The 220,956-nt window shown below is 44.2% G+C and overlaps 24 protein-coding genes, 1 long non-coding RNA gene and 8 other non-coding genes across 55 annotated transcripts; 14 read left to right on the forward strand and 19 right to left on the reverse strand.

The window, feature by feature from the left end:
• Positions 1 to 317: 317 nt before the first annotated feature.
• LOC120458728 lies at positions 318 to 2,472 on the reverse strand. Its single transcript, XM_039646477.1, has one exon. The coding sequence runs from the start codon at positions 2,375 to 2,377 to the stop codon at positions 359 to 361; it is 2,019 nt and encodes a 672-aa protein (XP_039502411.1). The 5' UTR covers positions 2,378 to 2,472; the 3' UTR covers positions 318 to 358.
• Positions 2,473 to 3,534: 1,062 nt separating this feature from the next.
• On the reverse strand, positions 3,535 to 8,127 carry LOC120451041. Of its 3 annotated transcripts, none has more exons than XM_039634400.1 (7): positions 7,929 to 8,127; positions 7,643 to 7,835; positions 5,495 to 7,592; positions 5,156 to 5,440; positions 4,373 to 5,082; positions 3,943 to 4,317; positions 3,535 to 3,877 (listed from the first exon to the last, which is right to left on the reverse strand). In XM_039634400.1, exons 3-7 carry the CDS (start codon positions 5,651 to 5,653, stop codon positions 3,562 to 3,564), a joined length of 1,845 nt encoding a protein of 614 aa, XP_039490334.1. In that variant the 5' UTR covers positions 5,654 to 7,592; positions 7,643 to 7,835; positions 7,929 to 8,127; the 3' UTR covers positions 3,535 to 3,561. The 3 variants fall into 3 exon arrangements, with proteins under 3 accessions (XP_039490334.1, XP_039490325.1, XP_039490314.1); XM_039634391.1 differs by having other exon boundaries at positions 7,643 to 7,847; XM_039634380.1 differs by having other exon boundaries at positions 7,643 to 8,127.
• A 2,759-nt stretch (positions 8,128 to 10,886) lies between these two features.
• Positions 10,887 to 11,839, reverse strand: LOC120453242 (neudesin). Its single transcript, XM_039637849.2, has 2 exons — positions 11,681 to 11,839; positions 10,887 to 11,624 (listed from the first exon to the last, which is right to left on the reverse strand). Exons 1-2 carry the CDS (start codon positions 11,715 to 11,717, stop codon positions 11,053 to 11,055), a joined length of 609 nt encoding a protein of 202 aa, XP_039493783.1. The 5' UTR covers positions 11,718 to 11,839; the 3' UTR covers positions 10,887 to 11,052.
• Positions 11,840 to 15,962: 4,123 nt separating this feature from the next.
• On the forward strand, positions 15,963 to 38,485 carry LOC120453586 (protein HEG). 4 transcript variants are annotated; one of them, XM_039638350.1, is made up of 13 exons: positions 15,963 to 16,091; positions 16,614 to 16,828; positions 22,390 to 24,270; positions 27,674 to 27,822; positions 30,810 to 30,973; positions 31,418 to 31,690; positions 31,796 to 31,892; positions 32,399 to 32,526; positions 33,204 to 33,346; positions 33,957 to 34,079; positions 35,243 to 35,354; positions 35,512 to 35,693; positions 36,354 to 38,485. In XM_039638350.1, the coding sequence occupies exons 3-13, from the start codon at positions 22,489 to 22,491 to the stop codon at positions 36,732 to 36,734; spliced, it is 3,534 nt and encodes a 1,177-aa protein (XP_039494284.1). In that variant the 5' UTR covers positions 15,963 to 16,091; positions 16,614 to 16,828; positions 22,390 to 22,488; the 3' UTR covers positions 36,735 to 38,485. The 4 variants fall into 4 exon arrangements, with proteins under 4 accessions (XP_039494284.1, XP_039494300.1, XP_039494292.1 ...); XM_039638366.1 differs by having other exon boundaries at positions 35,252 to 35,354; XM_039638358.2 differs by lacking the exon at positions 16,614 to 16,828.
• A 69-nt stretch (positions 38,486 to 38,554) lies between these two features.
• On the reverse strand, positions 38,555 to 60,866 carry LOC120452171. 2 transcript variants are annotated; one of them, XM_039636280.2, is made up of 12 exons: positions 60,160 to 60,866; positions 56,680 to 56,802; positions 55,251 to 55,414; positions 49,073 to 49,517; positions 46,983 to 47,385; positions 46,486 to 46,916; positions 46,270 to 46,414; positions 46,049 to 46,200; positions 45,554 to 45,870; positions 45,012 to 45,296; positions 42,835 to 42,942; positions 38,555 to 38,947 (listed from the first exon to the last, which is right to left on the reverse strand). In XM_039636280.2, the coding sequence occupies exons 1-12, from the start codon at positions 60,305 to 60,307 to the stop codon at positions 38,771 to 38,773; spliced, it is 2,898 nt and encodes a 965-aa protein (XP_039492214.1). In that variant the 5' UTR covers positions 60,308 to 60,866; the 3' UTR covers positions 38,555 to 38,770. The 2 variants fall into 2 exon arrangements, with proteins under 2 accessions (XP_039492214.1, XP_039492222.1); XM_039636288.2 differs by lacking the exon at positions 42,835 to 42,942.
• LOC120452185 lies at positions 49,833 to 51,117 on the forward strand. Its single transcript, XM_039636299.1, has one exon. It carries the CDS (start codon positions 49,911 to 49,913, stop codon positions 50,835 to 50,837), a length of 927 nt encoding a protein of 308 aa, XP_039492233.1. The 5' UTR covers positions 49,833 to 49,910; the 3' UTR covers positions 50,838 to 51,117.
• A 1,686-nt stretch (positions 60,867 to 62,552) lies between the features above and the next one.
• On the reverse strand, positions 62,553 to 63,378 carry LOC120458799 (accessory gland protein Acp29AB-like). The gene has a single exon (XM_039646592.1). It carries the CDS (start codon positions 63,366 to 63,368, stop codon positions 62,610 to 62,612), a length of 759 nt encoding a protein of 252 aa, XP_039502526.1. The 5' UTR covers positions 63,369 to 63,378; the 3' UTR covers positions 62,553 to 62,609.
• Positions 63,379 to 63,385: 7 nt separating this feature from the next.
• Positions 63,386 to 64,450, reverse strand: LOC120458800 (snaclec subunit A-like). Its single transcript, XM_039646593.1, has one exon. It carries the CDS (start codon positions 64,352 to 64,354, stop codon positions 63,629 to 63,631), a length of 726 nt encoding a protein of 241 aa, XP_039502527.1. The 5' UTR covers positions 64,355 to 64,450; the 3' UTR covers positions 63,386 to 63,628.
• A 595-nt stretch (positions 64,451 to 65,045) lies between these two features.
• Positions 65,046 to 123,888, forward strand: LOC120443874 (mitogen-activated protein kinase-binding protein 1). 10 transcript variants are annotated; one of them, XM_039623251.2, is made up of 20 exons: positions 65,046 to 65,731; positions 87,444 to 87,764; positions 87,834 to 87,916; positions 110,480 to 110,571; positions 113,201 to 113,444; positions 113,513 to 113,722; positions 113,918 to 114,337; positions 114,396 to 115,118; positions 115,174 to 116,426; positions 116,488 to 116,807; positions 116,876 to 117,018; positions 117,320 to 117,364; positions 118,079 to 118,190; positions 121,169 to 121,264; positions 121,341 to 121,489; positions 121,553 to 121,628; positions 121,688 to 121,762; positions 121,823 to 122,023; positions 122,082 to 122,235; positions 122,357 to 123,888. In XM_039623251.2, the coding sequence occupies exons 3-20, from the start codon at positions 87,839 to 87,841 to the stop codon at positions 122,544 to 122,546; spliced, it is 4,581 nt and encodes a 1,526-aa protein (XP_039479185.1). In that variant the 5' UTR covers positions 65,046 to 65,731; positions 87,444 to 87,764; positions 87,834 to 87,838; the 3' UTR covers positions 122,547 to 123,888. The 10 variants fall into 10 exon arrangements, with proteins under 10 accessions (XP_039479185.1, XP_039479187.1, XP_039479191.1 ...); XM_039623257.2 differs by lacking the exons at positions 65,046 to 65,731; positions 87,444 to 87,764; positions 87,834 to 87,916 and adding exons at positions 89,560 to 89,661; positions 91,042 to 91,509; positions 118,442 to 120,976; XM_039623253.2 differs by lacking the exon at positions 117,320 to 117,364.
• Positions 117,619 to 117,689, reverse strand: Trnag-gcc. The gene has a single exon. It is a non-coding gene; the product is annotated as a tRNA-Gly (tRNA).
• A 919-nt stretch (positions 123,889 to 124,807) lies between the features above and the next one.
• Positions 124,808 to 125,315, reverse strand: LOC120456603. The gene has a single exon (XM_039643517.1). It carries the CDS (start codon positions 125,256 to 125,258, stop codon positions 124,911 to 124,913), a length of 348 nt encoding a protein of 115 aa, XP_039499451.1. The 5' UTR covers positions 125,259 to 125,315; the 3' UTR covers positions 124,808 to 124,910.
• Positions 125,316 to 125,530: 215 nt separating this feature from the next.
• LOC120443961 (protein lifeguard 1) lies at positions 125,531 to 127,731 on the reverse strand. The gene is made up of 3 exons (XM_039623423.2): positions 126,268 to 127,731; positions 125,955 to 126,203; positions 125,531 to 125,890 (listed from the first exon to the last, which is right to left on the reverse strand). Exons 1-3 carry the CDS (start codon positions 126,358 to 126,360, stop codon positions 125,531 to 125,533), a joined length of 702 nt encoding a protein of 233 aa, XP_039479357.1. The 5' UTR covers positions 126,361 to 127,731.
• A 4,127-nt stretch (positions 127,732 to 131,858) lies between these two features.
• Positions 131,859 to 152,282, reverse strand: LOC120458821 (fez family zinc finger protein erm). Of its 2 annotated transcripts, none has more exons than XM_039646630.1 (2): positions 151,922 to 152,282; positions 131,859 to 134,485 (listed from the first exon to the last, which is right to left on the reverse strand). In XM_039646630.1, the coding sequence occupies exon 2, from the start codon at positions 134,471 to 134,473 to the stop codon at positions 132,632 to 132,634; it is 1,842 nt and encodes a 613-aa protein (XP_039502564.1). In that variant the 5' UTR covers positions 134,474 to 134,485; positions 151,922 to 152,282; the 3' UTR covers positions 131,859 to 132,631. The 2 variants fall into 2 exon arrangements, with proteins under 2 accessions (XP_039502564.1, XP_039502563.1); XM_039646629.1 differs by lacking the exon at positions 151,922 to 152,282 and adding an exon at positions 135,909 to 136,163.
• Trnar-ucu lies at positions 147,274 to 147,346 on the forward strand. Its single transcript has one exon. It is a non-coding gene; the product is annotated as a tRNA-Arg (tRNA).
• A 3,843-nt stretch (positions 152,283 to 156,125) lies between the features above and the next one.
• LOC120449698 (derlin-1) lies at positions 156,126 to 157,411 on the forward strand. The gene is made up of 4 exons (XM_039632317.1): positions 156,126 to 156,487; positions 156,553 to 156,807; positions 156,866 to 156,976; positions 157,035 to 157,411. The coding sequence occupies exons 1-4, from the start codon at positions 156,243 to 156,245 to the stop codon at positions 157,159 to 157,161; spliced, it is 738 nt and encodes a 245-aa protein (XP_039488251.1). The 5' UTR covers positions 156,126 to 156,242; the 3' UTR covers positions 157,162 to 157,411.
• Positions 157,412 to 157,537: 126 nt separating this feature from the next.
• LOC120449689 (BRCA2-interacting transcriptional repressor EMSY) lies at positions 157,538 to 162,791 on the reverse strand. The gene is made up of 5 exons (XM_039632308.1): positions 162,582 to 162,791; positions 162,283 to 162,457; positions 161,940 to 162,210; positions 158,900 to 161,210; positions 157,538 to 158,825 (listed from the first exon to the last, which is right to left on the reverse strand). Exons 1-5 carry the CDS (start codon positions 162,640 to 162,642, stop codon positions 158,590 to 158,592), a joined length of 3,054 nt encoding a protein of 1,017 aa, XP_039488242.1. The 5' UTR covers positions 162,643 to 162,791; the 3' UTR covers positions 157,538 to 158,589.
• Positions 162,792 to 163,222: 431 nt separating this feature from the next.
• On the forward strand, positions 163,223 to 164,114 carry LOC120446969 (histidine triad nucleotide-binding protein 3). The gene is made up of 3 exons (XM_039628242.1): positions 163,223 to 163,620; positions 163,680 to 163,870; positions 163,924 to 164,114. Exons 1-3 carry the CDS (start codon positions 163,281 to 163,283, stop codon positions 163,963 to 163,965), a joined length of 573 nt encoding a protein of 190 aa, XP_039484176.1. The 5' UTR covers positions 163,223 to 163,280; the 3' UTR covers positions 163,966 to 164,114.
• A 59-nt stretch (positions 164,115 to 164,173) lies between these two features.
• LOC120446951 (uncharacterized protein KIAA2013 homolog) lies at positions 164,174 to 166,521 on the forward strand. The gene is made up of 5 exons (XM_039628207.2): positions 164,174 to 164,513; positions 164,563 to 165,043; positions 165,103 to 166,035; positions 166,097 to 166,221; positions 166,278 to 166,521. The coding sequence occupies exons 1-5, from the start codon at positions 164,327 to 164,329 to the stop codon at positions 166,463 to 166,465; spliced, it is 1,914 nt and encodes a 637-aa protein (XP_039484141.1). The 5' UTR covers positions 164,174 to 164,326; the 3' UTR covers positions 166,466 to 166,521.
• An 88-nt stretch (positions 166,522 to 166,609) lies between these two features.
• LOC120446959 (aspartate aminotransferase, mitochondrial) lies at positions 166,610 to 169,861 on the reverse strand. Of its 2 annotated transcripts, none has more exons than XM_039628229.2 (5): positions 169,690 to 169,861; positions 168,048 to 168,207; positions 167,884 to 167,985; positions 167,572 to 167,820; positions 166,610 to 167,502 (listed from the first exon to the last, which is right to left on the reverse strand). In XM_039628229.2, exons 1-5 carry the CDS (start codon positions 169,755 to 169,757, stop codon positions 166,807 to 166,809), a joined length of 1,275 nt encoding a protein of 424 aa, XP_039484163.1. In that variant the 5' UTR covers positions 169,758 to 169,861; the 3' UTR covers positions 166,610 to 166,806. The 2 variants fall into 2 exon arrangements, with proteins under 2 accessions (XP_039484163.1, XP_039484152.1); XM_039628218.2 differs by lacking the exon at positions 169,690 to 169,861 and adding an exon at positions 168,874 to 168,993.
• Positions 169,862 to 171,884: 2,023 nt separating this feature from the next.
• Positions 171,885 to 172,602, forward strand: LOC120458483 (NPC intracellular cholesterol transporter 2 homolog a). Its single transcript, XM_039646144.2, has one exon. The coding sequence runs from the start codon at positions 172,043 to 172,045 to the stop codon at positions 172,487 to 172,489; it is 447 nt and encodes a 148-aa protein (XP_039502078.1). The 5' UTR covers positions 171,885 to 172,042; the 3' UTR covers positions 172,490 to 172,602.
• Positions 172,603 to 175,506: 2,904 nt separating this feature from the next.
• LOC120458484 lies at positions 175,507 to 175,992 on the reverse strand. Its single transcript, XM_039646145.1, has 2 exons — positions 175,893 to 175,992; positions 175,507 to 175,832 (listed from the first exon to the last, which is right to left on the reverse strand). Exons 1-2 carry the CDS (start codon positions 175,950 to 175,952, stop codon positions 175,539 to 175,541), a joined length of 354 nt encoding a protein of 117 aa, XP_039502079.1. The 5' UTR covers positions 175,953 to 175,992; the 3' UTR covers positions 175,507 to 175,538.
• A 5,079-nt stretch (positions 175,993 to 181,071) lies between these two features.
• Positions 181,072 to 190,365, reverse strand: LOC120458354 (hemicentin-2). Its single transcript, XM_039645970.1, has 7 exons — positions 189,607 to 190,365; positions 186,836 to 187,081; positions 186,351 to 186,491; positions 185,559 to 185,690; positions 185,008 to 185,160; positions 182,202 to 182,690; positions 181,072 to 181,920 (listed from the first exon to the last, which is right to left on the reverse strand). The coding sequence occupies exons 1-7, from the start codon at positions 189,659 to 189,661 to the stop codon at positions 181,736 to 181,738; spliced, it is 1,401 nt and encodes a 466-aa protein (XP_039501904.1). The 5' UTR covers positions 189,662 to 190,365; the 3' UTR covers positions 181,072 to 181,735.
• Positions 182,697 to 184,956, forward strand: LOC120458355. 3 transcript variants are annotated; one of them, XR_005617182.2, is made up of 3 exons: positions 182,728 to 184,319; positions 184,379 to 184,624; positions 184,672 to 184,956. It is a non-coding gene; the product is annotated as an uncharacterized LOC120458355 (long non-coding RNA). The 3 variants fall into 3 exon arrangements; XR_005617183.2 differs by having other exon boundaries at positions 184,379 to 184,619; XR_005617181.2 differs by having other exon boundaries at positions 182,697 to 184,319; positions 184,379 to 184,956.
• Positions 190,366 to 190,889: 524 nt separating the features above from the next.
• LOC120456711 (neuropeptide-like 4) lies at positions 190,890 to 191,390 on the reverse strand. Its single transcript, XM_039643690.1, has 2 exons — positions 191,259 to 191,390; positions 190,890 to 191,169 (listed from the first exon to the last, which is right to left on the reverse strand). The coding sequence occupies exons 1-2, from the start codon at positions 191,268 to 191,270 to the stop codon at positions 191,020 to 191,022; spliced, it is 162 nt and encodes a 53-aa protein (XP_039499624.1). The 5' UTR covers positions 191,271 to 191,390; the 3' UTR covers positions 190,890 to 191,019.
• Positions 191,391 to 192,539: 1,149 nt separating this feature from the next.
• LOC120458113 (neuropeptide-like 4) lies at positions 192,540 to 193,162 on the forward strand. Its single transcript, XM_039645644.1, has 2 exons — positions 192,540 to 192,688; positions 192,825 to 193,162. The coding sequence occupies exons 1-2, from the start codon at positions 192,677 to 192,679 to the stop codon at positions 193,005 to 193,007; spliced, it is 195 nt and encodes a 64-aa protein (XP_039501578.1). The 5' UTR covers positions 192,540 to 192,676; the 3' UTR covers positions 193,008 to 193,162.
• Positions 193,163 to 193,295: 133 nt separating this feature from the next.
• Positions 193,296 to 193,367, forward strand: Trnaq-cug. The gene has a single exon. It is a non-coding gene; the product is annotated as a tRNA-Gln (tRNA).
• Positions 193,368 to 193,696: 329 nt separating this feature from the next.
• On the forward strand, positions 193,697 to 193,768 carry Trnaq-cug. The gene has a single exon. It is a non-coding gene; the product is annotated as a tRNA-Gln (tRNA).
• A 247-nt stretch (positions 193,769 to 194,015) lies between these two features.
• On the forward strand, positions 194,016 to 215,512 carry LOC120452266 (apoptosis-resistant E3 ubiquitin protein ligase 1). 4 transcript variants are annotated; one of them, XM_039636414.1, is made up of 10 exons: positions 195,937 to 195,996; positions 202,006 to 202,334; positions 211,496 to 211,938; positions 212,002 to 212,514; positions 212,578 to 212,776; positions 212,833 to 212,969; positions 213,023 to 213,748; positions 213,819 to 214,145; positions 214,241 to 214,503; positions 214,582 to 215,512. In XM_039636414.1, the coding sequence occupies exons 2-10, from the start codon at positions 202,259 to 202,261 to the stop codon at positions 214,682 to 214,684; spliced, it is 2,787 nt and encodes a 928-aa protein (XP_039492348.1). In that variant the 5' UTR covers positions 195,937 to 195,996; positions 202,006 to 202,258; the 3' UTR covers positions 214,685 to 215,512. The 4 variants fall into 4 exon arrangements, with proteins under 4 accessions (XP_039492333.1, XP_039492340.1, XP_039492348.1 ...); XM_039636399.2 differs by lacking the exons at positions 195,937 to 195,996; positions 202,006 to 202,334 and adding an exon at positions 194,016 to 194,474; XM_039636406.2 differs by lacking the exons at positions 195,937 to 195,996; positions 202,006 to 202,334 and adding an exon at positions 194,016 to 194,474 and having other exon boundaries at positions 213,041 to 213,748.
• Trnaq-cug lies at positions 194,798 to 194,869 on the reverse strand. The gene has a single exon. It is a non-coding gene; the product is annotated as a tRNA-Gln (tRNA).
• Positions 195,028 to 195,099, reverse strand: Trnaq-cug. Its single transcript has one exon. It is a non-coding gene; the product is annotated as a tRNA-Gln (tRNA).
• Positions 197,456 to 197,527, reverse strand: Trnaq-cug. The gene has a single exon. It is a non-coding gene; the product is annotated as a tRNA-Gln (tRNA).
• Positions 215,513 to 216,443: 931 nt separating the features above from the next.
• Positions 216,444 to 216,514, forward strand: Trnag-gcc. The gene has a single exon. It is a non-coding gene; the product is annotated as a tRNA-Gly (tRNA).
• An 821-nt stretch (positions 216,515 to 217,335) lies between these two features.
• Positions 217,336 to 220,662, reverse strand: LOC120451175. The gene is made up of 2 exons (XM_039634615.2): positions 220,562 to 220,662; positions 217,336 to 220,377 (listed from the first exon to the last, which is right to left on the reverse strand). Exons 1-2 carry the CDS (start codon positions 220,614 to 220,616, stop codon positions 217,421 to 217,423), a joined length of 3,012 nt encoding a protein of 1,003 aa, XP_039490549.1. The 5' UTR covers positions 220,617 to 220,662; the 3' UTR covers positions 217,336 to 217,420.
• Between the last annotated feature and the right edge of the window lie 294 nt (positions 220,663 to 220,956).

The following is a 220,956-nucleotide window of genomic DNA, read 5'->3' on the forward strand; positions in this document are numbered from 1 at the left end:
CGCCCGCAGGTGGTCCACTCCATTGGCATCTGCCAAGTCATGCGGCAAACTTTTAAAGACTCGCCCGGCGGCAGTGGCCACTAATTGGCACAACTTCGACGTGCAAAATCAAAAGTTATAACTCACAGATAATTGGTGGGGCTGCTGTCACATCCAGAACTTATTGACGGCACTTCTGCGCTTAGGATGAGTCCAGAGGGATCGGCTTGGAGTTAGTTTGGGTGCAGCTGAAAGGTAACTGCCAAGCTTCTTAAAGTTGTATGTTTAAGCACTAGGAATAGCAGCCAATATTCTGAGTAAAGAGTTCCGAGTTTTTAATGTTGGATAATATTTATATATTTTTGGTGAATTCAAGAACCTATAGTGCACAATGACAGAATGGCTCCAGCAGGGGATTATCGATGCAGTCGTTGTTCCTGTTGCCATCGCCCCCAACGCGGACCACTTCGCCGACGACGGAGAGTTTGCTGCCCTGTCTGCGGGTCATGCCCTCGAAGTAGGCGTTGCCCGGCTTGGCTTTCAAACGCACCACGATGTCCTTGTCGTTGTACGTTCGCTTCTCCCAGAAGGGTCCTTGCTCGGGATACGCGTTCCTGTGCCCCCTCTCGATGTAGAAGTCATTGTCCCTCTGGGGAACCGCGAAGTAGGCACTCTCGATCGAATCCAGCTGAAGGGGCATGCAAACGGGATACTCCACCATCAACTGGTTTACGTAGTCGATGATAATGCTGGCCGATTTCCTCACCACTCGGCTACTCTCGGGAATGGGAACCTGCTTGTGGCACAGACAGAACTTACTCGGGATGTGGGAAGTGTTGCAGTTCCTCCACGGCGGAATGGGTAAGAAGAGGCTAATGGCACGGGGGGTTTTTGAACCCTTCAGCTTCCAAAGTTCTTCCGTCTTCTGTGTGATGGACGTATCTTCCAGGGAACTCGGATCCAAGATATGCTTTAAGGTCTCGTGAAGGTCGTAGGTGGTCACCAGACTGTGGGCATTGCCAGCTAGGCTTTTGATGGCCATGGGGTACTTCTCCCTCATCCACGCAGGATACAAAACGGACAGAAACGGCTGGCTGTCCTCGATCATACCCTGGAAACTGCTGCGAAAGCGACCCCATCTCAAGCCGTGGTCCGACATGAAGAGTATTATGGTGTTGTTGGTTATGCCCGCGTCGTCGAGGCTCCGCAGCAATCGCTCAAATCTTCCATCCGCCAGGCGGGGCGAGTTGAAGAACTCGTGGAAGCCATTGGCCCACCAGTAGAAGGAGAAGTAGGGATAGCGCTGCGTGTGGGGCAGCAGCCTGTCCATCTCCAGGAGGATGTCTATGAAGGTCCTTTCGCCCCTGCAATGAGTATCTGCCACCGAACTGGCCTGCCTGTTCGCATACAGATCCACCATGTAATCGTGCAAATTGTTATCCGTAGTCGGACGCTTGAAGCCGGGCTTGTTGAAGTAGAACAGGGAAAAGATGGCCATGTCCTCGGCGAAACTGGTATTGTAACCGGCCTTCTTGAACTCCTTCCAAATCAGTGGCAAGTTATCCATGCATTTCTGCCGCACCCAATAAGCCTCAGCCTCAGTTGCACTGAGACCCGTCAGCATAGCTATCAAATTTGGATAGGTATTGGTCCCGATCTTGTTGAAGCCCCAAAACTCCACATGCGACATGTTCTGCCGCATATATCGCACAGTGCTCGGCATCTGGCGAAGCAAATTGAGATGCGAAACGGAGTCCAGACCCAAGATCATCACAGAAATGGGTGGCGTTCCGCCACTCGAGTGTTTCTCCCCATCCCAGTACTTCAAGGTCTTCGGAGCTTTCTTCAGCAACTTTTCAGGTGGTGGTTGGATAAAGAAATGGGCATCCTCGTGCAAGGTTTTGTTTGTGAAAGTGTTCATGCACATGACTCGCAAGGTCCTCACACCCTTGGGTACTTTCAGGGCATACGGGAACTCCAGAGGGAACTGGGTGCGACCGTAACTACTGGGCCTCCAACGTCTCTTGATTCTTACACGAAACCAATAGCACTTTATCTGCCAGTCGTGGGTCAGATCGCTCTCCTGCAGGATTCTGTCGATGTCGCGAGTCAACTTTAGGTACCAATCCCCGTTGGCCACCTCCGTTCGGAACCAGGTCTGATGGGGGCACTTCAGGTAGAACCTCTTGTTCTTCCACTCCCAATCGGTGTACTTGGCAATGGTCGGGTTCATCACATCCATGGCTATGATGCGGCATCCGTCGGTGTTCACAAAGAATGCATTGTGTATCTTTCCGCCCGTCTCGTAGAACTGCGTGTCCAGAAACAGCAGGGCGTAGAGGATGAGGGTCGTCACGATCACACCCAAGCCCAGTTTGCGAAAGCTCCTTTCGCCCATATTCTGGAAGTATAGGACTTTAAGGGATAACCGATTTTTAATTTTAGATAATAAAATAAAGGTGTTGTGAATAGCAAGGCTCACTACGATTGAAGGGAACTTTCTTCGGAAGTGAGAGCTATTATGATGAGTGATTAAACTTCTACTAGCGCAAAGGTTTCTAGTTTTGACAGTTGGGGAAAAATGTTAACACAAGTGTCAGTTATAAAAGTCGTTCATGTGTGTACATACTGTTTCATTTTCAGGAACAAATTTCTTTATGAAATACTGCGAGTTTCGGGAAGTGGGCGATGGAAACTTCCCACGAGGTGCCGCAATGTTTGCCGTCAAATAAAATGCCATTTCTCGCATCCACATCCTCATCCTCATCCACATCCACCTGGTGGCTAACCAGGTGCCAACAGCCGTTGCGTTTGGTTCCACTGCAGTTGCCAAAGTCTGAAAAGAAATGCGACAGCTGCAAGTCATCAACTCGACAGCGCCAAGAGAATTCGCAACAAAGTGCCAAACGAGCTTTGGAGGGAAAGTGGCTGCAAAGGACGAGGATCCTGCGCTCCTGTCTCATATTTTTGTCATTTTCCCAGGCGCCATTTTGTTGGCTAGCAATTTAATTCCATATTTTATGCAGTCGAAATGCGCGCGGAGCATGCGACAAAAAAGTTTCTTCTGCTCTTCGTCCTTTGGTCCAGACCCTGCGTTTTGCCACTGCTTTCTGGCCAACTGCTGCTGTCTCAAGGGGTTAAGAGAATGAGGCCGACAGAGGGTTAAGGCTCACGGAGCTGACTTCCCAGGGGTCAGAATAAAGTCAGACACGAAGGCGGCATAGCCATCATTTTTTGGCGAACGATAGTCAAGTGAATAATGAGGTGCACTCAACAACATCCCCTTTTCAATAACTTTAAACTTGGAATATGATTATGTTGTAGTAATCATGCAAGTATCTAAGCACCAAAGAATGTCGAGTTATCCTCTACATCTCTCAGCGCGAATGCTTTGAAAACATTGCTATTATTCAACTTTATATCGCTACGAATAATAAGTGAAATAAATGTTTTTCACGTTTTTCCATAGGGAATAAAATACAATGCGATGATTTATTTATTTTTTTATACAATTGTTAAAACAGTTTACTAGCAAATGCTTCAAATGTTGTGCACACGTACTTTTAAGACTCACAGACGAAATTATATCGTATCCTTGGAGTGCATTGATTCCCATGTGGGCACCTGAACATATTGGGTGAAGTCGTAGGTGGTGAGTCGGGGCGCCAAGAAACCACCGTAGCCATCCCGACCTTTGTAGTATATTCCGATTCCGGAAAGTGGAACCGCCGGTTCCGTCACGACGTCCTGAATATCGATGAACGGCACCGTAGATTGGGCCGCATCCTGAACGAAGCCCGTGTTGGTAAATTCGATGTACTGGTTGTCACTTGGGTAAGGTATAGAAGGCACCGAGGATTTACTGGACACTTGGGCGTCCCTAAGCGGCAGTTTCTCCCTAAAAAAAAGAGAGGAATAAAACCTGTTAATCACATATAATTCCTAATATTTGTAGATACTTACCTTTTCTGATCGGTGCCTAAGGATGTCCAGTGACTCGTCTTCGTCGGATCGATGAGCTTTCCACTTTCAAACTCAACTGCGCTGAACTGAACCTGCAGTTGAAGATGACCTCCCATCACTTGGAACCGCAGGCCGGTGACCACTGCTGAATTGTTTTCCGCCTTCACATCACCCAGATCAAGGGATCGACTTTCGTAGCTCAGCTTATGGTAGTCAACGGTATCAGTCACATTCTTGTCGAATATGGAGTACGAATCCACGGGCTTCCACTGAAGAGTGGGCTTGTTGATGACTCCAAGTGGCAGAAGCTCACCTTCCTGAACTTGCAGGTGAAAAATGCGATTCTTCTTCACAAACCGGAGGCCGGTCACAACCCTGTGATGTGCAAATTGGATATAGCCCGTATACAAGTAAAAAGCAGGGCACTAACCTGTTGTTTTTCACATCGGCGACCACAGGGCGCAGGTTGAAGTACCGATCCGATTGAGCACTCTGATCATCGCACAAGCATAGGCAGTAGCTGCACTCCATGAAAAGCCAGCGATTCCAACTCTTTGCACTGTTCGACCAAGTGTCACAATGTTCTTGAGTGCCATGAACTAGGCCACTTTTATACTCTATGAACTCGTACCGCCTGCTAGAGGTCTTTTCCGCCTGACAAATCTTCATAGACGACTCCACAAAGCGGCAATCGTGCACTCCGCCCGAACATTTTGGCTGCTCGGAACAGAACTTACTATCGAAACAGCCCTCATTTCTGGCGGACTTGTAGTAGCCGCAATCTCGACTGCACACTCCATCGCTGTTCAGGTCCACCTCGTTCTCCACGTAACCCTGCAGGAGACGGGTGACCTCCTCGTAGGTGACCCCGGACTTGTGTTCCCAGGGATCACAGCGCCACACGGAGCGATCTGCTCGGCTCATCAGGTCCTTTATTTTCTCTAGAGTGCCTTCCGTGCGCTTGTAGGCTGACCTGTCCTCCTCCTCGATGGATACATCTTGTCCAAATTTCCTCAGCAACAGCCAGGACCACTCTACCAAGGCGTGAGCCTTCAGTTCGTGAACAATGTAGAACAATACATAAAAGAAGTAAAGAAATTGCTGCGGCGATTGGGGCGTCTTGCACGTTTGGGGCTCAAACTGTGTTTAAAAATAGTGAGCGGATAGAACATAAAGGTATTCCATAAAGAAAGTCACAATAATATTTTATTACCTGGTTGAACTTGGCCATTTGACTGATAAAATCATCCTTCCCAAAGAGTTTCAAGTGATATTTCTCCATATTCATAATGTTCCCATCTCCTGTAAATACCTGCGCCCTAGCCAAGCTGAGTTGTGTGTCATTTTCCCACTCAGCTGACTCGAATTTTCTCATTTTTTTGTAATGCATCGAAATCCGACTAAATTTATTCGACATTTCTATTATATCAGAAGAATCTTTGAGACTTTCGTTTACATAGCCATTTGATCCAATTATATAGGCAGGAACATGCATGGGCTGCGATTGGTGAAATATCAATACCACGAACAGAAAAAAATTAGGTTGACTTACCTCATCTTTATTCAACTGATTCAACTTATCGATTTCCTTAAAAATTGGGTCCAAATGCATCCTGTCTTCTTCCCCCATTAGATAATAAGTTTTGTAACCATGTGCGGATTTTCCAAGTGCCCAAACCGTGGCCAAAGTAAATATAATTGTACTCCTCATATCTATTACTTCGATTTTTAGAATGGCACTGTATAAATCATAGACTTTTTATAAGCTGCTCGGAGTTTCTCGATCCGATGCTTTCAGGCAACTAAACAGTTTTGGGTTTGCATCTGTATTATAGGAAGTGAGTCTCTTATCTGCCAGATTCGGCAACTGCCCTTTTGGGTTATCACTTGTTTCATTAAAACGATGAAATTACGTTCAGAAACGAAAAAGTGAAAAATTCTATTCAATTCTGAAGCACTGCCAATCGGAACGGGCACTTGTTACTCATGGTGTGCATATTGCTGAAGTCGCACTAAAATTTGTATTTGAACGCAGTCAGAGTCGGTTATTTCTGCAAAATTCATTGTTAGCCGGAGGGTCAAAAACAGTTTAAGCCATTTGTTTGCATATTTTAGCTTTGGTCTGTTGCTGTTATTGTTCGCCGCACTGCGGCAAAACATTTTGGTTAAAGTGTAGAGTCAAACATCTGGTCTTGGCTTTTGCTCTCGGGTAAGTAAATTATGAACTAAGTGAAGGGATCCAGATGGACTGGCTGTCGACTGTCTGACTGGACCGAACTTTGAGATGAAACCAATTTATCAGCTGTTGGGCAAGGGTTAAGACTTCAACCCCATTCGGGGATATTTTGAAATGAACTCTTCTGTGTGTGCAAATGTATGATACTGCTACACATAATTTGGCCAGCGGCCATAAATGTTATTAAACTTTCAGTTGGTTTTGTGGCTGGGCGTTGTAATAACCTGCTGCCGTCAGACGAATCACTCTATTAAGTCGATTACAATTTATTAAGGGTAGTGTGAGAACTTTGTCGATTTATTTAAATTAGGTACCCGAGCTGCTGCTGTTGCTGCGGCTTGTGCTGGGCACCACTGCGTATGAGCAATATTTGTCGAAATTATACTCCTCGTTTTTTGCACTTTCTTAGCCCAAATTGCTTGCAGTCAATTTGCTCAAACGCTTGGCTGCTTCTCGGCCATCACGATAATGTTGATGATGATGGATTTATGTCTGCCATTTGTTTTAGCTTTTAGCCGTATTTTTTTGCCATATCCCTTACGTTTTTCCACCGGGCTGACTTCGATTTTTTTTTTGTTTTTTGCGTCGGCTGTCATCGGCAGCAGAGTGAAAAGTGAAGAGTGAAATGTGAGATGCCTGTGCAAAAATGCCATAAATCAATTTTCGCAATTCACAAATTGCCCCGGCACAAAAAACTCGTCTGACTTTGTAAGCCGAGAATGTTTTTTTTCCCCAAGGATTAATTGAAACAACGCCAACTTTGAAGTCTCCGTGGCAGCTCAATGGTTGAAAGTGGCTTTAAGGTGGAATCAACTTGAGCAGCGGGAAATTGAAGTAAATTGCCAAGTTAAGTACGGGATAAGCCGTATTCGTAAATAATCTGTCGGTGTAAAAGGTCATGGGTCTGAATATCAGCTATCAAAAGGTATGCGTTCGAAGGTGAAATACGCTTTCATTTTGGTTCTTTTAAGTCCATTGTGTCATGATATTGTCAACCCTTCATGTCATATTAAGCATATTTTACATACTCATAATTGAAATCAAGGCCGGGTAAAAATGTCACCAGCATTAATGCGGCTTTAAAAAAACCACAAGGCGGTGCAAAAACAACAGCAATCAGGACCGAGTTAGGGGAAGTGAGCAGCGCCGACAAGAACATAAAAAGCCAAATTAGCAATGTTTCACATCAAAGTGCGCATTAAATCCGAGACGATAATCACACACACACACACACACACACCCATACGCACACATAGGCACATAGGAGAAGCGTCGTCCTTTGCCTCTCGCTATGCGTAAGGACATACAAAAAACATAATTAACCGCGACCTGACGACAGCAGCAACAACACCAGAAACAACAAGTGAGCTGGCGACCTACAAAATGCCGTCAGCCTAAGAACCTAGAAAGTACACTGAGAAAAATGGTAAACCATGTCATAAAGTTATTCAAATCATAACTTACTTCATAGCTTCCCAAACAGTAATTCTTAGGGCATTTTGTGCGCCATGGCTGTTGATTGTGCAACTTAGGGTCTGCTGAATTGTTTTCAGTGTAATCCGTTGCGCACTTGGCGAGCATTTTCCGCCCTTTTCTCTTTTCCCTTCTCTCTTTTCCCGCTGGCATCAGGTTAATGTGACGAGCACAGCTGCTGGTGCTGTGGGAGTCGCTGGGGGCGATGCCGGTGGAGTTCCGGCCGACATTTTTGCAAATTACACACTTTTGAATATAAAGTACTCGCATAACGCACCCGAGACAGCCAGTCTGTGGCCACTTTTAATGGCTGGCCGGGGCGAGGCCGGAGTTTCGCCTGCAAACTTATTTGCAACAACGAAATGCGAGCCTAGAGTCTAGACATCGCCAGCGAAATGGCTTTGGGTCAACTGAAAAGCTCGCAAATTGCGAGGCCCACTCCTTCTGGCCCTGAATTGCAATTAAGCCTGATATATGGGGCAAAACTGGTTCGGCTTTCGTTTCGTTTCGTTTCGTTTGCTTTGTTTCGTGTCATTCCGGGCAACATGGATTTATGATTTCAAAATGTCATTGGGCCTGGGGCGGCAATTCTGGGCCAACCCAGTGCCATTTGTAAATCAAATTCTGCCCTGCGAAACATCAAAATGTTTCGAGAGCGCCCTCAAAAAACGAAAATTATTACCAAAGCATTTGACTTGTCGCATAGTGCGTTCCCAAATTTAAGCCTCTTTCTACGAAAAATATAAGAATAGGTTGGAAAACATATGTAGTCTTCATAAAAACAGCATTGCTTGAGTTTTTAACCTATGTTTTTTTCATTAAATGGCAATGCAACTAGATGGCAAGCCACTGAGGATGTGGTAATTGGAAAACAAGTATAAAACAATTGGTTTTCCTAACTGAAGCACTTGAATGTCTGATATACTCGTAAAGAAGCATTCGTACCCATTTTCATGTTTTTATCTAACAAAAACTTTTTGTAAAATGAGTTAAAAGCAAACTCGGGAATTCAGTTAAGCCCCAAGTAAGCCCTTCACAATTCAGTTGCAATTTTCTTGCTGGATGTTCCACTTTTGCGCTTACCCATAATTGTTCATGAATGGCAAATCACTCTCGAATGCAATCAAATTAAGGAGCCAAGTGCAGCTTAATCCCTTCACAAACACATTGAAATGTAGCCAGCAGCTGTTGGGCCAGCCATTGTTGCAAAGGAAAAAAAGGAAAAAGGATAAAAGCGCCGAGATTGGGAGGTGGTGGTTGAGGAAATGGCTGAAGAATTAAAAGAAAAGCGAACCATTTAATGATAATTACAGCGACCATTAGCAATTGTCTGCCGGCAATAATAACAAAGTGAACATAAAAACCAGACTGCGAAATGAGGGGCGGACTCAGAAGTGCAAGGTCTGGGAAAATGCGGGAAAATGGAGGCGTTGGAAAATCTGGGGGCTAGAGCGTGACGCGCTTTTCAATTACCACGAAGCCGGGCTCAATCTAATGAATTGTTAAATTATGTAATGAAGCGTGTACTTTAGATAAATGAAAACTAATTAAATTAACTCCCGCAAGCAGCGAATGGCAAAGAGCAAAGTAAACTTTGGCCAGAAAGAAAGAGAGAATCCTTTCCCTTCCATCGCAAAGTCGGAATGCAACTCAGGCGAATTTAATTTGTGTTGTTTGCCAACATTTTAGTTGCCAAATTGGAAAACTAATTGTTTGCCGCACTCACACAGTCATTTGAATTTCCCTGGGCAAACATCGTAAGCCAGATTCGGCTAGTGTTTTCTAGCAATTAGGCACGTTCCACGACATAAGCTCTCATGGTTAATTGCCTTTCACCTAGAACACATCTCCTATGGCCACCTTCCCCCCTTTTTTCGCCCCACCACCTGTTTTGGCCCGTTCTGCATTTAATGAGTCATTCGATTCGATTTCGAATGGGTCACGTAAAACATTAAAATGAACGAATGACACTGGAGGGAGGTCTCCAGCTCCAAATGCCCTGCGAAATATGGGGTTAGAGCATCGTTTGCACATGACAACCAGATGGTAATAAATTCAGAGGCTGGCCCAAAATTATATTGGATGGCATAACTGGGAAAGTTTGTAGGCGTGGCTAAGTGGAAATTTATTTTAAGGAGCTACATATAATGAATTACCAAAATGATAAAGAATCCATTCACTTAATTCATTTCAAAAGGGTCATTTATTAACTAAATGAATAATTACCTCTATCCGCATTATTGATGATAACAATAAAGCAGCATGTTAAATGAAAATGTTTAAAACTTTAAGTGCTTAGTACTAGTAAAATTGATTCTTTTTTATGGTGCTGGGTAATCGCAATCGGATTTCAGTAAGTCCAAATAAAAAGCTGGAAAGGAGCGAGTACAATTTATGCAAATGGGCCACTCCAGGACATTGTCCTTTCCATCTTGGCTCACTCTTGATTTCCGCCAACTCCCGGGCTTTTAAGGACCATTTGCACTTGTTATTGTTGGCCCTAGTTGTTGTTAACTTTTGAGCCCTTTTGTCACCTTTGCGCTTGATCAAATTCGACACTTCAAATAACACTTTGCCAAATGTTGTTCTTGCTACTTGCGAGCGAGTGTGTGTTTGTGTGTGTTGTCCTTTTGCACATTCGACTGAATTTGAAGTGTGTGCTTAACAATTTTTGGACAACTTTTTTAAATTCCTTAAGCACGTCGACTGACTGCCGAAACTTTGCGCTGGCGAAAAGTAATTTTGATTTTATTAGCTGTGTAGCACCTGACGGCATTCCTTTGGCTCTTCTTGCCTTTCAGCTTTCAGCATTCAGCTTTCAATTCAATTTAAGTCAATTGCGTGTTTGGCGCAAAGTTTTTCCACACACACATACCAACACAATGGAAAACCTGAATCACCCGAAGCCCTGAAAATTCGGCGACAACTTGACAAAGTCAACAGCTTGATGGGCAAAAAGTGCCAAGTAAAAAAGGAAAACACGACAAACAATTTGTTGTTATCGACATTTGCCGTTGTCGATATTTTCCTGTCGAACCGCTGCGGAAAAAAGCGCAAGACAAAGCCGGAAAAACTTTCCGGCTTTCCAAATGCCAAGAGCTCGGTCAAATGGCAAAAAAAAGAAGGGGAGAATTCATTTAATCTCAGCCAGGAGGAGATTCTAAAAGAAATAGTCGGCCATTTGTTAAGCAACCTGAAACCAGTGGAAAGTATTTGCTCATGAAGCCAAAAGAAGTTTTCATTAATTTTGTTTATTCTACAGTTTATAGCTTAAGTTACAAGTAATTTTTTTAAACCCACTTGTTGTAGAATTTCCCCTTCAGTTAGCTTGGAAGTAAATTACTAGTTTCAATCAATAATATTTTATTGCCAAGCTAACAAAATGGGATATTCACAGCATCCTAAACGACATCAGTTTGCTCCGTTTGATCCTCCGTGGCCGAAACTTCATGATTCTCCAGACTGTCACCATCAAAATACATATCCGCATCGACTAGGTAACCCACGATTTTAAATTCGGCTTTCAGGCTCTGCTCCCAGCGACTTATTACATTCGCGGCGCAGACGTCCATGGAATTGCAGGCAATGTTCAGGACCTTGTTGGCATTACAGCCGGCCAAGAGGGAGTAGGGCCCATGACTACTGAAACTTTCGCGGCCCGGACTCAGATCGTATATGAGGCCATTCAGGGCGGTGTAAATGGGTAGACTGGGGCTCGAGCCATCGAAGGCAGTTAGCTCCTCCGTGGTGAGTAGGACAATGTCGTGTCCTTTGTTCGCTGGCTCACTCTCCTCCCTGGGCGGTATGTCCAAGTCCTCCAGCGATTCCTCGCATTTCTCAGAGTCCCTCTTGAACTTGCCATAAAATTGCGACAACTTTGTGGTGACAAAGTAGCCCACCAAAAAGGACACTAACGCCTGACTTAACGGACTTCTAAGCACTCTAGAGGCTGTCACCAAATTGGGACCCAGTTCTAAAAGAAACAGTGAGTTCTTAAGTAATTAAGTAGTATCAAATATGTTTACTTACTTGCAGGAAACATTTCACCAAGTATCGGCATATTCATGACTTTTCTAAAAACTTTAACTGTGCGCTGTTTTTGTTGTTTTCGTGCTCAGCATTTCATGAATTTTGAAAGTTCAGTCGAAATATATTCGAGTGCAAACTCAGCGGCCATTTGATCATACTCAATTAAGCCAAGTTAACAACAATTTACCGCAGTGCGGAGCGAATAAAAATGTTAAGCCACCTGCTGCCAAGCTCATTTACATCAGTCATATAAATTACGTGCACCTAAAGAAATGGCTTAGTACTCATTCCCTTCAAACTCTTGTAAAGAAAATAATTTTTCTATTTCTTCTAAATCTTTGTATACCTGCATGTTGAAAACACAAATCAACACTGCTGTTGTTCACTCATTAAAATATTGTTTTTCTTCGAGTGTAACGCACATAGCTACCGCGTGTGTCTACGCCATTTGCTATTAACATTAATGCCAAATGCTATCGTAAAAAATGTCGCATGAAAACATTGCCAGTCTGCTGTCAGTTGCTGTTTTTATCAAATTGGCTGTACTTGGACTTTAATATGACTTAATAAGCTCATTACAATTTTTTTGCCCCACCATGTGTGCATGTGTGCGTGTGTGCATGTGAGCATGTGAGTGTTTGAGTGTGTGTCTCGCCAACAAAGTGTAATTTTGCGCCAGGCGAGTGCTCTGGGAGCCATACATACGGACGCTTATGTAAATACAAGTACAACTGCAGGGCGACTGGCATGCCATGGCAGGACGAAGGAGTCCTGCGCTGATTTGCGTCGGATTTAAGCGATACCCTCGGATTGCTCAATTGCTCGGAAAGCCGAAATTGGTTTGTTGTGGCTCCTTCGGTGATTGAGCTCCCACAATAGTAGTTCGCATAAAATATGACATTTAATCCTTATGACTTACGCCTTTCCCCCAAATGTTGGCAATATTTCATGTAAGTTCTTTATTTTATTACCATGTTTATAGTTGCACACTTAACAGATATCTTATTTCATTCACTTTTTCATGTGGTTTGTTTAGACTTCCTGTGTATGGGCCCATCATGCCCAGGCGATACCCTGGCGATTCTCGCAACAGGATTCAGGAGAAAACTGGCAAGCGTAGCGCCGTTTCGTTTCCGCCTTATGCTCGCATTAAAATTTGCATAACGTTGATTTTGTTGCGAGCACATTACGCATACGCCGCGTGTGACGTTGGTTGGTTCAAATTGCTTTGGGCACTCGGTTTGCGGCTGGTTGCTTCCTTTGCCTGTTGTTTTGCTGCTGTTGTTCTTGTTATTTTTCCTTCATTCCGCTTCTTTTTCGCTTATTTTAATTTAATAAATTAAAACATATTTCGCATGCTGTTCAAATGTAATTACATTTCCCTCAGACCGCACTCACTACCGCTCAGCCTTGCCTTCTTTTAATTAAAAATAAAAATCATACAAATAAAAACCAAAAAAAAAATTAAGAGAGCAGCAGTCTCTTTAAAGTTCGTATGGCTGCCACTGCCGTTCTGCGGGTTATTAATAAACTTTTCAATTGCCCACCAACCGCGAGGGCAGCTGTGTCGTATTAACTTTGTCTGTCAGCCGCGCCCTTTTTCCATCCGCGCCCCTTTCCATTCACTGTCTCTTGTTTGGCTTATTAGTCCCGCTCCGCTGAAATTTGCTTTGGCAAATGTCGGAAATCCGAATGCCACAGAAAAAATCACAAAATTTCAACCACAAAGTGCCAAAGCTCATAAGCCCACGAACAGCATAAAAAGGCTCCGACAGAAGGAGCAGTACAAAGTGTGCGGATGCTGCTTATTATTCGAGTTAATTAAAGCAAATTTCAAAAGGATTAGAGTGCCAGCAGATTTGCTTAGTTTACTTTGCTGCAGGCTAACGAAAGTTTTGGGATAGGCTTGGAAAAAGAGGGTATCGTTAAGGGGTTCAGACATTGACAACTTAAATGGGGTTTTCCCCAAAGCTCTTAGAAATGTTAATTTGGATCCGGTACAATTAAAATCTTAGGTTTCAAAAATCTATTTTAAACGTTTTAAGCTGATTTAAGCAGATTGCTTAATTGCTTACTTTCCGGTTTGTCCGACTCTCGACGCACTTATGCAAAACCAAAACGAGTACAATCATTTCTATTTCCATAAAATATTATCAAACATTACCAGAGAAGTCTCACTCCATTTTGGCAAGCCCCAACCAATCCCCTCGGTGCCCAATGATTTATTCATTGAACTGAGGAGGCAAGGCAAAGCCATAAAAAATCACCCACATAGTTTTTGGCCCGATGCCGCCCTCACACTCGGCACTTTGGTTGTCCGCCTGATGCTGAAATATTTTGCTGCACTAACCATAAATAAAAAGTACAGCAGAAGTACAGAAAAAGTACAGAAAAAATACAGAAAAAGCAGAGAAAAATAGTGGAATAACGAGAATAAAAATCAACAAAACCTGGCCCAAACAATGGGGGCACACAAAAACAAATTGAGCAAGAATAACAACGGATGAAAAAATATTCCCATGCGACAATTGCAAAAGTGTCAAGGTGCAGGAGGCGCCAGCCACAAACAAAAATAACAAAAAAAAACTGAAAATAGATAAAAAGGGCTGGGAAAACTAGGGCAATAAAGCCTGGTGCCAATCTTTTATAACCGCCCATCCATGGCCCACACAAAAATCGAAAGTTTTCCCACTTTGGGTGCTAAATTCACAGAATGGGAGAACACTTTTTATGCCTGGCATATTTTTAATGCATTTCGTGCGGTGTGTTTGGCTGCTGATAGCGAAATATCGGATGTATGCCAGCATTTAGCAGACAAAGTTGCCTGGGGAACGACTGTCATTTAGTTGGTTTTAAGTGGAATTGTAGCGGTTACACAGGCAAAAATGCACAGGCAAAAATGCACCTTAGTTTCAAACCAAATGAAACATGCTAAATTTTATGTAATCGTTGCACTTTTTGGTTTCAGAAGCGTTGGCCAAAGTGCACTGCACCAACTAGTATTTTCCCCTTTGTAGACTGACATTTTATGCCAAAACTTTTGGCAGATTTCACCGCTCACGCGGGCAAATAACAAATAAATCAGAAACACACAGAACTCCGACGAGTTCCTGGCACTGCATCAAATCAATATCTCACTGTCAATCCGTTGGCTTGGCTGTCGAACTGGCGGCGAAAAGTTGCCTTGTATAATTGCAAACGAAGAGCGCTGGCGAAAAATTAATGAACCTCCCAGGAAAAAGCGGGGGGAAAACCCCAAATCCGAAGCATAAATATCATGCACGCCTGCGAGATTCTGCTCTTAGTTTCGAATTGATGAGAAGGAAAGTTTTGCGTGCTTTTGCTGGGTGCTTTTCCGCAATCATTTTCCACCCACCGCCCACGCGCTGCTGGAAAAGTTGCTCATTAAGGTGCCGATGAGAATTTGCCTTAAGTTCCCCAAACGATGCCAGGATTATTAATAACTGTGCGAGAGTGTGGGTGCGTGTAAATATTTGCGCACTCCTCATTAAAGTTTTGCGTATACATCACGCATACGCCGCGTTGTGAACAATTAGTTGCAATTTATACGCCCTTACACAACAGCCGAGCACTCGGCTTAATGATACTTAATGTGTAAATCATTATAATAAATTACATGCACAAGCGATGATAAAAATAATCCACAGCCCAGAAAAGTACAAATAAACCGGCCCAATCCGCATAATGTGTGCCCCAACATGCCTCCGTATTTATGTATATACATATATGTATATATGCCGCAGTGCAAACAGGGCCAAGTCGGGATTTAAGAGTGGGTCCTTATGCACGCATTAGACATAAAGGCCATAGACATTAGTGCGCATAATGAAAAGCATTTCGCAGCCAAGAGTGCGTCACTGCTGCTGACGATAATGATGATAATAAAGGAGAAACCAAAGCAACCGCAACATCAAACAGACGCAGAAGCCGGCGAAAAGGAAAATAAATACAGATAACACGTATAGCGATGAACGCGCCACAAGTTATGAAAGCTTTGCCTTGGCTCCTTACCATTCTCCTCAAGCCTCAAGTCTCGTCCTCAATCAGCTGTTGCCCAGCTGTTGTGGCATCCAATGTTTTGGGTAATTTTCAGACCGACCTCTCCACACGCAGCCGAAACTTCCCTTCGAATAAAACCCAAAACATTCCTCTCGGATGCTGAGTGCGCATGTAGAGTGCAGCGAGTCCTGCGGAGAGCAGGCCACTCTCCCACGGACTTTATGGCAAAGCTCCAGGACGTTTATCTGAACATGGCCAGCATCCTGGCGACCAGTAGCGGAGTAACTTTGAAGCGTTACGGTTCGTCGCGATTTGGAGTCGGAGTATCGCACAGGACCTCAAAGGTTCCCCGGTCGAAGTGTCAGTGTGTTTACATTGTTTGCAAGCCAAAGTGAGTTTACAGCGGTCTCATCCAATCGTCAGGATTTTTCTCAGGCGCTCAGGAGCTCCTGTCGCTTGTGGGACTAAGCTGAGTTGGTCAAGTGCTTGCGAAATTTGGAACTCAACTCGACCAATAAGTGCTCAGAACAAACTTAGTTACTCAGAATAAACACAATTATTGAAAAGAATATTCAGCCAACAAAATTACTTATAGCATATTAAGCGTTTTTGAAAAAGCAATTGCAATAGTTGAAAAGCGAAGGATTATATATTTCTATCAAATCTAAAATTTTTTGCCATATAACAGCATACCTTTTTAATAATCTGCTAGAGTTTCCCATTTAACTTTACCCCATTCTGCATTTCTAAATTTTAAACAAAAAAAGTTAAGCCAAAGTTTTTTTTAGATTATTATAGCCTTTTCTGGCTTAGAAAAACTTTGCGGAACTGTTGGTCAAGTTTAGCAGCAGTTGGGGTATTTATGCCCACAAAGATAACATTCTATAAAAGTCAGCCACAAAATTCCTTGCAGTACAAACACAGTAAAATTCATGAAAAACAAACAAAAAGCGACAAAGTGAAATTAACAAAAAAAATAAACACAAAACCGAAAAGTGCAAACACAGAGCCACGAGCCAAGGCCGAGGTAAAAGCGGTGAACCCAAACAAATAATTTGAAATTAAAACTAACACGAAAAGCAGACTCAACGGATCGGATCGACGGACAAGGGATTTTAGCCGGAGTTTGTACGTGATTTTGCTTTTAAGAACTACATTGAATAATATTTACCGCCAGATGTGCAATGTCCTCGCCTCTTTCGCCAGCTATTTCCCCCGTTTTCCTTCGCTCAGCACTTGAAGTTTACCTAGCTTCTTGTGGCTTCCCTTTTCTGCGGCTTTTCCCGCGCCTCCAAGTCCTCGTTTTTCCAGCTTAGCTTAGCGCTTCAAGTGGCGTACAAGAGCTTCGATTTTCCCGCTGAAGGCATGGCACTGCACGTGTGTGTGTGTGTGTGTGTGTGAGTGTGCGTGAGTGTGCGGTTGGCTGATGTTGTCACCGACTAGAAAGAGAGGCCTTAAGCGCCTCACTTTACATAGCAAAAACTAGAAGATTGAAGAGATTAGGCCCACACCCCACCACACCCACCCACCCACTGCCCCCGTCGAACCGAAAGCCTTCTGGCCAGCCTCATTCGTACACTAAAAAAAATTAAAAGAGCACTGCGTACAAGTTATTGCAACTGAAGAAAATTAATCGTAAACTTCATCTAAGTTTCTTACCATACAAAAGCGAATTTACAGTAGATTTACTAGGAGGACTTACCTTGTTAAATTTGTTATTTAATCTTAATAAATTGACTTGAATCATATATTTTTTCGAGTGTCCTTTTCGCACACGCACCTTCTTGTCTCTGTGATTTGTATGCGTTCGCCGCCTTCAACGTGGCCCCAGCTAATGTTGGCTTTCAGTTTGCCCCCGGGAAGGGGGGCGCTTTTGGTTGGAGTGGATGGAGTGGGTGCAAAGGGGGCGGGGCAGAGGGCTAAGGGTGCGAAAGTTAACTCCGCCATAACCCCTGCGTATCGCACTAAAAACCTCGCCATGTCGCCCTCTCTTTCGCTTTGAGCAAGACGGCGTGTTTGTGGCATAAAAATAAAGATAAATGCGAGTTCTTTACAACGCAGCGCCGAGCACTTCGAGTTGGGCGTCACGAAACCCCTAAAAAACCCCCTTTCACTACGGCCCTTTTCCCCACCCCCCCGCTTGAAACCGAGCACTGTGGGCGCTGCGTGAAAAAGTTCACTAAAGTCGTGACTACAGCTATTACACAGATTCCGCGGCTTGCAAGCGATTTAACGCAATAATTTAACGTATTTTAAACATAACTAAAGCCACAAAAGTTTGAATTATAACATGAATTAAGTAAAGAAATAAAGAAATAACTATTTGGGCAACTGCTTAGTTGGCAAAACTATTTCCTGTCAGTAAGTTTTAAAGTCAATTAAACAACTTTGCAGTTTGTCGTCGAATGAGGCAGCACTTCAATCAGTCAAACAGGTTTCCCAATTGTTTGCCCACCACTGTGCAAGGACACACCTTGTTTTAAGGTCCTGGTTAAAGGGCATAAACAGGGGGGGTGGGGCTTGTTTTGGGTGGCTCTGTGGCTGCTATCAAAAAAGCGTCACCAGCAGGCCAAAAACTTGTGGATGGAGTTGGTCTAGGAGCGCAGGGGAGTAGAGTGGTTTTTGCGGTTGCGAGTTTTAGATTTCTTCTTCTCCCAGCCTTTTTTCTCGGTCCGTGGCGGTATGTGTGTGTGTTACCCCAAAAATGCGACCAAAGGAAGCTCACCAAAAAAAAAGAAAAGCACACACATTTCTAAATACAAACGGGGGCAAATGAAGGAGGAAAGTTGTTTTGCATAGAGCGAAAAATGTTTTTCGCAATGTTTATCTGCAGCGGCCCGTCTCCATTGCCTTTTTTCTATTTTGCTGTTGATATTAGCGCTTGTTTATGGCCCAGTGTATATGTACTTTGTATACCCAGTAATGGGAGAGTTTGCCAGTGTGGGGAAAATGTAATAATATAGAAAAGATACAATACAAAAAGATTTCTGCCCACTTATCAATTTTAATTTTCCCTTGATAAATATTTGCGCTGCCCAAAAAAGTATGCTACACATTTTGCACGCTGCCGAGTACAAAATATTCGAGGCATTTTCCGTATTTTTTCTGTACGTGTGTGTCTGTTTGTGTGTGTGTGTGTGTGCCACGCTTCGTCGCATTTTAAATTAAGCTTCATTTTTATTTCTATTTACATTCTGCTCTTTCACATCGCTTTTCCTCGGCTGCTGCAACTGTTTGCCAAGAAGAAGCAGCGGAAAAGTTTTTCCAGACATAGAGGACCACGCCCCCTGCCAGCGTTTTTATTTGTTTTTCATTTTCACTTTTATTATTCCAGCATTTCTACAATATTTTTGTTGATGCCCTGCTGTTGTTGCTGTTTTATTTATTTTTGGGCCGCGCCAAGTGAAATGTTTGATTTATTTTTTATTTGCCATTGAACGTGTTTATTTATGTGTGTTTGCTACTTTGCTTTTTACAGGCTAACTTCACTCCATTTCTGTATTTTTTTCTTTACTCTGCTCTTCCGCTTACTCGCCGTTTTCGCGTGCCTCTTACTGTAAGCTGCAGAAAATTGGGAAATTTTTAAGTGTTTTATTTTTACTCTTCGTAAGCCGGCATAAGATATGTTTCATTTTGGGAATTAGCTTTGTGAGCATGATTTATGACAGGAAACAGTCGGGCGATCTCGTTCTGGATTACGGAAATGAGTTTTTCTATTTGAATATACAATTTTCGCAGAGAGATATGTTGGGGATAAAGCTTGAATAAGCTTTGTCAAAGGGAATATTAGGTTCCATGGCACATTTTTGTTGGCAAAAAACAGTGACTTTTAGTTGAAAATAGAAGACAACGCATTCGCAAACCCCTTTGCTGTTTTTCAGATTTGTGTTTAGAATAAAATAGATGTATTAGTATATTTTTTAATCAAATTTTGTTTGGCAATGTATGCTTATACAGTATTGACACACAGAATATCTGTGTACAATAAACTATGCCGAAATACCTAGCCATTATTGCATTTTTCTATTTGAACATTTTTTTTCACCTATTGATGCTGTATCCTTTTTTGGAATTCCATTCGTAAATGAAACGAAAGGCAGAGCTTCACTTCTAATTGAAGTCATCGTCCTCGATGAAACACAGTTGTACAAAAAGTTGTTTGAAGTACGGGGTGGTCAGCAAAAAGCCGGCCAATTGCGGAGCATAAATTCATTTCTCAAAGGAAATATGAAAATTCCCGCAGTTATCCTTCTTACGACTGTTTTTTTTTCAGACTTTTTGTGTGTGCAGCTCAGCCGCAAAAAGTTGATGAAAAATCCGGGAATATTGGGGCTGAAGATGCGAAAAGTTGGGCTCAGTTATCGGGACTTACCACAGCGCTGACTTTAAGGAGACTTACACAAAAAAATGAAGAGTGGCCCGGGGATGCGGAACTAAGCGGATTTTGATTTGTTTTCGCTTGCTGCTCCAGGACAAACAAAGAAATGTGCTTAAGTTGTTTGTGCCGGAAAGTCCCCGATGCTCTTAACTTTCCCCCAGCCACTCACTACTCACTCCCCGATCACTCACTCACTCACTTGCCATTTCCCCGTTGTACACCGATTTGACATCCGTTTGAGGGCACTCAGTTTGCCTACCTGACAGACCGCAGAACATAAATATACTTTTCAATATGGCCCAGCCGCAGCCTCAAATTGGATGAGTTTTAATTAATTTCGTCATTACAATAATTAATTGAATGCCTGCCGGGGGGCGCTCAAGGACATGCGGAACTTGTGGGTGGCTGACTGTTCGAGCTGCGCAGCTGCAACAAATTGCAATATATTTTACAGCTACTTAGTCGGCATTACACATGCACCACGGGAGCCAACTTTTCGACGCCACTGTGTGCGCCCAGGTTTGATTTATCGCCAGCCATCGGAGCTCGTAAATATAGAACGGGATTACATACTGCCCTTGGGACTGGTTGCGAAGCCAACTAATGATTTCCCATCTGATATTGCATTTAGTATTGGCAGACCCTGCAAGCATTTCATTACAATATACGCGTGTTGATTTTACACAGAATTACTTAGTTTATTCATTGCTGAATGCTGTACAAATTCATATTATTTCAACTTCGATTTCTGTGCTCGTGGGTTGTTAGAGTAACTTACTTTAAACTTCTGTAATTGACATTTGCACAGATTTAAGTCAATGCAAAATGTCTTGAAATTTATCCAAATTAAATGGATTTTCCCCACCCAACTGAACCACCCAATCAGCCGGTGGTTTTGGCCGGGCCAATTTGGTTTAAGCAGCAGTAGCAGTTCGCTTCAAACAGAATATCTGAGATGGCCCATCGCATTGGACTGGTCATATGAACCATTTCACAGAGGGAGCACAGAGCGGCTTAATCTGGGAAAATGTGCCTATAAATAGCTCAAGATACCTCCCCCGCCGCCCCTTCGCCCTACGCTCTGCAGGATTATGGCTTTCCAGATAAATATGTCGCACATAAAGTACCACAACGAACGACTGTTGAACTAGATTCAGCACACATGCTTATCCATATAACTGAACAGGGAGAAAATCATGTTTGCTGAAGAAAAGTTAAGAAAATAAGTTATGAGTTTATATAATTAAGCCCTCTTTCAATGAGGTTTAATTAACTTCAAAGTCATATAAATAACAGCGGATTGTTAGGTGAAGCATTGTTGAATTTCTTTGTCCGCTTCAGATAGTTTCTCTCAGTGCACTCGAGAAATTCATGGGGCGACTCTGCGTCTTCAGCTGCGTTGACAAACTGCAGAGATAAGCGTGCGAAAGGGAGGACGTGGAGCCAGTACAGAGCCAGCCATGAATGTATGTCCAGCTGGAGTTCCACTTAAGTTGGCTCAATGGCTGTCCCGTCCAGTCCACTGGGCGCAATCAACTGTAAGTTGTCAGCTGCCAGAGGCAGTGGCCAGAAGGAGGGGCAACAGTGGGTTAAGCTCGGCGAGCCGCAAATCAATCGGGTCCCCTTGAAATTCTCAACTGAATTTGGGGGCTTCAGTGCCCGTTGAAATGCTTTGTCAATTATGTAATTCCAGTCTTCCTTTTATCGGGCCATCAAATTCAATTGCATGTGCAAGTTATTTTACTTGGTCATGTATTCAATTTGCCCAATGAATTATGAGTGGCCCGACCCGCATGAGGGAAATCATTCGATTAGCTGACAAAAACATTCGACCTGCATTTAGCAAAAATGTTCAAGTGTTGAGTGCACAAATTTGTTGCATACTTTCGAACAACTCATCGAGCGAAAACTCTTTTTTGAAGGGACAGAAATTCGCTGAACAAGTGTATTTACCAGTTTATTGTTGTATTCGGAAAATTTCAAGTGAGCGTGGCATTTCTGCAAACAATGTGCTTGGGTGGAGGGAATTTTAATTAATATGTTGCCCTGGCATTATGAATTCTATTTGTGCCGTCAGATTTTGAAATAGCCAAACAAATACTGTAAAGCGAAACGCGATGGAAAATAAATACGATTAAATGCAAATATATTTGCCAGAAAAGCCAAACAACACAAAGTCAGCATTCAGCCGGCCATGGATTTATAAATAATATACGAGCATTTTTTGTTTAGCAAATATATGAGTGTGGTTGCGAAAAATGGGAAACCAAAAATTGTTTTGCACTAATATAATCTATTTTTCTATTTACAGATTTGCAGTCGCCATGAGCGGATATTTATAAAAACTGAAATAGTGTAACAATTTTTCCAACGAGCCAAAATCCCCAAAGGGAAATTCAAAGCCAGAAAAATGTGGAAAATCTACATTTATACATTGGTAATTGCGGTGGTGGCTGCAACAACTAGCGAAACCATAACAAATGACTTGACTGCGAAAAGCAACAGAACGCTTTTGAAAATTTCCACGGACGAATCGAGGGAAATTTCAGCTGTGGGCGGTTCAACCTCAACGGCCACGCCCACCACGACGGCCACAACCAGCACAACAACAACCCGGGCAACAACGGTGGCGGATGAGGAGATGGGGGAAACATCCACACCAACAACAGTCAGGCTAATGACAACCACCCAGAAGATGGTTTCGGCCGATTTGGGTGAAATAGGCAGCATCAAGGATGCACTGCATCGGATTAAACTGAGCGAAAAGCCAGTGGATGGAGCGACAACCACCACCGAGCAACCAGAAGCCATGGATCAGGATGAGCAGGATGAGGAGGATGTTACCCCCACAATTTCCCCGCTGCAAATTCAGATGCAGGCTGCTGCCTCATATCAAGTAGCCGAAACGTTGGCCGACTTGAACGAGGAGGAACGCGCCAGATACGACGCCATGTTGGCCCAGCAGCCCACGGCCAGCAAGCTGAATATAGTGGATCTATATCCACTGAAAATCGAGGACTTTCAGCCAATTATACAGAACGATAACGATGAGTTGATTAAGCAGCGAACCGTGTTCACCCAGCCGGAAAATGCCGAGGAGTACAAGCAGAATCTGATGCCCAACGAAGTGGAGATGCTGGTCGACAGGGAGGTGATTGAGGTGAGGGACAAGATTCAAATCAATCAGGAAAAGTTCGGCAGCGCGACCACAGTGAAGCCCACAACAATTAGACCGCAGCAGGGAACCACAGCCGATTTCACGGGCAAACTGCTGGCCGATCAGGATGATTTGATTACCGAAATCGAGAGCAAGTTCCAGCTACACGAAACGACAACTTTGAGGCCCAAAGCCACGACACAGCAGCATCCGGGAAATACCTTCATTGATCGCCGGGTTAAGAAAAGCTTCGAGTTTCCCATGCAGCATCGGGCCAGCGATGTGATGGCCATGCCGCACATTGACTTTGCCAACACCAAGTTCCAAACGGATGCCGACGCGCCCAATCCGCCAGCCTCGCATCCCGAATTCTCCACCACAAAGTTCTACAACAGCAAGGAGCTGTACAACGAAATGCTGCTCCACAATAAGCGCAAGTTAATGAAGGCAGCCAAGGCTGAAGGCAGTCCGATAAAGTCAGCGGAGGATACAACTCGAGCCAGCAGCTCGAACGTGACGCCAGAAGGGAAAACTTTTGGCCCAACCGCAACTACAACTACAACTACAACTACGACGGCAGGAAGCACCACAACAACAACTGCTGAGTCAACTAGCGCGGCAGCAACAACAACGAGACTGCCGGCAACAACCACTGGAAAATATCAGAAGCAACTTAAGCGTGCCAAATTATTGCTCAAGGCCCTGACACCGCCAAAGTCGGATGACAAGTCGACGGCATCCCCAGCACCATCGACCACCAGCACCAGCACTGGCACCAGCTCCAGCAGCAGCCCCACCAGCACCACAATCACCAGCAGCACCACCACAACGATGGCCACTCTGCTGGCCAGCGTCAGGACTCGTCCTGCCGCAGCTAATCCCACTAAGACCGCTTCAAAGCCAATCGCCAGGCCGCGCATCCTGAGTCGCCTGCAGGAGAAAATCAATTCGCTCGAGTGCGAGATTTCCAATGTGCCGCAGGACTCGCATCTGTGGCGCGGCAACGAGACCCACGAGCTGCTGCTGCCCATTGTGGTGAGTCCACTCATAAAACGATTCATGCGGGATCACAAGTCATTCAGTAGTAGTTTATTTAATATCAAACAATTTCGTTGGGAGTTTTTCGGATTATTATATAGATAAAATGTAATATAGATATTATGGAAAATTCTTTATTTTATATATATTCTAGTTCAACTTCTCCCTGTGCACCGCGTTTAGGGCTTTATCAGAACAATTGCGGCCTTATTAAGTTCTTATCATTAGCGAGACAAAGGACACACAGGCAGCGAACGAAAATACAGCTTAACGGTTGAATGGAATGGGAACACAGGGCGTATGCGTGTTATTCGAGTAAGCGGGTTAAGCAATTAGCTGGTGGTTAGGGAAACGGGAAAATGGTAAGGGTAAGGAAAAGTGAGAGCTGGCGACTGACTAACGGACTCCATTTACATAATACGCCTGCTGACGGCTAATTAGTATGGAGAAAGCTTAGTTTTCGGGTTCTGCGAACCTACGGATTAGCCAAACGGAAACGTGAATCCTAATGAAGCTGCTGAAGTTGTTAGAAAAGATTGATTAGGGACCGAGTTCAGCGAAGGCAACCCAAATACACTTCATACCCAAATACTCTCTACAAATACAGCTCTACCAATGACAGCCGACATTCGATATCCAATTTCCCTTCGAACAGCCGAAACTTGTTAAAACTGTTTGCTCGGCTAATTGAAAACCTTTCAGGGCTGAGACAATTTGGCAACCGAAGGAAATCAATGGCGACCGGAGCCACATAAATAAATGACAAGCACATTTGAAGTTAACATGGACGGGAACAGTTGAGTGGACAAGAAAAGGGCATCGGCACACAAAAAAGGATTCGTCCTGCAAATTTAATCCCCCAATAAGTTGGCCAACAAAGAAAATTATTGATCGTCATTTTATTTGGCCATTTCCCAGCAGCATGTGAACGTTGGCTATCGAGGGGACGACCCTAAACAAGTTGACCGGAAACATTAGGTTCTTCCCCAGTCCTTATGCAAAAAAGGACGAAACCTGGGGTGTGCTTACAGTCCAGTTCGCTTGTTTAGCATCCGAACATCACCTAAGGCAGGTGTAAATTTGAGCTATAAATAAGTCGGTTGTTTTTCGTTTGAACTTCTCAAGCTGTATATGAGCTTAATATTTTGTTTAAAGCTTAATTTGATTAATAAAAAATAACAGGAGTTGTAAAGCGCTTAAATTATTTGTGGTCTTTTGATAACCGCGAAAGTGGTAATTAATTTAAGTTTAGAAAAAAAATCATAAGCTGATTATAGCCTAATGCCCATTATTTGCGGTTATTTAAATGTGGTTTATTAATTGATGACCACAAATTACCAATTATATTCAATTTAATATCTGCAAAAGGTGGCTATTATTTTAAAGCCAGGCCATTTAGGCTCGAAACGCACTGTCCGCTCGGCTGAGAAAAGGGTTCTTCATTTCTTTATTAAATCGCTTTTGTTGTTAAATCACGAATAAACTAGACGAATAAAGGGACTCCGGCCGGAGCTCATCTGGCGAATTCCATTCGGGTCCGGGCTTCAGTTTGGAGTCAGTTGTCCATTCTGCACATATCCCTTTCGTGTCCTGTTTATATTGACGTAAATCAAGCCATTTGCCTGGCCAAATCACAGCTGCTGTGCTGTGCTGCTCCTTGGCAAATATTTAAATTCATTTCGTAGGAAATGAACACACCCTTTTCATCGGCATCGACATCAGAAGTTATGTGAGTGTGCTTTGCGAGCCAAAACCTTTGACTAGCTGACTGTGGACCGAATGTTTAATTAACATCGAGCGGAGTGTCTATTCAAACGGCTTGCTGTGTGTTTCCAAGCGAAATGCCATTAAGTTTGATGGCCATTTGAAGGATGTTTTGGGCGAGATTTCGTTTCTTTTGTGGGCGGCCAAAATGGAGCAGCAAAGAAGGCAGCGAAATTGATTTCCTGTTTACTTTTTGGCCAGCAAATGGCCAATGGCAGTTCGGCCATGAATTTAATTAAAACGCACTGCAGCAATATGCAAACTCCGGGCCACCTGAGAGGAAAATACATATACATTAAGCATTGGCATAATGTGTACCTTGCATACAATTAATGCCGACTTCCTTGGCGCCTCAAGGTCCTTTTTCCAGCTGCCGAGAAAAAGAAAACAATTAAGGAAAACAATTTTTGCATAAAAGGTGGGCGCTTCTCATCAAGTTTTGTGCTCTCGGAGGTCAGCGAAAACATTTCTCAACTGAATTTGTTTACTTTGCTGTATGTTGTTTCGTGTCCTTTTGATGGAATTTTATTCTCTCTGTATACTTCTTAAGTCATTTAAGCCCAAATGCATTTTTTTTACTTTTTTTCTGAGCTTATGCTAATGATTGAGTGGAAAATGTCTTGGTGGCACTCAAAAGATTGAAATGTATTTATTTGCCTTAGTTTATAGAATAATACCAGTCTGTTTAAAATTCAGATAACTTTAAATTAGAAATTTGTAATGCACATTTCGTTATTCTTTTGGTTCATTTGTTTCAATGGTTCGCAGAACAATGGACATAAATTCCCAAATATTTGTGGTTTTAGTTTCGACAAATTGTATGTTTCCAAGAAGCGCGGTCAACAACGAAAACTTGTAACATATACAACAAATAAAAATGGAAATGTATGCCATTACCTATTGCGGTGTTCATAAAAAAGAGCCGACCACAAAATACGCATGAAATTCTATGTTACCCAAAAACTTGGCCACTGCCCAGTGGGTCAACATTCCCCTTTTGGATGTAAATATGCAGCTTTTTTCGGTCTGACCGGCATACAATGTGGACTTTTATGTGCGTAGAGACAGGCCATTAAAATGCCATAAATTTTGAGCTCCTACAAATCCGGCCGGAACAGTACAAATGCGGCATAAAAAGCGACAGGCAAACTAAACCGCTTCAAATTGTGCAAAAATATGCTAAAATTGCCGGACACAGAGGACAGAGCACATAAAAAAGGATAGAACAGGGATAACCGCAAAGTCGACTTTTGGGATGTGGATTTCTATTATTTGTATACCGATTTTTTGATGTGCCCCACTGGCGGCGTATGTCTGGCTTAACCCGAATTAATAAAAATTTGGCAACTTCGAGTGGATCCGTGCATATGCCACAAACTTTGCTAATATCCCGCCGGAAAGAACCTTTTAGCTGTAGGTTTATTAGGTTGGGGCTGCTACTACTTATTTGAATGTGTGCTTTTTGGGGGCAGAACTAAGTCGGTCTAAAAGGGACAGCAGCGTGTTGTAAAAGTGAAACTAGAAAACTTGCTAAATTATTCAGTTTCAGTCGACTGTCTGACCCTTACAACTCTTACAACTCTTACTGAATAACCAATTTTTTTGCGTTTTTCTGCCCCAATCTGCTCTTCTCCAGACCACGGAGCACTGCCAGCCGGACGAGCACTGCGTTCCGAATGTCCTGACTTGGCGAGGAGAGGCTGAGATCCAGTCCGGCGACATTCTGATTGTGGAAATCAATGATGCCATGTTGAATCCTTCGCACGAGCCCAACAACACGAGCAGGTGAGTGTTAATTGATTAGTTGTTAGTTTAAATTGCTGTGTATGGGAAATTACTTTTTAGTGCTACGGGTTAAATTAATTCCGCAAACAAAGGGATGCAATCTATAATGGAATTGTATCGCAGCTGTGCACTCCAAACTTTCATTTTAATCCTGTTGGCACTGACATGTTGTAAAAGCGGAAAAAATACTTTTTCCCATTGCCACGATGGATCATCGATTTATTCTTTCGTGGTAAAGATACAGGGCTGTAATGCAAAATGTAAATTGTAATACAGTTGATGGCTTCGCCCTTAGACGCACAGATACATTTTCCTAAATAATCTGAGACAATCACTACTTCTTTTGGTCCTGTACACAGATCAAGAGTATCAATTTACGGCAGATAAGGAATCCAATTACATAATCCCCACTTTTTGCCATCGCTACTTGTTGAAAGCGAACTTAACCTGACTGCTGGCAGTGATGTATGTAGTTGATCAAAGCCGGTGACTTGGGTCCCGGGAAAAACTGTCATTAAGTGCCATCAGCAAAATCATCAACAACAGCAGAAGCAGCAGCAGCAGCAGCAACATCAGCAACAGCAGCAACACTTCGTACAACAACTGCTGCCTCATCATGGAGCTCATCATGGAGCGACCCTTTCGCCAGACACCTGAGTTCCCTAGAAAAGGGGGAAAAGTGGAAATGGGGAAAAGGGGAAAAGGGGAAAGGGGAAAGGGGGAGTAACCCTAGGTCCGTGGCACATGGAAGAAATTAAATCACTCCCTTATTTTACACCTAGTTGGCAGGTTGTGGGGGATTTGGCTATTTTTACTCTTGTTTTTATTTTCAGTTAAACGCTTTAATGCGCACTGAAACGTGTTTGTTCGGGGGCTTATTATATAATAACGTCCATTAAGGACCTTTATTGATTTTTCTGCAGCACGTCTGCTCGAGTCGAAAGATAGGGGATAGTTACAGGTCCCAGACACGTTCGCCCATTATCTTGGCCTTTTTGCAGTTTATTAAATAGTTTACTCTTAGCCAACAGTCGCAGTCCAACTCTCCTTTCTGGCCATAGCCTTTATTTCAGTTCGCAAATTTTTATTTCTCCTCTCCTCGCCTATTTTTTAAAACCTGACAAAGATGCCCCAACAAACTGCGCATATAAATGCGATATCACCCAGGCACTGGAAACAATCTTGTGCGTATTTAAATACATTATAAAGTGTGCTGCAGGGAAGTCAATTTTTTAAAGAAGGCGTGATATCAAAAAACCTTTTAAAATCCCTTTGTAGCAGTGGTAGTCTTGAATTATTTTTTACCGAATTACTGCCATTTTGATCTCGATTTTCTCTGAGTGCAGTCCTAGTTGTTGACCATTAGTCATGGGCCAGGACGTACACACACCACAGCTGGCTGACCCTTTTTGCCATGGCAATTATCACGTTTCTCTCGGCTTTGCTATCATTTTTAGCTGGACGACTGGACGGCCCCACTTTTTGCCCTTTTTTAATTTAGCTCGGTGTGGTGGGAGGTGGCTGGTTCTTATCTTATCACTTGATAGATGCCGCAGCCGCCAGCCATCAGAAAGTTTTTCACCCCGAAGAGAAGCGCAAGAAAAATTAAAATTCATTTGTCGAACTTTGGGCCAGACATCAAACGCGACCGCGCTGGAAATTTTCCGCTTTTCCTTATACATATTTCCGCATTTCTTTTTTTTCGTTTTCCTATCCGGCCCGCGGCAACTCGAAATGCCTGGCATAAGTTCCGATTTTGTAACTTTCCTGGGGCAAAATAAGACCGCAAACAATCGAGTTAGTTGAGGAGTGAAAGTGATGCGAGGTATAGCGAACAATTGAGCGTGGGGCAACGCAGAGAAAACTTCCCGCCAACTATGAAAATGAGATGTCAAAAAAGTTTTTATTATCGATTTAATGTGTGTATGTGTGTGTGCGCCTGCCAAGTTAACAAATGCAATAGCAACAAATAATAATGCTGCTGCAAACCCATGGAAAAGCGAGTGGGTAGCAAATAGATTGGCGATGCTGGAGGGGGAGCCACTAACTTTCTGGGGTCGCAGTTTTCCAACAACTTTTCCCTTTTTTTCTCTCGACTACGTGTTGTTGAAAAACTGCTAACTTGAATACTATACAAGGTGTCTCCCCCCATTTGTGTCTATGTTTTGTAGGAAAGTAGTGGAAGTACGGAAAGGCTTCACAGAAGAGCTGCAAAGTCGAGCAAGATGGCTTCAAATGAACATAGGTGCAGTACTTTCATAAAGCAGAAAACTTAAAGGTTTCAAGTGTTTGTAGTGAATCAAAGGCAGGGAGCTCATGTTTCTTTATCAATATCAAGAAACATAAATTGCAACCAATAATTCAGTAGCAGAAACCATTAAGCAGGAGCATTTACTGCATAGCTTTATATTTTGATGTTAGTGTAGCATAACAGACTAGATAATGAAAAAGTTGAAGCCTGTCTACACATATAAGCCTAGAACTCAGCAGTTCGCACTCCATTAATATCTGCTTATAAGCTGAAGGCTGCCGCAAAAAGTAACCGCAATAACAGCCTGGCAACAGGGAAATTGGAAGGAAACCCTGCGGCCCGAGAATCCTCGAAATAAACCCTTCTTTCCGAGGCAGCCGCCCTGCCTCGACTAATTTCATTTCCGCTTTTGTGCTATTTAATTTCCGCAGGAGCAGGAGAAGCAGTGGGGGTAGCGGGGGTAGCGGGGAAGCAACTGCTTATAAATAAATTTCAATTAATTAAGCACATACACAGGGAAGACAGCAGCAATAGGGACTGCGATGTCTTCGCTCATATTTATAACTTAAGCAAGCAAACATAAGCCATTTAGCTTGGCTGCCACCTTTGAGCCACACTCATTGCATGTCTGTGTCTATTTTCCGCACCGCACTCCCACCTGAATTCTGGATCCTGGATCCTGGACTGTGAACTATGAACTCCGTTTTCTGTACCAATAAACGTCATCCACGAGCAGCGCCGTTCACGCCACACAGGTGTACCAGGTAACTCGTTCCGGCCACGAACACTGCGATGTGACCGAGGGCGTCCTGCTGGATATCACGCCACTGGTGGTCGACGGCAGGAAGCTGGTTACCCTGTACGACAAGGACCTCACCGAGGGAGTTAACCTGCTAATTGGTGAGTACTCACTTCTGCGTGGTGCGCCAAATTCGTGGCTTCAAATTCGGTTACCCTGTCTTAACTTGCAAATAAAAGTTAACAACAGAAAGCCGCCCATCTACGTAATATAAGATGAAGTACGTTGAAGAATTCAGTTTTCCTGTGCCCTACCATTTTCTGAACCTGTCTAGTTGCATATTTAACTGAAATGTTCCCCAAAGAGCCATCAACACCTCGAAATAGGCCTCCCAGTTGGCCAGCTAGGGTATTCCATCTTCATCTATGCGGTGTCATTTCCAACTCGTGCCAGAAGCCAGAAGGAAGCTGCCTTTGGGGAGCCATTTTTTTACCCTGTTTGTGGCCTATTATATGGTTTTATTTTTTTTTTTGTCCTCCGCTCGGAGCCTTCGTATCGCCTTAATTAATATGAAACCCTTTCCGGCTTCTCCTCCTGCCCTCCAGTGGTGTCCGAGTTGTGGGGCGCGCAGTGTGTGCGCCTGAAGGTGACCACCAAAACCGACAATTGCGGCGAGAACGCCGATTGTTCCGGCAAGGGAGTGTGCTACTCGAACGCCGGAATGGAGGAGTACGAGTGCCAGTGCTGCAGCGGATTCGCAGGACCGCACTGCGAGGAGATAGACGCCTGCAATCCGAGTCCTTGCACCAACAACGGCATCTGCGTGGACCTCTCGCAGGGCCACGAGGGCAACTCGTACCAGTGCCTGTGCCCGTACGGTAGGTCATTAGCCGGGAGCCTTGGTGCTCATTAGTGGCTGGTCGGTGTCCTGTGATAATGCTATTAATATCCATCCCAATTCCATCCCCACTTTGTCTCCGCAGGATACGCGGGCAAGAACTGTCAATACGAGTCGGATCCCTGCAATCCCGCCGAGTGCATGAATGGCGGCAGCTGTGTGGGCAACTCGACGCACTTTCGGTGAGTCCAAGGCAAACAATAGATAGAAGGCATAGAAGGCAGAAATGGCTGAAAGATGAGTTGCCATTGCCAGGCTGCACTCGGAAAAATAAACACCAGCCCTGCACTCAGATATTCCCAAGCACATCACATGAGTGTGGCACTTATCAATGATTTTGAAACAACTTGCACTAATTTGCTCAAATTTATTCGGCCGTAGAATAAGTTGTTTTAAAGTCAGTAAAGAATAGTAAACATCCATAGTAAAGCCATCACATTTGCGCCGAGTGCAGTGTACTACAGCAGCCACAGCAGCAGGAGCAGGAGCAGCCTTCATTCAATTATCCTGGCCATTGTTTTGCGGTTCTGTCTAGCCGCCGCCGTCTGTGTTTGCTCATAAATGTTGACTTTTGTCGCATGTTCAAAAATCCCCAGTTGCTCCGCCATCTCTCGTCAGTTTTTGTTTTCTGTGACTTCTGCGACCACCCCACTGTACTGTATTAACCCCTCTTTGTGCCGCCCCGCAGCTGCGACTGTGCTCCCGGGTTCACAGGACCTCTTTGCCAGCACAGCCTGAATGAGTGCGAGTCCTCGCCGTGTGTTCACGGCATCTGCGTCGACCAGGAGGACGGGTTCCGCTGCTTCTGCCAGCCAGGTGAGTAAATGGGGCCAACAGTTTCAGCCAAATAAACGCAAATTGCCTTCATTCTTTTGTTGATTCGCTGGCGAAATCGCTCCCATAATGCCAATATTTTGTGAGTTATCATCGTCGAAATTTCACACAACGATTGTTGGCTTTGGCTGGCTCTATTATATATTGGATTGGCACTAGCTTTGTCATGAATGATATTTGTTTTGCACAGAAAGAAGAAACTAACTTTCATATATAGTACTTTACCCTTGTGCGAATATTTGAGCACAGAAAAGGTTCGGGGCACATTTGCTCGGAAAATCCACGTACTTTAAGGCAATCAAATTTCGCTTTTGCAATTGAATTGAAATCAGCGCAAATCAAAAAATCTACATCGAAGCTCATAAATTATTTCATTGGCACAAACACAATTTGCATAAATCGCACTCAATCACAATGAAAGTAAATGTATAAAAAATCACTGAGACAGAGACGAGGGCAATTCCGGCAAGTCGAGACAGTTGTCTGTAGTCTGTAGTCGGTTGTCTGTCGCCCAGCCAGAGCATTTCCCATTTTACCATTTCCATTTCCCATTGAAATTTCCATTTCATTTACTTTGCACATTTACAAGCTTCTCAACTGAACCCTTCCCCCAATTGCTTTGCACCTTTTATTTCATTTCTTGGAATCCTGTCTCGCAGGATTCGCCGGCGAACTGTGCAACTTCGAGTACAATGAATGCGAATCGAATCCGTGTCAGAATGGCGGCGAGTGCATCGATCACATTGGCAGCTACGAGTGCCGCTGCACGAAGGGATTCAGCGGCAACCGCTGCCAAATTAAGGTGAGTGAACAATGTCAAATGAGTTTAAGAAGCGCGAAGGTGGCGAGACACTTCTCTTTCCCAGCCAGACGTCTGAATACCAGCACTCAGTATCTGAGTCTTGAAATTCATTCCATCTAAATTGCAGGAATTAGAACAACTGAAAACACTGTGCAGCAGATATATTGTTTGTAATTTATCTTAAGCTTCAGTTTAGGAGCACTTGTACGATTTACGAAGCAATCCGAGATGCGCGAAAACATGACTTGTGAATCGGCGATGAAAATTGAGCCCCAAGAGTGCCCATCAGTTGGTTCTAGCTCCCCGGGATAATCAATATTTTGTATTGAAAACAAATCCCGCGACAATTCCCCGATGGGAAAGTGGAAGGACTCCAGCCAGCTGGCAGTTGTCTGCGAGTCCTGCTCCTGAATGGGTATTGATTTAATTTGCTCCGACCGAGAATCGCGTACAGGCATAGCAAATGGCATTGGATGGGTGGCAGTAGGAGTGTATCCTTCAGATACGAATGCTGGGCAAATACATTTTTGAATACGTAATGAAGCTTCAGATCTCTGCGCGCCACAATATGCTCTGATTTGTGCCCGTTTTTCTCTGTTGTGTTTTCTAGGTTGATTTCTGCGCCAACAAGCCCTGCCCCGAAGGACATCGCTGTATTGATCATGGAAATGATTTCAGCTGCGAATGCCCAGGAGGTCGCAACGGACCGGATTGTAATCAAATGCCACGAACGGTAAGTCATGATTTATGCAGTTTCGCTTGGGCTTCGCATTTTCGGGTGCTTCCTTTTGACAGTGCTCCCAAGTTTGGCCTGTACTTCCTGGACTCCAGCCACACAAATTGTTGGCAGTGGCATAATTGTAGCCAATTTTGCTGGCCCAATTGCATGCAGAATTGTTTGTGCGGCTGCTGTGCATTTTTAAACTGATTTACGACTTCGGTTTGCACTGGTCGCTCATAGAAATGGATATTCCGTGTAGAAGTTTCCCGCGCCTGCTTGGACTTGCAAATCGATTTCCATTTACGCCAACTTGGTTCATAAATTGAGTTAGCCCCCCAAAATGAGGGGTGAACCTAACCGAAACGAACTAGTAGAATTTAATAAACGCTCAATGGACTTGATAATTTGTGGTGCTAAGAAAAAACTTAACAAAATGTACATAAATTAAGCGTCAAGGCGCCATAATTAAAGCTTTGTGAAAATGATGGACACGCTGACTAACCGCGACTGCTCCGAGGACCCAAGGATCCGCAGAACACTGTCATTATCCTGGCGGCAAGGGGCGTGGCAGGAGCAGGAGAAGGGGAAGAGACATGGGCAGACCGCGGCTCGAAGTTGCGGCTGTTGGTGGCTCGTGGCTCCTGTTGGGGAAGGCAGCTAAATTAATTACATTCTACATGCCAGGCACACACAGAAAGTGGAAGAATGGCGGTGGCGCCTCCATTCTAATTGCTAGTGGGCGTGACTGCAGGATACGAGCGCCGTGAGGCCAAGGATATAATACGAAAATTGTTGTTCTCACTTTTGGGAGCTCGAAAAGTGTGCTGGAAAAACAGTACAGGCGAACTTATAATGCGAAACCGTTGTTTATTTTTTGAGAACATAGAGCACACCAAATAGAATCCATTGAATGCCACAATATTGGCTATATTTAATATCTAACAAGCGTTTTCACACTTCTTAAATTAGCTTAACCAAAATACGTTTATTCTATGTCAATAAATTGGCTTTAGTTTTCATACGTGTGTTCTATGTCAATAAATTAGCTTTTGTTTTTATACGTGTGTTCTATGTCAATAAATTAGCTTTAGTTTTCATAGAGTGCATTGGTTGCGGGGGAGTGGCCGATGCACTGCACCTCGCAATCCACCTCCAATCGCATTGATAACTCTCAGTACTTCCAGCAATGCAACGTGAATCCGTGCACCCATGGCGGCACTTGTTGGTCCAGCGGCGATAGCTTCTACTGCGCCTGTCGTCCCGGCTACACAGGAACCATGTGCGAAGGTGAGTTGTGGTGCCCGGAGTGTTCCGGTGCCGGTGCCGGTGCCAGTGCCCAAAAGTCATTAACTTGATTAGGGCCATCAGCGTGGCCCGCAGAAAATATGTCTCCCCCGGCGGCTATCTAACTTTTTCCGCCGATTTCTTTCCGGCCTTTCCGCAGATGAGTTCGTGGTGGAGACGGTCGTTAGTTCCAGCGAATTTATTGTGGACGATGCGAACGCCAGAAATTTTAATGACAAAACTTTCGGTTCATCGGTTGTGCTTAAGAGTCCCATTGAATTGCATAATGCATATTTTGCGGCCGGAGTCCTGGCAGCCGCCATTTTCATCGTTGCCGTTGTGGTAAGTTCCTCCCATACCCCCATATCCTCGTCCCTTCCCGGGAATCCCGGACTACTCCCATGACCGACCAGGGGAAATTGTACTCTGCGGTTATGCAAAGTGCGCGAAATGGCATTGCATATTCATTTCGATGTCGGCAAAATGGTTCGAGCTGCATTCGAGGCTTTAACCAAAAGTTGCTCAATCGCCTGGACGCCGGACTTAAAGTAGATGCAAATTTATACCATTGGTGTCCGTTCACAATGTGTGCTCCTTCAAGTGGAGAGTCGAGTCCATGCCAATTTATTGGTAGCCGGCAGCGATTTAGTATGGGTCCCTTGCTGAATTAATGCATACTTAAAAAGTCCTGTATAGGACAGGTTAATGTCGAAACTTTAAGTTGGATTATTTAGCGGGCAAACTTTGTCTATTTCTTGGGGGTAAAAGGCAAAGAGGTATCATAGTTTTCATGAATTTTGTATATGCAATCAGATCTATTTGCAATGGGGAGCTACCTTAGGTGATTTTAATTTAACAATTTACTTTGGCTGGGCCAAAAGCTACTGGCTTTAGTAAATAGCTTTTTTGGCAACTACCACTCTGTGGTCCACTTCCATTACCATTAAGCGGCAATCCATAACCATTTACCTAACCCCTCGTGCACATTTCTCAACGTTGCAGGTCACCATTTGTCACTGCAAGGTCAATCAGACGTATCGGAAATTCTCAACACGTTCCACCTCGTTTATACCCATTCTGGGCTTCAGTCGCCGCCCGAAAGTGCAGGGCAAACTGAACAAACACTGGCTGAGTGGCAAGGGGGCCACCGCGACCAGCAGCACCAATAATGTGGCGCCCCCGGGTGGACCGAGGGCCGGCGGAGCAGCAGGGCCGCAGCAGGGAACCCGGCATCTGCCAGGACAGCCTCAGACGCAGACCACGCTGGGTGGCCAGCTGCAGGAGCGACCTTTTCAGCGGCACCTGGCCATGAATCTGGAGAACGACATGTACTACACGGTGGACTTTAGCGAGAACTCACAGCACTCGCCGTTGATACAGTGAGACTTGGACGGGAACGGCGGATGGCTGGTCAAATTCACGCCACGCAAAGAGGAGTGAGTGGTCTGAGAGTATTGGGTTGGGTTCGGGTGATTGTGTAATTATCTTTGATGCTACTCGTTGAATATTCCAAATATTGAACAGTATTCGATAATAATAAACTAAAGAGGCGTGTGAATTAATTTAATGATTACGATTCTGGCTAATGCAAACACAAATATATATGTATGAGTAATACATGAATCTCTGGCATACATAGGCTTAGCAAACTTGTTTATCAAGGTTTATTTTGGCTAAGCACACACAAGCACACTGACACCGAAAGGATAATGTTTGATTATAAAATACCACGTTGGAAGGGAGATCATCTAGCATTATGTAAATGTTTAATATGCTTGCATTCAACCTTCTTCTGTTACCCAGACTGCCTAGACTGCCCAGGCTTATTTGTGCGAGGAAACATAAATTTATGTTGTTTTCTCATGTGGAATCGTATTAGGGCTGGCCCAAAGGAGCATACACAGCAGATACAGCAGACCATCTCGGCTAATTGTGGCCATAAAATCTTCATAAATTTGCTATGCAAATGCCCAGGCCCAAATTAAACTTTATAGGTGCGCATTTGCATATGGACATTTCAAAGAGATTAAATGATTTTCCTGGCCAAGGGCGCAAAGATATCTTCGTCATTGTAATTAGTGTGAGATGTGCTTGGGAAACTCAAGGCCTTTCCCGAAACATAAAAGAGAGTCAAACTAATCCGAAAATATGACACTTTAATGAGGAACAGACATAGAATTTGATAGCTTTTAATAAAGCATGGTTTTCACCGCATTTTCATTTGCAAATGTTTGCAATTAGTTAAATAATAATAAAGCGAAAGCATATTCGATTGTGTTGCGTTTTGGTTGCGATGAAATCAATTTCCCGCGAATGCGTTGCAAATACTTGAATTATATCGACTAATTTCAGGAAATTCTGTTTAGTTTAGTTTTAATTAATTTCGCCCCAGCAATAAATTGCGGCATTTGGAGGGAGGGTGGTTTAAATTGAATTCGGTCAAGGCAGATATCATAGATTATTGCTGCTGCTGGGCACCGAATGTTCGACCGCAGTCGAAAGTTGTTAGTGAAAAATAATTAGCATAAATTAAAATCGTTGCCACAAAAGTTAATATGTTTTTTGTGCATAAATAATATTTATTTTGAAATTATTTCCATAAATGAATGTGTGGTGTGTGTGTCCAGGTGCTGGCCACATTTAGCATATTGCTGTTGATATGTAAACATTAATACTGATCGAATTGCAAAAGAGGTCGGCACAAAGTGGAGTTCACTGCGTTTTAAATCAAATAAAGTGGAAAAAAACAAACCAAACCGTAAGGCAAATAAGTGAACTATATTGAGACTTGATGCACTCATTTTGCATCAATTATAGATTTTCGTGCAATTTGATATGCAGTGAAAAATGAGATTGTAATTAAAAGGCTATATTAAGTAATTAATAACGATAAACTGAGGCAAGCCAAACGAAATACACACAAATGAAAAACAAATAACATAAAATTAATGACACGCCTTAGCCTAAGGGAAAAATCACAGACACAAACACAAGAGAGCAAAGCCAATGAAAATAATGTAATGAAATTAAATGAAAATAATAGCGACTTAACCTATGGCAAAACACTCCGCGTTTTGGGCAATTACAATTTAATTTTTAAGCCAATCAGCGAAATAAAGTGGAAAATCAAACGATGCATGAAAAGGCTTGAATTCAATTTGAGTGGGAAAACAATTATGTGAAATATTATTAATATTATTCGATTGTGTTTTCAACAATTTTTTAGTTTATTCAGTTTCTCTCTCTTGCATAATTTATACATAGACATACACATTTATATAACATAAACCACACATGTACAACTACAAAATAGTTTCCGTTTATCAATTTCATATTTCTCTTCATTTATCCCGCATTCGGTTTGTTAATATCACTCATACGCCACGTGTGGCCGGTCAGAGAGTTGGGTTGGCAGTCCATCAAGTGGCATCGGATTTTTCATCATCCTGCGGCAATGGCGCACTTTTCCCATTTCCATTTTCCTGTGGTTGCTGCTGCTGTGGGGGCGACTCCGCCTTCTCCTCCCCCAAATCCACGGTGGTCTTCGAGGCGTGCAACTCCGTCTCCTCCGGAATGACCTTGCGACCCTCTTGGTCCTATGAAATGCGAAGGTAAAAAGCGGATTAATAACTTTGTAGTAATGGAGTTTGCGGGCTATCGTCATGCTAAATATTGAGTTGATATGGTAAGCACTTTAATGAACTCATGCCAAACACAGCATATTTTTAGCAAACCAGTGAAGTGAGTTCGTATAAATGCAGTTTTTTAGGGTCACACTGTATGTGCTGCAATTAAAGTGAATACTCAACCACACCCTCGCATCCACTCGTTATTCGCAATTAGCCATTAAAAAGGTAAAATGCATGCAAAAACCAATTCCATAACGAGCATCAAAATTAAGCAACCAATTCAAACAAAATGAAAGCATAAACGCCGAAAAAAAAACAAAAATAAAATCAAGTGGCAGCGGATGAATACCATCCGGAATTGTGGCCGCATTTGTGTTGTGCGCAGTGTACGAGTGCTATTTGCAATTTACTCACCCAACTTGCTTTTAGTTTTCCCTTTGCGCCCTCAACGGGTTTTCCATGCACATGCGGGCAAGTATAATCAACATGCATGCTAATTTGAGTTTGAACATGAAATTTAAGTGGCCGATAAATCACATTTAATGGAGTTATAGTTCGATGATGCCCGGAATATTGTGTTCGCATGGATTTCCCGCAAAATGATCGTGTTTGCTGACTGGATTGGAAATAGTGGCTTCTACTCGAAAAACTATTTTAGGGTACACTAAACTAGTATCTATTAAATTGGTGTTTACACTCTATGGAACTTGACCCAATTTTCCTTGACCATAGGAACCTTCAGTCCTTCAAACTATAACTCCTTAGCGGATTTTTCAGCTGGTATTCCTTCCTTGTATGAGTCCCTGGCTCCCCATTCGAATTTCAAACGATGTTTTCATTTTCCCCTACTCAATTCTCGATTCCATAAGCATTCCGGCTGAGTTCGCTTCGCATATGCACGAATAAACGAATAAACTGCAGCAGTTGCATCGGAGATGGCTGGGGTTTTTCCTTTTTGTACTTTTTGCACTTTTTGGTTTATTGTCGAAAGGCATTTCCGCGTCATCAAACTTTTTGGATAATTCGCCATGCATCGAGCGTAGTTTGCTCGTTGTTTGGCTTTTTATTAAAAAAGTGTTTTTGGGGTGGCTGAGTGAGGTGGGTGGAAAATGGAAAATGCACCGGCCTTGCAGTTGAATGCACAAAAGTTTTCCAACAAACTGACGCACACACACACACAAGTGCACCTCTGTATAGAAATGCGCATCTTAAGTGGCATGTGTGGTGAAGAGCGAGAGGAAAACTCAAAGGAAAGTGGAGGAAGAGCACGAAGTGCACTGGAAAAACATGATGAAAATCCTATGTAATTCTATTTATGTTACTTGTGTTTGTTTTTAAGAACAAATTGTTCGTAGGTTATCAACTTTCTGTTGAAATATTCTTTCCATACTGCATCGTATTATGCTAATACGATTTTGGGGCTCAAAGATTCGCAAATATTTGGATTAAGTTTGGGTATTTTTTCTGTATGCACAGAGAGAACGAGGGCCAAGAATTTCTATAATGTTCCTGTTCAGTTCATTTTGCGCTGCTTTTGTTTCCACTCCTTTGTTTGCCTTCGAGTTGGTCCTTCCGCATATATACATAGTATGTACATATATATATACACATACAAACCATTTTTACCCCCCTCTCGTCCCACCTTTCGACGCCGCCTGTGTCCTTTGAAGGCGCTCACAATGGGCATTACTTACGCGCAATTTCGCGTTCACTTTTTGTGCGTTATGCTGAAGAAGTTATTGGCCTCGACGGAGGGCTACGATTGCGTACATATAGTCGTTTCTGGCCAAAATCAACAATGACAAATGTGGCCAACAGCATCGAATTACGTGGCATTCATTCGGCGATCATTCTCATAAATATTTCTGTATTTGGTGCAGTTTTAGTCCTCCTCTCACACATCAATAAATCGCTCCCATGGAAAACGAAATAAAAATAACGCCAGCACAAAAGGAAAACCAAAAGAAAACCCTCTGTATGTATGCATGTGTGTGTGTGTGTTTGGGCAAAAATGGCATTTTTCCTAGCTCTAGCTGAAGAAGAGAGAAAGCAAACCGGAAATCGTAGAAGGAAGTGGAACACACACATGTGTGCAAAACACACACACACAGCAACCTTTCTGCTAAAATATTGAGTATTCGATTGGGATTCCGCTCATTCGTGCTTTTCTTTCTTAAAACCGTGGTGAAAGCATTCTGAACTACGGATACTTGCAATTAAGCACTAAAAGATTCTTTAATGTTTTTCAACAAATTGTTTTTAAGTACATTTTTATTCCAGATATACAAACAGTTATGGCAATTAAGTTATTTGTTACAAAACACACATCACTGCAGTTGTGAGGTGTCACCATCATTTGTGTTTATATTATTCATATATTTCTCTTCGTTTGCCTTTATTTATTGACGCATATTTATTATATTTTTAATTATGTTTGATTTTGCAGTGGTGGCTTACCACGGTCGATTGAAAAGTTTGAAATCATTCGCCACATTCGAACAGACGTTGCCTTTTGGCTTGTTTGTTTATGCTATGTTCTATGCATTGTTGTTCTTTGCACTCCCCCCTCCCCCCCCCCAACACCTGCCTCATGCCACCCCACTTTGTGTTCCCCCAACCCCATAGAATGGGGCAAAAATAAACAATGTTGCCTTTTTACAGCAGCTGCCATTGTTATTCCTTTTTGTCAAGTTGTATTAGTTTTAACAACAAATCATTTGGCGCAAAACGTAAACAAAATCAGAACGCATGAAAAAGGCATGGAAGCATAGAAAAAGGAGCATTTTTTGAGCTGCTTCCCATTTGAAATTGTAAACATTAAAGGAGCAAAAAGAAATGCAAATGGGATGTGTGGCGATGTGAGGCGATGTGAGGAACCGAGCTCAAATTGCTCGACGAGTGTGCAAAATTAAACTAAACTCAACTAAGCGTTCAGCATGGCAAGGGGCTTCAGGGGGTTAAACGGGGATCGGGGATTGGGGATTGTGGGTTATGCACATAAAAACAAGCGATGCCCAAAAGTCAAATGGCGCAAGTGCGGGCTTTAATTCAACGAAATAACTTAATGCCCGGATGGCTTGGCAAACTGCGACGCCAGAGCCACCGCGTCCGCCTTTTCCTCCAGTCAGCCAGCCATTTTTCACCACCCAACCATCCAGCCAACCATCGGAAAAGCAACCAACAAAGCTGCACTGAGAGCTGTACATGCCATTGCATTTTCCAGCACGTCTACACTGAGCGCAAGTTTGTTTGCATGCCTAAGGTCTGAGAACGTGAAAACTTGCTGGGTTTCGTGATCCATTTCAAATGGCAAATGCATGCTATTCCAGCTGACCTTAAACCGCATAATTACATGAAAATGCTGGTAGTGGTGCCCGAATTCTCGCAGTGCAGCAGCGCAATATCTTGGCGAGTGATGCTGCTTTTGCCACTGCCATGGCCTCTGTTTATTCGCATTCGGTGCTGCATGCTTTCGGGCGCCTGCATCCCAGGACAAGCGATGCCAGAAAGACCAAGGACCAAGGACCCGGGATCCAGGATCCAGGACGCAGGACATGCCGTGCACATGCAGTTACATATGTTTGTGTGCCGAATTACCCTTTGCCGAGGGGTCGCATCGATTGGCTTAAATTCATTGCCAGTCCATTTGGCTAAAGGGGAAACCACTACGATTTTCTACAGCTTGTTATGGATTTACTTAACTCGTATACAAAATAATTAAAGTACGATAACTTTTCCATTCAGCAAAGGGTAATTTAGCATTCGATCTTGCATGCTTTCGGTTCATTTTATTTCAGACTATGTCTGCTTTCTACTGTTCGTTTTTGTTTTTTTGTTGGATTCTTGTACATTACCATTAACATGGAGCTGGGTATTACGGATAAATCCACAGCGGGTATTGAAGTTAACAAACCACTTGGATACTTTTTCATGCGGCTGGGAAAAAATGTTGATTCCACGCCCTGTTTGTATGCGAATGGCATTTTGGCTATAGCATATATTATCCACACATATAGTAATGGGAGATGCACTCACACAGATACACACACACACACACATATAGACACACCCGCACACCCCAACATCTCACACATACGGAAATCGAATAGAAAGCTCTCAGCTTTCCCTGGTTTTGGCAAATTTATTTTGCACAAAGCGAACTTTCGGTTCTGGTTCGGGATTCTGCAACCGAACTGGCCTGCAATTTGCAAGCGCCTTCATCTGCACCGAGAGAAAAGAGGACATAAAATGCACTCCCTTGTTCTTCTTAAATCAGTCAAATATTACACTAAATACATAATAGCCTAATCATAGGAACATATCTCCTGTTGGGTCTTTAAGCTTCGGCATAATATATGTTTTTGCTACTTCTTACTACTCGTTTGGTTAAGTGTAATAACTACCTGCCCCCCGCTGAGGCTACATCCCCCTGCTTTTTTTGAAACACTGCAGCAAGCTCCTAGTGTCCTGGGGTTTCGTTTCATTCTGCTTCTACGATATTTTGTTGTCCAGTGATGTGTGGAGGCAAAACTGTCAGTTTGGTCTGTTTCGCATCGGAATGCTAGGCAGACGGCAGAAGCGAAAGAGCAAATGCCTGGGAAAACTTTGTCTTGTTCATAAATTCATTAATTTGTTGTGTTTTTCTCCGTTCCATTTTCCTGCAGCTGCAGCGTTTGATTTATTGAATTATGGTTGCCTAGTTGCCATAAAAGCCTCGCCTCAAAGCATTGAAAATTAATTACGAAATTAACTTTGACAAGCGGCTTTTCAGAGTGCAGCTGGATAGTAAGGGTATTGGGAAGGGTAAGGGTTAAAGAAGGGCGGTGGGGGGATAATCAATTGCCGGACATATATCATGGCAAAGTTTTTAATTAAAGGATGGCTCGGATGAAACTGTTTGCTCGATTGCAATTGCAGCCTGGTGCTTGCCAGTTGGTGCTCGCCATAAATTATTAAAAATGTCTAAAGATTTTGCCAGTAGGTATCCGAAAGTAAGTGTCATTGGCCAGATGGCTCGGAAAGAAATTACAATGTTTAAGCCATAATGGCAATATCTCTTCAGTATGTAAACTAAATAAACTTGAGGAGCGATATCTGGGCGGAAAATCTGGTTAGTTTCTGCCCGAACCTGCAATGATGCAAAGCCTTTTTAAACGACACTAAGTTTTTGCTTTTGAAATTGAAAAGACTACTGCTCCACAAGCCCCCCTCAAAAGCTGCAATCCAATTCGTTTTTCACCTGAAAACCTTTTGTTGTTCTGGGGTCTTAAAAGCGCCTCTCTGCTCGGAATTTAAATTTGCAGAATTTGTGGCCAGCGGCGAATATGCTTGTCTCGAAAAACAAAACCAATAAACCCGACTCGAATTCGAGCTGCACGGCAGCCGGAATAGAGGAGCTCCAGAGAAGCCGGAGAGAAATCGAATCCACTGGAGCGGCATCAAAAGAAACGACCGCCCGACAAAGGCAACCAAATGCCAAACACACAAAACAACCGCCTCTTCAATGTCCCACTTGCCACCTAAATGGAGTTCACTTGGAAAAAAGTAGGGCAACATTTCTAGGAATTCATTTGAAAGTTTTAAACAAACCTTATCCTGCGAAAATAGACAAAAGATATTCATTGCACGCTATTCCACTTGGAAAATATAACAATTTTCTGTATAACAAGTAGCCCCTCTTGAGTGCATATTTTCCCACTTCTAACGCCTCTTTTTCTGAGTGCATTTCGTACGAATCGAAGCCGAGGCGGATGCAGTTGGCCCCCGCATCCGGTTGTCAAGGCAAAAAGCAGAGGCAGGATACGGCCGGGCACAAAGGACACGCGGCAGCATGCTAAAAAGTTATTGTGGCAACAGATGTTGGGTATTTAAAAAGCAGACATAGCACCGTGGAAAAACAGGAATCAAAACAATTGACAGCAATCAGCGAGAAACTCCAACGCAGAAACACACGCACACACGCGCACACACAAACACCCAAACAACATACATACACAGGACGAGAAAGGACCCCAAGGAGGTATTTACTCACCTCCAGGACCACGCCCTCCAAGGCGGGCTGTGAAATATTCTTCAGATTGCTGTGATTCAATTTCGGGGCACTGTCGGCCCGATTGCGACCCAATGATTGATTCGACGTCTTGTTATCGGCCTTGCTCAGCATCGAATTGTTCGAGGACTTGTGATTAATCTCCAGCGCGGAGCGCAGGATATCCACTTTGGAGGCGCTCCCGATGTTCCCGTGCCGGGGAACACCCCGCAAGGACTCCACGTTGTAGCTGCTGCGTCGCACGGACAGATGGTCATGGATATCGGCCTGCAGAAGGGAAAAATCAATTTAAAAAGCGCTTCTCGCAAAATCGGATAATCGTGCCAAAGTATCATTAACCAAAAAGAACTAACTCAGTTGGTTTATCGTTAAAGCTTTCAATCATGTAAAATTCAATGACACAATTGATAATTAAGTTATCCTTCAATGACACAATTGATAATTAAGTTATCCTTTCAATTGACAGAGGTATTGTATACGCGCGATGACCAACAAAGGCTGCTTGATTAGAGCAAAAAACTCACCCGCGATCCCCGCGGCAGCGACGACAAACTGCCAATCTGATTGTACTTAATCATCAGACTCAGTCGCTCCAAGGACATCGAAGTGCCCTGCTCCTTTGTGGCGGGTTCGGTGAGCTTCTCCGTTTCGCCCGCCTCCACTGCCTCGACCTCCTCCTCGGACTCCTCCGTGGTATGATCGAATTTCCGCAGCCAAATCAGGTGGAGCAGCCCGTAGGCGATTCCTCCAACCACCGCCAGCAGACCCATGTACCGAAAGGCATCCCGAGTGCCGAACTGACCAATCAGGAGTCCTCCAGTGAAACTGCCACTGCCGCGCCCTTGAAATGTGATTACATACACGTAAAGATCTCATTAGCAAGGAGCACACGGAGAGAAATGGTGCACATAATGTCGAATAATGTTAAAAGTATTTGTTCATATTTGTGATGAAACTAAAGGCGATTTGTTGATAGGTAGATGCGTCGTAATTCATCGCAAATTCTTTTAGCTACTTACCCAAACTAAAGTGAGCCATGCCCAGGACACCAATCAGGGTGGCCAGCAAACTTTTCGGGGCCAGGATCGAGCAGTAAGTCGCCGCAGCCACCCACATGAGATGACAGGATAACGACTCCATGGCCTCGAACGGGAAACACCACCAGGCATTCCTATAGCGAATGGGGAAAGAGGGTAATTCAGTTTGGAATTGCATTAGGCCGAATGCGATTCGCACTCACTCGATGAAGGAGTAGCCCACCAGACGACCCGCGTGCGAGAAGAACGCGATGATAATCAAATTAACGTGCCCAAAGATCCGTGTGATTTTCTCCGCTCCATACAGGAAGGGAATACTGCTCACGGTGCCCACGGTGATGGTGATGCCTGGACAATGAAATGAAAATTAAACCAGGTCATACAGGCCGTAAAATGCTGCTTTAAAGAGGAAAACTCACCCAGCAGGTAGTTTGGAGCTCCCAGTTCCTTGAGGTACAAGAACAGGAAGCTCTCGATGAAGCCCCAAAAGTTACCGAGCACAAACAGGAAGCAAATGAAGGCAATCACGTGGGGCATCTTGAGGAGATTCCATAGATCTCGGAACACATTGTCGGCTGGCAGTTTCTCGCCCAGAGGCATCATAAGTACCGACATCGTGGATATCACCAGCAGTACATCGTACGTATAGAAGGCCGCTGAGTAGTCCGTATACCCCAGGCCCCTCGAGGAGTAATCAATCATAATGCCCGTTATTGGCGAGAATATGGCCATGCCGATGCTGGAGAACAAGCGCTCGCGTCCAAAGTCTCCGCCGTACTTCTCAATCATTGTCAGCGCAATCGGATCCATGATGGTTACACCCGCGGACAGCATTGTGGTGGCCAAAAATCTGGAAAACAATCGGACGGAAGAAAGACAGTGAGTTTTAATTCCACGCAGCGATAACTAAACTCACCTGAGCAAAAAGTACACCCAGAAAATGATCTCATCGGTCTCCTTGTAGTCCGGCGGACAGATCTCCGGCGCATTCATGGTGAATGTGCAACGCTGCATCATGCACTCCACAGCGCCGGCTGCGATATTGGTCATATTCGTGCGTCGCACCAATCCGCCACATCTCAAATCCAGATCGTCCATATCGGTGAGATTGATGTTACCCCTGACCAAATAGTCCCGTCCGAATCTCTGCAGGATGTCGGTGACGGTCTCGTTGGCGTCCTGTTCGATCTCCATGCCCAGTTGCTCGGTGGGATCGGCGAGATCGGGATGCATTTGCAGCATGAAGTAGGTGGCATCGTCGTTGTCCGAGTGCACCCAACTGCTCCAGAGCAACTTCTTCTTCTGACTACTGTCGGTCACTGTGGAGCAAGAAAATGCATAATTGTATAAGACACTATATAAGAAAGGCTCCTAAGTTATGAAGAGACAACTAAAGCCACTTTTTCATATTCCTATCAGAGTCATAATTGTTGGACTGAGTTTTTCACATAATCAGACAGGCAGTAAAATTGCTTTTGCAGTTTTTCTCCTCTGCTCCCCCAGCACACCAGACGATGCTGGTTCTGACTTCCAGTTGTATCCTGGTGTGTCCTGGGCGGAGATGTCCTGCGCCGGCCATGCATGACCAATTTCCAATTGTGCCAAGTGTCAAGAGTGGGGCCCGAGTGTAATGCCATCATGTTTAGTTAGTTATGCACTTTTGTCTGCTGCCGTGGTGCCCCCATTCGTGAGTTCCCACATTGTGATTTCAGGCCAGGACATTCCCATTCCCAAAGTTTCGGACACTCCTGACTTTTGTTTGGGTCAAATGGGGCTGGGGAGAGTTTAGCCAACTTCTGATGTACGTATAACTCATAAATAGGAGATGTTTCGAGTTTCGCACTTTTGGGAGCAAGGGATCCTGTGTTCTTTTCGGCAACTAATGGAGGACACTTGTTCTAATCATCGCATCACGTTTGATGGATTGTTTTGTGAAATGCGATGGCCACAATTGAAATATATCATATTATCTTTGCACTAAAGTGAATCAGCTACTCTGTCGCTAAAAATATAATCAATTTTCACTATTAAATGTATTTGTTAAATGAAATGAAATTTTTAATCCATAAAGGTAGCCATCCCACAATCTTTTTCCTGCTCAAAGTAAACTGTTTACCTTGGATATTATCCCGAGCGAAAGCACCATCTTTTCCATCTCCATTGGAAATATTTTCATTTCCCCCTGTCTATTTTTCCCCATCCACTGACGGCGACTGCCGCCCACTTTTAATAATGTGGAATAAAAACGCCTTTCAGTGAAGTTTTTTCGGAGAATTGGAAAAAGTTCCCCCGTAAACTTTGGCTCCACACAAAACGTCAGGCTTTAATGACAACCACCAGCCACCAGCCACCGCACTCGCACTTGCACGCACTCGACAGGTTGAATTATACTTATTTCTTGTAGTTTCATAGAGAGTCTACTCGGTCTTTGGCTTTTATGGAGCAAGTTGCTCTCGGTTTCTGCTCCCGCCCTGCAGGTTGCTGGCTCACAAAAGACGGAAAAAAACAAACTAATAAAAGTAAAACACACACGGACAGGGGCAGGAACATGGACACGGACAAGGATACGGACAGGGATACGGACATCGACACGGATACGGACACGGACACGGACACGGACGAAGGCTATGGACTTCGATAAATGGATGGGGAGAGGATAGAAGCGAATTGCAAGTCGACAACAAGTAAACTGACTGGAAGAACAAAGGAGCTACTACACAGAATCAACTTGCCAAAGTACACTGGAACACAAAATATGTGGGTACATTTAGTCGACTTTAAAAACATGTAATGCAATGCTTAATAAATTTGTTAAATATATAAGGAGGGAATCAAATTGAAGGACACCTAATGACTTTCTGAAAATCTGGCTTGTTTTTAGAACCCCATGTTCTGACTAAGAGTTTCTTGCAGTGCATGTCCAACTGGCCGTGATAATAACGCTGTGGTCAGTCGGAGGGGTGCGAAAGGGGAGTCCGATGTGGACGGGTTCATCACGTCACTTACAATTCAATCCCTGCATGGACATGGCCGACAGTTCGGCTGACGATGACTGGCCAGGCTCCACACCCACCTCCACCTCCAGCGCGTCCTTCAGCTGGGACATCGGCGGGAACATGGTCGATGACATATTAAGTACTTCTTGGTATCTGCTCCTCGTTTGCGTTGCGAATAGCGCTGGCAATGATGACGCCGGCGATGTGGTGGTCGATGTGGTTGGGGCCGGCGATGAGCTCGACTCCGAGGAGGGTTCCATTGTGGTCGTCCTTGTTGTGGTTGCTGTAAGCTGGGATCTCTGCGTGGTGGACGAGGTGGCATACGCCGGGGTATTCGTGTAAAGCTGGGGATTAACTTGCTCCTGCATCAAACAATAGTCGACGCACTGATGCACGGCCAATTCCAGCTCCGGCTCCTCCGGACATTCTCGACTCGGACACGGCGACCACCAGACCTGCGGAGAAAAATGCCGGGCAAGCGGTGGGGAAGAGACAAAAGTGTGTATTGGAAATTAGAAATGGGTAAAGGATTTGTGCAAGCGCGGGTTAGTAGGGTTCCCCTACATCCCTGAGCATTGGCTCGGATTCTTTACATCGATTGTTTGAGCTTCCAGTAAGCTTGGCTCATTGTATTGGCACCCAAGCGGTGGGATATGTGAAAACATTGTTAGGGTATTTGCTGCAACATTTTTAAACCATTCATGCTTAAAATATTATCACTAGTCATTTTAGAGCAACCCAGTAAGCTTTGGGAACGCACTCCCCACTGTCACCTTTCAACTTTCTCAGTACCAATTTGGCAAGCTATATGTAGGTCATACAATCTCTGTAAAGCTGAAAAACCCACAATGTCCTCTGTGCCGAACAAGTCGTGGAGCATCCAGTTGCGCGAACTGGTCAACTCGCCCTTCGTCATCATCGCGCTGACCTGTGTCCTGGGATACGTGGCCTATATGAAGACCAGGCGCCAGCGTGGAACCTACGACGATGAGGACTACGAGAACGAGGGTCACCTCAAGCTGCCCACCCCATTGACCGGACTTCGTCTCAACCGGAAGCAGTTGGCCAAGTACAACTCGCGGCGTCCGGATAAAACCTACTTGTTGGCCCTCGACGACATTATCTATGATGTCTCCAGTGCCGAACATATTTTTGGGCCTGGTGGAAAATTTGCCAGCCTGCCGGGAACCGAAATATCGAATTTCATTAAAAAGCAAGCGGCCTTCGAGATGCGAGACTTTCACTCCAATTACCTTGAGTGGGAAATGATGCTGGAAGACGTCTTCCAACCGGCTGGTGAACTTACCGACCTGGACAAAGAGCTGATTACTGACAGTGTGAATAAAATGGAATCAATAGTTGAGGAAACCAGCGCGGACGAGAACGACAGTGGTGATAAGGAGCAGCAGTTGGAGCCGGACAGGGAGCCAGTAAAGGAGCCCGAGCCCAAGCCGGAAATCCTGCTTCCGGAACTCCCTGAGCTGAACTTGGGCCCGGCAGACGATGCCATCAACTCTGATTGCGATTCTCTTCGTACTGCTTACGATTTTCCACCGGGCCAGGATGATCGCGTAGATGAGCAAGCCGACGATGACGATGAGAAGGACGAGAATGTGAACAAGGATGATGTGGGCGATGAGAAGGAGGAGTCCTTCCGCGAAGTTGGCCAGGGCGATAGTAATGCCGGTCTCAGCGGAAATGAGACCCTACCAGATGGTACTTTCAACCAGACCATATGGAATGACACAGATGTAACGGTGGTGGCCAGTGTTTAAACAGCCTCATCTTCACACGCCGCCCATCGAAATCCAGCCAAAAGTGGCACTTAACCCATCATAAGCTGCCATATATGAACTTAAGCCCTTAGCCGTAATAACACAACACACGAATATAAATACCCCTCGGATTTAATGTGTATCTGCATTCACAGCACTTGCACTGAGAAAAACCATACCGTCACACTGTAATTTTATGTAAAAATTATGTACAGCTCTAGACTACTGAATCGAATAGATTTCTAATGTATTGCTATGAAATAAATGGGTTAACGTGTCAGCCTTGTCTTCTCTCTCTTAAATATTTTCTTGTGCAAATTGAGTGTGCCATTTCTCGCAGTGCACGGCCTGCGGCTATGTGTTCGTGTTCCCGCATATATCCGTTACCAATTTTAATGCGAATTCAATAAGGCTCGGCGAAGGGCTGCGGGGTATGGCTTGGTTGATTGGTCGAAAGGGGGGTGGGGCTTTCGAGCGATGGAGCGCCCGCCTGCAATAATAAAATGGTAATTTCCGTTCACTGCCGTCGTCGTCGTCGTCGTCGGCGGTCGATGCCAAATAAATTTATGCCAAACGGCAAACCGAACTCGGCTCTATAATGGCATAAAATAGTAAACCGCAAGCAACAGGACATGGCCAGCGCCAGTGGAACAGGACACGAGCTACATGCTGCATGAGACTGCTGCGCCAAGGATGCTGATGTCCGTGGAACGTGCGGAGTGAACACAAATGTAGCCATAAGATGCGTTTGCATGTCCTTTGGCCGGCAAAGTGCTCTATCACAGGGTACGAACACTTGCAGTCTTGGTATCCCTATGTAAAAGTAACAAGCCATTGTACATGAGTGCAATTAGGTTTTCCGCTCTCCAGAATATAAGAGCACTTTTAGTGAGCGGGGTATGCCCTATAGGGTATGGCATATTCGACTATCGCTTATGGCATTGACCCTTGCTGCAGCCATTTTAATGGTGTTATTGTATTTTATGGGCACATCATAAATACAAATTCAATATACGCCCGTGCCAAGTGGCGAATGCTGGGTGGAATTGGCCGCCACTGGATGCGTGTATGCGTATCCTTCACACACACACACACACATACACACATTCGGGAAATGAGGCGAGTGGTGGGTCGTCTTTTGGCCAAGGGCCAAGCTCGCAGGACCAAGCATCCAGGACCAAGGATCCGGGACCAAGGACTCGGAATCTCCCCCAAAATAACACTTCCATTGCGTTTCATTACGACTAACGGCAATGGCCGTTGTGCGACTGCGATTGCGTGTGTTAGTGTGAGTGTGAGTGTGAGTGTGAGTGTGAGTGTGAGTGTGAGTGTGAGTGTGATTGTGAGTGTAAGTGGAGTGTAAGTACGAGTGTGTGTGTGAGTGTGAGCACGAGAGAGATTTTAATGTGTGTGCGAGTGTGCATTCGTGTTGGTGTTTTAGTGCGGCTTAAGTGCTAGCAAAACGACACTAAGATAAATGTACGTGATACACAGCCACGGACACGAAGCACTCACACAGCCACTCGGAAAAATCCATAAGCATTTGCACAACACAACCGAGGGAAAATACATTTGTCTATCATTAGGTATCACCTTGTGCAATCCTTAAAAATAACAAAAGCGCATGTTTTTCTTTTTGGACAAGCCAAATACTTTTAGAAACCGCATGTTTTTCTTACTTATGGGATGGTAATATGGACAAGTATAAATTGATTTGGCCATGGTACACAATAATGCTGCTCTGTGCTGGTGTCATTCAATTACTTGTAGACATCTGAAGTTGAGGGAATTATTTTGTTTTACCATAACAAGATTTTCTGCTAGTGCTTGTAAACCTGATGTGCACTCGGCCAAAGTGGATTTTTGCCACCGTCTAGAAGTCGTAGAAGAGACCCAAAATCTCAACCCCTCGGAAAATCTTGTACTTGCTTCTGGTGAGCTGTTTCTAATGCGTTCCATTCGCTTGCTGGCTGTCAGGCTGCGTTGCTGCTGCTGTCATTTTCTATTTTCTATTTTCCATTTTCCATTCGAATTTGTTTAGCCTCGCCCCCCTCTCAAACGCAAGGGCCCTTCGGCTTCGCCTTACCATAATATCCCAGTCATGCGGATGCCGCCGCCCTCGGCCCCTCGGCCATAATTCGATTTATGTAAAACTCTTGTAGTCCTGCAGTCCTGCGACTGCTGCAATTTGCTGCCAGTGCTCAAGAGCTGCTTGTGTCCGAATGCAATTGCCAAAAGGTGTGAGGCCCAGGCTCTCAGGCGGCTCCTCCTGCTGACTCCATAAAGAATGCCGTATCGGGGGAATTGAACGGAGCTGAACTCGGTCGAACACCTCGGGTAGGACTGTGCTCCACATCGGCAAATCCATCCCCGAAATCTCTGGGTGGCAGCCGTAAAGCTTGTACTCAAATTTGTTATGCCACATCTAACCGGCTTACAGCTTACAGCTTACAGCAAGGACACCCACAGGACCCGAAGGACACGCAATAACATCGAAGCCCCAATGTCGGAGTCAGAGTCAGAGTCGTTTGCATTGATACGATCATAAGCATAAAGCGAGCACACACATATATCGATATCAATAAAAAGGGAAACGCTGGGGGAAATCACGGAAATTCTGCTACGGCACACATAACCCCTAACCCCCAACGACCCTCTCAGATGGTTTGACATTTATTTGCTTTATTTCGATGATTTTACATGACGCAAATGTATGCACAAATGCAGATAGTACCACGAGCTGAACCCAACCAACCACGGCAAAAAGAACAAAAAACTGGTGAAAAAAATAAGGGGAAATGGAAAAGGAAAGGGATGATTGCAGCTGCTGCACTCACAGGGTGACAGAAAACATGTGCACTCGCAAAATACATTCACCTGAATAAAAAATGGTGCGGCACTGTTTACAGATTTAAAGTAACTACACTTTTATCTGTAAGCTTAAAAGGCTTAATTTGTCAGAGCATCAAGACATATTTTGCGCTTAAAATAACGCTCTTTTGAAATATTTATCGTGTGCTGCAGGGAATAGCTACATATCTATTCAATTTAACCATGAGAATCCATAAACTGGCCAATAACTAAAACCAGCATTTCAGATCCTTGGTGCTACCTCGTCGATTGTAAGTTACTAGAATAAAGGAATCACTGTCGAGTCTGGTCCTCCCGGCGTATACGTAATGCGGTGTGTGTACTGCTTCGCATTGCGTATCCGCCCCGTGTGCGTTTGTGTGTGCGCCAGCATGTGGCAAGTTGCTGGGAGCGCAGAAATCGGCAGGAAGTTGCCACACGGAACGGAGCATCTCCCTGTTTTCCGCAGAATCGCGCCACGCGGCAACGTGCACGCATTAGATACACACACACAGATACACACTTCACGCCTGTGCGACTGTGTTTGTGCGAGGAGTGTTGGCGTGGGTGTGTTGCATGTGGCAACATTATGTTGCCACTGCCTCGAATAAATGCCGGCTTTTATGTAGTTCTCCGCTGCCGCATCGCTGGCTCCTGCGTTTCGCTCCAAAATAGAGACGTGCCGTGTCTAAAGTGAGGCCATTATGAGGATGGGAAGGAGGGCTTAAAAGCGGTTTCAAATGGCTAAGGGGATGCCGAAGATTTTTGGTAACTCACACGCAACAACTGCCATTGAAAATACTCCGGCTGGCTGGAATGAATTCACTCCTCAAAATACAGCAGCACACTTTGAGTTGAATTTGAATTACGGCTGAGTAAAATGTGAATTTTATTCGTTTAATACTGGCAGAAAATGTGGCAGTGGGTTGCCAGCTTAAGCTTTAATTGCTGCAATTTTAAATTACATCAAGTAACTACACTTCGCTTTGTTCTGCACTTGGCTCAATGTGCAGTTAAAGTCATCGGAAAAGCGCAGAGCGGCTTCAACTCGACGAGATGGTGAAGTGGGTGCGGAAAATGCAGGGTAACCATGAAATAAGCGCATTAAAACTGTACAGCGCAACAGCTGTTTTCCCAGGAGCAGCAGAATAATGCATCCGGGAACTTTCGCCGCAAGGGAAAACTGCGAGAATCGAGGTTGGAAAACCACAGCCACATCATTTTAAGCTCTTAACTAAACAAGCGTCTAAAGATATTTGCTCACGCACCTCAACCGCAGCCCCCTAAGCAGATTACAGTCATCGCCAAACATTCAAGCTGATTGAAACGAAGGTGGAGCGCTTTAATCGATTGCAGTGCAGATTTCATCACTCTTTGGTGAGCACGGCGGAAAACGATGGCTACTGAACATATAATAATACCTGCCACTAATTGTGAAAAAATTCAAGTTATAAAAAGATTCATGCATTCGCACAACAGCACTCTACTGTTGAGCAATTAAGTCTTCATTAAAAAGTAGATAGCATTGGAGTTTGGAGTATTTTTTGCAGTGGAAGCACTTACCTCAATGTCGCCGCTGTCTGGATGTCTCAATACGAACGCCGATGGCACCACGCCCGGAATCTCCTGCTGCGGAATAAAGAGCAGCGAGTGGTGGAAAATCGCATTCAGGAGCAGACTCATCACAACGACCGGTTTGTATTTGCCAAATTTGTCAACGAGGAAGCCTGCGGGTAGCCGGTGAAAATGGCATCAGTACGGGGAAAATGTAAGCGAAATTGCTGTAAGACGTTGGAAACTGCATCGTCGGGCGTGTAAATCCAATACTTGGCGCACCAAAGCAAGTTGTCTGCCATTTGATTGGTTGCTTGCAACTTGAATGCGGCTTTATCTGGATTTGCCACAGCGAGAAGGCATATTCCTGCATTTGGTTAGTACTCACAAAGTTATGCCCGCCAAGTTTTATTACGTAACCACATATGCACATATACTTATCATCTACTACTAGAGTTTACAAACTTTAAATGTTTATTAAGCACACTACTTTAAGTTCTTGTATATCCCCATTTAGTATTTTCCAAAACTCCTTGCTTCCCATTTTATTCGCTCGTTCATCTGGAACTCGTTTCACTTTTATCGCCTCCAATGCCATTAAATGCGACTATCAAGCGCGATTATAATGCAAGTTGGATGATCGAAATTTTGATGTCGCAACTTTACGAGAGCGTTTTCACTTAGCGCACATTTTATATTTATATTTCACAGCTTTTATGCGCTGCAATGCGAGCAGCTTTATGCACTTGCCACACCCCCATTTTTTGTTCCAGACGCACAGCATCGCTCACAACATTTGTCTGCAGCGAGTGTCCACATAAAATGTTTAAAAACCTCCGCTGTCGCCAACAATTCATACCGCAAATGCATTTTTTTAAATGCGAAAGCAAATAATAAGAACGCACCAAACGCGCTGCACAAAAGGAGCAGAATGCAACCAGCCACACGATGGGGCCACTTCACATACAGACATTCAGTGCCACAGAGCAAGAGAACTCTGTTTAATTGTCATTTAAACTGCAAGTGAATTAAATTATTCGCACTCGTCCGGAAAAGTGGCCTAAAAAATGCCGGGCGTTGAAAAAATTCGCCACGTGGGTGGATAAAACCAATCAAATGTCCGCTGTGCGGTTGAATAAATATATGTTTACGAAGCGCGAATATTTGGAAATAAATCGTATAGGCTCAATTGATTGATTTCATTGCATTGATAAGGTCTTAAGTTACCTGTGCAAATGCTCAGTTTTATGGAAGTGTTTCCATTAAAGTGCGGCTTTAATAACGAAAGCGAACGCAATGCACTTCTTGGCGAAACTCTCGCCTGGCTTCACTTTTGTAATCAAACAAAGCAAACTTTTAATTAAAACCCACGCAGCGGGCTAATGAAAGTGCATGAAGACAATTAACCGCCGATCCCCAGATCCCCCAATCTACTCACCTGTGATGGGCGGACTGAGGAAGGTGGTGAAGGGCAGGGCCAGGTAGATAATGGCAATCTCCTCCACCGTGAGTCCAATCGACTGCATGTGAATCGTGAGGTAGGGCAGCAGGGATGAGGTCGCTGCAAGGACAAAAGAGTGCGGATTATTATATTATTATGCGAATTATGCGAATTATGGCTGCTGACGAGCAGAACTTAATCACCGACGGGAAATGGAAAAGTGGGGAAATGGCTCAGACGCACTGATGGAATTTTCAATCGAAGGTAGTTGCAAAATGTGGGTGGGTGGGGAAATGACAGGGGTTTAGAATGGCCACAAAATGTATAATTTGATGATGGGTGCAAAAAAAGCACATTGGCCCTTTCAATTGAATAACATTGTCATTATCACTGTGCATTGCACAGAACGAGTAATTAAATGACACAAAGAGAGGCATTAAATTAGCAAGTTAAATTAATTAAAACAACGATTTTGTCACTGAACGTAAAAGGTAAACTATTAAAAGGACATTTAAAACTGGGGCTGTCATACGGAAGAGACTTGATTTATTATTTAAACACAGAAGTGGTTTTCTGTAATTTCTTAAGTCAATTATGGCACATGAATCGCTATTATTTATGGCCTTCAAAATGTGCCAGCAGCGGCGCCTACGAACAGAAATCGAAAACGGCCGCAGATAATCCCCAGCGTTTCAATAATTTATGAACATTAACGCGTCACGTGGCTGCAGTCAAAAAGGAGGCGCCACCGAGGGAAATAATGGTGGCAAATTGGGCGAAACGGGGCAGCAGTCACATTCCCAATTTGGCCCGCCCGGCCACCACTTCATTCCACAGCCTTGACCAATTTCAATGCAAACACGCCAAGGATACCGGCCACGTAAGGATGTATGTGTGTCTCTGTGTGTGTGTGTGTGTGGGAAAAGTGCGTGTCCTGAATGAAATTCGTTTGCTGGAGTGCACTTAACACGCGGCCTCGGCGAACGGCGGCTTGAATTCGCTTTACATCTCCTGCATTGCCTCAGATAATTAACAATAATACGCTGTGTGTGTGTGTGTGAGTGTGTGTTTGCCCGATGCAATAACAATTAATTGCTCGTATTGCCGCTGCCGTTTCTTCCCTTTCGCTCGCCGGAAACGGAAACGCAAGCATGTCAGGGTTGTTTGCTCGTCGGCCGCCATTCATGTTCATTCGACTTTTTCGACACAGAGAGAAAAGTGTGCGCGAAACCAACCAACATGCTGCGAGTGGTATACATTGAACTACGCGCTTGTAAATAATTCACACAATGCATGACAACTTTGAATATCTTTGAATAATCCGTTACACTGTTACATTGCCACAATTATAATTGATTAATGCACACAAAAATAAAAAAAAAAAACTATATTTTGTTTGTGCAGCTATCCGTGAAAAGTTCGCCTCAGTTCCGTTCGGCTGGGATCTGTTCCTGCCACGCTGTCATTCGTAATTAATGTCCTTTTGCCCATTTAAATGTTGACCCTCTCCACCCCCCTCCCCACACGACAAACGTACACTTTAATAATTATTATACCGTTTTTCGCTGGCACAAAGTTTTTGGCAACACGTTCGGGCCATCTATGCAATTTGCAACTATATTGCACTTTATTTGTGCATTTTTGAGCGAACAGATGGAGGAGACAAATGCTCGATGTGCTGCCAGAATTATTAAATGCGATACATTTTTTCACTTGCTCTTATTTCGGGCTTCGATCGACTGGTGAATAGTGAAGCTACATATGGCGCCATTTGGTTGCATTGGATAATTTGGTTGCGGAAATTAAAGTTGATTGATGGGAAAGCAAACTCGCGAGAAACTTGTAACCCATTTGCATATTTGAGACATACCACACATCTTTTCACCATAAATTAAACTAATATTAAATTCAAAAGATCAAAAGAACAAAGGTCACAATTCATAACGATTGAATCGACATCAATACTGAACAAACAATTAAATGAAGTGAATTAAATCAGCAATGGGTTCTTGTGCAAGCAAAAGGCACATTTCACCAACTAATTACAGTTTAATGTGTCTGCATTCATATTCAATAATAAATTCTCTTCTCTTATTTATTTATTTTATTTTTTGAAAATGTGAAATGCTGAAAATATACTAATTTTTCTGAAAAAGCCATAAAACTATATTCTTTAGACAGATTTTAATCTGAAATATTCTTTGAAGCCATTTTAAGCCTTGTATTTGTTGTGCTTTTGATCATATTAAAATATATCATTCGGATTTGCATTTTAAAGCCATCAAAATGGCACAGAGTTTCATATTTCTGGAGGAGGCACAAAAATAGTAATAAATGCTATGCAATTCCCATGTCTAGCCAATGAAATGAAAGATTAAATTACATTTTATCTAAGCCAATTAAATTATTTTGTGAACTTTGCACTGCCCCAAAAACGAGACGAAAGTGAAAGAGATGCCGAAAAGGAATCCTCCGGCCGACTTTAGCCAAATAAAAAACGCATTAATACTCATTTTAGTGACAATCCGAGTTTAATGTCCGAAAGACAAAGAAAAGACGTGTGCGGGGGTGGGCAGTTGAATCTTTTTGCCATTGACCGCCAGAAAAAGCATTCAGAAAATGGCGCACGGTCAGAAAATAGGCACTCGTTTACAAACGTACACTCGTCCAAGGCGAATCAAAGTAAACCTTTCTCAAGCTTTAATCTCATAAGCTATATTTATTTACAAAAGACGCACCCACACACACACACACACACACACACACACACACAGACGCACACACATTATGAATGCCTAATTGCCACACGCTGGGAAAATCTGCTCAATGTGCATCGGTCTCTAACTGAATTTATACAAATGTGTTACATATTTCCCCAGCCTAATTGATAACTTCCGACCAGCCCCCCGATCCCCTACATTTGGGAGAAGGGGCTTCGTGGAGTGTGATAATGAATTCAGATTCACTGCCAGAGAAACGGTCGGTTGCCCGGACTTTGCTCGGCGTTTTTCCAGCTGCTGCGTTTGTGCTTGTGCTTGTGTTTGTGTTTGTTTTCCAGCGATATGGAAAAGCGAAACTGTACTCTCTGTTGACGTACTTATTTAGGCATATTTATAAACATTTTAAGGAAAAACCCGTGACCGTAGCCAGTGATATTTTAATTAACTATAAATAACTATAAGCTATAAGCGGTGAGCAACATTAAAAGCCTAATGAAAATGAACACGCTTTCTAACCAGTTACCATTACTGCGTAAATATTGCTTGTCCATGGAATTTAGAAAGGAGCCAATTTCTAGAATAACTACTTTTCTTCTGACTCTGAGTCAACGTGTCGTATGCGTGATATCTGTAAAAAGGAAGGCACAAAAGCCTCGCGGAGCCAAGACGTTTTTTGTTTCTTTACCAGCTGGATGAAAAACGGTGATAAGAGCGATTTCTAATTGGTTTTTAATGTTACAATGTGCACATTACTCACCGCCGTACATCACAAAAAGGGTTATCTTCAGCATTATCAGGTTGGGATTGATGCCGCGCCGCTGGCAGAACTCTCCGAATCGCGACAGCTCAACCTTTTCCGAGACCGCCGGATCCGTGGCCATTTCCTCGCTGACCATTTTCCCCATTTTCCCCACTTTCCCGACTAACACTCGCCTACTTGCATAGACTGTGCTGAAGCTTGTTTCAATGAAAAGCGGCCAGAGGTTCGAAACAAAAACTGAAAAAACCACCGATCTAAGTTTCTCGGTCACACACAGATACGCACACAGACTAACACATGGCAGGCACTCGAAATTAAATCCGTAGTTTATTTGCCTTTTACGATTTCTCTCGCTGGCTTTTTCTTGTGATTTTGATTAAATTCAATTGAAATTTGTGATCATCCAGGCAGACCAAGCAAGTTGTGGTCGCTGTCTTCTATAGATATGCATATATATCTATATGCATATATAACACACTAAATCACAGAGCACAGGCTGCTTAAGTTTTGGTTTTTCACGACTTCTAATACTTGAGCTTTGTTGTTTTCAATTAGCTTTTCCGTTTCCCCGCACTTTTCAAGGTTTCCTCTTTGGGATTTTCCTTTCAATTGCTCACTTTCCACACTTTCTCTATTCGCTCACTGGTTTTCCCTTCTGACTTGCCGCTCGAACTTTTCCAGTCGCCGTTCGCTTTGTGACTGAGCTGCAGGAAAATGAAAACATCTTATCAACCTCTCAGCTATATCCCCAGATACACTGATATACAGATGCACAGATACACAGATATAAACATACACAGATTTACAGATCTACAGATCTACTGATCTCCAGATCCCATATCCCCCGGATCTCTGAGCACACTGATGATCATAATGATGATGCTGATTCTAACTTAAATTGGAGCGTCGCTCGGTGTGTTGGTGACCGATCCCGAGCTCTTCTTGTTGGTGTTTTGTTGATGCGACAAGATCGCCAAAAGAGATAATGTCTCCGGATTTCTTGAATGGAGATAAAAGCCAACGAAACCTGAGCGACGGCTGACGTGCGACAATGTCGCGATCTCCGCCAGAGTGAGTGACTGGCAGGGCGGAGATCGAGGAGATCGGGGATCCAGAGGCTGGCGAAAGATCACTGGGTAGGCCAAGGTTCACCCACCCGAGGGGCTGGGTGCTGCAGATACACCCCCTCGAGATTTGAACGGTGTGTGGATTACAAAGAGAGAGCAGCAAAGTGCACCGTGAAAAATGATTGTTTTTTAATCTGTGATCTAGTGATATTAAATGTGCACCTCTATTAGGGTTTTTCGCAACTATCCTTGATAGTTCTTCCCCAGCTTTTCCTTACTTTCTGTCACAACTTTACATCAGCCGTATTCAAAGGCAGTGAAAAGAGCTCCCCTCCACTCGAAAATTCCACTGAAGACTGTCCTGGGACTCTTGAAGGGCTTTGAACCGGAAAATCGTGCCAGAATCGCAAAAGTTTCATGCATTTCCTCAGCGAAGATTTCTATTAGTATTCCCAGCGTGGCAAACCGAAGCGAATACCGAACTAAACTGACCGAAATCGAGCCTATTTGTCGATAGCACCAGCACATGGGCGGGGAAAGTCATTAGAGATAGGGAAATTACATGTTCATATCGAGTGATTGATTGGGATCAAAGCACGTGTTCTGGGCGCCAAATTACCAGATATGAGTGGCCTGACAACCAACCAACACTCAACAGATTTTTTCGCCGTGTCTCGGAATATTTACGCCCCACTGACCCGGCCTAACCTCCATATAAACATTAAAGCCTTTATATGAGGGGCTCAACTGACTAACTGAGTGGCGGCGCTTCCTGAAGGGAGTTCATAACTTTGTTCTGTTGGCTGTCAGATAAGATAGTGGGACTCCATCTCGTGTGTCATGTGAGTGAGTGCAAAGTAAAATATTTAATCTGTCTCGCCACTAAGCAGCAAACTACGAATCTACAAAATCTAATTTGGGCAACCGAAGCTGTTCTGTTGTCGATCGCTTGAATTCCAGTCACCTCAGTGTCCTTCTGCGACTTTCTGCTGTTTCATCTCACTTTATCTGCTCGGTTGGAATGGATAGGAGGGGAGAGGAGTGGAGAGGAGATGTCAAAGATAGAGCGATTATCAGATACTTTTATATTTAGCACGCTTCTATCTGGATGGATGTGGGATATCAGGGGCAAACACAAACATGTTGTAAAACAAAATACGTAAGCAAAGTTGTCCCAGACTCCGGCATTCGTTTTCGTTTATCAGCTGTGAGTTCAGGGAGCCTCAACCAGAAGCTAAATCAAAGCTCTATTCTGTTCCTAGATTGCGTACCATTTACCGAGTATGAATGCAGCTGAGGGATTTGAAGAAAATTATCAGATACTTGGACTTGGCCAGTGGTTGCATTTAGTGTGTAGTACAAAGTACATAGCCGCGACCTTTAGTCCAAGCTATCATCGTCCGACTGGCAAATAAAGTAGCTCAATCCTTCACATTTATTGTCGTACATGAGTCCGTCTAACAGATCGACGCAGTGCTGATTGCCGCTGAAGTTATTGGGCTGACCCGCTCTCCACTTGAAGAAGTTGGGCCTCTTGCCTGAGGCTGAGGACCTGAAGTCCCCCTCCCTCGCCAGATCGGTGATGCCCAGCCAGTAGTGTCGCTCCTTGTTGAGCTTGGCCTTGAGGGAAGCCAGCTCCTCCGCACTGCGAATGGTGGCCAGTTGAGCGCCCATCTGCAGACAGCAGCTGCCCGCCGAGGTCCAGTTCCTTCGCGTTTCGTCCTCGATGTAGAAGTACCTCGAACCGATCAGCTCGAACTTGGGCGGAACTATTTTCCTATCGAACTTGGTGAGTATCCGCAACAGCGCCGCCTGCTGACTTTCCAGCCTGTCCAGCCTCGACCCAATGTCCTTCGCAAAGCCCTCCTGCAGGACCTTCTGCCTGTAGTGCATCGCCGTCTGCAGAGCCTCGATCCTGCCCAGTCTCGCCTCCGTTTCGTTAGCTTGCAGAATACTAGAGGTCCACTCGTCCTGGTGCCTGGCAATATGATCCAGCATGGGGCTCAGTACTGTGAGGCAAAACTCGCCACACTGTTGCGGCGCGTTCTGCAGCAGGCACACTGACTGCGTTGCAGCTGAAGAAACGCGCGCGTGGCAGGCAAAAAACACAAGTAGCAGCGAAATACTGAGCTTCTGCATATTCTGTATATCCGCAAACAACGAACACTGAACGCTTGCCCCTGCGCGCTTAAGTACTACCCGCCAAAATGAGTACGAGGTGGTCTAATTTGAATATTGCTTTATATGGCATGCATTTGGTTAATTCTGTGTTAATCAATTCAACCCAATAAGTGTGTGCGTGTTTATGCGAAAACTCTCTTCTTACTCTCTGTAGACACATTCGCAGAGCATTTGACAAATAATTATGTATAGATATATACGTATTATCATTATCTTTCTTAAACCGTGTCCAACTGGCAAATGAAGGCATAGGTATGATCGCATTTCCTGTCATACATGCGTGATTTGGACAGGGCAACGCAGTTCTGCTTGCCATTCTTGTTGTCGGGTTGTCCTGACTTCCACTTCATAAACGATCCTTCATTTCCGGTGGCCGTCACGAATACGTCCTTACTATTTCGACGATAACCCAGCCAGAATACGGTACGTTTATGGGCGATTCTTGTGACGGCTTCAAACTCGTCTTCGTTTCGGAAGGCTGCTAGGCGACCGCCCTTTTCGCGACAGGTTTCTTCGGCACCAGTCCAGGATTTCCACTCATTATCTTCTATTAAAAAGTATTTGGATCCAATCTTCTGGAACCCAGGCGGCACTGTCACTGGAATGCTCTGCAAGGTGGATTCATGTCTGCTCGCGGTGGAAGTTAGATTCGCCGCAAGGACATTCAACAGCTCCCGAACATCCTGATAGTAGTGAGTCACGAGCTCCTTCTGCTCAGTCCGAAAATCCTCTATCATCTTCACCATTGCCTCTTGGCTGTTGTCCTGTTGCCTGGACTTGGAGCACTGATCGTACAGTGGATGCAATGCTGCCAGGCAGAAGGCGGCACATTGCTGAGGCGCATCGCTCAGGACACAAATGGAGTCGCTGGTGGCGTGGCACACTCCGAAAAGGATGCAGAATGCAACGACGAGGCACAAAAAACCGATGTGCAGGCGAAACATGTTGCGGAGAACTCAATTCAATTCCTTATTTCGTGCTTATTTATACGGTGCTGAACAAAATATGTATATATGTATGTACATAAATTCGGTTCGAAAAGTTAATGAAATGCCGTTGATTATTTTAATGCAAGACATTTAAGGGCCTGTAACAGTAAAATGTATATAAATGTAAATGTAATACAAAAACCTTTAGTGTATTTCTAAAAATACATGCATGAATTGAATAAAAAGATTACCTATGAGTTTATGTCAATTAAAAATCTTTTAAAAAGTCGTACATGCGGCGATTTCAAGCGAATGAAAATTGGCAAATAAAGTGCAAGACGAAGTAAAAAAACATATTTTACATTTCTATTAAAAAGTCTTCATTTATTTTTGACTACGACGTATTTCAAATTCGAATTCAAATTCTTTTAAAAAAAAAAGCGCCACCTGAGGCCAAGCTCTGTACTAGAAATAAATTTCTTTCGATCTACATGTAGATGTAGATGTAGATGTACATGCATTTAACATACATCAGAATATGTATTATTGCACTCTCAGGCTCTGGTCATATTGGGATTTCAAATGCGACTGGGGATGCCAACTCGTCTGGCACTGTTTCCCCTCTGGTCACACTGCGCACCAAATGCGATGGTATCGATGGGGGAAGTCGATTTGCTGCCACCACTAGTTTGTTTGGGGCATTTGGGGCTCAAAGCGGCAAAGCGCCTTCAAAATTTCGCTGCGTCGGACGTGTTTCGCTCTCCGTTCGCCGTGTCTGTGTGCGTACGCGTGCCCCGTGAGTGTGTGTGTGTGTGTGTTTTGCCTGTGTTTTGTGTTCGCAGCGTGCGGCGTTTGCGAGAAAGAGGCAGACGAACGCGAGAAATACAAATAGTTAATAATTAAACTCGACGAGTGGCGCGGCTATTCGCTGTTGGGCATTATCTATCTGCACGCAGAAACCGAGATTAGATAAAACGTACGAAGTGCAGAGGCAGAAGGCAAAAAGCAGAAAGGGCAAAGCAAAAGAAAGCAGAAGGAAGAAAGAAGAAGTTCAAAGCCAAAGTCCCACAGCGTCTGTGTGGGTGTGTGTCTGTGTGCGTGTTTGTGTGTATTTGCGTGTGCCTGTGTGCGACGCTCGCGAAAATCATCGGTGTGTGCGTGTGCGAGTGTGTGCTTGTTGTTTTTGTCGGTTGTTGTTAGTGCACCTGTCTGCAAATAAAAGTAAAAGACACGGCAAAAACCATAACAACTAGCAAAACACCAGAGCACATCGAAACACTACTTCACGACAGCTCAGCAAGTGAGAAAAGCAAAACGCAACAGCAGGAGCCACTCCAGAATTACCAAAATTACGAAAAAAAAATCCAGTTTCCAAGGAGTTTCCTCGTCCAGGTGAGTTTCGAACCGCCTGACACACTTTTTTGGGTGAAAGGGGTGGACCACATTCCGCCGGATGCTGGCTGTGTGTGTGTCGAAATTTCAGCGACCTAACCTAGACCAGCAGTTTGGGTCCAGAGCCACCCCCTTTTGGGGGTGCTTTTCGCTCTCAGCTGGGCTTGGTGTGTACACACTTTGAAGGCCGTCGCATCGAAGTCAACAAACAGTTGCGAGTTCGGGGGAGGTTTGTTGAAAGCTGCCTGATTTGGCAAGCTGTGCACCTTTCTTCGCATTTCAAACAAATACATTCGATAACAAGCAGTTAATCGAGATATACAATTTCCATGATTTTCCTAACCATGAGCCCATGAATGGGCAGAGACAGCCCCAAAAACGACTGAACTTGACCCCCAAACACAAGCACTCGGCACTGCGATCCAGCCCCTTAACGCTCTGCTGATGCAGATAAATGCGAGGAAGGGGCAGCCCTAATGTTGCACACGGCATCCCTCCACAAAGACCACCGCAGACACCTGTATTCTTCGTCGAAGTGCTCACACGAAATAAATCAGTCTAGATGCGAGAGAGACGGATGGATTCGGTGGGAGAGAGACGGCAACGTTGGCTCATTAATCACAGTGACTAATTCGTAAAGACTTCTCTCATGTTACGTATCTTCTTCTACCGAATCTGTGGTGTTTTTATTTTGAGCCGCCAACGGCGGTCAGTTTAAGCTCGTTAAAGTTACCCAAGGGTTACAAATAAATAGTGGCTGCTTCGAGATGCGAGGAGCGAAAGAGATGAAATGAGATGAGATGAGATGAAAGAGGGAGCTCTGAAAATACGAAAAAATCCCATGCTGAAACTGATCCCAAGAGCATTGGAACCTGGTCATAAAATCCTAAAAAAATACATCAGCTAGTCTCGTGATAAGAAAGTGGTCGAAACTTCTGCTGAAAGCGGTTATGACTATACACACACTATATCTATTAAGAACATTTCATGTCTTAGTTAGTAATATGATGAAAACACTGCATAGTTCTTCATCTCATCTCTTTGGCGTAAAAACTCGACCCGGTTCATTGCCAATAAGATTTCTGGCCTGAATCTACATAACTTCCCTGTCGAGAGTAGCGCATCGGGAAACTCAGAACTCGCGATCAAATGTCAAAGTCGCTCAGAAGAGTTTGGAAAAGAGAGAGGGAGAGAGACAGGTAGAGAGAGAGAGAGAGAAATAAGAATGGTGACAGGTGGATTTTGATTCTATATACTGGATGTCCGCTTCGCGCGCTGTCTTATTTTCGATTCTTCTCCGCTTTCGGAATCTTCTCTGTTTTCCCACTTTTCCCATTTCCTTTGTTTTCTACCTGTGTGTGATTTCACTGGACTTTTGTCTTTGAGTTCTGGTTTACTTTTCCCTTTTACCTTGCCTTCTGCTGACTAAGACGTTCGCCGGTTGCCGGTTGGTTTTTACCTGGCGGGCGACAGGTGCGCATTGAGTGTTTTTGTGGTCGTAGCTGGGCATCTTTTCTAGTTTTGGAATTCAACTCGTTTCTCCCGCTTGAGTCATTTATCTACAGGCGGCTATGGGGAATACCGAAGGATTTTCTGCTTTCTTGTTTATATTTCTCTCACTGTACGCACTGAGTATACTCACGTACTCACGTATCTCATAGATGCGAGATGAAAATCTGAATATTCCAACAGCCGACGCAGTTGGCATTGTCAGCCTCTTCCCCCCCTTGGCATTCCCCCCCTTTCCACATCATTGGCTCGGTGCCTCGTCTTCTTTTATTGCCTTTTGGCCAGTCTTTGGCGTTCTTTTTATCTCGGCCGCTCTCTTATTGGCCGCAACTTTAAACTGGGCCCATTAAATATTACGCCGTATATTCCAACTAATGGCCACGGCTCAATTGGAAGTCTGTGTCGGCCGCAATCAACTGGGAAATGTGGTAAAGGCCAAGAATGCCAGCAAAGGAAGCTGCAAAATCTTGGTTAGTGCATAATCAGAGAACGATTGCTTGGTATGGTGGTCCTTTGATTGCACAGATGGGCTTTAATATACATATGTATGTATTAACTTTCGATTCTGTAGAATGAAACATGCAAATTTTAAGAGCTAAATACAACTGGCCCTAAACAACCGTGGCAACATTGTTAAGTAGTTTATCACCTCTAAGTGCCGATTTTCGTCCAATTTCCATTACTTTTCATAAGCCAACTCCCAGTTAAGAAGCCCGAAACTGGTTTTTGGCGAGGCCAAAAAGAATTCCCGAGTGCATTCCACAAAATGCAACTGTAAATTTGCCAAGGCAACACAACAAGGCAAACAAAAAAGAAGGCGGCTCAAAATTATGGCAACCCGGGGGAATGTCTCGACTGAAGTGTGGCCTGCACTTTGGCTCAGAGCTCACCTGTGTGTTCTGCCACTTTTCTGCCACCTTTTTGCCTCCAAACCCCTTTCGGCCAGCATTTTTGGATAATTCGCCGTATGCGTTGCATATCCATTAAGCCGCCAGAAGTCGAGAGTCGCCGCCAACAAACGGCAGCAGCAGAGGCATCAGCAACAGCTAACAAAGGTGCAACATTTTTGCTGCTGCATTTTTACGCCCTTCCGCCCCCGCCCTCCACTTGTTGTTCTGGTTGCAAGTTGCATGCTGCTGCTGCCGCTGCTGCTGTTCTGCTGTGTGTCTTCCACCTCTTTCCATATTCTATACTCTTTCGAAGGGTACAGTGCTCAGTCGACGGTAGTCATCTTTGCACCAACTTGGTAGGGCATTCCAGGCGGGCTACCTAGTTGCTACACAGCCGCATCCTATTTATTTCTGTTTTGTGTCTGGCCCTGCTGGTGCTCTTCAAGTTTATCTCAGCTCTGTGCACTTTTATTGATATCATGTAAGTTGCCGGCGCTTCCTGAGGAGAATCGGAGAAGACACTGGGGATGGGGATGGGGATTGGGATGGGGAAAGGTAGAAGGTTCGGAGTGGATGGAGCTGCTCGGGAGGCTTCTACTCGCACTTGAGTATGGCTGGAATGTAGTTTACTTTGGTGCGGGCCAAGTTAATGGCAAACCCGATTCGATAAGACATGGCTGCTGAGCACACAAGGCCCTCCTCCTTTGCACTCATCTCCATCGGAGTATCGAAGCGAGTATTTATGCCCGGAAAACACAGTGCCCCGTCCCCCCACTGAATCCCCTCGAATCCCAGCTCGATTTCCTTGAAGATTTCCACCAGCTTTCCTCTTTTTCTGGCATTCGTTCACGGCCATTGTCTGAGGTCGTTTCCAATGACTTGAATTGCATTGTATTGTGGCTTAATTAGAATGTGCTGCCGCCTTTAAAGCTGCTTATTTTTTATGTGGGAGTCTTGGGATGAGAACTAGTTTTGGGGGGTGGAGCAGCCGTCCTCGGAATCTGTGGCAACTAACTTATGCACTGGATGTGGCAATTATGCGTGATGTGTGCCAAACTCTTCAAATTTATGGTGGGATTTGCAGAAGGAACCGCCTAAGAATGATTACTTTGCCACTAGTAGTTAGAAAGAATAGGTCTTCTTCTCAGATTTGTATACAAAATATCTTTTAGTATCAATATAACAAGTAAATGCCGCAGGAATGAGACCATTTGAGGATGTGGGATGAGGAAGTGCCAGCTCATGATCGCGGATCACATTCCACTTTCCCCGCATCATCCCGTAATCACATCATTTTATTTACTCAACTAACGAACTATTACGAACAACTTAATCAAGCGTAATTGCGGGCTTACAAGTTTTAGCCATCAGTGATGATCTGGGCTTAGGCCTGGTATACATTGTTGCTCGAGGACCCCGTCGTCCTCCCCACCCTCCCCGCGGTGCCCCATCGATGCCATAACCCATTAAGTGGGATTGGATCGCGGTCCGCAGTGCCGGCAATTGGCTTTGGCCATGGCTTGTGCCAAGTTTGAAGAGGAAGTATTATGCAGTCGCCCAACAACTGGCCAAAGTTGCTTGTATTTTCTGTGGCATTTTTTAAATTCAATGTTGCTCCGTTTTTTTTTGACGGATACTGGCAATAAAAAATAAACCGAAAAAAAGGAAGTAAACTTTATGCGGCTCGCTGTTGTCTGTCCTCAAACTTGTCGAGTTTGGTGGGGCAAATTGTTTGAGAACCTGCAGGCAGGACTTTTTCGAATGTGTTTCTGAATTGCAACAGCTGCGTTTGCTCGACCTCATCTCTCGACAAATATTACTGCCTTTGGCCAACTGCCAGGCCGAAACTAACGGGCAATAATTATAATTTATTGTTTCCAGCCTAGCAGGGAAATTGCCCGAAAGTCGTCAGGAAGTTTGCCCATAGACTTTGATTAAAACCTTTAGCAACATTTGTTCAAATGCTGATAGAATTTACCAATTATGCATACTTAAACATAGTATATATATATGTATATAGTATACTATATACGTAAATGCAATTATACGTATGCTATGGCTCATCAGCTAAATTAAAACGTAGTTTTTAGCCGCAATATCAACCGCAGGTAACGGGGTAAAAATAAAAAACAAATTGGCAAACAGATAAGCTAAAGACGCAACATATGGGAAAAGGCGAAAGTGTTCGTCAAGTGGCTAAATAAGCACAAAACAAATTAATAAATAAATGAAACAACAGCAGGAGAGCCAACGTAAGGTTCTCAAGTGTTTTTCAGAGCTTTGGGCTGTCAGGGAAAATTAAATATTTAATAATATATCAACGCAAAAACATCTTTTTAACGGCTAATGAAATATCCGCTAAGGGAAAACTAAGCGGAAGAAATATGAAATAAGAAGGTGAAATCAGTTCAATTGAACGGATTGTAATAAATTGCTCATCAAGATCAAGGTTTTATACATTAATCAGGCCAAAGCACCAGACGAAATCAATAATAAAGCGATTGCCAAAACTTTGTTTCCTTGCCATTTCGTTGGCCTTCTTTTGTGGGTGTGTTTGCCATTTTATCTGCTAATGCTCTGTGTTTGCCTTCTTAAAGAACGAAAATAGGCAACACATACATATACATATAGCTGAAAACTGAAAGAAAAAAACCCTGCCACATGGCGAAAAATCAATACAAAAAAATCAAACTAATTAGGCGAAAAGCTCTGGGAAAAATCGAAAGAGATAGGAAGGGAAAAGAAAATGTGCTGCACAAGGCAAAATCGGCAGTAAACCAGCAAAGAGGCACAAAATAAGAGGGAAGTGTGTGTCTAATTGCAAAAATAAAATATGAAATAAGCTGGGAGGTAATGGCGAATAAATAAAAAACCGCGAGGGTCAGCAAATATGATTGAATGTTGAAAATCTGTTGGCCATGGTCAACACAATTGACTCCACGAGTGCGTGAATGCGAATGTGAATGCGAATGTGAATACGAATGTGAATGCGAATGTGAGTGTGGGTTGGGTATCTGTGTGAACGAGCGCGTGTTTATTGTCATTAGGCGCAAATAGTCGGTTGGGTCAGACGTGGAAAGATAAGATACAAAAACAAGAGAGAACGCTATAGTCGAGTTCCCCGACTATCTGATACCCGTTACTCAGCTAGTGGAAGGGAGAAGGAGAGTCTTAAACACAATTTTTGGCGGTTTGTAGGCGTTATAGTGGGCGTGGCAGAAATTTTTTTGGCAAATCGATAGAAATTTACAAGACCAATATAAAAATGAAAAAATATCAAAACATTTTTCAAAAGTGTGGGCGTAGCAGCTTTGGGCGGTTTGAGGGCGTTAGAGTGGGCGTGGCAAAAAGTTTTTTGGTAAATCGATAGAAAATGACAAGACTAATACAAAAATGAAAAAATTTCAAAACATTTTTCAAAAGTGTGGGCGTGGCAGTTTTGTGCGGTTTGTGGGCGTTAGAGTGGGCGTGGCAACATGAATCGACAAACTTGCGCTGCTTCTATGTCTCTGGAGTCTGTATGCTTAATCTCAACTTTCTAGCTTTTGTAGTTCCTGAGATCTCGACGTTCATACGGACGGACAGACGGACAGACGGACAGACGGACAGACGGACAGACGGACGGACAGACGGACATGGCCAGATCGACTCGGCTATTGATCCTGATCAAAAATATATATACTTTATATGGTCGGAAACGCTTCCTTCTGCCTGTTACATACTTTTCAACGAATCTAGTATACCCTTTTACTCTACGAGTAACGGGTATAAAAATCTACAAGTCCACAACTATCAGATATATCTGCTCAAGAAGAAGTTGCAAGTTACTGGAAGAAAATGCGGCGAAATTCGAATTGTGGGAAGGCTTTAAATCGGTTGCTGTTGTATTGAACAAAAACTCTAAGCAAAATATTTATTAAAGGTAATTTAAATATAATATAACAAGAATATGTTGCACAGAATCAAGTGGATCTAGTTTTTCAGAGGAAGTGTGAGTTATGATGTCAGAATCAACTGTAAAAATGGTTGAATTTATTGAATGACATTTTTCCTCTTTTTGTTTGTATCTTTTTAATTTTTTTTTTGTTTGTTCTTGCCAAATGAATTGGAACAAGCGGAGTACTTTGTTACTTTCATTCCGTTTCTTTTGAATGGCTATTGTCCAGTAATTCAACTTGACCCCTGGCCACAATATTTTCCTATTGTTGCTGCCATCGCCTCCCATCCGATTGTTGTAGTTCTGTGTCTTGTTACGCCAATTTAAATTACTACTAAAGGAAAACAGCTCAATGAAAAATGAGCAAAGCGGAAATAAAACAAAAGCGGTGCCTCATTTTTTGGGGTTTATTGAACTTTGTGCCCTCGGTCGTTAAGTAGAGTGTGAAAGGTTACAGAAAAAATGTTGGCAAAAATAGTAAGAGCATATCAAAAGTTTAAGCGGATTAAAGTTCCAGATGAATTGTATTTTTTGTGCTCAAGCAAGGCAAATCAAAATCCAACTAATTCTCTCAGAAGTTTGCCCTTCAAAAGGCATTTTCCCTGTTGTTTACCTTTCATTTTCCTCAGAGCCGTAATGTATGAAAATAACAACAAGTGTGGAGAGTCTGTTCTATATTTATATGTTAAAGATAATCCAATTGCTCAACGAGCCACTTGAAAGTTCCGCCGACAAATTGATGAAAACAAACACTTTCACACTTCACGTAAATCCAATTACTTTTCAATTCAGACTGAGCTGCCGGTAGATTTGTTTAATTATTTTGGGTCGCTTGCTCCTCCGACATTTAATTAACAGCTATAGATAATGTCGGATGGAAATGGAAAATGGGAAATGGAAAACGGGATGGCAGCTCGCGTGCTTCTACAACCTTCGAATTTTATTGGCCCGAAAGTAATCGCACTTTGCACCGACTAATTGGCAGCACACCTTTAACCCACGAAAGCCAGACCGCAATTAGAGTCGATTACCGCTCAGCTAAATAGTTTTTCCCTCACCTGGTTCAACTGGCCATACTTTTAGCCCGTTTCGGTTTTCTAATCGCAACGAAAGTCGTCGTCTTGGTCGCTTATCAATTATCATTTGAGCTACATTTTCTGGCTCTAGAAAAGAAAGTTCCGATTGGACGTGGTCAGCTGCAAGTTCGGATGAGATTATTGAAAGGAGAATCTATGTGAAGCACTATTTTCCAGCTGCAGCTCGTGAAATCTGTACTTTTAAAATATTTGTTTCATTTCATCTAAATATGTACTTAAAAATGTACCCCATTTGTTGCGCCTCGTTAGGTGCGTTCAACGCCTTTGACTTTTACTTGTCGACCACCACATTTACTTAAGTAACGCTTTTTGTGCCTGTTTTTGTGCCGCTTTTTGTCGCATTATTATTTTCACATATTAATGAAGCGCACGTTTCGCCGATTTTTCTCTCTTTTTCTCGGCTGGCTGGTGTATTGTTGTAATATTTAAAGTATGATTAGCGGTTCGTCATTGTCATCGGCGGAATGACCGTTGCTGGTTATTTATGCGTCTCGGCTTTTGTGGGCAAAACTGAACGAGCGACCCTCGAAAGCATTTCAAACAAAACGCAGCACATGATGACTGCGATCTCTGCCATATTCCATTGATAGGATTTGAAGTGAGCGAACGTGACGAACTTTCGGTTCAATCGATTTGGTCTGGCCTCATCGATGTATCTTGATCTTCTTGGGGTCGATTGCACTTTCTATCCACCTTTCCTACGAGTTCCTACGAGTCCAGCGAAAGTTTTCTAGTAACTGGGTGTGACAGATTAGATGTTTGTTAGAAACTGGCACGCAAATAGATTTGCTCGTTTGTTTGTTTTACTTTGCAATCTTTGCAAAAATTATATCACACAGCATTATGTTCATGACTAAAATTCGTCAGCATATGAAAACACTCACTCATTCCATCCCGCGTCCTAAACATTCCTTTCAATATTACTACAATATATTGTTCAATCAGACTAAAAGTTTCGTCTGCGTTGCGTGTCGGAGTGGCATTAATTTCATATCGGACAAATTATTTGCCAGATACAAATTCATTACTTATACGCATCAAATATTTTGACCGAACGTGTGCAAGTTTTCCCCAACTTTTTCTTGACTTCGACATTCGTTGGCTTTTTTGCCCACCTATAAACACATTTATGTGTTCATAATTTAAACATTTAAACATTTCCGATTTGCCAAGGTTAGTGTTCAGCATAAAAACACTTTATTTGGATTGTTCAGGGGAGATTTTCCCATTTTGGAGAAAATTTAATAACAGCTTAGATCAGTTTCAATGTTCCGGCTTTATGTTTACCAGCTGTCTTATATAAACTCTCAACACTTTCATGCTTTCACACGTGCCAACTTCACTTTCGATTGGCATTTGATTGTGCAAGCAGACAGTGCGCGTCATAAATAATACGACTGCTGTCCGAAGTAATAAATTAGGCCTGCTTTTCGGAGCATTTGGGCAATGCAATTAGGGTCTTATCTGCACACGGCCAGATGTTGTCGGTGTAGAAAAGGGATATAACTATAACTAAACTGCGCCGGCAGTTTGGAAAATTCACACATTTCGGCTAAACAGTTTTCTCAGTTGGCAGTAGCAAATTACAGTTGCAAACAATGCGACGATGCCTTGCCACATGGCCAAATGGCCAAATGCAGTTGCAATTGTCAGAGGCATTAATAATGCATGTGCACACAAATACACGGCTAGAAAAAATGGCAAAAAAAAAACACACAGCCGACGACGGGTTGCACATTTTTATTGGCCCGCTAAATGGCCGCAAAACGATTTTCGCTTGCTTATGCTTATGAATTTTTCTACAACTCTATGATCGAAGCGGACTTTCTAGCCATAAAACCTGAACAAACGTAAATTGCCTTAGAAAGTCAAAGTCGTTGTTGACTTTGTTGTGTACGGGGCATTCGGAAACCAATGGAACGAGTCGTATCTGAGTGGCATTTTCCATGCATTTTGGGCATTGCCGAGGTCAGTGTCGAAGTTTGAAAGTCACTGCGAGTGCCGCTTCCTCGTTAGAAGTCTGCGAATCCGACTATGTTTATCTAGTCATATGATCAAGCATGGGAAATGGGAAAAGTCAGGTGGTTTAGATAGAGAAAGCAGAGGTATTTTCAAAGCCAAGTTGGCTTTGCGGTTTTCTAGTCCAGCGAAGAGCGAGAACGATTTTGAAAGTAAGAATGCAGTGTGGTGTAGAAAAGTACTTTCATAAACATGAAAATGATAAATATTTACCTAAGCATTGTGTGAGATAAGAAAGCACTTGATGTACTCATTTTAGGTCATTAGGTTCACTGTTCTGCAACATGTGGAACAAAAACACTGAATAATCAATTGGACTATGCAAATATCAATTACATAATCACAAATATCAATACATAACATTTGATTGATTAAATGAACAATTTGATCATCACAAGCAGAAGTTTCAATGCAATATTACGGGCAATATTTCCGCTTGTGGCAATTAGCTCAAATCGCTTTCTCACGTGGCCCAAAGCAATTGGTAAACAAATGCAATGAAACGAAATTAAATAAGAGCCGTTTGCGATTTCATAATCCCAAATTCGCTGGCAGTTGTTGATGGTGCGAATGGCCAGCAAAAGTGGGTTAATTCGCTCCGGCAGAAAGAGATAGGTGATGGGCGGGCGAGAGAGATGGCAACAGATGAGAATAGCTCCCCAGTGGAATATTTTATTGTAGGGAAGTGTGTTTGCTCCATATTCCCCATTGCCACAGCTCTGTGCCAATATTTAATCGCTTTAATGATGTCTATTGTACGACTATATGTTTTTGTTATTAATTATCAACTTGTCTTGCCTCTTATCGTTGCAGGTAGTAAACAAAGTCTTCCATCAACTTCAAGTGAAAAGTCAGGCCAAGCCAATGGCCCACAAAGTACCAGTTCCCAAAAAAAGAAACTAATCTCTTATCAGGCAACGCCCACCGTTTAGCTGCCTATTTAATTATAGTCGAAATAACTACTTCAGTTGTGTGTTTGACATCGAATGCTCTGTTTTCGGGGCGTTTAGCTGGAAGTTGGAGATAAACTAGGAAATGGAAGATATATCGGAATATATATAGAATTATGTAGGCTACTACATACTTTTCGCTCGATCCATGAAGGGTATTCACGAAGCCAGCCATCGAAAGAGCTGCATATGAAGTTATTTTCTATATTTTAACGATTCGCGGGACAACCCCCGCAGAGCGGACTGCTCCACTTTTGGGGGACTACTTCTGGTTCCAGGTGGCTACACCACCACCACCACCACCGCACAACCAACCAAATTAGCCATGATATGCGCTGGTTTTTTTTAGGTGTGTGGAGGTGCTTTTTTCCCGTTTCGTGTGGGCGCGCCTTCTTCGCTGGGGGAGGAATGTAAGCGCTGCACTTAGAAAAATTACCCAGTGGTCTGGCCCATTCCCAGGTGTCCCCCCACATCGACACCCACGACAAGGAGCAACCGAAAAAAACAACAAGAACAACATAAAATAATAAACATAAGCCCAACTGTCTTCGGCTGAACATGCAACTCCATAAATACCCAAGGAACGCACATAATACACGTCGCTTAGTCCGTTTGGCCGGGTATTTAGACCAGTCTGTGTTGTTGGCCAGACTCGAGCTCCACCCCAGTCCCCCTCAGCACCCCCGAAAGTAACACACCCCCTTTCGGCACACCCATGCCTGCTCGTTGGCCACTGGCTTCCGTCTGGGGAGCCACGTGCGCTCCACTGGCCTGGGTTTTCTGTACAGTCAAGCATGGCTATAGTGCAATACTTGAATGCAAAGGTGAGGGACACATATGCAGCAAACTTCTCAGCTGCCCAAGACGCGTTTGCCGAGTGGCGTTTGCCTTTAGGGAGGCTGTACTGTAGCTGTTACTTTTATTGCTGTTGTAGGCATTGTTATTGTTGCTGGTGTTACTATTGCTGCGGCAGTTGTCCCCGCTGCTTTTTGTTGATTTTTGTTGCTCTTTGTTGCTTTTCATGTCTGACTGCAGTCGGAAATGGCATTTGACTGTTTGACTGCGTTTTATGCTCTCGCCTCTCGACGCGACTCAAATTATTCCACATTGGTTGGTTGTTGCATTTGTGACTTTGGAACGTCGCTTTTTTGTTGTTTGTTTACTCACTCCGTCGATTGAACGATCCCCCCAAGTGACGGAAAAACTAGTTCGGTCTCGAGTCTCAATTCTAGCCGGCTTCGATTGTTTATTACCTGGCCCAGACAGCCCGGTAGTTTTGCTGGCTTTTTGTTTGTTCCCCCAAGTTGTCTCAGCTCGGCTTGATTAATAGTAACCGATTTTTGGGGGCAACAATGCAAACAATTTGTTTTGGAATTTCATAAGTGAAGTGCCCTAATGGCAAAAGCTTGTTTATAAACTTTTCCGATAACGCAATTTGCTTGTTTTGCTTTTTTACGAGCGTGGTTCGGATTTGCTTAATTGGTAATCTTTTTCGCATTTCAAACAAAATATGTCTGCACACTTATTTACTCAACTAACAGCAGTTTGAGAATGCCTTTCACATTCCATTGCACTGACTGACCAAAACTGACTTTTCAAACTGTCCAGACGAGATTTCTCGAGGGAACTTGCACATCATTCTGAAGCCAAAATACGTATTGCCGACTCCTGCAGCAGACACAGAGTACAACATATTGGTTTATATGTACAAACTTTGAACTCGCCTTGCAATAGCTGCCTGACATGTGAATTTGGCGAATAATATGGCGACTTTGTCTGCCGAACAAATGTTGCAGTCGCGCAAGAAATGAGTAAGAAAAAGTTGAAAACGAAAAAAGAATTTATATACATATATATATATATATGTATAGATGCATGGACGAGAAATACTTTAGCCAACATCTGTTCCGATGAACTAAAGCTGGAGCGTGAGAAGCAGCACACGTAGCTGAAAAAAATTTGATATACTTAGCGCAAAGAGGGCGACTACTGGGTTTCTTACCTATGATTTCAGCGCTCTTGAGGTGCTTCTGCATTTCCACATTTCCACATTTACCCATTTCCCCAGCCAAACTGTCAGCTGTAGTTAGTTTACGCTCCTCCCTGCCATTTTCCCCAACGCTTTTCCCGCTGCGGTTGGAAAACGTCTGGCAATGCTGACAACGCCCCCGCAGCTTGAATTTCCCTCGCTTTTAAGCCAAAGTTTTCCAGACAGGCGAACGCAGTCTACACTGCAATTATCTGCTTACATTCTTAGGATTTGCAGAACGATTTCAGCGCCACTCTGTGTCACCTCTGTCACTTAAGTTAAGCCTTTAAAATATATTTCATTCATGCCACTTCATTTATGATTATGCTAGGCTTTCATGTTGAGTTTTCATGTAGAGTTTTGCTCGGTGCACCTAGGAAAATCCTGCGTCTTTGTTGTCTGCATATTTTTGGTTGGCCAAATCGACAGTTTGTCTGCTTCCTGCCAAACTTGCTAGGTAAACAATGTAAGAAACGATGGTGGAAAAATTACTCAGATGATGATGGAAAGTGGGATTGGCAGGGCTGTTTACTCTTTCTGCGTGGTAGTTTTGCCTTGTTTGCTGTGCTCTTTATTTGACTACATGACTACTTTGTTAACTGTGGTTTCACACCCATAAACTGGAGGTGCAATTTCAGAAGTACATCGATTCATGGGTAAATTTTTGTGGGGAATTAACTACTGTTTTTATTGCCGTAACTTTTAGTCGGTTGATTTGCAGAGTGAAATGCAAATAGCTTGCAAACAAAATATAAAAATGCACTTGGCCGCAAGTACCATTGAATTTTAATGATAACTCACTGCGTTTTTGACCCTTTTCCCCTGATCGCGAAGCAGAACAAAGGAAATCCTTTATGGCTCCTGCGAATTCCCTTTTGGCCAAGAGGTGTTTTTTTATGCCACACACAGCACAAAGCGCCAAGGAAATGCAGTTGGGCACCGCTTTTTTGTGTCGTCTCTCCTGGGTTCTTCAAGGTGTTTGCCCTTGCCCCTTGAGTTCCGCTGAGGTGTGTGGATTGCTTCCTTTATGGCTGCTTCCACAAAGGAGGAGGGAACGAGACGGCCACAGGGCGATGGAAAGAGACGGGGCAACGAGACTTTCCAGTCAGCTTAATGACTCACTTGAGCCATTTTTTAGTGTCATTATTCCGTTTCCTGGACTCGAATTTAGCTGCTTTCTTTGCGGTGTTCTGCTCATCGAATTGTCAAAAAATAATTTAATAATTCTGTGAACAAGTTCGCTGTTCTTCACGCTCTTTTTCGGTGGTCTTCACTCACCTATGCCAATTGGAATGTCATGAAGTCGAAACTTGTGTTCTGTGTAACCCGTTTCCCCCATTTTTTTGTTGCTTTCGTTTGCAAATTAAGTCAACAGGGCCGAAAAAACTGGGTTAACTTCGGCATAACTTTCCAGCGACAATTGCACAATTGCTGGCCCAAAAACTATGTTTAACTCGATGTGACATTTAATTAGTTTTTTTTGGGGGAAAGCTTACCCAATTTTTGACCCAAAATGCGTGAATATGGCCAAAGACAATGACCTTCAGCATGGTAAATGACTCTTCATGGTTCAGAAATCACTTAAACTTGAACGGTTTTGTAAGCCAAACAAAAGTTCAGTGGCCAAACGTTTAATTGATATTTATGTATGCGCTTAAGTGGCTTTTTTGTTACTTTTTCGTCGGCTTCACGGGCCCACACAGAAAGACACATCCATCAAGTGGAGGAGATTACGAGACAAGGCCTGAAGAATCTTGATCTCGACTTATTTCCCATTTCTGTTCGCCAGTTTGCCAGTTCACCAAGCTGAAAGTCGAGGTAAGTTGAGTCATTTCGCGGTCGGTTTGACAATGCTAATGAAGTGGCCTATTCAGCGTTTTGTTGCACTGGCAATTGTTACGCCTGGAAATCACTTTTCTAGACACAGACGACTTAATGAGCTGATAAGGCGGACACAGCGACAAACACGCCCCCTGTTGGCGCGAACCGGCACCCTCGTTCCTGTCGATAAGAGTTCCCCATCAGTGGGTGTTGATACTCGTAATTACTTGCCAGTTGTTGACGGATTTGCATAGCCAAATGGAGGGGGAATGTATAAAATACATCTTATTATTTAGTTCCCTTAATGAAATTAAACTAGTCAAGAGCTGCCAAGGCTTCGATGCTATAAAAGCATACAACCCATACCATTTCCTGACTAACAACTGAACCGCTTGTGGTCTTTTGCATTGCGTTAAGTACTCGTTGTTGGTGGGAAAAGTTTTCATTGAAAGCTTAACTAGTTGGCTTTTAATGCGATTTCCTCTAGGCAAACTCTGTTTAGATATCGCGCTGTCCAATCTGCCCCGCATAAACCCCCTAACCAAGTTTGTCAAGTGTCAAGAAATGGCCAGCCATCTGAGATCTGAGATCCAACGGCCGCCAGGCAACAACTAGCAGCAAACAGCTGAGAGCCAAGTGGCAAACATGGCCCACATGGCCAACATGGCCAACATGGCCAACAAGAGCGAACGGTTTCCGCTCTGCTGCAGCTCCGCTGGTGGGTTGGTGGGTTGCTGAGTTGCTGGGCTGATGGGTGGCACTTCCTCCTCCCGGTCGCCCAAAAACCCCCCTGCATTTTCTAATTTTATTTCGCGACCACACAACCCAACCCTCTCCCTTGTAGAGTGCATCATTTTATATAAGCCGAGTGCAGGCAACCGGTTTCTGTTTGTTTCCACACGAAGGTTACTTGATATGATATGAGGCTGTCAGCTCGGATCCGAATCTGAATCTGATTCTAATTCTGAATCTGAATTTGAATCTGGGGATTCTGGGCCTGCCATTGACGTGTGCAACCTGCCAGAAAACCAGAAGTCTGCTCTTTCCTGGGCATATTAATTACACTTTGCTTATTTGAATTCCAAGTCGGCTCTGAATGAAAGCTGCAGCATGCTGATGAGCTCTGTTGATTTTCCATTTCCACTTCCCCGTTGAATGTTGTCAAGTGTTGGACTGGGCGGACATCTTATTGTTGAAAGCTTTCAGGTGGAAGGGAATTGGAACAACTGACAATCTTTCAGAAATTCAAACCTCTTTAGGGTTTGTTGATTTAAATGAAAACAAGAATTTTAATATACTCAGCAGTCTGTTAGAGGTTTCAAAGTGCAATTGAAGTTAAGCTATAATTTGATCAAGTCTGTGAACAGGCAATTTAACAATAAATCATTATAAATCAATGAATTAAGTTCGCCATGTGATGAACCCACATTGCGTACAAGCGATTGCAAATATAATCACCCGTAACATTAGGGTCAAGATCATGCCGAAGATCGCTGTTCTTTGAGTGGAGCACAAGTGTCAATCTGAACACTTTGGAAACATGAGCTCATCGGCTTGCAAGATTCCTGCCTGAAAGGCTCTCCAATCTATCGCCTGTCAACAGACTTGTTCAACATGTATGCGATAATAGAACCATCAAATATACATGTCTATTGCCACCGGTTGATAACTGTTGATGGCTAAAACAGGAGAAAGGCAGAGAACACCTTTCTTGAGAGACAGGTAAACAATGAAAGAAGCCCGAGGCGCCAGCGAAATAAACAAGAGATTTCGAAAACCCCATGACACATCTTGTGTTTTACCGTTCGATTCTTCACTGGTGTTTCTCCTCAACTCGGCGATTTGGCGACTTGGCGACTTCTCATATCGGCTCACATTCGTTGTATTTCTGCACGCTGATAACTAATGGCTATATATATGTTTAGTAACAAGTATAATTAGCGCTGTGATAGCTGCAAATCGGACGACGATGTTAGTGACGCCATTTTTCGTGGAACGAGATAGTGTTTGTACTATTCTCGTATATTATTGCTTTTCTTTTGCTCGGCTTTGTTTAAACTTTAGCGCAGTTGGTTCCCATTGTTAGTTAGGTGTGCGAAGATTTGGCTCTTTCTTTCTGCGTTTCTGTATCTCTCCATGATTTAGTTGGCTTTTCATTATGTTCTTTTTAGTGGCTTGTGTCTCAATTGCGGAGATTTCCTTCATTGTGCGAAAGACGAGGGCTTTCTCAGCGCAAAAGGGCATTAAACTCGGTTTCAGGTTTTCGCAGGCAAATGTTTTTCGAGTATTTAGTGGAGTGGTCTTAATAGGCCCTAAGCCATTTCACAGCCATATGGATTTCCATATGCGATTGCTGCAGCCAATTTAACGCCCATTTAACTCGAGCTCACTTTTCTATTTGCTTTGCGTTTTCCTTGCACTTTTCCCGCAGATTCACAGGTCCGTGCCAAATTGGAAAACCATCTTGGAAATTCATTTTCGATGTTTTTATCCCCCGTTGACTTCCGTGTACATTTTTGCGTTGCGTTTGTTTCTGCAGCCTCATTGTCTCGCTTGGAATTATTTCTCCACTTATCCACCTTCTTGTGGGTTTTTCATCTCGCGTCTTTCACAAGTGTATTTAAATTTTGCCATTTTTTTCACCCAAAAGTATCGCTTGTTTTTCCCTAGTCAACACCTGATGGCAAAAGCAGCATAATTTATGTAATGCACTGCAAAAAAAAGCTGCCTACTTTAGGAACTAAAGTTTTCTTGAACATTTCTTGTTTGTTCTTTGAATAAATGGCTTTTGAGGTTAAGGTATTTGAAGTAGGTTTATTTAAGTTTTAATAAGTTTTATTTTAGTTTTAATTTTTAATAAAAACCTTCGAAGTTTAGATAGGCATTTCACACATGCAATTATGTCTGCAAGTGCTTCAAAAGCATTTTCCATATGGCAAGCACAACATGCAAATTGTGGCCGTCGGTTTTCTTAGATATTGCATGTGCTGGGCATCGACTGAGTTTTTCTTTTTTGGATCCCAAGACGTGTTGCCTTCACACCCTTTGGGCCCCGGCCCCGCCCCCTAATGCGCTACGCCCCTGGGGATGCTGTTTGCCAATCATTGGAAATGGAATTGCAATCATCTTGCGCCACAACAACATCATCAGCAACAGCTCCATTTGGTTGCAATTCATTTTGCATTCCTCTTGGAAAAATGTTTACCACATACGGTGGATGTGCCACGCCTCCTCCGCCGCCTTTCGTGGCAACTTAACTGTAACATTTTATTAACACTCGAGGCGTCGAAGAAAATAAAACGCGCAGCGTGCAGTGTGCAGTGTGCACTTTCCGCCCGATTTTCCAGCTTCAATTTTGAGCTCGGCATCATCAGCTGGAAATTTAGCCTCACCGACTTGGATTTCAGTTTTAAGTGCCGCCTCTTTCAAGGCGTCTCTTTGATTGCTTTTTAGCCACCAGGTTCCACATAAAAAAAAAAAAAAAAACCCACGAGATTACTCCCCCTCGTAAACTATTTGCACGGGGCGTTTTCGGTTGTGGCTGGAGAATTTGTATTTTAATAACACCATGCTGCCGAGATAATGGGAGAAAATTGTAATTTGAGTACGCAAGAAATGTGTAAAATAATGAGTAGTGGAAACACTTAGTCTTTGAATTAAATCTCCTCGAAGATGGAAAGCCCTGAACTCTAAAGACTCCTTGAAATTATGTCAGTAAAAAGTCAGCTGTACTTTCTTATTACCCCATTTCACGTAATGGAATCTATAAATATCAGCAAATAAATAAATAAAGTAGACTGATAAATATGATCATTTTGGTTGCAGTCCACAAGTTGAAATACTTATTGCCACAATTATAGGGTGTAAAGTACAATACACAATGTATATTATATTGTTGGAATGCAAAGAAAATAATTAAAGTGTTTTTTGAAGCGTTGAGATACAGCGCTTGGTGTCCTGCTGTTACTTGTATAATTTTGGCAAATAAGGAAAATAGTGGTTAAAACTTTCCACTTCACTAAATTCAGCTTGGGGTTCATCGAATGCCTAAATCGAGTCATCAAAACGCGGCGAAATAAATTAAAACTTGCAAGCTGTTGACACAGAAATTCATTGAACTCACTCGTTTCGCACTCGCAGCGAGTCAAAGGCCTCAAAATGAATTTAATCAAAGTTTGCAATATTTTTCACGATGCTTGGCTTTCGGTTTTCTTTGGGGGCCTCCTCTCATATGCTAAATGATCCATAAAATGTTGGGGTAAATTGCGAACTCAGCTCGAAATGTGGGCGAACTCAATTTCGTAGACGAGGGAAATGCAAACAAATATTGGTCGGCCTTGAATTTTATTAAACCTTTTGTCATAAACGGACTTAACGATTTAATTCCAGGAATTGGGTGGAGTCTTCTAAATCCATGCCGACTGAGCATTTAGTGGAGCGTGATTTAATCAGTCCCAATCTACTGGCTTGACCCAAAAGCCTCTTTCCAGAGTATCCAGGGTATTCATTATCAATTTGCAATTCTGATAGTTCACAGAAAGCATCTTAACACTGCTCATAAATCAAAATGCAGCATTCATTAGTTGGTTCATTAGTGTATAGTTAAATCCCTGTGTATATCATCACATCAGATAAGAGTTATTTGCAGCCACATGCCCAGCCTCTTCAGCTTTTCAGTGCTTCAGCTGATCATTTTGGCAAAGTTCAACTGCCTTTCGTTTTAAGACGACCCACTAAAAACAAAAGAACAGGAAACTGAGCGAAAAACATGTATAGAGCGTTAATTGAGTGTGTGGAAGTCGAGATGCCCTTTGTTCGAAATGAAAGGTATTATGAATGAGAAGTGCTGGATCTTTTACAAAACTGATCGTTGTCATCGTAGCACCTTTTATTTACGTTGTAACAACTAATCAGTCAGAGGTCTATACAAATTATATTATATATAATATACCTTAGACTACTTTAGTTCCTGTATCCCCTGAATTACAGGGTATTTGGGGCCAATCTGAGCACAGCGAAACGACACGTCTGCTACAACAAGAGAGGCTGCCCAAGTCGATTCAGACAGAAAGGCCGAAGCCCAACAATTTGGGTCAATTGACTCACAAGAAGCGAGAAAAAAGCGACAGCCACCAACAAAAAGATGGAATAAAACTTGTTCTCAACGCTCAGACAATAATAACTGCAAAAAATTCTATAGCAGCGATGGTCAGAGATAAAATCCGCCCAATATGTGCCAGTCGCCAGTTGCCAGTTGTCAGTTGCCAGTCGCCCGTCTATCTAATCAATGGAAAACTAGGATATATAAAATTATGAAAAAAATCCAATTGCCTGCCTAACTGTCGCATAAGCGCATAAATCACTCAGCCGTCGTCAACTGCATTTATTTATGGCGGTCACTGTGCTCACAAAGGAAAAACAAAGAGCAGAGTGGAGGCAGTCCCCTAATCGATTTACAACTTGATTTCAGCTGAAAGCCAATCCAAAGATAATACATAATTTAATTGCTCCGTGTAAAAAGTGGGCGACACACACCAAAGCGATTCTGCGAAATTGGAGCTGACTTGATTGGCAAGAGGAGCCCCAAGAAAAAGATGGGGAAATGGTGGAAACTGCTTCATATGTGGGCACTGCAGCTCCCTTTGCTTACGTTGATAAATCGCTCGTTTATTGTCAATATGCTAGCACTTGTTTATAAACTACATGTTTTGCTTTCGGCGATGCGGACTCGGGCAATTAAACAAGTTAACAAAACGATAATATTGCCAGTTTAGTGTCGATTGCATTCATTAAATAGGTGATTTGTTGCGACGCGTGCCTCTGTTTTTAAAGCAGACTAGCTTTCAACTGAAAAGTTTGCTTAATATATGAAGATTTAATCATTCTAAAACAATTACTCTTTTAAACTTTAATCCGTTGACTCATCGTACAGCTATTCTCAACTCAGCATAATCAACGTTAAATTCCCAACTTTTCCCTGCCAAAAGAAAACTTGGCCAGGAAATTGAAGAATTTTCGCAATATTTGGTCACCTGCGTTGGCATCTTTCAGCAAATTATGCAAATGAAACACCGAAAATGGTGCAAAACTAAGAGGAAAATTGTTCAACCTCGAGACTGGAGGTATCTCCATTTGCTTGCCGTTTTCCCCGCTGTTTTTTCACGCTTTTCCGCCACACTTTTTTGGATTCATTCAAGCAGAGGTTTCGTCTTCTACATATACTGTGTTTTGTTTTTTCCAGCCCGCTTTGTATCTGTAATCACTTAGTCATTGTTTTGTTGTTGCTGCTGCCTTTTTGCGCATTAATTACAAGTGTTTCCTTGTTTCGCTGTTTAATTAACATGGCCAAGTGCCGCCTATATATTGTAATTCGAACACACAAAACCACGACCGCACTCGACCCACTAACATTTATCGCAGGCCCAAGATAAACTCACCTTGGCCAAATGAAATCATGCGAAATTGCACTGCCACATTCACATCCCTTATCAATCTGGGTGGCAATGTGGTAACAAGTGTGAGTTGCGAGTGATTTGTGATTCATTGGCTTTATGGCCCGCTGGAGACGTCACACGACCATTATTGGATGACCATTGTCAACCGTTTTTGTATGCCAGAACTTCCCCTCAGCCAGCTGCATCTTAAATGAATTGTCAATTGTCAATTGTCGATCGTCGATTGTCAAGTGGAAAATGGAAAATGGCAAGTGACGAACTTTTCGAATCTTCGAGCCCCATGTTGATTTAATTGATTTGCAGAGTGTCTAATTGCTTCGCTGATTTGTGTGACTTAGTGAGTGAGTTGTGCGTTGTCTTGTTTAAGAAGTAAATTGGGCGTGCAAGCGATTCGAACTACGCCAATTAACTTAACTCAACTTAACTTTAAATTCAGCCTTTAAATTCAACCTTGTAGAAAGAGAAGCTTAGTAAGATGCTTTTCACTCGGCAAATTGATTAGGTGGCTCCTTTCTTGCTTTCCTTCCGCTTCTCCGCGTTTCCTCCAAACTCTTGACTATTTTATTAGCCTTCAAAATCAATTTACCAACACTGGAAAAGGTAGCCCCGAGACAAACAGCCGCAGCTCTTCAGGCAGCAAATTGACATTGTTGCAGTTGAAAGCTTTCAGTCGCCTTGAACCTCAATCATATTTTATTCAGCGGAAAACTGGGAAAGTAAATTCGTGGGGGAAACTTTGTTTCTAGTGGGCAGGCAGGCGGGGAAAAGTGGGCGAGCACCAACAGCTGGAAAAGTGTGCTTAAGGTAGACGAGAAAAGGTGAAAAGTCCTTTTAATGCATTTTTCAATTTGACATAAAATGGCTTAAAAGATGCAAAGTTTTTACTAAGTTTGTACTAGTTGAAGTAATTTAAATAAGTTGGCAGTAAAACTGACTAAACTTTTATGAAAAATATATTACTGGGATTATTATTTATTATTAAAATGCCTTGTTTGTCTTTTTTAGATCGCTGTCCACAAAGGCCAATTGCCACCTAAGCTTCCACCATTTAACTAAGAAAACTTCAATACTTGCCATAAAATTATAAAACATTCAACTAAAATCAAACAAGAAAACTGCCAAATTTTGAAGCCAAATGCAGCCAGCCCCAAAGTATGCAGTGGATTTTGTAAGCTTCGAGCGCAACTCAAGGCGCACTTTCTGAGCACAACTAAATGCTCAAAGCTGCACTCAGCGGAGTCAACCACCGACCGGCGCTCGCGTATAAGTGATTTGCGCTGGTTCGAAACCCCGCTGGCGAGCGGTGAGCGACACAATTTTGAAAAAGTAAAAGAGAGAAAAAAGCAGCGAACGTTCTCTTTTATTTCATTTTCTCTTTGCGTTTGCAATCCACAGCAATCATGGACGTTCCAGATGTGGGACGCATCATAAGGGCGCCCGCGAGGCGCAAACGGAACGACGAACAGTTAATGGATAGGGTGAGTGCTATTATTATTATACATATTATCCATAAGGATAGGGGTTTGCTTAAGATGAACATCTTGATATCTCAGGATCTGTGTTGGGTTCTGTCACCAATTTTGGTATCCGAACTCGGGTGATAAGCACAGATGTAAATATTATTTGAAATATGGAAAAACTTTCTTTACTAACTCTTGGAATATATTCATATTCTGGCCCGGCATTTATTAAAGTCCGCATTTGATTAAGCGGCTGTCTTCCTTTCTTGGTTTAGTTGGGAGGTTTGTCACTGTCGAATCCGCCTAAATAAAAGACCGCCTGCTGCGCATGTGATCCAGTTTCCCCAACGCTTTTGTTTATCTTCTTGGTTCGAAGAGGAAAATGGAAAGTTTCGCTGCATCCATTCGACGAACTTCGCCCACCAATGCAAAGCGATTGGGTTGTGTCATTTATTTGTATATTTTTTCTCCGATCGTTTTAAGACATTTTTTTGTTCAACTGACTGCGATTTGATTAATTTGCTGGAATTCCACAAAGCGCATTTTCCTTTTGAAATGCTGAATGACCATGAGTTGGCGTTGGCTTATGTCAGGTATGCTTTTCAATGGGGAAATGAAATTTTAATTGAAAGTAGTTGATTGAGAAAGTTGGAAGAAGACAATTCAAAAATTTATGACGGAAAACTATTGATGAATGAAGATTAATGTATAATCAACTGATTTATATTTCCATAATAAAAGGGGCGTGCATAAATATTTACGTATAATATTAAACATTCATAAACAGTCGCTAGCTATGATTTAATTTAAAGTACCAAATGTTGAAGTCATTAAACGACTGCTGACTAAAAACAAGTAATTGCACATATCATTCACTTAAACTCACACCCAGCTAATTAGCAGCCACATGCAAAAGAGATACTCATCAATCATCCACGACGATTGTCACCCCATCGACCCACATTCCACCCCACACCACCCACCGGGTGGGTAAGTTCATTAACCACCCACCACACACTTCCCAACTCAGGTTCCACAAAGGTAACCCACAATTAACGTGCGCTCGAGTTTCACGCAATTAGTAAAACAAAACAATTGCATTGTTTAATGTCAAGTTCAATGCACGCAGCAGACAGACGAACAAACCACTCGACCACCGCCAAACACCCGCCACGCCCACCGCCCACTCAAAATCCAAAGTTGTATTAAGTAATAAACCAAATCGAAACGAAACAAAGGCAATTATGGATCTAAGAAGGGGCGAAGAGAAAGAGTTTAAAATAAAGCGTTAGAAAGAAGAGAAAGCCTTTCGCGCTCTTGAAAAGCTTTCGCGTGGTCAAAATGATCTACACTGAAAACAAACACTCTGTTACGCTAAGTTCTAGGATATCAACAAAGAAACGACGAAATTCGGTTAAGGTTATATTAAGTTACATTTTTCTATTTATTTAGTCTGGAATAAAGACAACAGCTGATTGTTTAGCTTTTCGAGAGAGTGGGGATCTCTCCCAGTGGCTTTTGTTTTTGTTTTCGTTATTGTTTTGCTTGTGTGTCAGCTGTTGGGGCTTTGGAGCTTTGCGCTGCCTGCGCCGCTGGCTTTGCTTTGCGCTGCTTTAGCTGCGTTTGCTTTGTCGCCGCCTTTCAGTTACAATTCGTATTCCAGTTGGAGCGCCGCGATTTTCCTGCGTGCTCAGTGATTTTCCTCGCGCTTTTCCGCTTTGACTGTGGCTGTCTTCGCGTCTCGCCTGGCTGCATCTGTATTGGTATTTGCAAACGCGTTCGCATGCAATTTGTTTGTGCAATTCGGAAAATTATGAAAAGCCAATCAGCGAGGAAAGAAACAACGTAACGAGAAATACCGCAAATAAAAGTTATATTTCGGCATGGCGAACAAATTGCATTTGACCCGCTTAAATCGTGTTAAACTTAAACTTTTTTGAGTTTAGTTTTTTTAGTGTGCCTCTCATGTTTCTAATTTGCCCAAAAACTGCGGAATGACCTTCGAATGTTGTTCGTTGTTGCTTTTGTTCATTTTCGGTGCGTGTAATTCGGTCGACAGCAAACAGCAACAACACCGACACCAATAACAGCAAATAAACACAAATAAAACAAAAATGAACCCACCGTCATCAAGTTTTAATGATCAAGATGACGTTATATAATCTGTAAAAGCAGAGAAAAGCGGCGAAAAAAGAACCCAAGTCAATTTACGGTTCTCAGATTCTTGTGGTTAATTAAATTAGGCGATTAGATCACTGCCACATGCAAATTAAAATAAATGCATAGAACAGTGCCACATTTAAGTTGCAATAGAAAGAAATGGTTTTATTTTGCTTTTTAATAAAGAAGCTAAAAACATTGCAATTGCCTTGCGAACCTTAAAAACTGCGTTGCCGTCGCCGTGGCGTATACGCAATTTATCTGCTTTTTCATGATATTCCGCAAAATGCTTATCAAGGTACTGATATGCTCGACCGCTGAAAAACAGCACACAAACGATAAAAAGTCGTACCGAACAGCAGAGTTTCTGAAATTTCGAATGGCGGAATAAATTACTTATTGATTATGCAAAGGGCGTGGAGCAAGTCTAAAATTCTAAAATTGTTATGAGCTTGAAAATAGCAAGCTAAAGTTGTAATAAACACGAGAAAAACAAGCTGCGAATTGAAATACTAGGGGGAAGCGGGGGAGATAAGCGATAAGCTAAACGAAAAGCAAAAGCAAATATATCAAGAAGCAAGGTGATAAAAGTAAAGGCAATTAAAGTGCTCAGATAAGGGTAGAAGAAGCAGACGAGCTAGCGAAAAGTTATGGTAAACAAATTGGATGAGAAACTAAACTAGACGCTATAATTTTCAAGCTAGAGAAACATAGAGAAAATATGACTTACTGCAATTATCGTAGAAATCGAGATGTGAGCAAGAATCGTATATCGATATTGATAGTTACTTAAATCGAAGGAAATGTTTCAACGAGTGCATTTTGTCATTTAAATAGAGGGCGGCAATTAGAGGCAGTGAAAGAGCACTTTTATTTCTGGTATTCAGAACGTAACCCATTTGGCAATGGTGACTGTTCCGTTCTGTCAACATCCGCGCAGCTGTTGAATTTGGATTATTAAATTTCTGTGCTGTTGTTTCTAGCAAAATGTTTTGCCCCACACAGGCAATTGACATTTACAGTGAAATAAAGTGAGACGAAATAAAATAAAACCAAACAAGAGGCAAATAAAAACGCGGATCGTAACGAATCGCTGGCCAAAACAAACGGAAAAACAATGTAATTGTTGAAATGTAAATAGCCGCCGAGTGCAACAAATAACCAAAAGCAACGCAGTGAACAAAAACCAACAAAAAAGAAAAAACAATTGCCAGTGAAAGGCGGGCGGAGAAGTGAGAAAAACCAGTGGAAAATCGGGCGAAATAATGCGGCATTTAATCATGACCCCGGCGTCGCTGTCGGCGTCGACGCCGACGCTCTCCACGCTGCACCACCAGCGCATGGCGCTCCAATCGCAGTCGCAGTCGCCGCTGGCGTCGCCGTTAACCCCATCGCCGTCATCGGTCTTCGGTTCGCCCAAGTTCCCAGCGAATTACGAGCGCAGCGAAAAAGTGAGTTCGAAACATAGGCAAACTAAAGTCAGACAACGAAGACAACAGACAACAAAAAATTGCAAATAAAAAAGCATACAAAAAATGGCATAGCCACCCAAACGAGTGGCGAAAAAAAATAAAGATATATACAAACTGACGAACCCATCATAAATTACTCCATATTGTTCATGAATGGATCCACGAGTGCAGCAGCCGCTTGTTTTCCATTAATTATGCTTCTCAGCTTTTAACCCCCCACTGTCGTGCATTTTCCACGCGTTCATTTTAATTTTGATGCAAACGTCCCCTTTGTGGGGCAATAAAGTTCAGTGTTTGTGGAGTGAAGCGGAGCTCCGCCACTTGACATTCCAATTTAAGTTTTACTTTAGTGCGGTGAGTGCATTTTGGAGGGCCAATATGTCAAAATCCAGTAAAAGAATATTTTCGGGCAGCTCAAATTATGCAAATAAGAGAGCAGTTCTCTGCGATTCTCAATGTTAAGAGTGGCCTGTTGCAAAACTTCAGTAGCCAAGAAACTTCTCGCATTAACTATTCATTTTTAGTATGATTTTCTTCTATTTAGAGCGTTTTACCCTTGTGACCTTTATTGGTGCAGCCGCCTAATAATTCCGCTTAATTATGATCCAAGTACGTTTACCCTTTTTTTTTGTATCATGGAAGGCAACTTTTGTGGTTTGGCAAAAACGCAGCAAAACTTGTGCAAATGTCAGCACAGCGCAATTTGCTGCAAACAATTTTCTAATTTGTTTTTCCCTCGGCGGAGAAATACAACAGAGAAGGCTGAAACTTTTTAACGTTCGACTTGCGTAATGCGCAATAATTAATCAGCTGCACAGCTCAGGGGGCAATGCGATTTAACAAGTTTGATGTCTGTTTTTTGTTGTTTTTTTTTTTTGTTTTGTTCTCCCCTTTACAGGTGGCAAAGTTCAAGGTCACAGCAGCGGATAATCAAACGGCATTTTTGCACGCAATTAGCATTTTCCTCTGCTTATCTGTGTGCCTTTCGGTTTCATTATTAACAAAAGTGTTGCAGTTTAAATCACTATTTTGCGATTTTCGAGACAAGATGAAAATGGGAAAAATCATTTTCACAGCCGCTTTGAGCTTTTTGGAGCAGAAAACATTTGCTCGTGAGGAGAAGCCAGTTTTCCTGCATTTTCCGTGTATGCAGATGGATGCTTTTCCCCTCTTTCTACACGACTGCTGGACATAATTGCCCACAGCCCCCCAACCCAAAGCCACGCCCACCACCCGCAGACCACAAAAGCAAGCAACTTCATTTGCAGCCGTAATTGTTTTGGCCCATATGATCCTCCATCCCCCCGATTTCCACTCGCCCTCCTCTCGCACATTGCTCATACGCCGCGTTAGCCGCGTTATCTGCGCTGGCTACTTGGCAAATTGAAAGCAAAATGTGCAGCCACTTTTCCCCCGTTTTCGTCCCGTTTGCCGGTCTCAGCTCGTCTCGATTTTCCTCTTTTTTTTTGTTCTACTTTTCCCTCTGCCACAAAACAAAACCAATGCAACCAGTCTTGTCTTGTGTTGTCGACGGCGTTTTCTTCTAATGACCAGCCTCCCAGTTTGCTGGGAAAGTGTTCATCAAGTCAGTCGTGTCGTTTATCATATTTCGCTGTTAGTCGCAATGTCGACTTTCTAACTGCTCAGAAAGTAAAGTGTCGTTTGGCGATTTGTAAGCATTTATCAAGCCAAGTCGGTTGTAAATACATTTGCAGACTTTCTTAGTCGGTGGCGGCTTTTCTTCTTTTCTAAATATGGCCTAAACGATTCTCTATTTAAGGCACTCGAACACAAAGTGAAAACTGCACTCGAGACAGTGTTTAATCATTCTTCTTTAAATCGCTGGGGGAATTGATTTGTCACTTTGGATGAAGAAAGATTAAGTGTATGCTTAAAAATGGCTCACATTGTTGGCTGGTGTTTTCCTGGCTAAAACCGGCTAAGCGGATCACAATTAGCGGGGCTTACTTTACGATTGATATGTCAGGGTGGGAAATCTTGGTTGCATGAAGACAGTTTAATGTCAATACTCGTAATTGGAAAATATTCAAGCCTAACCAGTTGGTGGTATCTTTCATTTCCCCAAGTAAGTAAACATTCAATTAAGTTCCCATAATGCCAGATATATACCTAGTTATCTCGAAAAGACCTTTAAGTGCGCCTTGTGATTTGAGGCTGACATCATGTAATTATTTTGGCCAATGATCGCTTAGTGCTTCCAATTGTGGGTGGAACTTATCACGAAGCAAGTGTGCCACTGATAACACCGGGGATCTACAGTCAATATGTGTTTTCTAGTAGCTAATTTGGGCGTACAGTGAATGTGGTATAATTTTGTAAAAAAGAGAGTGTGGGAGCTGCAACTTAATTAACTCAAAGTGTGTGGCTGCGTGACAGGTTTTGGCCAAATGGTGCCGTTTGGGTTTTCCATTTACCCAAGCGGCTTGCATTTATTTTGTTGCCAGTTTGACTTTTGGCCAGATTGTGAAAGGAAGCAAGTGCACTTGAAGCCTTGACTTTGTATCTTTTGCTTTCGGGTCCACTTTCCACTTTCGTTGGCAAGAAGGAATTGAATGCCATGGTATAAATGATTAATTGAAACTGATTTGCACATTTAAATCACTGCCGTTTTAATCTCTGGCGTCTTTTCCGCTTTTCACTTGGTGCTACAGCGGGAAATTCTAAGGAAAACGCTGCGTCCAGTTCAATGGCTATGAATAGAGGTCTTTGTGCAATGGACAACAGCATTTTCCACTTCCAGTCGCGGCCCTACCCAACTCCATACATCATTTATCCGGCGCATGTATCATTTCTTTTCTCGATTTTTTGTGGCGCAGCAAAATAACAGAAAACTGTATCAATATGCGGCATATGCATCATGAGTCAGGCCCAGAAAAACAAAACAGCAGCCAGTTTGGAGCGGTTGCTGTTTGTTGGTTTGTTGGTGTTGTCTGTGCCCCAACCCATGTTGGCCTCAAAATGTAACAGAAAATGCTTACCACATACAGTGAAGCCTCGCAGTCAAACGCTGGAGGGGGTGTTGCCTCTATAACCCTTTAGCAAATGACTTCAATGTTGCCAGCCTAGGAACTTTGATAAAAATAACATTTGAATAATCATACTTTTTAAGCAGTTCTTCTACTGCAAACGAAGGCGCCACTGTACCTTCAATTCATACATATGCTCAACTTTGCAGTGGTTTATAGCTGTTGTGGCTCTTTTTATTTGGCGCTAAAATGCATTTTTTTGTTAGCGAAAAAACGTGCGACTCGTTTAATTGAAAGGCTTTTGGGCATGCGACAAAACACGAAGAATATTGAAAGTCGTTCCCTCCCCTTTATGCCCCCAGAAAACCGCCTTTTGATCTGCAGATTGCAGACTTCGAGATTAGACAAAGTCAACTATTGAAACAATATCCGAGTCTTAATTTATGCCCCTGGCTTGGCTTCGCCCAACTTAAGTCCATAAGCCGTTGCTAACCGAACAATGAAATCAGCTTTAGAGGCAGCAATGCAAACCACTCACTTACTCCTTACTCAGACACGGGCCTAATACCACCAGGCTTAAAACACCACCTACAAACCACCTCCAACTTGGACCCCAAAAAAGTGGCAATGCATTTGCCTTCTACGGGCTGCTCTCAAACACTTTGGGTTTTCTGGGAGTGTATGAACAATGGCATTCAAAACGAATATGTTCAAAAAAAGCTCATTTTGTGGCAAGAATGTAAAGCAGGCTAATAGAATCATAGGAATAAGTTGCAGGCTATTAATATTTGGTAGGCCATGAATACGGATTAATTTAGTTAATTAATTTCCGAAGAGTAACCGTGATTCGTATGGTGGAAAACCCTTTTCCATTTCCCATTTTGGTCGTATCTCTTTGGGGTTTCTCTCTTTCTGAGTGGCCTGGTCTGGTCTTGCCGACTTGGCCAGCTTGCACTTCCCAGGGGCGCTAATGTATGCTAATCCCAGAGTGCTTTTGGATCCGCCGCCGAACAAGACGACGACACACCCACGCAGAGTCGGGAAAATCGCTGGAGGAAAAGCGAAGCGGAGCACAGACCCGTCTAGAGTAGCCTTCGCTGCTGCAGCTTTGGGAAAGTCGCCGTTCCTCTATCTTCTTTCTTATTTCCTTTTACTTTCAACTTTTCCCCGGTCGCCGGCTGGCAGCGGCTTTTCCTCGATGCAGTTTGCATTCGGGCTTCTCGAATTGAAAATCTGCAAGCCGATAGCTTTTCTTGGACTGATCTCTTTTGCTAATTTTCTGTGCGGCCATGTGGAAAACGGTTGGCCGCTTGGCCGAACTGTTTTCCCTTTTTTCTCTCGCTTTTCCGTCGCGATGCCTCGATACCAAAGTCAAAGTTATATATCCACCTTTTTGTGGGAGCAGTCACCCATAGTGGCGCATTTTCTGGATTGTAATTTTCAAATGCGAGGGAAAAAGTGTTTGGGCCATTTGCATGATTAATGTTTTCGACCAGCTCGCAGCGTTCGTTTCAATTTCAGTTTCCTTGGGTTGGGCTCAGTTCAGTTCAGTTGAGTTGAATTCATTTTAGTTCAGTTGGGTTTTGCTCCAATGCATGTTGTTTTTCAAGGGGCCGTAGGGCGTGCCTTCCTTTAGTTATTAGCCCGACTATTAAGCCCAATTACCAGTGCACTTACTCACTTGCCTCTGCGGGTGGAGCGTTTCAAGGCTGAAGTTTCCGCTGAAATACTTGGCATGAAGGTGGCATTGTGGAATCTGTGAGGATTTAAACTGTGGTGCTGAAAGTGAGATTGGATTGCGGTGAATGTAATGGGATTATCACATGCCTTATGCAATAACAGATAAAGTTGGATTAAACAAGCCAAATACACAAGGAAATGGCATTATGCTGATTTTTGAGTAATAGTAATAACACTTTAGCGCTAAAGTTCTTATCGCATTTTTATAGTTCCAACTGAAATAACAGCATTTTCCGTAGCCACTGCACCAACTGTCATTCCTTTGCAGGAACTACCTAAATAATTGTATCCACATCTGAAATTGACAACTGCTTCTGCAACTTGTGCGTGATATTGATAGGAAGCTCGCATATTTTACGCAGACACTTCGAGACAAGTTAGCTGCCAATTGACACCCACTTCCCATATATCTTTATAGCTGTCAGGGAACTCACGTTAGTTTCACGCCCGGCAATTTCATGCTCGGGGTCCCGAAAGACAGCGACTTCAACATAAACATCAACATCAACATCAACATCATCATCATGACCATCTTGAACAACCGAAAGAGCAGGGAACGTGACAAAAGTGGTTGGGCTGACAAATCGCCGAGGGGCTAATTACGAGGGCAATATGTGGAGCACACATAAATTTCCGCAGGCACTTCTTGGTTTTTGTGGCGTGTAAATGGGACGCACATTTCTCGACTGCATTACCCAATCAACGAGAAAAGATCGTGGAACTGTGACATTAACCATGCCAACGGTAGTTGGCCATTCAGGCAGCTCGGTGGTGCAACTTCTATGCCACATGGGTGACCCACTGTATTCACTGTATTCACAGTACCCACCGTAATTCCACTGTGGTTCCACACCTTTCATTAAATGGAAACTGTTGCAGCACATCGTGTTTAGCTTTTAGCTTTTAGATGTAGCTTTTTTGTTGTTTGCTGGCCGTTTTATTTGATGGCTTTGTTTCCCATGTGTGAACAAAAAGTCTGGCTGACCATAAAACAATGCAAAACAGTTAGAGTCCGTCCGCAAATGACACACAGTCGGATGGATATGGGGGATCCAGAGTGTGGAGCCCGTGAAATTATAACTAGTTTCATAGAAGTGTCAATGAACTGGGCCGAAAACAAGAACTATCAGTGGTAATTAGTTATATATACGGGTGGCACAGTCAGTTGCTTGTGATTTGGGGCAACAAAGCGTGGCAAACTCTTTTCGAATCCAACTCAAATACATTTCGAGCATGTCGGAGGGAAAACTCGGGAGAAACAGGAAATCTAGGCAAAAATAGAAGGAAGTCTTATATAAATGTTTAAAATTCTGCTTTAGTATGATTTATTTACTTATATTTACCTATTGCCCAACCAGCCATCCATCACTCCATCGATTATGTATATGTTTTCCGTGGCCATGCCTCGTTTCAAAAAGCCAACTCTTGGCACCCTTTATAAGCATGGCCCGCTATCTCCACCCGCATTCTGCGATCTGGGATTTGCATAATTTGCACTTTGGCATTGAGCACCGGAAAAACGTGACTAGTTTTTTTTTGCCCGTTCGTTGCCCAGCCAAACAGAATTATTCTTTATAGTATACCAGTATAGCTAACTAACTATATCAGACTGGAGCGTGATTTCTTGCGCTTATCGTCATTTGTTTATTTTTGGCTCACAGCTGAATTTAAATAACCCGAATGGACCCGAGTGCAGGTCGTAATGAAATCGAGATTTTGTATTATTTACGATAAGCCATGGTGCTCCTCAGATATGAGGCCAGAACTTTGCCTCGCCAAAGATGACTTAAGCATTTATTTTTAAATGGCTTGAACAATTCATAAAATGGGATCACGGAGCGTATACTTAATGCGGCCTGCTAGAGGTGAATGATTATTTGAGTTGGGGTTTCTAGTACAATACTCTTACTCCTAATTTCCTTGATACAATGCCTTTTAATGCGGATGATCACATATGTATTAAACATTTGAATACCCTTTTTTCCCAGCTGAGTGATATGTAAGTTAACCCGCCGTGTTTCTATAATCAATCTTTCCCTACAATCTTTTTGCCTTTCCCACTTGATGGCCACTTGTCGGGCTGACAGTTTTACTAGCGTCAAGTTGGTAACGCTCCACACACTTTGTTAGAGCCGCCAAATTGATGGCTCGAATATTTTGTAACCGCACTTCTTGCCCAATCCGACAGATTGAAAACTTCACTTGACGTCTCTCTCTCTCTCTCTCTCTCTCTCTTACTCTTTCCCCGGAAAAGTTTTATGCAATCCGAGGGAAATGGGGAAAGGGTGAGTAGGGTCTGGTTTTTGGCACGTCTTGGCATTTTCCTCCAGCAGAGTCGCGATCGTTGAACGTTAACCGCGCCATGAAAACGCAGTTAACACTTGGCAGTTGCCCTCACTTTCTGCCCGTCTGGGCAATTTTAAAATGCAGCCAGCATTTATTCTCGCTTTAATTCGTGTTTTTCCGTTGTGTTGTGCATTTTAAATGCTGTTCAAGCCGGCCGGCGAAATATTCAATTGTTTTGTCGCCCGAACAAATAAATTTATCTAGAGTTTAGAATCTAAATGTTGTGGGCTGGCTGGCTGACTGACAGAGTATCTGTATACATGTCGGTTTTTTTTTTCAGTTTCTTCTGTTTTTTGTTCCACATTTCGACACGCGCAATTACATTTGTTTCAGCCCACTGGCAGCATTTGTTGTGGCTCTTTTTACTATTCTACATAGTTTTGCTGCTTTTTTTTGCCTTGTTGCCGTACTTAAACTTGATTTGTGGCACTCAATCGGCAAAAACTTTTGAAGTCCCAAATGCGAGAATGTTGTCTGGCCGGCGAGTGGCAAAAAAGTTGTCAAATTTGCTTAAACTTGTGAGCAAATGTGTTCAAATACGTCGCATAAATATGGTGCGATAAGTGTGTAAACAAACTATAAAGTATAAACCACTCACGTTTTAACTATAAAGTAGGACTTTTGGGCTGCCATAAGTAAGGTTCAATTAAACTAGAAAGAAGTAATCATAACAAATGTGTTTCTACTCGATATCTAAACTCAAGTTTCAACACCTTTTAATAACTGGTTCCCCTCGATTTTCTGTTCTTTGTACTCTGCATACCTTTTGTACTCTTTATATTTTTACAACCCACATGATTGGCAAATTGATTGATGCATGGGCACTCCTAAATGTTTTGTTCTCGGATACAGATATTGTATCTTATGAAGCTACCGAATATCCAGACAAACAGTCTGAGCTCAACGCTATTCATAACAATAACAATTTGGGGGCGCCCACTTTGAGTTTCTTTCGTTTTTGACTTTCTCAAAGGTTGAGTTGAGATGTTCGATTCATTTGCATTCTCCCGGTGATAATAGACTGTTTATGAGTTTATCAAGCCATTAGCCTTTGACGCCCACCGCAGCACTTTGACTGGGAAAGTCTGTTCTCTTTCACTTGCCATAATTTATTTGGTTTCCTATTTACCCGCTGACTCAACAGGTTGATTTATTAATTAGAGCCAAACTCGAGTTGAGAATTGGTTGGGTCTTCATTCAGCTTGACTTCGAGATTCAGGTTTTGTTTTCGGCTTAGCAAATGCATTTCTAATGAGATTTGCTTCGGTCCGAGACGCAAAAAGCTCTTTGCTGTCTCAGCAGATGATGTCAGTTCTACTTATCCAAAATTACTTTTATTTCTCTTCGGGCCTTCGGTTCAATTGCGTGCCGCAGAAGTCATAAATAAAACATTTTTCGACTTGAATCTGAGCTTTCTATTAACCGTTTTGTCGAATGTCCAGCGGGTTAATTCCGATCATAAATCAAAATTACATATCTTTTATTTACTTGGCGTGAACTGCAGGTCTTCACAAGACGTTTTTATGAGCGGTGGAAATTCAGAGAAGTTAATTGATTTTTGTCCAAAGACGCAAAGATTTCCCACCTTTCTGCGCTGCTCAATGACATTTACCTGGTAGTCATGTCCGATACAAAATAATGCTCAGTATTGCTTAACAAGCTGTAAAAATAATCACTAGCAACCATAACAATTTGCTGACTTTATTTGATGGAACGCCCACCCAATTGCAGATACAAAATCGAGCTGAAAAGAGAGTTGCAGCGGCACATGAAAACTGCAAATTGAGGTTGCTGAATCTTGTTGTTTACGGCTCATTGAAGAATTGGTAACTTAATCTGGGCTCTTTCTTCGCCATCTCTGGTGACCCAGATGAGTAACCGATTTATGTGGCACGGCTTGGCTTTAGATAACGCCTATAATTTTGCTTCTTTGTCTTCCGAAATTTGCATAGCCTGAAAGTTCTTTGTTTATTCGCAATGTGTGAGGTCTTCGTAGCGAGGATAGTTTGTATTAGGATAGACTTGCGGACAGGAAAATAAATATCAACTCAAGAGTTTTGGTTCTATTGTCAATTTCTGCGGTTGGCTTAGAACTTTTTACCTCACCTGAGTCTTTTGGATTATTAGTGTATACTTTTGGGATCTGTTACGAAATGATTATGCAACATTCAATGCCAGAAGATGTGAATTGCAATATAAAACTTATATCATTTCAGATGCCAAAGACTTTCATCTGTTAACTAAGTATTTTTTTGAGGTTCAAGCGCGCCACGCGTCGTATACGTAATATTTTTGGGGCAACATCATCAGATATTGTTATCAATATAGCTTGTTAATCTTAATAGTCTAAAAAAATTCAGTTTATTTCCAGGTAGCAGTTTTCTGTCCTTGTTTGTTTTAGAAAAACTTCACGTATTTAAACCACTCAGGTTGATGTAATACATATTATCTTTAACGACTTCCTGCGCAATTTTGATTTATATTCATAAATTTAGCAATTTTATGCAAGTTAATAATTATATTTGGCACACTAAGACAGGTTTTCTTTAGGTCTGTCTGGGTGTGAATTATACATTTGTTTAATGAGCTCAGGAAATGAGACACACAAACTCAAAAGGCACGCAAGAAATCGCGACACACAAAAAACCCGCCAAATTACACTTGGCCATAATTTATTACCTATATTTGTTGCACTACAATTTAGACTGCCGCCTTGTGTTATTAATTAATGTACTAGATAACATATATTTTATGGCTTTTTTGGTACCAGATTCAAAGAAGCAACTGAACTTAGTTGAGGCGTATTAATGTCTGTAGTTGTTAAAAGCGATTTGCATATTTTTTCGTGATGTTATGGTCAAGCAAAAAATGGCTAACAAATAGCGCGAAATAAGATTGTGGGTAGAGTTTGGCATGTAGCTGATTTTTAAATTTATGAAATGCCGGAAATGATACGCCGATCTCTTCAATGGTTGTGCCGACTTTTAATCAAATTATAAGTAATGTCATAAATCCATTTTAATACCACAAAATTAAGTACTTAAAATTTATCACCCCAACAAAATTATGCACAAACTGCATTTCAATACAAAGAAAAAATGGAAAACTGAAAAGTCGAACTGTGGGCAGCTTTTGGGGGCTGGCAACTGACAGACTGACACTTGTTATTAGAGCCAACACTTTTGGCTTGGGTGTACTCTGTTTTTCCTCTTTTTTTATTTTTTTTTGTGTTTGTCAAATTGTAGCAATTTGGTTAAGTGCGTTGCAACTGGTGCAGCTCCCGAGACTTTTGTACAACATATGGAATATGGAATCGCATGTATCTGTAGCTCTGTATCTGGCCTGCCTGTGGGCGTATCCAGTCGTTTCAATTTGAAACGCATTTTTTTCGAGTGGTTTTCACAACAGCGAGCACAACTCCTCTGCAGCATTTAGCAGTACATAAAAATGAGGCACAGCACGAACAAAGTGGAATTTAAAAATGCCCCACTCTCTATATAATTAAATCTTAAATGCATTTTGTGACCGCACGAAATTGATATTTTTTTTATATTTCTTTTTTCGGTTGCTGCTCGGGCATTATGTAATCAATATCTTTGAATGTGGCCATCAGTTTGTAATGGGTTAAGTCTTTGGCGGGTAAATTGATATGCAAAAGGCACTGGAACGACCACAAATGAAGTGAGATAATGAGGGTTAAGATGTGATGCAGATTGATACTTTGAAAGCAATTTGAGCAACATGGGCTTGGTTGGAAATGATGCATACTCGACGATTAGGAGGAAAGTTAAATGTAGTCAAAACGGTTCAGAGATTACAGGGAGATATCTTATAACTATCATAAACCTAAATATTGCTGGCAATTAAATGTAAATGTATCTTTCGCTAAGCGAAAAGTGAGTACTTGGTTTACCTCTCGTGCTGGGAATTTATCGAGAATCCCAGACTTTGAGAGCTCTATCCCCAACTTCCCACAGTAGTTACCCACTAAAGCCCACACAATACCATACCACCATCTTCAATTTGCGTCAGCAGCGTTCACTTAGCCATTCGAGTCACAGAGCTGTGTGTCATTTAAAGAAAGCTTACACCGAAAGCGTTTTAAGCCATATAATTAACACTTATAATTGACCGGAATAAAAAGACTTTCAACTCCATCTTGCATACGAGCCTCTCTCCTCGATCTGCACTCACAAATTACTTGCTCAAATAGCAATCATTAGACAAATTGCGCGACCATTACGAAGTGCACTACGTGCCAGCAACAACAACTCTTGGGCAGAGAAGACAATAAAATCACCGAAAAGGCCTCTTAACTACCACTAATGCTTGATTAAACTTTCAAATCGACTAAAGCCGCCGAAGATGCAGTCTCGCGCTGGAAACTCCTCCTTTAAAGTTGAAGTCGTAGCTGGCAGCATCTTTCATCAACTTTGACACCCGAAAGTTAGCCGGCCCCTTAAATATTTTCTTCCTGCTTTCCATGCGCTGGTTTTTATTTTGCTTTTGGGCCGCTTTCCCGCCTTGCCAAATTTATGGCCAGATTTTCCCAGACTTTTCCAACTAAACGCCGAGAGCCATCACGCTTGTCACGTAGTTCAAGTGGTATTCCGAGTAAATTGCCACGCTTTGTTATTGAATTATGTTTCATATTTAATTTTTCCATTTGGCGTCGGCATTTATCCGCGACACCAACTATCCCGTTTGATTGAGCTTTATGGGTTTATTGATTTCGTATTAATTGTGGAACAGCGATTGATGGCCAACCTGTAGTTGTAACACTTTGGATTGCAGCTAGCTGCAAATCATTGCAATTAATCAAAATTGTCGGCAACGCTTCAATATGTGGCCTGCAAATTGGCGATTGGCGATTGGCGCAGATAGCCGAGATTTGCTCAGATTTTGCAGCTTACCTCATCGCGAGCTTTTTTAATTCGAGCTGCCGAGATATTGACAGATGGACAAACTGAATCGATTGGATTGAGTGGGTTTATTGGAGGTGCTGACTGAGGATTGAGCCGATCCGATCGACAGCTGCGATTGAAATGTTGAGTGCCTTTCAATCGCCCAGTGATCGATGGCTAGTGCAAGACACTTCTGAGTGAGAAATCACAAACCCAAACTATTCCCAGTGACTGCTATCTTAAGCATCGAACCAATTACGTTATTATTCCGAACTATCTCGATCCTAACTCACTTGCAACCCTCCAGAGACTCCCCACTTGGCTGTGGGCCATGTTCTTAGCCCACAAACACCGGAGATCTAATCTGCGACGCCCAGAACAATGCAAATAAATCATAATAATTATTGATTATAGTTGCCCACACACAAATCGATGCGAACAAAGGCTCATTTGCAGCATTGGACAGGTCCGAACAAAAGTAATTCGATTGGCGATTTGCATTACAAAAAAATACATTGAAAATTGTACAATCCGAAAATGACAATGAGGCAAAAAGGCATTTTAATTACAAATTGCAGAAGGTGGGATTGCAAAGGCGATAAATAGCTCTCCTCGCAGACAGACTGTGGATGGATAGTTTGTAATTCCAGTGCAGTGCAGCGATTTTTCACGGCGCAAATCAAAGGAAAAAGGCAGCCAAGTGGCACAACAGGCAGCACCAGCAGTTACACTGGCAGAAAACTGGTAGCTCTCGTCTTGTCTTTTGTGTCAGATCTTTTCAAGTCACTATAGTCACTTTTAGTTGATGTAAGATGAAGAAGATTCTTTATTTATATATTGTATGGAATCATTAGCATTTGAATTGAGGCGAACTAGGTAACATCTTTTTTCCAGTGCTGCAATAAACGGCTACCAAACAGCAATAGCAACAGCAGCAGCAACAATGAGCAGTCTGCATTCATTTGAATATGCGGCGCATGCAGGCGGACCCACAGCTACCCAGATACCAGATACCAGATACTAGATACCCAAGCCCCCATCCCCTGGGAATGCCCCATACCCCCCAATTCCCCACACCCCCCTATTTCCCCTACCATATCTATCTATCTGCCTAGCATCTGTCAGAGCAAGTCGCCTGTAACTTTCCCCCATAAACTAGCGCCGAACTGCGACTTTGCCATGGCACAAGATAAAGAAATTGGCTGCACAATTTGGAAACCAGGGGAATGTATATGTAGATGGTGATGGGGAGAGGTGGGGTGTGCAATCCAAAGGTGTCTGTCAACTGTGCATTTTTTCCAGTGTGTTTTGCTTTGTTTGTTTGTCAATCTGTCGGTGGTGCAGTGCGTTGCAAGCTCGGATTTTGTTTGGCCATCGGTTTGGTTTTTTCAGCCTCTGTCTTTTTTCTTTTCTCTCCACTGATGCCTGATTATTTCACTTGATTTGTGTTATGCAAATTGATTTTCTTTTCTGTCGTCTCTTGTATGTGTTTGTGTGTGTGTGTGGCTTGTGTGTGTTTCGCTGAGTTGTTTATGGAAAGGTAGCTACCTTTTTGATTGGCCTTTGTGCAATGGCCAAGCTTATGATTGCACTTGAATCAAAATTTCCAAAGAGAGTCGCTTATGTGTTTCGCCGTGTGGGAATTACAATGGGGCATTTAAGAAGGGAAACGAAAACAAGAGGTTGACTAGAAGTATTATTATTGGGAAACCACAATGCCCTAAAGTGCGCCAATTAAGTCCATAAGTCATAAATGGCAATTAGCATATTTTCTGCAAATAGCCACTGCACAATTCGATGGCTTTATTTAGCAATTGGCGCAGCAACTGAATCTTGACCAAAGCGCCAGCCCAAACAAACAATCCGTCCCTTTATGTATTTGTATCTGTATCTGTATCTGTGGCCATCTGCATCCGTATCTAACTATCTGCATGGCAGTGGTAAGTGTGTTCCACTTGGCTGGCCCTATAGACTCGTTGTAATTTTTAGCCACTGTTGATTTGCCTAATTTCGTTCTACGGCTTTTGGAGGGAACGGGTACGCCCACCGATTCCGTAACTCGGAGAATTTATTGCAGTCGGTGGGCAGTGCAGACAGACTTAAGATGCCATAACTTTCCACAGTTGTATGTTGTATGCAGATTATTAAATAAATAATGCAATCGTGGGTGCCAAAACTAGCGACCATTGATTAATTGTTTTAAAGTGTTTTCAGCTTACATCCGCGCCATTTCGCTGCCCTCCCGCACCAAAGTTGCAGGCGATCTAAAGTAGTTTGCTCATTTCGCGTGTTAGAACAGCGATTGCTATTTTGGACTTGGGGCCAGAAACGTGTTTCCATCGTGAAATATGCAAATGTTCGAGCTCGAAGACTGAGTATCTAAGTATCTGGCAGATACGTGTGCGTGCCGCTCAAAAACTCAATCGGACAGGTCTCAAACGAGCGTTTTCCTCTCTCTTCAATTTTTCTCCATATAGCTTATGGCATATAACTCAAGCCATATCTCAAGCTCTCCAGTTTGCTCAACTCGATATCGGCAAAGTCGTGGCTGAAATCGCTGAAATCTCGCCAGTTTCATTTGAGCCGCGCTAAAAAACGATACGCGACAACGGCTGACAGAAAAATTAACGATAATATAATGCAACAACAACCAGAAAAAAAAAATAAAAATAGTTAAACACAACTACAAACGAGCAGCAATTTTTTGAATAATTATAGGGCGACGCTTTGATTGTTGTAAAAAGAAATTAGCAAGCAAGCCAGCGAAAAACGTGCAACGAATATTTTATGAAATCCCCAAACTAAAGTTGAAGAAACGCAGTGAAAAAGTTTTAGAAAAATACAAAATAATTATAGTTTAGTTTCGGTGGCAAAGCAAAAGATAAACAGATACCGCAGCACTGAAACTGAAAGATACAACGAAACCGAACGGATACAAAGAGAACACACAACTCGACCTTGACAAAGTCGCAAAAAGAGAAGAGAAGCAAAACCAATGCTATAAAGACTAGTCATCAAACATAGCCGAAAAGCAACGAAAAAACTGCAAAAAGTATTATTTAAAGTGTATTATTAATTGTACGAAAAAAACGAAACCACAACGCCCCCAAAAAGAGTTGAACTGAACAAAAACAATTTACGAATTACGAATTTATCGCCTTAAGCTCAATTTTTTACTTTTGGTGGGCGTCTGTCTCAAATGTGCCATAAAAGTATAGATAACAAAGAGTCCCGACTCGCAATTAACTGACTAAGTGAACACCGCACCGAGGAATGTGGTCTTGGGTGTCCTCAAGGACCTTCGCAGAGATTGAGCCATGTTCGCACCCCGAAACTCATCGCCAGTTGCCATTTACGGCAAGGAGGATGTGGCAGCCTACGAGGTAAAGGTCGTCCAGATTATTTTATGGCCGAAACGGACTCGCCTTCGGAATCGGTTCCACTTCAACTTTCATTCCCCAATGGCCGCAAAGAAAGCATACGGCCTTTCCCCTTTGCATTTTGGCCAGAGCAGGGCAACATCCGTTTGGATGTTTGGACCTGGCCCAGACACTCACTCATATCCATGACTCTAAGACTGAGATTTCTACCCACTCGCGGGTAGACTATCCACCGCATGATTCATTTCGCATGAGACAAAACTGTTGTCTCCGCACTTGTAATGGATTTTTGTGGTTTTTGCCCGGCAAAAGTATTCTATTTGAGCTCGAGCGTTTTCTGCCCCAGGGTAATTTGTAATTATGGGCAATTAGCTGGTGGCGGCGGATTCTGAAACTCAAAGGAGGAATCTCAATAGAAAATACCAGTTGTATTTGAAAAATCCAGCTCATTTCGATTGTGTTCTATCGAAAATCTCTTGGCGCAACTTTGGATTTTGGCTTGTTTTCATAGTCATAAGCATTTTGCTCACGTAAGCGCCTTGTGGGTACAAATGTATCTGAATGTATACTGAGCAGCCATTTGTATGTACTTATCCGTGTACACTTTAAAAAAATATTTGCTTAGGTACGAGAATTCGTGATTTCCTAAGCGTTCAAGAGAGTATAGCACGAAGAGCAAATATTTTGTTCTGTGTACTTGTTTTTTCTCAGCTTTGTTATGAGGGCCATGTTCGGTTGTCCAGTAAGCCGATGAAAGCCAATTGGCAATGCATGAAACGTGGTAGGGCAAAGAAAAACAACCAGCAACCAACAGAAACACACACTAACCACAAATTCTATGGGCCACAGAGAACAGAAATGTGGAGAGCAGATGTAGCATTTATTTATGCCGGGAATTAATAATCAAAAGAGTGACTTATCAGCCTTTCAATAAGTCAAGCCTTAAATATGCAAGATATTCTGCTCGAAAATCTTTTCCTGTTTGCATATTTATTCGTTTATTGATTAAGCCAGCGGCCAATTAAGCCCGGTATTTGTTTTAGGCGCCACTTTGGTTTTTAGCTGCTGGACTGTAACCAAACTAATAATTTGTGGCATGCCATGCTTTCCACAGAGAGACTTGATTGAATTAAACATAATAATTTATGAACATGTTCAATTAATATATAAATATTAATAAAGCAATGCAGCAGTGGATGCGCATATCGTGTAGCCTCAAAATAATCCCCAGTCGATTTTTGGTTCTCACCGCAGAAGACGGAGGCTTTCAATTTGCATATTTTTCAGCTCTTTGCTTTCGTGGCCGCAAGGTAAACATTTTCATTGCGTGATTCTTGGTTGACACCTGTCCGCTGGAAATGCTTCAGCTTATTTGTGTTGTGGCCTTTTTGCGCTCGGATTGTGGGCAGAAATCCGAAATGCTTCAGACGCTTCAAGCCATGTGGGTTGGGTATGGAGCTTAGAATTTGGCCAGCAATTGCAGCCAACAGCTGCGTGCATTGAACTTGGCCAAAACAATGAGCAGCAGTCCCACTTCATTACCGAACTGCGGGCAATGGGCCAAAAGCCACTTGACCGAAAACTGATTTGCCTCGGGCCTTTGGGCCAATTTTTTAACGACTGGTCAGGGCCAGTATCTCGTCACTCGTTAAGTCATAATTAATTACCATTTAACGGCCACATCTGTCGCACAAAATGGAAATTTAGGTTCCTTTTTGCCGCTCGTAAATTTCGCTACTACACCAAATATGTAACAAAAGAATTTCGCCTCGTTTGGCTTAGTTTTTTTTGTGGCTCAGTTGTATTTGGCAGCTCCCAAATTAAGCTTTGATGAATGGCGAATGGCGAATGTGTTGACTTCCGTTTGGACAAAACGAAGTAAACGTGTAAAATAAATGGAATTCAAAATGCCACTCCACCTGCGGTCGTAGTTGTGGTAGAATAAATATGATTTTAAATACGTAACAGGAGTTTGGAAAATTAAATTCTTTAATTGTTTGCATCTTTTAAGCCAAGCGAATAAATCTCCTGATATAAGCAAAATCCCATTAATTGTTTTCCCTCCGACTGCGCTGCCTAATTATCATTTGAAAACGAATTAGAGCCAGCTCACGGATTTCGTTGCGCATACGCCCCGTAATTGCTGTACTCCCCCAATGTCTCTCGGTTTTTCACTCAAACCAAATCGATGCCAGTTGGTCATGAATTCGGAGGAAGCTTTGATTATAATTTACAGTCATGGTTAGCATATTTTCATTGTGGCTTCGGTTTTAGTCATGCCCAGAAAATCTGTTTACAATTTCACGGCATATCAGTGTCGTTAAAATTCAGAAATGCAAATATGCGGGAGAGTAGCGCGAGTGAGGAGATACTCGAAAACCGGTTTCCTAGATCGACCTTATGCATTAAAATATAGATTTTAGAGCTGCGTTGGTGTGGCTTGATATTCGCGCTTAACTGAAACAAGCCAATAAAGTAATTCTCGTAGTAAACAAACGCTGGAGCTACTTTGTTTTGTTTTCGCCGCCACCTCGAGATGATCTCAGTCGGAATGTATTTGCTCACTTTGTATCGGAATCGGAATTGGAATCGGAATTGGAATCCGAGTTTGCGTTTCGCATTTGCGACGCAGAAATACAATCAAGCATCTTTTGGATGCTCTCTGCATGACAAAGTTGACAGAGTCGTCTTAGGGATCGCCCACTGTTGGGTTCTGATTTACGTCTGTTTGCCTTTTGTATCTATTATTTTCAATATTCGATTCGAATGCGGTAGTGTGTCTGAGCACTGTGTCGACTTGCACTTCCTTTTCACCACGCTACTTATTGCCATGGCGGAAAAAAATCAACCTGTTCTGCTGTTCTGCTCTAAGCCATACGCCCCTAATTGTTTTACTTGCTGTTATGGCTTTTTTAATAAGTTATTAGCTGGTAGCTTGGGCAAGATCAAGGTGAAACTCTGGTGAGGCGTAACAAGGCGGCTTTGGAATACAAAAGCCGAATGGCAGCACAAAGAGCCATATTTGTGCGGCTTTAATGAATGAAATCATTAGGGTTCTTGGGTAACAAGTGTGTTTTTAGTGAGCTACACCCCTTTTCTTCACTTGTGACTAGTGGGTATTCAAATGTAGATACTGCAAATAAATATCAATTTTCGTATATTATTCGGGTTACACAATCACACTTTATTTGAAAATATGAAACCAGCTTTCGCCCCTTGTGGGGAAATATATCAGTTCAGAAAACTTGTTACTAATTATTGATAAAAGCTAAAAAAAAAAACATTGGAAAATCATGTTAACATGCTGAGGCAATTTTATTTCACTAGCTTATGTTTATGTAAATCGTATAAGGCTGGGTTCATATGTAAACAAACGGCAACAACATGATAAATGTGCGAATTGTGTGCGTTAACAATTCACACAGCAAGTTATCTTCGTTTGGTTTTTATTTTAGCAAATACTACTGCGACCTTGCGGAAATGAAAAAAGAGTACAACTTGGCAAAAAAAACTGCGGCCTAGAGTGATTTGTTTTTATGTGATATGATGTGATGTAATGTCTAATGTTGTGCTGTTCTCTTCCCTCTTGCAGATAAAACTCAAAAAGGTCCTGGGCCTGACTGTGTGCAGCAATGCGGCTTTGGATGTGTCCCCAGTCAGCGGTCTGCTGGCCTATCCAGCTGGGTAAGTTTCGTACTCGTATAGCTCAAGGACGTGACATATCCTGTGGATTCGGTAACGAAACCATCAACCCACTCATTTCCTATTTGTGTCAGAAAAATGCAATTCCGTTAAATTTTGTGCTTTAAGTTTGCCTCCTCGTGCCCCAAAAAAAGAAGAAAAAAAAGAGCAATGAAAATGGTTGATTTTATCTCTGCTCAACTGTCGCACATGGCTGCATTTTTCCCATCTCGACGGGGAAAATCTGTGACAGTCCAGTTGGAAGGGGAAAACAGGAGGGGCAGAAGTGACATAATGTCAACGAGATTGCTGTTTTCCCGCAGAGGATTTGCATATGCCACTGAATGTTTGCCTAGCTCACAATACGTTTCTACGTATACGTATACGTAATAAACTGAATAATTGAATAATTGTAATCACCAATGACAGATTGGTTAGGCGAAAGCTTAGTGATAATGGAATGCGGCAGGAAATTAAGTGCCATGACGTTTGGTATTTGGTTTAAAGAAAATCCAGGCCAATTAATTGGGTGAAAGTCAATTAAAACCGCGTACTTGATCCCCTTAAATCCGTACCTTTTTGCCCATTTAACGTCCGTTTCTGTGTCCTGCGAGCATTTCAATTATAGTAAATTAAGCCGGGAAAGTCTACTAATTATGTGCATTAACAAGAAGGGCATATTTACGCTTCCATTGCGTTGCAAAAGTTTTTTCTTGGCTCACATGTATGCATAGTGCCATTTGCAAGCACGAATAAATAGAAAATGCAGAGGGAAATTCACTTTCAGGCTTAAGCGAAAATGAAAAGCACTCTTATCCCTGCTTGAATTAAATGTGCTAAATAAATTAAATAGGCATTTGTAAATACTCGTATTTGCATTTGCTATTTGTTAATGAATATATTTATTGTAAGGTGCTCATAGCTACCCGACAAAACATGCGTTCTAGCTGAGCAGCCCATTTGGAAGTGTATAGCCGTAAGTGAAAGATGTGGGCGTGATGCGCTCATTAACGGAGCAACAGTAGCAACAACAGAAAATAAAACCAAGAAGGCCAAAGAACTTAATAATGAGCAAGGCAGTTAGCTTCTGGCATTAGAGGGTTAAGCGGAGGCAGGAAGTGGCTGGAGGTGGTGGTTTGGAAGGAAAGGAGCAAGCCGAGCAGTGCCAGCATCCTTGGGCATTTTAAATGGGTAGCCAACTCTGGCGTCTGGCTTGGTCAAGGACGTCTTTAAGTGATGGGGGTCATCAGATGATACCATTGGACTAGCATGTTAACTAGCAACAAGGTTCTCCCCTTTTATTAATTTTCCCCTGTTGTCTTATCAAAATGTAATATTAACAAGAGAGAACGCTATAGTCGAGTTCCCCGACTATATGATACCCGTTACTCAGCTAGTGTAAGTGCGAAGGACAGTTTTTGGCGGTTTGTGGGCGTTAGAGTGGGCGCGGCCAAAAGTTTTTTGGCAAATAGATAGAAATTTACAAGACTAATACAAAACTGAAAAAATATCAAAACATTTTTCAAAAGTGTGGGCGTGGCAGCTTGGGGCGGTTTGTGGGCGTTAGAGTGGGCGTGGCCAAAAGTTTTTTGGCAAATAGATAGAAATTTACAAGTCTAATACAAAACTGAAAAAATATCAAAACATTTTTCAAAAGTGTGGGCGTGGCAGCTTTGGGCGGTTTGTGGGCGTTAGAGTGGGCGTGGCCAAAAGTTTTTTGGCAAATAGATAGAAATTTACAACACCAATACAAAAATGAAAAAATATCAAAACATTTTTCAAAAGTGTGGGCGTGGCAGCTTTGGGCGGTTTGTGGGCGTTAGAGTGGGCGTGGCAAAAAGTTTTTTTGCAAATCGATAGAAATTTACAAGACCAATACAAAAATGAAAAAATATTAAAACATTTTTCAAAAATGTGGGCGTGGCAGTTTTGGGCGGTTTGTGGGCGTAAGAGTGGGCGTGGCAACCTGAATCGACAAACTTGCGCTGCGTCTATGTCCCTGGAGTCTGTATACTTAATCTCAACTTTCTAGCTTGTGTACTTCCTGAGATCTCGACGTTCATACGGACAGACGGACAGACGGACAGACGGACAGACAGACGGACGGACAGACGGACATGGCCAGATCGACTCGGCTACTGATCCTGATCAAGAATATATATACTTTATATGGTCGGAAACGCTTCCTTCTACCTGTTACATACTTTTCAACGAATCTAGTATACCCTTTTACTCTACGAGTAACGGGTATAACTACCTGTTACATACTTTTCAACGAATCTAGTATACCCTTTTACTCTACGAGTAACGGGTATAATTACAAACTGCTCTTCTCTCGGTTTTAAATTACACAGTCATCGTGAATTATACACACGTTTAAAGTCTTTAGAAATGCGATATCATTTGCAGCATTCTAATTCATTTGGCATTTAATCAGCAGTTTAGGGAATTACTCTCAGAAAAAAGCTGGCTGTCCATAGCGATTCCAATAATTAATCATACTCCATTATTTGCTTAATACTTTATTCGTTATATCTGTGAGATTTTTGTTGTGGCAGCACTCAAGCGACTGCGTCATGTAATAAGCATGTGTATATACATATACTATAAATAAAATATCTTCGTTTTGCAGCTGCACCGTGGTGCTCTTCAACGCGAAGCGCCAGACACAGGCCTACCTGGTCAACACCTCCCGCAAAGCATTCACTTCCGTGGCGTTCTCCCGGTGTGGTCGCTACGTGGCCACCGGGGAGTGTGGCATCAATCCGGCCATCAAGGTCTGGGAGCTGGAGACTCCGAACGGAAGTCTGGAGCACTGCAGCGGCGGCAGTGTTGTTGCGGAGTTTGTGGACCACAAATACGCCGTCACCTGTGTGGTGAGTGCCCGTCTTTATTACGTTTATTTAATTAAATCGAGGTAATAACGCCCCTTTCTGATCTGCAGGCCTTTTCGCCCACTGGCAAGTACCTGGTTTCGGTGGGCTCCCAGCACGACATGATTGTCAATGTGTTCGACTGGCGGGCCAACCTCAAGATGGCCTCGAATAAAATCAGCTCCAAGGTGGCTGCCGTCTGCTTTTCCGAGGATGGCAGCTACTTTGTCACCGTGGGCAATCGCCACGTGAAATACTGGTATCTGGAGGGTGGAAGAAAGGTAAGCAATCAGTCTGTCTCTGAGCAGGACTTCAATATGGTTTTTAAATTTGCAAAGGACTTTAAAGTGCAGGCACATCCTTGAACATCGAATACTGTTCAAATGTTATACATTTTAATGTGCTTTGCTGCATTGAATATTTAATAACCCACTTTATGCTGAAGGTCATGAGCTAATGATTTACATTCTTTGCAGTACAAGGATCCCATTCCCCTGATGGGTCGGAGCGCCATTCTGGGCGATTTGCGGGACAACGACTTCTGTGCGGTGGCGTGCGGCAAGGGTATCTGTGCGGAGAGCACGTACGCCATCACGCGGCAAGGACACTTGGTGGAGTTCAGCTCCCGCCGCCTGCTGGACAAGTGGGTGCAGTGCCGCACCAGCAATGCCAACTGTATCTGCGTGAATGAGAGATTCATACTCGTGGGCTGTGCGGAGTCCATCATTCGCATCTTCAATGCGGCCACGCTGGAGTACGTGACCACTCTGCCCAGAACTCATTACCTGGGCGTGGATGTGGCCCAGGGCATCCAGATCAACCACATCATGTCGGTGCCCCAGCAGGCCAAGTTCCCCGACTGCATTGCCATGGTGTTCGACGAACAGCGTTCCAAGGTAGGTCTTTCAAATAGTTTGCATATAATTGAATACTCATTCCGAATGGCTGTTTCAGGTGAGCTGCGTTTACAACGATCATTCGCTTTATATCTGGGATCTGCGCGACATCTCACGAGTGGGCAAGTCGCACTCGTTCCTTTATCACTCCACTTGCATCTGGGGCGTGGAGACAGTGCCATATAACGTGGAGCGGGAGCCGTCGCAAACCCTGCCGGAAGAATGCTTCGTCACCTGCTCCTCGGACGACACGATCCGTGTCTGGGGATTGGATGGATGCACCAACAACGACATCTACCGAAGGAACATCTACTCCAAGGAGCTGCTGAAGATCGTCTACAGCGACGAGGAACTGCAGTTTATCAAGGATCAGGGCTCGTCTCTGTTCGACAAAGCTGGAAACTCCTCCTACGATGGAAGGAATGGAGTGCGGTGCATCAAGATCAGTCCGGAACTGCAGCACTTGGCCAGTGGGGATCGGTGCGGCAACATACGCGTTTACAGTCTGGTCAATCTGCGCCAGCTCACCACCATCGAAGCCCACGAGTCGGAGGTGCTTTGTTTGGAGTATTCAAACGAGAAGATCGAGCGAAAGTTGTTAGCCAGTGCCAGTAGGGATCGACTGATCCATGTGTTTGACGTGGCACAAAACTATCTACTGCTACAAACGCTGGACGATCACAGCTCCTCCATCACCTCCATCAAGTTTGTGGGTGCAGGACTCAACTTCCAGATGATCAGTTGTGGCGCCGACAAGTCCATTATGTTTAGGAGTTTTCAAGTGAGTCTTGTATTGCTTTATATCGCCTAGCTGATCTAACCTTCTTCTTTAACAGGGAAACATCTTCATGAGGGGCACCAACACCTCAGGAAAGACGACGTTGTACGACATGGAGGTGGACTCGAATGCCAAGCACATTTTGACCGCCTGCCAGGATCGCAACGTGCGGGTTTACGGAACCCAGAATGCCAAGCAAACAAAGACCTTCAAGGGCTCTCACTCAGACGAAGGAAGTCTAATCAAACTCAGTCTCGATCCCAGTGGCATCTATGTGGCCACCTCATGCACGGATAAAACGCTCGCTGTATATGATTACTACTCCAGCGAGTGCATGGCTAGGATGTATGGGCACAGCGAGTTGGTCACGGGTCTGAAGTTCACCAACGATTGCAGGCATTTAATATCCGCGAGTGGGGACGGTTGTATTTTCATATGGCAAGTGCCGCACGATATGATAGTGACCATGCAGGCCAGGATGTCGCAACAGCGACTCAGATCCGGACATGCTCCGTTGCCACGCCCCTTGGCTCCCATTTCGCCACCGGATGGTATTGTCCTCGAATCGCCCACCAGTGAAATAGAGCAGCCGCAAATGCAGCCCAAGTTTGGAGTGGCTGAAAGGTTTTCCGATGTGGGTCAATTGCCCCAGTGGGCGATGCGAAAAGCAGCAGCGGATTCGGATAGTGGGGCCTTGTCCATACCCACGCCCAGTGGTGGATCTGCAACTGTCCCCGGCATGCATGCTGCTTCTTCGATGGGCAATCTGAGCTCATCGCCCAGTCAACAGATGCCAGGACTGGCACCCCGTGCGAGGGGCAGATGGGCCCAGAGGAGCACTCAATTGGAGACGGCCGATGACCTGCGTTCCAACTCGGAAAGTCCTCTGGGAACCGTTTCTTCTGTAGGTGGTCACAGCGGTGTGAATGTCCAGACCTCTGATTACAATAGTGCCTCTTCCAAGGACATTACGTACAATCAAACCTACTTGAGCGAGGACTCCTCCATCGATTCTGGGATGGAGACGCGAAGGGGCGAACTCAAGTTCATTGGCAGCAGCAACAACGGAACGGTGGTCACTGTCTCCTCTGTTTCCTCGATGGCTGTTTCTGCCTCCAACGGTGCCATGTCGACGGGTTCTGGAGCTGCTCAACAGCGTCTCCAGTTGCCGGATAAACGCTTAAAGCCGGGTCTGCGATTTGATACCCACACCCATGATCACGATGGCGATGTGGAGGACATCTCCGATGGCGAGAGAACTAGCTCCGATCACGGAATGTTCTACAACAACCTCGCGCCCAGCACACCAACGTTAGTATACTCAAATTAATTACAGTAGCATATAAAGTGAACGATTGCTATTTCCCTGCAGAGATTTCAAGGTGACGGCCATGAACGAGGATGAGCTGCGCAAATCGGTGCGCCGTCAGAAGTTTGAAAAGTCCGGCCTTCAGCTTACGCCTTCGGCCCTCAGCGGCAATGGAAGTTCGCATACGGCGAGCACTGGAACTGGGACCTCCGATACGGAAGACGAGGGCTCCACGCCCAGTGCGGAAAATGCCGAGCGGTCGCTGGCCTCGACGTTGGGCGGCAGCTCGGAAAATCTGGCCCAGAGCAGCAGCAACAGCTTCCTGCACGCCGCCTTGCCAGAGGGACCGGGTCTCACAACGCCCATGGAAAGGGGTGGCAGCAGTAAGATACTATTTCATCTTGGTGAAATGCTCTTTATGGATTTAATGGCATATATTTTCAACTTCCAGGTCGTCGCAGCATCAGCGCCAAGCACAATACGGAGAATGGGAAAGGCGTGGCGGCACCGCCCACCATCACCAAGTCGTATACAAGCACCAAAAAGGAGGAGCTGCTGCAGGTCATCAACAAGGTCAAGCAGCAACTGGAGAATGTAAGTGCTGGGGGTCAGAGGTGACCTTTCTCTCAGTGTACTTCCGTTTAACTGTGCCCACTGCGCGGTCCTTACTGCTTCTTCGGTTTTCCATTTTCCGAGCACCTTTATTTGCCCATTTAATTTGTGTTTTTCTTTTGTTGTTTCTTCTGTATTTTTATGTGTGTCCCTTATTTGTTTTTGGTGTCTGGTCCGTCCTCCAATCTCCAACCTCCCACCCCAAAAACACATGCACATGCAAAAAAAAAAAAAACAAAAAAAACGAAAAATAATAAATCCCTGCCCGAATTTGTGTGTTTAGGGTACGCGCAAAAATGGCAACACAAGGTTGAATGCTATAGCTGAGGTGAGCCGATTTATGTTGGAATCTAAAGACGTTTTGCTTTCCTAACGATGCTTTAGGCAGTTACATTTTGACAATGCTATTAAACATACGGGAGAATGACCTAACGCACTGCATTACAAACAGTTCAACATATAGTTATAAGCTTAATTCACGCTTAAAACAAGTATTAATACGCCCCAGAACAATACAACTTACTCTCTAAATTTAACTAATTTCTTAAATAAGTAAAAATTAAAAACCAAAAAAATTATTTATGCATCGGCCGGGAATCGAACCCGGGCCGCCCGCGTGGCAGGCGAGCATTCTACCACTGAACCACCGATGCTCCGTGAGTCAAGGAAAATCAAATTCCCACCACACTAAGCTGTTTCTAAAAATAGCCTAAACTAGCGATCATGAAAAACTGGCTCGGTCTCATGAGCCGAGTGAACCACAGATCAGCGATCCCCTCAGCTTTCCACTCCGTATCACAGCACTCAAGCAAGTTGAGGAACCAGAAAACCACTCACCATTTACTGACTCAATCCCAAAACTTCACTCAAACAACAAATGCCTAACTATGACTTACAATACCATACATTAAGTACAGTCTTGCGGTTACTAATGCTTTTGTTTTGATTTTCTACAACTAAAATATAAACAGAGTGTGGGTGTTTTACTAACTTACGTTTTTGGTTAATTTATCGTATTAATTGTATATTATTTGACCCACAGGTAGGCCATAGACCCCTGCGGGGAAGCCATAGCATATCGGACTTGAGTCTGGCAGCCAACTTGGATGGATCGCGGAATGCAGGCGGAGGACCAGGACGTTACACGAAGCCAGGTAAGGCATTGAGAAGATAGGGAAACCAGACAGCAGTTAAACCAAATGAATATATACCCTCCAAGTTGAACAGTAGGCTAATATAACCAACAACTCTTTCTCCCGTTGTTTGCTCTCTCTGTTGTCTATCTCTCTTTAAATATTGCTCTCCTATTTGTGACATCTGCGGTAAAACTAATGTATTACAAATTGTTACCATTCGTGGTAAACGAACTTTGTCCCCTTAACGATACCTTGACTAACCCCATTAGTTGCCTCCCATGACACTTCGCAGTATACTAGCCCTCAAAACACAACAGCACCTGCTGCTCCTGCCAATACCCAGCAGCAACTCCTGCCACCAGTGCAACAACAATATCCAATGCCGAAGGAGCCACATCAGCAAGCCCTGCAGCAACATCAGCATTATGCGCCTCCTGCCTCCCAGCAATTTTTCAACTGTGCTGCTCCGAAATCGAAGTTGCAGCAGAACTTCCAGACCATGCGACAGGTTCAGCAGCACTATCCGCCCTATCCACATCATGTTGGCGTGCATCAGATCCATCCGCCTCCCGGGGTTCCATTTGGAGGATCTGCGGCGGGTTCCTCGTCTGCAATGCGTACGCATTCCCAGCCGCAACATCGTCAACAGCAGCAGCAGCAACAAAGGGTGAAGAGGAATCCAGCTGGGAATAACAGGCGTACGCCCAGCATCCTGAAGCACTACAAATCCTGTCCAGTGTCTCCAGTCCACGAAGAGGTGGAATGGTCGGCGGAGGGAAACGAAAGAGGTGCTCTGCTCGGCGAACCCAAAAGACACTCTGTTTACGCTGATGATGCTCGAACTATTCTGGACATGATCCATGCTGATACGGAAAAGATGATTGATGAGATCACCCGGAAATACGGCGATCTGGATGAGCCCAGTATGCCAGTCTCGTACTCCGTGCCAGCGAATCTGAGAAACTTGGGCGGACTGGGTTCCACTGGCGATTCCACGCCCACTGGCAGAACTACACAGTATTATGTTTACAGGGAATTTTACCAATGCGAGCGGAAGGTGTCCCTCTCGGATATTCTGCAGCCCGACCAGTTTGCAGCCACACAGAGGAGACTGGACGAGGCCAGATTTCTGGAGACCCAACGCCATTCCAGTGCCAGTTTCTTCCTCACCGGTCAGCAGAGTCAGGAGTCACTATCGCTGCTTTCCGATGGCGATGGTCCTGGAAGCTATTGCAACAGCCTGGAGAGCGTACTGTCAGACGAAAGCGATTGCCAGAGTGCTCCTCTGGAGTATCCTCAAACCCAGGTGGCTCTTCTTCAGCAGCGCCATGCCGGCATCCGGAACTTTATTATCCACGGTCCGGTGTCCAAGTCCTACGGGAACAGCCCCAATGCCTACGGCAGCTTTGACTACTATATGCGACAACAACATTCCACGACAACGGATAGCTTCGATGTCACAGGCTACAATCTGGAGCCACTGAAACCACTGCCCAGTTCTAAGACATATCCCAGGATAGCTCAGGTTCAGGTCTCTGAAAATATACCCACTCTGCGATCCAAGAACAAGCAATATACCTCAGGTGTTAACAAGTCCCTAAGTACGGACTTCGCACAACAGCGACAGCAAAGGAACTCCAATCCCATGCAATCAGGAGACAATCTCTTTGTGAGGAAACCATTGAAACCCAAGCCGCCGGTGCCGGCAAAACCCCACAATCTAGTCAGCACCTTGAGTCACATGGAGAAGCAGCAGAAACATAGCAGCAAATCGCAGTCCAGGACCGCCAGTGTTGTCCAGCAATTTGAGCATAACTTACAGAAATTTGAAAAGGAAAAGCAACGGGAGCGGGAACAGCAAAGGAGACCGGCGATGCGGAGCTCAGTAAGTTCTGGAGCTCTGGCTGGAGGATCAGCGACCCACAGTTGCCTGAAGAAAGTCTCCCGCTTTGATACCAGCGAAAGCAGTCGAAGGGCCACCAGTGTGAGGCAGAAAAACCGGCCAAAGATCTCCGTGCGCTTCAATACAGTCTCGCAGATCAAGTATACGCCCAGTGCCAAGAGGGAGAGGCTGGCCAGAGAAGAGGAGCCACCGGAAATGGAAGTGGGCAGCCTGCCCAGCGACTATGGAGAGCGCAGCTTCGAGATGTATTTCGCGGAGAACGGAAATGCCCCAGAGAATCTGGAAAACATGCAGACCCTTAAGCTGTACACCAAACCCCAACTCCAGGCAGTAGTGGATGAGATACAACAGGAGCGGGAAAAGTATCGGAAAAACCTTGACAACGCTGGCAAGATCAGCGGTAAGGGAGGATGTGGAAAGGTAAAGGGAAAAGGAGCAGGCAGCTCCACCAGCCATCAGTGCCAGAATATAGCCAAAAAGATCGACATCATCGAGAAGTTAATCGCCATGGAGGAGAACAAAATGGAGCAAATACGTTTGGCCACCGAATCGCGATTGAGGCCCTTCAACTGCAATGCCAAGGAGAAGGGCTATGTGAAAAGCTTGACCATGAACTTTGACATGCTGGCCCGAGGTGAAGATCCCGCAGAAGATGAGGATCTGTCATCCAAAGACGCCTCGGATCTGTGCGCCTATGCGAGGAATATACGCAGAAACTGCAGCTTACCCGATGTCCTCGAAAGCACCGATTTCACTGGCATCTACAACAGCCAGGGTGTTGAGTTGGCCAAGGAAGTGATAGCCGACGACGAGAGCGGAGATCCAGAGAACACCGAGATCACTGCAGATGGCGCTGATCACGAAGACATCAGACAGACTGTTGTTTTGAGGATGGAGCCAGGTTTGAGCCCCATTTCCGCCTTGGTTGTTGTGCCTCTTGAGTTTTTCGCCACCTTCATTTGCGCACACACAGTTATTTACTAGTTTTGATTTCCCCTTATTGACCACCACCCTCCATTTCTGAATATCCGAGCACAAGAAATACCATAATCGCATGACCCGAGCCGCAACTAATCTCTGACCCACATTTCAGGCAATCCCAAAACGCTCAATCCCATGCCCATCGAGGAGTCCTCCATACGCCGCGCCTGCTCGCTGAGCGACCTGCACATGGGCAACTTTGGCAAGCGTAAGCACCCTCGATTCTATATCCTTGGTATAAATCTAAAGAGTTCTAATTGTTAATTTTTGCACCGACTTTGCAGCTGGAAAATCGCAGAATGGCACTCCACAAAAGCCGCAGGTCCAGCACCGAAATGGAAACGTCTCGCGATCGGCCAGCAAAAGGAACAGTTTGCAGGGCAAAACTGGGTTGGGCGCCTCCAGCAACTCAATGAACGTTCTCAATCAGGGTGTAAGTATTTAGCAACCAACTCATTTTGCATTTGTTAAATGTTTTCTTTTAATTTTTATATAGAGCGACTCGGAACCCGAGGACAGCAACCGTTTGCGTAGTGCCAGCAATGGACAGGGACGCAGTAATGGCCCCATTGGTGAGTTAACCTATTATTTTCAATAAAAAAAAATCCAACTAACCTTATTCCATCTGCAGCTGCGAATCGCCAGTACAGCAACAAGATTAACAATGTCAACAACAATCGGCGAAAGGCGCCAAACTTTAGCAGTGGTGAGTGTCCTTGTTTCGTCCCCTTTGAGTCTGAAATAATTATGTATACTCCCGCATTAGCCACGCCCATGCAAGACGACTCCAGCTCCGAGGAGACGCCCAATAGCACTGTCAACAACAAGCCCATTGTGCCACCAAGACCTAGGAACCTGGCCTTTGATCACAAGAGCAAACTGCTGATTAACAATAGTGGAAGCCCTGGCGGAAATGCCAAACAGAGGAGCGGAGTGACTTCCACGGAGGATTACGAGGGCACAGATCGTAGGAAACTATTTTGAAATATACATTATATCTTTACTTAAAGTGAATTTCCTTGCAGCTGAAGCCCAAGTACACAATGTGATCAACAAACTTTATACAACCACACAGGCAGCTATGCAGCTGCATGCTAATCTGAAGAATTCGCTGCTGCTTAAGGAACTGGAGAACGCCCTCATCATGTCCAGGAATATGCTAAGCAGCATCCCCAATCGGTAGGATTGATAGTTTAGTATGAATCTACAGTTTTGAACAAAAGAACTGTATACTCATGCGATGCCACGGTCGAAACGCCTCCTATATAGAGTACTAATAAAAATTGTATATTTTTTCCAGACAAGCGGAGAAGGCGAACAACGGAGGCGGAATGGGCGGGGGATTAGGAGTGGGTGGTAGTGGGGGATTGAACCACGATCAGCTGAACGCTGACAACGGAGACTATCTGATGATGGTCAACAACTGTGCCGATCTTTTGAGCAATTTACGCACGAAGCACAAACCCGATGACTGTGAGAATAACTCCTAGTGTGTAGAGCTTAGGATAGACTAAATGACTAAACGAGGGCAGCGGATCTGCGGGAAGGACTAACCAACACCTATTTATTTAACTGAAACCACACACACAGGCGAATGGCAAGCAGATTAAGCAACCAACAACTAATTTGTAATTAATAAACATTCACAGTTGATGTAAATTTATTTTCTTAGTAATTAGTTCAAGTTGTTTAGCCGCTAAGTTTTCTGTTTTGTTTTCGTGCGCGTGTGCATTTCTTTTAACAATAATTTATATGGCAACCGATTGCGTTTAGCTTGAATTAAATTCTGTAAATGTTAAGTTTAATAAGCAGTTTATGTACGTGTTAAGTGTTATTTGAGTTTAAGGCGGAATGATACGGAATGACCGGACCGGAGGAGTCGAGCGAATTGTTACAAAGTGCGCTTAGTCTATGCCTACTTTCTGTATGATTTATTTTCTCCATTTTGTTGACGTTCTGTTTGTGAATCACTCCAAATGCAAAAAAGACAAAAGTACGAGAAACGTGTGTCAAATTTGAATATTCCAAAATTTCAATTTATACCCATATACTATGTATGCCTACTCACATTATATTTATATGCATCTAGACATGCCACAAATGATTATCTGAGAAATGCTTATGTAAAGAATCAAAGATATTCAGACTTTTGATCGGAGCGAAAAAATCTATTTCCAATCAATTTGTTCTGTAATTATTCTGTATTAGTTAATTATTCGATTGTATTTACAACAATTATAACACTACCTATAAATATACATATATACCTAGATATGAACTTGAATTAGTCCTAAAAATTTACATTACAATAATTTACAACTAAACAAAATGTATTAAATTTAACTTCAAATAGGAAAAACCAACACTTACGATTAATTATGCTATCTAAACTCCAAACTAAACTAAAAAAAAACAACTAATTCAAAGCGAAAATAATACATAATGCATAATTTTTGAAAACATTAAACTGTTTCTTATTTTTACCACTCATTTCTCTTAACCAAAAGTCGCGAGGCCCATTCTCTTAACGACTAAACCCCAAGACTCCTTGAACTTATGGCTAAAACTTTCGTAATTTGGCGGCGAAGATTTTGGGGTCAAGGAAATATAATCCCCGAGAGATCTGCCCATATGCAAAAGTCATATGGCACCAGGATTGCCTACAACTCACTAACTATATATATATTGGATGGGCATCATTCAGAACCAAATAATATATTCATCTACAAGCGAATTAACTCACTAACGGCAGGAATTGTGTATTGTTACGCCTAAGAAATATTGAAAGCCATGTAATAAAACATAATTCAACGTTTACTGAACAAAAGTGAAGTTCGGATAACCCCCGAGTATGAGTCAATTACGGGTCGTTTAAAATCACCCAGGCAATCAGTGTTTATTACAGCCTTCAAAGAGATGACCGCGCAGCAGGTGACGTAATCGGCCAACATGTGTGGCACAATCAGTTGGCCACCCAGCACCCCAAAAGTCCAGGCTAAGGGTGAACTTTCTTTAAAGTTATACCAAAATTAACAAACATATTCTTTGGGGCACTAGGCACGGCTATACAATAAACTTGTAGGCTATAAATGGTTTCATACATGGAGTTTTACCCCTGGGACCCCACCAAGGTCCACCCCAGAGTTCCACCCACCCGAAAGTGAAGCACTACTCCCCTCGCCGGCATCGCAATGTGAGCAGGCAATGGTTGTTCAGTTCGGCGCTGACCCACGGCTAAGGGATGGCCATTGATACTTTTGGCAGCCGGCGGGCTTCAATTAACGTGTGTCAATATTGAGCTAGGCCAACAAGCGGCCACTTCTGTGGACTGCGGGGGAGGTGGAGCGGGCTGGAAGTTCCTGTCCTGTCCCACTCGATAACCCAATAAAACTGAATGCCACGTTCGATGACGGACTCACCCCGAAAGCCAGCACTCGCCCTCCTTCTCGCTCCCGTCGCTCGGTCTCTTTCTGGCCCTTATGCTTTATGCATAATTTACGGCAGCGTCCAATCATAAAGCGGGTGAAAGGTTGAAAGGTTCAGCACGAATGTTCCCAATAATGCCAGACACGCCCCTGCCCTGGGCCACCCAACATTCTCAACTTTTCCAGGATCCATCAACGCCCTAGTGTGTATCTCGGACCATGGCAAAATAAATACAAAAATGAAGTGAGCAGTGGGAAAAATGTGTATTTTGAGTTAGCATGATGTTTTTACTCCTCAAACATGTTAATTTATCCAACATTTGCCATAAGTGAAAACCAAGTCATGTTGGAAACGAGTATACCAAGTATACCATTATTGGCATGTTTTGAGAAGCTTTATTGAACACTTGAGTAAAAATATAATTGTCCCTAGTAGTAGACATCGCAGTCCGTGTAGCTGTAGAACAAAGTGGATCCGCAGGCGTTGCTGCCGTAGGCCCGCACATGGTTGTACCTTCTGGCCACATGGACCATGTAGATGCACATGAGCAAGAGCAATCCGAAGCAGGCGGCGATTAGAAGGCGTAACCAGCCCTGGGATGCGGGTTTCCTGCGTCCGGACTTGAGCATCCGGTAGTGGTTAAGCCTTCGTTGGTGCTTGCAATCGCAGGAGCGCACCTTGTTCAGGATCTCGAGCATTTGGCAGTTGCGCATCCTCTTGTGCTCCATAAATGTCTGGGACACGCCATCTATGAAATTCTGCACTTCGCACTTCATGTTTCAGAAAGTTGATTTTAGCCTTCTACTGATCTACTTCTAAATTGGCAATGGAAACAGGGCACTCTTTGAAATAATACAATTCTGAACAAGTCAAATGATCAATTGATTTAATCACTGTTACTTTTATTATAGGAATAGTTATAAATAAGTGAATCAAAAGGAGTCGCCTCCACCCAAAATCCCCCACTTCTCTTGGATTAACTACCATCGACATCTGAATTGAAAATAAGAAAAAAGGTTTCAAGCATATTTCAAAAACATATTTATTATTAGTCATCACCTATCAACCCAATTAGGTCCAGTAAATATAAAAAGAGGAATATAATGTCGGTGTATAGTGCCATGGCTGCGATTATGTAATCCTCCTCTTTGAACTGGTTTTCGTGGGTTTTGCCGCCAATTATCATTTGAATATCAATCACCATATACAGGCAGAACATTAGCACTCCAAGCGCAACATACACTATGCGTACGCTTGGATAGAAAATGGCCACTATTCCCAGGAACAAAACTACTAGAGAAATCACGAATGCAAAGATCCCGCATCCGCTGAAATCGCAAGGAGCAAATCTGGCGAACAGACACAGGAACACCATAATGCCGGCACAACTGCCCACGGCTATAAAAACCTATAGATCGCTGTGCCGTCATAAAGATCATAAAGTACTTCACAAATATGAAACCATCACCTACCAGTTTTGGATGATATCGAACCGCAGCACAGCACACCATTGCGGCATGGGCCAACACATAGATGAGCAATAGGATGTAATTGCATGGGAAGATTCGGAACACGGGATGGCAGAGGCACATTATAATGGAAATCAAAAGTATAACACCTGCTCCGATTATCCCGATGTACCAGTACTTCTTAAAGAACTGCCTCGCCCCCTCATTGAAGATAACAGCTGTCATAATCAGCATAGTTATGAGCAAGTTAATCTGCAATGTACTCGTACATATTTATCGTATATACATATACAGTTCCTATATTCAGTGTACTCACGGCCACTATCATTAAAACCTTGGTGATGAACATCCGACGGCTACGCGCGCTTTCAAAATGCATCGGCTCCCGCGGTTCGTTTGAAAGACACATTTTTATTTATTTAAGCAATCGATTTTCGAGATGATCAAAGTTATGGACCTTATTTTCTTGTTTTGACAGTAGATACACAGAAGAAATTTAAAAAATACTTTCGAGAGACAAAGACGTTCTCTCTCTGGTTTTATATCCTTAATGCGATACCAGGTTTTGACCACCCTTTTTCAAGCCAAAAGGCGGCGAAGCAGACCACATTAAGTAGTACTAATTAATGGAATGTGGGCGGATCCTTGCCAGCAGCAGCTTTTCACGTAATGAGCGACGCCTCGCTGCCCGCCAATTTGAAAATGTGGAAATGTGAAAATGCGGCGTGGAAAACTGGGAAGCTGGCGGCGCATTCGTGACTCCTCAGGCAGCAAAATCCCGCGGTGCGGTTTTGTGTTCAGGTGTGAATAAGCGTGCAAGAAGTTGACATAAAGCCAGGCGAGCAGGCGGACAATGGCTGGAGCAATGGAATCGCAAGGACTCGGGGCACGACGAGGACGAGGATGTGGATGTGGATGCGGATGCGGAGCAGTGGAGGACACGATGACAGGAGAAGCTGCATTGGCAGTCGCTGAACCGCACTAATTGAGCCGTGTTACGTCGACTCGAATGCATTTCAATGTGTTGCCAAGCAGCGCGTCGATCCCATCACATATTGTCATCGTTTTCCGGCCTCTCGCCTCTCGGTTCTCACTTCTCACTTTTCGCTGGGAAGTCGAGCAACTGCTGCCCGGAAAAGCGAACCCGAAGCCAACCTTATGCCACCCCAAACAGAATCTGCTCCAAGTGAGCTGCTCTTCCGAGGAAAAGGATCGAAGGGTCAGAAGTAAGCTGCAAAGCTCAGATAAAGTCGTTGATCCATGAAAATTGCTAACAAGGAACAGATTATGAATTATTAAGAGACATTTCAAAAGATGCCTAGCATTTTCCAACCACTTTGCATGCACAACAGTTTCGTTGACTAAGAGCTTGCACTGTTAATTTAAGTTTCAGTGCAGTGGCAAGTTGGCCAGGAACTTTCTGCCAGTGTACAGGACCTATTCCGTCCGTGGAAGACCAAACTATAAGTACTCAAATGGAATTTAGTAACGCCCGCATCTTGAGCGCCCCGTGGCTTCCTCTTTTTCTAATGGCAGCCAGCCATTGACATGGGACACTTTCGATGTGAAGGAGTGAGCTGTGAGCGGTGAGCAGTGAGGAGTGGCAGGGGATCATGTCATAGTTCAGAGAGTCGACAATTAACGTGGGTTAAGTGTTGTTTTGTTCTCCTTTTTTTTTTTTTTGCAAGCGCGCACATTGTTGGCACAGGAGATACACTTACAGTGGCGTGCAAGTATGAGTACATGTTTGCAACTTTTGACTGTTGGCCTAAATAAAAGAAGGTATTAGTTAAGCAAATGAACCCAAATTTTTACTGTTGATTCTTTGATTATTTATTTACAAATTCTTAAAAAAAAAATATCAACAATGTAATTCTCTTCGTTAGGAAAAAATAAAATTTAAATTAACTCGCATGTACTCAATTATGCTCAATTTGAACTTTTCAACAAAAGTTGGACAGCTGATTCAACTAAAAGTTTAATTTTAGAATTTACCGTTTGTTTTTAAGAAAGTTTAATATCAAAGTATAAATATAAAAGCTTTCAACCAAAAAGGTACGAATCTCCACGTGTTTTTGCTCTTAACTAGTATTAAAACGTAAAATATGAAGAAATTGCCAATAAATGTTGAAGATTCAGTGATAAACCTTACTGAAAATGGATTTTCGACGCGAATAATAGCTGGGAAGTTAAATATAAGCCAGTCAGCAGTCATTCGTGTTCAAAAAAGGCGAAACGCGGTACCCAAAATTCAAAGAAGTGGTCCACGTCGATTGTTGACCGATGCAGATGCGCGGCTTATGATGCAAAATATTAAAAAGGATAAGAATTGTAGACCCAAGGATGCTTCTGTAGCTATAGGCAAGCCTGTCAGCCAGTGGACAGCGTGTCGAGCACTTAAGCGTATTGGATACGTTTCCGAATTAAAAAAAAAGAAACCCGCCTTGTCCGATAAAAATATAAAAGCACGGCTAAAATTTGCGAAGGCACATAAAAATTGGGAAGTGGACGACTGGAAAAAAGTTATATGGTCTGATGAATCAAAATTCAATCGATACCAGTCGGACGGAAAACAATATTGTTGGAAAAAGCCTGGAGAGTCGCTGCAAAGACGGCACGTACAGGAAACAGTAAAACACGGAGGAGGAAATGTCATGGTCTGGAGCTGTTTTACCTGGTGGAGCATTGGACCAATAAAGAAAATAGAAGGAATTATGAAAAAAGAGGACTATTTAGATATTCTGCAGACCCATCTTTGCGATTTTGTTGACAAATGCGTTTATGATGAGAGTGATATCACATTCCAGCAAGATGGAGATCCGAAACACACGTCCAAAATCGTGAAGGAATGGATCGGAAATCAAGACTTTAAGTTAATGGAGTGGCCAGCTCAGAGTCCTGATCTCAATCCAATCGAAAATTTGTGGTCGATTGTGAAAAGACGATTGGGACTCTACGAATCGGTTGCAGCAAACCAACACGAGTTGTGGCAACGAATCCAGCAAGAATGGAAAGCTATTCCAAAAGAAATTATTCAAAATCTGGTGGAAAGTATGCCAAAGCGAATAAATAGCGTCATTAGAAATAAGGGTCTTTGGACAAAGTACTAAAAGATAAGCTTTTGTTTAAAAATTCAAATTGAGCATAATTGAGTACATGCGAGTTAATTTAAATTTTATTTTTTCCTAACGAAGAGAATTACATTGTTGATATTTTTTTTTTAAGAATTTGTAAATAAATAATCAAAGAATCAATAGTAAAAATTTGGGTTCATTTGCTTAACTAATACCTTCTTTTATTTAGGCCAACAGTCAAAAGTAGCAAACATGTACTCATACTTGCACGCCACTGTATATGGCCATTAGGAGCCGTCGAGGGTGTTCGTAATTGAAAGGAAAATGCAGCTTTAGCTTTTTAAGAAATTGTAATCACAGCAGATTGCGCTGCGCTGAACTCAGCTGAGCCGAGCCGAGTGATGCCGGGATACAACATCTTGTATGTTGCAACATACAAGGGACACAAAGATGCCAGCACACAAAGCTGATAGGTCACAGCACCGGTGGCAGACAATCCCTCGCACTTGGTGGCGCAATCATATCCGGAAGAGATTACGCTGCAGTTCACGCTCGACTTACATTCCCGCCTCGGTGCATCATCCATCCAGCCATCCATCTGTCCATCTATCCATCTACCCATCCTCATCCTCATCCGTGTCCTTATTGTTCTGCCTCATTTCGAGCGATAAGCGCAGTCGTTGTCTGCCGTATTTTCCCACCTACCACCCCCCCTCCCGGCGACGGACAATGGAATTGGATTATAATTTTTTATTGTGCGCAGCGAGATGCTCGAGTGCTCTCATTTTCCGCACTTTCCCCCTGTTGCGTGCTCGAGTTGTTGTGGCACAATCGGAGGGCGTGCCACGGCCCCCAAACCGCCGATAAGAGTTATTGATATGCTAGAAACAAAGGCGAAAATATTATGCTTATTTCGGGGGGCTGCACACAAATTATGGCGCCTGCGGAAATTGTTTACGGCGGGTAAACAGTTTTTGGGGGGCCTTCAAATATGGCGGAAGTTATTATCATATTTTTAAAGGGGAGGTACTATGAATTCGTGACAAAATCTGTGTTTTCATAGGTTTCTATATCTATGCCGGGCATACTTATACAATGTCCCTAATTCAGGTATTTTAGCTATCAGTTCATTTATCTCGAGGTAAATAAAACAATTGCCATTAAATAAGATTATTATCTGCTAGAAATAAGCTAATTAAATAAAATGTCAGTTTAAGAAATGTCTAATTACTGCTATTATACAAGAATCTCGACACTTCTGCACTTTCTCACTTAGCCTCTCACTCACAGCTTCCTTTGGGCGGAAATCAAAACCTTGGCACTGCCCGAGGATCAATAGGTATTAATTAGCTTAATTAATGTCATCCGGCCGGATGACCAGATGTGATTGTCCGGAGTGCCAAGGTGTCATGCATAAGCGGGCCGAGAAGTGGACAAGTGCGGAGTTATCCGGGCCAGATCTGCATGGAGTGCTGCCAACGACCAACCGCGTTCAATTAGCCAAATAAGTCGGTTTGTGTTAGTGGGATTGAATGGGGAATAGGAGGTGGGATTGGGTTTGGGATTGGGATTGTGAGGGGGATTGGGGGCACTTCGCACAGATGGCTAGGCAGATGGACACTCGAATGGCCGACTGGGCGTGCATAAGGCAAACATCAAAAGGAATCGAATGGGGGAGCGGCCAACATGACAACAACTGAAGGACCATTCACATTCATTCCACAATTGGGGGTTGGCCTTCGACGACGACGACGACTACGACGACGATAGGCATCGTGGAATCGAGGAATCCGATTTGGTTCTAAAGGACGCCGCGAAGCGGTGTCAGAAGTCATCATCGAAAATTGGGCACAACCGGAGGACTTGCTCTCCATGCACTCCTGTCATCCGAATGGAATCAGTGGGCGGTGTGCTTGAGCATATGCTGAGGGCCCACTGTACGTCAGTCGTCTTTGATTATTTGCATAAAAAAGCAACGCATCGCACCGCTCGATTTCGCTTTTCGTTCCCATTCGGGGATATTCAATCCGCTCTGAATTATTCATGTGATTTGGCCAGGCAAAAGGGGAAAGATGTCAACTCAAGTGGACATCACATGCATCACTCCTGATGGCCGTATTAAAGCCTCACAATACTTACAATAGTCCGATGTCACCAAACCGAAGACAGCAGGATTACAAGAGTCCACCCAAATAAACATAAATATTTGAACTTGTCAAGTGAAGTTATTCATATTGAGTACTTGAATATATTTCGTAATTAAGGATATAGATTTACTTTTATTTTTCATATACTTATACCTTGTCTTATTAATTGAGCTGCCTGACTAATAAGGATGCTTCTGTTGCATTTTTATGAGCGGGCTCAAGAACACCAACCTTCCTGCTCCAGAGCCATTTGCACTTCGGGTTTCCTGGGCTTTTCTCGAGTCGCAGATCAAAGTGCTATGCAAATGACTGAGGCGTGTGGCTGGGCCTGCCACCTGCGGAGTTTTCCCCGAGTGGAAGCTGGAAGGTGGAAGGTGGAAAAGTGGGGGGCTGGTCGCCACTAATTAAGTTGCAAATGTCATGCGGCAGACGCGGCGACAGTTTAGAGCCCATTAAACGCGACTCTTGGGCCCACGTAATGCAGCAATAATTGTTTTCATTTCGCATCCATTTGCATTATTCAGGATCCCTCCACTCAACTCACACACTCACAGCCCACACCGTTGCTCAGTTATTTGCATATGAACAACTGCGGATAATATCGGCTTTAAAAAGCAATCCCACATATGTAAAAAGCATTTGCGTTTAATAATTGAAGAATTGATTTATTGCTTAAACAGTATCAATAATATCACTTAAGTCCTAAACAAATACAATGCATTCATGGATCGTCGTTAAAATGTACTCAATTTCATTAATTCGCGTTGGGTTACACAGACACTTAGGGATACGGTACAGTACGGATATCTAGTGCAACTCTAAGATACATTTCCATCTATGTATTTCGGTTGACAGACCCCAAAAAGCTCTAACGCAATGTTAAAAACACACCATTTCCTATATCGAAACGCGTCCTGGAGGATCCGTGTAGGTTGATCTACACAGAACTCAGGACTTTCGCTATTTGGCGACTAACTAGGTAAATCCTTTAACTACATCTATACACCGAGAGAGCTGCTTAAGTAGAGTGTTCTGTGGGACTTCTTAGGGATACGCTATGTACAAAATGCTGCTTGGATGTGAGGGCTGAGTGTTGGGATCATCATCATCTTCTGGGTGGGGTATTGCACAAGTTGAAACCATTTGGTGGCTGCTGAGGTTCATCGGGGTGGGTGGGTCCTGCGGCCTAGAAGAGTCCGTTCAGTGCACGGACAGCACTGCCCAGAGCCGTGCATCCGAGCTCCGGGGATGGAGACTCGCCGGTGTCCTGTCCGGAATTGGAGCTGCTCGCAGCGGCCGCCGCTGCCACAAACTGCAGTCAGTCGATCAGCAGATCGCTCCTGGCGCTGGCCAACGTGGATATGGCCGTGGTGGTGGTGGTGGTGCTGTTGGTCACCGTGGAGCTGGTCGTCGAGGTCGACCCCGTGGAGCTGTTCAAGCTTTCCGCGTAGTATCGCTGTCAAAACACCTTTGCTATGAACGTCTCCGAGAGTCTCTGCTGCTGCTGGTGGTGCTGCTGATTCTGCGGATGTGGCTGCTGCGGCTGGAGTTGCAGGAAGGCGGAGCCACTGGGATAATCGTGCGGTGGCGCCACGCCCAGCTGGTGGTGGAAGCTGCCGGCCGGGTACTGCGAAACGGAGGACCTGGGCCAGGCGGGACTGCTCGTCTCGCCGCTGGATAGTGGCGGTGTGGTCACATTGATGGGCGGCGACATGCTGCCGGAACTGGAGTCCGGCGTGAGTTGACCGGAGGCCTGACCGTAGCCGGAGGCAAGTGGCTCCCGGCGCGTATACTCGCGCCGCCTGTCGTAGGTGGGTGGCATGTCCAGGTCATCCAGATCGCCGCCGATCTCGTGCAGCTTGCGCATGTGCTTCTTCAGATCGAAGTTCCGGCAGAATCCCTTGGCGCAGACGCGGCAGGTGTAGGGCTTCTTGTCGTTGTGCGTGTGCATGTGGAAGGTGAGGTTGTACACCTGGTGGAAGGCCTTGTTGCAGATGTTGCACTTGTAGGCCTTTTCGCCGCTGTGGGTCAGCTTGTGGTTCTTGTAGTTGCCCTTCTGGTGGAACCCCTTGCCGCAGTACTCGCACACGAACGGCTTGTAGCCGGCGTGGATGCGCGAGTGGGTGTTGAGGGTGGAGGAGCGATTGAAGGCCTTGCCGCAGGTCTGGCACTTGTGCGGCTTCTCCGAGGTGTGGATGATCTTGTGCCGGCAGAGAGTCGATGCCTGGCGGAATCCCTTGCCGCAGACCTTGCACACAAACGGCCTGGCTCCGGTGTGGACGGGCATGTGGCGGGTGAGGTTGTAGTGGGCGTTGAACACCTTGCCACATTCCAGGCAGGAGAAGGTCTTGGGCTTGCCGCCACTGGCCGATCCCGGACTGCTGTCCTCGATGGATCCTTGCGGCGAGGGGGAGCGCGATCTGGCTCCAGTGGCGGACGTGGCAGTAGACGCTGGTGGCGGCGTCACCTCGCCCTGATCCTGCGGCGATCGTTTCCTCTTCAAGTTCGCCTGCAATCCCGAACTCTGGGCCGTTCTCTGGGCCACTGGCGACTTCTCCAGGCTCTGTTGCAGATTGGGCACCGCCTGGGACTGGGCCGCCGCCGCCACGGCAGCAGCCGCGGCCAGAGGATGACCCAGATTCCTTCGCAGCGACTGCGAGTGATGCAGGCTGGCGTTCAGGGAGGCGGTGAAGCTGCTCAGGTGGGCGGCGCTGGCCAGCGATTGCTGTTGGGCGGTCAGGGCCGCGTATTGGGCGGCGGCGGCGGCGCACATCAGCTGATTGGGTGCATAGTACAGCAGGGGATACTGCGAGAGCAGCTCCTGGTGGCGGGAGCTCACGAACTGCTGCACAGCAGCGGTGCTCGGCGGCGAGGCCACCGATGCAGTGGCGCCCGAACAGCCACCCGGCACATACTTCTTGAAAGCGGAGTCGTAGTTCACGGTGGATGGCGACTGATCCAGGCTGATCACCTCGATGGGGCTGCAGGAGCGCTCCGAGTCGGCATCGATCTCCGGATCCTCATCCTCGTCGTCATCGTTGTTGTTGCTGTTGGTGGCGAAGGAAAGCGGAGCGGGCTGCGGCGGTGGCACCTGGCTGGGCCTGTGATCCGGCTCCATGATCTTGGCTATCGAAAACTTCAGGGGACACGCCCGCTTGGCGCTCTGCTCGTCCTGCTGCTGGCTCCGCTCACTCTGCTGACTCTGCTGGCCGGGATTCTGGTCGGAGGCGGCGCTCTCCATCACGGGACTCTTCGATGGCGGCATCATTGCGACTTCTCCCGCGGGACTACACGGTTGCATGCCACGCGGACTCTGCAAGGGAGGAAGGAGGAGGAAACAAACAAGAGTCAAATTGAGTATGCAAACTAAGCAACGGGTTATCAATTAATCGAAGGCATACGCCTCCATTGTTTGTGCCTAATGCTATGAATGCGACTGTGCCACAGTTGGGGGCAGAAAGCTAGGATAAATAGCATTTCTGGTTCCCATACCTTCTTGTTTCTGAAACAAATATGTTAAGCAAAAGCAATTCGGGCTATAATTATGAATGTAATAACAACACCTTTTTAAAGGATTTTGGAAATGTGGTCGCTATTGTTTTGGCCGCAGCTGTACGTACTATTTATCGAGTGATCAGTCAAGTGCGACTAATGCGTTGGCAATTCGGGAGCACAAACAAACGCCAGCGGAGGGCGTGCTCCCAGCGGCAGGACATTTCCGCAGGATAATTCATGGCCAGCCAGCGGGTTGCAATTAAACGCTAACCGCAGTGCGTTTCATAATATTGCCCGATTGATTTAGCATACCACGCCATTTGCATTTGCATTTAACCCGTGCTTGGCCCTGGCTTACACTCCACTTAACCCAAACAATGCCCTCAATCCTTTCGCCAGCATATTGCCATCAATCATAACACAGGCCCAGTGTGCAATATGCGTTTATTTTTTTGGCGCGGGTCTCGGCTTCATTCGCGAATCATTAAATCGCTTACACTCGACTGGAGGTGTAAGGCCTCGTCTCCGGCTCCAACTTCCTCAGCTTCCTCATCTTCGCCATGTGCCCTCGAGTGTGGCTAATGTGCGACATCCGGTGCGATTACCGACTTCCTTGCCGCTTTTAATTAACTTGATTTGACGCCTCAGCAGGCGCAGCAGCTCCCATCTTGCACTTTCCCTCCCAAAGTGCGCTTTAATCTCATTAAACCGGAGGCGGTCACCATTTCACACGCTGACCCGGAGCCCTCGAATCCGTAAGTCTCGCCGAACGAGTAGTAGTCAGTAGTTTCAGTTTTAAGCAGCCGAATTATGTCGGTGTTCTAGTGGCCACTTCAGAGTTTGCCCTTATGAGCCGCATCCAGCTTATTAACCAAGTGCGTGGAATAGTACTCAATCAACACACCAGCACTTGCAAACTTTGTCTTCAGTTCAGCAAGTGGCATGCCGCAACAACACATGTTGTGAGTGATAACTTTAATGAATTCATAACTTGAAGCTGGCTTTTGATTAGGCCCATCAATATGAGCTGTGAGCGTGGAGCTACAAGTTTTTGGCAGACTAAAAACTATCTATCTAGTGAAAACATAGATCCCCTGAATGCCACGCTATGAGCTTTGCAAATAAAAATCTAATTTAAAAAGCGAAACTCTACCTTCTAGTTTCAAACTAAGCCCGTTTTCCCGTCGGAGTTTTCCCATTACAGAGTGTTAAACCACTTTTTAAAACAAACAAATACGTACAAAGTAAACCATATTCAGGCACTGCCTATGTGGATATCCAGTTCCCTTGGCAGGCGGCCGATCTCCACTTGTTAGCGCCGCGAAACACAACAGTTGGCACACACACACACACAAATGCAACACGTTTAGACTTGGTCCTTTAACTATGGAAAGTTCACTTGTTTCGTGGAAAAGGAGTTATGCTCTTCAAATGCAAATTCAAATCGAGGGACGCGAGGAACAGGACGCGTTCAGCACAGGATCAGCGACCGAAGCGGAATGAAGGCAAACAGCGAACGGTGCGGGCCTTAAGAAATATGAAAAGGACACACGGCGAGTGCTGCTGGGGTGAATCCTGGCACAACAACCCCCGAGAGTACTGCGCGCTGCCCGTCGTTGGCGAGAGCGAGAGGTGCAATGCCTGGCATGCATGAGAGAGGGAGAGCAATGCAGATGTCCTGGAACCGAACGACCGAAGGACCGAGCGAGATGGATTGATGGGAGCGACGGGCAAAAGGAGAACTTCATCATCACGTTCAGATTGGAGGATATGTCCTGCTGCCGACGTCGCCGCCGACTGCGACTGCATTATGAATGAAAAGACAAAATGTCGAATTGGAATATTACGGCGACAGAGGAAAGAGAGAGAGGCAGCTGAGCAGAGCCCGCCCCTAAAATATTTATATAGAGATAGAGCTCAAGAGTCCGTGAAGATGATACATGGAGGAGTGACGAGATGGAGGAGGTTCCGCTTGGGTGAGAGGGAGGGCACTATGCGGAGCAAGCGGCTGCTGGAAAGAGAGAGCAATGGACAAACGGACGGACAGATGGATGAGGCACCTTTGGCCGTATTCCGTTCACACTTGATTTGGATGGGGCGCAGACACCAAGAAATGGCAGCCACCGGCCTCGTGGATCACTCTCGAGTTGACTTTTTCACTGGTCCCACCCCTTCCCCCCCTGCCCCCCTGGAAATCTCATGCCTTTTGTTGGGCGTTTCAATTGTCGTTTTGGCATTTCGTTTTATCAGCGTCTTTGTTTGCTCACCTTTAGCCCGCCAGCGGGCAAGGATTCTCTGGTTCTCTGATTCTCTGATTCCCGGATTCCCTGAATCTCCAACTGCCCCCCAATTCTCCATCTTGTGTGCTATATACAGAGAAAATAATTCAGCCGTAATCCAATCAGTAATCTCTTTTCTACTCGGGAATGTTAGTCGCAGGATGTCAGATGACAAATATATACAAATGGCTGGTTAAAGAACTATATAATTCATAGCTTTGAATTAAATTGTAGTGTGTAGTGTCCTTTTCTCTGGGTGCATCCTTCTCATTCGTTTAATTCGCAGCCCCCTGCACTAGTTAAATATATTCTCATATTCATTTTGATGGCATCTCCAGCGCGGCTTCCTTGACTTTGTTTGCTCTGGCAGTGCTTGTCGTCCTGCTCCACCAACTCCTTCCTGCAGGACCACGGTCCAGGACCTTTTCTTGGGCATTTATGTGCAGGGCACATAGCTGCTTTTGCTGCAGTTGAGCAGTTCAGTAGTTCAGCAGTTCGGCAGTTAAGCAGCTGCAGCTGCAGGACTTCACAAAAGCACAACTCTTCGGGAAGTCAGGCGGGGAGCGCGGGGTTTTAGTGGATCCTTGAAGAGGACTATGGCCGCCATTTCGACTGCATTTTCCGGCAATCTGGTTCGTTGTGCGGCTCTTGTGTGGGGAAATCGATATGCAAATATCTGCTCTTTGTTGATTTGACATTCTCATGGGGGCAATGTTGTTTGCATAGCTCGAATGTGTTAGGCAGCTACAAAAGATACTGCTACTTTCTACTCGTAACAGGATAAATTTAAAGTACTACCGACGGTAACTTTCCTTCAAAAGGACATGAAAACTCCTGGAAAACTGTATCTCTACTGGTTAATTAAAGTAGCTACGCATAGTGTGTTTCCAGTATTTTGGTCATGCAGCAAAAGCATTCCGATGAATATCCTTGACAAAAGCGGCCAGAACAGCGTGATTAACTACTACTGAAAGCTAAATGAACGGCACATGCTGAAATGTGCAATCTGCATTTAGTTGAATAAATAAACGCGGTGAAAAAAGGCAGCGACGAGGGGAAAATAGCAGCACAAACAACAACCAACTGGACATTCAACAAACAAAACGACCACGGCCTATGCAGCTTTGCTACACTAACAGAAAAAAGGGGAGATTAATTTGTTTTATTTTTCGTTAGATTTAACTGTTGGGCATTTTCAACAGACCATTTAGAAAGCGGGTGAAAAATGTAGAGCTTACTATTACTACATCTTTTTTCCAACTGTAGTTATCTTTGCACCTTATCTCTCTTCCACTATCTCTGCTCCTTTTCACCTCTGTTCATTTCCATTCAAAGGCCATGCAAGCATGACCAAGCACACACACACACATACACACTCAAAGGGGGGAGGGGGCGTATCCTTGATAAGGGCGGGTGGCGGCGAGGGGGTGGCGAAGTGGACTAACTGTAAATGCAGAACGAACTAAACTAAACAACAACAAAGGAACTTGAAAATCCGGCAAAATGTGCAAAAATAAAATATAAAACAAAAAGTGCAAAAGCTGTGAGAGAGCGAGAGAGCAAAGCGCAGATGCAAATGGCGCAGAGTTCAGAGGTCAGCGCGAAAGAGATGCAAACAGAGTGCAGCCTCCGTTTGCTGTTGTTGTGTGTCCTTTTTTGCCGCTGTTTTTTTTGTAAATTTTTAATGAGTTTGCAAAATGGTTGCGGTTCTGTGCGATTTTGCTTTATTTTTAGGACTCTTTTTCGCTCTCGAGGGGTTAAAGGTCGCTTTGGAATTACACATAAATTGTTTGCCGACGCAAGGGAGCTTTTCAATTATAAAAATGTTGATTTAAAGATTGAAACAGAAGTATGTATGTATATACTACCTGAAAAACTTGGTAGTGATCTACCCAATTTAGCTTAAATCTAGGTCTAGTTGGCGATTTTCCAGCACCGCCTACTGACTGCCCTACTAAACCAATAAAACGCTTCGCAGTTCTCGCACCTCGTCGGGAAATTAACCTACAAATTGAAGATTTACACCTCGCTGAGGAACTGAGCTTGGGCTGATGCCAGATTGCAGCAGAGATTTGGCCGATTTTTCCAGGGAAATGAATCAATGCTATGGGAAAATCGCTCTTCCCCGGTGAAAGGAAGGGGAAGCAGAGCGGCTTGCATAATCTGCGGTAAGCCAGGAGCGATTACAAGGCATTGAACAAGGACCTCGGTTGCGGCGTATCCCTGAGATACGTTTGCATATGTGTAACTAGGACGAAGGCGGCCATGGTGGACAATGGCCGGCGATGAGGGCCTCTCAAAGGGAAACTCAACAGCTGCCCGGGGACTCGTCCTTCGTCCTGCATCCTTCGTCCTGCGCTCCTTTATTTGGGAACGCGTGTGTGTGGGTGAGCGCGTATCCAGGGGCAGTGGAATATCCGATTTGCGGAGTGAAACAATTGCGGTGTTTGACCAATTTTACAATTGATGTAATCCCCTAAATCGCCTATATTAGCTATGAGCGGCTTCAGCATCCTTGCCTCCATTACGATTGTCAAATTGAAATGTTTTCGGTTCATTCAAGAGTAAACACAGGCACAAGCGTAAGCAGGTACACTGAGCGAAGTGCGGGAAGACAAGAACTAATTTAGGCAGTTTCAATGTAAACCAAAATATGCTCGTAATAAAACACAAACTTAATAGAATCCAAAAGTTGCTCATCAGAAAACATGAACTTCATAGAAACCATCATTTACACTGAAAGGTGTTCTGCTTAAAGTTTAAAATACTTTATTAAATTTCCTAAAGACAAAGGTACTCATACTCATATGAAAAGTAGCATATTTTCAAAGTGCACTAGATATTTTTTCAAGTGCACAACTTAATGTTATGTGGGTTACGGTTCCGTAGGTTTGTAATAATATTTTGCTAACCTTCTTTTGCGCCCGAGCAAAGTTCAAAAGGATCTTGGCCGCTCCTTTGTGCCGCGCGTCCTGCGATTTTCGCCGATTACCGATTACCGACACAGATTAAGGGATGTTCCCAAACAATTGGCAGGTTCTCTCGCATTCTGCATTCTGAGCTCTGAATTCTGCGCCTGAGCTCTGAATTCTGAATTCTACGCTCGGGATTCTGCAGTCGGAACTGCGGATTCTTCGCTTCCCTCATAGGCGCGCAATTAGACGAGTTTTGGCCTTTGTCCGCTGCCGGCCATAGACGGATTTCCTTTGGCCATTCGTCCTTTGATCCTCTCTATCCCTAAATCTGTGCACTCGACCAAATACGCACTCTGCTTCTGGTGATTTGCCATTGTGTCGCGCGTATTTGGCGCGTTTAAATAGATTAACCGCCTGGCAATTTGCTCGCTTCTCCTATCTGCGCCGAAGGATCTGCTACCTAGCCGAGCTCGTCCTTCTCGTCCTGCGTCCCGCTCTTTTTTACAATTAGCTGCGGCCGCCTCCTTTGTTGGCCATCTTAATCTTGAGTAAATTAGTTCATTAAGAGGTTAATTCCCCACAACACCCACAAATTAGACCAGCCATGGGAATGGAAATAGAACGAGTGTCCTGTCTGCTTCTCTGCTCTACTCTCTCAGGTGAGTTGGATTGGCGAATTGCTTGATTGCTTTAGGGAGATTGAGGAAACAGCAAATTGAACAAAGGCGTAGATCATTTCCCATTCCAAGCTTGTGAATTTCACTCTCCCAATGGACAAAATAAGAAAGTGTTTTATTGGTTCCCACCAACGAACAAAAAAAAACCATATTGGCCAGGATAACCAGTTGACCGAGTAATCGCATCGCAAAAATGTAAAATCAGGACATGCATTTGACATTTCCCAGCTGTAAACAAAGTTCAGAACGCATCCTTTTGGCGATTATTTTTTAATTGACACTAATAGGCTTAAGCGGGCATTAACATATTCGGCAGATTGCCGGTGCCAAAAGATGATTCAGATGCGGCTCTCAAATTGAATTAGTGCGTCTGGTCGCGTGACCCACAAAACGATGTCACCATCAACCTAATCGGAAGTCCGGGAAAAGGGGAAATCACCATTTCCACCCAAACTTTCCCAAAGGGTTGTTGGGATTTCGGTCTGAATGGCTTGTATACTTGGTCACCCTTGGAAACTTTTCGGTTATTGTTTGATGCTGATGATTCGGGGCTTCGCAACGCAGCTTTGATTCGCCTGCGCGGTGTCGCTGGTTTTTTGTGGCTGTTTGTTTGGCAAGTACTTGTTTAATCGGTTTGTTTGTGACATTTCTATTGCCCACACAGCCCACATCTCACATCCCCAGGGACCTGGTGGTCCATGGCCAAGCCAAGGCTGTCTTTGTGTACTTAGTGGTAGGCCTGACACGCGTTTAACGCCCACACGGAAGGTGGAAAACGAGGCACTCAGAGAAAGGGGTAGTGGTTACACAGCACATGGGTATAATATGTTTAATACACATGCAGATCACACTGAATAGCTCAACCATCTAACCTATATTCTAACCTACTAAGCCTTATTAGTAGAACATAACTTTTAGCTCTTACTTTGCAGCTCTTACTAGCATTTTCTTTGAGTGCAGGCGCAAGGAGTTTCCCACTCCCACCGGTGGGTGTGTCTGTTCTGCGGGTTTCGCCAACTCATCACCACCAGCCTCATGAACCTCGGAAGCATTCTCTCTATAAAAAAGTGGAATCTGCTGAGTGTATGAGTGGATGAGGGGGTGGCTGTGGGGGGCAGGCCATCGCTTAAGTGCTGCCGAACAAAAAGAACACATTTGCAGGATGTTTTTATTTCCCCCACCCCCACACCCACACCCACCCCCGCACACCGACGGGATTACACCCCCAAAAGCAAATCCAACCACCCGAAAGGAGTGTGAATTGTAATTACAGTGAAATCAGCTTTTGGCACTTGCTCGGCTTCCTTCGCTTCCTTCCTCGTCGTGGTGGGGGGATGACTACTGTACTTGTGCGTGCTGAATTTCCTTGTCTAAAGGATGAAGGATTTGAATGATGCACAGGGAGAATTGGAAGTATGTATGTTAGGATAAGGATAACCAGGAATATCATATACTGCACTGCAATGATTCAGAGAAAATACTCAGATGTTTTATGCATACTTAAAAATACTCTGTAAGTAAGTAGTCGAACTCATTTTCCGCAGTGCATCTCCATGTGAGTCGTGATTTATTTTTCCTAATTGGCTTTGGATGCGTATGCTGGCATTTTGACAACCACACACACACACATTTGATTCAAACACCCACTTTTGGAACTCCACCCCGCTGTCATAATTTCGATTTGTGGCCTGCATTTTGACAGCTCCGAGAATTCGAGACTTGATGTCTGTTGGGGGCGTGGATGTGTTCGCCTTTGGTGGGTGTCACCGGAAATTGCGGCTTAGCCAAAACGGGGAAATTAAATATCAAGCGGGGTTATTTGTGGCATTATTTTCGCCAGCATTGGCAAAACACATTTATTAGCGAAATTGACTGTGAGGAAGCATTCGGAATGCTGTGCGAGTTCCTCATTGTTTGGGAGCATGTTAAGTGGATTGGACTCAATGGTTTGCAAGGACAATTCGCATTTAATCGGGCTTCTAGCCTCCCCTCTTTCAAAATCATAATCATATCGCTGGCATTAACGCTGAGTTTTTGATATATACATTCTTAAAGGGCAGGTATTTTTCCCAGTAACATATCCTTTGCAGGATATGGAAGAGTATGTTTTGTACCCTTTCACGATTTAACCAAAATATTTAAGGCAAATATTTTATAAGCTATGCATACATTTAAGCACAATTAAGCAACTAAGCAGCCCAAATTACAGGCATAATCCTGGCCAGGACCTCTCTTCCCAGCGATCCTGCGATCCTGCACAATGGACACCCATACACACACACTCACACGGATTAGGATGCGGGTGTAGGGGTGTAGGTAGCCCGGGAATTGTCGGTTCCTTTCAAAGCTGGAAAACAGTTCCCTTTTTCGCTCTCCAGAGAACAATTATCGCACAAGTGCAGACGAAGATACAGATGGGATTTGGGAAATGTATTGACAGTGTTTTGACGTGTTCCCACTACATTTTGATGGGTTATTAATCCAGCTTCTGTATTGAGAAGAAGGCCACTTCCATCGCTCTTTCATCTTTTTTTTTCGCTGCACCCAAATTAACACAAATTACGGGCCAAATCCTTTGAGCGTTTGCACTGCTGGCCAAATAATTGCTTTGTTTTGATTTTTCAGCTGGCCGCCGTGATTCACTTCTTGTTCAATGTTGATCAACCATCTGATAAGCGTGAACTCCTAATTACCTTCAATTTCTGCGGCTGACCAGCGGTTAGCAGCTGCGGTTTGCTTCTGATGAAAACCCACTGATTTTGCTGCAAATATGCAGCATTATATGCAAAATATGAAGGACCTACGTGGGGGGTAGACACTCAAGGATAATATTTTAATGAGGATCATGATACTTTTCAGTAAGCTTTAGCTTCCATTTTATTTGAGTGTATGCACCACAGTTGAATGTATCTAATCACTACCAGCATCCGGAGCACTCATCACCATGTGTCAGCTACAAAAAGCCACAAAAATCCAAAAAAGTCCTCGAAAGAAAGCCAATAAAAAGTGCTCGAGCTGAATTGGGCGCTCGACTGTCGCAAGGACATCGATTCATTGGTCACGACGACCGGAAGTAAATAAGTAAGTAGAAGCCAATAAATCAGCCCGGAAGGAAGTGAAGTCAATGAGGAAAAGCACGCGGTTAATGGGAAAACTCGGGGTGGGGTGGGGTTAAACAAAGTTGCAATCTGTTTTCCGATCCACCGGAAGATGAGCCAATAAAGGCGCGTGCCACTGGCAACGGCGTTCAATTTGTCGCAATTATAATTGTATTGCCGAGGGTCGCGTGACCAGTTGCGATCGACCAGTTTGACACAATGTTGTTGCATAATGCGCTTATCGCAGACCGAAAAGGGGCGGCGTGGGTGTGGCCGCCGAGCATGTTAATAATTTGCCGCCCAAAACGCTGACACGCGTTTCACTTTTTTTTTCGTCATATTTCTACTCAACCCTTGCACCCAGTGTCCTGTGACCTGTGACCCGCGACCTGCTGGTGGAAAAAGGGGGAGGGGTGGGTGTTGCGGTTGTTGTTGCTTTTTATGACAGGAAGCGAAGCGACGGCACACGGCAACAGTTTTCCAGCGAACACGAACACGAAACACTTTTCATATCCCTATGCTAATCGGCCGGAAAGTGCCTTATTTACCATTATGATTGGTCCGCTCGTGGGAGAATTCTGTGTTCTCCTGTTCCTTCCTGCGACATGATAGTTAAATATTGGGTTAGGGCTTGTTACTGCACATGACTAGCACGAGGGATAAAAAGGACATGCGGCGTTAAAAAAGGGGAGATGTGTGACAAGCTAATTAGCTTGGAAATGGCAGTGGAAATGGAAATGGGCACTAAATGGTTATGACAGATTCTAAGTGGATTAGAGGTGGTGTTCGAGCTGGTGGGGGATTTTTAGAGAGAAATTTAGAGTATTAACTCTCACAACTCTTAGAGTTCCTCATATTAGTGATCAAATACAAACACGTTATTCTTGGTCGATTTACTTCGCAGCCATAGTTTTTCCCTGCAAAAGAACCCCATTCGGTTGAAAGGCTTTCGGGGTGTTCAGCGCTGTTTACATCTTCCCCTCGTAAGAAGTTCATTAAATAGAGAGGCAGCTGCACCTACTAATAATTCCAGTTCTTCGCAACCACACCTCCTTCAATCACAATGCTCTCGCAGGATCGGATGACGTTGCAGCAGGCGCTACGCCCACTTTTCAAGACGGCACGCGCTCAAGGACATGCGAGTGGTATTTGCACATGTCCTGCGACAGGATTGAGGCATATTAATTGCGACATATGCGACGCACACCAGCGTGCACGCCTCCAAAAGATGCCAAGGCGATCTAGGCTAGGAATCTAGAATAAAGAGCGAGGAGCGAGCAGGATCCTGGAGCAGGGAGCAAGGAGCAAGTAGCAGGGAGCAACCCTCGGAGACGGCGCTGATCCTTCCGGTGGCTCGCAGGACGACAGGAAGCAATGTGCGCAGTCGAACAATTGTTCAGCCACCAAGATCGAGATTCCTTTCTCTGCAAGCCAGCTGCCGGCGGAGATTCTCGCTCCTTGAAGTGGGCAGAAAAGGATAATCGAGCGACTTGTTTGCCCGCGCTCTAATTGAGCATCATTGTCACACTGAGAACAAATATCTACAGTTGGCTACTTTGACTACCCTTAATACAGTTCGTGCGCTTTTATTCCTCTACTTTCTACTATCTTCCTTTGAATAAAGTACATCTCTAATATGTTAATACAATCGTATTACATTTTTCATGGCGCATTTTTCTCCAAGTGCATGATCATCTCTAGCCTTGATTATCCTGCCCGAGAAACCGGTTGCTCCTGCGGGGCGTTGTTCGTTCTTTTTTCCGCTGCTGGCCTGACATTTGATTTCGCTTTCGGCGGCGATGGCAGCGGAAATGCTTTTTCTTTCTACGGTTGTTGACACGCGATCCTGCGACGCGACGCGCAAGGATCCTGCGTCGGTGTGGCGATCATCCTGTGCGAGTCCTGTTCCTCGTCCTGGCGCGTGTGCCGCGCTTCCGGTTAATTATATTCCGCAAATGCCAAAGTCCCCGCAACGAAAGCGAAATCGAAATCAAAATCGTCATCAAATGCATATGCTCTCCGCTTTTTTGTGCTCCCTATTTGTTTGCTGGGCTCGAATTCCTTTATGCCGCCTGTCAGTCGTCGTCCTCCGAGGTCCTGGCATTGTCCTTCGAGTGCTTCGCCGCTCGAACAACTGCTCATTAATTGCCGGTTATGTGCGCTTTTCATTCTCGCAAACGCCGACGAATTTGGCATTCTAAATTGGCTCGTGCCAGCTTGCTTGTAATGCGAGTAGGCGACAGGATGTTGATCCTTACGAATTTGCCTAGCAAGAAGTCCTTGCGTTGATTGTCAAACGGTAAATCGCAGTTGTGCATATAATTTATGTGCAATTTGCAGGAAGCGATCACGTTGCCTCTTGGAATCATATGCCAAAATGACCAGGTGCGCCAAATGATTTTATTTACAACCAAAAAATTCAACTTATTTAACTTAGCTACCACTTCTTTCACAATAATATCTATATGTTCAATTATGAATTTATGGAATATTTAGAATTCCTCTTCAATGCCCTGCTGCTCTGCACCCCGCCCCCTGGAAAAATGCACACACATTCCGCACTGCGATTAGACCTGGCTAATTGACCGGTCGGCCACTTGAGAGCTCACTGAGCAGCAGCAACAACAATAACAGGTGCTCCAACCCTCCCCCTCCCCCTCTCCACACCCCCCGTAAGCTGGCTTTGGGGAAATCCATGGCAACATGAGCAATAAAATTTAATATCCGTTTCGAGTGCAGCAGCAGCGAGCAGAAATACTTTGCATATTCGGGCCCCCAGGACGACGTACTGTGAATGCACGTATTTTCCAGAATATTTTAACGAAAATAGAGCCGTCGGAAGGTGTAGATAAATCACGTGGAGCGACAATGCCGAACAAGTGAGAAAACTCCCCTTGACTAAAGAGAAAAAGGGGGACACTTTCAATGGACGAAAGCGAAAGGGCAGAGATAAAAAATCGCCACGACTGCAAATGGGTAAATTACTCCATTTAGGGCTGTCGTGGGTTAAGCAAGGGGTGTCTGTGTCTGGTCGGGGCACTGCTTCGATTTGATTAATTCGTTAACAAACCGAAAGTAGCAACAGCAGCTAAAGTGAGTTGAGTAATTGTCGAGAGTCACGAGAGCGAAAGCCCCTACGACAGCTACCCCTATTCGAAGTACCCCATTCCCATCCCCCTTATTAGCTAAAAGCGCATGAAGATCGCAGCGGGTTGATAGGAAGGCGGAAAAGAACGGCGAGCTGGCTAAGAAGCCGAATTGAGCACTTGAATGCCCCCAGTGAAATTAAAAGGGGTAAAAGGGCTCCTCGAGGACGTAATCTCCATCGAACGATCTATCGATTAACACAGAAACCTAAACAGCCAGACAGCAGACGGCAAATTGCTGGGGCGACAAAATTTATTCATCAGCCCAAACCAAAGATACTTTCGTATCTGCGCGATGCGCTCTATAAATAATTGAAATTCACAACGCAGCCGAAATGTTCGTTGTGTTCACTGAGTGAGAGAACTCCCAAGTGAGTTCTCTGTGTCTTCAAGAGTTTCACAATTCATGTTGGCCATTCGTCATTCAATTGGTGAGTGTTTTTCGATTCGCGGCCTCTGTGGATGCAACTGAAATGCGGCGATTCGCGTAGGACCCTTTAGCGCATTGGATAGCGCGTTGGACTTCTAATCCAAAGGTGGCGGGTTCGATTCCCGCAAGGGTTGATTGCCACACTAGATGTACTACTTTTTTGCCTGGTAAACAAAATGCTTTGGCAACTGAACTGTAACACCAACAAATATTAAACAATTAATGTAATCCCGCAAGCAACAGTCATCAAAAGCATCGAATAGAAAATAGTCTCTAAATTTCATTCGCTTGACTTAGTAAGCCGTTGAGGGATTGCCGCCCACTTTTCAACCTCATTAAGCAGAACAAATATTGCTCTTTGTGGCTGGGGAGTTTGTTTTTGGAAAAATGTAATTCTCAATTAAAAGCAAACTGAGAAGCGGCAAACAAATTGGCGCCCTCTTCAAAACTATTTGGCCAGCGCAAACACACACAGCTATCTGAAAGATACATTCGGCAATGCAGAAGGGGCAGAGATTCAGATGCGGATGCGAATGCCGCAAGCCCAAACGCAAATAAGGCGGAAACTCCTGAATCGCGCAGTTCGAGCGCGAATTGCAACAGCTGTCAAGTACGAGTATCTGCGAGATACATCGCGCAGCCAACTAGCCGATAAACAGGCTATTAAAGTGTTTACACGACCAGCGCAAATATTGACAGTAGGATGCAGCCAGCACTGCCACCACTGCCACAATGCTCCACGGATGGCTCAAGGCGGGGTTGATTCATCCACAGGCAATGCAAATGGCATAAATCCTGGCCTCGGCAATTCGTTGTCGCTTGTCAAATGATCAGCGCACATGCAAATTATCCGCACACCAAGGCAACATATCTATTCCCATTCCCATCCAATCCATTTGGATTCCGCCATTTTGTCTCGCCGCGTTGCGCCTTCAAATGTGCAACCATCGCGGCTCCAGCGGCCCCAACCTAAACCCCAAGTTGGGGTTTAAAAATAAATTCCCCATTTGCGAGTGGTAATTTGCCGTCTGTCTGCGGCACAGCCCCCAAATGCCATTGTGCACTATAATTTACTTTTCATCGACCTCCGTCTGAGTGGCTCGCTTGTTTGGCGGGGCACTTGCATGTAGGCAGTCTGCACTTAAATGATTTCACTGGAAATTCTCATAAGCTAAGAGTAAGCGATCTATTCTTCATTATATGTTATACCATTATGTTGCTTAATATGGTAAGAATCTTTGCCAAACTGAATACTTGCCGAACTATTCAAATGCGAAACAAGTTGAGTGGCACTCAGCTGCGTAAAAAGTATTCACGCGGCTCAGACGGCGATGTTCACATGTAGGCCCCCCACAGATCCATCCACCCTTCTACGTAACCCCTTTACCAGGACATTCGCCAGGATATGCCTGTCGCCCACTGTGCACAGCCAAGCAAGTTCCCATTTCTGGGCTCGAAACTAACAATTTTCGCCACATGAACGGGGCAGAAGCAACTGGGAAACTAAATAATACAAAGTGTACAAAAAAGCAAACCCCCCAACGAGCGCTGAAATTATTTTTAGAGCAGCGCCGCAAAAAGTGGCAAGTAATGCAAATATCTAAGCCTGTAAGTGGCGCGGGGAAACGCCTCGCAAGAACTTGCCTTGCAGTGCGCCTCGATGTGCACATCTTGGAATATCAAGCATGCGCCATGTGGGACAGGTTCGAGCAGAAGGACAACAAAGGACGAAAGCCGAATGGCAGCAGCTGCAAAAGGAGCGCAGACAAAAGCGCACAGGGATTCATGATGGTAATGGTGAAATGGTAATGGTGATGATGATGGAGTAGAGTAACTGCAATTAGGCATAATAAACAAAAAGTTACAGTGGAGGGTAACACAACACAACAGTGCAAACTACATAAACGCAGCACTTAATTGCTGGTTTTTCAAGCGAACGAACCCCGCTCCGCACTTTTATGTTGCGAGTTCCCTTTTTTTTTGAGTTGTGCTCGCTTTTTGCGCACTTGAATCGCATCGAGTCCTTTATAGGGGTTAGTCCTGTTCCAGAATCACGGCCCAAAAAATGGCTACACATGAGCCAGCCACCCCTTGCCCAAAATGCACCCAAATCGAATCGAAAAATTGAATCGCAGCGAAACAAACAGAGCAACTGCAAAATGGGCGACGTCTATTTTCCACGGGGGGTGGGGGGTACAACAATTTGTATCTAATAAACTGCCATATGCAAGCCACTGGCTTATTAGGCAGTGCCCGAGATGTTTGATTGAGTTCAAGCAGGCGGCGTTATGAGGATATGAGGGTGCCCAGAGCTACAGATTCTCCATCCAGATTCCATTTGCGCCTGGTGGTGGTTCAGATACTTGCCACTGTTGCACTTCCAAGTTGATTATGTTGATTTTTGAACCGTTCTTTACTCCGTTCTTTACTCTTCATCCGGCGGCCCTTCAAGTGTTGCCCCGGGGGTGTGGGGCAGTTTTTATTAAATATTGATATCGCACAAAGTCAGCGACATGTAAAAGATACATCTGATAAGCTGGCTTAATTCGGCGGGTTGCGGGGCATTTTAACTGAGAGATGGGATTGATACTTATAGAAAAGTGTGTTGCACATTACGAGATGCGCTGATAAAGAGTAAGCAAGTTCTTTAAAGCAGTTAATAACTTGCTTGGAACTGTTTATAATGAAGTCTGGCCTGAAACAAATGGTTTATTCAACGAGTGCTAGAGTGCACTCATATTTCATTCCCTTAAAAGCTACTTTATACTTAAAATACTTCTTTTGAAAGTAGTGAAATCCTCGATTCCCAGGCGACTGGCGAAAAATGACCGCATGAAATGCAAAGTGCGCGCAAAATGGGGGGAACTAATAATAAACAGCAGCGGAGAGCTCTTGAAGTGACAACAAAAGCCAAATATTTACATTAACCAATGCACGCCAGCCAGCCAAGTGGAGGAAGGACTCCGCGAAGGACTCTCCACCGCAGGACGGGCCGCGAATTCGATTCCTTCAAGGGTAACAAAGGAAAACTGCTCTCACCCGCAAATCTTCGAATGGAACAAATATACTCGAGCACTTGAGTGGGATGCAGGGATTGGGATTGGTATTGAAAACCTGAATTCAGGATACAGGATGCTGAGCGGAGCAAAGCGGACGAGGGCAAGGACTCTGAGCAAATAAACAATTAAAATGTCACAACGATTGCCGGCGTACCCGTGTCAGGAAATCAAAAAACCAAACCAAACCAAACCAAACCAAATAAAAAGCGAGTGAAGCCACAAAATGGAAAGTAGAAATCGCTGAACGCTTCCCTTATTTCAAAGGACTGCACATTGTGTGCTTTTATTCAAAAGCGCATTTCGCGGGGGAAAAACGAGGAGCAACCACGTGGCTCCTTGCCCACTGAGCCAAAGATTGACGGCGAGGGCGGGAGTCCTGCGAAACCAGCGAATCCTGTGAATCCTACGAATCCTGCGACTCCTGCCAAGGCGTTGGCCCAACCCAGCGGCACAAATCCCAATTAAAAATAAAGAAAGCCCGCGTCAGCCGAGCGAAAGTTAAACAGGCCAAAACATCAAGTTAAGTCAAGCTGTTGCACTCGGAGAAAAATATGTTTCCCAGTAAAATTACAAAGTATTCTGTTGGTAAAATAAACAGCCAAAATTGAGTTGCAATTATCATTTCAAATGCAGTAAAGTAAGTCTAGTTTAAGTAAGTTTTCGTCTTTTTCACTTAAGTTTAAATATGATATCTTGGTGAACTTTGTTTTCCAACGTGCAGGACCTCCACCCTCATCAAGGACCTCGTTCTTCCTTCACGCTGGGCGTCTGTGACATTAACAATTGATAGACGACAGCCGACAGACGACCGCTGAACATTTGAACAGTTGAACGTTTGACAGATTGTCGCGCTCAGTTGGCAGCTTGTAAGGACACTTTCCGTTTCATTTCACACTCACACACGTCTGAGTCTGGGTTTTGATCCTTTGCCACCGCCTGGGGCAACTCACTCGCCTCGAGTGGCCCCGTTTTCCGCGCTTTTCCCCCCACAATTTTCCCTGCACGCCAGTGGGCCAAGTGAGAAGTGGCAAGTGGAAAACCAGTCGAGTGGCCGGCTTAGCGGCTAGTTGGCATTTACCAGGCGCCGGCTTAAATATTTTAGTTCTTCTGGTCGCCACTTCGGCTCCCCAGGGGTTAATGTCTTCTTCTGAGCACTTGGGCTCCTCACTTTTGAGGAGCAGAAGAAGCGTAAAAAAAACTATTTATTTGACTTACATAAATAAGTGGGAAACTTACGATTTTAGAAAATAATATTAATATGAATAGTTTAGCCCTGAAAAGTCTTTTCTTTTTGAGATATGATTATTTCGTCATTATCATTAACGTTGGATGTGATTTTAAAGTACTAGCAACCATAACTCATGAACAGAGAATAAACATTTATAGTTTCAAAATGGCAAGATACATACATATTTGTCGGATTTGATGTTATATTGAATATCGAATACACTGTTAAGCAAATTAAAAAAAAAAAGTAATTATCCAAACCTTCAAGAAAACTGGTAGTTTTTCAAATGATAGCTGAAATCCAATCAATCTGCGTCGAATAAGTTAACCAATTTGAAAGCACCCGAAATTGCTAATTCATCTCAACCTTACGCAAACAGCCATTAAAATGCATAGATGGAAGTCAAACAGTGGAAAACTTACCAATGGGTGGGGAAAATTGGCCAAGGCTTTTCCGCACGCTTTATTTGCCAGGATCCAGGCACCGAGTGTTTACGCACAGCAATTAATATCCTTTTTTGATGTCTTGAGCTTGAGTTAATACTGAGATGAAATCTCTGCGGGGGAAATTGAATTTACAAAGATGCCCAGTGTTTTCTTTCCGGGTGCTCACTTCAAAGCGTGTTTATTATTTTTGGCAACTTTTTGTGTTTTACCAATCGGCTCGAGGTCAAATAACTGTTTGTCTTAGGTATTAAATCCTGCACACACACACACGCACACACAGACGCACAAGCGCCAAAGGACGACGAACGGTGAGTTTTGCGACCGCGCTTTCAAGACGTCAATTTCGGAATGTAAATATTTGACTTATGCGCCAAAGTAAATTAAGGCGAAAGGCAAAAACGCAACAGCCACGTTGCGATGTCCTTTGGGCGACATACTTGTATATATAAGAAATATGGCGACGGCGAAAGCAACGGTAAATTTGATCAATAAGAGAGCGCGTTCGCCTATCCCTATCTCTCTTTCACTCCCACACGCCAAGGGAAATGGCATTGCCGACGGGAAAAGAAAAAGTCAAAAGGGGCAGCAACAACAAGCGTCCGACGCGCTCTCTCGCTCTCGCCCAACTGACAGCTGGAAAGCGGAGTGCCGCAAACGTCATTATCGCGTAGCGCCTCTCGCTCGCACCCATTTTGGGGGTGCGCACTGAGCGGAGTGGGGTGAGGTGAAAGAGCGAGCTAGACAGCAAGGGGCTGCTGGTGTGAGTGTGTGTGCGCTATTAACGCCATCATGCTCATCATCTGCCTTTCTCTCCGCCGCTCTCTCCCCTCCTCCTCCTCCTCCTGCCTCTGCAGCTGCTGACTGTCCTTTTACTAAGCGCTACATAACCTCACTCCATCTGCCATTCGTAGCACCCCTCTCTCCTCGCCGTCCCCCGCTCCCCTCACCCCATGTGTACATATTTGCACTGCAATTTGGCATCGTCGCGGCTGCTCCTCTTGTGATTTGCCTCTTTTTGCGCTCTCATTTACACAGGTGAGTACAGTGGTCGCTTGCACGGGCGAATGTCCTTGATTTCTGGGTTACCAAGAAGATGGTGGCTTTTAGTGCAAGAAATGGATCTGATTTAGATCTGATCCCACGCTCGCTTGTACATCACTTGTCTGCTAAAAGACCATCAAAGTTAACATTCTTTGTAGTCTTCTTTTTACTTATTATTATTATTGGAACAAACCTTATGATCTTAAAATCTGAGAAGCATATATCTTAAGCTGAAAAAGGAGTATAAGCGAACAACTCTCTTTCGTCACTTTTGCAGCACCTACTGTATTTTCCTTTTAGTTGTAGTTTTGGTTTGGCTCTTTTTGTATTTTTGGGTGCCCCCTCTCACGCTCTCTCCCGTCTTCCCCCTCCCTCCCTATCCCGCTGAGCCTTTATCAAAATCGGAGGGCAAAGGCAAAAAACAAGCGAGAATCAATGCGAAATGCCCTGTGGAATCGCATTTTAGTGCAGTTTCCAGCGCGGGCATGTGAAATATGCTCCGCATCTGAGTTTTCACCCGAGTCCATCACAACCAAGCACAAATACCCACATGTGAGGCCATTGTTTCGCTGAAATGGAGATGAAAATGCGGAGAGAGAGGGGGGAGAGAGGCGGGCCAGGGTGCAGGGGAAAAGGTGAAGCCATTGGGCACCCTGGGAGATTTTTTAATCAAATAATTACAGTAATTAGATGCAAGGCAAACGTCAAAAGCCCGCACGAAATTCCCATGCGCTGGGAAAAGTCTATGAGAATTCGCCATTGGCAGGCAATCTCGTATTCCCTCTCGTTGTGAACTCAACCGAAAAGGTCCTGATTTTCAGCGAGAACTGCCTTTGTTCATTTCGTAGGACCAACATTGATTTCAATGTAAATAGTAAATAGATTTCGATGAACATCGTGATAGTCGTGTGTATATAATAGATAGGAGAATATTCAGCAGATTTCTTTAGTTAAGAAGAAGACAGGATTCCTCTGACAGAACATTTAATAACGACAACTTTTCCATGAGACTTTTCCGCACAGCGCTCAAGAAATCAACTTTTTGCATTTTCCACACCTCAAGTGTTTGCAACAATAAAACGGAGGGCGGAATGCGGGAAGCGGAAAGCGGAGGGATGCTGGCGACGAGGGGCGAAGGGAGATGTGGCATTCATTACAGCAATTGAAATGGACAAAAGCCAAAATTCAAGGCAGGAAAAAAGACGAGAGCCCCAGTTGAAAAAAGGGATAATAAAATGTTTGCATATAAAATATTAAATAAAAGACGCTGTGAAGCAGCAGCGGAGGAGCCTTTACCTTCTCTACATAGCACGCAACGAAATGAGCGAGCACACTGAAAGAAATTATGGTACATACTCATATGACACTTTTTTTAAATACTACTAAGCAACATTAAATAGTGATTAGTGCACTGAAGCACTGAGATGAAGCACAAACTGAAGTTGGAACTATCAATTGTTATTGTGCAATAGTGGTTTTTTATATCTGCACATCTAATTAAACTATTTCTTTGCGTGCACCATCGTCGGCGGCAACAACAAAATGACGGAGCCAGGTGGACCGAGAGATCCGGGCAACTCACCTGCGAGCTCCCGAGTTCCCGGGCAAAAGGCTCAACGGGTGGGTAAATAGAGCCCATCTATGTATGCAGTATGGTGCAGTATGTGTTCGTTTGGGCGCGGATATGTGTGGGTGGAACTTAATGATGAGCACGAAGCACCGTTAGTGGGCGTATCAAATGGCGGGTAGCAGCGCAGTCGGCGCACAAAATGGCAGCGCATGCGTCGCACTGCTCTAGCATCCATGTTTTCGCATGGCCAATCGGTGGGTGTGTCCTCGCTCACTCACACACAACCACACACACAAGCACACAGGCAGAAACAGTTGATTAGCCTCGACATTTTGTTACTGTTGCTCTCTCGCTGTGGTGCATCTCTTTCGCACCCGCTGGAAATTCAACAGGCACCCACACCAACTGTTGCCAGCTCACTCGCTCCCACAGAACGACCATTCGAATGCATCGGCACTCCAGAAATGTGAACTTTACTTAACGCTCGAAAACCGGCTTTTACTTTCGTTACCAAAAATCCAACGGAAAAAAAAGTAGTCTAGAATTTCGAGACTCAATAGCATACGTTGTGACAGTGGGGAATATTGTCCAAAATTAATCAGCACAGCGGAGACCACTCGAAAATGCAGGATATTGGAAAAGCGCACGTTTTCCAAGTTGATTAATTTCGCACCACTGCATTGCAATTGTGTGCGTTCGTGTGTGCCTGTATGTGTGCGTGTGAGTGTGAGAGAGTGAGTGGCACACGCTTCTTACCTGTCAGAAATTTCCGCACTTTTCGTTGGCTAACAAAGGCATCGCCACAAAGATGACACAAAAAGTTGCCAAAAAAAACACGTAACGAAATTTCCGCTATTTATTTATGTGCTCTCGCCTGTTATGAATTAAGTGTCCTGCATGTGTGTGTGCGTTCCTGTGCGCTTTGTTGTTGCCCATCGCTTTGTCAGTCCTCGAAAATGTTGCCACAAAAAATCACAAATTGCGGGATCAAAGGTGAAGAAGTACGGAAGGGGCACAATTCCACAAATATAATGAAAATATCTTAAATCCATCAATATGGTTTCAGATGATAACAAAGAAAAAACGATTTTAGGTATTAATGAATTGCACACCAATATGGATAAAGCTTCAAATTAAAAACGATTTTCGACATTTTAGGCTTACTTAGAAACATAATGGAGCATTAAGGACCTCAAGTTATAAAACGAGCATTATATTTGCGCAATTGACTTTATTTCTAAGAAAGATTTGCTTTTGCACAAATTCAAAATACTTTAATATTTTACTTAAAAGAAAACTTTATTTTATTTTAATTATAATCTGATTACAAATTAGATCATCAGACATTATATAAAATGTTATTTTTCTAACTTATCGTATTATCATATATTTTTGCCTACAAAGTTATGCTTAAGATTTGAAGATTATGGTTAGTTTCCAAAAACAGAAAATCCTTTTAAAGAAATTTGAAATTTAAAATGCCGCAAAAGGCATTCACTGGGAAGCGCGTTCGGTGCAGCAAACGGTCACCCCAGCCGCTAGGCACGACCCTTGCCATTCGCCCCGAGCAGCCGCCCAGTGCCATCTCCAAAAAGACACGTAAAGCAACAAAAATAGAGAAAATCACTCCGCATAAAAGTAGCAAATTAATGAATTAAACCAAACCGCACACAAGAAGCACACACAATGGACGCTGGCGTGTGGTACCGCTCGCTGCCCCGCTTCACCCGGTACTGGCTGACGGCCACCGTGGTGCTGAGCATGCTCTGTCGCTTCGATGTGATACCCCTTCATTGGCTTCATCTGGACCGGTCGGCTGTTTTCGGCAAGCTGCAGCTCTGGCGCTGCGTGACGTCACTGTTCGTCTTTCCCATATCATCGAACACGGCCTTCCACTTCCTCATCAACTGCTTCTTCATCGTGCAGTACAGGTGAGTCTTCCAGCTGTGCACAGCACACCAGATGGTTACGACTACGGATTTCGTTTGCTTTGCAGCTCCAAGCTGGAGAAGGATCAGTACGGCCGGGGTCCGGCTGATTACCTGTACCTGTTGATTGTCTCGGCGGTGCTGGCTAACATCGGAGGCATGATCTTCAACGTGTACTTCCTCATGGACATGCTCGTGCTGGCCATCACCTACATCTGGTGCCAACTGAACAAGGACGTCACTGTGAGCTTCTGGTTCGGCACTCGGTTTAAGGCCATGTACCTGCCCTGGGTGCTGGCCGCCTTCGAGTTCATTTTCCACTTGTAAGTCGTGCACGGTATTCCCTTATATGAACTGGTTGTAATCGGTAATCCTCTGCAGCTCCCTCGCCTCTCTGGTGGGCATATTCGTGGGCCATGTCTACTACTTCTTCAAGTTCCAATACTCCCAGGATCTGGGCGGCACTGCCCTGCTGGAAACCCCTCAGTTCTTGTAAGCATAAGAACGCATCTTGTGGTGCCAGCGATAATAACCCGTCGTTTTGTTGCAGGAAGCGCATGGTGCCGGACATTTCCGGTGGATTCGGCGGCTTCGGACTCCCGCCGGAGAGCAGAGCACCACCTAGGCAGGCTCCCGAAAGTCCCTGGGGCCGGGGCATGACCTTGGGCCGCAACTGAGCTCCAAGCTGATCCTTGAAACACTAGACTAATTCCCTTTTTTACGGTTTGGTTTCCTCTATTTCTCAACCAAGCTCTTTACAAAGCTCATACTTTTTCAACTATTTTTTAATCACCACACGATTTGATTCTCTGGCGACAGCAATAAGTTAACATGTTAAGTGGCAGGATTGCAGTGTGCATTGATGAAATTATATTAATATATGTTTGTACATATACGATCATTAAACAAGACAAAAGTGTCCGGCGATGTGATGCATTTCAATAGATATAGATTTGGTGAAACGAAACGAAGCTTCTTTTGTTACATTTAAATTTATTTCGTTTAAAATTTCTATGCTAAAAATTTTACAGCGACACGCATCGTTCAACAATATTTTGCATTACATTTTTCACTTTTCGTGGAGGGGGACTCTCTGTTTTGATGCTTATTCCGTGTTTTTTTTGTTTTGTTTTTTTTTTTGCATTTTTCTTTTGTTTGGGGCTTGGTCGAAAAGTTACAACATTCCTCTTAAGATTTGGATTTACAAAACCGACGCATAAAATACTTAACATCTATAAATCGTTAATGGTTAATCATCTGTTTCGGGTGTGGCATGTGGCATTCTCCTTCCGTTGAAGTTGAAACATGTGTGGTTCTTAGCCGAACTAGGTCTATACATGTGTATATTTATATGTGCGATAGGGGTTTGCATTTCGAAATTCATCAGATATTTACATGTTCGTGGTTGGGTCAACTAGGGTCTATAATCTCATACAATTAAGAATCTTTCAAGTTGAACATTTAAACAATTTCATCGCTTTCTTGCGCGCTGCTCGAATTTGTTTGTGTACATTTTCGCTTTTTTCGCAACTAACTTAGGCAACTAAATTAGAATGAAATTATGCTAGGCAAAGGTTGGGGTGAGAGGTTGAGTTTGGGGTTGGGGCGAAGTGTGGAATCTATTTACAAGCTATACAAATTAAGGTAGTCCGCAGAGGCATCTGCCCTATTTACAGGAGAGAGGGTGATCGATTCCAGGCTCCGCAGATTGCAGGCGAATGAAATGGGCGCGCGTAAAACTAGAACTAACACGATTTCCAGGGTATACTTTTCACTATACGATACTATGTTTAGAACAATGGTGGTTTGTGTGATTTGGCAACTTAACTACTGCGAGCGTTTCAACGTTCCACAAACGGCTCCACAAACACAAGCATAGAGAACTGTTTACGATTATCTTGCACTTTGCTCCAAGGCTGCGGGTTGCGATCATTAGAAATAAGTGGGAAAACCTTCGACATTGACGCTAAACTACCAACTAAACCTAATTCAAACCGGGTCTGCTGTGTGTGTGTGGGTGTGTGTGTGGTGTGTGCGTTCTCTCACTCGAATATCTCGAAATGGGGATCGTTTAAGGTAACTTAATTGCTGATTGGACAACCGATCTATTGGGTAGCTGCTCCTGCGCTGCTCCCTGTTCCTCCTGCTCCCAACGGATGTTCCAGGGGCTTTTGCTTCTGCTTCGGCTGCTGGGGCGACGTCGAGACGATGGCTGCCTTCACGGTGGTGGTGGTGGTCGTCTCTGGCGATATGTTGCTGGTGCTCTCGATCTCAATGGGCTGCTCTAGGTCCATGTCCACGTACTCGATGGCACTGTCATCCTCCGGGTGCAGCTCAATTACTGAAAATACAAGTAATAATAAATTAACGTATCTGTTCAACTCCATTACATGCACATTAGCTATAGAGACTCACTGCTATTGTTTAGGTCCATGGTAGATGGCTGCTCACTGCGCTCCCCAGCATCCTCCTCGGCGTCCTCGTCCTCCTCGATGATAACATCGTCCAGATTTTGCTTCGGTGTGGTGGCAGACTTGGTGGCCGCCTGATCCAGCTCCATCTCCCAATCGGTGGCATTGAACACCACCAGGGGCGAGTTCTTCACCGACGCCTGATTGAGCTCCGCAGCGGTGCCGTTGTCTGCCACAATGATGGGCATGTTAATGATATCGATGGGTGTGTCCTCCGTGATGAGTTGGTTGGCTTTGGGCTTTACACCGCCCGAGGGATTGGGAGATGAGCCCGCACTGGTTGTGGGCGCTGGAGAGGTGCTTGCGCCGATGACCAGCACGTTGGATTTGGGCTTTGTGGCCAGCGTGAGTGCCCTCATTCCACTCGCCGCACTTGCTGGCAGGAAGACCAGGTTGTTCTTACCACCGCCCGCAGTGGCGAAGGTCAGTGTGGTCGGTTTGCTGCCCAAGCTTGGCTGCTTGGCACTGGAGGTCAAGCCGGATATGGTCGTCGTGGTGGTGGTGGGACTGCTGCTTCCGCTGCTCGCGCTCCCTGTCGCCGGCTGGAGTATCTTTTGTATGCTGATCCTCTGCTCCCGCGCCGCCAGATTTGTTGGCGACACAGTGGTGGTGGTGGTCACCACTCCCCCCGCTGCAGATACCGCAGTGCTGCTTGCGTTATTAAACTTGTGAATAATGCTGCCAGCTGGCAGTTTACCTGGCTGCAGGAATAGCTTGCCATTGGGTGAGCAAATCTTTATGTTCCGCAGGGCACTGCTGGGCACCTGCTTGATGGTGGCTGCTCCGCCGGAGCTGCTGGTCAGCTTGATGTTCCCTAGAATCTGAGGTCCAGACCCTGCTGCACCGATTCCGGTTGCTCCTGCGGCACCAATAACGGCTGCGCCGGCGGCAGCACCACTGGCTCCTTTGATAGGCGGCGTTACCTTCGCTCTGAAGAGATTCGCCGGCATTGTGGTTCCGGCCGAGGGCAGCGGAGTGATCAATGTGTTGTTTAAACTACTAGCTGGTATATTCTTGATGATGTTGACGGTGGAGGCGCTGCTTAAAGGAGTGACCCTGGAGTCCTTGAGTGGCGACAAAGGACCGCCAATGGGTTCCGTATACGGCAGCAGGCGGACCGCCGAACTGGGCAAGGTCTTCGGCTTGGCATCGCCCTCAAGGATGTTGAATTTCTTGGGCGTTGTCTTGGCGCCCGGTGACAGGAGCGTGGAGTTGGCGGAACTGGTGGGCGAGGCCACGGCTGCTCTCAGCTTACCGCCCATCGAAGGAGCCGGAATCTTCTGAACACTGATTATCTGCGGCGCCAATGGAAGATTCGCGGTGGAAATGGGCGTGGGTGCAGTGGCCGCAGCGGGCAACGCATCCGAGTGTCGTTCCTCCGCCACAAACTTCTTGGTGGGCGAACCCTGACCTGGCGTGGACACCGGCACGGGTGTCGTTTGCAGCTTCTCCTTGAACACTATGGGAGAGTTGGCGAATCCCCGCGAGGCCGGCGTTGTGGGCGATCCAATTTCGGCGGACGCCAGACCACCTTGCGGCCCATAGATCACGGGCTTAATGGTCTTCAGTGGCTTCAGCGTGACCAGTGGCCTCGGCTCGTTCAGGATGGTGTATGGAGGAGTGGCTGTGGATGTGGGCGTGGGCGTGTGGGTGGGCGTCGAGGGATTGGATGCCGCTAGCGTTTTGAGCGCCTCATCCAGCACATACTCCACGTGCGGCTGCACCACCATGTGATTGGGCACCGTCTCCTGCGCTTGCATTAATACTTTCTGTTGCTGGTGGTGCTGCAACTTCTGTTGCAGCTGCTGTTGCAGTTGCTTCTGCGCTCTTCTGCCGCTCTTGGCGGGTGCGGCTATCCGCTTTGCTGCCGAAGGCTCTCCGCCAGCGCAGGCCATGTTCCTGCCGCCCAAGGGACTGCCCGACTGCGTGGAGGGTGACCCGCCCAGGCTGTTGCTAAGATTCCGTTTGCTGGCCAGCCGCTGCTTGTGCTTCATCTGCTGCTGGTAGAAGTAGCGCTGCTGTAGCGTTCGCGGAGTTAGCCGCTTCTCTGGGGGCACAGGGTCCGCCTCCTCCACGCCGAGATTGGAGGTGGGATTGAGCTGCTGTTGCAGCTGCGAGGTCGGCAGATGCGGTTGCTGCGGATGTGGTTGCTGCATGTGCCTCTTCTTGTTGGGCTTGCCGTCCATTCCGCTCTCGTTCTCCTTGCGCTTCTGTGTCATTTTCTTCACCTCGTTGGGCACATCGGGAACTTTGAACTGTGGGAAGGAAGAACATGGTTTAAAATCGTTGAAAAATTAGTATTTCTATATGATTTGAATATTTTTATTGCTCAAAACAAAAGTTTTTGTAACTATTTCTGAAAACAGGAGAAGGTTTATCTTAGCTGTATTATATGTGCATTTTTAGGTTTAAAAACGCATTCTTAGAAATAAAATATTTGCATATTTATTTATGCTCGTTATATAATCCAATTCAAAATCCAATTCGAACGGCACGGAAAGTTCACCCTCTATCGATAACAGCTGGACGCCAACAGAATGTTAAGCCCAGTTAACAGATACTCACAGATTTCTGTTACTGGCAGTTAAAGTTAAATAGCTGATTACCAAAGATATATCCACAAATAAACGAAAAACGATTGGGAAACTCAAAAGGCGGCATGCGACTATGTGGACAAGAACATCGTAAGAAGGCAATCGTACTTTTTACATTTTCCCGCCTAATTAGCTTTCTGATTGGAACGCCACATCCCAACTGGATTGTTTGAGTGGCAGATTATTATTTTCATTGGAAATCCAGATTTTTTTCTTCTATTCCGAGGATCCCCATCATTTGCGTTTATATTCCAAAAGGGATTATTAGCCCATGGCCACTTTTTGGCAGCGTCCAAAAGCAGCCACCCACTTGTTTTCATGGCAGGTACAGTCTGCACATTCGCTATCCTCTGGCGAGGGAAACTACATGGCTGGGATTATGTAACTCACCGGCTCCTCCATGATCACCATGGCGGTATCCTGGGTCCGGGCACCACGCGGATATTTCAGGCTCATCAGCGAGGCCTGCTCCACGAGGGCTTCTCCGAAGTGGGCCGCCGTTTCGGCCGGAGCCGCCAATTTGGCGTTTTCCTCACAGGCTTTGGCCGCCAGGTCATTGGCAACGATGCTGAGAGCAGTTTGTGGACTAATCCTGGGAAGCAGGGGATAAGGGCGTCGTCCCTCGCGCGACCATTCCTGCCAGGTGTTGGGCCCACAAACGCTGCAAGGGCAGTAGTACAGATACACAGGGGATTAGTATGGGTTTTCCACTGGTGTACGGTCGTAATCTCACTTTTCCGCTATGGTGCAGAGCTGCTCGTCGTTGGCCGCCCTCCGCACTTCCGCTCGATGGCGCTCCTGGTTGATGTGGAAGTGCTGGCGCAGCTCCTCAAGCAGTTTCGCCTTGGTTTCACTGAGGGCTCCTTGGGCGCGAAAAACGCTTACCACATGCGAATAGGACTCAAGTTCTGGTGGGCACAAAAACATAGACAACAGGAAGAATGTGCTTTAGTTGGCTGCGCTCCAATCGGCGGCCGATCCTCGAGAGCTCCCAAGGATGGAAGTGAATTTCGTGGACCACTCAGCTCTCACCCAGTCGACGCAGCATGCCTCGGCACTCGTCCCGCGACATTTCCAGCGTTTGCGGCCACATCCCGACTTTCCCGTGATTTACGTCCTTGGCCGTCGGCGATCCCGTGCTTTTCCGGTTGCTTGAGCTTTGGCCAACGCAGGATTAAGTCGCTAATTCAAAAAATACGGATAAATGGTTTGCTATTCCTAATAAAATAAAGCAATAAGAATATCGAACTATCGATGGGCGATAGGCTCCTGCGGTCACACTACGGCTAGGAGGAAATAAAGGTATCGAACTATCGCAGGTGGTAGGCCAGCGATAGATCGGATGGGATAAAATAAATTTCATTAAAACTAAAAATAAACAAACAAATAGTTGCAGAGGTACACCACTTTCGTTGGTATCACAAAGATTTATATTTGCACAGTAATTTCATGAACTTAGCTATGAGCAAATGTGTGTTATTTCGAAAACCAACTGTTGTGATATGGAACAATTATGTATATATTTTCAACTACTAGTATTGGATCTGCTATTTTCCTTTTCCCGATATTTTAAAATTTAAATACAAGATTTAAAGTTCCCGCCTAACAGTGGAATATTTAAAATGCAAGTGCACATAAGACCGTTCGATAGTTATCCGATTAATACCCGTTGCAATGTTTACTCCGTTTATCTAAACAATTTGGCCAAGACGATCTCAGATACAAACATTAATGGGAAGAAGTAAAGTGAAGTACATGCCGATCCAGTCAAAAGACAGTATGAAAAGGAAGGCAAAAATGTACATAGCCGGCCTGGCCGGTTTGGGCCTCATCGTTTTGGTATCGATCTACAATTGTACGAGTGGCGACGGTCGGCAGGCGGATGACCAGAAATGCTTCTTCTGCGACTTCGCCCACCGCCGCCAAGGACCTCCGCCCGTCCTGGAGGTGGAGACGTCCGAGTACGTTATCTTCAAGGACAAGTACCCGGCGGCCGAACATCACTATCTGGCGATTCCCAAGGAGCACTTCGACAGCCTAAAGGCGCTCAACAAATGCCATGTAGGATTGGGTAAGCCACGTTTCACATAACTTACCAACCGCACTAATGATCATTTTCTGCGTTCGCAGTCCGGCGCATGGAACAGGGCATGATGCAGTTCCTGAGATCAAAGAACGTGGACCCCAAGGAGGCGATTGTCGGCTTCCACTTGCCGCCTTTTATATCGGTGCGCCACCTCCATCTCCACGGTATTTACCCGCCCGCCGACATGAGTATCGGAAACAGGATCAGCTTTATGCCCTCCTTCTGGTTCAAAAAGGTAAGGAACCTCCTTTACCTCGCCCTCCACCTATTGACATTGCTTTCTTGCAGTCCAATGATGCGATTCGGGAGTTGGAGGACCGGGAACTGTGATATGCGTTTGGTTACGGGAGAGGTGCAATTTAAAATTAAGAGTTATTTCATTACTGCCCTTAGCTTGAACTGTCTGTGACAACCCAGTGAGAACCAAGACCTTTAAAATGTACAAAGAAATACAATAAATATATACAACTTATAATAAAGTGTCATTGTGTTACAAACTTCTGATAAAACTCCATTTCATCAGGCACAATACCCTGTAATTCGTACCGATAAACAGAGATATCGATTTGCGGGAGACCATCAGTACCATCACTATAGCAGTTGCCATTCACTGGGAAGCGCAAAAATGGTCTAAAACTGAAATGTTTTTCAATTTTCCGACATTTTCCGGCCTCCAAAACACTGCTGGAAAATGTTGTTCCGCTCAGCAAAAAGCAAGTTCGACGCCGGCGACGTGATGCGTCGAATGAAGCGCCTGGCGGAGGGCACGATGTCCTCGTACCGCCGCCTCTTCCTTCTGCTCCTCTGCGTCTGTGTGGTCTTCTATATGATTCCGCCGATCTTTCGCTATATCTTCCTCAGTGCCCCCGAACAGAAGGGTGAGTGGAGCGCGTTCAAATGTTCTGGACTAATCCCCGCCCATTGCAGATCCCCACAGCATGTGCATGGACGACCGGCTGACGCCCTTCATCCTCCAGAGCTTTGAGTTCGATGCCAATATCCGTCACGTGTCACCAGCGAAAATGGCCGGTGAACGCGATTTCACGCCCTACGTGGGCAACGGCTATCTGGGGCTGGAGATCACACACGACGCCTATCTGAACATCAAGAATGGCAGGGCCATGCAGCTGCCTATTCGCTTCCAGCCGGTGCTCTCCGTTTTTGGAGGCTCCGTATCTGGCGGCGAAAAGGAAGCCACTGTCGTCGAGTATCTGACGGGAATGGTCCATCGATTCCAGTGCTTTGCCGGTTACTTCGTTTCGTACACCTACTATGCCCATCGCACTCAGCCAAATATCTTCATGCAGGAGCTGCAGATCACTAACACCAGAAACCTTTTGGAGGACATTGAACTAATCATGCCACGCGTCAATCTCCAGAAGCTCACCAGGCGAACAGTGCCCCTCAGGTTTGGCTTGGACTTGACTTTAGTCAGCGAAGAAGTTCATGCCTTTTTAACCCTTTCAGTGAACCCGTCTCCGTTGGAGTGTTTACCTACACAGAGTTGGAGGTGCTTACGGGCACAGTCCAGCTTCAGTCAGAAAATCCCAGTAAATCCATTGTTATTAGCATAGTGAAGCCGCAGATGGACTCCAAACTGCAGCTGAGAAAGCGGGGCACAGTTCGCATTGTGTATCCCACAGCAGTGCAATACTCGAAACCAGTGGCGGAGGCCCAAGTCGGCGGTATAAGCGAGGCCATTGAGCAGCAGGCCACTCAGGCGATGGCCAAGCTACTGCAGAAGCTTGGCTCCAAGCCCTCGAACCCAGGATCCTTGAACAGCGTAAACATCTATCGCCAGGAGCACATTGACGTTTGGACTGATTTGTGGGCCACTGGCTTTACGATAAGCACCTCCAAGGCGGAGAACAGCTTGAACGGCGATCGCATCAATGCCACTATGTATGCAGTTCTGTCCCAGGTGCGCAGCTTTGAGTTTGAGGAGACGGGCGGCTCCAAAAAAGAGGATATAGCCAAGGCGCTGACCTACGCCGAAGGCTGCTACGATTCGTATCACACTCTGCAAGCGGAGAATCTTTGGCGGGAGATGTCCAATCTCCAGCAGCTCAATTCCCTGGTTACATCGTGGATGCTAACGTTGGAGAAGCAGGGCTGCCACAATCTCATCCGAGCGGGAGCTTCGGGAGTCATCCAAGCGATGGTCCTGAGCTTTGGCAGTTTTCGTTTCAGCAATCAGCATCTGGAGTGCAACATCCATCCGAAGTTTCTGCATAGGGACTTCCACTTCAGGCGCCTCAATTACGGCAACAAAACCCATGTCAATGTCACCATTATTGTGGATTATGACAACAAGGCGGTGATCAACATCGCGCTGGATCGTTCGGACAGGAGCTACTACGCTTGCGATGGCGGCTGCCTGGATGAGCCCGTGCTGCTCACGTAATTTTTAACCATTTGCCATCCTCTGGGAATATATGATTGAAATTGTATCATTTTGCAGACAAAATCGACGACAATTCCCAGTCAAACTGACTGAACCCCTAACAGCAATATTATACATAACCGAGGACAAGCAGCACATGGAAGAGCTGCACCATGCCATCCACGTAAAGGAAGTGGTCGAGGGTGAGCATTTTCACAAGGAAAACATATGCCAGGTAACTAATTATTACTTTCTTCAGCTCCCGCGCATGAGCAGCATTTGATAGCGCTGCATCGACATGGCCACCAACTGGGTGGATTGCCCACGCTTTTCTGGGTTTCTGTGTGTGCAATAATCATAGTATTCCACATATTCCTGTGCAAGCTCATTATCAAGGAGTACTGCGAACCGAGCGATAAGTTAAGATATCGTTATAACAAACCGTGATTCTAGTTGTATATAAAAATTGGATGCTAGTAAAATATGATTATCGAAATGCGAAATGAACACCAATCTTTTATACCTGTGCTACTTAAATAAGTGTGTGCTTAACCAAATCTGTTAATTTTCCATATAAAATGCCGAATCGTGTTTACTAACATTTTAAATGCTTTATTTTTTAAAAGGCAGATCATTTAGCTTATATACAGAGATATGGATAGAGAGTGTGCAAAATGCATTGTTTTATCTAGACTTCTCAATTTCGTTGGTGCTATAAAATTCGTACATGTGCCGATTAGAAGGTACTACAGAAACTCCAACTCTACATCGATCTCCACTGGTCCTCCTTACTTGGTAACCTTGTGTATGCTTTCAGCCAGGTACTCAACATTCTTGCTGGTAACTCCCGCCATCGAAACACGACCATCGTTGGTGAGATAGACGCTGTGATCCTTGATTAGCTTCTGGACCTGCTCCGGCTTCAGACCCGTGAAGCAGAACATACCGATTTGGTTGACAATGTGGTCCCAGTTTTGGCTGGATCCCAGTTTGATTAGATTGTCCTTGAGCTTGGTGCGCACATCGATGATGCGGTCGGCCATCAGTTTCACATCCTTTAGCCACTGGGCGCGCAAGTCCTCGTTGTTCAGGATCTCGGCGGCAATACGAGCTCCATGGACGGGGGGATTGGAGTACAGACCACGGATCAGGATTTTCACTTGCGACATCACGCGAGCAGCCTCCTCCTCGTCGGAGCACAGCACGGTGAAGGCTCCGGCGCGCTCACCATACAATCCCATGTTCTTGGCAAAACTCTGGGCCAAGCAGAAGTCGTGGCCATCGGCCTCGAAGGTGCGGACAGCCTGGGCATCGCGGTCAATGTCTCCGGTGGCGAAGCCCTGGTAGGCCATGTCGATGAAGGGATACAGATTGCGCTTCTTCACCAGCGCCGAGATCTCGCGCCACTGCTCCAAAGTGGGATCCACACCAGTGGGGTTGTGGGCGCAGGCGTGCAAGAGAACAATGCTCCTCTCGGGGATTTTCTGAAATACATCATGAACAGTGGGTAAGCACAATGAAGAAATTGAATCAGTGGTAATATGCATCCTCACCTTCAGATCCTCAATAAGTCCGCTGAAGTCAAGGGCACAGGTGTCCTTGTCATAGTAGCGGTATCGGTTCACCGGCAGGCCGGCGTGCTCGAAAATGGCCACATGGTTGCCCCAGGATGGCGACGGGATGTAGATCTCGCGGTTGCCCTGCCAGAACTTGGCCAGGAAGGCGGCTCCGATGCGCAGAGCGCCAGTTCCACTGATGGACTGGGCGGTCACATTGTGCTTGGCCGCCAGGCGCTTGGATCCCTGTAATTCCAGTTTGATTAGATATTATTTTAGATATTCATTGGCTACCAGGGATATAATTACCTTGGCCAGAGCCAGCTCAATGGCCTTGTTGTAGAACTCGGGAATGCCGATGATTGTGGCGTACTCCTTGTCCAGCTTACGGCTCAGCACTCTGTTCTCGGCCTGGTCACAAGCAAGGGCTATGTTTTTAATATGGTTTTAGCCTAAGTATAATCTGAACTCACCTCCCGAACACTGGGAAGCACGAAGGGCTGGGTGTTATCATCACGATAGGCGCCAGCGCCCAAGTTGATCTTCTTGGGATTGGTGTCCTTCTTGAAGGCCTCCGTAACGCCCAAGATGGCATCGGGTGGACCCATCTGCACCTCGGAGAACCATGTTGATCTGAAATAATATTGCCTTTTAATATTTTCATCCCAATATCTGGCAAACTTGCCAAGTGATTTGTGTTTTCCGTCAACCTTTAACCCTAGAATGCCCGTGAACGCCCCACGAAGTGCTTATCTGGTTTGAATTTAATTGGTAGATTACGAAACTGCTTAGTGGGTTATCTCATCCACGTCTGGCCACTTGTGGCTATCATTTAACATTTCGCTTTCATGACTAAAGTTTGAAAGTCATCTAGAGGTTTTCTTGGATTTCGCCCCCACAGTTAACACGTCGCACCCCCAAAGACATGGGGGTCTTAAATAGCACCCCCTCTTATCAGCTGTAAACATGTTATGGGAACTCGGTCGGCGATTACAAAGTATACCATATACATAGATCCACTTGGGCCTACGTCAGCGATAAGGTCGATGGCTGTTTGCTGACGTAGTCGGCTACTTCTCCATATTTAGAGCCGCAATAAATCGTGCAGGTTATCAAACTTAATTAAACTCTTTCAATTAGGCGCCACCTGTCTTCGTCTTCGGATCTGATTGTTTGATTTGCGGAAGGAAATCACTTCCACTCGCTTCGATAAAACAAACCGCCCAAAAGCCCAAGGAGCTCCATAAAAAGGAAATCAGAGCACGCGACCAAAGCGTGATATGACCACGAATACCCTACACTCTGTTCGCTCGGCACATCCGCTCGCCCGGGTCGTTGGACCACACGTGCACAATGTCCTTCAGCGTCATCAGAAGCGTTCGGTTCATAGCGTTTCCAATTTTCTAAATACCGCAGCGGTAGGGGGTGATTTAAAACTTGCAAATTTTGATGAAAACTGAATAGTTTTTGAGGTTTTTTCCATAGTTGATTTCGTGCACATTCAAATATTTAGTAATTGAACATTTTTATTTCTTCCCAGCCACCAATTAACCACTAAATACATAATAGGTTATTCAAGAACGTTGAAGTAAAGTGATTTAAGCTCCTGCAGGGCATTTGGCACTCGTTATCTGGCAACCTATCTATCCATCATGTGCTTTCAAAATGTCCCCCCGAGCGGAATAAAATTGGCAAAAAATAGCATGGAGCGTCATAAAATTGGCTTTAAAAATAAATACACATACGTCCGCTGAACAAATCAGTATATAATACATAAAAACATATGCAAATATTCGCCAATGAGATAAAAACAGCTGGAAACAGCGGAAATAAACGCTTTAGATTTGCGTAGAGCGAGTGATGATGAAATCAAAGGCACTGCGCTGATATAACAGTAAATCCGGAGAACAGATTTAGCAGACCGCTAAAAGTGGAGAACGAGTCCGCGAGGACAAACAAATTATGCAGTGCTGGGGAAAACAAACACAAGTGTGTCGCTGCAGTGCGACCGGCAACTGGAATGACCTTGGCAAATGACACTGCTGCATTTGCAACGTGTACCGCGTGCTGCCGTCTCTTTCCCTAGGGAGCCCTCGCTTCGTCCCGCTTACTCACTTGCAGCGGAGGGCGGCGGGCGCCAATCGGTTGCTGATCAACAAACCGCGCTTACAGATCTGCGACATTGCTAAATGCACTGAGTGGTTGTACTATGCGTCGAGTTAATAACAATTACGAACTGCAATTATCGCTGCCAATCGCCGGCGGCCTCAATGGAATACTAAAGCCAAAAGCGGCGAGCGCAAAAAGTCGTGAGCCGAAGCTTTGCCGGCCTGCGCTTTCGATATTTATCGCGGGGGTGAAAGCTCTCCAGTGCTCCCCTTTCGGACTTTTTCCAACCGAACTCTTGGCTTCGTGCCAAAGAAATAGTTGGGTGAATAAAAACTATTCAAACATCACTTTTAAGTGGATTTTCATATTACATATACATATATATATGGAAATGTAAGGGGGAATGTAAATAAACAATTGTAGCTCGGGAATGGCTTCCTTTTTAAAACCATGTTTCAGTATAAGTGCTTCGCTACCTGTTTCTATTACCTGAGTAACGGGTATCTGATAGTCGGGAAACCCAACTATAGCGTTCTCTCTTGTTTTATATTGAATAATTTAAAAATTAAAAATATATTCCAGTGCTCTGGTCAATTATTTGTCTGCAATGCAATTGCATTTCTTTAATGCATGTACATAATTCGATGAGCTCCGTATAAATAAGCCCGAAATTCGGCGAAAATGTGTCAGTTGATTTCTACGCAACATGTTTCGCCTGCATATCGGTTCTTTGTGCCTCGTCGTTGCATTCTGCATCCTTTTCGGAGGGTCCCACTCCACCAGCGAGTCCGTTTGTGTCCTGAGCGATGCGCCTCAGCAATGTAGTGCCTTCTGCATGGCAGCATTGCAGCCTCTGTATAACCACTGTCGGAATGTTCGGGAGCTGTTTAATATCCTTGCGTCGAATCAAACTGCCCCAGCGAGGAGACTTGAATCCACTTTGCAGAGCAGGCCAGAGATAAAACCAAAAGATACAGTGCCGCCTGGGTTCCAGAAGATTGGATCCAGATACTTTCTCATAGAAGAGAGTAAGAGGAAATCCTGGACTGATGCCGAGGAAACCTGTCGCGAAAAGGGCGGCCACCTAACATCCTTCCGAAACATAGCCGAGTTTCATGCCGTCAGGAGTGAAGTCTTTCTACTTTCCACGTACTGGCTGGGTGGCCATCGAAATAGTGAGGACGAATTCGTGACGGCCACCGGAAATAAAGGATCGTATATTAAGTGGCATTTAGGACAACCCAACAACTTCGGTGGCGATCAGAACTGCGTTTCCCTGAGCCTATTACGCATGTTTGATACGCAATGCGATCATGCCAATCACTTCATTTGCCAGCTGGACACGGTTTAATAAAGATAAACAACTTATGTACGTATGCATATACCTATACATAATTATGTGTCAAAAGAACTGTTTTTGTGCAAGCACACTCTTATTGGGTTGAATTGAAAGAACTAATGAAATGCATGCCATTTCAAGCAATATTCAAATAAGATCACCTCGTACTTATTTTGGCGGGTAGTACTTAAACGCGCACTGGAGAGCGTTTAGTGTTCGTTGTTTGCAGATATACAGAATATGCAAAGTACATTGAATACAGAACGAGGAGACTTCTAGTATTCTGCAAGCTAACAAAACGAAGGCGATACTGACCAGGATCGAGGCTTTGCAGATGTCGATCTGTCCATGTCCGTCTGTCCGTCCGTTTGTGCGTCCGTATAAACGTCGAGATCAGGACCTATAAAAGCTACAAAGTTGAAACTGAGCATGCAGACTCCAGAGCTATAGCCGCAGCGCAAAGATGATGACCCATTTGCTCACTGGTATATATATTCCACTGGCTCAAGAATATATATACTTTATATGGTCGGAAACGCTTCCTTCTGCCTGTTACATACTTTTCAACGAATCTAGTATACTCTAGTTCTCTACTCTACTCTAGTTTACTCTACGAGTAACGGGTATAAAAACAACATAAACAAAAATTTTGAACTATTGAACTATTCCTTTCAAAAATAAAATATATTAGCAAAGTAATATTATTTGTATAATAACATTTCTTGTATATTTTTAAATACGAAAACAATTTCTCCAAGTATGTAAGGTATATATGCCTGCCAATCGATAGTTCGCCGCACCCCCGTTAGTCGGCGGAGAAAGCTTTTCCTTCTGAGTCGCCGCGCGCAGCTGGTTGCCGTTCATTAGAAAGCTTTCAGTTGTCTTCGGGCTCTCTCCAGATTCAGTAGATTCGTAGCGCTGTGAAGAGGCAGAAAGAGGCGGAAGACGAGCGAGCGGAAGAAGAGCCACCTGATACGCTTACGCTTACGCTTACCTTGTAATTCAATTAAGTGGAGGAAAATGCTGAGGTACGCGGTAATTGCCTGTGCTGCACTGGTGGCCTTCGCGGGTGCCCTGGAGTTCAGTGATTGCGGATCCAAGACGGGCAAGTTCACCCGGGTGGGCATCGAGGGCTGCGACACCACCAAGGCGGAGTGCATCCTCAAGAGGAACACCACCGTCAGCTTCTCCATTGACTTTGCCCTGGCCGAGGAGGCGACGGCGGTGAAGACGGTAGTGCACGGCAAGGTCCTGGGCATCGAGATGCCCTTCCCGCTGGCCAATCCCGATGCCTGTGTAGCCAGCGGCCTGAAGTGCCCGCTGGAGAAGGGCGAGTCGTACCGCTACACGGCCACCCTGCCGGTGCTGAGATCCTACCCCAAGGTGTCCGTGCTCGTCAAGTGGGAGCTGCAGGACCAGGACGGAGCGGACATCATCTGCGTCGAGATTCCCGCTAAGATTCAGTAGGCAGCGATGGCCCACCTCTAAATTAACCTCGAAATACTGAGGAGAGCGCGCTGAGCAGTCCGGTTTTTCCTCTCCATTGTAATCTAATTTAAAATAAATAAATTTACACTTAAGCCAGTAGTTTTGAAACCAAGCGTTACTGAAAATATTAGTAATCAAAGCATTTTATGTGACAGGTACCGAACTAATTATTACAGTTGTAGCTCATGTATCATGTATCATGTGGAATGACTAATCTGCAAAATGATCTGCAATCTGTGAGCGGAAGCCTCAAGTTCAGAATTTTCACTCCTTTTGTAATCAAATTTGATATGATCTTTTGTGCCGCTCTTTTTGTAGGCCTTTTTATTGTCATTTCCTTTTATTCGCTTTGATTGCCTCTTCCGCTTTGCTGAGAATGAGGAGAAGGCGGAAAAGTAAAGAAATGCTTGGTGCCACGACAAACAATTCAATCGACCCTCGAACGTAAAAAGTGAATAATCTGCTGGCTTCTTTGTGTCTACGATGTGTTGATATCAGTGGGTTAATTTCACTGCACTGAGCGAAATATACCAGTTGGCATACCAGTTTATTAAGGCGAACGAAACAGTGATATCACATTCTCAAGTTTCATATGTGACTCAGAAGCTGGAATTCATACTCATATAAACTGAGCGCCTTTATTCAATGGGTTGCCTTGGTTGGGAAAAAGTGCGAGATGGCCTTGGGATACTCTTGCAATCCTGAAACTTGACCCGATGGCTTATCTTCTCGCCCTCCGTTCACTCATTGTGGCATTAGCAACTATAGTACATTGATATACCAGCTCCAGGGTAGACTCCTCACCGACGTGGCGATGATAATGATAATAAGCCAGATGCTCTATCGGAATCGAAAACAATGCTCGTCAGTGTTTTGGTTTCGTTTTCGATTACGCTTTATAAAGTTCGCACTCGGAATCGCATTCTCGCGAACAAAGAATAGCCTGATAAGACGCCAAAAACAACTGAAACATCGCAGAAATAGGCGCTGGCTGGTTGTGGGTGGTGGTGGGTGTTAGTGGGTGGTGGTGGGTGGTAGCAGCTGAAGGCAAGTAAAAACACAAATCAACTGCAGCAGAGCTTTCCATTTCGTTTTCTCAATTTCCATTCCTTTTTCAGCCAAAACACACTCACTCACACACACACACACTGGAACTCCCGGGCCATATGGCCATATGCAAATAATGCGGGGGGCGGGGTGGAAAAAGGGGGTTGGGGTGGGGAAAGGTGGGTGGGTGGTTGGTGCATCAGATAGAATTATCCGCAGTGCGCTAGCACCGGTATATTTAAGCAAAGAAATCGCTTTATTACATTCACTTTGCGCCACGAATCGCTCGAAATGCAATTCCGCCTGTGATTCGGTGTTCGGATTTGGGTTTCCTTTCCAGAGTTCATTTTTTGTGGTCTTAAAGGCAGTTTCATCCGGCTTGTTTGCATAACTATCCCTGTATAACTTCGAGCTTTTGGTGCAAGTTCCTCAGTATGATATGATATATATATGATATGGAGCTGCTAAAATAATACCAGTTCCATTGTTATCCCCTTTAAGCCGTGATAATAGCACCGATTTTTGATCAGACTTTTATGAGCTATGCACACTTACTTGTATTTCCCAATCCCAGGCAGTGACTTTAGCTTTCACCTTCCGGTTAGGGCTTCTGCAAGTCAGCTCTGCGAGGAGGGAGTCCGCTGGCTGCGATGTTCTCACTTGATTTACATATGAATCCGCATAAAGCACGGCAGTCCGAAACTGCAAAGGAATGTGGGCCAAGCCCCCGAGTCCATCCTCTTAACCCGTAGAACGCCGCCCTTCCTCTTAACCCATCTGCAGACGCAGCTGACGTTTAAAAACTTGACACAACGCTGCATGCAAAAGTGGGCGGTGGAGTGGGGATGGGGATTGGGATGGAGATGGGTGTGGTGGCCAGGGGAAATAAAAATGGGAAATGAAAAGAAATGTAGGCGGATGTGGGTACACTAGAAAAAACAGCACTATCCTGCCAGAAAAGATGTACAGAAAAATGGAATGTCCTGGAAATATGTAACTATTTGTAACTAACGTATAAAAGGATGCATCTTTAAATGCTATTAAAATCGAAATGTTTCCTGTACGCTTTAAAGAACTGAAGCACTTTTCTCGTGATTTGCTGGTTCGGCATTAAAATGTTATTATTTAAGTGGGTCATGTGGCTGGGCGGACGGGCATTGTTTAATTTTATTTTCCGTGCATTCCTGCATATCTCTGCTTCTGGCCGCATATCGTATGAGTTAACCCACCAGGCGCCATGCCATGCCACGCCCCACTCCCCACAAAACCCGCCCCCTTGTAAGCCGCTGTGTCTGCACAGAATTTCTTGCATAAATAGCAGCATGTGCGGAGATCTCTCTTTGTCTGTGGACAAAAATGAAAATGAAATGGGAAATACAAGTAAAAATAAAAATAAGGATGAAAACATTGCTGCACTCGCTGCATTTAAAGGCAAAATGCAACTTCCGCCCCCAATCGAATGTTAATGTTATATGAACAATTTTCGCTGCCATGCGGTTTGCCGTTGTAAATAAATTCCAGAATTCCGGCTCTGGCCATGTCATTTTTTGGTCACTGCACAAAGCGAGTTTCTTGCAGGACTCTGCGGCATTTAATTCCGTTAATTACGAGGCCCCACTTTAAGGGGGGACTGTGGGGGGCTGCTAGTGTCGCCCCATCTGCCGCTGACAGTCCGGCCAACTTTGTGTTTATTTTCGTTTTCATTATGTTTTCATTATATTTTTCGCCGTTCGCACTCTGAAGTGCTTTTAGTGTACTCTAAACTTTAAATTCGTGTGGGCAAAATGGCTTGATTAATTGTTAAAGTTTGAGCATTGTTTGTGGCACATGTCGTAGCAGAATTATGACCGTAATAATTAGTGGGATATTGTGTACATTTTACCATGACATAATGCTTTAAACTGATTTGATGCCCCAATTAGGGGCATTAAGAAACGCTCATGACAAAATTTCTTTTCGTACAACTGATGTTCGTTTATTGTTAAAATCTTTTGCTCCTACTCACTTTCATCTCAATCTTAACGAAGCATCGGAATTTTTCGAAGGATTCTACGCACTTATCAGCATCTTCGATGGAATCGCAGTCGTGCTTTTTTTTTGCATGTTTTTCCTTCATTTTCTCCAATATGTGGGTTCGCTCGAAGATGCAGTTTACGAAGCACTTGATATTGTGAGTTTTCTTTTTCAAACGGTAGTTCCTTATAAGGTCCAGCGCCACCTTCCTATGGACATGGTTGTCCTTGGCACACTCGTTCCCAATTTTAATTTCGTTAGGCTGCAAATATGGTGATATTTGGAATCTACTCGTTTTCGTATAGATGTTATAGATAGATACCTCCTTACTGGCCAAAACTGAGAGGCCAAGCAGCAGAACAGCGGCCAGCAACAATTTCATTTTGTAGATACTTTTGGATTGCAGCGTGCAGGTATCGCAGCTGCACCTTATATAGAATCATTATTCACGCTAGTTAAGGATTATTAACGGGTTACTCTCAATAATGCATAGGTAATACAACCTCAGTGCCAAATACCAATACAATCTATTTCTAAAAGTGTCATAAAAAGTCTTAAAATTTCAATATACAGTACCATAGTGATCAAAGTGGCACGCAGCTACTTTTAATGGCTTTCCAGCTCCGCAGCACTTTTAATCCCTTGTTACTTTTAACAGTTGCACATTTTTTGTGCTCCTGCTGCGGTTTTTGCATTTAAAATAAATCCCATTTGCTGTCAGAGGTAGCTGCAGCTATCTTAATTATTTGCATATGGCTGGCATTCGTTGTTAACAGCATGGAAACACATTGAATGCCATAACTACAGCCAAATGGCCAAAAACTGTAGCCAGGCATGGGCCACGAGTTTGCCACGAGCTGTCAATTCTTCAGCGGATTTTTTCTTGTACCGCTGTCAGCTGAATCGCGAAAAAAAATAGCAACAGGAACAATCTGCAGTCCTGACGCTGACAGTTATGATATGGCAGGACATGAGGGCACAAAGGATGCCAAAGGATGGCGCTGGCAAAAAATTGAAATTGCATTGCATTGCAATTAATCAAATGGCGAAACAGATAGCTTAATTTGTTCACTCCCTGCCCCGCAACAGAACTGCAGCTCCATTGTCCGTTGCATGTCCGTTGCTTGTCCGTCTTTTGTCCGCCGACGTCATTAGCATCGTGATTACCTCTACATTTTTAATGCGTTTTCATTTGTTTGCCCACATGTGGAAATTATCCTGGAACGGCAGCCATGTCGCCGCAATGAGCGCGATTAAAAACAAATTAATTTTAAATTAATTTTTCGACAAACAAAGGCTTGCTGCCTAGAGCCTCGAGTACATACCTAAAGATTCTTCATTGAAATGCCTGGGTTTACTGGTTTTTAAATGTTAAAAGCATACTTTGCTATTGTGACAATGATCAAGTTGCGTTTTATAGAATGTTTGATGATTGAGTGATTAAGTGACAGTCTTACTGCATCGATTTAAACGAGTTTTCAGAGTTCATTGATACCAAGTACTTGCCTTTGCGTTTGGGTAATTATAGTGAACATGATATGGAAGCCGCATTGCACAGCAGCCAGGGCAAAAGATATACTGCTCTCCCATTTCAGCGCTTTAATGATAAAGTTATTTGAACAGGCTTCGCCTGTAAGGGAAACGCACTACTCATTAACATATCCGATTTTTCGAACTGTTTCCGCCACGCATACTAAGTGGGAAGTCAAACTGCATTTAAACTTTGTACCGAAAATTTAAATATTGAATTAAGCACATACAAATGGGCCGAATGAATTTTTGGCTGCCCTCCTATTGACACACGCGGCGTATGCGCAATATTTAGTGCACTTAGAGCACAGCCATTTGCATAATGAGGGAATGATACAAAAGGCCGTTGCGTCCCAAAAACCATGAACACAAATAGACATAAACAAAGTAAAAATGGCATTGGGTTGTGGGCCATTCGCCCGAAGAGTTGTTCAATTAATATGCTTTGGTCCATGCGGCGTATGCGTAATGCCAAAATGCCAAATGAGGTAAAATGAATAGCACAATGGTTTCAGTAAATAAGAGCATAATGCTGTGCTGTATTCAATGTTTTTTTGCGGCTCCTATTGATTTCCTCTTCCCATTTCTGGCAACCGAAAGCAATTAAAATGTGCTGCGATACATTGTCAATGTGGCTGAACAGGTTAGGATATGAAAATATATTTTCTAAGAGCTTCACTCATTTGTCTAGACAGACAAGGTCTGGAAAGATAGCCAGACTCACCGACACGCATATGCAAATTTCCATTAAATCCAACCCTTGAAACTTAACCCCCTGTTGCCAACCACATTTCACTGCCCCGCGAGATTTCAGAGCTCCAGTGGAAGCGTCCTTCCATATAAATCACATAAATATTCACATTTATTTTCATTCGCAACGCTTTCGCCTATTTTTGTTTCATTTCGCTGTGATGCCAACACCAAAGAGTCCTAGATTTACATATTCATTTTGCTCCACATTTCAACCTTTGTTTGCGCTCTGTGTGATTTTTTTAGCTGTGCAAAACGCGAGTGGTGGCACTTAAAAAGTCGTTACAAGGTGCAAAAGTTTTCTATGTCAAAATATACAGTCGGCAGGAACAGAGACAATGACACTGAAGTGCGGAAAATACTCGTAGTAGTGGAAAACGCTGTTTCATAGTAGCCTGCATATGTCAATGGTAACGCAGAAAAAGGAAAAAGGACGACGTCGATTCTGACCCATTTAGGCTTTCAGAAGAGGCCAGCACATAGTATACTCGTATCTGTCATCAATTTGAATGGGGGGAAAATGAAAACAGAAATTCCCATTTAATTGCCCAAAACGAAAAAATAGCAGACAAAGTTTAGAGCTTTTTCGAATTTTTCCTTTGCCAAACACTAAGCACAGATTCAGCCGGGAATGTGAAATTTTGTAGGACGAAGTTTGAACCGAAAATGTTCATAACTTTTCAATGGCGCTAATATTGAGTTACCTCAGCAGAGATTTAACTTCAATCAGGCAGAAGTCCCGGCAATCAATTTCAAATTTATCCCGCTCTCATTTGCCTGGGCATGCATTACTCATGATCCATTCATTTATTACACCTATCGGCAAACTACACAAAATTGACAGCCTAATGATTTGTTCATAACTTTGCCAATGGCTCTTTACTTAACCAAAACTTAGACGTAGGTTCGCCAATGGTTAGCAAATGGTAATTAGAAAAGTTGGGCTCATGTGTGTTTTACTAAGCTCTGGGGGATTAAATCAAGCCGGAAAGTTTATCGTACAAATTATAGGGAGCCCGAATGCGATTGGATTACCGAAATGGAAGCAGCATAAATAATTTGCCATGAAAGTATCCTTTTGGGGTTAGCAATATGGTCAAGTTGAAGTGCTTGTGAAAGGAACAATCCTTTGTATATTTTATTAAAACACATGCTGTTTATCGTCTGTGATAACAGACTGAAGAAAACTTTTGTCCAACACCTGTCTTTGACATGCTAATTTTCCACAATTTTCCATCTCAATTATCCACATATATTTTTCAACTCGGTCAACCAATTCGGACAATTTGAGCATGCATATTGTATGGGGCTAGAAAACTGTCAACGACTTTCACACTTTCATTGAGCGTCTTGCAGCCACATCGAACGGACATTTCAACGAATCAAATATGCCGACAAACTCCATTATTGATAGAAAGGTAAGTTATCTTCGGGTGTATTTGTTTAAATACCTGTTTGCACACACGCACAAACAAACAAACAAGCAATCTGGGTTCGGTGTGGGTGGAAATTACTTTTCCGAAATTATCATGCACATTGGCTGATGGCGATGGTGATGGTGATGTGGCTGCTGCCACATGCCACTCACACAACGATGCTGCACGGGAAATTCAATTTGATGTTGCTGCAGTTGCAGTTGCCGCTGCTGCTGCTGCTGATGCTGCTGCTGCTGATGTCACTCGCCCGACTCATTAAGTATTAATTGTAAATTTTAATTAAAATAAACCGAAACGATTACGGACACACAGTGGCTGAAGGACGCGATGGCCAGGTAATAATGTTTGCTGCTTTTGCGCCACCCACCGCACATTACCCATATGCATATGTATATGTGTATATGTATATGTATATGTATAAGTAGATTTATATGTATATGCATATGAGAAATCCCATTAATTGCCCGGTAAAAGACGAGTCCGTCGAAGTAAAAACAACAATAAATAATGAAACGATTGCAAGTGCAACTGCAACTGCAACTGCAAGTGCAACTGACATCTTGCTACGTTCGGGGCGACTTTGATCAGTTGGTTAACTTGTGACTTTAAGTGGGCGTGGCACATATGGGGCAGGTTAAGTACGACCATTAAGTGATTGCTGCGGCAGGCCGATTAATTACACGTGTTGCACTGAGACAGGCACTTCGGTCGCTTGTTCTTTACTTGCGAAATTAATAAATTAATACAGTTAGCAATAACTGTTCGTGCATTAAAATCCAGTCTGTAACCCAAAATAATTCTTTGGGGGAAAATTCCATCATCAGATTACCCCTTAAAAGCCCAGAAGGACCGCCTTTTGTTCATTCCGTGGATGTGGGCAAAAAATGGAAAATAAATCGAGTGTTTATAATCTGGCACTGTGCACATGTGGGCGTGGCACATTTACGCAATGAATCGCGTGGCAAACACGAGCCAAATGAATTGTACTCGTATTTATTTGGGCGCCATAATTTGCTTACTTTTGTTTCACGCTGTCACGTCTGCATGCAAATTCCCACTGACCCGTAACAATTTGCGATTTTTTCCGCACACGCAGAAATAAAAGTTAAATAAAGTACAATAAGTTATTACGGCCGATTGCGTTAATGATCATTTATAGCTGGCGAATTTGCGGGCTTATGTAAATAGATCTCCTTGCATATGCGATATCCTTCGCACAGGATGCGCAGGACAAAGTGTCCGGATGGGCGAGAGATTTATGCTTAAGTGATGTAAATGTTTTGCCATTTGACAGTTTATTGACTTTTATGAGTTAGTTTATTATGTTCTTTTTTTTATTGCCCCAAAGGGGGTAAACTGTTGGCAGGAGGGTGCGAAGCATCCTGGTAATTGGGAGCGTGCTTGGCATTGCCAATGAGCCTCCATTTTGTTCAGGGCTTGGTCCTTGCTCTAGGATGTTGGGATGTCCTTGTCTAAGGATGTTTATGGGCCGAAAGCAATGCGAGATTTGCGCTAATGAGTATGATAAACATTTTTATGGCTGTAGGTGACAAGCAAAGGTCGACAGAGAATCATCAAAAGGCATCTTAACGGAGCGGAAGGCCATTAAATGGGTGGCAGCTTAATTAAATTAGAGCACTATTAATATAATTAAATAGAAAATGTTATTTTCAGTATCAATATGCATAGAAGTATAGCAAACACCTTTATGTTATTTATTAAGAATTTACCTTCCTCCCCTACAGAAACCATTTTTAAATCAAAGTCCGTTTTATACACATTCAGTTGAATTTATTTTCATATTACTCATACGCACTGCTTACCAGCTAAACATTTCTTTTATTTTTTACCTCGGGGTTCGATTCTCATTTCTGGTATTCGTTTTTCACTTCAATTAAGCTAATTTAATCCGTTTTCTATTATTGATTTGCTCTGCTTCCATTTACTCTGTAATCAATAATTTGGACTTCCATTTGTGTTTTGTAAAATTCATCAAAGTTTTCGTTTCGTTTCTTTTGTGTGTGTGTGTTTGTTTACTTGTATATCGTTTTAGTTATCTTTAGCTTGAACAACATTTATGTAGAGTTGGGCGTTTCATATTTAACTATAAGGTAGAGTTGACAATGCATATGTATTGTATGTATCGTAAGGATTCCACCCTCTTCCAAATCTTTCGACTTTTCGATAATTTCTCATAAAAAACGTACAAAAAATGCGTTTGATGAATGAAAGTTGGCAGCAAAAATTGGCAATAGGCTAAACAAATGTCGTCTATATGTAGCTAAAAGCATTTCGTTTAATAATATACCTCCTTCAACATCCTTGGGTTAGGTTAAAGTGAATTGCACACACAAAGTTCTATCACAGAAGATACAAGAAAACAGAAAACTCAGCGCAACAAGAACGAGTTTGGGATGGGATTGCATTTGGATTGCTGATTTGCCGATCTCTATGTCCAGATCAAAGCGAGTATGACGCCATATACCGGATACAGCCAAGGACTCCAGCTGCATCCTGCGGCCGTGGTGAACATCTTCACGGGACTCCAGTCACTCAAACCTGCCAGATTCCTACTGGCCGCCCGCATCAGATACGTGGTGTTCGTCTCCAAGTGGGGAATGATGAAGTGCTTGCCTGCAAATGGTGTGATTTGAAAAACGTGTTCACCAATATTCACTAATATTCAAATGGGCTTAATTAGTCATTTGAACACTGGCAGTGCACAATTCGACTGTTGTGTGAAGTGAACCAAAAATAAATTGTGCATGTGGCCATTGAAGCGAATTTCAGCCAGTTTCAGCACATTTGCAAACAATCAATAAAAGCGAATTACATAAATAATAGTATGTATTGATAAGTTTGTAATAAAATTCTGAATTTCAGCGCCAGTCTGCGTATCGGTACTGGATACTCACCGCCGTGGAAGGAGAAGTCCCTTTGCTTGGCATAGCTCCAGTTTCCGGCGCTGAACTTGAACTCGGCGTTGCTCATGTAGGCCACCCTGTAACCGTAGATCTGCATCTCATCGGAGACATTCTTCATCCATGGCGTTTGGATGTCCAGCTCGAAGCCGTTGGTGTACAGCTTCTTCAGCTGAAACCGCCCCGGTGCCAAAGGCTTGGGACCCGGCCTCAGCTTGATCACCCGCTCCAGGATGCCCAACGGATTGGCCACCTTGCACTTGTAGTCGCCGAACTGCGAGCCGTTCCTCATCTGCAGCTGCAGCGTGGCTCCGTAGTCCGCCACGAAGATGCGGTGATTGAAGCCCAGGAGCCCCTTGTTGTCGTGCAGCCAGGTGAAGGATGGTGGCGGCTCGCCCATCGCGTCGCAGCTCAGGTTCACGGCCCCGCCCACGTAGGCGTACTGCACCGGCAGCGTCTCGTTGAAGAACCAGTGGGGCTTATCTAAGTAGGGGGTTGTGGTAAATGCGAAAAGGGGTTACAGGCGTGTTGTAGTTGAGTCCACTTCAAAAAACATGGTGTACATATCGTCTCAAAATGGTTTTTACTGTGAGAAACTTGATTTTGATCAATACTTAGTGTAAATTACTAAGTACACAAGTACTAAAAGTTTCTGATGATTTTGAATTAGTATTTTTCTCAGTGCACCCGTTTTTTTTGAGCCCGCATGCTGACAGAAACTTGTGCCCCGTTTTGTTTGTTCTCACTTCTGAAAAGGTGGCTAGACTTATGGAAGGATGCGAGTATCTATATCCCTCTTCATTTCCCGGTGCTAAATGAACTTTAAATCTATGCCTCACTCGAAAACCCTTTAAATGAAACAAACTTCAGCCTTTTAAACCTATAAAAACCCTCTAAAAAAACACTTTTAAAGAGCACCCAAACCAACATTGACTTTCTTGCCGCCTGCACAACCAGAAGAAGTGCAAGAAACCGCAATAATCAAATCACTTGAACAACAGATATCCGACTTTTTCCTACATTTTCCCTTAATGCCCAGGAAAAAATATCAGGAAATGGCTTTAGACTTGAGTCCAAGAACGGATAGGAAGAAACAACTGAGCATTGTATCGAGAAATTGAATCACTCTCTGCTGCGAATTTCATTTTTCTCGCTTTCTCTGCCATTTTGAAAACCATCTTTGCATAGTGGAAAGTCTATTGGAATTGGTTCAATAAAGATAGTCAGATTGTGGGAGTATCAGTAAGTTTAAAGTGTCTTTGGCTGTAAATGTTATCTGCCCTTACATTTCCATAATGTGAGTAAATCATTAGTGCCCATCTAAATTGCAGTGCAGCCTAAGCAATTGTTTCAATAACTGCTCTTAGCTCATGTACTGCCCACTGTAAGTTGTGTGCTGCCCAAGGACTCGCAGGATCTCCACCCTTTGCTCCTGGCTAAGCGCACATTTTAGCATTTCGCAGTGGTGCCAGTGTCCTTTTGGTGTCCTTGTCGCCTTCGTAGCCTCCGTCGCCTTCATCGCCGATGCGGTCCATTGAAGTTTATTGCTGAGAAAATGCAAACCTATATATTGCCGCATTTGCAGCATTTCAACTGCTGCTACTGTTTCTGCTGCCACTCGGAGTCCCCACACTTCTTCTGGGCAGCAAATTAGTTTCGGTTTCCATTCGCCTGCTGTTTGCCCTCCAGTTGCCAACAGTCCGACGGATTGGTCCGCTTGGCTGGACCCAGCTGCACTCAGAAAAAAACCAAGAATCTTCTAAGAGTTTAGAGTCAAGTCACAACACTTTTCCTTTAATCTAAGCTCCAGTCTTGCAGTGAATATCCATAGAAAGTTTTCCCAAACGAACATTGATTTTTCCGAGTGTGCTAAGCTTGACTTGTGCAAATATTCGACCGGCAGTCATTAGTAAAATTTTGACGGCAACTCAATTCCGAAGGGGATTAGGATGCTGGACGAGCAGTTTGGATCAAGTTGAGCGAGCTCCTGGCATCTGGATACTTGGCTCGCCTGGTGTTGGTTTGTTTATGAAGCCATATGTTGCGATATCGATGGCAGCAAACTTCGGCAGTGTCAGCCATACAAATGAGTCCCAGAAGAGTGTTTTTTGGGTTTGCAAATAACCAAGAATTATTGACTTGCGATAAACTAACTTTTCTCGTGTGTTTAGGCCATATGGGGAAGATCAATACGGTTGGGAGGAGTGTATGAGGCATGTTAATCATGAATCACTTCATTAATCATTCCTGTGAGTGCTGCTATCGAGTAACTTGTACATATGAGACTTCAAATCAAGTACACTTTGCTACGACATGCAATGGATTTAGCTCCTTCAGCTTCTGCCTTTCAAATCCCCTGACAGAACTGAGAATAAGTTCCTATTTCCCTTGATGTGAATCCCGTCTTGCATAGTTGGGTAATATGTTCATTATGAAATTTGCATCAATAATTTGCATTTCCCAGCTACTTGACCCTGACATCCGGAAGGAATTCGTATCCCACTGCTGGGGGGATAAGGATAACTTCAAGCGGGACTTCGCTCGGAGCTGGAAATCTCATTAAAGCCAACGAAGCATGTTCACTCCCCAGGGGGCAAATCGGAGGGGACTCGAACAACCTTAAGCTGCCATCAGCAAAGATTTTGTTGCACAGCTCCTTTCACTACCGCAACACTACAGCAAGGGGAAGGGCAGCCAAATGCAATTGCCAACAAGTGGGGTGCAAAATAAATTCCAGATTAAATATTGAGCGTGTGTGTGTGTCCAGCTCAGTTGGCCGGAGTGGGGCAGCGACACTTACGTTGTATTCTTAGCAAAATCGTTATCTGATCGGAATCCGAGAAAGTCGGCGTTATGCGCATCGCCCGACACGTGTACTCCCCGGCATCCGCCTGGCTCACATTCCTGATGTACAGACCGTTGGACAGGCGATTGTGCTTGGTCGAGTTGACGGCTGCAAGCGAAACAAAGCAGAGGGAAGCGGTACAGATTTTGGTCCGAAGCGGGGTATCTATGGTACATGCCATGGCCAAGAAGTTGGCCAAGTGAGTGCGGCAACCAGCAAGTTGAACTAACGAATCCGGGTAAGCAAACTTAAAAGGGCTTCAAATTGGAAATGAATTCCAAGAAGGAGTTGTGTTGTCAAGAAATTAGATTGCACATTAAAAATGATAAAACAAACGTAAGAGCTCATTTAAGACAAGGATGTATATTTAAAAACGAGTATATTTAATTATGGATGATCATGAAGCAACATCGAGATAGGCATTCATTATAAGTGAAATAAGTTATAAGTGTAGCGTATAGTTATAGTATAGCTGGGTTGACCCTTTGCTCAAGAGTGCCACTTACTGTTTATATATTCGCCATTGTAGAGCCACGAGACCTCCGGCGCGGGCATTCCCTCCACAAAGCAATTGACCATCGCATCGCGTCCCTCGCGCACCGACTGCACTTGCTCCGTCTTGCCAAATGAGATTTTCTCTGCGGGCCAAGTTAGATGGTAAGGGGAAAGGGGGGAGAGGGGGCAGGGAGTGCGTTGTTCAAATTCCGTGTGTAAATATGCAGGCATGATAGCCCCCAACCCATAGATACTGTGCCACTATTCTATGCAGTGTATATACATATAACTAAGCAGCTTCTTTGCTGCTTCTGTTTACTTGGTCTTGGTCGCTCTTTGATTGGAAAGTGGACAGATTCGTGTTCTGGTTCAATGCCTTACTTTAAATGTGGCTTGCGAAGCAGTCACTACGATTTGTAAACACATTAAATGATTTGTCGCTAGGAAATTGGTAAGGAATTGTGTGCAAAAAGTGGTCGAGGGCATTGTGGTATGTGGCTAAGGATGCCGTATGAAGTTGAACTTTTTTGTCAGCCAAATAATCAAGTTGAAATACATTGTAAGTTCGTTATCAAAATATATCCACGCACACAAATTTCCAGTAGCCATTGGTCAAGCTCATAAATGTTTAATTCCTTAGTTAGCAACTGAAACTTCACTTGTTTGCTCAGCAGTTGGCAGTGCTGCCGAATCACAACTAAGAGGACAAGTAAACAGATTCAGCTCCAGCTGCAGATTTTACGACCCCGTTTCTTTAATGCCCCCAAAAGTCTTTCAAGTCCCCAAAGCTGAAGTCAACTTACGATTTACGAGCAGCTCGAAGGAGGCCAAAAATTCACGCTCTACATTTACATTGCGATTCCCGTTCCGGTTTCCGTTCACCTCGCAAGTCCAGTTCCCGCTGTCCTCCAGTGCGATGTGCTCGAAAACCAATGCCAGGAGTCCTGAAACAAAGGACAAACAAGGCGGCAGGTGTGGTGAGTTTCAGGTCAATCAGAAGTACTCCTTTGATCGAAAATAGTGGGAGTTCACTACTTCGAATCATAGCTGCGCTTAAATTGAGTCTGGAATTCTTAGAAGAAAGCCATTATTTATGTGCATCCCAGTCGTATGGTCGCTTGGGCATTCTTAATAGCTTCCTGTTTTGGCAATGATTTAATAAGGCGGCCATTATTCACAACCAGGTCGTTCCGCTCAACTTTCGCCCGTGCATCCTGCACACAAGGATGCTTCAGCACAGCAGCCAGTGACTTTATCCACTCCGCCGGGTCACCACTTCACCACTTACCCGTCGTCTTCTTCTCGATGTGGACGCGCCCCTTGGTGTTCTCACGGGTCTGCCCGCTGGGATCGCGCCACTTGGTGTCGATATCCTTTTGTACTGTCTGGCAGAAGATGATGAAGGATTCATTTACAAAATGCATTATTGATGGCGTCGACGGCTGCAGGCTAAGGGGTGGCGGGGGCGGTGTGGCGGAGGGCAGGCTGCCAATGCCACTGCCACTCGTGCTGTCCAGCTGGCCGAGGATTGCAGCTGCAAGGGGCAAGATGGAAAGATGGGGCGCTTTTTGCATTAAATTTATCCGTTTTCAAGGGGTAGGTTGACTTGGCTTGGCAGCTCATAAAAAATAATCATAATTTATATGGACAGTTCCCTCATTCTTTTTTTTTTCCCCAATCTAACGCGAATTTTTATTTGGTTTTGCCCGGCATTTAATTAGCCTTGCTGCCAGTGTCTGTATGGCTCTGAAAATTTTAATTTCTTGCGAAATGTTGCAAGTGCCTCGACCAGTTGGTCTGCACTTTTAATGTAAATTCCTATCTGGTATTTTCATTTCATAAATAGCAGAGCGAAACGAGTTAGGGCGAACTATGGTCAACAATCATTTTGTTATTGCAAAGGACGCAGAAAAAACAGTACAAATTTTATTTTGGCAAAATTTTTACTTTATTTAGCTAGTTATTTCTTTTCCAATGAAATACTTATAGCAGTTTTTTTAGTTTAATGTCACACTTTTTGTATATTAGTCAGTATTTATATAAGATTTCGTCATCTTTTTATGGCACATCCTAAAGCGGCAAATTCCCGAATTCCTCGATTCCCAAAACGCGTTCGTATTTTTTTTTTTACCTTTTTGCGAGCCCAGCTACAAAAACCTCTTGCCCCTCCATTGGAATGCTTGGCTTTGGTCGGCTAAAATTTCAGTCAAACAGTTCGAGAGCTTTTGTGCAGACAAAATTGAAAACAAATATTCGAAACTATTTGCAAAAGGGATAAGAGCTTGTTTTACAACATTGTGTGTGTGATTTCTTTTTAGCCATGCTGCTGACGGCTGGCCAAATTAATTATTGGTAATTGAATCTATAGCACCATGTGAGCATAGAAAGGGAAGCCATTGAGAGTATAAGCTGTGATATGATATGTTTGCGCAAGTTTTTGGAGAATTTTTCAACAATAAGAGTAAGCTAGCAGCCAAACCTCGTTGATGCTAAATGTAAAATGTATCAATTATTTAATGAATGGTAAATCTTATCGAAAAACTACTTGCTTAAAAAAGTGACCGGCTGTAATTCATTTTGTATGCAAATAAATCTGGAAATGGAATCCATTTCGAGCTACTAACAAACTTTAGGCAATTGATTTGTAAATTTCATCTATTATTGAATTGCGCTTTTCAACTCAATCAATAAGCCCACTCCACTGGCCATTTGAAATACTTGCCACAGAGAGCATCAAATCCATCAAATTGAATTTAATAATATTTTATTTGATGTCTAGGTAGTGTGGGTGGCAAACGTTGAAGTAAATTCAATAAAAATTCAAATTCGCCTTGCTGAATTCGTAAGCTATATAGCAGTATATCAGTATAGGAGCACACACATAAGTGGAGGTACAATTTCTGCAATTGGATTTTTGGGGTTTGGCTCCTTTGTGCGCTGCATATCAATCAAGTTTGAGTTGATGAGGGGCACAAGGAAAGGGATACGTGAAAGTGCCCACATTGTAAACTGAACTTATTATGGAGATTGAATTAAGCAAAACGTAGTTCCCAATCATCTGCTAGTTTTTATGCCTCAGCTGAGAACCTATCTTCCATTATTTGCCCTTGGCTCTGTATGGCTTAACTTGTAACTTGTTTCACTTCGTGCCGCACTTCAAAGCTCGTCAAGTGGCTGAGTTGGGCACATGCTCATTTCGCCTCAGCCGCTTTTCCTTTGCCGTAATGAATTCCTTAGCACGGTTCCCATGAATCGTTTCATCTTCGAGAGGCACATGGCCATGGGCTAATTTGGGTGAAGGTTGAAGGTTCCTTTTTCTCTTCTTCCTTCGACGCTGACAAAGCGCTTGCACATGGCTTAGCACTACTCAAATGCCTGTGCATCCTGCTCTGTCGCTCAACATTTGCCATTGCATACTTTTAGGCTGAGCGCGCAATGGGCGTATGTGTAATATTTCCATGCCACATTGCGTAGCCGCAAAAGATAAAAAATGTATGTTTGGTCAGAGACAAGAGAAGTTGGTAAAAAAAAAAGGTTGGCCCAAAAAAAGTTTTTCTTTGAGAGGCTGTTTCCGCAACATTTGAAAGCAAATTTGTGGCAGCCGAATAGAAGCAAATATTTGTCTTAGTTGGATGAGCACGAAAGATGCAAAATTTAAAGGCAACTGAGGCTAAAAGCAGTACACACATTTAGTTTAAAAACTAAAATAAAAGTTTGAAATAGAGCCATTAAAATGTTTGAGCTGATAACCTATTTGTACACATCAGAAGTGCTTAATCGTCCTTTTGCCACCTATAAAATATTTAGCTCATCAAGAAATTCTAAAAGAATCCGCAAACACAACAGTCGGCAAAAATGCGAAAACAAAGGAGTGCCAAAAGTGTTGGCCAAACAAATGAACTCATTTGGCATTCAGCTATGAATTTCATTATTGTGAAAACAAAGAGAGTGAGTGGAAAGGCAAACTGAAAATATATTCTTGTGCAGAAAGTTTGCCCCAAAGCGGTCCAACTTAACGTGAGACAAATGAAATCCTTCTTGGATCTCAGATTATCCTACCATTTTGCGAAAGGAGTAACAACAGCAGAGAGCAGAGCGCAATTAGAGTATCCATAGCTCAGCGAGAGTATCCTTTATGTGGCTATAATCCTTAATGGGTAATTCCGCTAAATCTCGAATTTTTCGCAGTGAGTTTATTACACGTCTCTTTTTTGCGGGGCAGCTTTCGCAGTTAATTACTGGGTCGTGCACTTGAGGGATAATGGCACATGACTGAGCCGCTCATGTGTCACCCGGAAAAGCCGGAAAAGCGGCAACAACACTTTCACTTTTGGCCAGCACAATGGCATGACATCATCATCCAGCTCAGGGCCAACATTTATGCTTTATATCTCTTTTTTTGGCTATTTCGCCTTGTGGTTCCTGGCCTGCTCGCCTTTTTTTTTTGTGTATCTTCTTCTTAGACACTAGCACTTGAGGAAGCACTCGGATCGGAGCAGGAGGAAGCCACCGGACGGAGGTTGGGGTCCGCGTAGGTTGACATATCCGGCAAACATTTCCGGCGAGCGAATTTACGTTCAATTTTCGCGCTCTACTTGGCTGACTTGCGGAGTCGCCGCTGGGGAATCCCCTGATCCATTGCAGGCGAACGTCGAGATTCGACTGAAACTGCACCACAGGACACACAGGACACTCGGCATCCACGGCGGATACTTGACGAAGTGCGAGTGCGAATGCGAGTACGAGTACGAGTACGAAGTTCTCGGGATGACTTTCCCAAAAAGGCGAGTCCTTCGATTCCTGCAACCGCGCTCACGTTCGAACCGTTGCGAAATCAAAAAGTACACTGAAGTCATCGCTCGTCCTGCCACATCCTTGTTGCCCCATCGCCAGCAAATCGTGCCGAAAAGGGAAAACTTCATCTATTAGGAACTTCGCTATGTTGGCACACTTTCCGTCGGCATTTCAGTTGGCAACTTCTTTACAGGCACATGTATCTAGGCATTTGCAGTTCGAAATGTTGAGTTCGCTTTGTCAGGGGCAAGGATGTATGGGGCAAAGCATCCTTTGAGCTTTACTGTGGGGTATCCTGTGCTTTTATAGAGCTGGCTTGCCATAAAGAAGAGCTTTTGTGATTACATTTCTATCATGTTACTGGCGTTTATAACAGTTAACAGCCAAATTTTCTGTAGAGACAAAGATTTTTCCCATAAATAAAACCAAGTTTCAGATTTCATTTATTATAATGTAACACTTGAGCATTCTGTGCAATAAAACTTTATCAATTGCGATAATGCTTTTGGTAAAATGCTTTGGCCCCAGAGAAGTAAAAGTACAAATTCAAAGTTTTACATGTATAATTTCAATTTATTTATTATTCTTCGAAACACCAAACCATTTGTATCAAGTGAAACGAACTGGTTGTTCATGCACAAGTCCAAAGGCTTTATTCAGTGAATCCGGATACTGAGCTCAGCCGTAGTAAACGTAAGGGGAGGCGTAGCCCACGGCCGGATAGCCGGCGGAGTAGACAAACTGGGGCACCGGGGCGGGATTTGGACTGGGTCCTGGAGCGGGAACAGCCATGGCAACGGCCAGGAGGGCGGCGAGCAAGAGGAGTACCTGTGGGAGTGCAAAAATGGGGCGTTCGTTCAGCGATTACGGGATCAAAGGCTGATGTCCTCCGGCAAAGCAAACACTCGGATACTCACCAGCTTCAGCATGATGACGAAAGGGTTAATTCTCGGTTTGACAAACAGAATCGAACTGCACTCGATGTTTGCCAGATTGCAGCCTTTTATACAACCACAAACATTGGCGTTTTGAGCCGGATCTGAGCCGCTTTGCCCCTCATCACTGACTGCATCGCACTTAGGTATTCCACATGCATTCCCGCCAGCCAAGTTTATGGCTCATTACGGCTCTCAACGCGCTCGCCTAATGCCTGCCAAATGTACTGAGCACAAAACAGCGTTATTGTTTCTTAATCTGTTTGCCTGACGACATCGCCACCATCATCACCATCACCATCACACCATCATCAGTAAGTATGCCCCTCTTCCGGCGAGGCATCCACTTTCCATAGTAACCCCTTCCCCAAAAGCCCCAAAATGTGTGTCGTTCTTTTTGTCAACTCACTGTCCTTTCGGGTTTTGGTTTCGTTTTGGCCGGCGGCAAACATTTGGCTTTATTGTCAATTCGATCGATTTGGGAGTTTAAGAATACATGATTTGGCAGTTTTAATGCACAACGCTTGCAGCCGGAATAGAAGTCGATGAGATAAGAGGATTTATTGAACAGAGAGATAGCAAAACAGCTTTTTGAATTGTCAAGCAAGTGAATATAGAAGTAAAGATAATCTTATGTTATGCGTTTGGGATTTTTTTTCATTTATAGTCTAACGTTTTATGAATAAGACTAACTTTATGGGGTAAGCATAATAATCTTAAAAGCTATCCCTAAATAATGCATAGGAATAAGAGCCTTAACAGTGCAATTCCTTTTTAAATTAAATTTAAGATACTTCTGGTGCCATGGTAACATTCTCTAAATAAAATCATTCTGCGCCATTTATTACTGATTACCGATATTAATTCCGCAAACAATTATCATCATGATTGAAATCGCATCAAACACAACATAATTCGCATTCTCATTCGGTACACCCGACGATGTCTACAAATCATTAATCACCTGAATGGTAGACCAAATTCGAGTCCAGAAATTCCCAATTAAAATGCAATGAGCGTAGTAAGAAATATTCTCCAGTCGCAGACTGAAATCACGTTCAAGGCCAGTCTATATCTAGGCGATTCCATCACCTGAGATCGCCGCAGAATAAGAAGTCATTAGAATGCGAAGGAAATTTTTGTTTTGGCTTGACAAAAACTATCGCAGTACAAATAGAAAACAAACCAATAGCCGTACCGAATGATGTGAGCAAAACAGAAATGGCCATAAATCGGATCAGAGTCCATAAGTGCGACATCATAAATAAGTCGAGTGCGAATTTTGTACGTCTCGCAGAGGACTATATAAGAGTGCTGGCAGGTGGGAAAGAGCATCAAATCACAAACTGCATTCGCTACACAAGCACCTCAAGTCCTCAAGGAAAATCAAAGCAAACAACATGTTCAAGCTGGTGAGTTTTTGGATAAACACAAGCCGTGTCCTTGTGCATAGTAAAAGTTGAGCAAACTAAATTAAAGCTACGCTTTCAAATTTTAATACAAAAATCGTTGAAATTCATTGTTGTAATATCGTTTTTCCTCTCCTAGCTGGTTGTCGTTTTCGCCGCCCTCTTCGCCGCTGCTCTGGCCGTTCCCGCTCCAGTTGCCCGTGCCAATCCCGCCCCCATCCCGATTGCCAGCCCCGAGCCCGCCCCCCAGTACTACTATGGAGCCAGCCCGTACGCCTACTCCGGAGGATACTACGCTTCGCCCTACTCCTACTACGGCTAAGTGCCCCGGACAATGCGTTGCAATGCAAACCGACAAACGACTCGTGATTATGCATCTGAAAACGGATTACAAATATGCGCGTGCTGGTAAATCAAATTAGTCATAAGTGCTTGAAAAACTCAAAAAAAAATTACAAAAGTTGAACAAATAAAACGTTAAAGAGCAAATCACCATGCATTTATGAAATCGTCGGTTCAATCTGCGATTAAACCTTTTACCTTCTCGAAAAACATCAGCATCAAGGGACAGCTGAAATTCTGAGGTGCTGTGGACGCCACAGCGACAAGCGGTTCCATGGTGTAATGGTTAGCACTCAGGACTCTGAATCCTGCGATCCGAGTTCAAATCTCGGTGGAACCTGAATAACGTTCACTTTTTTTTTTAACTTTAAAATGTTTATTTATATTAGTTTTCAATACATTCATTTTAACTATTCTTTTATTTTTAAGCCTATCGAGTTTGTTTTTAATTATAGATTGCTTAGCACTTTAAGTTTAAATTCTATTAACTCACAGAAATTATAAATTTCATGATGGTACTTTAACGAAAACGATTGATTGTTTGAAGTTTACATTTTTAAATAAATAAGCTTCCATTTATTAAAATCAAAGTCAATGGAAACCGTCAACTAAATCAAATGTTTCATGTGATGTAAAATTTTTATGGGTTTTGTCGTTTACTCATCAAACGGTTCCATGGTGTAATGGTTAGCACTCAGGACTCTGAATCCTGCGATCCGAGTTCAAATCTCGGTGGAACCTGAGTTGAAGTTTTTTTTTTTATTTTTTCTTTAATTTTTTTTTTTTTGGGAAATAAAAAAACGTTATTTAACTTAATAAAAGTTCAAGACTAAAATTAACTACAAATGATAATGTTATTTAAACGTAAGTCACAGCGTGTACGCTTTGTCGTGGTTGTAGTATCTACTTGGTGGTTGGCGTCTTTGCTAGTCAGCTGTTTCGGCTGCCATTGTGAATGGTCAAAGTGGATTTCCGCAGTATCAGATTGACAGTTGCAGCCAAAATCGAAGAAGAAGCAGCGCAGTGCATTTATTTTGCTCTCGCTGCATTTTTGCACTCTGCGCTTTTTTCTGCATAAATCATTCGGTTAAAGTAACTTAATACCTGAAATAATGCTCGCCTTGTTTATCGCGTGTGGCTATGGATAGTGTTTTGCTGCTCGCCAATTTTCTGCATTCGTAGCGCCAAATCAAAAATTCTCGACTACCGCTAGAAAGAGACGGTTGCGCGTTTAATCGGACTCTCAAGATTATGTTGAAACGCTCGTTAAAGGTCCTAATTGCCCTGGTGTTGAGTTTGATGTTCACCGTTTCGCTGGTTAAGATAGTGCTATTGATTTGGTCCTCGCATCCCGCCGCCCCGCACAGCGCCCCACCCCTTCCCACCGTCGACGAATGGCTGGAATCGGAGAACCTAGCGTCCTATAAGCAGTTGTTTCGCGATAAAGGTGAGTGCGTAGATGATTGATTTATTGCCAAATCAATTATCCAAGGGGCCGTTCCATTGTGGCTTATCGTAGGTTTAATGCCGTTGCCTCTGGCTTTTGTTTATAATTTAAAATTGTTGTATTTGCTGATGGGGGTCTCTCCCCGTCCTGTTCTTTCCCGCCCACTGAAACTTTCGGTACTTTGTTGACGAATTGAGCTTTCAGAGCTTTCTTAACACACGTGCTACGATAAAACTTATTAGTTTCGGTCAACGATTTCGTTAGAACCAGAATGGAATGATCATTCTTTTTCTTCCAACTAAAAGAAAAAAGTAATCTCAATCAGGTTCCACCGAGATTTGAACTCGGATCGCAGGATTCAGAGTCCTGAGTGCTAACCATTACACCATGGAACCTCGCTGATCTCCCATTTTTCCAAACAGACCCAAAAATAGCCACTGAACGTGTAAATACGAAAAATTTCGGAATATAATTTCCATACATATTAAAAACAGGTAATATACCTTATTAAGAAAACTAGCAACCAAAAAAAATAAAAATAAAAACTTAGTATAGGTTCTACCGAGATTTGAACTCGGATCGCAGGATTCAGAGTCCTGAGTGCTAACCATTACACCATAGAACCTCTATGATCGATGAATGAAAAGAGACACTTTTCCAGTGCATAAAGACAGATTAGCACCGAAGATCATGAAAGAGAAAGTTGCCCACCGATATTCCCATCTATTTCTGTGTCTTCAAGTTGTTATTGTTTTTTGTTGATTGGCAGAGCGCCAAAAGATAGTTACCAATTTTCTTGTTGCTAAGGTTATAAAAAGATTGATAAACTTGTCTTTGAACTCGAGGCGTTGGAATTGTTTAACCCTCGTTAACCAATCGGTTCCTATTCTGATATTGGGTAGTTTTTTAAATGAATCAAAAATATATATTTTTGTTTAATTACTTTTTTTGCTAATTACACTTTTGCTATTATTCGGGACTAATATTTACTGATGTATACATAATTATACATCTTTCCTTTTTTTTAACTTAATTTATAAGATTTTAGAGCAATTGTAAAACGAACAATTTCAAAAAGCAATTAGAGGAAAATTTGTTTGGGGTATAGTAAGTGGGCTTACCTAAGCCTTTCGGACTTAGTTGCTTAAAAATAATAAAATAAGCTAATCAAGCACATGGTGCCGTGCCTAATGATAATGTAATTTTAATAAAGCCCTCCAAACAAAAAACAACCTGCTGGATTTGGCAAGGGTGTGAAGGAAGAGGAGCAGTTGAAGAAAGAGGAGCCCAGGATGCAGCAAAAGCTCTTTTTTCCGAAAGGGGTCCTCGTGAATTTTCGGCTCCTTTCGCGGGACACGAGCGTTTTCTGTGTCACTCGGCTTCGGTTTTCGGAGTGTGTCTTTCGGTATAAAATCAATCGTAAAAGTCCTTAAATGCTCAGTTTTGGTTTAACTTTGAGACGCGCTGGTTTCACATTTCGCCACGCCTGGGAAACCGCCGCGTTTTTCCCCGTTTTTCCTTGGTACAACGGCAAAAACAAATAATACCAAATAAAAAAGAGAAACAACAAAAACAGAAACGAAAACAGATAAAACCAATAACAAGCCCAATATAAATGGCCGAAAAACGCCAAAAGTTATGATTTGTTGTGCTCCATCGCGTTCAGTTTTGCTCATATTTCACCCCACTTTCCTTCCTTTCCACGCAAAAGTTGTCACAACATTCCGTGACAACGAGGGCAACAAAGCCACGACTAAGGACCCTAACCTATATAGGAAAGCACGTGTTTTTTTTTTATTTTGAACTCCCTCCTTTGAGACGCCCACTCAGAGCTAATGATCCATGGCTAATCTCTGCTAATACGCGATGGGTCCATGCAGAAAGCAAATTTCGCGCCGAACAATTTTCCACATTTTGGCATATTAATTTTTTATTGTTGGCGTGAACGGCGGAGTGAGATTATCCCCCAACCCCACCGCCACCTCAATCCCCATCACACTTCAGTGCGCCGCCAGTTTATGGGCCTCCAACCTCCTGGAGGAATTGCCTCCGTTGTGTTTTCGGCTCGTGTGCTCCATTATCCCATCTAAATAAACTGACTGACTCATCTTTGGATTGTCCAATGTGTGTGCACAGCGAAGTGTTTCGCAACAGAAGCGTGGAAAATATGCGAAAATTACGTGAACGAACATTGTCGTAATAAGTTGGTATTATGTGCCCAAGTGCTTCAAATTAATTATTTTACTTAAATTTTCATTTTGTAGTTCTAGTTCTTTCCAACTGTTTTTCTCAGTGTGCGTTTCCTTGCGATTTACCGTGCGTTTTTGTTATTTTTGTTATTTCAACTTTCATTGGTTGTCGTTGTTGTATTCTTTTGGCCTGGTCAGATCGGCCTGCTCATAAAGAATTAATTGGCAATTAATTTTGATGACACTCGTCCCTACCAATGGTCTCCATTTCGCACTTGGACCATGTACATGTCCATGTCCATGTCCACTCGAAATCTTGTTGTCGCACCTACCATTTTCCCCATGTTGTCCCCCCTTCTCCGGTTTTCCTCTTCAACACACGCGCTTAACCTTTAAATCGCATTTACTTTTGACCTGCATATTAATTAATGAGTTAACGGCACGAGAGAAAAAAGGGTCTTGTTCGGTCAATTATGCATAAAGTGGCATTTGGGGAAATGATTTGTATAATGTTTATGTGTACCAATGTTTGGGGACAGGTTAGGCCAACGTTGTTCAACCAGTTCTTACATAATGGCTAAAGAATGAGAAATGTTTTGTTATAAAGGTTTAGCTCTATTTTAAATGTATAATTCTTGGTTATAAATAAATATTAGTAATTGGAAGCTATTCATTTTCGCAGTTCAAAGAGTTAGCTATATTTAACATATAGTGGATTTTGTAAATCGTTTAACCTAAAATTGTTCAAGACAAATAAATAAAAACAGAATCAAAAAAAGATCACTTTCTCTCAGGTTCCACCGAGATTTGAACTCGGATCGCAGGATTCAGAGTCCTGAGTGCTAACCATTACACCATGGAACCGCGCTGATCAGCGATCGCCAAATCGTTCCCTTCGATTTCCGCTACCAAAAATACCCGAGGGCCGAAGAAAGCTGATTGAGCTGAGATCGGCAGAAAAGATAGATGAAATCGGTGTTAAGCAAACATTTGCATATTTCCATGAAGACAGCAATGCGAGTCGAAGAGAAGTGGTTGCCCAATCGAAGGCGGAATGACAGGAAGGAAACGGCAAGAAATTGGAGATTCGGAAGCATTTAGTTTGTGCGACAAAAAGAGGAAATAATTGTTTGGTAAACATTGACCAATGTCCGTCGGAGGCAGAGAAAGCAAACAAAATATTCCCATTTCTTCGTTTGCGGGCCGAAAACCTTTTTCGGTTTCCTTTGCTTTTCTTTATGTTTTCTTTCATTCCGGCTGGCAAGGAAATTAAAAGGAAATTGCGCTTGTTTTGTCGGCAGAAAGGGAATTTTGTTGGCTAGTAGGAGCTGTGGAGTGTGCGGCTGAGCAAATTAAAAGGTTTTATACCCCAACCGAGAGCCTGCGGAGACTCGCAAGCAGTTAAAAGTGACACAAGTGCCAAGATACAGAAAACGAAGTAAAAAAAAAGAATGAAAACGCAAAAATACAACACAGTAAACAAAACGACAAGGAAAACAAAAACACATCGCAAGGCGCACACGAACAACAAGGGCTACACATGTGCAAATAACAAGAGGCCTCATTGTAGGTCCTCCCTTTCCCTCTCGCTCGCACTTTCTCCTCCTGCCTCCCTATCACTGTCTCCTACCACTGTTCTCTACCCCTCTCTTTCTCCGGGTGCCGTAACAGCTGCAACTGTTTTTGTTATGTAGGCCAAAGATGTCAGGGCGGAAACACGCCTCCTGCCTGCAGCCGTCCCGCTCGCACACACACACTGTTAATAGCCTATAAGGAACACATCCCTAAGATACCTTTAGTTTCATAATGATGTTAGCGAGATCTCAGTAGAAGAGTTTAATCTTGATTTCAGTCACTTTAATGCTAGTTGCGCTAGTGTTTATGTCTATATATCATTAACCTTTGCTAAGAATGAAATGCATATTTCTATTTATTTAGTATCTATCAGTATGCGTTCCTTGTAGGGACCTTTACCTGTACCTACCTATTATGTATGTGTTACCCAGCGCTGGCGACGCTCATCTGCGGTTAGTTATCATTATTGCCACGGCCCTCGACAGCATTTTGTGGCATATCCTCGTTGCTGCTTTTGCTGCTTTGCCGCTTGCTTTTGTCGCATTTGTCAGCCACAATTATAATAATGCAGCAGCCAAGTTTCCCACATCTCATTTGGGCTTCAGCCGTCTCCTGCTTTGCGAAATTATCATATTGTTGGTTGCTTTTGTGGCGTCCTTGAATGAACAAACAAAGCGTGTGGAGAAAACAAAAAACCATTTGCGCATTTCATCGCAAAAGATTATTTTCCACTTGCATAACAGCGGCGGAGAGCAGCAAAAAGTGAGCAGGCCAAAGAAAATGAAAAACAGTTTAGAGCTGACTATATAGGAAATAGAAACGCATTTCATTTGTATGATATCCTGGAAAAAATATACATAGAATACGTCATATAATATCTTAATCATGTTGTCTTGGATTTATAAATATTTGTTGTCACGTGAATACTTTTTGTATTGCCTACTTTTAGGCACCACCACATTTGTCGGGCAGCCAAAAATGTGAGGATAATTTGAAAGTTCTGCGCCCAATATTCCCCGCAAAGCGCGGCAGCAAAACTTTGCCGCAGTCTCTCAATCTAGCCGCATTTCCCCCATATCCCTAGTCATTCTCCATCTGCGACTTTCCCGGCCTCCAGTTGGTCCTGGCCCCAAAGTCCTCGCCCTTTTGCCATCCTGCACTTCGTATTAGCATAAAGTACGCATTTCGACCCGGCTGTGCACTAAAGAAATTTGTAGTCATAAAAGTTTCAGTATCATGCCTATATTTGGCTCTACTCATATCTTCGACCTGAGAACTCAAGAACCCCCAGACTTATGACAAGTTATGGTTAGCACAGGCGCTACTTGCCCTTTTTGTTGCCACTCTCTACTATTTTTTACTTGGTTTTATATTTTTTGGTCGACTCGTAAAACAACAAAATATAGCACGAGCCATTATTTACTTTACACGCAAGACAAAAGGCGGAAAGGGAAATGGGAAATGGGAAATGGTAAATGGAGGGCAGATTGAACATGCACTTGCGAAAATCAGATAATTGAAAATTTGATTGAACAAGAAGTAGATGCCAAACTAAAAAGTTTAATTTCTTAATATTTGAAGTATCAAAATCAAATTTAAGTGTTATATTTTGTAAATTATTGTTCAATCAACCAACCGTCTCCCTGCCAGTTTTTCTGCCAGTGTGCGGGCCATTTGATGACCCCAAAGCAAATGAACAGCTCACTTTCATTACATATTCCGACAGTAAACACACACGAACGCAGACAAACAAGTGCCAGACACACGGAGAAAGTTTTGTCAGCTCACATTACCAGATATCTCGCACACACTCACAGTCGCAGGACCCGCACACACACACATTCACATTCACACACACAGGAACACAAATCGCACATCGGTTGGGCAAACAAAAACAAAAATGGCGCCATCAATGGCCACCTTGCCCCATGGTAATGATGATGGCGATGATGATCATCGCCAGAGAAGCTGCCTTTGGTGGCTGTTACGAAATTATTGACTTCGCTGGGCAGCAGGGGCAATGCCGCATAATTTTCCCGCACGTTTTTGCCCCACTGTCAATGTCGAGAGCGCCATCAATAAATATTGGCCCTGTCCAGAGGTTTTCCATTCCTTTTGGGCCCACGAATCAAGATGGGTGACTTCTGCACATCGAAGTGGCAGCCACCGACAGGATTTGATTGCCCAGTGAAAATGAGATTACGCCGGAGATATCTAAAGTTCGAATGGTAGATAGTGGAAGATTTCCCCAGCAGAAATTATGGTTTACGATATTGTTAGGGGTAGCTATAAAGTTATATACTGGTTTCAATAGATCTGAATCTCCATTAGCATCAGTTTGTTTTTTTATGAAGCCACCTAAGTTTCGAGCAATTTATTGAATGATTTTGAAACACTTATCTTTCAAATTGCTTTCTCTTATTTGAGAACACATTTTTCTCTTCTCCCGAAAGTTCCTGCCAGTTTGGCCAAGTTTTCGATTCGATGTTTTTGTCCTGTCGACTGCAAACTAGCTTGTTTATTATCCTTGTCGAGATGGCACGCGCAAATCGTTTGTAGTTTTTATTGAGCTGTTCTCAGAAATTTCTCTTTGCAGAGGACCATGGCCCCTATCTCCGCTTTCTCCGCTTTCTCCACTTTCTTCACTCTTTGCGCTCCTCCCGCTCACGTCTCACACACTTGACTGTAATTGAGTCTCAGCTGCGTAAATAAACATATAGCAACTATATAGAAAAGGCAATAGCAACTACATAGAGCCAGCCAAACAGCACACGCAATGGGTTGAGCTACTCGAACACGAGGTATATGTACACTAGATCTGGAATAGTTGTCCTTGCCAGGTCAACAGCAAGGAGCTTTTGCCTCGGATCCACTGGAAACAAAAGGAGTTCCGCACCTTTTATTAAATACCAGTAACACTGAGAGAAATGAAGCAGATGCCAATTTTATAGGGAAAAGTATTTAAGTATAGTTGTTGAAATATATGTTGCAATTGAAGAACAGGACTTTGTTTTCTTGCGGTGTCCTTGCTTTTGTTGCTCCCTGCACTTTCAAGTTAATGACAGCAATTTGAGGCGGCCAAAAGCGGGGAGTGGGGAGGTGTGTGCTTACAATGCCATCAAACGCTCCTAGTTTTTCCTCGATTTGCCCCCGACTTGCACCCCTTTTGCCCAAGGATGCAGATGGATAGATGGTGTTGTTGTTTCGTTGCCACTGTCATTTGGCACTTGCCACTTGAAAATGTGTTTAAAATTAAGGCTGCGGGGGGTCCGAGGGGCAGGCACTTTTCCTGCCAGCTAATGGCGGTCATGAAGGCACTGGATTAGAGAAAAGCGGGGCGAGGGATCGGAATAGGGAGGGAATAAACTTTCATTTTGATTTAAGCTTTTGGCAAGTTTCATATATATTTTCTTGGCAGACAAAGAACGAAAATTACTGCGAAATTGGAGGAGAAAATGAGGAAATGGAGTAGAGGAAAAACAAGAATCTCTATAAAGCAGCTTACAGTGCCATGCTTAAAAAGAAAATAGATGGAATTTGTATGGAAAATGTAGAAAAATATGTTATATCTTAAAAGTTGAGTCCTTCAATATATTCAATTTCTACGAAGTTCCTTTAATCCAACTAGCACTGTGCTATCCATTTCGTTCCATTATAAATTGTGTTCTCCTCTCAAATTTTCATCCACTTTTATTTTAGGATTTTCTTTTTTAATTTCATTAAACTGTTACTCAACTAATACAAAAAGTGTGCATATATACTATAAGGTTTTGTTACCAACGCCCCCTCAGCTGCCATCGGTTGGTAATCCGCAGCTATGCATGAAATATGTCAAAACTTTGCGAGCAAAACTTTTTTAATAAATTAAAATTTACAAAACAACGAAAAGAGTGGGCGTAACAGAAATCGAAAAGGCCGTGGCCAACATGACTTAGCCATTAAGTTGTGGTTGTGAAACGAACCCTACATATATAGGGTGCATTAACTGGAACGCAAAGTGCAAAAGGAAGTGAGATCACCATGTGGTCGCCCGAGTCGGAAATAAACTCCATTGCCATGGCCACCACAATGCGCCATTCGCAGTCCTCGTCCTCAGGTGAGTTGGTTGATCAAAGGCCGCGTGTAGCGGGTGCATCAAATTCTAATTCGGTTTCCTTATTTGACTTTGGCTAATGCGGCGTATGCGCAATATGGCGCTCATTCTCGAGTGCTTCCGTTTCCGCTTCCCCAGCCATAAGCAGCCTTAACAGTGCACAGTGCACACTAAACACATATGGTTTATTAAAACAAAGCTCAAATATTTACGTTTTTGTTTAAAGCCTTTGCCGTGAGCCTCCAGAATGAAGCTAGCTTAACCTTCGCATTGAGCCTCACGTGTGCAATCGGTGCACTTTTTCCCATTTCTAATTAAAACGAACGTCAAGTGCTGGAAAGTCGAGCTGGTTTTTCCTCATTCGTGGACTGGTTGGAAATCGCTTGCATGGCAGTGACATAAGCCTGCGAAAAAGGGATTGTGGGGTAGTTCTTTGAAGGGACTTTTGGACCCCCTGAAAGCCAGTCCGAAATGCAAAACGCAAATGGGCAGCAAAGTGCTCTTATGCACGTAATGTATGAGCGGTTTTCGGTGTGGAAAGGCCTAAGTCTGGCCGCAGTTATAGACTCGGAAATCGAAATGGCAAAGTGCAGGCCCAATGATGCAACATCTGCAGTGTTTGGCCAAGGAAAATGTAAACTTCAGACTTTAGTCCATAAAGAAAATTTAAAAAACTGAACTGCTGCATTGGTAGAAAAGCGTTCAGCAAGACTTTAAATTGAATTAAATGCGAGTCAGCATTGTGTCAAAAGGATAATCCTTGAAACCCCATTAATGACAGCCCTCAACCTGATTGCCCACTTTAATTCCGATGCTCGACAGCTGATAGGATTAATTGACGCTTTTTTAATACCATTTAGTCGACTGAAAAGGAATGAGTGCATTAATGCGCTTCCACTGTTTCCTTTACGCCCAATTAAGCGATGTCAATAAGTGTCATTTAACAGACTTGCAGAGTTGAAATTCATGTTTCCAATCGGCCGTCCTTCTTCCGGCTATTTTGTTAAAATAACGTGAGTATTTTCAGCTCAACTTCAGGACCTTCGAGGCACACACACATGTATGCATACTCACATATGAATAGAAATACAAATACATACTCGAAACTCGAAACTGCAATTGGCAAATGCCAAAGTGATGCAGCTTCGTTCGTGTAAATTTGTTTATGCGAGTTTCCATGTTGCCAATGGGTGGTGGGGGGTGTGAGAAGTGGAAAGTGGAAGGAGAAAGCCGCATATCCTGCTCATGTATGCATGTGTGCGAGCGTAGGCAAGCAAATATTCCATGTTCCACCTGCGTTTTCCGAATTTCCATACCCTCGTGCAGGGCCTAACAATTGGGAACAGGTGCTTGCCTTTCACACACAGGAGGTCCTTGGGAACCCGCAGGAATTCACGAGTAAAGTGGGCACGCTTAAATTTTGATTATTTTCCAAGGGTTCTACAGGCATTCAGCTCGAAAAATAATTTAAAATATGCGACCATTTTAATGAAATTTATACAAAACTTAAAATGAAACGTAATTGCTGAAATTAGTCTCTATATACTTGTGTTGTGTAACTTGTTCTTGTGGTTTTACATGGATTCTTTATATTTAACCACTCTAAAGGGATTTTACTACCATCCTCAAGGGTATTTGCATGGCCCGCACCTGCCGCATAAACTTCCAATGGCTGCCCTTCTACCTTTTGGGCCATTAATTGCCGGGCTGCAGTGAAAGTCTTTCTCTTGCAGTGTGCAGTGTGCAGTCGGTGCTGATGGCAGTTGGCAAATGTTTTCTGCCATGTTTGCCACATTTATGTATACAATGTGTGTGTGCATATATACAGAGGCTACCTAGCGGTTACCTAAATCGGTTCATGTTTGCGGTTGCGCCCCCGGAAAACCCCCTCAGTCCACTGGCTGCAACATTAATACTTTGGCATTATGGTTTTAACCCAATTTGGCCTCTCTTTACCCAGTTAGTTGCAGGCAAAGCAAAAAATAATCCGCAAAAATCGAGAAGCGGAGGTAAAAGTTGCAGGCTCATGTCAGTGGATATTTCACTGCTTTTCAGTGGGCGTGTCGGCGGCATTTTTCGCCCCTGCGCTTCGTGTGTGTGTGAGTGTGTGTGCATTAAAGTTGCAAATTGGTTTTTGTGGATTTTCGCGTCTAAGGCCGGGGAAAATGCAGTTTTCCGCCCACAAGCCAGAAACAGAAACAAAAAGGCCACGTGCTTAATTAAATTGCTTGAAACAGAGGAGAGATCAAATAGCGAAACTTTGAAAACTACGCTTATGCTATTTTACGAGAGCCAGCAAATTTTGATTAGGTTCAGGCCAGGGCCTTAATGGCCTTAAATTAATGAATAAATAATAGAATTTATGGCAGCACACCAACTAGCAGGCGGAAGTAGGTTAAGGGTTTTTGTTTGCATAACAATTGTGCCAGAGCTGTAATGACTTTTAATTCAGCAATTGAAATTTCATTTAAATTTGCATTTTGTCGAAGTGCGCCTGAAATAATGCCATAAAATTGTGATACGCTGTGAATTGTGAAGAGTTGTTGCACTGAATTTGGGGCAGATAAGCATGCAAAATGAGCATCAATGTTTGCAGATTACCACTGAACTAATTTATTTTATTAAATAATCCAGGAAAACTAATGACAATAAAATATATATATATATATAATTGCTTAAAATAATTAAGCAACTGCGGCAATTGGTACACTCACATTTGTCTAAAAACGCGCCATTTCCAACCTGGATATTCTATTATTGAAAATTTATAGCCAAGCAATTATGGTCGATATAAAACAACTTAATGTGTTTTTATAAGCCAGTTGCAATCACCATTTCCAATAGCATTTCTGTGCCAGCACTGCATTTTATTTCATTTCCCTGCAAAACTCAACTGCAAAACTCCCACTCAATTATAAATCAATAGAATGCAAATTGCAGCTGCATATCATGTTCGTACAATTTATTTCGAGAATTTATTTCCCCTTCCCCTCCCCCTTCCCTGACATTCCTGAGTGTGAATAATGCCCCTGGCTGATGATTTGCCCCCCCCTCCTCTTGCCACCTCTTGCGGTTTCCTAATGCAGCCAAAGCAGCCGCAGTGCCAAATGTGCGCCAGCATCCAGCATCCTGCTTCCTGCATCCTTGCCACTCGGCGCACCATCGGCAACAGCTGCTGCCGCCGAGGGGCACTCAAATTAAGCGACATTTAATGTCACACCTTCTTGCTGAACAGGGGGTGTGGCTTGGTGGCGGGGGGGACCCCCATTTGCGAGTGAGTGGCGAACATCTGTTTGCCTTCAAAGTTGCGCCGTGCGGCTTGTGCGGGCTGCCCGCATGCAAAGGATACATGTTTGCATCCTTGCCACAAAAATGTGCGGCAGCAGCAGCCTGGGAACGGGAAGGGAGGGCAGCCAATTCCAGGCGGGGCGAGGAAGCGGAGACAACGGTGAGCTATGTAGACAGGTGCAACAGCTGCGGCTTGCTTGTCGATGGCCAAAAGAGCTCCAAGTCAGAGCCTTTTCGCCTTTGCAAATGCACTGAAAAAAACTTTAACAGATATTTTGCATTCTAACTGATGACTATCTTTTGAAGGTAATACAAGCTTAGGAGTTACAAAAGGGAATGTTTTACTGCTACTTTTGCATGTATCAATTTTGCAACAAGTAAAACATTTTCTCTGTAATCTCATTTCCGCCCCCTAGTTTCTTTTTCTAGTTCCCCACCGGCTACTGGAGCCTTTTCTTGCCTTTTCCTGCCTGGTTTTTCCCCATCGCCTGCCAACGAGGCAGTCATCTTGTCCGAGATTCTCGGCTGTGGCATCATTTGCAGGCAATTGCCACAGCAACACCTTCCACTCAAACTGGGCCTTTTTACCAAATGCCTGGCGATGTTTGCCGGTGTGAGTGCTTAAAAATTTCATTGCAACGCTCATTTTGTCTGTACAGGTAAACTTAGGTGAACTGCAGTTCGGAGCGGGGCGGGGAAAGGGCTGGGGAACTATGTGATGATGGCTTCTTTTCCTACACTTCCGCAGCCTGCGTCCCTGTCACCTTCTCTGGCCCCGTCCTTTTGTCCTGTCTCCTGTCTCCATTGCTGTCGCTCCCCGGAGGACGAGACCCTGCACATCCTTGTGTTTGTGTGTGTGCCTAAATGTTTTTCCAAATAAATGAAATTGTTCTTTGGCTGAAAAGTAAGGATAGAGTATGGTTTGTCTAGAGGGTCCTTTATATCGAGATTGTAGATTATGTGGCTTTTCACAGGTGTTTCGAATTTGCCTAAGGTCTTTATGCTTCTTGCTGGGAAGTGAGTTAATAAGTGACTTTCCACAGTTAAATTCTCCAATTGAAGTTTTGTTAAAATATTTAACTAGTGATATACGTTCATTTTCTGTTTATACTCTGCCGTAATTAGACAAAATGAAGCTCAGCAGTGGAAAGTGTAGCTCAGCTACGTCCTATTACCACATACAATATCCTACATTTGAGTTGGCTACATATTTCGCCCAAATTGCGAGATTTATATTGAAAGCGGGGTATCCTGCAGGGAAGGGGAACCTAAATGGGGAGAGGTGAGCACAGCTTGCTTTAAGGACACTTGGGAGCCAACACGGAGAAAAACAGAGCGACAGAGAGAGATAAAGAGAGAGGGGTGCCTACGCTGCGTATACGTAATTTGCCGAGTCTGTTGCCAAAGTGGCATTTGAATTTATGCCGCCACTTGAGGCAAGTGTGGCACGCCCCGGGTGAGTGCTGCTGCTGCATTCGTATGACTCTACCTACACTCAAACGCAAATGCAAACGTAAACGTAAAAGCAAACGCAAATGCAAACGCAAGTGTATGAGTTTCTGCTGCAAAGCGGTGAGTGCGCTTTATTTTAAATTAAACATGCAAATATTCCTGGCACCCACATCCTTCGCTGCGGCTGCTTGTTTTCTTGCTGGCTGTCTGCTGCAGACAGCGCACATAAATTATTGTAAGCAGATGAAATATTTGTGGACGAATTTGTTGCAGCTGTCGAGTGCAGCCAGCGCACATTGTTCACTCGCCCAGCTCCACGAATGTCGCTTGAACATTCCCTCTACTTATTCCCCTCCAAACTTTAAGCTCCACTCGGCTATGCCGCTTAAAGAGCACAACAAAATGGGGAGCTATATGAAAAGTGTATTGCAGTGCCTTCCCTTTTCGTATCAAATATGTTTCGAATGGGTTTCAGAGTGGAGCTCATCATTTTCCGCACAGAAAAACATTTGACTTCAAATTGAAAATAAATATAGAGGGAATATCAGTTCATTGTATGGATAGAAAGTTTAATAAAATGTGTATTTTCTGTGCTTTTCTATTTTCAAATATAAGAAAATATTTTTTGAGTGCACCCACTAAGAGAGATGAGTGGGTGGGGTGAGGGGTGAGGGGGGAACACACACAGGATGTCCTCGGTGGAAGATGAAGCTGGCAATTTTATCATTTTTCACTTTGGTAAACAAACACAAAAGGAGCAAGGGGGTTAAGGAAAATATTGCGGCTTTTGTTGTGGCAACCTTAATCGTTCCCGCCTCCCCCTCCGCTTTCCCCTCTACCGCTCAACGTCTCTGCACTCCCTGCAGCCCCCCGCGCGCCCCTCTGCGATCGAATGTCATTCAAATTGTAATTCCTGCAGCCTCCAACGTTGGAGAACAATCGATAAAAAAGGATAAAGCAAAGAGCACAACAATGGCGGACTAACAATGGAGAAGGAGCACAAAAAGAGGGAAAACGATGGAAAAGCAGGGCATTCCAGGAGGAAAACGGAGGAAAAGCGAGGGCAGACAGTCAAAAGCAAACAATAAACAGCGAAATCATTCCGTGCATCCCTCTGGAAAAGGTGGCATTGTGCAACAACAGCGCGTTTCGAGATTGTAAAATCAATTTTCGGAAGAATGATAAAGACATGTAACGTGTGAGAAAAGAATGAGCTTACCATTTAAGTTCTTTCGAAGGTAAAAATCTTTGCTCCTTAAATTCCATAGAAGTTCAGTACTAATTTATAAAGCGCTTGAGTAAGCTGCTTTCTTTAATGACAAATCAGAAAAAAAAACCTCCTTAAGCATTAAGCACTGTACTCTGCGCCGGGGGCATAACATTTGCTGGCCTTAAGCAGTCCTTGGCTAATAGGCCAAGTTGGCTCGTTCGGCAAACATTTGCCCAGCACTTTGCCGGCGCTCCGCCTGGGCCAACCTGCCATCCTTGGGCTAATGAGCGAACAAAAGAACTTGGCAGGGGGGAAGTGCCCACTATTACGGGCGAATTCGAGAGTCGAGAGTCAGCAGGTCTTTCTAGAGTTGTTTGTCAAAATTAACGCAGGCAAAAGGAAATACACCCAGAAGCGTATGGGTCAGATGCACTGCTCACCCGAAGATGCCTCCCTCAGGTCGGAATTAGTCCTCATCCGTAGCTGTGTCGTCTATAGGGGACGTCCTCCCGATGATGCGAGCCACTATGATATATCCATGATAGTTGGCCACATCAACGTGGGCGGTGTCATGCGTTCCACGAGTGGCAAGTGTTTCCCCACACTCAAAGTGAAATTGTGCTTCGGTGAGGCAATGGGTAAGAATTTCTATAGTTACTTTGTCTTTAATATATCTCTTGAAACTGTGCAATGTGTTGCAGCTATCAGCATAACTGTTTGTATACACAAATGTGTTCATCAGTCTATTGCTCGCATTTTGTGTACATGCCGCAAATGAAATTATTCCATTCCATAAACTGCATTAATTATAGATGGCTATCAGCAGGCAGGAGGACACGAGAACATCAAGCATACGCCTCGTTGCCCGTACGGCTTGAGTAATTGATTCGTCTAGGAAATAGACTTATTGATAAGTCAATAATGCGCCGGGCTAACCGAAAATATAATGAAAACAATCGACCGAATTTCCAGTGCCTAAGTGTGAATATTCAATTAGAGGCTTAACTGCAGGCTCTCTAAATCGAATTGCTCGACGTTATAGAATTAAAACCAGCTCTAAGTTCTTTTAATTACTTTTATTCTGATGTCGTTAAGTAACTTTTGATGAGGGAATTATCTCTGTCTCTATTTGGTCCTCTCTCAGAGTGGGTGTTCCTGGCTTTCCAGGACTTTCACTTGGGGCGTTATTCACCTGCCTTCCCTTATCATTTCAGCTCCGACTGTCAAAAGTCGGTCTCATCAGTCATTGCTGCTCCCCCGCTTTCACTTGACATTTATCCCCATCATCATGCCCGTTCCCATGCCCATCATCTATATCATCATCATCTATATCATCATCATCTATATCATCATCATCTATATCATCATCGTCATCATCATCCTGGCACGTCGCGCTTTAACCTTCAGAAGGCATTTTCATTTAGCAGCCTTCCCCTCGGCTTTGTTTGTCAGCTCGCCACTTTAGTGACTTTCCCAGCTTTTCCGCCGTCACCCTGTCGCTGGGCCTTAATTAAAAACGATTAGTAATTCCTGTTCAGCCATCAGCCATCAGCCATTGGGCCAAAGGTCGTTTGCTGCAGCGCCATTAAATATGCAGTGGAAATACTTTAATTATACAAATAACCAGGGATTCAGAGTAGAACGCCGAAAAGGCCAAACGGCTTACTTCTGTAGAAAGTTACTTTTCATTGTTGCCACTTTGGGCTGTGCGGGGGCACTTTGGGCATTTTTCTGCCATCGAAATACGTATATTTTCCTATCGCCTTGGCCAAATCAAACGGAAGTTGTTCGTTTCGCGCGAAATATGAACAAGTTAGGAATTCTGGGCGTGTGGCCAATGGGGGGCTTTGGAAATGCGAAAGAAATTGGTAACGAAATGAATTCGTTTTCGAATGTCAGGCACGCAAACTTTGCCTACACCATCGACCCCATCCTCGAATATTCTATTATTTGTACTTTTTTCCGAGGGGGATTTAGGGGGTTCGCCATCTAACCACAATTGGCCTGGGTTTCGTTTGCACGTTACTCGCTTTGCGGTCTTTCGGGGTCCGTAGTTTTTTCGTAGTCCTGCGGTTCCTGGCTTAGCTGGATTTTGTGGTCCGCCGTGGGAGCCGGGCTTAAGTGCATTTCACCGAGGTTAACTAGCCGGATGGTCTGACTTTTCCTGGGGTTAATTTGGGCTTACCATCGGCAGAGATTCAGAGATTCAGAGATTCCTCACCCCCCATTATTACACTTCTTTGGCACAGCTTTCTTGCTCATGAATGTTTTTTTCCATTATGGTGAGTGGTAATAAAATAATTCTAAATTTAAATCTAAATATTCTACATATATAGTTTTCAGCTGGGAAAACAGTCTTCTTTTCCAATTGCATAAATTGGAAAATTGGTTCGCTCTTTTCATGAATATTTCAACTATAACTTTTCTCTGCTCCAGGACAGTTGCACTCGTTTCTCCCCTGCGAAGTTACTTAGCATATTAAATGAAACCACTGTTTTTCATTTCCACGTTTTCCCCACCGCCTTGCAGTTTTTCCTCTTTGTCTCTGTCACCCACTTACGTTTTTACATGGTGAAAAGTCGAACTTACAGCATCAACTGAGCTGCAATAATGCCAAATGAAAGTTTTTCGCCGAATTGAGATTGGGGGAAACAGCGGGAGGGCCGTAACTACAGGGCTAAGCTTTCAAGGAATCGGAAGGAGGTGGAGAAAAGGTCCTTACGTGACAGTGGGGAACCTCTTGTTTTCGATTTCAGCCAGCGATAAGCGACAAACAACGCATTAAGTGTCGTTTCCCTGGCTATTTTCGGTTTCGGCATTGGGTTAAGTCATAAAAAATTGAAACGTAATTGATTGGAAGTTGCCAGTTGTTGGAGGCACAAAAATGGGAGCAATCGACGGCATTGACGTAGTCGCCGTGCCAAATTAGTTGTCCTGTAATTTTAGACACCATCGGAAGTCGTTGAGCCCAGAAGTACTCGTATAGTGACGGATGGAGGCCTCGACGTTGATGGTGACATTGGCAAACAGTTGACATGACGGCAAAGTTTCCGAAACTTTAACCATTAAACTCAATTACCGGAAAAGTTGGAATTTATTTGTAAGACGCTTCATTTGCCGAACTACACAGTTCAAAATGGTTTATTGGGTTTTAAATTTAAACTGAGCCTTGATTATCCTTGATTAAAACTCGAATATTTCCCGCTCCTTTCAGGAATCTCCTCCTTGTCGAGCTGCGGCGATCCGGAGCGTCTGCCGGAGCTGCCCCCTCTGGACGAGCAGCGTCTTCAGCGGGCCGCATTGCATCTGCAGCAAAAGCTGATCCTGCGCGAGTGGCTGCGGGATCACCGGCTGCAGCACCACTACCAACGGTTGCTGGCCGTGGAGGTCGCCTCGCTGGAGGACGTCTACTGGCTGGAGGACTCACGGGCCAGCAAGATCCTCGGCAAGGACTGGCAGCTGTGGTCGGGAGCACGGCAGAACCTGCCCACGTCCAAGGCCCAACTGGACGCCCTCAAAGCGCAGCTCTGGTCGACGGTGGTCAAGAGCAGCCAGCACCAGGACGCATGGACATGGGGCGGCATGCTGGTCGTATCCGTCTCAGTCGCCGGCCTCGTCACCCTGGCTGCTATGACACAGCCTTCATTGGCCCCAGAGGTAAATACCGATTTGGTACAGTTGGGCTTTAGAATGGGTATTTAAACGCTTTTTAAACTGCAGGCCCGTCACTCGCTGCTGCAATATGTCACCGGGAAGTATCTGCTGCCCGCCAATTGCAAGGTGCAGTGGGACTGGAAGGATCCCGCCAGCGTCGGCGGCACCATGTGCTTCGTGGTGCGCTTCTTCCAGCGCAACGGCCAGCCATATCCCATCTGTGATACGGACCAGTTCTTCGTCGAGGTCACCGAGGGCACTCGCAAGGTGGTCACCATTAGCGAACTGGGCTCCTCCACCGATCCCAACAACGCCAACATCGCCAAGGTCAAGTTCACGGTTCGCACTGCGGGCCAGTACAAGATATCCGTGCTGATTGGCGCCAGTCACATCGCCGGATCGCCCTTCCTGCGTTCCTTTCTGCCAGGTGCCATCGATGCCAGGCGATCCAGGTTCATCAGGCCCGCCAGCACGGTCATTTGCTGCGCAGGTGCACCCACTTTGATGCACATCGAGCCACGGGATGAGTTCGGCAACTCCTGTCTGTTCGACCAGAACCAATCGGATGAGGCACTGCAGGTCCAGCACGTTCATATTCTTGAGATCGCTTTTCGCTGACTAGTTGTTTATGCTATTTTACAGGGCTACCAAGTGGCAATATACGACCTGCATGGAGTTCCAGTGGAGAAACTGCAGCATGCGATTGTCTTCGCCTACGACAGAGTCAACTCGCGGGTGTCCGTCACAGCTCTGTTTCCGGAACCCACTTGTCTACGGGCAGTGATCAGTTATCGGGATCAGCAGCTGCCCAACGGCGACTTCGACATCATAGTGCTGAGCAGTAAGTGTTTGGAAATAATCTTCAGAAGTCATAAATGAATTTGTAACTCCTTCCAGGCAGCGACACCACCTTGGTGCACAAGAACATAGCCTCCAGGAAGCACAACATCTGCTACGAGGCCAAGCTGCTGAGTATTTTCGGTGTGTCCAAGAACAAGCCGAGGAAGGTGCTCTGCTATGTGGGACCCAAACAGGTGAGTGGTAGTCTCGGGAACACATTGATATCGGGTGAAATGTGAGGGCTCAGAACTCGCTGATCTTCCAGGTGACCATCAAGGAGATGATCCTCAAGTTCATTCCCAAGAGGATCGCCACATTCCGGCTGTGTCCCTCGACCAAGTTCCACTTTCTGCCCCAGTTGGTGTCCCAGCTGCACGGCCCTGTTTTCATCATAGACGACGGTGCCCAACCCAAGATCGAGTTGGCCTCCAAGGATCGGAATATCATAGCTGCCACTTTCACCCATTTTCTGCTAAAGAACATTGGCGGATCCGAGACATTCAAGGACAAGCAGGACTTCTTCTACCACGAGGTTCGCAAATTCCATGCCAGCTACTACCACGAGAAGATGGCCCTGAAGGTTCAGCGGGAGAAGATCCTGGAGAGCAGCATGAAGGCCGCCAAGGGCTTCTCTGTGTCCGACTGGTGTGGCAACTTCGAGGTCACCTTCCAGGGTGAACAGGGCATCGACTGGGGTGGTTTGCGGAGGGAGTGGTTCGAGCTGGTCTGCAGTGCCCTCTTTGACGCCCGCGGAGGCCTCTTCTGCACCTTCCACGACAAGCACCAGGCGCTGGTCCATCCTAATCCCACGCGTCCAGCCCATCTGAAGCTGAAGCACTTCGAGTTCGCCGGCAAGATGGTGGGAAAGTGTCTGTTTGAGAGCGCCTTGGGCGGCACCTATCGCCAGCTGGTCAGGGCCAGATTCAGTCGCTCTTTTCTGGCCCAACTTATTGGTCTGAGGGTGCATTACAAGGTTAGTTAGGTAGTTAGGAAAGGCCAGATATTAATCATGTTCTTACCTAATTTCTTTCTTTACCTACCAGTACTTTGAACAGGACGATCCCGACTTGTACCTGTCCAAGATCAAGTACATTCTGGACACAGATCTCGATGCCACGGACACCCTGGAGCTGTACTTCGTGGAGGAGATGTACGACTCCAGCAGTGGACAGCTGAGCAAGACCATCGAACTGATACCCAACGGGGCCAAGACGCGGGTGACCAATGCCACCAAGAACCAGTACCTGGACGCCTTGGCTCAGCAGCGTCTGTGCAACAGCGTCAAGGATGAGGTGGACAGCTTCCTGAAGGGTCTGAACTCCATCATACCGGATAACCTTCTCAGCATTTTCGATGAGAACGAACTAGAGGTGAGTATTTCTATAAACTGTCGGTAAAGGACTGGCTCTGAATTCATTACTTAATTTAATTGCACTGCATTAAATCAATATTTTCTCATGTGCAGCTGCTGATGTGCGGAACTGGGGAATACTCCATCAGCGACTTCAAGGCGCACCACATCGCCAACGGCAATTCGGCTGAGTTCCGGCGGGTTTTGGCCTGGTTTTGGGCCGGAGTGAGCAACTTCAGCCAGACGGAGATGGCCCGGCTGCTGCAGTTCACCACGGGATGCTCCCAGTTGCCGCCCGGGGGATTCCAGGAGCTGAATCCGCAGTTCCAGATAACGGCGGCCCCGACCTTTGGCAACCTGCCCACGGCGCACACCTGGTGGGTGAACTTTTTCCATCGGCCATTATTTGCCTTTAATCTCGCCGTTCTCTAAAAACGAAACTTTTTCGATTTCAGCTTCAACCAGCTGTGTTTGCCGGACTACGAGAGCTACGAGCAGTTCGAGAAGTCGCTGCTTCTGGCCATCAGCGAGGGCAGCGAGGGATTCGGCATGGTCTAGATATATAGGATAATGGAGAAGGGGCTGGCAATAGCCCCCCGGTTTTTGTCTGCTACGCTACTGTGTTCCTTTCCGTGCGCTTTACATGTCATGCTAGCAACTAAGTGAACTAGTCCGTAAGCCTGCCTAGTGATAAACGCAATTAAATTCAGTCCCTGGCTAGGTATATTATTATCCCTCGGCGGGTGATTCCTTAAGCAATAATAATCACGGATTAGCCGGCGTAGAGAGTGTAGTTATAATCGAGTCAAGATGCAAATTAAAACCGAATATATATCATCATCAAAAGGAATGTGATAATTGTATTATAGACTAATGCAACCTAAGCGTTATGGGAATCTTTTAAACTACCTATCGGTAATGCAAATAAGTAGCCATAATTCCGAAAACTATTCTAATTAACTGTTAGATGCGCTGTGTAAAGAGAACCCAGAGAAACCCTAGAAGAGTTTGTAGCATACTGAACTAAAAACTAATTGTAATCGTTATATTGTCAAAACATTCACAATGAGCAATGTTTATATGCATTTCTTCTATCGAAAATCGAAATATATAAGGCCAAATTCTGGTCCAACTCGAATACAATCCCAAATCCTTCTCCCTCGCTGTGCTCTCCTAAAAGCAATATGTGGATGCAAATGTTGAAACGTAGTTTTTAAATGTTGTTGAATCGCAAAGCAAAAATCAAAGATGTCATACTAATTACAATTTAGTAAAAGTAATGGAATTGTAGTTGTTGAGAGAACTCTAAAAGCTTATATATCAATCGGTTGGCGGAGGGTTGGTTCAAATGGTTAAAAGTAATAAAAATCTACTGTTTAGAACGGAGTTGCTGGAGTTTTATTAGTCTACGGCACCATTCATGGGGCTAACCAAATAAAAACATAAAAACATGGTGAGATAGTTTTGTTTTACCACCTTTACAAAGCACTTATATAAGTTTGATATTTTTCCATTGAAAATTATTGTACCTGTTGATACTAAATACCCTAGTAACCGGTGTCATAAGAGTCAAACGACTTTCTTTCCAAGGTCTCCAAAGGTCAACTGCAGTAACGCGACTTCAAGGAGTGCCAATGAACTCAAGGAGGGTTACGCAAGACCCCCTTCTGTGAACTGTACCGTCCGAGGTCCGAGGTTTCTTCTGACCAGATATATGCAGTGTATATGGCTCAGTGAGAGTTTGGTGGCGCGTGAGTGTCAAATTACTGGGCACCACCAATCAACAATTTCTAGCCATCAAACGCGTGCTCATCGAGTCAAGTGTTGTGCGTCTGCATTTAAACAATTATTAGCAACTAATTAGAGTATGGATAGCACGGAAGGGCCTGAGTGCGGTAGAAGGAGAAAGTGGATTTTACCTAGAAGTGCGCACTAAAACTGTCACTTTCTATAGGGGCACGCGCGCCAAAATCCAAATCTCTCCGGCAGGGGCAGGGTCAAAGGCAGCATCTTCATGGGTTGTTGGGTAATGTCTCTCGGAAGGCAAAGATGAAAGTGAAATGCAAGAATCAGAAGAAAGTCTAGAAAGACACGCGGGTTAAGCTTGAGGTTAGTTTTCGTCAAATGTTAAGCCCTTACTCTTTTCATGCAAATATTTTTGGCATTAATAATCTGAGTTTTGACGTTACCGTTTAGTGATAAGCTGGAGCGAATACAAATATACTTAGATAGAATCTATTTATAAACTGAGCCCTGTGTGAAGAATGATCAGTTCGTCAGCATAACACATATTTACAATTTGACTCCCAACTACCAAGCATCGGTGGTTCAGTGGTAGAATGCTCGCCTGCCACGCGGGCGGCCCGGGTTCGATTCCCGGCCGATGCAACGTTTTTTTTTACTAAATACTTAACTGTCTACAACCTTAAATTTTCAAGTTATTTTCGCGTAAATCACATTTATTAATGCTTGCAAATTTGTAGCACTGTTAACCAGAGAGAACACGGTACATTCGCACTCACTTTTTATGCTACTCTTGCGAGTTTATAATTAAACTAGATCTTGGCCGTACGAGCGTAAATGTCAAGTGTTTCATGTAATAATGACCATTTGGGCAGCGCACTAAAAACAAACAAGTAAAATATTCATGTAGCCATTAAAAAAGTGAAAATCATTTTAGATGCCTTGGTCAGTGACCAAAAACAGGGACGGAATCAACTCTAAGAGTAAGGAAAGCATGTCGCTTTAAATTATTTGGTGTGGGAACTGTTGGTTATTTTATAATCCATCATTAGTGTGATAAATATTATATTGTTCGAATGTTGCAATTTCTAGTATGACTCTTTTCTAACCGGTTTTAAATATTTAAACCAAATGGGTACTACTCGTGGTTTGTATATTTTAAACCAATTACTTCATACTTTAAAATAAAAACAAGTTTTTCTTTCAACTTATCAAGGTTTTATTATATTATATAAATATTATTATATTTAACATAAATCCGCCACTGGGTTTTAGTGACCGCCTGGCATATATCACGTTCGGAGGGCCATTTAAGAAGGTCAGTTTTCCAGCTGAAGCCCAGAAACCGGAAGGGCAAGGTCTTATTCGCTCTAGAACAAGCCGAGAAACTTTCCCAAAAAAGAAAACAAACACACAGATACATTTTTTGGGTTTTCAGAAGTTTAATAGGTCTCGTTTCGGTCTCAACTAAAACTAGAATAAATAACTTAGCGTCTAGGCAAGTAACTTAAGGTGGCAAATGTGGAAAAATTCTCAACAATTTGGAACGGCTTAGTCGGTGCACTTGGATGCGAAGGTGCACATGAGGGTCTTGGGGCAGAAGAGCAGGCTCTTGGAGCAGCTCATCTTGTGGCCCTTCATCTGACCCTGGGCGTTCTTGTAGCACACAAAGTAGCTGGATATGGATGTCTGGTCCGGTATCTTATCGCCCTCCTTGCAGTAGTACTTCCTCTTCTTTGCGGGAGTCGACGATCCACCACTACTCACGTTACTACTGCTCTGGATGATGGTGGGTCTGCTGGTGGTAGTGGTGGCCATACTGACTTCTGGCAGGCTGACCACATACGAGTCCAGTGGATCACTCTCTACGTTGGAGGAAATGCCCGGTTGCGCCTGCTGAGTGCTTCCGTATTGCTGGAGCAGATTGGCTATGCTCTGGGCTTTCAAGGCAGCCTCCTGCCTTCTCTTGGCCTCACTCAGCATCTTGATGGCGTCCATCTGGAGCCTCCGATTGCTATCTATGGTGTAGCCATTGAAGGCTGGAATCACATTGCTGCACTGTGCATAGGTGGGGGCATCGCAAATCCTGGTCTGCTTATTGAAGGCCGTGTAAGGCGGACAGGAGTAGGACAGGACCTTGCCATCCTTTTTGCTGCAAACAAAATATCGTGTGCAGTCAGTTTGATTGGGCTGCCTTACGCCCGCCTGACAGGTGATGACCTCCACGTTTCCCAGCTCATTGAGGGCGGACGGCGACTTGGTCATCAGGGGGAGTATGGATTTCTGGAAGACATCCAGGCTGATGAAGTTCCCATTGAAGTTTACCAGCTGGCCATTGGTCGAAGTACTTCCTGGGTACTTGACGCTGCCGCCCTTGAACGGATGGAGATTCGGACTGCTGGTGAACATGCTCATCTCCATATTGCCATCCGAGTCACTATAAATACTGCTGCTCATCGTGGGTCTGGGCCTGGGCCTGGGCATATATGGATGATGGTGGTGCTGCGGCTGCTGGTGGCTATAACTCTGCTCCAGATAGATATTCGAAGGTGTTAATTGCTGGCTCATGTCGCTGCTGTAGGTCAGTACGTGAGGAAGAGTGTTCCCATTCCCATTGCCATTCCCAATTCCAGAGCCACTTTGATAGGTGGCCTTAATCATGTCTTCGTCCATCTCCATGCTTTCGATTTTCTGCGAATTGGGTCGAATGCTCACCCTGTCCGCATCGATTTGTCCTGGAAACATGTCCATGGGTCGTGGCATATTCATCGTGGGATACGACTCGGTGGGTTGGTATACCCTATTGGCGTTGTGCTCACCCAGATGCGGAGTGGGAGTATAGTAGGTGGCCACAGTGGCGGCTGATGGTTGCTGCTCAAAGGGTCGCGGGGTGGTCAAGGTGTAGTCACTGGCAAACGGGGACTGGGATCCATAGTGGGCGGAGTAGGTGCTGGCCGTCGTTGCGATCGTAACCGGCCGAGCTGTGGTCATGTACTCCATGCCACTGGCCTGGCTGGCGGTCACATGCTTATCCATGCTGGGATATACGCCCAAACTATTGCCATACGTGTCCAGCACCTCCTTTTCCCCCGAACTCGTGCTGGATAGGTGAACAGGTATCACATTGTTGTGAATAATGGTGGTGCTGGGCTTGTTGTAGCCATTATTCGAAGTACTGCCTCCAGAAGAGTGCTTCGTGTGCTGCATGTAGTGCGGATTTAAGGGAGGCGGCATGCCGTAGTACTGCTGGAAGGGATTGCCCTGGGGTGACATGAAAACAGGTTGCAGGATGGGTTGGTAATAGGCACCATTGAAGCTCGGATTGGGCAGCACCTTGGGCAGGTTTTGTGCAGCTATCATCTGCTTGGACAGTTCCAGAACCGTCTTCAAGGTGTCCTCCGATATCTTGGGCTCATGATCGCTGTACTCGTGACTCTGTGCGGGGTGGTGGTTGACGTAGGAGCCCTGCTCCTGGCTCATTCCGTAATTGGGCGGCAGGGCAAACATCACAGAGCCTTCGGGTCGATTCACCACTATTTGGGAGTTGGCATATCCCTGGCCTGTGGTCCCATGCGCGGAGTAAGGCACTGCGTTGCTGAGCATTAGTTTCGTCTCCGGCTCCAGGCGATGGCGGCTCAGGTGCTCCTGCAGACGGGTCTTGTTCGAGGTGGGTTCCGGTAGCCTTGGTGTTGCTTTGGGTGCTTCTGTGGTACTGCTGGTGGTGGTGATCGTGGAGGAGGTCTGTTCCATGGGGTTCATCATCTCATACCGGTTCTTTATGTCGAAGTGCGCCAGGAAGGCATTCAACTGGTCTGGGCGCATTTCCGTCTGAGGTTTATCTGTCTTCTGGTAGGTCTGCTGCAGTCCATCAATCAGTTGGGATAATCTCTGCAGGTGAGCAGTCAAACTGGGATCGATCGGAGATCCTGGCTTGGCTATTTCGCTGATACCAGCCACCTGCTTGAGTTCCGTTCTCAGCTTTTCCACCTCTGTTCTGTGCTCCATACTGCTGGATGTCATTTCCTCACGGTTCTCAGGCTTCAGACCAGCGGGAGAATCCAGTTCTACCAGTTCCCCATCGCCACTCGAGTCGAAATTGTGACTAGAAGAGATGTCCATGTCCTCGTCCGGTGGCGGCTTGTTTTTGGCCGCCTCCTCATTATCGTCGTTCTCCTCACTGCTCAGTTTGGAGTCCAGAACTATTTCCACGGTGCCATCGTCCTTGTGGCTGGACTCGCTCAACAGCAGACCCGCCTCATCCATGTCGTTGACTATCAGTATGTCCGCGTCTGGCCTTCCAGGCGTCTGCGTGGAGCTCATCTCGCTCGGGGTGATGCACTCCCAATCCTCGCCAGGCAGAACGCAGCTCCCCAAACTGGACTCGAACACCAGTCCCTCGTTGCATTTCACCGGAATCCAAACGTGCGAGTTGGAGGGCAGTTCCCGGCACTTGTAGAAGGCGTCGCAGCGGGTTTTGTGGGGGCGTGTCTTTTCAGGGCATGGTTTGCCTGGGTTGAGCAAGTGCATAAATGGAAAAAGGAGTTATGTACACAAATTAGCATGGGTAAAAGCACTTTCTAAGTTAGTTATGATAACAAATTCATGAAAAAGTTCCCTTAAAATTAGGAAAACCAAAACTGATGGATACATTATGTATAGTTCTGTCACAATTCACTGCCTGGCGGAGTTTACCTTCGGAAAAGTAAAACAATCCCGCGACCAACGCGTAAACCAGCAGCTCCCTCATCGCGTATCCTTTTCGCGTAATCCTTCCGCCCGTGGTGCGCAGTCCGTAGCCGTAACTTCCGATCTGCTCCGTTCGAAGCTCGCGACACGAATGACTGCAGATCCAGAGCGGTCGGCACATTAAATTTTGATAATTTTCACTTTGAACCGCGTTCTCTGAAACTCGGACAATGTGTGAAAAAGTCCGAAAGCGAACAAACAACACAGTATATGACGGATTTTCTTGGCCTCTCCGCTCTCAGTGCTCGTATTTAAAACGAGTGCTAATAATTGTTTAAACAAATAGTTTTTGTGCTACTGGAAAGATCGGAGAATCAAGGAAATTTCACTTTTTGTGGGCA

The sequence above is a fragment of the Drosophila santomea genome, chromosome 2L (assembly GCF_016746245.2).
Source record: "Drosophila santomea strain STO CAGO 1482 chromosome 2L, Prin_Dsan_1.1, whole genome shotgun sequence".
Taxonomy (NCBI): Eukaryota; Metazoa; Arthropoda; class Insecta; order Diptera; family Drosophilidae; genus Drosophila; species Drosophila santomea.

Coding starts and splice junctions, on each gene's coding strand:
- LOC120458728 (XM_039646477.1), bottom strand. CDS start 2,377: ATGGGCGAAAGGAGCTTTCGCAAACTGGGCTTGGGTGTGATCGTGACG.
- LOC120451041 (XM_039634400.1), bottom strand. CDS start 5,653: ATGAGGAGTACAATTATATTTACTTTGGCCACGGTTTGGGCACTTGGA. Junction 5,441..5,494: donor ATCAGTTGAATAAAGATGAG/GTAAGTCAACCT, acceptor CACCAATCGCAG/CCCATGCATGTTCCTGCCTA. Junction 3,878..3,942: donor TTAGGCACCGATCAGAAAAG/GTAAGTATCTAC, acceptor TCTTTTTTTTAG/GGAGAAACTGCCGCTTAGGG.
- LOC120453242 (XM_039637849.2), bottom strand. CDS start 11,717: ATGAATATGCCGATACTTGGTGAAATGTTTCCTGCAA. Junction 11,625..11,680: donor TGGTGAAATGTTTCCTGCAA/GTAAGTAAACAT, acceptor TGTTTCTTTTAG/AACTGGGTCCCAATTTGGTG.
- LOC120453586 (XM_039638350.1), top strand. CDS start 22,489: ATGTGGAAAATCTACATTTATACATTGGTAATTGCGGTGGTGGCTGCA. Junction 31,691..31,795: donor CCAGTGCCTGTGCCCGTACG/GTAGGTCATTAG, acceptor TTGTCTCCGCAG/GATACGCGGGCAAGAACTGT. Junction 31,893..32,398: donor GGCAACTCGACGCACTTTCG/GTGAGTCCAAGG, acceptor GCCGCCCCGCAG/CTGCGACTGTGCTCCCGGGT.
- LOC120452185 (XM_039636299.1), top strand. CDS start 49,911: ATGTCCTCTGTGCCGAACAAGTCGTGGAGCATCCAGTTGCGCGAACTG.
- LOC120452171 (XM_039636280.2), bottom strand. CDS start 60,307: ATGGGGAAAATGGTCAGCGAGGAAATGGCCACGGATCCGGCGGTCTCG. Junction 46,917..46,982: donor TGGGTGTACTTTTTGCTCAG/GTGAGTTTAGTT, acceptor ATTGTTTTCCAG/ATTTTTGGCCACCACAATGC. Junction 45,297..45,553: donor CGCTGCCGCGGGGATCGCGG/GTGAGTTTTTTG, acceptor TCCCTTCTGCAG/GCCGATATCCATGACCATCT.
- LOC120458799 (XM_039646592.1), bottom strand. CDS start 63,368: ATGCAGAAGCTCAGTATTTCGCTGCTACTTGTGTTTTTTGCCTGCCAC.
- LOC120458800 (XM_039646593.1), bottom strand. CDS start 64,354: ATGTTTCGCCTGCACATCGGTTTTTTGTGCCTCGTCGTTGCATTCTGC.
- LOC120443874 (XM_039623257.2), top strand. CDS start 91,324: ATGCGGCATTTAATCATGACCCCGGCGTCGCTGTCGGCGTCGACGCCG. Junction 121,629..121,687: donor ACGCAGTAATGGCCCCATTG/GTGAGTTAACCT, acceptor TTCCATCTGCAG/CTGCGAATCGCCAGTACAGC. Junction 122,024..122,081: donor GGATTACGAGGGCACAGATC/GTAGGAAACTAT, acceptor ATTTCCTTGCAG/CTGAAGCCCAAGTACACAAT.
- LOC120456603 (XM_039643517.1), bottom strand. CDS start 125,258: ATGAAGTGCGAAGTGCAGAATTTCATAGATGGCGTGTCCCAGACATTT.
- LOC120443961 (XM_039623423.2), bottom strand. CDS start 126,360: ATGTGTCTTTCAAACGAACCGCGGGAGCCGATGCATTTTGAAAGCGCG. Junction 126,204..126,267: donor AGGTTTTAATGATAGTGGCC/GTGAGTACACTG, acceptor AGTACATTGCAG/ATTAACTTGCTCATAACTAT. Junction 125,891..125,954: donor TTCGATATCATCCAAAACTG/GTAGGTGATGGT, acceptor AGCGATCTATAG/GTTTTTATAGCCGTGGGCAG.
- LOC120449698 (XM_039632317.1), top strand. CDS start 156,243: ATGGACGCTGGCGTGTGGTACCGCTCGCTGCCCCGCTTCACCCGGTAC. Junction 156,488..156,552: donor TTCTTCATCGTGCAGTACAG/GTGAGTCTTCCA, acceptor TTTGCTTTGCAG/CTCCAAGCTGGAGAAGGATC. Junction 156,808..156,865: donor TTCGAGTTCATTTTCCACTT/GTAAGTCGTGCA, acceptor AATCCTCTGCAG/CTCCCTCGCCTCTCTGGTGG.
- LOC120449689 (XM_039632308.1), bottom strand. CDS start 162,642: ATGTGGCCGCAAACGCTGGAAATGTCGCGGGACGAGTGCCGAGGCATG. Junction 161,211..161,939: donor TGGTGATCATGGAGGAGCCG/GTGAGTTACATA, acceptor TCCTTCCCACAG/TTCAAAGTTCCCGATGTGCC. Junction 158,826..158,899: donor CATGGACCTAAACAATAGCA/GTGAGTCTCTAT, acceptor TTGTATTTTCAG/TAATTGAGCTGCACCCGGAG.
- LOC120446969 (XM_039628242.1), top strand. CDS start 163,281: ATGGGAAGAAGTAAAGTGAAGTACATGCCGATCCAGTCAAAAGACAGT. Junction 163,621..163,679: donor CAAATGCCATGTAGGATTGG/GTAAGCCACGTT, acceptor CTGCGTTCGCAG/TCCGGCGCATGGAACAGGGC. Junction 163,871..163,923: donor CCTCCTTCTGGTTCAAAAAG/GTAAGGAACCTC, acceptor GCTTTCTTGCAG/TCCAATGATGCGATTCGGGA.
- LOC120446951 (XM_039628207.2), top strand. CDS start 164,327: ATGTTGTTCCGCTCAGCAAAAAGCAAGTTCGACGCCGGCGACGTGATG. Junction 165,044..165,102: donor AGGCGAACAGTGCCCCTCAG/GTTTGGCTTGGA, acceptor TAACCCTTTCAG/TGAACCCGTCTCCGTTGGAG. Junction 166,036..166,096: donor GATGAGCCCGTGCTGCTCAC/GTAATTTTTAAC, acceptor ATCATTTTGCAG/ACAAAATCGACGACAATTCC.
- LOC120446959 (XM_039628218.2), bottom strand. CDS start 168,962: ATGAACCGAACGCTTCTGATGACGCTGAAGGACATTGTGCACGTGTGG. Junction 168,208..168,873: donor ATGTGCCGAGCGAACAGAGT/GTAGGGTATTCG, acceptor ATATTATTTCAG/ATCAACATGGTTCTCCGAGG. Junction 167,821..167,883: donor TTGAGCTGGCTCTGGCCAAG/GTAATTATATCC, acceptor CTGGAATTACAG/GGATCCAAGCGCCTGGCGGC.
- LOC120458483 (XM_039646144.2), top strand. CDS start 172,043: ATGCTGAGGTACGCGGTAATTGCCTGTGCTGCACTGGTGGCCTTCGCG.
- LOC120458484 (XM_039646145.1), bottom strand. CDS start 175,952: ATGAAATTGTTGCTGGCCGCTGTTCTGCTGCTTGGCCTCTCAGTTTTG. Junction 175,833..175,892: donor CAGTTTTGGCCAGTAAGGAG/GTATCTATCTAT, acceptor CCATATTTGCAG/CCTAACGAAATTAAAATTGG.
- LOC120458354 (XM_039645970.1), bottom strand. CDS start 189,661: ATGGATACTCTAATTGCGCTCTGCTCTCTGCTGTTGTTACTCCTTTCG. Junction 186,492..186,835: donor CATCGAGAAGAAGACGACGG/GTAAGTGGTGAA, acceptor CCTTTGTTTCAG/GACTCCTGGCATTGGTTTTC. Junction 185,691..186,350: donor CTTCGAGCTGCTCGTAAATC/GTAAGTTGACTT, acceptor CTTGGCCCGCAG/AGAAAATCTCATTTGGCAAG.
- LOC120452266 (XM_039636422.1), top strand. CDS start 208,700: ATGGGTCAGATGCACTGCTCACCCGAAGATGCCTCCCTCAGGTCGGAA. Junction 212,970..213,022: donor GCTATGTGGGACCCAAACAG/GTGAGTGGTAGT, acceptor GTGAGGGCTCAG/AACTCGCTGATCTTCCAGGT. Junction 213,749..213,818: donor GTCTGAGGGTGCATTACAAG/GTTAGTTAGGTA, acceptor TTTACCTACCAG/TACTTTGAACAGGACGATCC.
- LOC120451175 (XM_039634615.2), bottom strand. CDS start 220,616: ATGAGGGAGCTGCTGGTTTACGCGTTGGTCGCGGGATTGTTTTACTTT. Junction 220,378..220,561: donor ATTGTTTTACTTTTCCGAAG/GTAAACTCCGCC, acceptor TGCTCAACCCAG/GCAAACCATGCCCTGAAAAG.